This window comes from Crocodylus siamensis, chromosome 5 (genome assembly GCF_052110815.1).
Source record: "Crocodylus siamensis isolate JL-2025a chromosome 5, ASM5211081v1, whole genome shotgun sequence".
Lineage (NCBI taxonomy): Eukaryota > Metazoa > Chordata > Crocodylia > Crocodylidae > Crocodylus > Crocodylus siamensis.
The window spans coordinates 37,512,436-37,743,410 of record NC_143399.1 but is presented as its reverse complement, the minus strand read 5'-3'; the positions used below and the strand labels follow the sequence as shown (position 1 = coordinate 37,743,410).

Here is a 230,975-nt window from a genome sequence, read left to right as displayed (position 1 = left end):
CAGGATCTCCATTTCCACCTTCCAAATTTCAGCTTTTACAAGGGTGCAATTGTAGTCAGCCAATACATTAGGTTACAGCAAACACAGCAGAGTAAAAGACTTTGAAGGAGCCTGCTCTCTGGAACTCAGCGAATCAGGAGTTTACTAAGTTTTACTTTTGCCAGCAAAGAGGACAGAGCAGTACAGTGAGAAAACAGACAAATCACCAGAGGCAGGGAGAAGCCAGACAGGGAAAATACAGAACAGGAAGAGTAAAGGGAGAAGAAGAAAAGGCAACAACTGAAAGAAAGAGTTTGCAAAATAATTCAGATGCAAGTGGATAGCAGAGGAAGGAAGCAGAAATGGTTTAAAGGATCCTAAGAATAGCCAGGAGAGCTCAGGAGACTGCCTTTTACCTCATCGCTGGCTTTAATCCACACCAGGTCTTTTCAACAGCTGAAAGGCATTCCTAGCTAAAAGAGTCCCTTTAAATGCAGTCCCTAATGAACAAGCGGCTACTTACAAATGTCAGTGATTTGTACCTTGTTGGCAGTCTCATAAGAGAAACCAAGGACTACATGGCGTTCATTGCCTACACTGAAAAAGGAAATCCACGTTAGATTAAGTTTCCTAATGCACCTTTACAACCCTGTCACCCCTACACACAGACACACACACCCACGTGCACTTCTAGGTTTGTATGCAATTACTGTACTTATTGACGTGGTGGTTTGAGTATTCAAGTGCAGGATGTTGGCATCCTATTGAAAGGTCCCTTGACCTAGGTCATTTTTAAACAATATTTGTAATGGTCAAACACACTATTGAAGACATTTTAATTTAAAAAGCCCCTATGAATGGGATCATTTAAAATCTAAAACACTCTAGAGGTGATAAGTGGTTTTGGTTTTTGTTTGGGGAATATTTCATTTGAAGCCCCCTCCTCTACCACATTTAGCAGCAGGCCAGAATCTTGTGCCTCCAGATCCTCTTGTCTGTGGTGGGAAAAGGCTCTGCTCACTGAACCTTTTCTATTAATTCATCTTATTAAAGCGCTTAAGCTTTGTTCTCTTCCTCTGCACCCTCGTTAAGGCCTCTGCATTTGTAGGGACTGAAAAGCAAGGCTCTGCACTGCACTACTAATGAATCTGAAGAGACACTTTTCCTTATAGATTATTTATATTCCCATCTGAGATGCCATGCTACTCCACTATTTCACTTGTACAGATAAGAAAATAAACCCATTAACTGCCATGGTGCCTCCCCCTTGCCTCCCAACCAAACTCTACATTAATTACTGTGGGGAGGGAGAAATGCTGCAACAGAGGAAACAAAATCTATCTTTGACAGCTTCAGTGATGAAAGCCCAGTCGATTTCCTTCAGAAACTTTCCCAGTGTGACAGATGGAAAAATGCAGAGTTGACAAGACATAAAATGCACAACAATCTCTAAGACAGAGAAATCTCTGGTGGTATAGAAAGGTGTGTTTAACTCTTCCTAGAGCAGAGCTGGTGCCTGCTGTTAAGTAACAGTTCTCTGCTGGCACGAAGGGTTTCTTCAAAAAAACACCATTCTCAAATTTATTCTCCTCAGAGAAAGAAACTTCATTCCAGTTCCTTAGCTCAGAATGAAACCAGCAGCAAAAGGGACAGCTGGATGCAAATACAAAATGTCTAAAAGGCCCTTGAGTCTGGTAAACAACCCACTGTGCAGTAAATCAACCAATTAAACATTTGTTTATAGATATGGTCTTTTGGGCTGCTCTAGAAGGAGAAACAATGATAAAAACAGACTTATGGGAGTTGGCTTTCAGGAAATTTCCTCTCTTTAAAATGTATTAATTCAGCCAGAACCCCCAGGCCCTCAAAGTTTATTTAATCTGCCAGGATAGAGTAGGTGTTTGTACAGTGAGTTCCACCTGTAACTCAGTTTTATCTTCCAAGATGCAGGGAGTAGAGGTGGAACAGCAACAGCTGATCAAAGTATGAGAAAGTACTGCAGGGACCAGAAGCAGTACAAAGTAGCCCATAGGCATGTAAGCAAGCATTGCCAGAGTATAATGAACAACCTGCTGCTGTAGTAACTAACTACCCACTTATATGGTTTACTGTAATTTAATACCAACGCACATTAGAAAAACCACCTTCTTCTCCTCTATGGCAGGATCCTTCCTGTTACTAGCAGAAAAAGTCCTCAAATAAAGTGACAGTTTTACAGCAATAACAATAATGCAGTAAAAGATACTATGAACCTCTCTAGTGCTTTCCTTTGAGGAGCGCAGTGTGCCTTCCAGGAATTAAAGCATCCAGATTCATCATCCCTGTTGGGCAGAGAAGGATAATTCTACCCCATTGTACACAGGGGTAGCAGTTTCTAGTCTTCAGCTTACAGAACACATGTGGCCTAGGGGACCCTACAATATGCTCTTGGCTACTGGAGATGAAAAGCTTGGTAGGAGAAGGAAGTATGAGCTGCTTGCAGTCTGTTCCTTGCTTGGTATTGTTGCCCAGGGGTAGCAAAGGTTAAGAACCACTGATCTAGGACATGGTTTTCAGGAGTAAGGAAAACCTACAGCTCCCCCTAAAGCCAGGCTGAGCTATCCTAAGTCCAGATGATTTAAATGTGCTCAGGACTTTGTAATTTCTCACAGCCACGCCCTAAGGAAAGGACTTGTCCAAAGTTAAACAAGTCAGCGCTAAACCAGGAAGAAAGCTCCTATCTCAAGATCCTCGGCCCTGCGTTTTATTGATAGGCATCATCCCTCTGCTAGAAATGGAAAATCTCATGAGGTCATTCTAACCCTCCACCAAGACAGAATTGTTCCCAGTGACCTATTTTCTAGTGCACTGTGAAGCACAAGGATGTGCCAAAGTCACGTTTCTATTATGCTTCTTGTTATTGAAAGGCATGTGTCAAGTTTCCTCCTCAGTGATACATTGCATTCTCATTGCTTGTTTCAATCTGTGTCATCCCCTTCCCATTATTCACCGGCAGATGCTCCATGTGCATGCAAACTCCTATTACAGACAGTAGAATAGCCATGGGATTTCTACAGCTAAGGAAAGCCTTGACTGAGATAAAGTACTTATATTTAAAAAAGCAAAAGTATGTCTCTTAGGCAGCTCAGATTAGTTTCCTACCATTGCAAATGGCTACTCGACATCAAAACAGGGATTTTTCCAAAAACAATAACACATACCAGTATGTTAAAGTAGGGAGCTGAGCAAACTTTTCTAACCAATAATTTATCTAGTCATTAAGCCATCTTTTCCTTCTGCCAAACAAGATTGTTCCAACATTATTGTTTATTTCAAATTATTCAGTGTAACTGCTTTAGACCTACAGAACCAGTAAGTTGATGGTATTCCTTATGTTTGGCTTAATGCATTTTAGTAAATAACATGCATCTATACCATTATAGACTTGCTTTTCCCACAGAAAACCCAGTTATTTGTTTGTTTGCTTGTTTTTAATAATGGCTTCATGAACACCAATTCCTGGAATTTTTAGACTGTTATCTTGCTAATTTCACCCACCGTGACAAATTAACTTCACAACCACCTCTTCCAAATTTCTGACCTCTCTCTCAGGGGCAGAGTGAATTTGTTTATCATTAATTATAGTAGATAGACTGAAAAAAAATCCTTCTTAGGTAAGACTTGATATCAAAAAGGAATAATTAAAGGTAGATTTCTGGATCCTAAGAGATTTCTGCACATGTTATTCAAAAAACTCCGGTTCTGCCAAATTAAATTAGATTAAACAGAATAAATGAGCTACTATCATAAATCTCAGGTGATTTGGAGAAATTGATCTGGACTCTTTTTATCTTTTCTTTTTAATTCTGAAAAGTCCATGTACATGTGGACAAAGGATGTGGACAAACTGGAGAGTCCAACAGAGGGCAATGAAAGTTAGGGGTTTTGGGCACTGGTCTTACAAAGAGAGGCTGAGGGGAACTGGGCTTATTTAGTCTGGAAGAGAGAAGACTGAGGGGGGGATTTAATACCATCCTTCAACTCCCTGAAGGATGGTTACAAAGAGGATGGAGCTAGACTGTTCTCAATGTTGGTGAATGACAGAACAAGAAGCAATGGTCTTAGCAAGAGAAGTTTAGGTTAGATATTAGGAAAAACTTTTCTCACAAGGAGGGTAGTAAAACACTGGAACAGGCTACCTAGAGAGGTGGTGGAATCTCCATCCTTGGAGATTTTTAAGACCAGGCTAAGCAAAGCCTTTGCTGGGATGGTATAGTTGGCGATGGTCCTGCTTTGAGCAGGGTGTTGGACTAGATGAGCTCCTGAGGTCCCTACCAAATCCTTAGATGCAGGGGTAGCAGTGGAAGTAGTCTTTCTGGACTTTAGGAAGGCCTTTGATACTGTCTCTCACCTCATTCTCATTAAGAAACTGGGGGACTGTGGTGTCAACACCTACACAGTCAAATGGGTCGCCAACTGGCTGGAGGGCCGCACCCAGAGAGTGGTGGTGGATGGGTCATTTTCGACCTGGAGGGATGTGGGCATGGGGTCCCCCAGGGCTCGGTCCTCAGGCCCGCACTGTTCAACATCTTCATCAGTGACTTGGATGAGGGGGTAAAAAGCACCCTGTTCAAATTTGCTGATGACACTAAGATGTGGGGGGAAGTGGGCACACTAGAAGGGAGGAATAGGCTGCAATCAGACCTAGACAGGTTACAGGGGTGGGCGGAGGAGAATAGGATGGGATTCAACACTGACAAGTGCAAGGTGATGCACCTGGGGAGGAACAACCAGCAGCATACCTACAGGCTGGGGAACTCCCCTCTTGTCAGTGTAGAGGCAGAAAAGGATCTTGGAGTCATCATTGATGCCAAGATGAACATGGGCCAGCAGTGTGGGGATGCAGTCAAGAAGGCCAACCGTACCTTGTCATGCATCCACAGATGCATCATGAGCAGGTCCAAGGAGGTGATCCTCCCCCTCTGTGTGACACTGGTCAGGCTGCAGCTGAAATGCTGTGCCCAGTTCTGGGCGCCGCACTTCAAGAGGGATGTGGACAGCATGGAGAGGGTCCAGAGGAGGGCCATTCGCATGATCAGGGAGCAGCAGGGCAGGCCTTATGAGGAGAGGCTACGGGACCTGAACCTGTTCACCCTCCACAAGAGAAGGGTGAGGGGGATCTAGTGGCCTGTTACAAACTAGTCAGAGGGGACCAGCAGGCACTGGGGGAGTCACTGTTCCCCTGAGCACTACCAGGAGTGACTAGAAATAATGGTCACAAGCTGGCAGAGGGTAAATTCAGATTAGACATCAGGAGGCGTTACTTCACTGTCAGGGCGGCTAGGATCTGGAACCAACTTCCAAGTGAAGTGGTGCTGGCTCCTACCCTGGGGGTCTTCAAGTCAAGACTAGACAAACACCTTGCTGGGGTCGTTTGACCCCAGTACTCTTTCCTGCCATGGCAGGGGGGCGGACTTGATGATCTGCTCAGGTCCCTTCTGACCCTACCAACTATGAAACCATGAAACCCTAAATTTCTATGATTCCATATTGTTGTACAACTATTTTCCAGTGGGGACAAAAACCAGGAACATCAAACTATAACAAAATGAGCCCTGTGGATTTACAAAACACGTGAGAAAGGCTTGGGAGATTACAAGTGTCACAGAAAGAAAAGATTTTAGTGATTGTCATAGTTCTCACCTGTGTGTCCATGTTTTTGGACACTTAGCCAAGCTGAACCTGGCAAATTTCCCTAATACTGTAAAAAACAGCACAATAATTTAATATGTACTTCTGAACACATACCTTAAAATGACATTGTGTGTCTATCTTTATTGCTCCTCAGTCGTTTCCAAATAAAAAGTGATCACCAGTAAAGGTATCACCAGTAATAAAGGTTCTGAAGTGCAAATGAGGACATCAGCTACAGTTACATAACTGAATCATTGGATTACCTTTGGTGATTCAGGCAACACACCAGGAAGGAATGGGATGGTGGTGTTTTTAACTCCCGTTTGTACCTATCCCAATTTTTACCCTAGGTCTCAGCATAATTTCCAGCAGCCCCCAGGGTTGTTTTACCTTATTATGACTCTGAATAGTCCCTACAGACAGCTCCTTTGACTCCGATGTCTTGAGCAGTGATTCTCAACCAGGGAGCCACAGCATCCTGGGGTGCCTTGCTATCCTTTCAAGAGTACAGTAGGGTGCCATACAGCGTTTGCACTATTATGTGTGGAAACATGATTCACAAGATAAACCTAGAGATTTCATAGTGTCAGAAACATTCTGTCTTGTTGTGGTCATTCTGAGTCCTTTCCAACAGAAGAATTGCTCTATAATTTTTTCTGTAGTCAAAAAATGGGTGAAAACTAAGGGGTCGAATTTTCTGAGGGGTGCCTCAAGTCTCATGAGGAGTGCCTTGAGTCTAAAAAGGTTGAGAACCATTCTCCTAGAGTGTTCAGCACTCCAAATGCAGGCCTTTCATTACCAAACACACTCACTACCATGCTGTGTCTGCTACAGATATGCCCATCCTTTGCAGCTACCATGGGATGACATAAAGATTTTATTGTCACCTTCTGTCACCCAGAGAACTTTGCAATGGTGGAGTTCTTAGGGGAGGGAATCCAGATATTTTCAAGAGTCTTTGGGTTAAATCCTAGTTTACGTTAAGTGCTGACATAGCAAGCTACCCAGTTGGATGACTGCCATTTTTGGCACTTACACACAGCTTGAGATGTAGTTCTGGGGTCAGTGTGGACATACAGGTGTCTGCACACCCACTGAGCATGTTCAGCAGGACTTTGCTGTGGCTGGAGAGGTACCCAGTACTGTATGTTCACCCAGTTACGTACATACAAATGGGGGACAAGTCTTGAAACAGTAGCTGCACAAAATCCCCAAGACTAGCAGGGTTTAGATGGAGAAGGAACCTCCAGCTGAAAGGAAACTTCCAGTTTTTAGCTCAATAACTTAATGGATGGGGACTTTACCTAGGAAGTTGGTGTCCTGTACTCTAGGCCCCTCTAATCCAGAGGCAGCTTAGATTTATTTCCCAGCACTTACTACACCATAGATTCAGCCCCTTCTCAAAGCTGCCCTAGTGTCCCTTGCATTGAATAGTCACTGGAGGAAGTTCCTGTCCCATTGGGAGCAAGGACCTGATGAGAACCTAGGGTCCTCTCCCATATTGAGCATTAAGCCACATGCCACGCATGCTCTGGCTTTTTTCCTTCCTTCTGGCTTCACATATTTCCTTCTGTTGGCTTCAAAAGGAGGGTTGGAGAGGCCTGGATTATACTTAGCCTGCTGGTTGGAGCGCTGCACTGGGAAGTTGGAGAGATGTATCTTTTTAAATCCTCTCTGTATAGGGACAGTCTAGAACCTGGGTCTCTCACTTTGTGTGTGTGACTGACCTACCACGAGGCTATTTGGCCAACATATGTGAGATCTCTTCTCCTTGTCCTTCCTTCAGGGAACTCAGGGCAATTTGATTTTGCCAGAGGGTGAAATATAATCTGAAACTGTGCCTAAGTGCCATTCAGACATGTTCAGTAAAATAAGCTGCTGCCGTTTGCATGTCAGAGACACTGCTTAGGAACAGAATGACTGAAGAAAGGCCACATTCTTTCTGATATAGTCTTTGTCCCTCCTTTGTAACTCTGCTGTCCTACAGGAATAAAAATACTTATTTACTAAATCTGCTTCATTCTCTTGCAGGAGCCTCTAGTATTCTTTACTTACATGCTCATCATTCCATACATTTGACTCTCTCCTCAAATGAGCAGCAAGGGAGTAAGATTTCAGACATCTGCCTCAGGAGAGTCCCTTCACAAAAGCTGACATCTACCTCTCTGCAGAGGGTTCGAAGGCATCCTCAGTATCAATTTTTATTAACTGCATGAATTGCTAGTGTTCAGAGGCTGTAGGCAAAACTGGGCCCCTACTGTACAAAGAAGTAGTGAGAAACAACCCCTGTTCCACTAAGCTTGCAATCTAAACAAATCAGTCCAAGGAGGCCATCAAGGCAAAGAGGAAGGAAGTGACTTATCCATGGATACAAAAAAGGTCAGTTTCAGAACTAGAACTCAGTTCCTCAAGGCCCAGTCAATTGCCCTATTTTTTCAATTACCCTACCTTCCATTTTGAGGTCTCAGGGCTGACTTCAGTAATGTATGGGTCTCATTCTGCCTCTCCACTTAGAAGTGAGAAGCACCTAGACAGAGGAGGAACATCTGCTTCCTACACCTATCAGTGCCCTAAGTCACTCCTGCCAGAATGAACTGCTGAGCCAAGAAGCATTTTATCTTTTACGCAAATGCAGGTGTAAGGTTTTTTGCAGCTTTGCTCGGGACACTCATTAAAAGGCAAGGAAGTGAGCATACATGAAATCACCCCTTCCGTACAGGGAGACAGATGGAGAGAAATTCCAGTCTGTTTCCACTCTTTTGTCTTCAGGGCATTTTTGGAATTTCCTTCAGGAAGTGAAAGGTTGTGACCTAAAGCCTTCCTCGGTTAGCAGACTCCAGTTTCCCACAGTAAACCTTTCCCAGAAGTGACACACAGTGTAACAAGGTAAGCTTTATCTATATGCCCCAACTGCATCCTGTATGAGCTCAATGAAACTATAGTATTACCTAGAGAGAATGGGCGTGACAAGGGAAATGGAAGAGTCAAGCCTTGGAAGAAATACAGCAGATACTAAAATAAAGCTAGAGAGGTTGATAGAGCTACATTGATTTATAACATTCGAGGCTCTGCTTTTATTATATAAATATAAACCTTCCTGAAGCTAACAAGCTAACAACAACATGCACGCAACTACTTTTTAAAAAAGTTTTCTTTGTATTTTAACATAAAAATAATAAAGACGTGGTTGTTTAAAATACTTTCAATTTCTAATTCATAAGATCCTGAATTACATGGCATTTTACTTCTTCCACTCTGGAAAGTAATAGAGTTCTCAAGTGTCCAGTATATCTCCTGTTTCTTCTTTTTCATCATGTCTCAGGAAAGTTTCTTGCCCTGCTGCATAGACTGAAGGAGCAAATCTATTTAGTCAATTTCTTTTATTAAAAAGTTCCCTCTCAAATCATGGACTTCCGCCCATTTTTCACTTTCCATTGGCCTACAAGTAAAGGTGTCAGTATGGATCTGTGTCCTTAATTGATTAGCTGTATCATGCAAACTCAGCATAATCCAATCCCTCCTGAAATTAAAGAGTCCTTCCCCTAACTTCGGTGAGCAGTGGTAATGCCCCAGGTCTTAACAACAGTACACACAAATATTATGATAGGAGCATCTTTAAAAAAAAAGAAAAGAAAAATCAGTTTATTAATGTTTATGTCAATAAAGCCATGTGCAAATTGAACAATAAAAGTCAGAAACATTTTAAATACTATTTTTAAAACAAGAAAAAAATCAGTTTAATTGCACTGAGAATCATACTACAAAGGCAGCAATTTTTTTTACAAAACAACTCCTCTAGGAATCACCAATAGCTGTACATTAATTAATTATTCTCAGCTATCCCAGATACGCTAATTTTGTTATCATAATGCTCTATGTGCATGAAGACTCCTGCATCTTATTAACTTACTTACATTGTACACATTCAACCCCATTAGCACAGGTTAGAAAATGCAAAATAGAAACAATGTTGTAAAACAAATACATTCAATGTAATGCAAGGACTGACTGATGTGGATTGAAAAATTGCAAACATCTTTGCTCAAATACTGAACATTCTGAAACCTAGAAACACCAGCATAAGTGCCAAAATGTGTATTGCATTTTGTAGGGAAATATGTTTGTAAGATCAAACTATTGTAATTTCACTTGGACTAACAACATTTTTTTTCCCAATTTTTCTGATTCCCGTGATCTTCTGTTCATATTTTATCATCAGTCTTTATCTTTGGAAACACTGTGGACCAGCCCTGAAATTCTTGCTTGATTACAATTCCCACTGACATCAACAGTATTCAATACTATTACACTTTTTTTTTTTTTGCAAGTGTGAGAATCATCTAAAAGAGCAAAGAACTTTAGTTCTCTCTTGCAATTGTGGTAACAACTTATTTAATGAGAAGCAAGTCAAAAGAGATGTAGGACCAAATGCTGCTCTGAGCTAATTCTCCAGAAAAGTCTGTTGATTTTTTTAAGAGTTGCAGGGCTGGAGCCAAATGCAGAGTCTGGTTCATGTACTTAACCAGTAATAAGAACCTTCGGAAAAATTTGATATGATCTGGGTAAAAAAAATAAAACAAAATAAACCCTCTTGGATTCTACCAAAGAAAGCTTGTGACATTTAAAAACTTAGGTGGAGGGAAGCCAAACTGTGGTTGACCATGATCTAGATTACATGGGCGGGATCTCTTTCTTTACCATATGCTAAAGAAACTCTTCTGACCAAGGATGCCAGAGCTACCACTAAACTTGGTACAGAAATAGCTTCGTGTAAGGGGCTCACTGCAGTTGAAAGGAAAAATAACTTCACATTCTTCTCAAAGAACAACAAAAAAGTAAATTCTCCCCTCCCCCTCTCCCCTTTTCCACTCACACACACAACAGGCATCATTCCACCAAGGCATCAGTCTTTCTGAGTTACTAAGGAGACTTCAGGCTCTGAATGCTCCCAACAATTCTGAACTGCCTCAGCGCAAAGACAAAACATGCTCCAGGGGGAAATGTTTTCAAGCCAGAACAGTCTGTCCCACTTCTTGAACTCCAGCCGCACAAGTGCACCATAGGCCTCTTCGGAACTAATGCTACCTTGCTCATGTACGCCACTTCCCTGCCTAGCTACTGTGAGCAAGAGGCTTCTTGCCTGTCAGATTTCAAAGCAGAGGCTTTGAAACCAGCTCCCGTGGGTATGTCTAGGAAGATGAGTTGATATTGCCTGAAGACACGATCGTCTCCGGGCAGTCACCCTCCTCCTTCTGTGGGTGGGAAGAGTTGTCAGATTTACTTCTGCTGAACTCCATCCCTCCTATAATAGGCCTTTTGACTTTGGTCCCAGAGTCTGCAGAGGGGCATTTGCAGCAAAGCATGATCTTTAGAAAGGCCCTCCGCATCTCTTTGTTCGTGAGGGTATAGATGATTGGGTTGGTGCCGGAATTGAGCACAGCCAGCACTAGGAAATACTCCGCTTTGAAAAGGATTGGACAGGCCTTCACTTTACACCCCACATCCAGCAAAAGCAGGATGAACAGGGGTGCCCAGCAAACAATGAAGGCACTGAGGACAATGATCACTGTCTTGAGCAAGGCTAGGGACTTTTCTGAGCTCTTGCTGGCTTTGGCAATGTTTTTCCGAAATGTTAGGCTGCGGCTCCTAGTCCTGACCATGGAATAGATCCTGCAATAGAGGGCCACAATGGACAACAACAGGACATTTAAAACGGTGGTGCAAAAAAGAATGTAATGCTTATGGTAGAGGGGCAGCACGGTAGAGCACTTGTGCATGCAATCAATGCAGTTCCAGCCCATGATAGGGAGACCCCCTAGTATCACGGAGATAACCCAGCAGGCACTGATTAGCAGGAAGGAGCGGAAACTGTTGCTGTCATTGTGGAGTTTCATCTTCAGCATGGTGATATACCTCTCAATGGCAATAGCCAGGAGGCTGAACACAGAAGCTGAGAGGGCAACAAACATGCTGCCTTCCCTTAGAAACCACTGGGGAGGAGACAGAGTGTAGGTTTTGGGTCCAGATAATAAGAGGTTGGCAATATATGCCACTCCAGCCAGCAAGTCTGAAAGAGCTAGGTTTCCAATAAAATAGTACATGGGTCTGTGAAACTTCTTGGTTTTCCAGATAGTCAGCAGGACGAAAATGTTCTCTAAAATGATAAAGCAGCAAATAATGATAAAAACCACTGAGGTCACTTTTATTCCACTGTCCACTTTGTCGTTTAGCTTTCCTGTGTAGTTGTAATGCTTGTGAATGATGTAGTCGTTAGGACTGACAGAGAAGTTGCCAGTGGCTTTCATGTGGGAGATGCTGTTGGAGCCCATGGTCCCAGGCTAAGCAGCACTTCCCCAGCCAGCCGCCAGAGGGTGAAGTCCAAGGGAAACTTCAGCAGCCGCTCCAGTGGCTGTGTCCCCACCGTGGAGGGGCCAGTCTCTGGCACTCTTCAGACAGCTTCAGAAACCACAACCCTACAAGTGGGGGCACAGGGCAGAGTCAGAAGAAGGGTTAGGAACAAGAGGGCAAGCTAAAATCCACGCCAAGCACCCCACACTCAGAAACTGCATCCATCACTTTCACTCCCCCGTTATAAATTGTGGATGAAGAAATGGGATAGGAAAAGCAGGAGGGGATTAAAAACCAAACCAACCCCCCCATTTTTTAATGCAGAGGTGCCCAAATAAGGAGGAGGCAATGTGGGCTGCACCGCCTTGCTGGAGTCTGCCCAGTTTGGGGGCTGCCAGAGCACCCTGGTGGGGAACACAAGTCCCACCCTACTCCTCTGCCCCAGAGCCAGCCCCACAATTCAACCGGCTCAGGTTTGGGGGGAAAAGACGGCTTGATTCGTTGTAAATGCAATTAGGAGGGCACACGAGCCCGCCGCGCGGGCCGGAGAAGCTCTCACGATTTTTCCCTCTATTTTTAGGCCGAAGTGTGCTCGTGAGGGTGACGGGTGTGCACCGAGGTGTGAAAGCCAGAGATCAGCTCAGTGTAAACAGGAAAGCTGCCCTCCCCTCGCCGCTTGTGAGCCAGGGCAGCCTCGGCAGTTGTGCAGAAAGCAGGGAAAGGCAGAGAAACAAGCACAGCAGGGGGCTGAGGAAAGAGGCTGCGTGCGGGCGTGAGAGGGACACAGAGAGTGTGTGTGTGTGTGAGACAGAGTGTGTCCGTGCGTGTGCACGAGTGTGTGCATGAGAGTGACTGTGAGAAAGTGAGTTCGAAGTGTGTGATGTTGCGCGAGAGCGTGTGAGTGTGAGGGCGACCCAGCGAGGACGTGCGAGGGACCGCGCGTGAGACGGTGTGCGCGTGAGTGTGCCTCCCCCGCGTAACCGCCCGCGCCTGCGAGACAACAAGAGTGACTTCGTGCGTGTGCGCGTTGCCTCATGTGCGCGTCCGACCCCCGCGCGCGGTGCGTGCGGGGCTGCGTGTGAGTGTGCGCGCGGGGCCGTGCGCGCCGCGACCCGGGCCGGGCACTCACCTGGCTGCGGCGCTGGGCTGTGCGGACACCGCCTCGGCCGCGCTCCGCATGCTTGCCCCGGCTCTGCCCAGCCCCAGCGCCGAGCGCTTCCTCGCCGGCCGCCCCCGCGCCGCGCCGCTTAACTCCTTAGTGCCCCCGCTGCAGGGGGGGGCGGGGGCAGGGGCAGGGCTTTGCAGCCCGCCTCGCAGAGGCTCAGCGCTGCCCCGCTCCGCGCGGCGCAAGTGAAGGGTTAACCCCGCCCCCGCTCAGCGCCCGGGGGAGGGGCCGGGCCGGGCCGGGCGGGCCGGGAGCCGCCGGGGGGCGGGGCTGAGCCCGGGCTGGGACCCGCGTCTCGAGCCCCGCGGGGACCCCGGCCGGCTCCTCTCCCCGGGCCCTGCTCCGAGCGTCCGCGGTGCCGCTCCGTGGGCTCCCACGGGGGTCTTGCAGGAGGAGCGGGACGGGGCCGCAGCCGCCGGGTCAGCCCCGGTGCTGGACGGGGAGTGCGCGGGGCCGGAGCAGGGCTTCCCCCCTGCCTTCCTCTTTCGTTTGCAGCCTCCAGCCCGTCAGGCCCGGGAGGCTGTGAGTCAGAGGCCGTGCCCCGCAGCCCGCTGCTCCCTCGCTACCCATGCCCCTTTCCTGCCAGGATTTGTCCGGGCACATCTAGTCCCGCCTCGTGCTCTAGGCAGGATCGTCCGCAGCGAAACCTCTTCTTCTCACACACAACTACCAGGCTCCGTGCCAGGAGCGTCGGAAACACCCTTTTTATTTGCCACAGGTGGGGGGGAGGACAAGGGCACTGGCAATGTTCTGCCGCTAGGACTGCAGAAATCTGCTAAAATGCCCTGGCAGAAGAGGAAGGCACCGGGATGCGGAGGAAAGTCTCCCCGCCCCGCCCCGCCCCCCAATGCCACAGTGATCGTGGGGTGCAATTCCTTCTTGATCCCAACTGCAGAGATTGGGCTGACCCTAAGCAGAGGAGCAAGAAAGACCCTCTAGCTAGGAACTACAGCAGCAGCATATCCCAATTCAAATTCCCATGCTTAGGTGTGTGGCCAACACCCAGTGCTTCTGAGGAAGGTTAACCCCCCAAAATAGATACCAATAGCAACAGGAGAGGAAGAATTCCTTCCTGGCCCCACAGGACAAACAGCAACGCCCAGAGGCACGGATGGGATAAGCGGACACCCGCCACTCGGATCTACGACTTGGGGGTCACAAACATGACTCCATGCATCACACCCTCCCGGGAGAGCTGGACCATCCCTTTCTGGCATCCTGTCTCCTTTGCAAACAGAGCTCCCTATGGATCGGGCATGGTTAGGGAAATCCATTCCGCCAGAGCTTCCCTGGCATCGGCCATCCTCGGTTCAGGGTTATCGGAGGATGCATCCCTGCTTTTATTGAACTGTTCTATTATTTCTGCTCCTACAGCGATTCCCCCTCACCTCCATTTACTCCCAGACACCTACCTTTGAGAAGTGCACTGGTTCCAATCTAGGATGTCACAGATGAGAAAGGAAATTCAAGTGACTCTTCTGACTCCTTCCCATTTTATATACTAGGTGGGGTTAAGAGGTAAAGAAATCAGTGTGACCGAGAGACAATGCCCAAAAGCAATGAAATTGGGTGTGCCCTGCTACCTCCTGTGGATGTTATGAGACTTGAAGAGAAGTCTCATTGATTTATCTAAAAACATCTTCAGCAGTGCAGACATGCTTAAGGAAACGGTCCTTTTTTGCTAACGCCCTTAGCTCCAAGTATCACATGGACTAGTGGAATGATCGCATTTTCGGAAGAGAGAATATAATCTTCTCTGACACTGACTTCGCTTGGCCTTTAGTGTTTCATCTAACCTCAGTGTGGGTCAGTTTTCTCATCTGTGAAAAACGCTATTTACCAGTACTTTGTGGACTTTTTGATGGGTATTGGAGGCTTAATTCATGTTTGTAATACTCTGAAGATGGGGATAACTTTGAATCATTCCTACTTTGAAAGGTGCTAGCCATTTTAAATCCATGCTTATTATGATCAGTAGAAAAAATGTACTTGCAATTGCCACAGTATAGTAGTCTGCTATGATAGATGCATGCTATACAGAGAAAATTGCATGGTAGAGAATAGGAATTCTTGCACTTTTTGTGCAAATGAACATCACAAATACATGCTTGATTAATGAACTCTTTTATATCACACTATTATACAGGATTCCGTTGACCGTATTAGTTGCTTTCTGAAGCAGCCTTCCTTTCTACATCTTGGTTTAATGGTGTTGATAGGTATTTTCGATTGCTCCACACCTCTCTCTAAATGACTCAGCCAGTGCTGCAGCAAACAGAAATGTACTTGTGTAGAATGCAATTGGGAAAGGTGTCGTTTGGTTAGGCTGGAAGGAAAAAAAATCAACGGTTCTGCTATAACTGAAAGACAGCACAAAAAATAAATCATGTTGAGGTTGACACGTGCACCCCCCTCTAACTGCCTTGTATATACAGGCTACATATTTTGTTCCCACCCCTTATTTAGCTAGTTTATGAAAACAACTCAGTAGAGCTGAGTTCACTGATGTTTTATTTTTTTAATTGTGCTCTTCTCTTTGGGAAACAATTGTCATACAACTTTATTCAGGGGCAAAGCATGAAAGTAACATGCTTTATTTGAGGGGCTGGATGACTCAGGGGTCTACAAAGGGATACAGAGGTTTCAAGATTAAGTCAACCAGGGCATGTCTACAGAGACACTTTACTGCACAGCAGACTAATTTATTGCTCAGTAAATCATCACAGTTTACCTGTACAGGCAATGAGGGTGTAGTAGACTGATTTACTGTGCTGCCAGATAGTCCTGTCAGGTACAAGTGTTATCCAGCAGCATGGTAAATTACTGTGCTTAAACACACGTGTAGGGTGAGATCAGGATTAGTTTACTCTGGTCCAAATTGAGCTGAAGTATATTCCGTTGCATTAATTGCATGCGTAGACACACCCCGAGTGGGTCCTGACTTACAGCTGGTATCATCCAGCTGAATGATGCACGATGCACCTCTGAATTAGTTAGTCTATAAGGTACAAGTTTACCTTGCCTTCTGCCTATTATCCAGTTGAGTGTTGTAGTTAATATAAACATCTTTTCCATAGCTATACTGTGACTTCTTTCTTTCACTTTTATTATTGACTCCAGTTAATCTGGAATTTAAAAACATTAAATGAATACCCACCCAGGGTCAATATAAAGCTCAGTACAATTTAAAAGCATTAGTTTGAATGCAACTCTTATCATCACGTAGATTTCAGAAGATAGCCCAGGAAAATTACCCCTATCTTTGATAGCTAAATAAAACTGCAAAAATGCTGATGGCACAAAGGTTATGTACTGATTGAGGACTGTCATCCCTCAGAACCAGTTTTTTAAAAATCAAATGGGAAATGGATCCCAGATTTCAGAAAACAAGGTGTGGGAGCAGCAACCTGCATTGCAGGGGTGGCTACACCCCCAGCTCCCAGCCTCCCCCCAAAACCAAGGTGGGCAGACCACACTGCTGGAGCTGCAGCATGGGACTTTTTTAAGTCCCTCAAGCAGTTAAGACTCTTCCTTCCCCCCTCCCTTCTCCTCTCTGCTCAGTGGCATGTTCCCTCCCCTCCCTGCTGCTGCTGCTCTTCTACTGTCTCCAGCTGACGTTAAGGGCAGTGGGAAGGCTCCATAGCTACTCCTGCCCAACTGCATCCAGGCAGCACATGGACCCAATCTTGGCTAGAGACAGCAGCAGCAGTAGCAGGCGGGTTCCCTTCCTCTGTGCCTGCTGTCCGGATGGCAGGGAACACAGGGGTGGGGTGGGGACTGGGCAGGAAGGAAGGACCCATCTCTTGATGCTGCTGTCTCTGGCTGAGCCTGGCTTTGCATGGAGCCTGGCTGGTGTGAACAGGAGTGACTCTGGAGCAACCCCCCTTGCCCCTACCTTGGGGGCAACTAAAGACAGCAGTAGCGGTGTGTGGGGGAGACAGGGGGTACTGCTGAGCATAAAGATGAAAGGGGGAGAGGGGGTGGGATTCTTACTTGTTTCAAGGACTTAAAAAATGTCCCCTGCTGCTGCTTCCACAGCATGGTTGACTGAAAGCAGGGTGTGTCACACCACTGCATCCTCTCTGGACCTGCCCCTGGAAATGGTCATAAATTTCTTCCCAGCTCTGGATGAAACACTGGCTTTCATAGGGCCTGCAGATAGTTACCTGAATATGGATTTTCCCTATTACTTTTGTTGTTTTGTCTACTGAATTCTTTATACCAGCACTGCAGTCCTTTCTAGTTAATAAAAGAGGGAACTCCTATCCAGAGCTGGCCCTAGGGAAAATGGTGCCTTGGGCAAAGTTGTATTTTGGCACCCCCTGGTACCCCCTTCCTCCCCAAAGGTGCCGCTGCAGGCAAAGGTAGGGGGCAGTCTGGCAGGGAGGTAGAGCAGCATGGTGTGCCAAGCAGAAGAGCAGGAAGGCACCACTGCTGCTGCCTACACTGCCCAGCCCAGCTCCTCCTCAGCAGCGACTGGGTTGGGGCAGGCTGGGCTGAGCACTGCTCCTCCTGCCTGGGGCAGGGATCAGCCAGGGATGGGAAAGAGCACAGCTGTGTGTGTGGGCTGCTCACATGTGTGTGCATGTGTGCCCCCCACCCTGACCACAGCACCCTGGGCAGTCACTCATGTCACCCACCCCTAAGGCCAGCTCTGCTCTTTTCCCCCTTTTACAGTTTCAAGATAAGGAGAAACAAGGATGTATTGTCCATACAACAAATACAAAATAGTCCAAAAGCAACTTTCCAGGAGCAATCAAATATTGGAACAAGCTACCTGGAGAAACTGGAATTCCCATCCTTGGAAATTTTCAAAAGCAGGTTAGGTGGACACCTAGCTGGAGTGGTATAGTCAGGAATGATCCTGCCTTGTGTAGGGAGCTGGACTAGATGACCTTGTGAGGTTCCTTCCAGCCCTGCTTTCCTATAGTCCTATACTCCATTCTTGCCCTTCATCCTCAATGCTCAGGACTGAGGGGATATATTCAATGTATGCATCCTACTCCTCAGTTTCTTCTCAACTGCAGAGCTCCTATTGATATGACTTAAGGAAGAAGAAAAAGAAGGGTGACTGTGAGTGTGGACAATGCATCTTGAAGAATTTCAGTAATCTCCTTTTTGATTAGAGTAACTGTCCACACACATTTTCCTATGTAGGGGACTCCAAAGCATAATTCACCATCATTTGGAGGTAAGTCTTGGAATTACCTAGGTGTAAAAAAGATGTGCTCAGCAGCATCACCCCATGAAATCTCCCTCACTGCACAATGCTTAGCAAAGCCTTGGATTGTACTTCACACTGCTGTCTTACAGATGTCTTTTAGACAAACCCCATGCAAGAAGGCTACAGACATAGCCTCAAGTGCAGTGGACCAAAGCAAATGGTGACTCCACCTTGGCAGTCCCATGACACAATTAAGTACAATCTGAGATCTAGCCTGACAGTCTCTGGGGACAAATTGCTGTGCCTTTCAAACTTTTGCCTATGGCTACTATCACAAGAGGGCAACAGGCAGCTGGGCCTAGCAGTTAGGTTTGTGGTCAGGAACCTGACTCCAGACCTACATGTCAAGACAGTTTGGAGCTGGTAGTCCAACCAGAATCCAGATGTGGTCAGGAGCAGGTCAAGGTCAAGAAGTCAGTATCAGGAACTGGGAGTCACAGTCAGGAGCAAGTCAAGCTGAACACCAATACCAGGAGTGCAGGAATAGTGAACAAAAGTAGGGACCAGAGTCAAGGCAAGGTGCTGGGTTCAGAGCAATCTGCAAGCTCATCAGATTTGTTGAGCAGATAGGTCATCACTGTCTGTTCTGATGGTTTTATAGCTTTGTTGGGACTACCAGTCAAGGTAGAAGCCCATCATTGGTAACCAGGATGGCTCATCCCCAGCTGGGGCATCTAATGCAATCCTAGGTCTAGGTGGATAGATGGGTTTTTGACTTCACCAAATCCTGGAGTCCCTCCCTGTTACTAGAGGGTGGGCTATGTATTATGCTACAAAAGGGATACTCAACCTCTGGGGCTCCCTACAGGCCTGGAAATTTTCCAGCAATGGCCATTAATAAGACTACCGTCCCCCCTGCTAAATTCCCAAACCCCAGTATCTGCACTGCCAGTCAGAGCCAAACTACGCCCCACTCCCCCATGCCCTTCTCTGCTTCTGGATCAGGGCCTGGGTCATGCTCCCTTCTCCCTCACGGGGCTAGGTTGGGCCAGGCCTTGCCCCCTTCTCTTCCAGGATGGCTGGGTCAGGGCTAGCCTGTCCCTCACTCCACTCCACCCCGCAGTCAGATGGCACCCATGGTGCCTGAGTGAGAATATCAGCTGGATCTGACCCGTGGATGGATGGGGCACTGCCAATCCTTCCCACTGGACAAAAAAGGTTGGGCACCACTGGGCCACCATATTTACAGTTCTGATGTTAGATGGGAGATGGATTTTAGGCTCCTTCCCCAAAGCCAAAGCCCTTTCCAATATCAGAGGACAGCTACAGATATACTTGGGACAATGGAGAGCACAGGGAAGGAGATTGGAGCCATAGGTTCAGAAGAAAGAATCCACAAGGGGACACTAGAGAGAACTGCCAAGATGGGTCATCGCTCCTTGAAGGCATCTTAGGGAATCAACAGATGCCCAGACAAATTTGTCCAGAGGTGTGAGGTAACCAGGGACAAGTATAGGCTTGACAGTTGCAGAGTTCCCTACATTGAGCTTCCTCCTCCTGGTGACACAGATGGTACCAAATGGGGAGCCACTCACCACAGCTATAAACAAGTATGGAAACTTTCAAAAGGGTTTAATCCCATGTAAATAAAAGGCTAGAAGCCCTCTGGACTTTAAGGCAATGATAAAGTCTCAGCCTCAGAGGCATAGGATTGGGAAAGATCATCAGGAGGGCCATCTTCTAGCTGAGGTGGAATTCAGAGTATTTTCAGCAGATTACTGGACATCATCTTATATTCAGGGTCATCTTATATTTGAGTAAATACAGTATGGACATACATACATACATCTTAGTCTATAAAGGTGTATATCTACCCTGCCTTCTGAAAGCCATTTTGCCCATCTTCCCCACCAAGGTTTTCCACTGTATCAAGATCTCAGTTCTATAATGGAACCTAAATTTGGTCCTTAATCTTTAACATATCTGTTATTTAAACTGACGGCATCAATTTACTTTTTCATCTCTCTAATAAGGTAGCATTTCTGATGGCTGTTACCTCAGCAAGAAGAGTGAGTGAGAACCGAGCTAAATTTGGGGGATCCACGATAACAGCTCGTAGTTAGAACAGTAGTGAGAACACTCCAAATGCATCCAGGATCAGACCTTACAAACGGGATCATAGGCAGTAGCAGCTTGAATACTGGGAGGCTGAGTGAGATAACTCAAACAACCATACTCATAAACCATATAAGAGTACGCCAGAAAGATATGGAGGGCAGAAAGTGGTTATTAAGAAACAATTGTGGTGTGAGAAAAAGTGAAAAAAGGGAGAACCAAACAGCTTTTTATTCATTTTGTGAACACAATATTAAACATAATCCATTGGTAAGAGCTCTGAGAGTACTAGAGAAAAATTCACATGGGAAGCAGCATAGTGAGGTTCAAATGCATTAGTATTTCCATTACATGACTGTTGCAGTGTAGAGCCATAGGTCTGAAGCTATCCTTTCCACAATGGATAGGTTAGATGAATCAGTTTCTTATTGATGTTCATAGAGCTTAATGATTCCATATCTTCTTCCTTCAGACTAAAATCAAAAACCTAGTTTGGGGGAAAATAAAGCAGTAAGAACTCTCATGGGCTAAAGTACATCTGTCCAACTTCTAAATTGCTGCATGACACCCCCTCCCCTCTGCTGCACCACATGGGTGTCCCCACCATTGCTGCACCACATGCCTGTGCCCCCCCCTACTGTTGCACTGTGCACCCTTGCCTCCACTGCTGCCTTGTATGCCCAGCATGGCTCCAGGTTCACCCTTGGCTCCCCTGGCTGAACGGTGCTGCATTGCCCTGCTCCCTGGAATGGGGGCAGGCAGCAGAAGCTGGAGCGATGAGGGGAGTAGCAGCTGGGCAGGAGGCCTGGGGACTGCAACTTACCCACTCGCAGGCCGCATGCAGCCCATGGGCCATCAGATGGACAGCCCCAGGCTAAAGCACATGAAGACAGATTTATCGTTAATATATTATGACTTAGCAAAATCAGGTTTGATTTCATTGTTAAATATTCTAATACTAATCATGGTGAACTTAGTTAATATTTCAATACTCATCCTAATAATTTAGGCGTGGTTTAGCCTGATTCAGCATTAATTTCATGGAGACTAATTTGAAGTGTTATTGATACACACATTACACTGATTATTGCAAAACCTGAATTAACAATTTGCATTTCCACTGAATACAAATTATTTTTTACAAAACTGTAAGGGAAGGGTGACATTAGGAGAAACTTATTTCCAAGCAGGAAAAATGAACAGACATTAGTGTCTGAACTACAGGTACAGCTCTAAGTTTATAAGTGACAATACACTAGAAAGAAGAAAATAGAAAAGTAACACGAAGAGAATATGAAAAAAGTATTGGAGAGAGTTCAATCAGTGGCATGAAGTAATTTTACCTTAAACCACTTGAGCTCAAAATTATATAAGAAATTTTACCATAGTGCATCATTCTGTCCTTCTTATTTGCACTTATCAGATTATAGCAGAAATGCTCTAGTGGTGTAACTGGATAACATAATGCTCATAACAAACCATTAGAAAGATATTTTCCATCTAATTTTTCGTCTGCCAATGCAAGACATTCAGGCAATGTTCTACAACCAGAAAATCTAAGAAATTACGGGAATGTTACATTGACAATGTTCTGAAAGGGATAAGCTGATTATGATAATCATCTTCCAAAGATGGATATTGGGTGTCTATGATAGGTTATGTCTGACAAGTTCACAAAAAGCCTGCTTGTCATGTCACTAACCAAGTTAAAGAAGGAAGGAAGGAACGAAGGAAGGAAAAAGAAAAGATGAAAGAATGAATGAACAAATGGCAACATACTGGTTCTATGCCAGAGAAGGCAATTTATGCTAAAGAACATGACCTCTACACTTACACTTCATTGAGTGATCTTTCACCAACTTTACTATGCAGCCCTCTGAATTACTTTCCAGAAACTCAGCTTGACAGCTGTAGACTTAATTTCTTTTTATAGGATGAGTCCAAGCCATGGAGAACTAACTACTAGGGAATAGATAGGTCATAGAAAAACACCCCACCCTTCTACCATGACACTGTAAAAGCTTGACTCAAAACGTGGGGTGGGACCAAAACCAAACAACTCCACTTTCCTAAAACAAATCCATTTCATAGCTAGATAATGTATTTGAGCCTGCACATCCTCAGAAGCTGGAAGTCCCAGCTAGAGAGACACAAAAGTCTTTCCTAATTGGAGGAGGATAAAAATCTAGCCATTTAGGGACTGGATTACAGCTGATATAGATAAAAATATTTGGTCATGCAGCTTCTGAATTTGTTTCAGTCTTGGCTAGCTCACCTCTAAATAATGACATTAAAGATCACTTTAAGTAGACTGGCTGCACTAATATAGGTTAAGCCAGGGAACTATCTAGGACAGTGATTCTGAACTGGGGTACCATGTCACCTTGGGATTCTGTTAAGGGTGATGCATAATATTAGCACTGTTAATTGTGCAAAAACTCCCGCGACTCATAAGATAAGCCTGGAGATTTCAAATAGGAATCCGTAATGTTAAAAACATGCCAACCTGTTGTGGTCTTGTGAGTTGAACGAAACAGAAGAATTTCTCTACTATTATTTTGTAGGCCAGAAACAAGAGAAAGCTAAGAGCCGGCATTTTCCAGGGCATGGCTTGAGTTTAAATGAGAGGTGTCTTGAGTCTAAAAAGATTGAGAACCACACTGATCTACAGCAACATCATATTAAAGCTGTAAAAAATTGAGGGGTTCTTTACATGAGGAACTGAGATATGGTAAAAGCAGATCTCTGTGAGTCTGTTTAGGGCCAAAGTGGCCCTGTCCAGTCCAGGCATAGCAGTTTCCATCTGATGTCAGCACTAGTGGGTATATGTTATATAACTCCCGGATGTGGTAGAAGTTTTAATTCAAATTCATTTGAGGGTCTATCCTGGCTTTTATTTCAACGAGGCCTGAACACGCTCAATGTCCTGACCAGTTGGAACCCGTCTGCTCTGGTTCATTGGAGAGCCTTTAGTGTATTCTTTCACTGCCTGGCTGTAGTAGTGATTAATCCCCTGTGATGCCGAGAATAGATAAGTGGCCACTGAATAAAGGTGGCTGGTAAAGACATGTTGCTTATATCATATATTATTACATGGGCTAGCTGAATGCCAGTCATTCAAAATCCCTTTTAGAAGCATTTGAAATCTCAAGGGAAGTTAAGAAAACTGTTCAAGGATTAAGTTCAAGCCAAATCTTCAAAGCATTGGGCAGGGAGGGAGGAGATATATCTAGACTCCCTTAACATCAGTGACAGCAACTCCATCCTAGTGATTTGCTTTAAAAGCAAGGGGTTAATATCATTAGCTTTCCTGTCAAAACAATGTTGCACTGCAGCTTTAAAAGGAAATCTGTTGGTACACAAGGTCAAGTACACGTTTCAGACTGCTGGACTGGGAAGGTTTTTGAATTCTGGCAGCCTGGTTATTACATGTGTGTTGTTCACAAAAATAGTGTTGTTTTTTTCAAGTTTAGACTGTGAAGAAAGATGCAACAGAAGCGGATTTTGTGCAATCTCTTCTGTTGTGCAGTCAGAAATGCCTTTTGTGTGTAGTTGACACCACCACCACAGCCACTGTCACAGTTTCCCAACTAAAGGGTCACAGAAGCCTTTAACCCACATAATATAAAAGATGCAGTTGAGAAAGCATAGAGGCACAAGAATAATAAGAACCCTAGCCACTCTCGAAAAGTCAGACAGGAAACTTATTGCCTCGGCGGCCCTCAGAGAAAGCCTCGCCCTTCCACTTGACTGTTTATATTTTTTCTTTTCCTATTTATTGTTTAAAACCAGTTTCCATTCTGTTAATGATCAGAGTGTTGTAGCAAAGAGGGCTGATTGTAGATGCAAGTCTTGATTACTTATTATTTCAAATCGGGTGCTATTTACCCCACACTAAAAAAGGCGTGCCTCAATAGCTCATAATGTAAATAACACAGACACCTTCAACTTTATTCCACATCCTTCTCACAAGGTTGTGAGATACAGTGATAACGCACCATACATTTCCAAGCCTTAACCTGTGTCAAAGATCAGAGAGTTTACTCTTTGGAGCTCGAATGGATGGGATGAGGGGTTTCGGCACCAGAATCCACTGTGCGTAGCACTCTGAATGTTCACTCTAGGCATGCATTTTGAGAAAATCTGCACCAAACATCCTCTGCCAGTGCCCTCCTGGGCATTGTATAAAGCAGAAGCAAGAAATGGAGTGAGGCTTTCAGTTTTCATACCTCTGGCGCTTTTAAAGTCTTTTTGTTTTCTTATCTATTGAGTGCAGTACACTTCTGCTTCTATCAACAAATACCACTACTCATACCCTAACAACCAGGGTGGGTAAAAATTATTTTTTTTTTAAATTAAAAAAAATCAGACTTTGTATTTAAATGAGTTTTTTTATTTAATCGTATTTTTTGTTATAATGCTTTTTTAAAAAAACCTATATGAAGTTTTAATTTAAGATATATTAAAGATCAAAGATATCATAATGGAATAGGGTCTATAACTTCTAACTGAATACTATCTGAGACCATATATTCATGTAACCTTTTTAGAAAAGTTTTATAAATAGGTCACAACAGGCCGTGGATTATATTAATCTTATGGGGTTCCCAGAGGCTTCTTTATATTTTAGTAAAGATTAAGGAAAATCACTCTACCCAATGGGACTCAGTGCTCAGTCTAGAAGATCCCATTAAGTGTCTCTGTGATGCTTAGTCTTAGTTCTCAAACTGTGGATTTGTGTCTCCAGAGATAACATCCTTGTTAACAGCACTATATGGAGATGAGTGATAAAAGACCTGATTACTTACCCATTAGCCCTATTGTCTCTCTGCAAGTTTGGGTACACAGATTCAAGCTCTTACCTCTCTCTAAAAGTGCAAAGTTTTAAGAAGTTAAATGAATACAGGATATCAAACAACAAGAATGCACTTGTTGTAGAAAACAATGATTAAATTGAAGCTTCCTGAATAATGATTTAAATCATAATTTAAATTATTTGATGTAAATCAAATCCACCCTGCTAGCAATACTGTCAAGCAGGGCCTAAACTAACCAAAGGCATTCTCGCCTTCCCTTCCCATCCTACCATTTCATAATTTAAAGATCTAAGAAAATGATGTTAACTGTATTTTAGGTACTGGTTTAAATCTGTCCACGAGGAGTTACCACTCTGGGAAAGGATGAAAACCACTTTACAGTAAGAGAAAACAGTTTTCTTTTTAAACAGAGTAAGATCACTTAAAGATAAATGTGAAATATGAATCCAGTAAGTCAAATTCTTTCCTGGTACAACTCAACTGAAGCCAAAAGAACTAAATAGGATTTGTTCTAATGAACCTAAATTGGATTAACTAACTCAGTATAAAAGATTGACAAAACAATTCACAAAGGAAAGCAAGCTACAATGATAACATACATTATATTTCAAAGGGTTTGAAGATAAAAGGATTAAATTTTTATGATATCAGGGCAAGTTAATGCTTCCAGTAGGAAACAATGGTTGGCGATTAACGATGGCACAATGTACAAAAATGCCTATCACATCACACCTGCAAGGAAGATAACACAGCTCAGTTCAGTGTCATTTATTTAAATATTTATTACTCAAACTACTGTGCACTTGGAACACAGTTAATCTTCAAAATGATACTATTCTGTAGCTCTAGGTCAATTACCTGTTAGTAGAAAAACTGCCTGGAAAAAATGAGCAAAACCCTGGAAATAGGCTTTAAAACTAATGATAACTGTGTCTCAAGTTACTCGGAAAATAAAAATCGGAGACCAACTGTAACTTTTAGAAACTGTTCATTACAGGGAAGTGTGCTAGCTATAAGTCTTCCACAGTCATGTTATTTCTATTCAATACTGACACCTGAGCATGGTAAACATGGGTTGCAAATACTACAAAGATTTAATATTGTGCCTTATTTAGATGTAGAATGCACGGTTTATTATCAGAAAGAACTAAGATTATTTAGTCTGGAGAAGTGACGAATGATGGGGAATCCATGAATCTCCAAATACTGTATTTTCACACATATAACATGCCCCAAATACAATAGAAATCTTGTTTTTGTCTGCAAAGAGTGGGGACAAAACCTAATCTTTAAGCTGACTCACCCTCCCTTTCTTGCTCAGCTAAAACTCTAGTACAGGGGTAGGCAACGTATTTTGGGTGGAGTGCCGAAAAAACCACAACGTCTACCTTGGAAGGTGCCAGAATGCTGACGTACCCAGAGCAGCTGTTTGCAGCCTCCCAGCAGCAGCCGGCCCATGGAGCATGGTCTGCTTGCAGCAGCGCTTGCAGCCTCCCAGCCACCTGCTGGAAGCAGCCTGAGCTCCGTGGCTGGCAGCAGCTGCTTAGAGCCCAGGCTGGCACTGGTGTGCCAAGCAAAATGGCCTTGTGTGCCACAGTTGGCACACGTGCTGGGGGTTGCAGACCCCTGCTCTAGTTGCTGCTCAATACTGGTCCTCCATAGGTAGAGCTCTGATCTTGAAAAGAGTTCAAGCTGTGAAACAGAAAGAAACCAGAAGCCCTAGCAGACAGCAATATTTCTCTAAGAAAGTTTAGCTGCATTTGTGGAAGGTCAAGACCAGTAAAAAGGAGAGAGAATCTTTTAACACCTGTGAAGTAAAGAATTAATTCAAAGGCCCATTAATAGGCCACTGACTCCCTCAGCTGCCTGAAGAGTTATACAGGAGCTGTTGGACCATGAAGCAGGAATTAAAGCAGGGGGCTTCTATCATGGGCAAAAAATCAGCTTTCCCACTTAAAACACACAGCCCAATTTTTGGAGGCTGATTTTAGGGGGAAAGGCATGTATTGTATGTGAGAAAATATGGCAACTGACAAACAATTACAGAGAGGATGGAGATGGGCTCTTCCCTGTGGCTATAGGGGACAGGACTAGGACTAATGGCTTTGAGTTACAGCAGGAGAAATTTAGGTTGGAGATTAGGAGGAACTTTCTGACTATGAGGGTAGTCAAATATTGAAACCGACTACCTAGAGAAGCTGTGGAATCTCCATCCTTAAAAGTTTTCAAGAGCAGATTAGACAGACACTTGGTTGGGATGATTTAGTAAGGGATGCTGCTGCCTTGAGCAGGGGGCTGGACTAGATGTGATCTTGTGACATCCCTTCAAGGCCTATTTTCCTATGATCCTGATTTTATGATCAGATGATATGACTATCCTGGATGAATACAAAGATGTAGCCTTGATACCTTTTTAAACAACATAAATATAGTTACAAGTGTTACACCTGGGGTTACCCACCTTCCTATCAACATCTGCAAATTTTATACATACATATATACGCACACACACACACACATATATTCTACTCCCTGGCACCATGTTAGATGCAGACAAATAGGGGTGAATTATAATTCCATAGGGAAAATGGTGAAACTGACCATCATAAAACATTTCAATTCCAAAAGTAAACATACTGAAAAACAGAGAAAAATATTTTTTCCCTCTAATTTTTCTAGGGATGGTAAATCTTAATCATAGCTGTTATTTGCTCTGCCCAAACACGTGTTCTCCTATGCAGAGGAACTTCTTTCCATTACCCTGCTGTACCAGAATATAGTCATGGAGAGGATGCCCATGGTGCTTTCTCTGGTCTCAACTTTAATCTCACCAGGAGAAGATGCAAAGCCAGGATCAGACCTGCCTCAACTAAGGAAACAGTAAGCTACAGCAATGAAGCAGGAAGAGAGGTTATTTCTGAAGCCAGCACTGCAATGAAGAACTGGTGCAGTTCTACAGGTTTGACAGCGTGAAAAAAACAGTTGGGAATAAGTGAAGAAAATCTATCCTGTTCTAGCCAGAAATAAGCTCCCCAGTCATTACTCAGACAATACACCACCCATGGAAATGTTATGACGAAGTAAATACCTGATGAGTTGGTCCCTATTTTTTTCTGTGTCATTGTGATTGAGAAAAAGGTAATATTTTGATATGATAGTTGCTTCTTCAAAGTGAAGCACCAATATCTTCTGCTGTTTCTGAACTATTCTCTAGTGGCAAAGAACATCTCAGGGTATATATTAGGAGGCTGCCAGTTCCCTTGGGTGGTTCTCTTTCTATGCCTCACAATGTACTCAAAGCCTAAAAAAGTGGATAAGTAGCCTACTCCTCTACAATGTGCTTTGTCTTACTGATAAATCTTAACATGTTTAATGAGTGTCAGTACACTTGCTTATTCTGAAAAATTATTTTTCAGAAGGTGCATTAGTTGACGCCATAGGCAGAAAAACTTATTTGTACCTCCTTGCAAAAAAGAGCTCTTTCATGGTCCTTTTGCCAGTGAAATCATTCCTGTCATACTTAACAAATGCGTAGGGGCTCAAATTTCCAAAACTGCCTTCTAATTTGGGATGCCTATATTTTGCATAGATGCAGCATGCTTTTCAGAGCACCATGCTAATGAAGTGAGTGCGACTCAGCCACTCTAAAATCAGATGCGTGGGCAGTCAATATAAGGGGCACCCCAAATTAAAGGCTATTTTTAAAAGCTGACCACTTATCTTTGGTATGAAGGCACAAATCTATCTTAGAATACAGAATTGCATGGAAGTAAGAGCAGATTTTGAGACAGTCTATTTCCTTGACCATCTTGGAAAACCCTGCTGCAAGTTCGGAGCTCAGCATATGAGTATTTTCTCTGGAATGTATGCAGAACCAGCCAGTGGTTCTGAAGGAACAGTTCCCAAGGGGAGAAATCTGTCTGTATCGTAGTTAAATTCTGTAGAAATGAAACTTCAAGGACAAACAACAATGAACAGCTAGAGTACATGGCTTGCTGCTAAGCTGGTTCTTGATAAAAATTGAGGAGCTTTGTTTCATGATATGACTAAAACAGAACAGCAGTGGGAAAATGGCCTCAGGAAGTCGAAACACAATATAAATCATAGTCACATTTTCCATACCTTTCTAGACACAGGAACTCCAAAAATACCAAACCAACATGACTACAAGCTGAATGCTCTGCTGGTAAAAAACCTGCACATTTATTTCTCAAAATATATCTGTAAAACATGTCTTCATGCTTTTTATCATTAAATCAGAAGATCAATATATTCTGTTAACGAGATTTCTCGGACTAATGCACCAAAGTTAAACTAATTCTTATCAAAAGCTGCAACGAAACACACAAGATTTTGTAATAGGAATGAAACCAGTAATCATGCAGAGTTAGATCAATCTATTTTTGTTCAGTGGATTAGCTAGTTAAAATCAAAAGCATCTACTGTGTTAAATTTCAGTTACAAACCACTGAAAAAATAAAGGAAAAAAACCCTGGACATTCACAATTAACTGATGTGTGACAGCATGTTAAGCACAGCAAAAATCATGCAGGGTCAAATCTCAAGGCTTTGTTATAACGCAGGCTGATCCCTTACTCCTACACTTTGCATTAGCTTGACTGACCGTGAAGATGTTCAAGCTTGTACAGAAAGAAACATAGGAACACAGGACTGGGACCATCAACTCCAGTCTCCTGCATTCACAGGCAAGTGGTAAGCAAAGGAATCCTCTAAATTGTTACCTTGAACCCTCGCCTATTACTACAAGGAACAATATCCAACAGACCAAAAATGTGCCACAGGTAAAAGCAGGGAAGAGAAGGGCACTGCCTATGCCTGCAGCTTGAACAACAGGGAAAGACTTGGTTAACATGCTCAGAAGATGCTATGCTATGAAAAAAACCCATCACCCATGCCACAAAGGAAAGCAAAAATTCCCGAAGTCCTTATCAGTCAGACCCAGGAGAAAAATCCTTATCTGAGCACAAATATGATGATGAGTATGACCCTGAGTGGAAGAGCAAGATGATCTAGCCAGGAATGCCTGGGTTTTGAAAGTATTACTGCACCCCCACTCAAAAACTCCCAGGCTTAGCAGTGATCAATGTTCTCATGCCTCAAAGGAAGGAGAAACCCTTTTCAAGTCCTACAGAAACCAGAAGTATTTGTAAGAGGGGGAAAATTCCCACCTGATGACCAGCAAAAGACCTAGGCAAGAAATTACCAGATGTCTTCCACACTACAGGAGTTACTTTACTCTCCAACTTGGGGGCCACAGATGCATGACTCCAAGTCATGCACACTGAATAGTGTAACAGAACTTCTGGTCCCATCATAGCATCTTTTCCATAAATACTCCCCTGATATCTGGGAATATTCTTTTAATTCCCAATCTAATTTTTTGAGCTGTTTTCCATTAAGCCAGAGGGATCTGGCTCAGGGAGGGTGAGGATATCATGATATCTGTCCTTTTGTGCAAAAATTCGAGAGAGCCTACACATATTTTTGGTTTAATTTCATTATGTGCTGAATCTGGTTTGTCCCACAGAAGCACGTGCTCCATTGGAGGACCACATGCATAAAGAGATGCATACCCTAACCTAATGGTCTCTATATACATCTGCTTATTTTCTATCAGAGTCTGTGCCTGGCTGTTACTGTTCTTCTGTTTTAATGTCAGTCCTGTGAGTAATTTAAATGTATGTGGACTTTTGGAAGGGCTTCTGTTGTCTTTTTCTGGATCCATATTATTGTTTTATGTGTAAACTCTTTTGAGGCCAGGATCATTTTTTGTTATGCATTTGTACAATGGCCTGTGACTGTGAATTTTCTAAGCACTACCCTAATAAATAATAGTAATAATTGTAGTATCAGTAGTAGCAGCAGCATTTTTCATACCCAGTGTTTTCTCCCATGTACACTATCATCATCTGCCTAGCAAACAACCTGATGTTAATAAGAGGATTTAAATGGATTTAAATCCAAATAACAGAAGCACCAAATGCAACACAAGTCACAAATTTATTGAGATAAATATTTCAGACAAAAAATGTATATTTCTATATCAGTATGTTATCCTAAAGGAGCGTTTCATATACATGTAATCAGATGTTACAGATTTGAAATCAATCAGTGATAATAACTGTGAGCCATCAAGCTTACAATTTGATTCTTACAGTGAGATTGCTCAAGCTTAAATCAAATACGCAAGTAATAGATCATCAACACAAGAAAAGCTCAAACCTTACAAGCTACACAATAGGGGTTGGGTCCCAGGAAACATGTCGCCCATCATGCATTCCATTTAGAATGGCAACATCATCTTCTGCTAATGTAAAATCAAATACCTATGGGAATGCACACGAGGTTAATGCAGTGGACACAAGAGAAAAAGCTAGAAACTGTTCTATTGATTAAGCTTATTTACATGTATTTAATTTTGTAGAAAGATTTTCTATGTTTTCTGCCCTACAGACCATCCTTTTTTGTCATGAAGTAATAGAATTATATTAAGCTAGAGCTGACAGGACCCAGTCCATTTCCTTCTGATTGTGCTTGCTATTTTCACTTATGGGCTCTGCCACACTAGCTCCCAGAACCCTGGCCTAATGCCAGAAAGGTAAGGCAAAAGTCATGACAAAGCTACTTCTGACAGCTCTCCATATTGTCCTCAGGAAGGATATAAGAAAAATCTAATTGCTATTCCTTTGAAAGCCAGAGCTCATCACTTCTTTGCTATTTTCAGAAGCTAGGTTTAGAGGTTAACAGCACCTCACCACAGGACTTCAGCCAACCACAAAGAATCGCTAAGAAGTCCTCGTACTTTCATTTAGCCAGCAAACCAAAGTCTTTGTGTCAATTCCAAACTATGTATGTCCATTGAGTCTCTTTACAGAAGAGCACCCAGTGTACTCAACTAAAACAGAGTATAATGGCATTTACTGCAGTCCTTAGCATTCAGTGTAGCCTGAGAGTAGCCACTTATATCCCATGTACTGGTCTTCTACAGCCACAGGGAGGTTGGCTATTCTTACAACTCAGTTGATGGTAGCGTTCTCTTAGCAAAGTGTCTGTGCAGACTTAATTTTTCCTATGTTTGTCTAAGGTACATCTCACGCGGCAGAAAGACCCAGGGGAGCCTGAACTGCTGCCAAGCAAACTTCTCTTCTCCTATACAGTCCAACAATAACTGGCTGCTGGAATGCCTCACTGTAGTCACAGACTCAGTCTTCAGGCTACCTAAATTGAAACTGAATACCAACCAATGGACTTTGACGGTATGTGACTTTTTCAGTACATCCACTGAAAGGAGCATAGAACAGTTATATAGTGGGACCTGGGGCCAAGGTATGGAATAAAAGAAGATACTAAAGAAAGAGAAGAAAAAAAGAAGAGAAAGTCTGTTTTTAAAATTGTTGATAGAATGCTGTTCAGTCAAATATTACCAGAGATGCACATAACTAATTCACATACACACAAGGTCACAAAGTGCTTAACTAAAGGGCAGTGGGAGTCCCTTACTCTGGTAAAGTCCATATTGCTTCCTGCTAACCAATCCCTGGTAAAGACATCCTTAGTGACAGAGATGGAACTTATTCCTGAAAACACACCATGAGCTCTAGAAATGCATGGCCATATATTATTGAAAATGGTTCCTGAGAACGAACATATTCAGAGCCACCACCGACTTCAGCCTACATCTCAGTTGAATACTGACATAGAAAAGGAGGAACAACCAGCCAGAAGACACCCTATGGAAAAAGGCACAATGAAGTCACAAGCTGAGATGATGCCATTTCTCTTCCACCTTCCAACTCATCTATCTCTTCTTTCCTAAGACCTCTTCTCTTGCATGTAAATGTGAGGCAGGGAGGTACAGAGGCTTGTTCTGCCAGTTTGCTAACTTCCAGAGGGCTTCCTGTCATTTACAGCCCCTTGCATTCGCTTTGCCTTGGTGTATAGGTAGCTCTCAGTACAGCACTGAATTCCTTCCATTGTCTTCCTATGCGTCCAGTACAAAAGAACCCTGATGTTGGCTGTGGCCCTTGTGTGCTGTCACAATCCATGTACTAAATAAAAATAATAATGAAAACTAAACACAAAACTTTATGCCTTCAGTAAACTTCTTAATCTCAATAAGTAACACACTGTTCACTTTTATACATCTCAATTGGTTTCTTACAGGTCTGGCTATTAAAGGGATTATTTGCTACTGTATTACAAAATTTATTTTGCAATAATTCACCAATTTTAGTGATGTTGCTCTGACATGAAACTGATGTAAATAAAGTGGAGAGTCAGACCCAAAGTATTTAATCAACAATAATTTGGTCATTAGTCATACAAGATCAGTAACAAGATCTTACCTCACAGTTTTCCTGTATCCTTTCCACTTTTGTAGATTTTGGAATAGTGACAACCCCATTCTGAAAAAGGTAATACTGCTCATCATTAAACATAACAGTAATTTAAAAGGAAACCAGAATGTTTTCCAAACATTTCTTAGAGCAACAATGTAAATAAGATTCCTTCCTCAGCCTTGATTTTACTCTACAAATATCACTTTCATATCTATATACCACTGTTTATAATGATAATTATATAGTGTATAACATTCTAATTTTTTTTTTTTAGTTTTCAGTTCAATTTAAAACATTCATTTGTATTTAATGGCTAGTGCTATATGTTGGGAGATAGAAAGCAAGCAATACAGCTCACCCATGGTAGCTTTTAGTTTGCAAATATCTTTTTTATTGGTATTTTACTCTGCTGAAATCAGATTATATCTGTATTAAAAATATTGCCATGATTAGCATATTACATTCCCGTTATCAAATAATGAGAAGTTTGTCCCTGGTGCAGTAGATCAAGCATAACAAGGATAACAGCACATTATTCCTTTACATGTATGCATCATGGTGGTCACCATTGTACTGCTCACCACACTTACCTGTATGCTCCAGCGTATACAGATCTGTGCAGGGGTTTTGCCATACTTCTTTGCCAGCTGAATTACTTTAGGATGAGTAAGAGCTTCACCTTTGGCTAAAGGGCAGTATCCTTCAAAGACAATGTTTCTGCTTCTACAGTAATCCAGCAGCTCCTGGGGTCTTTGGAAAGGGTGATATTCAACCTTTTATGAATGTAGAGGGGGGAAAAAACCCTAAGAAAAGCTTTTATGTCAGTGTGTACTTAAAAGAAAATACAGTAAAGGTATTTTTGAACTTTGTTTTTTACACTACAATAAAATCAGCAGGAATGAAGTAACATTATTTCTGGAAGATTTGTGTATAGCTGTCCATATCTTTGGAAGAAATGGAGAGGGAATTAATGCAGAAACCTCTTGCAGGAACTTAGGCAGCGATTTGCTGCATACGTTAAGGCTCTTTCTCTTGGGAGCAAGCTATATAAAGCAGCTGACTTGCCACTTCTACTGACGGACTTGCACTTCTGTTCATTAGCACAAAGACCGCAGAATGTTTCTGAGGAGTACAGGTGGTTACTTAGTATAACCCAGCCCCAGACCTCATCATGTGTATTGGTGCCTTAGCCATTCTTGCCTTCCGTTCCTTTCTTCCTTGTTTCCACATTTTTGTGATGCATAGTTGAGGGGAATAAAGACATTTCTGATTAAAATAGAGTACTAGGCCTGTGTATATGACTTCTCTGATCAAAATAGAGTACTCGGCCTGGGCAAAATGCACTGGAATTGACAGTACATGGGAGAACCGTGAATTAGGAGTTAAGGCAGTGTCATAGGGAGAGAAAGGAGCGGGTAGCCTGAAGTTATGTGACTATGTATGCTGGATGCCATTGGTGGAAAGAAAGATCACAAATTACCAAAAAATGATATGGAATGAAAGAGAATGCAGATACTGAGGTATAGTCGTACAATGGAAGTAGAAGATGCATGTCATTTGATGGTCTGGAAAATGAATCTTCAAAAGTTTCAAGTTTGGAAAAGCAGCCAAACTTTTTTAGCACTTACCCAAACTTAAACTGTATCTGAACTGTATAAGTTCACCTCCATAAAAAATGGTATCTTGGAACACTGTGCATGTTCTGCACTGTACAATTAAATTTCCCTGTGCTCAAATCCAAATGACTGTGGAGTTTTCTTTTAAGTAGATACAGTATAATCATGTGACACAACTCCAAACCAAATAGCTAGCACCACTGTTTCAATGATCTAACTCTTGCGTATTTTGAGGAAAAAACCTCTTTAGAACAATTACAGCAACACATGGAATCTGGAAAATTTCTTCCACCATAAAAAGGAAAAACGAACATTTCCTGCTTCTCATCTTTAGTACATGTTGTCTTTTCAGACAACAATAGTTGGGAACAATAAGTTGGCATTCATTCAATACATGCTAAGTAAAACTGTACCCCTCGAAGGCTGGGCTGAGTCATCCTAAAACTGCTATGATCTAAATTACTGGGTGGACTGGTGACAAGGTTCAAGCAACAGACACATCCATGTCTTCAACCTTTGATGTTTCTTGACCTTTGAATGGCCTTTGTATTAAATGTTTATATTTGTATGGTCAGTGTTTAGGTCACTCACATATTCATTTACTCGCATCTGAACAGAAAAGGAAATATTTCCATTGTTTGTTGCACAGAACTGTGGGGAAGAAAAAGAATGAGCCAGCAGTTCCTTTCAAAATACTGTTTAACAAAAACCAAAGGGTATCTATGTATTTGCTAAGTATCTGACTATACAACATGACCACTGAACATTTTAGAGACAGGTGCTTGCTTGAAATGTAGATATATTTTTATAATAGATTTTAAAACCTTATTAATGGCCAGGGCATCATGTAAAAAATATTCCTATTTTGTGAAATTTGGAACTTGATAAACCTTCAGGAACACTACCTAAATGGTATATTGCTTAATGAGTGCTATAATAAAATTAAAAGAAAATAAGAATTGGATAGTTAGGTAAGAGTCTTACTAGGTAGTTTTAATGAATTAAACATGTAAAAGCAAATCTGAAATAACTCTACTGATTTCAGAAGTTTTCTTCCCTATTTATACCAACGTAACTTTAAACAGAATTGAGCTCTTAGTCTTTTAAGGCTGCAGAGTTGCACAGTTCTAAGGTTTTCCAAACATTTTTATATCAAGTCCAACATGCTGTTATGTCATCTTCCAAACTGATATAGAGATAAGGTTGCTTCTGCTCTGGAAATGATAAACATTGGATCCAAAATTTTGCTAAGGTGATTTCTGGGAATTCCTGTGATACTTTGCTATGAGGCAAACAAGAGCAGGTAACATCTTTGTAAAATATTTTGTAAGAAATCAGTACTTTTTTTTCAAACATTTATGGAAAATTTTTAGTACTTTGGAAGGTGAGGCCACAACAGTACTAGCTAGAGGGACACAGGCTGCATGACCAATATGTAACCTTCCCTTCTACTAACAACACCTACTTCCTGATCTGTACCACCCATGCTATTTTAGTGCAGATCCTTTTCAGGCAAAGATTATCAATCATATGATGATGAAGTAAGGTCCACTGTTCTCCAAGTCCTTGGATTGTTTTGTGTATATCTGGCAGGGTTTTTATCAAGGCATTTGCAGTTGTATGGAATCCCACTGACCCCTTCGCAACTGCTATTAGTCAGCCACATGGGAAACCAAAGTCATCAAGGCTTCTGTATGCCATGGAAAGAAGACACTGCAGCCAATAGACAAGTGCCCCCACTGGTCTACAGCGTCTTCCACCTGTCTAAACCAGATAAACAGTTGAGGGCAAACTAGTTTTCTTAGTTCCTGTGGCATTCTTCTGTGAATTTTCCAGAGTGGGCAATCTTGACGATTATGTTCCTATTTAAAATTCAATTTTGGGCCAGGAGGTTGAGTTTCTGTTACAGTTGAGACCACACTGTATAGGAAGTAATAATTTCCTAATGTGCTAAACTTGTGTGAAGTAGGGTGTAAAACTCAATACTAATGAAAACATGAACATTCATTAAACTGTTTTCTCTATTCTTAGCCTGATACAAACTTATCATGTCCATTTTGTATTTTAAGAAATACTAATAGATATAGGTCTAATATGTAGCATTTAGAGCATCATAATTTATACTTGTTTCTAGCCGCTGACTTAATTACAGTGTTCAGGTTAATTAAATAAACTCCTGGGAAATTTCTGCTTTCTCTTATTAAAGGACAGGAACAAGAAGGCACAAAGAGAGTACATTTCTCCCTCTCCCATAAATCTGTACTTATCACTTCTATGTCCCAACTGTAGACGCTACAGTTTTATAGCTTCTGGTTCATTGTAATGTTCTCTTTGATTAATTTATGTGGTATCAGAATTAAACATTTGAACATTGGTGCTTATTATTTTAGGTTCTGTATAGAGAATCTGACAGGAGATTTTAAGCATGAATTGTTGGTGGAGCTGCTATAGACTGCAATCTTCCCAGCTAAAAGCAAATATTTAAGAGGAGGGTTTTCCCAAAGATCCAGTTTTGTTTTCTTTTTGTTAAGGAATGTGAACATATTCTTTCCTCTATGGGTACTGCTAGAGCAAAAACATCTCTGAGCTTATGTGCTTTTGACACATGCATCTCTACTGGAATGTGCCATGTGAGATATACACCCGTAGGAGAAACTTCAGTTATACGGTTCTACAAAAAAGTCTAAGATTTTCCTTGTTGAAAACTGTTTCCTTTTACAAACATTCTGAAGTGTTTCTAGAACTTTAAGGAAAACATGTATAGTTGGGGAACATTTTGCACAAAGCCTTTGTTTAGTTCCCAACTGTTAAAAAAACTGCATAAATTCTTTGAGATATCTATTTGTAAAAGTTTTGTATTCAAATACAAGCTAATATAAGTAGTAAAGATGATTTATACATAAATTTAGCAGTGTCATTCAGTATTTCACTGGTTATTAAAGTAAGCAAACATTTAAATACAGAATGTTTATGTTAATTTGTGGACTTTATTAGTTACCTAGCAGTGCTTAAACAACTTCCCATTCTCAGAAAGACAAGGGTCAATTCCCTCATGATGACTTACTTTGCCTTCTTTAAGGGCAGAGCTTATCACTCTCTTTGAAAATCATATCAATTTAAACAGAATACATGTTAAAGCTAAATTATTTTTGTATAAAATGTAAGCATCTCTGAACCACAATTTCATTTTCTATTCATTCCTCATAGAATTAAAGAAAATGGATTGAGGATACGAGATTATTAAAACTCTAAACACAAAAAATATTCTGAGATCTTGGTCCCCAAGCACAGACAGTTACTATCCTGTTGTCATGTGACCTGAGGATGTAACCAGGACCATACATGGTGTTGAGTGAATTAAACAGTGACAGCAGCTAATATTTAAATAAGCTCTATGCTATTTAGACAAGTTTTAAAAGAGGTGTGCCTTGTACCTCCAGTGAAACACTGAAAGCAGATTGAGTATAAAACTCTCTGACTGAAGTTAGCAGCACACACTGCTACTTTCTCTCAGTTTCAATGGCTTCCTTGTGTCAATATTTTTCTCTCATTTTTTGCAAGCAAGCAAGCAAGCAGCAAAAAGAAGCATCCCCACAAAAGATGTCACTATACGGAAACAAGAAGCATCAATCTTTTTGCACGGCACCGCTTCTGGCACAAAATTACATCAGCACAACTTTGACATCAAGAGTAAGGGAGATTTTGCCACAGCACTGCCAAAGAATTATAATTAGTTTTGTAATGATTTTTAATGGCATATTGAAACAATACTGTACTTTAAGATAGCAGCAGCTTATCTTGCTAAATGCTAAAAGGGTTTAGGCCACATATTCTTGGAGAGGAGTCATATGCTAACACAAAAGTGTGTTATCTATAATACACTAAATGGAACTCACCTACTTAAAACAAATTTCTTTGCCCACTTATTATGTTGTCATTATCTATAACACACTAAATAGGACTCATTATTAATATTTAAAATAACATGCTTTGCTCTTGACTTATATAGGGAAGAGTGTGCCCAGCTTCAGGAGAGCCTGGACCACTCTCAGAAGAACAATCTCTGTGAAAAGTTCTTCTCAGAGACACATATGCGAGTTTATAATTACAAACCTAATGGTTTATTGCTTATATTTTCTTTTTCTTATTTTCATAAAGTAGAGTAGTCAGAGTTAATAATATTTAATTATGGTAGCTCTTAGGGCATGGCAAATATCCCCATGTGAAGATAGTAGTGGGAGACTTAAAGCCCTAAAAACAGAAACAACTATGATGTGGTCTGCCATTTCTACTTTCTCCAGTCTGAACATTTTATCACTTTTTAAAGAAAATTATTTGGTTCTTAACAATTTAAAACACTCTCTTCTCTCCCACATCATCATCTTTAACTGTATCTTTAAAGCATACACTTTCTTTTCTGGTTTCATTTAAGACCTATGGTCATATTTAAAATATTTGTGCAGGTCTGAAAGTCTTCATCTGTGTTAGATATTTCCTGGCCATATAAGACCAGTTTCTGCCACACTTACTCAGGTGTACAAGCAGTCCATTTAAGTGAATTATATCACATATGAAATAAGGATGGAACCAAGATAGCAGACTCTAATCTATAATACAAAATGCAAGTAGAAACAGTAAAGTTTCAAACCACAGAAACTTTAAATGTGACAACTTCACACTTTGGCTCGTTTTTCAGTGTTGGCTAAGGGAACAACATTTTAAAATGCAGTTCTTAAATACTGAAGACCCTGAAGAAGCTCATTCACTATGGTAGTGGCAAGGTTCAGTGGTAAGCTGCCATCAACTAAAATTGGGCTTGTGGCCTTCTAGCAACATGATATTGGCCACAAAACGTCTGGTAAGCAGACAACTGGCCTCACAGGGACCTTTTTAAAAAATAATCAACTGAATTTTCTTGGCCTAACTCAAGGTGTTTTTCAGAGATGAGGTGGAGAAGATGGGGTTATTCTAAAAAGAAATGTCTTAAATGTACTGTGTAAGCACTCACCTGATTAACATGAGGGGTTACTTCACAGTCTTCTTTTAGTTGTTCAAGATGATTTATGAGAAAGTTGCTTACGCCAATTGACCGACACATCCCTAATTGAAGGAGGGGGAAAAGTACATATGACATTCTAGGAGAGAAGAAAGTGCTGAGAATTCTAATTATTTTGGGGAATGACCTGCAAATATCACTTGTGAGTGGACAAAATGATGGCAAACACTTTATTTCTGTATAATAAACTACTGTACATATTTACAGGAACACAAATACTGAAATCTAACTTGACAGCATTATCTGCAAGCATGGTTCTGTCAGAGTCACATAAGGAAGCCGTTTTATAATCTAAACACATTGGAGGCTCCCCAGTGTATAAAAACTCCAGGCTAAATTCTGGGAAAGGCCAACATCGTATAAGCAAAGAACAATTGTACTTCATCAGAATGAAAAGAAGGAAATGGTGTTCGGAGCAGCTTGCCAAAAGCAAAGAAAAGTGGAACATTTGCAAAAGACTAGTTGGGTATGAGTAATAAAACACGAGGACACACCGTCCTAACAAACTGCCCCTACTGACATTTAAGATAGATTATTTTACTATGAACAAGAGTTATGTAAACTTCAATATAAAAAGTATACATAATTCAGTGCTTCCCAAAAGTCAGAAAAAACAAAGCATAGGATGGAGTTTCTTTCTTAACATTGATTTTCTTTACTTTGGTTAACACACAGATCATCAAAAATTTACCATTTTGCCCATGTTTAGTTTAATGCATTTATAAAGAATAAATAATGAATGTGTGAACATGACTAAATTCAGTGCTGACTGACAGCCCAGGAGTCAGACATGCTCTTTTTAATCACAGAAATGAGACAGCCTGCTTCCTGACCCAGCTCTGCCCACCTCTGCCTCAACCCTGAGGTAGGCAATTCAGAGAGCTGGTGCCCCTGTTGACACTGTTAGTAAAAGATGCCAGTTGTGATAGGTATGGTGTGAAAACCACCAGGCTCATTTCAAACAGGTCACCAAATGGCTATCAGGCAGAGGTTAGTATTCTGTTATTCAAGTGGAGCTAACTTGACCATCCAGGAGAAAAGCTCTGTCTCTTTTACCAGTCTCTTGAACTATCCAGATCTTTAATATATGTATTTCTCTTTAGGAACTTTGGGATCCATTAATTGATTTATTAGATGTATTTATTTACTGATTTTAATTGAAGGAAAAGAAAATAACCAGCTCAGAAGGTTATAAAAGAAATTATATTAAAAACATGGAAACAATGACTTTTCCCAAAGTGATCCAATTCTACTTATAAAAACAGAATTGGGGAAGGATGGGAGATCCACCAAGCTTAGGTCAACGGTGACTAAAAACCAAAACTATCTGCCAGCTTTTGAAGTGAATTGCAGTCTTAGTTCAGTTTTTATGGGTTAGGATAGCATATTCACTGGCAGCTAAGTAGAAGATCTAGGGATTGAATGAGCAGAGATGGTGAATTCTCCTTTCTCTTCCAGGTCAGGAAGATTGCCAGGGTAACCTGGGTACGCTCAGATGGCCACTATGCTGAATGTGCCTGCCCTATGAACGAAGAAAGCACTCCAGTTATTGCTGGAACACTCTCCTGAGCACTACCTTCTTTTTTGTAAACAAGAGAAAGACAGAACATAAACTAAAAGCTATTTTGGTTCTTCCAAAAATACTTAATCAGGCAATTCCAGGCAACTGGCATTATGGGAATAATTTAGGGCCTGACTTTGCAGCCAATCCATGTATGGAGTTACTGTTGTGTCAACTTCAGTGGCAGTTCTGCATGTGGATCAGCCATGTAATCAAGCCCTAAGAGGTGTATTTCCACTCAGTGCAGATATATAGTTGCCATTAATGCAGACAGGATTCATGGATGCATTAAGGGAATTATTTACCTTGATTCAGACTAAAAATAAAAGTACAGGAAATGCATGAGGAAAATTTACTATGTAAATATCTCATTAAAAACACACATATTTTAAATATGAAATAGACTTAATCCACTTGCAGAATATTAACTAGCATTCTTTAATGTGACTGGTTTTGAGTAATCATGAATAATTCAGAATTAGCATATTCATTTCTTAACTTGTTAAAGTAACTCTAATTACATACAGTACTTTTCTGCAGAAATTTTCTAGGTGAGGCTACATTCTGGTGCTAAATATTATAAACAAGTTGCAAACATCACAAAGTGTAAAGTGGGCTTTGCATTTGGCAATGTTGATAATAATAACCACACAAACAGTTCCACTATGATGTTGCTCTTACATCTTTAGCCAAGACATGTAGACACGTATACAGCAGGAAAACTCTAGTAATATGCTATTATTTTTCTACTGTGGTGTCTACTGCAAAATTTTAGAGTGGGTAAAAAGCCTTTAACAACTTGGCTGTCAAACTGCTCACATTTACGGAAATTATCATCTGCTTAAGACATGTAACATTAATTAGGTTTTGACCCACACAATAGCAGTTTGCATAATTTGTATTTAATCTGTCAGAAGGGGGTCAAACCTTAGCTTTAGACCTCTGGTGACACAAATCCTGCAGCACCAAGACTAATAAATCATTATGCTACAGAAGTCTGAAAAGCATTTGCAATTTTAACACAAAAGACATCGAAATATTATCCACTACTGTGAGGAAATGATTTTAAAATGTTCCTTTTGTTGTTTCTCTTGGAGAATGAAAGCCTTTATCTGAAGCAATAACACAATAAAACTCAGCATCAGATATCATAGAAGGAAAAAATCTTACTAGATGTTTTAGTTCATTCCCACAATGAGCTCCCAGGATTTTTTTTACAGTATATTTTCAATTGTTTTGTCCCATCATGTTTCTTATACTTCAGTTGATTAGAAGTCTACAACTTCCCTTCCACAGAACTCATCAATTTAATTGCCAGGAAATTCTTCGTAGGTCTCCAATCAAAAATCTTCTGTTTAAGTGTTGTCTTAAGTTATGCTTTGGGCTACCTTTCCCTCAAAAGTCAATAAAGTTGCACAAATGTATTTTAAAGTAGTAATTTAGCCTGTACTGCAAAATACTTCAAAGTGGGCAAGAAGGGTAGACATTTTTTTTGACAGAAGTATAACATCAGAAAATGCTTAAGCAATGGCATCCAATATCTCTATGGTGACTCTGAAAAGATTTTGTGATAATCAATATATTCTCTAGAGCATTTGATTTAAACTTTATGATATAATAACCTAGAAGTCAAATCAATCTAACATAAAAGTTAACATGCTTTGACTTTTATATTGTAAGTTTTAACATACTGTAAATAACAAAACAATAAAATATAAATTACACTTTCTGGCCCTTTCAAAACCATATTCCAACTGCATTAAAGTGAAACATTTCAATACGGTAATTTCAATATTTCTGTAAAAAAGTATTTCTGAATTTTCATATTGTAGTAAATTAAAAGTTCTGACTTTTCATTATGATTTGACACATAAACAAATACTGACGTCTCCCGTGTTTCAACCAGGAAGGCAGGAGTTGCCTCCAATCAGCTAATTAAGCTCCATAGCTATCACCAGCACTATTCAAAATCCTGCAAAGACATGATGTCTTAAGGAAATTACAGTAGTTATATCTCTATGTCTTTGTTCAAGAATAAAGAGACAAATAGGAAATTATGAAACAGGAAATAAAGAGTGGGTAATTCCCTTTGGTAATGTCCCACTAGCAGCTGAGGGAGTTAACTAACTAGATCCACTGTGCTTCACTCAAAGGTGTTAACAATTGTTTTTCCTTTTTAATGGCCTTAATATTCCACTAATAGAGGTAATCTTTCTTTTGGCAACTTTTAGCTACTCCTGGTCTCTGTTCTCCCATTTCACAGCCTTGGAGAATGTTTTTAGCTGTTTACAATATCATAGATCCACCCATGGAGACTAGTCTTCAGTAGCAGCTAGGATTACAGCTTTTGATTGAACATTAAAGTGAGGGAGAGTGAGCTATTCCTGCACTATGCAGTGATAACTCTGGAAAAATGTTCTTCATTCTGCAATCCTGAAAACAAGGTGCATATCTTATCTGGGGGCGTGTGGCATGTGAAAAAATATGTTATATCAAGAAAGGTGCCAAGGTACAATCTGAATACCCAAAACATACATTATAATACCAGGAAACATCTGCTATATTTGATAACTATTAGTTCTTTTCAAAATATATGGAGTCAGATTATAAGCTTCACTTCCAGTTTCTACCCTCTGCTAAAATGTCACAACACAACTAGAAAACTACCCTTAACAAACAGCAGGAGACCCTTTTGGCATAAGGCAATATCCAGTTGGCACAGCCATCTCTACACCATGCTATCCTGACATAGGGAAAAAGTCATGGTAGGGCCTGGGGCAGGAGCATTGCAGGGTGAGGTACAATGTATACCTTTATGTATAGTTAACCTTTGCCGGTGTCATCATTAGAGGCCAGCATAAATTAGTTTTGAATTACCGATTACTGTACCTTAGATTACAGGCCCATCTGGCCCTTGGCTACAACTGAATTGGTGGAGACAGGCAAGTGGTTCTAGCTGAAGGAAACTGAGGATTGAAGTCATATTAAAAAAACCCAAACAACCAAACAATTAAATAAACTTATTTCCCTATAACTAGAGATCATTAAGATTTAAACATTAATTATAGTAAATTTACTTATGTAAATATCCATACTTAATCTTTTATCTATTTAAAAATCTAATGATTTTTTTTTAAATAAACATACCCTTCCATGCTTTCTCTTCTATAAAAGATAACAAATGCTAAGAATCCAACATTCACAAACACCATATACAGTAACAGAACAGTGTGTGCTTTGATTTGAGGGGGCAATATTGTCAAGAAATGATTCCCCCTACAAGCTTCCAAAGGCTGCTCTTCAAACAAAACAACCCCCCCAAACTCTAACCCAGCTAAGCTTTCTAATGTAAACCACTATGTAGTATGTTCTCAGGCCTTATCTAGACTAGGAAAAAAGCTAATTCTTTTTTCAATTTAGTACTAGCCTAACATGACTGTGTCTGAATTGACACTAAGTGGGATTTTCAATCCAGCATATTCAATATGATGTTAACACATGGATTTAAAGTCTTGGCCTACCCTAGGCTTTAATTTGACCAGTTTAGTAAATGCTAAAGCCCGACTGCTTTGTTTTGAATAGATTTAGAAGCTGCTAGAGTTAGATACAGCTAGACGACACAATCTAAAACCACACATCTAAAGTGCAGTATCTAAAATGTCACAGAGCTATGCTTAGATAGGGTAGGCCATTTTCTCACTTAGAAGAGGAAATCAGTGGTCTTGCCTGTATGTTACGGCAGTCTTGGAAATCTGCCAGGGGCATTAGATCATTTGCATAGAAAATGTGACTCCCCATTTGACTTGGGCCATTGAAGGCTTTGTCCTATTCCTTGGCAGCAAGATTTCAGTGGCTTAGAGGAGAATTTAATAATAATACTGCTTATACTTATGAATACACAATAGTGGAATAAAAACATGAAACCAATCTGGCAAATTGTCCTGAAACTTTAAAAAACGTGACATAAAACATACTGCTCTTCAAAATGATAACTGATGATAATGAAAAAACTAATTAACATTTTACTCACCCATCAAAAATACCTCTAGCGTATGGACCAATAATTTTGCTAGACTGCATTGATGCCATCTGCTGTGAAGCAATGCATCAAACTAATGGACTGTCTCATAATATGGAGCTTAACATAGTTTTTATGACAGCCTACAATGTGGATGGAGTGCTTTCCCCTTACTTAACAGAAAACGTTTGAGAAGAAACTCCTTGCAAAGATCAAAATTATAGTGAGCATGATGGGCTCTGTGAATCTTACCACAATAATCTATAAATACACAGTGCTGGTACCATAACATTGTTTTAGTACAATAGAATGCCTTATCTTTCTGTAACACTGCTACTGGCTTTTATCAGACCCTTTAAATCCTTCTGAAACATTAACTGAACAAAGTTCAGATCAAAAAGTTTTTGTAATCACTTAGGCAATTTATTGTGACAGAACCAGATGCTAATTTTGTGGTGCCAACTCTCTCCACTGTGCTTCAGTCCATCAGAATGGGTCAAAAGTCCCTCTGTACATAGTACCTATTCTCTTATGTTGACTCTGGCACACAAAACAAAATATAAACAGAAACCAATACACTTTCCACAAGAGACCAGCTGCCATAAGTGTGCTCTGATTAAAGAGGAACATGCAGACCGCAACACCAAATTCTGTGCAACTTGTACACATGAGGGCTTGGGACAGACATTCAAAAAGCCTGAGCCTGAATTGATTCAATCCTTGCAGGTTAGTGTAATGGCTAGGTTAAATCAGTTTTGTAACCAGACATCCCAGAAATACAGGCACATGCCTGCAGTGGCTCAGGCTAGAAGCTGGGGGTCGCTATAGCAGCTTTCCCTTCCACAACATGGAGCTGAGGGAGGCGTGGCCAGGCTACCCTGCTGCCCCCTTTATCCCCCTGCCATGACCCGACGTGGCAGGGACTGGAGGAACCATGCAGAAAACCTCACTGCTGCTCACCCCCCTGCTGCCCCAGTGATGTGCCTCTTGTGCACGGGACTGCACTCCTCAAAGCAGTTGGAGGTATGTGTGTGGTGTGTGTGTGGCAGGTGGGGGGCAGCTCACAGTGGTGAGGAATCCCTGCGTGGCACCACTGTTCCCAGCCGCGCCAAGTTGCACCCGCCACACTGGGGAGGCCCTGGGGGAGGAAAGCAGGGCAGGAGCTCGAGCCTGCAGCCTGCACCTGCCCTAGGTACAGATCTGGGGGGCATGGGTCCCCTTTGCCCCCTGGGAGTGCACGTGGCAGCGGGGAGCCGGCTCTCCCCATTCCCCAGACAAGCCACCTGCGGCCCGTCCTGCTCCTCACTGGGGCCCTACAGCTGCATATTGTGGCCCTGGGCCCCAAACTCCAGCCCTGCCCAGCTCCCTCCCCATCTCCCCCTGCATGCATGCAGCGTCCTCTGTCTTTCCACCTTCTTCCTGCTCCCTCCCAGCTCCCTGCAGGCTGGAACTCTGCCAGCCTGCAGGGAGCTTATTGCAAAATGGCAAAATCCACGGGTTTCTCTGGTAAAAGGCAAAAACTGTGGTTTACCCCATTTTCCATGGGAAACAAAAAACACGGATCCCTGCTCATAGTTCTAGAACATATATGGGATGAGCCACTGGTCTATAGCTTACCATGTAGAGACAACTCTCCCATGTACTCCTATTCAACAGTTCCCCACCTTCCTCCCCCACCGACATATGCCACCCTGTGAGAGACAGACTACCAGACATATTCCCTTCACATGCTTCCTTCTGTCTGAGAGATCCAACAGCTGTCATGCAAGCTCCTTCTTTTGCAAAATCCCCCTAAAACTCAACCTTAGTAGGATGCCTTCCGATAAACATTTCGGTATCCAATGCCTCTTTTTATACACATTCTTCTACCTGTATGTGAAGAAAAACTTTGCATCTGAAGGTAAATTACAGAAAAAGAATAAAAGAACAGCAAGAAGAAAAAGCATGGAAAAGCAGAAACAGTTTGATAGAAGTCAGGGGTCCTTTTACAGCTGCTACAGGAGTACAAACCTAGGTGCAGGCATTCTCACTATGCCTGATCTGCCTGGTAGGCTTTTGCTGCCTCTCAGACACTTATTTAGCAGAGATCTGTGAACTATGCTTGTATTCTAAGTTTAGACGTGCTACAAATAAGGGCAAAGAATATTATCTTGAATTATACTTTAGTTTGACTAGTTTACTTATGAGCCCCAGCACAGAAACCGTATCTCTGTGTAGGGGTAACTTCAGCTGAGGATATAGTGATAGCGCTGTCTTTCTTATTGCCAAACAGGGGGAACAATAATAACTGCAGCAAATTACAAGTTATGTTTATATTCTGCCAAAATCATTGCAGCATGTAATCCCAGTTAGGTATATTGGGACAGACTCTGATCACAATTAAATCAGCACAGCAGAATTTTGAAGCTCAGATTAGTCTTGTCTCTCAACTTTCACAAAGCCATGATGTATCAGTGACATTCCACTATACTCAGCACAATCACACAGTTGAAATCCCAAATACTTATGGAAAGAGCAGCTTTGGCTGATTTGTGGATGGATAATACAGATTCTACAGCTAAGCCTAAATGAGTCTCTACAGAATCACAAGAAACTCCAATTCTGCTTAATTTTCTATTTCAATGCATTTTGTTCCCAAACATTATCCTCCTATGATCTTACTGGCATCACTGTCAATTCCCTCATTGCACCTTTGACCCAGTTAATGTACAGGCAACACAACTGCATCTGTTCTGAAGGTCCAAATATTGTCTGAAGACTCAGAGTTGGGTTCAGCTCTTACTTCTGCTATATACTTTCCATGTGAGCTTGGGCACATTTCTTAAGCAATCTGAGCCAGTTCCTTAGCTGGTGTCAGAGCAGGCCCACTGATGTCAGTAAAATCCATACTAGTTTAGGATTGCTCAGGATATGGATTTCCATGCTCAAGTTTCTCAAGTGTTGAATGGAAAACCACCTTTCCCTCTGTGATATTTCTTTGCCTCATCTATTAAGACTGAAAGTTCTTCAGGGCCAGGTCTTTCTTTTCATGTATTTCTACACTGGATAGCACAGTGAGGTCCATGTCTCTGTTGGGATCTCTAGGCACTACTGTAATATATAATAATTCACAGTTTTACTGTAATGGAGCTAAATAAAAATATTTAATTTAACAGTTGCCAGGAGGGGATTAACATGGAAGAGAGAAGAGTAAATAAACAGGATACTATAATAAATCATTAAACAGAGAGCTCTGAGGGCTAATTTCTGCATTTCTATTCTCATAAAACATATTACAAAAAATTATGATTGCAAACCACAATAAATGGGAGTTTGTATTTCTGTTAGTGTAGATGATTTATCTGATCTATGACCACAATTCCAGATCAGAACTGCAGTATAAATTATATGTCAGCTCTTTTTAAAATGAGTTTGTAAGAGTTGTGCTCATATTACAGACTATTAAAGGCTTATTTCCAGTTTAATGACTGTAGTTGCTTTCTTCTTGCACAAGATCATTCTGCAGTTTTATCTGATCAACTAACAGGGTGTGGTGCATCTAACATCCTACCAAACCACCGGTATTTTAACCTGCATGAAAATTTGTCTGATCATATGTTTCTGTCGGAAAAAAAACAGTTTCACAGTTTTTATGGTTAGCTTGTGCTGAAATGAATGTGAAAAAGCTCCTGGGTTGTCACCAAAGTTAGCTAGGCACTTGGTTTTAGTGACTGGCTGTTCAAGTAAAATTTCATACACATTCATGCACATTTTATAATGATATACCCATTTTTTAATTAAATATTTTGGAGATATTAAAATAGCCTTTGAAAATAATCAATTCATTATGCTCTTGCAATAAAAGTGTGCAGGATGAATTTAAATGCATGGACTACATTACCTCAGACCTTGTTGTCTACACAAAGGAGCTGTATTAATTTTACTCATTCCACTGCAGGATTCTTGTAAGCTGACAGACATTTCAGGGGCGGGCAATTATTTTGGGCAAAGGGTCGCTTACTGAGTTTTGGCAAGCCATCAAGGGCTGCATGACAGGCAGCCAGGGGCAGATAAATATTAATTTTCTAAATTGTTTAGGGGCCCCGTGGACCAGACAGAATGGCCTGGTGGGCCACATCCGGCCTGCAGGCTGTATTTTCCCCACCTCTGCATTATGTGAATGAGAAATGACAGCACTGCTGGTCTATTAACAACAGGGGAAAAAAGTGTTCTCCTATAAGGGTGAAAAATTACCTCTCTATCAAAAGTAGGCAAATATGATTGGTCTCCTATGACCTCTGCTATAAGCAGGTACTGCTAAGTGGCTTCCACTTGTCTATGACGTTGTCTGGAGACAAAATATGGGGAGAAGGCGAACATTTAAAAAATGAATTTTAAAAGATAATTTTGTTTCTTAAAAAAAATTTCTCTGTGTTAACCGATAATGTGTCAACAAAGCTATAAGCCTGAGTCTATACTCAGGACAGTAATGGACCCAGCATCTCCCTCTGTTGCGCACATTACATTACTGAACATGTAACAATGCACTCCAACAACAGCTGTCCTGCTTTTGCTAGCATGGACAGCTCATGTAGCCAACACATTTCTGTCCATTCCTGCAAACTTAATACATCCTCTAGTCAAAAAATGATAGATCTTTGTTTTCCTTCAGAAAGTGATTCCTGCCTTCTTATGATTGGCATCAGGGATAAGCCCCCAACTTCTTCCTACAACTATCACTGCTGAGACATGGTGTTGCTCAAAAGTGTATTGAGAGAGGTGGTGATAGGGTGTCAAAGGACTTTGTAACACACACATGACTACATGAACAAACAGCCTCTTTTTACTAAAAACACTAAGTAAAAAGTTATGTAATAAAATGACATTGAGTCTTAGTGGAAGGCCCAGAGTGACCACAGCATCTTCAATGTTCCCAGCTTGGCTGTGGGTTCTCTTTCTCCATTTAGCTAGAGGAACAATTCATCTTGCACCTGTGTATACAAAGGTGTTGTCAGGATCATAGGTTAGGACTGTGCCTGTTCTCATAGACAACTACCACACATGGAAAAGGGTCACTTTGCTAATAATGGAGAAAGCCTTGAACTCATAAACAGGGTGCATAAACACAGACAGTTCATGTTTAAGCATAATTGGATACACCATTTCCACCTGGTAACAACCAAGTCCACCAATAAAAATGATGCCAACAGACACGGGAATGTTTGACTCAATACGTGTATCTCGGAATGTGTTTCATAGGCAGGCAAGCCTGTATTCTGATGAGTCACAGAAGATAAATCCACAAACTAGAATGCCCAACCACCAGCCCGCAAAAATTAAACCATAGGGCTGATACTGAGGGGAACCCTAGTTGATTTAAGCTGTTGCAACAGGAAAAGTCAATCTTTTTAAATAGAGGTCTCATTGACACAAAAAATTATGCTTTTTTTCCAAAAGCCATTCTTCTGGAATGCAATAGCAGTGATTCTTTCCACACTCGTACAATCTACACCAGACTGGGGGCTCAGGAAATCTGGATTTTATATCCAGCTCTGCAATTTCCTTGCTATGTCACTTTTCAGGAGTTATTTAAAGTTACTGTCTCAGTTTCCCCATCTGCAAAATGAGGATACTATTACTTCCAAGATGAAAACTGCTACATAAAGTGTTATGGCACTGTTATCATCAGTTATCTTAAAATGTTACTTAATTTGTAAAGCCAGATTTTGAAGTGCAGGTAACATAATACTCACTCACAAACTTGTGCATGAGTTCACTTTGCTGACAATCTGAACAGCAAGCACAACTGAGGGACAGACAGATGCAGTTTAGCCATCTGCCTTTTGGATTGTGATGCTTAACATACTTTACCATTCAAGTTACAAATAGTGTGTCAGACAAGTACTCTCCCTGAGACCAATAAGAAATAGCTGCACCAAATTAGACTATTTTCAGTGCTTCAGAGATTAGCATACCGTATTATAGAATAAATAAGTAGAGCAAAAATTTTACATCTGCTTATCAGATAACACCCAACATTTTAAATATGTTGAAGTTATAGGGAATGATGGGTTATATTGCATTTAGTCTATATATTGTCAGATACCAAAAGCTGCAGTACAGAATTCATAAAGATGACACAAGGATATAGAAAAAAAAAATCATTTTTTTATATAAATTAGGGGTGCAGCAATACAGATTTTTTTGGTCAATACCGATGGCTGATTATTAATTAACCAGCCATATCAGCTGATCCCGATCTGATAGCTGTTATGCAGCCTGGCAGGATGGAGGGCAGCTCCCTGCTGGTAAGTCTGTGGGGGGAAAAGGGCATTGGGGGAGGGAAGGAGTATAGGGGTGGCAACTTGAGGCCCCATGGTGAGGGAGGGAGTGGGGTAGGGGCAGGTACTGCCCAACCAGGGCTGTAAATGTGACTCCGCTGAGAGCAGGGTAGAGCCGCGACTAGCTCATCCAGAGAATGTGTGGGGGGAGAAGGACGGCTCCTGGGGCTGTGCTCGGGTTGGGCAGTGGCAGCACTGGGGGGGTCTATGGGGTGGGCTACAGACACCCCAAAATTCACTTCAGCCCCCCTTCCCAGCACCCCTTTCACCTGTCCTGGTCCTGCTTGCCCTGAGTGCAACTCCAGCCCAGACCCCCACCAGGAAGAGGTCAGCACAGCCCCTGGCCCCAAGCCCACAGTGGGCAGCCCACCCTTACCCCGCATACAAATACAGGGGGGCACACGCCTCCCTGGGGGTTCACGTAGTGGCAGAGAGCTGTCCCCCACTGCATTCCGTGGAGAAGCCGCTCACAGCTCTGCCCCATTCCCTCCCTCACCATGGGGGCCTCAATCTGCCCCCCAGCACCTCTTCCCCCCACAGACCTACCGGCTGGACACTGCTCTCCAAGCTGCTGGGCCGTATTCCATGCACACAGCATTTATTGGTGACATTATTGGCTACACCAGCCAAAAAAAGCTGATTGCTGATGTTAATTTTCCTTTTTTTGGTGCCAATCTGATAAGCTACCAATATATCGGTACACCTCTAATATAAATTTACAGTAGCAACATATATTTTTAATTTCTTTAAAAGCTTTTTCTGTTGACAATTTACAGCTGAATGTGGCAGATAAGAATGCTACTGTAAGAAGTGAATTTCATCATTATTATAAATTTTACCCCTTTCAGATTCTAGACTCTCTGGATTCTGATTCATGGAATCTGACTTTTTTTTTTAATGGTTTTACTTTTAATATAATATTTTTCACCTAGAAGATATAAAATGAGATCATTAAAATCTTTCAAAAACCAGCAGAATATTGCAAGGCTGTGGACTACCCAGTCTGATTAAAAGTCAGTCTGCAAAACAATTTGGTTGTTTGACGCCTATGTACATGAAAGGAAGGTGAGATGTTCTGAGGCTGATGAAAAGGTGGTTCTCGAGGTACACTTATACTTAGTAGCCATTGGCTGAACAGTCCAGAAGCTAATTCAGGTGGCTGTATCTGCAGGGTTAACAGAACCTGAAAAATGCATTCATTTCACAAAAGCGACAGGAACACTGGACCAGGGTCCTGAAATATGGTCATTCCTGGTTTTCTGGGGCTCACATCACCTTAAGAAAATGGCATCTTACCTTCTATCTGGGAAGTATGGCAAACACTTCACATTTGTAAACATTTTCAAAATTGGGTCAAGGTTTCTTAAAGGTGCTCAGCACCAGTAAGCACTGATTGTGTTTTAATCAAGCTGTGGGCACTCAAACCTCAAAATCAGGCTTCAGGGCCCTGATCCAATAAAGCTGAAGACTGGCAAGGTAACTGAGGCAGGGAGATGCAAATATGGTTTATTATTTTTGTCTAGATTTACATATTCTGTGTATTTATCATCCTGTTAAGTGAAGAACAATGATGCATTCAGAGACCCTGTGCAAAACAACTTGTATTTCTGTCTGTGCACTTGTGTTTCTCTTATACTACCATATGCTCCCTGAACAGAAACCACAGCTAAAAACATCATAGCTGGAGTTCTGGAAGAAGCTATATTTAAGTCAGAAGGAAGTCTGATGGGTCAGAGTAGATAGACCATGGATTCCAAGGAACAAGGGCAGGGCAGATGTACCATGGATTCCAGCTTTCACCAGAGGATCTAGTCTCCAAGGCCGCTGACAGGCATGGAAAACCAAACCAAACCAAACCAAAAACGTGCTTTACCAGAAGAAGATCCACCTCAGTTTGACCTGGCTCCCCAGTGTCTATACAGATCATGCACTTTAGTAGGGTTTTTTGGCACTTTTATCTAATAACTGATTGAATCATCTATGAAAGCTATTTAGTTATTTGCTACTGAATCAGCTATTGGATAAAAGCACCAAAAAGCCCAATGAAGCATGCAATCTATACAGATGCTTGGCGAGCTGGGTTCCTCTTCTGGGCATGTGCTGCACTTGGTACAGGGGTGCACCAAGCTGAAAGTAAAGTACCATTTTGATTTTTTTTTCCACATCTGTCAGCAGTCCAAGTGTGTGCAAAGAGAGCCCAAACTGGAACAGCATCTGGACCCTGTTCATGCACCAGAGGCCTAAAGCATGGTGGGTCTGGTAGATGGGGACCCAACACTGTAATCTAGCAAATGCCAAACATGGTGAGCTCAACCACATTTGCGACAGTAATACTAAGATTAATGGTTTTATTTTTCAACCTGTATATGCAAGAACTATGGTTTTTAGAAAAAAAAATTAACCTCAAATTTCTTTTTAAGAAATGCCAAGAGAAGATGCTTTAAATAAAGCATTGTGGTAAGCCACAGTGGGGATTTTTAAATGATGACATAAAGTCTGTTATGTGTCTCTCTTTCTTTGATCATCCTGAAACTATTATGTTTTGTTGATAAGTATGTCACCTGTAGCTAGGATGTAATGCTTCTAATTTTATAATTCATACAAAACATCTATGACAAGAATATTAAGGAAGCTCCATGAAATATTCAAGAACCAAAAAATGATTAACTTAAGGGTAGAAGGCAGAGTAGATTTGCATCTTGTAGGCTAACTAAATTAGAGATGCATAAGCTTTTATAAGCAATAGCTTACTTCTGCTGTACACCTTACTATTACCTTACAGTCCTTAAGTCTATTAGTGTATACTTTTTCGCAAACAACTGCGTACTCCAATACCTTCTACAACTTTAGAAACTTAGAACTTCATATATTTTTTAAACTGTATTATTTTACTTTCTTATCAGTACAATACTTTTTTATAAACTTAGGCTTTTACATAAATAATTTTCTCTTTAAAACAGTTATTCTAGTAACTGTTTCAGATTATACATTCTCTTTTTCAAATGACTACACCAAACTTTGAGTGTGATTCAGGGGCAGGGACAAATAAGTAAAAAGCTTTCATAGATGATAATTTAGGTAGACTTCATATAGTAGCAACTTTTCTCTATTACAATGTGTCACACACTCAGGGCTAATTATGCCTGGATAAGTACCTGGAGCTCCATGATTATGAGGTAAGTGTACTTAGTGCACCATCTCCTAGGACAAGGCAATGTACTCTCTGCCTGTTCTGCTTTGATGGCTAGGACAGACAGGGAGGGACAACACAACTTAATAAAACAAGATCATGGAGCAGAGATTGTAATCTACAGGCCCAATACTGCATCTGGATCTGCATAGCTCAGGGGTGGGCTATTATTTTGTGTGAGGGCTGCTTAGCAAGTTTTGGCAATCTGTTGAGGGCCACATGGGTAACCCCACCACCTGACAGGTGCCCTGCCCCCTGGTCGCTATTTTGGGACCAGATGACCCACCCCTGACCTGACCCTTGCCACTGGAAGTCCCTCCCCTTGCCCCTGGAAGTACTCCTTTGAAGAGGGTTTGCTATCTTAGAACCAGAAAAAAACAAAATTATGTACTAAAAATCAAATACCCATAATATTATATTTTAATTCAATAAAAAAAAATATTTTTGTCCTGATATGTGTGTGTTTGTGCTTTATATATAGAAGTGATTGTATAATAACTCAAAATGCAGTCTTACTCTTGTATAGTGTGTGGGGTGCGCAGGGGTATAAGGGGGGTATGGGTGGGTGGATGTGGGGAGCTGTGTGTGTGTGTGTGTGTGTGTGTGTGTGTGTGTGTGTGTGTGTGTGTGTGTGTGTGTGTGGTATCTGTGGGATATGCGAGTGTGTCTGGAGGAGGGTGTGGCTATGGGGTTTGTAAGAAGGGTTGCAAGGGGGCAGCCAGCCAGGCCCTTGCTGCCCAAAGCCTCATGGCCATGTTTGCACTCTGGCTGCTCCTGCTGCTGCCAGGAGGCTGGGGGCTGCCAGGGAAGGGCCTGTCAGGCTCAAGGGGCAGTGCAAGCGGCTCCCAGAGCCACTAGGCATGGCACGAGCTGGTGAGGATGTGACCCAGGATGCAGGAAGCCCAGGAAGGTGGTGCAGAAGTTGCACTGAGCACCAGAGGCTTGGGGCAGCAAAGGCCTGACTGTCCCCCCGACAGGCAGCCTGGAGGTTGCCACTGCCTCGAGGGAAAGGCCCACACCCCCTCCTGTCACCCCACAGAGGCCTGGCAGCAGCTCGCCCCCCAACCCTAGGACAGGTGGGGAGGCTGCACCAGGAGCTGGAGTGGAGCTGCGGCTGTCTTCTTGCTCCGAAAGCTGCTGCAGCCTCCCCAAGCTTCCTGTGCCCTGAGCAAGGACCCTGCCAGGTTGTGCCACCCCCAGCAGCCTTGGGAGACCAGCTACCTTGCCCCTGGGGCTGGCCAGGAGCTTCCCGGGGACCTGGGCTCCTTGCAGCTGCAGGAGCTTCTGGAGCAGAAAAGTGGCCCTGGATCTCCTTCGCTCCTGGTGCAGCCTCCCTGCCCATCCTGGGGCTGGGGAGAGAGCTGCCACTAGGCCTCTGTGGGGTGGGTGGGCCCAGGACTTCCCCACTGGGCAGCAGCACCCACCAGAACCTCCTGTGGGGGGAGCAGCTGGGCCTTTGCCACCCCAAGCCTCAGGTGCAGGATGCAAGTTCTGCACCACCTCTCCCAGCCACGTCCTCGCTGGGTTGTACCACCCCCAGCAGCCCCAGGCACCCCTCATGCTGCCCCCAGGGCCGGACAGGGGGATTGGGAACCAGCAACAGCCAGGCAGTGCCCCAGGGCCAGCATTAGTTGGGCCCAGAGCAGATTGGCAGGAGCCCAGGGTGCAGCTGGCTGGGCATTATGGAGCTGGGCTGGCCTGCCCCCACATGGAGAGAGGGGAGCCACCCCGCTCTGGGCCCCACCGGCGCTGGGTCCCATGCGTCCCCTTGCTCCCAACCCCCGTGTCAGACCTGGGCTGGATAGAATGGGCTGGCAGGCTGGATACAGCCCACAGGCCGTATTTTGCCCACCCTGGCATAGCTGGTCCCTTACTCCTTACATGTGTGCAGAGGTCAAATGAAGTCAATGGGAATCAGTACAATTTCAATGAGATGTCTATTGTCACTGCAAAAGATACTGCACATGGCATAGTCACAACCCCTCTCCCCCACCCTCCTACACACATGGAAGTTCCAAGTGCTTAGCAGGTATAATTTAGCCCTGAACAAGTGATATAAAATTGTAACAGAGATTCTTACCTAAAATATCTTCCCATTGAAGAAGAACCTTCCACAAATTACTATACATATCCCAATTACTGCTTTTATTTTTGCGTAGTTTAAAACTATACCACACGCAAAATACTATTTCAATTTAAGGAGTAATGTAATATTCATTGAAACAATGGTCCCCCACCAAAATTGTCAGTGTCCCAACACAGAATAATAAAATACCATAGTCCAGGTTGTAAAAAGTACTTTGACATTTAAAAGTCCACCATTTGGGCACCACTGATATCCTAAAGACACCATTGTTTTCCTGTGCTCTAAGCCCACAGGTGAAAACAGCTTCCTAACAGATAATACCACACACCACAAGTTTCTCAGATCCCTAGCTCAAGTTGCAGCCAGAGAAACCCTGAAGCAAGAGTCTCAAACTAGACTTCTCTCCCTTCTGCCTTTTGCATTCAGAGTGCACTTAAGCTGAAACCATCACACATAAAAGACAGAGAGAGAATGAGGAGGGTACTGGAGCAAATGGGGATGATACTTACCTGGGGTGCAGAAGATCTGAGTTTAGGCCCATGTTCTGTCTGTAATGCAGCAGGGACTTGAAGCCGGATCTCTGGTGAGTGCCCTAACCTACTGTGTATTTTGGTGGCTCCTGCTCAGTTTCTCCTGTTGGAGCCATTGAAGTTTGTATAGCTACTTAAACATGCATTGCAGCGAGAGTTTGAACCTTAGTATTCCCACATGAGTGCCTAGCGACTAGGTTCTAAAGAGTTGTCTCCTTCTCTTTCTCCGGCCCTTTCCTTTTCATCTTATTCCTGGTTAGCTTGGTTGGCTCTCCAGTGCAACTAGTTTCTGAATATCCCCAACTTCAGGTCTGCAGTCCTGTCCAGGCAAGGTATGGGGAGCCTGGGGGCATGCCATTATGTAGCAAGATATCTAGAAGTCTAGTTTTGCAACCCTCACATACCTCTGAAGATCAGGGCCCAATCATGCAAAACAACAACAAAATAAGGTCCAATTTATAAAAAAAGAAAGAAAGATTCGGATTTAAAAGAAAGGGGAAAACAATAAAAACATAACTGGCCTAAAGAAAAGCTATATATTCTCTACAGTACATTAATGAAAGCTACAACTATTCCTGTCATTGAATATTTTCATTGGCTCAGGCTAACCATTATTTATATTAGAATCTCACTAGTCACTATAGGCAAAGGATAACATGGCCAGGTCAGTGCTGAAGGAAAGAATGAACATTCCTGCATCTGTGTTATATCTGAGGTATTTCTGGGGGGGAACGTCCATTTTCATCCTGTAGAAATAAAACTGAAACATTCTTATGTAGGATTCAGCTTTAAAGGGACCCTTGATTAAACTTCAGCCTAGCATCACTTTGAACAAATATCAGCTACATCATCTAAAATATTTTTAGGTATTTCTGCATGAAAGTAAGAAGATTTGGCACAGCCTTGGAAAACAATCGTGAAAACCTACTAGTCCAGATGTAAAACATCTATTCATTCTTCCTCTGAAGTGATGAGAGAGTACAATAAAAATACTGATTACATTTCAATCTTCCATTCAAAAATGTAACTTGCTCCAAATTAGGAGAATTTTGCAGGACTAACATTTATTTATCTATTTATTGTTTATTTTGCATTTAAATTTAAACAAAATGTTAAGGGTGGGCTTTTCAAACATGTTTGGCTGGAACCTGCCGGCACACCCACTGAAAGCAAAGATGAAGTAATATCAATAGGTTAAGAAGTTAGGGTAATGTTGAGAGCTTCTGAAAATCCTGCCCTAAATAACTATTTCTCACATCTCCCTAGGACAGCAGTTCCCAACCCGGGTTGCAACCCAAATGAGGGTCATGGGGGCAATGTTGGCAGCAACGCACACAAAAGATGAGCCACGCCCCATGCCAGAAGTTCCCCTGTCCCCACTGCTGTCACCACACTCTGCTCCCAGCAGCAGGTCACAGAAAAAGAAAAGGTTGGGAACCACTGTCCTAGGAGGAGGATAAGCATTATTCTTACCCTAACCCAACACTGTCTTTCTGTAAAAGAAATTAAACTTTTTTCTCACTACATTCCAGAAAACTATGACAGTCATTTCTACCCTGAAGGAGCTTTCTGTTAAATAACACCAGGAAGGCAAATAACCTAAATCCAGCAGTGTAAGGATGCAGCCAGGCACCTGAGTTGGCTACTGCACACAGCTGTTTTCTTTGCCCTTCCCCGTACCCATTGGTGACCAAGGCAGTCATTCCCCTGCTCTAGTTACATCACTGTTTAAAGCTAGGGGTAGGCAAAATGTGGCCTACGGGCTGGGTGTGGCCTGGCAGGCCATTCTATCCGGCCAGTGAGGCCCCTAAAAAATTTAGAAAATTAATATTTATCTGCCCCAAGCTACCTATCATGCACCCCTCGATGGCCTGCCAAAACTCAGTAAGCAGCCCTCAGCCTGAAATAACTGCCCACCCTTGGTTTAAGCCTTTCCTTTACCAATTGATATAAGAATGTTGCTTTCTTTGAGACAAGCAATTCTTGCAATGTAGAGCTTTCAGTTTCAATTACATATTTAATAAAATTAATGTGTTAAAGTCAAAATACCAGTGATTAAACAGGAATTAATAAATGCACCTTACTATACTTATTAATAAAGAAAGCAGATACATTGAGCTCAGTTAAATCAGGAAAGGTAAACACAGAGAAGAGATGCAATTCACTGGTTCAATATATGGCTATTATTTTTCCTTAGCAAATGAATATTTTTGAAGCTGAGAACCTGACCAAATTCCATATTTAAATGCCATAATAAGCAGACATTTTAAAACTAACAGTTCAACCTGTAAACCAGCAGTGACAGGTGTTCCATCTTCCGGAGAATGATCAGAAAGAGCCACATTAACTTAGAAATTGCTGCACTAAGCAAAAAAGTTAAAGTAAATCAAAGGAAGGTATGCAACAAACATTTAATCTTCAGCTGAGAGGTTAATGGTTAATTGTGCAAATAAAATATTTATCAAGTTTCACTGGAGTCACTATATTTAAATCTCTATAATAGTTAATATTCGCATATTAGTTCAATAGCACATGATCACAGGGCACCCAGGGTTCTACATCCCTTAAAACATATAGGTAGAAATAAGTGTTTTTAGGATTTTGAGGACTAGACTGAATTACAGGATGATCTAGAGGAGCAGGCTAATTGAACTGAGGAAGGATTTGAGGTAAAATTTAATTTTAAAGAGTTTAAACAATCTGGGTAGAAATAAATTTGCTGAGAAGAGTGCAAAAATAGTCTTAAAGAAAATGGGGCAGGAGTAATACAGAACAAAAGGGAGAAGAGAGTTAATTTACAGAAGCTGAGGACTGCGTAACAAAATATAAGCATTGGTCAGATATAAGAAAATAGTTTTTGATGACATGGTAAATAGACTACAGAATACTCTGTTAGAAGACAAAAGTCATAGATGTGTTAAATATTAGTGTAGGGCAGAGTTTTTCAAGCTTTCTAGGTCAGTAATCTCTTAAATAAAACATTTTGCAACTTCTTTATATTCAATGATGAATCCGTATTCTTTATCTGTGTACATTTCAAGCAGTTGACAGAGAATACTTGAAGTTTAAAGACATCTGGCAAGTGAGGTATGGTGGCTGGAGCCACTCCTCAGGACTGGAAGCACTGCGGTCTGGCCCCGATGCTCCTGAAGGAGGACCCCGGGACCCCAACACTAGAGGGAACTTACCTGAGAAGGAGGCAGGGATGGGATGGAAGATGCACAAGCCAGCACTGCTCTGGCTTTTCAGACAGGTATCAAACAAACTGAGCGGTGGCTGGCTGATGATGTCAGCCACAGCCGCCACACGGGGAGTTTAAAAACCCTCGCAGAAGCCGGGTGTGGGGGGCAGCTGGGAGGTAGGACACCGAGCTTGCTGGGCTGCAACCCAGCAGTGCGGGTTCCTTCCCTCCCCTGCAATGCCGCTCTGCCGGGAGCAAGCGGGAAACATCGTGAGAGGGCCAGTCAGGATGCCTTTACACAGAACTGCCCAGTGGCCATGGAAAGGCCCGACCATCTTTTAGCCTGCAAAGAGCCTGACAGGCCCAGGTCTGACACAGGACCAAACCCAGGCTATGGATCATGGGCAAGTGGCAGGTGGCCCTGGAAGCCTGCAGCACACATGGCGATTGGTGGAGCAGTGGCCTACTGAGAGGCCATAAGAGTACGGAGCCATGGACTGGAGCGGCAATGCAACGGCCTTCATGGTTGGCGAGTGGACTGCGGTGTAGGGGAAGCGGAGCCCCAGCACCACCCACATTGACCCCATGAGTATTGCTGTCCCCAGGCCAGGGTAGGAACACCACTGAACCCCTCCTTTCAGAATCAGATCCATCAAGACGTGGCAGCAGAGTTGGGATCTGGCCCGAGGAGCAGGGAGAATACTCACAACACCAACAGGGGGCATCACAGTGGTGCACTGGCTGGGAATCATCAATAGAGAATCAGTGATCCCAACCCGGCAGAGGCCACCATGGAGCCAGCAGCTACGGCCATGCCAGCAAGACTGAATTCAAAGGAATGCGGCTCTGTTTAACATGTCCCGGATGACGAGAGATGATGACCCGGACGCCTATATAGAGGCATTTGAGTGGACGGCCGTGCAAACCGGGCTTGATTGCTCACAATGGGCCCATCAACTAGGGGCCCTAGTGGTCAATAAGGCCCAAGCAGCATACCGGACACTGTCAAGAGAGGAGGCCCATAATTATGATACGGTAAAAGCCACCATCCTTTACCGGCTTGAAATATCACCTGAGAGCTATAGATAAGCCTTTAGGGCACTAAAGGCGAAGGAGGTCAAGAGGCCCCATAGCCTCCTGCAGTACCTGAAGGATGTCCTGAACAAGTGGCTCCCGATGAACAGGTTTGATCGGGAGGGAGTAATAGACCAAATCCTTCTCGAGCAGTTCTTGTGGGACTTGGAACACAAGATACAAACATGGGTGAGATGGCATCAGCCACAGAGCTATGAAGAGGCACTCCGCTTAGCAGAGGCCTTCACTGTCTCAGAGAATGAGCGTGGCTGGGGGTTACATTCCACAGCCATAAATCACATACAGGAGGAAGAAAAGAAGGCGGGACCCCAGAAAGGAACATCAAAAGGCATAATGTGCTACTGCTGCAGCAAGGTCAGTCATGTGGCCTGAGAGTGTGGTATGGGTCTGAGTGATCTGAACTGCGGAGCAGCACCTGCAATGTTCCCAAGGGATAGGTTGTAGGAAATAGACCATGGTGAACCCATGGACTGTGGTTTTGGGTCCATAATGCAAGAGGGAAGATGGGAACGCCTGGTAGTGACAGCAAGGATTGGGGATTAATTGGTGCTGGTGACCTTAGACATGAGGTGTTAATAGTCGTTACTCTGCATGGACCTGGCACTGAAAACTAGGGTGAAGACAGCTGGCCCCCTTGTCATGATGTGCATCCTAGGTGGAGAAATGTGCTTTGAGAGCTATTATTTCCCCTTTAGGGTGATTGAGTTCCAAGGTGAGCTGAGGGTAAGGCTGGCTCCATTGTTGGCCTGGAAGACGATAAGCTGTGAGTTGGACCCTATCTACACTGTTTTGGAGTGGGCTAGGGCCACAGAAGGAGAGGAAATGTCTGCGGAAAGGCGAAGGCTGGGCCAGGGAAGCACATCCCCAAAGGGGGGCCGAGGCTGAGGCTGGTATAAAACTGGATCAAGTGGCTACTGCTGACCAGTTCCTGCAGGCCCAGCAGGAGGACCCGGAGCTACAGTAACTGGTGGATGAGGACCCCCAATAAGGAACGTCGATGAGAGAGGTCCACTATGAGGTAAAGGGGGGTCTTTTATATTGGGTCCAGAAGGGCCAAGGGACCAAGGCAGAGAGGTGCCAGGTAGTGTTACTGAGTTGTCAATATAAGCGATGGTGTTTCACCATCAAATTTGGTGGCTGGTGCATGGTACCCCGCTGGGAGGGCACCTGGGGTGCAGCAAGACAAAGGCACGGATCGTCTGCGACTTCTTCTGGCCCCACTTACATGACGATGTAGTGGGTGGTGGCCTGTCCAGAGTGCTGAAGAGCTCAAGAGCAGGGGCCTCCTAAAGCCCCTTTACAGTCAATGCCTGTCACTGAAACACCATTCTCTTGGGTAACATTGGACATTGTGGGACTGCTTCTGAAGTCCCATACAGGGTACCAGTTCAGACTGGCCCTCCTGGACTATGCCACAAGGTTCCCTGAAGCGGTGCCACTCAGGTCGATAAAGGCCACCCAGGTAGCTGAGGAGTTATTAAAATAGATAGCCTGAGTGGGGATACCCCATGAGATCCTCACCAACTAGGGACCCAATTTAATGGTGGGAGTAATGAGGGCCCTGTGCAAAATCTTAGGCATTACACACACGAAGACCTCCGTATACCAGCCCCAATCCAACAGGTTAGTTGAGAGGTTGAACAGAACGATCAAGAGGATGCTTAGGAGGTATGCCCAGGAGGACCCGCACAAGTGGGACAAGGTGTTAATGCCCCTGTTGTTTGCACTGTGGGATGCGCCACAAAAATCAACTCACTTCTCGCCCTTCCAGTTAGTATATGGGCACAACAGAAGGGGTCTGCTGGGTATGATCAGGGAAGAGTCGGAGAGACCGGTGGGGCTGAGGGTACCTGCAGAAAGTTACAGACAGGAAATACAAGAGAGGCTGTCAAGAACACAACAAATGCCAGTCAGAACCTAAGAGAAGCCCAATTGAGGCAGAAGGCCCAATACGATCTCAGGACAAGGGCAAGAGTGTTCCAACCTGGGGACATTGCACTAGTTCCCACATCCTCAAGTAAATAATTCACAAAGTGGCAAGGACCCTTCAAGGTGGTCAGGCAGGGGGGGCCAGTAGATTACGAGGTCTCCAAACCTGGACTCCGATGGGAGTGCCAAATATGCCACATCAAACTTTGTAAAGAAAGGAAGATGCCACAGGGGTGAATGGAACTGCACAAGGAAGAGGATGCGGAGCTGGGACCCTCTTGTTTGGAGTTAAGAGCCAGCAAGATACCAGAAGCACAAGCCCAGTTCAGAGAAGAATTAACTGTAGAACAACAATGAGAGTTGGCTAGGTTGGTAAAGGCATTTCAAGACGTGTTCCAGGAGACCCCTGGTCAAGCTAGAGGTGTGGAGTACAAGATTCGAACCCTACTGGGGCACTGGTCAGGGAAAGGTGGCAACCTATCCTGCAACAGTTGCAAGAAGAGGTCTGCCAGGAGACAGCCAAGATGCAGAAGCAGGGTATCATCCGCCTATCCCAGAGTCCCTGGTACAGCCCCATAGTGCCCATCGCCAAACCCGATGGGTCGCTCCACCTATGCATCGATTACTGAAAATTAAATGTGCTAGCAACCTTTGACACCTTCCCTATACCCTACATGGCCCATCTCATGGGGAAAATAAGGGAAGCGAAATTTATATCAATAACAGACCTACCTAAGGGTACTGGCAAATCCCCATGAAATCCTTAGATTGTGCCAAGACAGTGTTTGGAATGCTGCGGGGTTTATTTGAATTCCTACACATGCCATTGGGGCTTAATGGGACAGCAGCCACTTTTCAAAGACTGATGGCCCCACACGTGGCCGCTTATATTGACAATATAATTGTCTACATGACGGATTGGCCATGGCACCTTCACACACTAAAAGTCTTCTAGGGGAGCTAAGAGTGGCTGGGATGCCGCTAACCCCAAGAAGTACAAACTTGCTGGTCATGAGACCAAATACCTTTCAAGAACCATGCAGCCAACAACAACTGCTCATCAACTACCATTGCAGATTCATACCACACATTGCTGAGCTGGTTGCTCCCTTAACGGATGCATTGTAGAGAAGATCCACAAAAGCCCCACAGTGGACCCCCGAAATGTCTGAGAGTTTAGAAAAATTGAGGGAGACACTGTATTAAAATGTAGTGGTACACACCCCTGATTTTGCAGCACCTTTTATTTTGCAGACCAATGCCTTGAACAAGGCATTAGGAGCCATGCTGCTACAACAACGGGGAGGAGAGGAGCACCCTGTAGTGTTCGCTAGCTGTAAGCTCAACTCAGTGGAGGGCAGGTATGCGATGATCGAAAAAGAGTGCTTTAGCGCTACCTTGGGCAATTGAATATTTTAGATATTATCTACTAGGTCGGGAGTTTACCGTAGTCACGGACCACACCCCATTGCAATGGTTAACAAAGTCCCACATAGATAACACACGGACAACCTGCTGGATGTTGACCCTACAGCCCTTCAAGTTTGCAATAGTACATTGTCCTAGCAAGGACAACCTCATTGCTGATCTCCTCTCCAGGTGTACTGGCCAAGAAAACCCAGCAGAAGAAGCGTTGCAAGCACACCAGAGGTAACACCAGTTGGTACCAGAAGACTGACAAAACACTGAGTCTTCACAAGGCAGCTTAAAGGGAAGGTCTGTGGCAGCTGGGGACACTCCCAGAACTGGAAGCACTGGGGTCTGGCCCTGACACTCCTAAAGGGGGACTCCAACACCAGAGGAAACTTACCTGGGAGGGAGGCAGAGATGGGATAGAAGCCAGGCAAGCTGGTGCTGCGATGGCTTTTCAGACAGCTATCAATCAAACTGGGTGGCGGCTGGCTGATGAGTATTGCCATCTCTGGGCCAGAGAAAGAACACCACTGAACCCCTCCTTTCAGAATTGGATCCATCAAGACGTGGCAGAAAAGTTGGGGCCTGGCCCAAGGAGTGGGGGGAATACTCACAACACCAACAGGGGGCATCACATGAGGGTTTCTTTACTTCATAATGAATTTTTCAGTTTCTTGTGACTCTTCCATTAATAGCCATTTCATGACCTTCTGATGTAGGACAGATTAGGAGATAGCTTGTGTGATCCTGAAAGTCTTTTCCATCCTACTCTCTAGCCTTAATACTTAACAGGAATTTTCCCATCGAATTGTAAATAACATACACACTTATTACTTGAAAACAGGATCATAACAGAAACAGAATATCAGTCCTAAGAATGTTGCATAAATTAAATCCAACTTTCAAGAAAGAGAGGCTGAACCTCTCAGCAGCGCACAGGCAGAGAGGGATCTTGGAGTCAGGATTGACTCCAGGATGAATATGAGTCGCCAGTGCGACGAAGCAATAGGCAGAGCCAACCACACCCTGTCCTGCATCAACAGAGGCATCACTAACAGGTCCAGACAGGTCTTGCTCCCCCTCTATGCGGCACTGGTCAGGCCGCAGCTGGAGTACTGTGTCCAGTTCTGGGTGCCGCACTTCAAGAAGGATGTGGAGAACCTGGAGAGGGTCCAGAGGAGGGCCATTTGTATGGTTGAGCGCCTCCATGACCAGCCCTATGAGGAGAGGCTGAGGGACCTGAATCTCTCTTCCATCTCTGCAAAAGGAGACTGAGGGGGGAACTTGTGGCTGCCTACAACCTTATCAGGGGCCACCAGCAGGGACTCGGGGAAAGTCTGTTCACCAGGGTCCCCCTTGGAGTCACCAGGAACAATGGCCACAAGCTGAGGGAGGATAGGTTTAGGTTAGATATTAGGAAGAACTACTTCACTGTAAGGGTGGCCAGAGCCTGGAACAGGCTTCCCAAAGAGGGGGTGCTCTCACCTTCCCTGGAGATCTTCAAGAGGAGACTGGATAAGCACCTGGCTGGGGTCTTATAACCCCTGCCACCCCCAGTGCTTCTTCCTGCCCATGGCAGGGGATTGGACTAGATGATCTGTCTAGGTCCCTTCTGACCCATTGATTCTATGATTCAATCCTAAATCTGCATGAATATTTTAAGATTAGAAAAAGTAGACTGTTTTTCTAATCTTTCTAGCTACAGAAAACTACCACTTAATGTCAACAGATGATTACTGGATGTAGAATGAGAGCTGAGAATTATCATAAGGGTCTGAGAGAAGATTTGGAACTTCTTCAAAAGGATAGTTTCAAAATCCTTTAACCAGAAAACTCTCTCTCAATTTCTGGTCCTTGCCCAGCAATCTGCCTATGTTGACCTGTTTAAACCACAAACCACAGATACCTAAAAAGTAGCACTCTACATAATAAAAGAGAAACTAGCTCCTCATAATAAAATTAAAAAAAAAAAAAAGCAAAACTAGATGGGATGTCTGTGAATTTAAAACAGATATAGTCTAGCATAAAGTGTCCTCTAATGATCTGTGCATTTCTTTGGACTCTATAAAATTTACAGACAATCTCAAGAAATCATACATAACACCAATAACTTTTCAAGAGTACAAAAGGGCCATATATTATTTCCAGGCAGCAGAAAACTGTTTAGTTTGTTAACCAGATCATGGCTGCAATTTCAAAGGTGCCCAAAGGAGTTAGGCACCTAAGTCCCATCGAAAGCCAAAAGAATTTGGGTATCCTATTCCATGGGCTTTTTTTAATATCCCACAATGTAACAACATGATTGGATTCCTGGAAGTCACATTTCTGTCAGCTAACATTGTAATGTTTAAGGTCATCCCACCTGTTGCATACAGCTCCTCCATGGCTCTCCAGGTTTCAGCTCTGACCTCACGACTGCTTTTACCAGGAACTTGGGCATCTGGCCAGTGTACCAAGTAAAGATCTAAAAGGGAAAAGCAATCAGATTTGTTTATATAAATGACAGACCCTCTATGGACTTAAACCACAAAGGTTCAACAAGGTGAGTTACTGGTATGTGTCATTCCTTAATACTAACAAAAGGATTTCTAATCCACCTGTATCAGAATGCTTGTAACTATTAGTAAATGACCAATAACTGAACTTCCATTCTTTCTTAGTATCATCAGATACTATCTTAGGCCACAATTCTGCAAGCATTTTACTAATTAATATTTGTGGTGGCTTTGATGTGGGTGCACATATGGTTCCCAGTCATGGATATGAGCCTTACATGCTTGGGCCTCTACAAATAAACACATAACAAACACACAATTGCCTTCTTTGAAATCAAAGAACGTTCACCCATTGACTTATCAGGGGTGGGTGGCAGGGACTGCAGCGTGAGCAGTCCAGAGCAAAAGTTAGATACAGTAGGACTGAAACCTGGATGTGAGTCAGTCCAAAAGCACTGGAGTTAGGGAATTCAGAGGAAGTAGGCAAGGGGGAAAGCAGGAGTTTGGGCAAGCAGGAACCAGGATGGAAACTGGAGAGAAGAAAAAGGCAAGACTCAGGACATGGACTAAAGCAATGATTCTTAACCTGGATGTTGAGGCACTTTTGAAAATGGTATCTAGGGTCCCTGAGCACCAATGAAAAACCAATACATTTCTATTTAGACCCAAAATCTAGACTTGGGAGTCTGATTTCAGGTACCCAAATTTGAAAACACTGGTCACTGGCTTATAATATGAATCCAAGACATAAACAGGAAAAAGATGCAATTGAGAGGTGTACCACTCATAACTACACTCTTTGTGTTAAAGCTGTCTCTTTTTGGCCAGATGCTAGCTATTCTTGGTGAAGGAATGAAAAATTGTCCTGTTCACAATGAAAGCATTTTTCAGGCTACACCACAACAATCTCTTACACTTACTGTTTGTAGCAACAGGACTTCCCTACCTTGTTTTTTTTAAGTTAAACCTAAACACTGCGTGTTGAGGATAGGTAGCAAGTTGAGTTGGTGTACTAGCCTTTTGCACCTAGATGGGCAGGTTCAAATACTGATTTAGAGGGACATGTAAAATAAGTTTGATGTATTCATCCTGCTCTGTGTGCACAATATGATGACATTATCAGTGTGTATTCACTGCACAGGGTTTAGCTTATATCTGAGATGCGCAGCAGAACTGTGCAGAACTGACCAGAAGTGCTTCTGGTCCACTTCTGGGTCTGCTGCCTAGCATGCTGGGGAGCCCTCCGTGCTTCTGTGGGACACTCCATGCACCCTAGCATCACAGCAATCATGAGCCCCTGCTACCTAGAGATATGTAGAAAAAACATTTAAACTGTCTCTATGTCTGAATCTTTCCGAACTGATTCGGAGGTTTCCGATTTGATTCAGAGAGATTAAAGAGTCCTCTGATCCAATTCGGATTTGGCGATTCGGCTGCCGAATCTCTGCTGAATCAAATCAGGGACTGAAGCTTCGCACAGCCCTACTGCATATTCATTTTGATCTAAAATTACACATATATTTACAGAGATATAATCAGAGAAAGCAAATGTCACACTACAGGGACACATTACTTGTACAGTTAGAGTAACTTCTTGATTCAACTGAAGAATGGGAAACTACATACTGGCAATTGCTACTACGTTCTCAATTCAGAATCATCAGGAATGGTAAGCAATGCAAAAAACAACTTATGTCAAGAATGCTCAATAAAAACACTAGTTTCAACAGTGTTTTACTAAACTTTACTTTTGCAAAAGCCTGAATATCCAGCTATATAGCACAGTTTGCAAATGTTCATAGAAATAGTTTCTTTGCAGGTTTTCACATACAAAGATGCTTTGTATTTAGCCCCAGAAGTTTCAGTACTCAGAGAAGAATGACTTTTACATCTTTGAGAACTATAAGACCTCTGGCCTTCTAGATCTCACAAATGCACTATATTACCATTCCCTGTACTAGTGTCTTAGTTCTCTGAATACTAACATGATTAGTTGCCTTTCATGAACTTTTTATTTTAGAAAGGTTGTGTTTCTAAACACAATGCCTCTATAATTGTGCTATTGTATTTATTTCAGATGAAACCAAGTGTGAACTCAAGATAAGTGTAGCTTTTTCACAAATCAGTTGTACTGCAGAATTGCTCAGTTTGCAAATTCTAAACCAAATTCACCCTATTGGGACCTGAACAAGGCTACACTGGTCACTTAAATCCTCTCTGCACATTAGTCATTTTACTCTCAGAGACTGCAATCATTGCAACCTTAAAAGCAAAACACTGATGGTACCCAGAGGCTGAGAAAGAAGCACATGAAGGGTTGTGCATACTGATGTTTCTAAGACATTGAGATATAAACATTACAAAATAGATTGTGGCCATTCATATGTGGGAATTTACAGGATCGTGAAGGAAACAAGACTTTGCACCATTATGCTGCCTTACAGAAATCAGCTATGTAAGCTCTTCCTCTCCCTGGGTAAACTTAATCCCAAATCAGAAGACACAAGTAAAAAAGCAAAATCCTGGCCTCAGTTTAGTCAGTGGCAAAACTTCCACTGACTCCACAAGGATCAGAATCTGACTACAAGAGATTAATTAATTCCCTATGTTCTGCACTAAATATGACCCCTGAGCACATGAACTGCTATGGCAATGCTAATTACTTCAAAGGGATGTGGACTGGTGAGGTCTTGTGCCACAGGCCTCCATCTTCTATGTTTGAGTCAATACAATTGAGCTGGAAATGTAGGTAAGTGCATACTACACCTTTTCAGACTGCTGGAATTGCCTGTCCAATTTCACTCCGTGCAATCTATTTCATAGTTATACTTCTTGATTCTTATTAGTCAGAGTGAGCATGTGATCATTATCAGTGCCTCTGCAGGAAATATATGTTGCAATAATTTGGGGTTAAAAGATGCTACGAGTGCTCAACACCTTTTAAAACCAAGTCTTATCATTTCATTTCATGCACACTACATGACTAAGTACAGACAGTCAAAAAGCCTAAAGCTGAATTGAGTTCATCTCTGCAGGTTAGTCTAAGCTGCAAAGATTGAACCAATAAGCAAATGAACAGACATTCATTTCTGATTCAGAAAATGCAGCCACATGACTGCAGTGGCACAAGCCAGACGCCAGGGGGCACTAGAGCACAGCCCAGGCACATAGCCAGCATGGGCTGTGTGTTCACTTCCTCTTCCTGCTGACTCTGAGGTCTCTGGGAGTTGCAGTCCAGGCTCACAGCAGCAAGACTCTCCAGGGCTGCTCATCACTTCCTCTTTCTATTTCCAGGTGCCTCTGGGATTTGTAGTCCACAGTCACAGCCAGGGCAGCTCCGTACTCAGGGGAAGGGAAGTTTAACTCCCTACCCTGGCCCCAGACCACAACAGGGGTTTGCCAGAGGGGGAAAGTGAGCCACCCAGTGAGCCAGCTCTCACTGCTCCAGCTAGGGAGCAGAGGGGCAGGGCCAGCTCTGAGCTCTGGAACAGTGTGACAGCTGAAATTGTGTCTAAGGTGCTTGCTGAATGCTATGAAGATTAGACCAGGTGTTTCTTATCATTTGTTCATGTATTATAAGCTGTTTGTTGCCGCTAAGAGCCTAATTAAAGTTAAAGAGTAATGAGGCCTTGTATATAGTGAGGCCTAGTAAATTTAGCAAAGCCTTATAGAAGTAGTAGTAAGCTTTGTGGCACAGTTAAAATTAACCTTATCAGAAGAATGCAAAAGCTTGTACTGCTATTAGTCAGTCCTAAGGAAAGTCTGCAGTGGAGGAATCTGTATAGCTGTAAGTTATCAGCATAGCTCAGAAGTTATAAATTGGCTGCACATCCGGAAATCATTTAGAGGGGAGATGCAGCTCTGTGAAAGAAGCTACTAATTTGGGGTTAGCTGCTGACCTGGTTTCAGTGGGCCCATGGATCTCATGGAGTCCAAGGACTGAATACCAGTGTCCTTCCTGCTACCCCTTGGACAGCGCTGATTGGGGACGCCTGACTTGGCTGAACTTTGCAGAAGAGAAACTTGTCATACATCAGGCATCAGAGGGGACTGCTAATAAGTTGCCAATGCAAATTATTATTGCCTGTCATTGTAGCCTTATTATTTATGTGTAGTTGTGTGTTTGTTAACCTTTCTTACCTTTCTACCCCCAACCACACTCTCAATCCTGAACCCTCCACTGGTGGCTAGGACAAACAGACATCACAGCCCGGGGCTACAAAATGCTGGGATGCTGGGGGACTCTGATTTAACTTGAAACAGGAAAGGGTCTGGGACAGAAGTTTCATAAACAATTTGACCTAAATCAGTTAAGTCTGATACTACATTAAACCAGGTTTATCTTAAACCAGTTTCAGCCATTTTGAAACTGGTTTATGTGTACTGAACTTCTATTCTCACAGGTTTAAACCAGTTTCTGATCACTTAAGCTGGTTTATGTGTAACTTCTGTCCCTAGCCTATATGTATATAAATATACACACCCACTACCATATACATACACACACATATATAGATGCACACAATTTTATTTGTTTTATTTTCTCCCTTAAAGATTACAAGAATCAAGCTTTACTACTTAAGATAATTTCTCTTGTAGGAAATTAGTTGCAAATAATTCACCAAAAAGAAGCCTCAGTGATCAAAATTAGTTGTAAATTGTCAGTAACTGTTCGTTTCATAGTTGGTACGGTTGAAACAAAGTTTACAATTCCATTCAAATCCTCAGCACAATAAAAAGGTACAGCTAACAAGAATCTGAGAGGTTTGAGAAACAGACATAAGGAAAAAAGGCATAGGATATGAATGCAGTATCACACAAAGCAGATACAAGAAGAAATTATTCTAGGGGATGTGCCCAAAAGCCAAGAAGCATATTCTTCATCTGCCAAACCTAAAAGATTTGCACTATTTCATACTGGTTTACTGAGGATGCCAAACAATAATCTTAAATGGAAAGACAGAGGATCACATTTAGAAAATGCAAGTTGGGGAATAGCTGTTTTAACCACTGCCCACAAATAATGCACATTTCCAGCTTCTCATGGATATAGAATCCACTAATTAAAATAAAACTAAAGAGCATTGCTCTTTTAATGCCATTTGCCTCTAAATGCTCACTGGAAAGACTTGGTAACAAAATTTTAGGAACTTTCTGTTTTAAAGCGTCATCTGGTTTATATTAGAAGCAAGAGTTCTCATTCTTCTATGTTGCTATCTCACATAATTTCTTACCAGTTACTATTACTGTAGTTCCCCATTCTGAAATTTATTCTGAATGGGTGGACCACAAAGCCCCCCTGAAACTTAAATGAAATCGATGTGGCCCTGCATGAAAGCAACAGATCTCTCTATTTGAGAAGTTGGCAACCTTTGACAAAGAGCAGACCAAAGTAACATAGCTTGGCCCAAAGGTGGACAGTCACTTGTAATTTGGCCATTTCTCTGTCTGTCCCCCAGCTGCTGCTTGCCACTATGGCTAAGTACAGACATTCAAAAAGTCAGAGCCTGAATTGATTTAATCTTTGCAGGTTAGTCTAACCTGCACAGATTGAACTAATTTGCGAGTGACTAAACATTCACTTTTGATTCTGGAAATGCAGACACATGCCTGCAGTGGCTTGGGCCAGAAGCTGGGAGGTGATAGAGTGAGCCCTCCCTTTCCTTCCACAGTGGCAGGGTAGGGGGAAGCTGAGCTGAGGGAGGGGGCGTGATCAGGCCCTAACAGGCCTGAGTATGTTTGGGGAGAGGTTTAAACCCCAACCCTGGCCTGCAGGGATCCCACCCGGGATGTACTTTGAGGGGGAGGAGAATGCAGCCCTTGCCAGGCTTTTTGGGGTGTGTGGTGGGGAAGGAGCGTGGCCAGACCCTGCTCCCTGGCCCAATGCCTGCCCACCTGCCCTTGCCACTTGAGCGGCAGAGGAGCGTGGCCAGCCCCGTCAGCAGCTAAAAGTAAACAGGGGGACGGAGGGGGATTTAGTCCCCCTGTCCTGCCCCCCCAACCCCATCCCAGTGGCACAGACCCCAGACAGGATCTCCCTGGGTGGGGTACAGCATCCCCTGTCTGGGACCCCTTCGCTGTTCCAGTGGCAGGAGTGGAGGTGTGGCCAGATGCCATCTGGCATGGCGAAGGGGGTAGAGAGGGGGTTTATTTCCCACTCTGTCCCCTCTTGCATGGCGGAACTGCAGCCAGGGTCTGATAGTACATTCAACCAGATTTATCTTAAACCAGATTCGGCTATTTGGAAATTGGTTTATGTACACTGAACTTATGTTCTGTGATCACTTAAACCAGTTTATGTGTAACTTCTATCCCTAGCCTAAAAGTCACACTGGGCCAATATTTCCCAAACCTGATGGGCAGTCTCATGCTCATGCTGGTGACACCAATCACCAGCAAAAAAAGTGATGGCTGCAGAAGGACAGAGTAGACTCATCGGGGAGCCTCTATTCTTGTGCCCTGCTTGCCATGTGCCACCTATTTCTCCCCACTGCAGCCTGCCATGGCCTGCTGCTGACTGCCATTGAAGATCAGATCAAACCTTCATGGACCAGATCAAATCTCTTCACAGGCCAGATCAAGCTCAGGCTGTAGTTGCTGACCCCTGCTAAAGACAATTTAAGCTCCTCAGGCTTTAGTGTCTTTTCTACTGTGAAAAAAATGAAGTCAGATTTGTTCTACAGTAAAAATATATGTTGTAAGTATGCTGTAATATTTACAGATCTGCAATTTTATTGTATCAGCCATGTATATTTCTCATTAGCCATGCACCAACACTGTTAGTATGTCATAAAGTCAGGGATCCTAGCATATTCTCTGATTTAAAAAATTCTCTGATTAAAAACCCCTGAATCTGCATTTTTCAAGAAATAAAATGAGACACCACCATACATATAAGTATTAGTTGAACACAATGTTTTCTTGATATATTTACAATTTTAAAGCAATTTGGAAGCCTACCATGCCTCAATCATTATAATAAAATAAATTCTAAATACATACATATTTTGGCATTTGATTTTGTTTTTTTTATCATAGAAAATCAGAGCTCCTCCTGCTCCCATTGCTCACCAGGACGTGGGGCCAGCTCCAGCTGTCCCCTGATTTGCTTTGTGGCAGCAAGCAGCCCTGATATGCTGGTTCCCTCATGGGGGTCACAGCCGAAGCAGAGCTGAGTAGAGCCTGGGAGGTGCGGGGGGGCAGGGGGAGGAGGAGGGCGGGGAGAATGGAGGCTTGGGGCTCCTTGTCCTGCTGTCCTTCCACTTGGAGCTTTGGCGGAGAGGCTCAGTGCTACCACTAATGACACCACCATTGCTGGTAGCCCTATCATCATGGTGAGGTGACCTGTGCCCAACTACAAGCAGCAGGGGCAGCAGCAGTGTTGCATTATGCCCCCCCGGCTGCTGTCAGGTGGGCAAGGGGCACCTTGGCATGGCAGCATGGCTGGCGTGGGGGTTCTGGTGGCAGCAGCCACAGCACCACACCTCCCTACCTTGCTCCACTGCCTTGTGCTGGGTACTGTCTTCTGGGCTATGGAGGCCCCTGGGGGGAGGGCAACAGGGCTGGGAGTACATCAAGTACTATTATTTAATTTAAATTAAATTGCCATCCTTATTTTTTCTCCCAGGGAGTACATCAAGCCTGAGATGTAGAATGGAGGGTTGGGATACAGCAGGAGATAGTGGTTCCAGAGTCCCAACAACAAAGTTGGTTGGCAAATAAGGGGAAATATGCTGCACCCCTTGTAGTTGTGTAATAGTTTGTGTATTCCCATGTCTACCCAGGGACCCTGGAAGTCATCTTGCCTCTTTGATGTATAATTACTCTTAAAAGCCTCTGAAAAGGTATCATGGGAGCATATAGGATTTCCTAAAGGGGGATGCAGCACACTGCCCCTCAGACCAAGGGGAAATGTGGACATATGGCTGGAGCCCCCAGGTCAGCACAGGACACCAGGGAGCTGAGCAGGTACACAAAGGTAAGGGAGCCACACTCCTCCAATTCCACTGCTGCTGTCCCTGGCTGATCTGGAGGTGGGAGGGTGCAGGGCTCAGCTGCTTCTGACTTGCTCCTGTCCATGCCGCAGAGAACAACCATGCAGGGAGCAAGGCTCCAATAGGAACAGCAACAGCGGCATACAGATCCTCCTTTCAGCACTGGCTCCCCGGCTGTCGTCTCCCACTCCCCCCAGCGTCTGTCCGCTGGCTGGAAGCAGGTGCTAGGGGAGGAACCTGCATGCCATTACCACTGTCCCTGGCTGAGCCTGCTCCCTGTGCACCCAACTCCCTGCAGCACAGGTGAGAGAAGATGTGGGGATCCCCTGGTGCCTGCATCAGTCAGGGTGACAGTGGCAGTGCACAAGTTCCTTCTTCCAGTGCCTGCTCCCAGCCAGAGCCTGAGGCTGGAGCAAGGCATGAATGGTTCTGGGGTTCTCTCTGCACCCAGATCAACCTGAGTGGCAGAAGGGGGAAGGGATCCCCCAGGATCCACCTCTGCAAGATACAGCTTTCTACTGCTCTCACTGCAATACTGTAGCTAAATGGCACGTTAGCCCATAAAACTTAAAGATCTAATCCTGAACTAACTTACATTGGTGAAAGTCACTAGTAACTCAGATATGTCAATGGTGTTGTAAGGCAGAAGACTCAGACTGGAACACATCTAACCAAAACAAGGGTGTGATTGCTGACTTGCTTCTCTCTCTCTCATCCTCCCCTCCACTCCCCCCACCATTTCAGGACATACATAGCAACAGCAATTAGAGCACTTCTGTTCCCTGAAATTAATTTTTTCAGTGCAAATATGCCTAAATCAACCATCATGTCTATGCAGCTTATTTGTTTGTACAGGTGCTTAAACTACTATTCACAAAGGATAAAGCAGATTACAATAGTCAAAGAAATGACCCAAAAATTATTTCCTGGAGTTGGATCAATTTTTCTCTCATCAGCATTCAACCCCAGTGCTACAGCAAGAATAAAAAAAGGCAAACACAAAACAGATGAACTAAATGGTGAGCAGTGAAGAGGAAACATGTTACTTCTTAATTTGGACAGAGGACAAAGTCATGGATTGCAGCTTTTTGCTTATGAAAGCATCCTCCCCACCAATGATCTGTATTTGCACTTGACAGAAATATGGAAATGTTTTTAACACATTTGACGTTAGTCTGTAATGGTGCAGGAAGTGATAAATGGACACATTCACAGAGTGAACAGAGAACATGTACCCGCAGACAAATGGCACATTTTAGTGCAAATACCATCCTGGTTCTGACAAATTGCTAGAATATTTTTGTTTACTTTCCAACATATTCAAATGAACCCTGTACCCAACCACAACCAGTAAGCTATTCTGCAAAACCCATCTTCTTATTTTTACAAAAGTTGCTCATTTTTGCATTCCAGTTAATTTATCAGTGATAATAATGAGACAGAAGAAGGAACAAAGGGAAGATTTTCAGTGCTATCATAGATAAAGTTTGACTGTTACATTTATTCTGTTTTGGGAGATCACTACTAACATTTTGATCTACATTTTTCCAACACGATAATTTTAGATAATGCTATTTTCATTTTTCTCCCCACTTTTTTAACTTCTCTCTTTCCAATTTGGAAGAGAGATTGAAATAATTACATCTCAATATTTTTGTCTTTCACATCTCTCTACTTCTGTCACAAGAGAGAAAATATTACTACTTCAGCTTTTTGCATCATATACTAACCTGTGAGTTCTGGTGACAGCTATTTTAGCAGTCTTGTACATATTATACATAGACCACAAAGAAAACATTTTTAAACGTGCCCAAGTCCCTTTGAAAATCAATTGGGCCATCAATTCTAAGTCATGTAGGAGCTTTTAAAAGTTTTACCCAAGTCCATGGCAGTAGACAAAAACAAAGTAACCTGCTAAAAAGATAATGTGTTAATAATAGTAGAGAACATGTAAAAGATAACATTATCCAGGATGACTCCCATATTTTGAATTTGAAATTTTATTAATTAGCTATAACGCAATATACAAGAAACCAGGTATTTGTGAATTTATTTTAAATGTTTTGAAGTCATGTTTCCTTAACCATGCACTTGACCTGTTTTGATAGCTGATCTCCAGATCAATGTTACACTTAAATATAATTTTGCAAAAAGCAGTTTAACTCATTTTTAAAAGATTCTGCAACAGTTAAAACTGTAGAGTCACATTCTGTGCTCTCAGTTACAAACCTGTGAATTACATAAAGATCAAATGGGACAAGAGATCTGCAAACACAGTGGTATTCAACCACAAGTGCCCATGGAGCCATGTCATCTGGCCTGCAAGGCTCCTCACAGGCCCAGAAATTTGGTGACAGGAAAGTGGTGGCAATAACAACTGCCACTCCCCAGTGCACAGAGTCCAGCCAGCAAGTGGCTGGATCCAGCGTAGAGGGTCAGACCAGCACACAGTCCAATCCAGTGCATGGAGTCAGGCCAGCATGCGCAGTTGCACACATGGAACAACTTTATGCACTGACCCTGCAGGTGATTTGGCCCACAAACTAATCCCTGCATACTGCTCCAGCCCATGGGTCCAAAAGGTTGGGCTCCATTGTGTAAACATGTCACAAGAACAGAATTTGACCTCTGTAGTTTCTCTCTCATGTGGAAGGCATAGTAAATTAACAATATTAAAAACATCTTACCAAGGTACTCAACACCAAGTCTTCTGCATGATTCCAAGCAGGCTTGTTTTGTCTTTTCATAGCCATAGTCACTATGCCAGAGTTTGGTAGTTATCCAGAGATCTTCCCGTTTCACACCACTTTCTTTGATGGCATTCTGAAGAAGGGATTCACAGCCATATCTTTTTGCTGTATCAATATGACGAATGCCACATTTTTGTAGTGCATATACTACAGCTTCATGGGAATAGCCCCCAACATGGGATGTACCTAAGTGGAAGATCACAGAAGTTAACTGTCATTTCTTAATGCTGTATGATGTCTTAATGTCATTTATAAATGATACACTTTACAAAATTTTGTTAATATTTTTGGTTTTCAATTTTTGTTTATGGTCATAATAACAATCTATATTCCGTCCTTGCATCATACAGAAAAGAAACAGAAAATCAGGGAATGTGAACTCATAAAAATTCAGATACTTAGAAAATAAAGAGGGTCTAAGTCTGATCCCACCTATATCAGTGCAAAGCAGGAATAATTTGCTTACAGTCACTGGAGTGTCAGTAGTTGTAAACTATGAAAACTGAGATCAGAATCAGGCCTAAAGGCATTCATGATGTACAAGTTGGCACAAGTATAATTAGTTACTTGTAAAAGCAGCATCACTAGAAAAGAATAAACCAGATGCACCAAAAAGTCACAGATCCTCTTGAGCCTAGTGACTTGCTAATGTTTTTAAGGAACACTAGTTTCTCTCGCAAACAGCACACAAGGAAGCAATGTGGTTAGCATCTCATATGGCTCTCTCTGAATGCTTGAGTGATTAGACACCCACATATAGCTGGAAAGAGCCTTTGGCTCAACTCTGGAGCAGTATTTGAACTCATACCTCCATAGTCATCGAGAAACATGTGATCTGTCATCACTACTCCCAAGACAAAGTATCTACATTATAAGTAGGGGTGCACTGAGATTTTTTGGGCCGATACTGATGGCCAATTTTTAAGGAGCCATATCTGCCGATACCTATCTGATAGCCAATATGCAGCCTGGAAGCTTGGAGAGCAGTGTCCAGCTGGTAAGTCTGTTGTGGGAGAAGGGGCGCGGGGAGGGAAGGGCCATGGGGGTGGGGCAGATCGAGGCCTGCGTGGTGGAGGGAACGGGGCGGGGATAGGGGCAGGCACTGCACAGCCGGGGCAGGGTGCGGAATGGACAGAGCGCGGAATGGACAGAGCTGCCAGTGGTTTGTTCGAGGGCCAGCTCCTGCTGCTGCATACAACCTGGGAGGGCATGGGGGGTGTGTGCTCCTGGATCTGCGCGTGGGGCAGGGCAGGCTGCCTCTGTGGGCTGGAGTTGGGGCAACACCAGGCTCTACCCAGTGGGGGCTGGACCAGCTATGCTCAGGGCGGGCAGCAGTGGCACTGGGAGAAGGGTTATGGGGAGGTTGCAGCCACCCCAAAATTCATGGTAGCACCCCCAGTCCCCTCTCCCAGTGCCAGCCTGCCCCCTCACTGGGAAGAGCCAGGTGCAGTCCCAGCCCTAGCCTGCAGCAGCAGCCCAGCCTTACCCGACATGCAGATCTGGGGGCATACCCCCCATCCCCTCCTGGGGTGCATGAAGTGGCAGAAGCAGCCCCCATAGCGTGCCCCCCAGACAAGCCACTCACGGCTCCTTCCTGTGCCCTCCCCTGGCTGTGCAGTACCAGCCCCTGCCCCTGCCCCACTCTCCCCCTCACCACAGGGGCCTCAATCTGCCCCCCATCCCCTTCCCTCCTCCCTTGCCCCTTCCCCCAGAACAGACTTACTAGCTGGACGCTAATGGGCGGCACTCCTGGCCACCTGCGTGCTGCGCTGTGGCTCTGCACATGCATGGGGGCATTTTGTGGTGACATTATTGGCTGCATCAGCCAAAAAAACCCGACTGATGATACTGTCAATTTTCCTTATCTCAGCGCTGATCCAATATGGGACCCATGTATTGGTGTACCTCTAGTTATAAGTAAATCTCCTGGTGCCTCATTTATTCTCTATAAGTGAGCAGAGTATAAAGATTTACACAACGAAAAAATTAACAACAAAAAATGAAAACACCCGTATACCGTTTCTTCAAAAGAATGGGCTTGATTCAGCAATCTGCTGGGTAGAGACCATATCCTGAGGACCTTGCTTTGTTAATCTTCCTGGAGTCCCAAGTCAGTACTGCACTGCAATACTACAAATTTAAGTATGTGCAATTCATATATAAATCTTCTGGTTCAGTTCACAGGTGACTGATAAAGTGGTATAAGTTATAAAAGAGTTGGACAATAAACACAAAGTTCAAGTAATAAAGCAGCTTAATCTGCACACTGCCAAAATATTAATTGGATGTACATAATATGTATTTTGCACACCAAAAGGGACAGAAGAATGAGGGAAAATTGGCAGAAAAAGTTATTAACAGGAGGGTTGTAAAATAAAGTAAAATGTCAGGTAAAATAAGATAAATGTCACCTTCCTCATACTCATGTCTGAGTATGAGGAAAGTGACATTTCAGTTCACACCCACTTTATAGCTATTTTTCCTGTCAAGAGTCCTTCAATGAAACTCTTGTTACTGTAAACTTAATCACCACTACATCAAAATCTCTCACTACACCAAGTCATGTTTAAACAAAACGGCATTAGGTCTCATTTGAGCCCATTTTTGCTCACTAACTCCTTTGGCCACAGTAGGGCATGGCCTGACTTACAGTATAAGTGGGTGCATCTACACAAGGCACTTAATGCCTATCAGACTTGATTCTACTGCTCAGCAGCACAGCTGGCAAAACTGTGCTAACGAGCTAATGTGCAGTAGAGTAGTCCAATGAACATTAAGCATCACAAAAAAGTGTTCATTTCTGCTGATATGCAGTAGCACCAATTACAGTGCATTAAGTTAGTAGCGATGTACAGGTACTAAACCTAATATGTTGTAATTATGGTACATTAATGAACATGCAGAGTGCCCAGTGAGATGAGACTTGGGGCTAATGTGGGGATGATAACACTTTAGTCTTGCTCTTTCAGAAGGACATAGCTGGTCTTCCATTTTTCCAAATATCAAACAACATTTTAATATTTTAGAAGAAAAAAGACAAAAAAGATGAAAAAGAAGAAGGGAAAAGAAAAACTAAACTAAGTATGATCTGGAGACTGTTGTGGAAATTCCAGAAATAAATACTGGTGTTTTTTCATAATGAAGTAAACAAATTACATTTATATATTTGATGACACAAATGCTTCATATTAAAACTACTAAGAAACGCAACATGAATATCATAAATCAATTGAATTAAACAGAAAATAAATATAATATTTGTGGCAGGGCACCTTTTGGGTGCCTGCCACTTTAAGGGCTGGAGTAGGCAGCTGCCAGGTGCCTGATGAAAGTGTCCATTTTCAAACGCAGGCCAGCCAACCAGGGCCAGCAGTTGGGTGCTTGCAGCCGAGGGAGCAACACCATCCTGCTCCGTTGTGGCGTAGAACATTCTGGAGGTACAGCCAGGAGCTACAAGGATGGTTTGGAAGCTCCTCGTCCTAGGTAAGACCTGAAACTGCACCCTGCCAGGGAAGGTTGGCCTGGTGGGGCTCTTGGTGATGTGGGAGCCCCTAGAAAATGCCAGGCCAGTTACCTCCCTCGTGAAAGGCAAGTATGGAGCACTTCCTAACCTCGTCCCCCATCCCTGGTGGTACTAAGATCAGACAGGGGGAGCCCAGACCCTAGGTGAGCTGTAAGGCAGGGCCCGGATCAGGAGGGCAAGAAAATGGGTAGCCTCCCATCTTAGTAACAACTTTTAATTTTTTCATAGAATCATAGAATCAATGAGTTGGAAGGGACCTAGACAGATCATTTAGTCCGACCCCCTGTCATGGGCAGGAAGGAGCACTGGGGCCGGCAGGGGTCATAAGACCCCAGCCAGGTGCCTATCCAGTCTCATCTTGAAGAGGTGGTGCCTATCAGGGAAGGTGAGAACACCACCTCCCTGGGAAGCCTGTTCCAGGCTCTGGCCACCCTTACCGTGAAGTAGTTCTTCCTAATATCTAACCTAAACCTATCCTCCCTCAGCTTGTGGCCATTGTTCCTGGTGACTCCAAGGGGGGCCCTGGTGAACAGACTTTCCCCGAGTCCCTGCTGGTGGCCCCTGATAAGGTTGTAGGCAGCCACAAGTTCCCCCCTCAGTCTCCTCTTGCAGAGATGGAAGAGATTCAGGTCCCTTAGCCTCTCCTCATAGAGCTGGCCATGGAGGCCCTCAACCATACAAGTGGCCTCCTCTGGACCTTCTCCAGGTTCTCCATGTTCTTCTTGAACTGCGGCGCCCAAAACTGGACACAGTACTCCAGCTGAGGTCTGACCAGTGCCGCATAGAGGGGGAACAAGACCTCTCAGTCTTCTATCAAGGCATGGCGAGGTGAGAGGTTACCCTAGAGACAGGCAGGTGGCCAGAGGAGACCAAATGAAGAGGCCACCCTGCTACAACATTAAAACCAATTTAAAAGAATATACTTACATAATGACACTAAAAGATGTTAAAAGCATTTACTATACACCATTACAGACTAATTTATACCCCCCCCTTACACTACAAACATTCTGAATGACTTCAAACTAGTATGGCTAATTACCTCTCTCTGCTCAGTTTAACACTTAACATCTTTTAGTGTAATTATGTAGGTACTAGCCAACTGCCTGTCAGGAATGACAGGGGGTGGGAGGAGGGAATGGAGCTCCACCACTGCCTCCCACGAGCAGGGGGAGAGGTGGGGAAGATTGCTCCACTGTCCCCTCCACCCCCTCAGCCAGCACCCCATACTGCCACCACCTCCAGGGAGCAGGGGAGTGGGGTGAGGCCAGCACTGCTGACCTTGGCTCCCCACTCTGTCCCTGTCATCATGGTGGCACTCCACCACCTCCTGTCTGGAATGCTCTTGGATCATTCTGACTGGTTGTTTTAGTAACCAGAGTGCTCCAAGAGTGTTATGGCCAGACAGATAGACAGATTAAGCCTTTTATTAAATTAGAATATTCTTTTAAACTGGTTTTAATCTCACGTCCATCCATCTATCCGTCCAAACTTATTTAGTTAGTCTACAAAGGTACATATCTACCCTGTCTTCAGATTATATAACTGTCATAGAAATTTACTGTATTTTTTCAAAATGATCTCTTCACTTTTAATAAAATTAGGTTGAAACTATTGTGACTGTGGCTGAATAGACATTTCCAAATACAGAATGAATAGAGTTCATTTAGAGGTCTTGCAAATGGGCTCATACCCTCTTCATGCACAATGGATTCTAGTAAGAATATTTAGGACAAAAAAACTTTAGTTTTTTAACCCCTTTATGCTGAAGTGATTTAAGACTTTGCTATGATTGTTCTTTTCCTAATGATAGTGAGCATTAATATTTCGAGAGGAAATTAACAGAAATATGGATAGGAATTCTCTGAATATTGATAAACTACAGTAGCCTTGCTACAGTACATTTAAATAATTAAACAGTACTTATATGAACAAATGAAATCATGAATACCAGGACTTTCAGAGTTAATAATACCACTTATTCTTGAGATTCTAGAAACTGTGGGCTTCCCACATTGTTATTGTACCATATGTGCTGTAAATCAGAAGAACTCTGTGGTGATTTAAGGATAGCAAGCTAACTTGAACTAGAAACTTCTTGTTTTTGTTTTAATTTGATAATCTAGACTTCTTAATGTTTTTGGAACACACCTAGCTTTAGACTCATTTCTTTTGGTAGCATTAGGAACTAATTTGTTCTTCGTTATAAAGCTCCCTTCCCAGCACAGCAAATTCTGAAGGCAAAGTTTTGCCCTTTGATTTTTCAAAAGGAAATGAATAGATACAAAAGCATTTGAAATTATAACCTGTGAGAACAGCCAATTGGTCCCCTTCTTCACCCCCAAGCCTCTTTTATTGCCATTGTATTTCTGATCCTCTAATCTACCTATATACATTACTGACAAAATTACTGTTAGGTGGACACACAATTGACTGAATAAACACAAGCAAAAAGAAACTTTAAATGAATCAATGTCATATTGGCAAGCCATTTCAAATGGGGTTCCACAGAGCCGGTAGTCCAAGAACAGTATCCAACATAACACAATGAGGCAAGCTACAGTTACTCCAGGGGTGGGCAATGGGCCTGTGCGAAGCGGCTAGCATTCACTTCAGATTTGGATCAGCTGATTCGGGGGACAGTGATTCAATTCAGTGATTTGAATCAGTCCCAAATCGAGTCATCCAAATCTGATTCAGACACTCTGCTGCTGCTGAATCTCCGAACCACCCAGGCCCATCCCCGCCACACTCCCCCAGCCCCGGCAATGGCTGGCTCGCAGGCCCCAGCTCCTGGCACTTTGAAAAAAAGAACCCCGACCCACTGGGTGCTGCTGGGTGTGGGAGCAATCCCTGCTGCCTCCCACTGCCCCAGACTGCATGGGGGGGCTCTGCACAAGACCCCTAGTCCCCCCCCGCTGTCCTAGCCCCTCCATAGCTGCCCTGCCCACCCCAGCTCTGGCCCTTTAAGGAAAAACAAAACAAAAACCCAAACCCCAGACTCACCAGTTCTTGCCCGGTGGGGGGCGATCCTGCTGCCCCCTGCCACATGGGAGGCTCATAAGCCTCCCAAAGCCCTGAGGCCGCTGCAGGGACTGGTGAGCCCTGGGGGTTTTTTTTTTGCTTTTTTTTTTTAAAGGGCCGGAGCTGGGTCATGCTGGGTGGGGGCACTGGGAGATCAGGTGGGGGTCAGGGGGCTCATACAGGGCCCCTCATGCAGCGTGGGGCAGAGGCAGGCAGCAGGGATTGCTCCCCCCTGCCCAGCAGGACCCAGTGAGTAGGGGCTTTTTAAAGCACCAGGAGCTGGAGCTGGGGCTGGGCCTGGGCAGGGCAGCCATGGAGGGGCTGGGGGAGTGGGCGGGGGTTGGGGGAGCTGGGGGAGCAGGCAGGGGATGGGGCCTGGCAGGATCCCCCCATGGTTCCAACCTCCAGCCCCCCCTCCCCCGCCCCCCACTTACCAGCTCCAAGTCCAGCTCCAGCTCTCTGTTGCAGCAGGCAGGGACTGCCCAAATCATCGAAGCTCTGTGAATCTTTTCTGAATTGATTCAGAGCATTTTGAATCAATTCAGACCTTTTTATTGGTCCCCTAATTCGATTCCAATTTGGTGATTTAGCTACTGAATCGGGCCGAATCTTCTTTGAATCGAATCAGCACCCGAAGCTTCACACAGCCCTAGTAAGCAATAATTTTGGGTGGAGGGCTGCTTAACAAGTTTTGGTGAGCTGTTGAGGGCTGCACAGGTAGCCCCACTCCTCAACAGTTGCCCTGCCCCCTGGTCACCATCTTAGGACCTGAAGTCCTGCCCCCTAGCCCCTGAACTTTGTCACTGGAAATCTCTTCTCTCGCCTGCCCCCCAAATACTCTTTTTGGGAGAGGGGGTTGCCATCTTAGAATCAGAAAAAAAACCCAAATCATACACTAGAAGTCAAACACCTGCTATAACATGTTAATTTTATTACAAAAAATATCTGTCATGATTTGTGTACTGTATACAGAAGGGATTGCATAATAACTCAAAAATAAAGTCTCACTCTTTTATATTGTGTGTATGGTGGGATGGATGGGTGTGTGTGTATGATGAGGTGTAGGGCGTGTGGGGGATGTGAGGGGGTATGGCTGTGTGTGAGGGCATAGGGTATGTTGGGATATGTCTATATGTCAATGGGGGTTGTGGGGGTAGGGCGTGGGTTTGTGAGGGAGGCTGGGGGGTATGGGGACCCCCCACACATTTCCCCACATGGTGTGCAGCCCCTGCTTCTGGCAGCAGCAACGGGGGGGAAGGGGCGGAGAGGCTCAGGGTGCTTGTGCCTAACAATGACACCTGGTAGGCTGCAACTCCAGCCAGTGCTGCATGCGGGGGCGGGGGTGAGGAGCACAGCCTGCCCAGACACCTCTATCACAGGGGCTCAGCATGGTGTGCCTGCACCTCCTGCACTTGCACTGGGGAAGCCCTATGCTAGATTCCATGGGGAAGCAGAGAGCAGGACTCCTTCCACTCCCAGCAAAGTCTGTAGATCTCTGCAACAAGGGAGCAGGGAAGGCATTTGGCTCCAGCGCGGGGCTTCCCCTAGTGCGAGTGCAGGAGCTGCAGGCATGTGGCACACAGTGGAGTGGAGGGGCAGGCTGTGCTCCTTGCCCCACCTACAGTGCTGGCCAGAGCTGTGCCCTGCTGAGCAGCAGCACCTGTGCTTGGCATAAGTATCCTGAGCCCCCATACAGCTGCTGCTGCTAGTGAGGACTGTGCACCATGTGGAAGGGCGTGTGTGTGTGGGGGGTCCCGACACCCACCACCTTCCCTAACACCCACACCCTGCTCAGCCGAGCTCCGCACTCCCACCACCCTCTTGGGCATGGGCTCAGCACTTCAGCCAAACTGCAACTCCACCACCCCACCCAGGCCTGGCACCAGCCCCACCGCTTCCCTACCTGCTGCCCTGAGTGAACTGGATGTCCAGGAAGGTGTACATATGGGTGCCTTACTTCCACCCTCATAGGTGGAAAGGCTGAGCGGGGAACAATTCATTGGGGGGAGCTGCAGACCAGAGGAAAGTGCTAGCCCGCGGGTCGTATTTTGCCCACCTGTGAGTTACTCTCAACCTTACTATAAACGTTCAAACCATGGAGTTGACAGGGCTGTAGGAAAACTGCTAGAAAACATCCAGCAAAAGAATGGGAACACAAATTTTTGATATTTCATATACTTTCCATCCCATTTTCAAACCAGCTCTATTGTATAACTGTCACATACCCCAATCTCTATATTGCAGCTGAAACAAACCATTAACCAGACCAAAGCATGATTTAGCCAATGCTCTGGCCAATCACAGAATCATAGAAAATGGTTTGGAAGGGACCTCAGGAGACCATCTAGTCCAGCCCCTGCTCAAAGCAGGACCATCCCCAACTATATCATCCCAGCCAAGGCATTGTCTACCCGGGTCTTAAAAACCTCCAAAGATGGAGAATCCACAACCTCTCTGTGTAACCTGTTCCAGTGCTTTACTACCCTCCTAGTGATAAGAGTTTTTCCTAATATAGTATCTAACTTAAACTTCTCTTGCTACAACTGGAGACCATTGCTGCTTGTTCTGTTATCTGTCATCACTGAAAACAGCCTAGCTCCATCCTTTTTGTAACCACCTTCCAGGTTGTTGAAGGTTACTATTAAATCCCCTCTCGGTCTTCTCTTCTCCAGACTAAATAAGCCCCGTTCCCTCAGCCTCTACACTGAAGTCATGTTCCTCAGCCCTCTACCCATTTTCACTGCCCTTTGCTGAACTCTCTCCAACATGCCCATATCTGTTCTGTAGTGGGGGACACAAAACTGGACACAATACTCCGGTTGTGGCCTCACGAGCACTGAATATAAGGGAATAATCATTTCCCTCAATCTGCTGGCAACATTCCTACTAATGCAGCCCACTACGCTGTTAGCCTTCTTTGCAACAAAGGCACACTGTTGACTCGTATTCAGCTTATTGTCCCCTATAACCCCCAGGTTCTGTTCTACAGAGCTGCTGCTTAGCCTGTTGGTCCCCAGCCTGTACTGGTGCATGGGATTTTTCCCTCCTAACTGCAGGACTTTGCACTTGTCCTTATTGAACCTCACAAAATTTCTTTTGGTTCAATCCTCCAATTTGTCTATGTTTCTCTGGGTGGATCTACACGTTCATTAATGCACCTTAGATACTGTGCATTTAGTTTAGTACTTCCTTAATAAAGTACAAACTAAATGCCCAGTACCTAAAGTTATGGTGCAGTAGCACTAGCACACAGCTAGTGAGGCTTACTGCGTATAAGCCTAATAACACTGAGCAGTAGGCTATTAGCACGGGTTTTGCTGTGACATGCTACTGAGCAGGGCTATAAAGCTAATGTGAAGTAAATGTCAAACGCAGATGCATCTTCAAAATCCTAGTTTTATTCTTCAGCATATCTACCACTCCCTCTAGCTTGAAGCAATGTTCTCATCTGGAAACTTGCTGGGGAACTCCACTTGATACTGGCTGCCAACTAGACATCAAGCCATTGATTACTGCCCCTTTGAGCCTGATGATCTGGCCAGAGGCCACATCTGGGGTACAGTCCATTCACCCAACCAATACTTCCTTAGCTTGCAAGAATGTTGTGGGAGACTATATAATAAGCCTTGCTGAAGTCAAGGTATATCATTGTCCACTGCTCTCCCTGCAACCACAGAGCTAGTCATAGAAGGCAATCAGGTTGGTCAGGCATGACTTGCCCTTGGTGAATCCATGCTGACTGGTCCTAATCACCTTTTTCTCCAAATGCTTAGAAATGGATTCCTTGAGGACCTGCTCCATGGTTTTTCCAGGGATTGAGGTGCACCTGACCAATCTGTAGTTCCTCGGATCCTCCTTCTTTCCTTTCTTACAGGTAGGCAGTATATTTGCACTCTTCCAATCATCCAGGACCTCTCCCATTTGACATGAGTTTTCAAAGATAATGGCCAGTGGCTGCTGAAGAGATACATTTGTTTACTTACAAAAGTATAGTCATATAAATACTGGAGTACCAGAACTATATAGAAAATGCAGCAGAATCTCCATTTTCTTCCTGAGCAGGGAATTCCTTTTTTACAGGTCTAAAATGTGGTGTCAAAGTTCTGAAGCGAGGATCTCTTTGATGGAGCTTAGCTCTGAGCATGAGCTGCTTCCAACGCAGCCTGTACTGCCACCACCCCCGAAGTCACCAAAACTTTCACCCACCCCCTTGCAGTATCACTGCTTCTCCCTGTTGCCTGCCTGTAGGAAATATTTTGTTATAATTGTAACACTGGCTTGTCCTGTAGATTTGCTATGCGAGGTACATGCACAATTTCTCTCATATTTTAATGGTACAGAGTGCATAAGTTTTTACTGGGTAGTATATTTTTACTGTGTTACTCCGAAAGTGCTGCACTTTTCCTGCACGTGTTTTGCCGACACCTGGTGCAAAATGTACATTCAGAAATAAAATGGTGTCACTGCGTACCATCCTCTTGTGAATTGCTTCTTCATTGTAGGCCGCCACCTGGTGTACAACTCCAATTATTGTCAGCTTCACTCAGTATCACAGGTCTGTCGTTCCGGGGTGAAATTATCTGGGTTTGACTGCATGGGTTGCACAGCAATAAGTCATAATTGGGGAGTGAGAAGAGGAAAGACAAAAGTTACAATAAGATTGAGCAGTTACTTTGCATTAAGCAAGGACACTTCTCAAATAGCCACTTACAATTTTTTGTTATTATTATTATTGTTGATTTCTTGTGGCTATTAATCTTAGAGAGGAATTAAACAAAACTGATATCAATCTTAAGGCAGGGTCTGAATGAAGACAAACCATTGGTTTGGTAGGCCCAGATTGGGAGTGTATTCCACCTACAGAAAGCTATGTAGAAAAAGGGACAGAGAGTGTTGTGGGAGAAGTGGATGCAAAAGGCTTGTAAAGATGGTATCACTGGCAGAATGAAAGGGGCAGGAGAGAGGAGGAAGTCTGAGAAGTCAGAAGCTGGAGGTAGGTGGAAGAAGAGAAATAAGGAAGAGGGGTATGGACAACAAAAGAGAAAAAAAGAGAGAAAGCAAACTGGACAAAGACAGAAAAGAGAAAAGGAGAAGTGCCACAAACATTAGTTTTTAGTCAATGCAGACTGCCAGAACTGCATCATTTAGATACAGTTATGCGTTTGCACAAACTACAGTGAAGATTTACATTATTCTGCTTAGGATAAGGAAAAATCCACAGGGGATAGATTTTTGGCAATAAAATTGAAAAAAACAGCATCTTTTTCAGCAACATTCCAAGCAAAGACAACCAATTCCCCCTACCCCTACATTGTTTGCCTTCTTGGTAGCTTTGGCCTACTTAATCTGAAAAGCAGCACAGATGTCAATGTTTATGTGCAGCTCCTCATCTGGACTTTACCTTGTACCTTGTTACAGCCTGAGAAGCTGCAAAACCCCTCCTCCCACCCACACACAGCTGTGTTCATATTCAAAATGCATCTCCCTTTTAGTTGGTGAGTAGAAAGAGACAAAACTTTCAAAAAAACTTGCCACTATCCCGGTTCCTGTTTTCTGTCCCTGCTAGTGGGGAAATACTGGCCTCCTGATCTGCAATGGGATTTAACCCTCAGGCATTAAACTGTTATTTACAATGGTCTTCTCCAAAGTGGCATTGAAAATAGTTTAACAAAAAAATTTTCAACATCATTTTCAAAGCATCACTGTGGTTTTTTGGAAGAACCTGGGCCCTAAAGACTCTCTCTATCCTTTTATAGCTAAGCCTGTTTATGGAAAAATATCTGTTAGGCAGGACAATTAAAAATTTTAGCTAGTTTACACCACAACACTTTTAGTAGTACAAATATATTGACAAAATCCACTACTGGAGGATGGGCAAAAATAATTCTTTTGCCCACCATGTCAGCAGAGGCATCTCTGGCTGCTATAAGTGTTTTCTGTTGAGGGCGGGGGGAAGAGAAATGGAGAGGAAACACAGGAGAAACAGACTTGCCAATATAGATATGTCAGCTAGGGATGTGATATTTTCATCCTGTTCTAACTGAATGTTGGTAACATTCAGTATATAAAAAGCCACCAGGGAATGCATCTTGATTTTCCTTCACCTCAGTGAGAACTGCATAGATTTCACTGACTTGATTAACGGAAGGAAGTTTTGCACCTATCTTTTCTTCCTTAGATCCATGTGAGAAGGAATAAAAGAATACAGAGCTGGTCCACTTGAACTCCACTCAGTCACTGAGAAGTAAACCACAGCATGAGATGCTAACTGTCTCAGTACAGGACGCAAGAAGAGACGTCGCATTAATTGTGCATCCATGCTGGGGAAAGCAAAAAAACCTGGTGTTTACACCTCCTGAAAGGAATGGGGAAAGAGTGAAGAACTACTGCCAACAAAAGGACTCCACACCCTCAAATGATGGCTGGACGGGTCAGGGCGCTCAGATGTCATACACAGTATTTACGGCTATGCCCTCCACACCAAATCACAATTACTTCATCAGGACCTCTAAAACAGAGAACTGTTTTCAAGAATGCTTCTCACAGCAACAACAGAGACCCATGCTACAAGCACTCAAAGTGCTGCTACACCTCTGCAACCATCAACTCACACATGCACCTCTAGCTGTCAAATATGGCCCAGAGTTCAAAGACATTTGCTGCAGGGAAACATGAGCTCTGATATGCAAACTATTTAAAGTATCCGCTTTCATATCCACATATTTCTTTTTATTGCTCATAATCTCTTTAAACAGTTTCACTACACGGAAAATCAGCTCTGAAATCAGACCTGGACACTGGAAAGGCAGACTATGAATGTGTAATCCATGTAGAAATTTCATATGCTGAACTGCAGCACACATTTATTTAAATGCCTTTATGGACAGACTGCCAATTCTTGAAGCCTTTTCTTTCACTCAACACTTTCCCACCATCATGAGAACTATTTCTCATTAACAACCAAATTGTTTTCAGATGCTCTGCTATAAGATGTTTCCTTAGAAACCATTTGGTAAAAGACTGTGGCTTTCTTCCATAGAAATCTCAAGCAGTGAAAAGGCAGATTTTCTGGCATAAATCAAATCCAATTTCTAGGGTTCACTAAACCTTTTCTCCTCAGAATAATGTTTTGTGACTAAATCTTAGCAGTTAATAGTGCACGAAGAATTGCTGGTGTGAACCAGTTTTAAATGATTTTCATTCTGTTCCTTTTATTAACTCAATTTAAATTACTTTCAGTGCTTATTGTACCTTGATGGAACTTTAACTTCATAACTGGTAACGGTGATACGTACAGCAGACAGCAAAGGGTATAAATTAAAAGCAAGTAAAACAAAAATATCATTCCGTTTTTGTTTAATAAATCAACCATCATGACTCTGATGGAGATCATGCTAGCTGTTACCAAGTAAGGGAAAAAAAACTTTGTATTGATACACATAAGACGTTTGGAAACAAGTGACAGAATTTTGGGTCTGTAACATTTGTTTTTATAAGTTTCATACAAATGAACAAAGCAACTCTGATGGAACAAAAAAGATAATTTATATTTTGAGGACACATATTCAGAAAAGAAATGAACTGTTTTGTCTCAGATACTCTATTACGGTATAGGCTACAGATTTTATATTTGTATAGATGCTCAATATGCCATTTATGGTTATGCACCCTATAGACTAACTAAATAAGCATATAGTGAGTATAAGCTTTTGTGAACACAAGCTCACTTCATCAGATGCTGTGACAGCATCTACCTTGCCTTCTGCCTGACTTATAGACCAACATGGCTAACTACCTCTCTATTCTTGGCTATGCCACTAGGAGATGGATGATAATATTCAAAGAATATGCAACCAATGTAAGCGATTAAATGTACTACAGTCATTAATTAGAAACAAACATTTAAATATTTTACTACAAAGAGTTAAAATCTACAATGATAAATATATTTATCTAATTAACATGCATAAAATATATCTACAGTAACTATCATCATTGCATCACTTGAATGTTATTGCTGATTAAGCCCCTGATTCAACATGTCAGTAGTGTCCATGAAACACTTGGGATTCCTCATAGTGACGCGTCAAGCTTATCCAAGGCTTAAGGCCCATATCCTAAAAGTGGAGGCAGCAGGGGTGGGTTCGTAATGCATACACAATTCTTCAGGCACTCTCTGGAGTTCATATACATACAAAGGTGTGCCTCAGCCCAAGTGTTTATTGGAGATGGGATCTAAAACCAACAATAAGATATTCTTTTTCAAACGTACTTTATTTTTAATTTCACATAATAAATTAAAAGATCCATTCCCCTAGTTTCAAAAACAACTACATTATTTCCAGTCTTTCATACTTCCGATCAATATTTCCTATACAGTGTAACATGTATGAAAGCAAACAACTTCCTCTCATACATTATACGGGACTGAACAAACTTCTGAAATTTTTAAAAATATGAATGGCAGGAAAAAAAAGGTCGACTCTCTTCTGTTTCTTTATGATGTATAAAGGCTACCTCAAAGATGATTTGCAAGTAACCTTTTTTTTTCTCTTTTCTTCTATTCCAGATAATCAGGTCTTTATATCACCCTCCTTACTGGTGGTCCTTGGCAAAAACATTACAGGACCTAAAGAAAGGCTAGGAATTAGCACCCCCTCACCCATAGTCAGGGGTACAAGGGACTCCTGCATCTTAGGTTACAAGCTCATATGATATCACTATTCAGTTCTTTCAAAAACCTTGCCAAGGACCTCTGGCAAAGAAAGAAGTGAAGGGTTGATGATCCAAATGTGATACATGAAAGGTGAAGGAGAGGGAATAAAAGCATATTTTAAACACAGTTCTAAGCCACCTTTCTATGGTATTAAAACACAGTGATAGGCAAAAATTAAACATATTTGAGTTTGCTTCGTTGTTGATTTCAGAGTTGCTACCTAAATAACTTTCACTACCCTAGTGCCCATCTGGAAGCTGCTTTATATATTTTTACTTGGTTTCTGCCACAGATACAACTTTAAATGTTTTTTCTACATACCTTGAGGTACCACGTGCGACTCATGAATGCTGTCCCACAGGAGCATGGGGGGGCCCTCCCGCATCCTCACTGGTGGACCTCGAAACACGTGGAGACCCCCCCACAGTCCTCCAGGTCAGTGATCGGCTGCAGGGGGACCCCATGTGCCCCCCCAGACCCAGGAGACACCAGTCACCAAGCCAGGTGGCACGGGGGGGGCCCACAAAATGCTTCTGGTCCACTTCTGGGTCTGCTACCAACCGCACTGGGGACCCCCCCCCCACACACACTTCTGTGGGATGCTCCATCCAGCCCACCACCTCAGCGTTCACGAGCCACCTGGTACCTTGAGGTATGTAGAAAAACATTTAAAGCTGTGTCTATGTCCGAATCATTCAATCTCTCCAAATCAATTTGGAGAGATTAAAAGGTCTCCTGATTTGAATCAGATTTGGCGTTTTAGCTGCCGAATTGGGCCGAATCTCCACCGAATTGAATCAGTGACTGAAGTTTTGCACAGCCGTACTACTTATTGCTCCTATTTTTTTTAAATCAATGATCACACTGGTACTAGATAAGGATGCAGAACTGTTACTTTGCTCCTGCTGTATGAATATATATAATGACACTATTTGTGCTGTGACATAAACAAGAAGTATAAGCATAAGTTACTACGACAGTAGACAAGCTAACTTTCTGCTCTTAAAAAAGGGGTTTTTTTTGAGGTGATCAAGAATAGAGACCATTGAAAAAACTTCTTGCAACTAGGAAAGGATCTTCGTAAGGCAAACAATGCCATGGGGGAGCATGACTGTTACTGTGAAAGGAAGTAGCTTTTTATATTGTTCAAACCTCCTCAAAATACTAACAAAAAGTACTTCTATACAGGCAGTCTCTGACTTACATCATTTCGCGTTACAATCCTTCACGCTTATAATGTTTCTAAATTGACAACCCGTTTCAACTTTCTGAAGTCAGTTTCGACTTTACAACACTTGATCTGATGTGGCGCCATGACAGTGAACAAGTCACTGTGTCACCCATCCCCCTGGAGAACATCTGTCCAAACTTGCTTGGACACTTCCTTTAAGAAAGCAGACGAGACTCCAGAAAAACCTGCAGCCGAGACTCCTGAGAAGAATCCAGCCAAGAACCCTCAAAAAGTCCATCCAAGAGCACTTCAAAAAGACCAGCCAAGTCATCTCAAAGAAGTCCTTCTAAATCAATATGATTGCTATTTACAATATACAGGCAGTCCTCGACTTACAACGTTTCATGTTAAATTTTGCACTTACGTTTATAAATTGACACCCTGTTTCAACTTTACAATGACAGTTTCGACTTTACAATGCTTGATCCAATGTGATGTCACACCACCGAACAAGTTCACTGCATCACTTGTCTCCCTGGAGAACATCTGTCCAAACTTCCTTGGACACTTTCCTTAAGAAAGCAGACAAGACTCCAGAAAAGCCTGCAGCCAAGACTCCTGAGAAGACTCCAGCCAAGAACCCTTCAAAAAGTCCAACCAAGAGCCTTTCAAAAAGTCCAGCAAAGTCACCTCAAAGAAATCCTTCCAAATCAATATGATTGCTATTTACAATATAAATACATTAATGTAGCCATATTACTAGTCTATAATTGATAGAGTACAAAATTCTGGGGTATTTTTGGTGAAAACAGAGTATCAGGCCTTGGTTCAGGAACCAATCCCCCATTTATAACATTGTTTCTTATGAGAAAATTGGTTTTGAGTTACGTTTCGACTTAAGACGTGTTTTTCAGGAACCAATTGTGTCATAAGTCCGAGGACTGCCTATAAATGCATTAATGTAGCTATATTACTCATCTATAAAATGAGTACAAAATGCTGGGTTTTTTTTGTGAAAACAGGGTATCAGGCCTTGGTTCAGGAACCAATCCCCCATTTATAACATTGTTTCCTATGGAAAAATCAGATCCGAGTTACAATGTTTCGACTTAAGGCGCTGTTTTCAGGAACAATTGTGTTGTAAGTCCAAGGACTGCCTGTATTGTACTCCCCACTATCCTGCCCCACCAGGTGGCAGTGCTGACACCACAACTCTAATCCAAATGGAAATTCAGCTAAGGGCTGACCTTGGCCAAGCAAATTCTAGAACGACTTCCTAGATTTCCTTTACAAATACTTTTCCTCAGAACAAGAAGTATGGGACTATGGATGCATGCAATCAAGGATTCATTTGAGCTAGACATATTAGTATAGAAATTCTAGGTTAAAATTAACACAGTAAAGTTATTTAGACCATCCATGTCTTTTATAATGTAAATCCCCTTGTATATTTTCTCCTTAGAGCCAGATGCTTGCCACAAGTGCATGGCAAAGTTCCAAGTGGACTCGCCCACTCTTTGATTCTCTTGTGAAGAGGACAAACCTGCTCAGAGAGGACAGTCTAGCACAAGGTAATTTCAAACTTTTGTTGTAACCACTTCAAAGTAATTTCCTTGAGTGGTTTAAATGTATATCCAAATTCTCATACCATGACGCTTGTTACAGAACTTATATGATGTTTTTCCCCCACCGCTGCATTCAATTTTCTTGAAATTGGAAAACTATAAAGAGAACCATCATTTTGAATATGCTGGTTGATCAAAGGTAATTTTCTGCTGCAAGAAGGCATTGCTCTTTTCAAGAAGTCTAGGGGTAACATTGGACCCCTACGAGGGAGGGCAGGGTAGCTGGTGATGGACGCGTGAGAGAAGGCAGAACTCTTCAACAAGTTCTTTGCCTCCATGTTCCTGTCCGCTGACAATGGGGTGCTCTTGGGTGATAGCGTAAAGGCCTGGGAAGGATGTGAGTCCCCCGACTGTTAGTTCAGACCAAGTTAAGGACTACCTGGAGGGCTTAGATGTGTCCAAGTCAGCGGGCCTGGATGACCTTCATCCGCGGGTGCTGAAGGAATTGGCTGGTGTCATTGCGGAGCCATTGGCACGGCTGTTCGAGGACTCCTGGAGCTCAGGCCAAGTCCCTGAGAACTGGAAAAGGGCCAATGTGGTCCCTCTTTTCAAGAAGGGGAGGAAGGAAAAGCCTGGCAACTACAAGCCAGTCAGCCTCACTTCTATCCTGGGGAAGGTCTTTGAAAAAATTATCAAGGGCCACATTTGTGAGAGCCCTGCAGGGCAAGTGATATTGAGCGGTAACCAGCATGGGTTCGTGCAAGGCCGATTCTGCCTGACTAACCTGGTCTCTTTCTATGACCAGGTAAGAAAGAGCTTAGATGGGAAGGAGGAAGTCAATGTCATCTTCTTGGACTTCCAGAAGGCATTTGACACAGTGTCCCACCCAATTCTGGTAGGCAAGCTGAGGGACTGCGGCATTCACGAATACACGGTCACAAGGGGGTGCTGGTGGATGGGTCGACGTCGACCTGGGAGGGTGTAGGCAGCGGAGTCCCCCAGGGCTCGGTCTTTGGGCTGGTGCTGTTCAACATCTTCATTAGTGACCTGGACGAGGGTGTGGAGAGTACCCTGTTCAAGTTCGCTGACGACACCAAGACATGGGATAAACTGAATACACCGGCAGGCAGGGACCGCATCCAGGCAGACCTGGATAGGTTAGAGAAGTGGGTGGATCTGAACAGGATGCAGTTCAACAAGGACAAGTGCAGGGTGCTGCACCTGGGGAGAGGGAACTAGCATTATGGTTATAGGTTAGGGGCTGACCCTCTCAGCAGCACAGAGGCAGAGTGGGATCTTGGAGTCAGGATCGACTCCAGGATGAATATGAGTCGCCAATGTGATGAAGCAATAGGCAGAGCCAACTGCACCCTGTCATGCATCAACAGGGGCATCACTAACAAGTCCAGAGAGGTCTTGCTCCCCCTCTATGCGGCGCTGGTCAGGCCGCAGCTGGAGTACTGTGTCCAGTTCTGGGTGCCGCACTTCAAGAAGGATGTGGAGAACCTGGAGAGGGTCCAAAGGAGGCCACTCGTATGGTTGAGGGTCTCCGTGGCCAGCCCTATGAGGAGAGGCTGAGGGAGCTGAATCTCTTCCGTCTCCACAAGAGGAGACTGAGGGGGGAACTTGTGGCTGCCTACAACCTTATCAGGGGCCACCAGCAGGGACTCGGGGAAAGTCTGTTCACCAGGGCGCCCCTTGGAGTCACCAGGAACAATGGCCACACGCTGAGGGAGGATAGGTTTAGGTTAGATATTAGGAAGAACTATTTCACTGTAAGAGTGGCCAGAGCCTGGAACAGGCTTCCCAGAGAGGTGGTGCTCTCACCTTCCCTGGAAATCTTCAAGAGGAGACTGGATAGGCACCTGGCTGGGGTCTTATGACCCCTGCCGGCCCCAGTGCTCCTTCCTGCCCATGGCAGGGGGTCGGACTCTATGATCTGTCTAGGTCCCTTCCGACTCATTGATTCTATGATACAGGGGTAATACAAATTGGTTGGTACTTTAAACATGTGATTCTGCCTTATAAACAGGTATCCTGGTTTTCTCTGCTAAAACCCCCCACAAATTCTGATTAAAATATCACTGCATATCTTCTGGTTAAACAACCCCAAATTCATGTTTTTCTGCAATTAAAATGAAACACCACTACATATATAAGTATCACTTGAACACAATGTTTAATTGATATATTTATAATTTTAAAGCAATTTGGAAGCTTACAAGTGCCTCACTCACTATAATAAAATAAAATTTAAATACCTATATTTTGGCATCTGATTTTGGTTTTATCATGGAAAACCAGAGCTCCCTCTGCCCTCTTTCCTCATCAGGATGCAAGTCCAGCTGCAGCTGTCCCCACCCTGCTTTGTGGTGCTGAGCAGCCCTGATATGCTGGTGCCCTACCCCTGCAGTTGCCCCTCATTTCCAAGCCACAGCCCCCTGGCCCTGCCGATGCCCTTCACTCCTGGCCCATGGTCCCCTGCCAGTGCCTCTCACTTCTGACCCAGCCTCCTGCATTCTGCCAGTGGCCCTTGTTCCCAGCCACAGCCCCCTCCCTACCAGTGTCCCTCATTAACAACCCACATCTCCCTGAACCCTCCCAGTGCTTCTCATTCTCAACACACAGCCCCCTGGCCCTCATGGGCCCCTCGCTCCTGACCCGCTGACCCCACCCCCAGCCTCCTAGTGTGTGAGGAAGAGGGTGGGTGTGTGGGGGCTGAGGGCACAGGCAATTTCTTTGGGGGGGCAGGTTGGGCACAGGCCATGCATGCAGGGGTGAGGGGGACACAGGCCATGCATAAGAGGGGTAGGGGGACACAGGTTATGCACCAAGATTCACTGGTGACTGTGGTGGTGCAGCGCTTCCTCTTGCACCAGGTCCCAGCCATTGGGCTGAGGAGGTGGTTCCTCCCTGGAGCTGGTCTGGACCAGCTACAGCCCCATGCCTCGCTGTGGGTGCAGAAATCTGGGCATGTGCCCCTCCCCCAACCCCAAAGACTTACTTGGAGGAAGCTGCAGGCGCTGCTCTCCACAATGCCTGGCTGCTATGTGCATGTGTGCATGCACATGCATATGGGTCTCCCCAGCCACAAGCAGCCTCTTGCAGGCTGGAACTCTGACAGCCTGCAAGGGAAAACCTGCTGTTTCCTGGATTTTCTCCTTTAAAGGAGTAAATCCACATTTTTCCATGGCAAATGGAAAACCCAGATCCCTGCTTATCAGGTACAAGCTCTTTTCTAAGCCTTCTGGTTCTAAAACTAGAGAATTAAACATGACCTTCAGTGAAGGAAAGAAAAATTGTATATGTCCATTTTTATGAGATATATAAGATTAAATTAAAAGGTTTTGTGTTTCTACTTACCAAAACTATTACTTTAACTTAAAGTTTTAAAAAATGATCAAAGAGAGAAGATATTTAAGGAAAAGTTTAACGTTACTTCATCTTTTCAACTAAGGGCTGGGGAAGCTCTCAATTCTACTCTCCAGCTCTTTAACAAAACCGTCCAAGAAAGCCTTGATAGGGTTATTTTTGAGGTGGAGAAAAAAAGGAAGCAGCTTCTACTAAAAAATATTGTATCTTTTATGACCCTTCTTTATGCTCGTACATAAGCAAACAGATGCCCAGCATTTTCTCTCATTTTAAAGTAAGATAACCAAGCACCAATCTGCAATCAGATGAAGTTAGAGAAGAAAAATTAAAGGAACAGGTCATGTTAGAACAGGATGCTTATTTTCACTGAGTGCAAATATACAGCTGCTTGGCAAGTGGCCATGTTTTGCATATATGTGTGAAGTAAAATATCTTGAGGCTCTCAATGTTCAAGTACAACTTCTCAAGGTCAGAGCTACTGAGCTGGTGGATGAATGAGACAGAGAAAGATTTATTGGCATGGCATTTTGTTCACCACAAGAGGCCATTAAGGAAACTTGGTAACCATGGGTAAGAAGTTAAGTCCTGTCAGACTAAAAAAAAACTGGTTGAGGTAGAAAACAAAGAGGAGGAATAAATGGCTGGAATAAGGCATTAGGGAATAAGATTAATAATGGGGAGTGCCACAGGGCTTGATACAACTACGACTGTCTCATAAATGTCTTGAATATCTAAAAGAGGCATGAAAGGCAACATGGAAACATTTATGGATGATATAAAGTTAGGGCCCAATCCTGCCACCACTGAAATCAAAGGCAAAAATACCACTGATTCCAAATGGAAAGGAATCAGAACTTTTCTTATACTATTCCAGGTTAGAAAGGACTGCAAGCAATTCTAAAACTAACTTTCAAAAGGTAAAAACTGGACAATATAACTATATATATAGATTCAGCTTAGTGTGAATTTGTACAGGGTAATGTGTGTTGAAAAACTATATGTATTTAAACTACAAACTGTACATATCAATAGGTTCTGAATTATTTGTAACTTCTCAGGGGGAAAAAATCAAGGTATCAAGCTGAAAAAGTTGTTTCTGCTTTTTTGTTTTTTCTCCAGAAAAATTAAATGTGTTTATGAAGAGAATAGAGACTAATACAGGAAATATTACATTGCCATGATGCAAAGTGATGCCATGTCCTAACCTTGAAAACTGCAGTCAATAGAAATTGTACAAACTTGTTTTTTATCATCTAAGTAAACAGATAAGACTTATCTGAATTAGACTAATCAATTACATAGAATAAGGGCCCCTTTTTTTAGTTATCTGTCTAATTACAACTGTAATTAAGGTTGCATAGAAACACACTAAAGTTAGAACATGTAAAAGTTAGAAGTTACAACAGGAATATTAGTTGGGCATACCTTACAGTCAGCAAATCCTACATGCATGGGTGACATATAGGGGGTGCACACGAGTATATGTGCATCCCCTGAGATTGGCGGTGCACCTCCTGAGATTGGCTGATGCTGCCAGCGGTGCCTGTGGGCGGTTGCCACTTGCCACTCTTCCCCTGTTGCTGACACCGCTGGTGGTTTCTGCAGGCGGTCGCCAATTGCCGGTCAGTGCTCACCACCCCCTCCTCCCCCAACACTGCCACGGCTGCCTGCGGACACTCCCCACTCGCCATTGCCATGCCCCTGTTTCTGCTGCTTGCGGGCAGTCACCGTGCCCCCACATCATTGGGAGGCACGTGACATTCATGCCTACCTGCAGACATGTGCAGAGGAAGCAGCTCCTCTCAGGGAAGCATGAATCTAGGTAGTACTTCCCATCTCTCCTTCCACCTAAGCTTGAGAAAAAAAACAGCTGGAAACTCTATTTGGTAGGAGAGGCAGCCAAACACCTGTCCTTACCTATCTCTCATTATTTTTATACCTCATCTTCACCTGCTTCTATACCAGCCATTCCATCCCTTTTAGCCCTTTTTCTTCCCTTTTCATATAGCTTCCATCTCCTTGTCTGAACTCCAAAAATTCAACCTGAATCTCAGTATCCCTAAAGCAGAGGACTCCCCTATGCACATAATATATATGAAGGGTAGGGGTGCACTGATTAAGATTTTTTTTGGCTGATACAGATGGCCAATTGTTAACCAGCCATATTGGCCAATACTGATCCGACTGACAATATGCAGCCTAGCAGAGCAGTGTCCGGCTGGTACGTCTGCACTGGGGAAGGGGTGTGTGTGGGGGACAGATCAAGGTTTCCATGATAAGGGAGGGAGTGGGGCTGAGGTAGGGGCAGGATGTGGGACTAAGCCATGGGTGGCTCATCTGGGGGATGGGGAGGGGGTCGGCTCCCGTTGCTGCATGCATCCCTGGGTGATGCATGTGGAGCACGTGTGCAGCCTCTTCCTGGCAGGGGAGCTGGGCCAGGGCTGTGCTCGGGGCAGGTGGTGGTGAGGCAGGCAGCAGCAGCACTGGAGAGAGGGCTACAGCCCCCCCAAATTTGCTGTAGCAACCCCATACCCCTTTCCCAGCACTGCCACTGCCCGCCCCTTTCCTGCCCACCCTGAGTGAAGTGCTGGCCTAGCCCCACACTGTAAAAAGGCCTTAACGGAAAGTCCGCCCTCACCCCACACACAGCGGTCCCAGGCCGACCTGGCACTGGCAGGGGGACAGGAGGAGTGAGCTCAGGGCTGATGCAGGGGTGCTCCCCTCCCCCAGCCGCTGCTGTGGCAGGATGGGCCTCCTGTGCCCTCCCAGTCTGTGGCAACCCAGCTTTCCCCCGTGTCGGGCTCCACCCCCACTGCTACAGCGCACCTGTTCCTCCCCCAACCCGCATCAGGCCTGCTCCTCCCCCCATCCACCATGGCATCTCGACCCCACTCCCCCGCAAGCTGCCACCTTCACCTCCAAGGAGCAAGGGGGGAGCGAGACCAGCTCTGATGGTCTTCCCCTGCCCTCTGCTCCATTGTTGCCACCTGCAGGGAACATTTGTGCTCTGTTTGTCAGCCAATCAGAGCATGAATAAAGTGTTATGGACAGACAGACAGACAGATTAAGGCTTTTATAATATTAGAATTATCAGTCACATTGGCCAAAAAAAAGCCGACTGCCTATAACATCAATTTTCCTTTTATCGGTGCCAATATGATATAGACCAATATATTGGTGCATCTCTAATAAAGGGCACCTTGGTACACAGCGACTGAGAAAAGTAAGTTAACACTGCTATATGACATTGGTAGCCATCACATTATTCACTTGGACAGTGTCTTGAATATCATCTTTCACCCCACTTCTGTCTTGTCTATTAGGTTACAAGCCCTTTGGGGCAAAGATTTTATGTTATTCCAGGAAGAGTGCTTAGCACAGTGGGGCTCTATTTTTGTTTTGTCTTTAAGCACTACCACAGTAAACATAATTACTACTATTACTACTACTACTAAGCACTGGGTATGTGGAATATGGATAGGTTACCGTAGGTATATGAACCTAATTATATGGTACTCTGCATGGCAGCAAAAATATATGGATGCAATTAATTTTATGTACTGATGATATCTTAAATGATTAATGACCTTTTTGTTTTAAACCTCTGCTAATTCTAGTTACTGCCACTGACTGATTAAAAACCACTATTAATCTTAAATGTTCTCTCAGAGAAAATGTGTTTTTAGTAGCATTGACACCTGCTGGAAGACAATCATCCGTTATTTAACAAAAACCATTTGCATTCCAGGATCATGTCCCTAAAAAAATTAAAGTTCCCTCCCCACCAACCTTTTTTTTTTTTAGATTTCTTGAAGTGGAAACACAGTAATTGTATCAATAGATTTACCATACCTTCAGCTTCACAATAAAGCATGCTGAACAAACTTAAAAGCTTTCCCCATAACTCCCCGATTCAGAGCTTTGGGGACTTTTTACAATACAGAAATTACATTACCGTTTTTAGAAGAACATATGGTGCATATGCCCATGCATAGCTGTGCTTGGTTCTAGGCTGTGTGCAGGATAAAAGGTTTAGAGAAGAGTCTTGCTAAGGTTACAGAAAAACAATACTTTTTACCACCAGGAGACTTCATTTATTACATCTTCTGCATCCCACAAAGTATCCCAACAAAGAGTGATGTCACGCTTAATCTAACCATGCAGTGAATGACCTTGAAAGAGCCTTCTAAGATTTGTTTTAGTTACCAAAAAAAACCTTACAGGATTTTGTCCAGCCGTGTTCACTGTTTTATTGTACTGAATCTTTTTCTACTTTCACAAGGATGTTAATGTTCTCATAAAGTACAGGAAGTGATGGAGTCTACTGACTAGAATGAGATTGTACTGCTTCAAGATAAAGTGACATGTGTTACACTTTCAAAGTGCTCTGAAAGCCAAAAGAGCACTAAATAAAATGCTACTGACTACTTTTTAAGGTTTTGCTTCAGAGAAAATGACAAGATTTTCCTTAATTAAATCAAGGTGAACAAAAACATATAAACTTCTCAGCTAGAGCAAAGGCACTCAAACATTACAAACAGCATAAACTGTTCTTGGAGACCCCTGGTGTGAGCTGGATACTGCTTAATTTACTTCCACAGAGTTACAGTACTTTATGCCAGGCTGTCCAGTTGGTGGCTCCTGAGAGGTTACATGATGGCTACTAGACACCCCTCTCCACCCCCTTGCAATTGCAGCTGGAATATCTGGACTCCCCCTCCCTCCTCTGACTTCCACTGCCTGTTCCTGCCCCAGGGAGTGGAGCAGTGCAGCATGGTGCAGGGGAGCTTGGGGATGCATGGGTACACAGTGCAGCAGTGGTAGGGAAGCCATGGACATGTGGTGCAGTGTGGGGGAGGACATGGCTGCACAATGCAGCAGTGGTGGCATGCAGCTTGGGAGGCGTCTGTTGCTCGCCCTGGAGTGGTCTGCAAGCATGTGGCCTCTAATTGCCCAGAAGTAAGACAGCTCTGTTTTACTCCATCTGAGAATCTAGTTCTTTTAATAAAAATGGCACCTTGCTAATAATATGAGGAGCAATTACGCTCACCTCATTAGTCACCAAAAATTTAAAAATCATCCATTGTTAAGGTAAAATAGATTGCAGGAAGGAAAGAAACAGCACACTGAATGCTTTTAAAAGCAGACCAAGTCAAGATATTGCCATGAACCTGTGCAATGAATTTTTGCACTTGCATGAAGGACTGGGGTCAAAATCAGTAAGTTTTGTTCATTTTAAACAATGTACTAGTTAAATATAAACCTTTTACAGAAAAAGCCTCTCTTAGCTTCAGTTCCTTCTAATCAGATTTCCTCAGGCTAATATTTGCTGAAATGTTAAGGAGACCCAAGGAAGGGCACTTGATGTTCAAAAGTTTGTCCAACAGCTCTCTCAACTACCTAGTGTGTCAAGTAAAAGATATAATGAAAAATCCTTGCCTCTTTGAAAGGTTAAATACATTCTAATGTAAAAAGCAAAAGCAATGACCAGTTAAAGATGGTGCTCTTTCATCACCTGCTGTCTCTCGCTCATCATCTGACCTTGACAAATTTACCAAGCCCCTCCAAACCAGAAGTAAAAAAAAAAAACATACACAGGCAAAGTATGAAAATTAACAGACTATACTGACAACTGCCTAATAAAACCATAGCTCCTTTGCTACTTCCAGCTGAGGAATGGATGGGGATTTTTGCCAAAGTTTGTTCCCACACTGTGCTTTGGGGCTATATATCTTTTATATCAGTGGTTCTCAACCTTTGGTACCTTACGTACCACCCGCTGATCAACGCAACAAAAGCAAAACCGGAAGTCCCACCTTAGCACTTCCGGTTTTGCCACTGTGAGCCGAGTCCCATATTATACTCACAGACCATGGCCTGAAGCAAAGAAGCCTGTGTAGGGCCCCCTTTCCTGTCCCCCTGCATACTGACGCTGTGGAGTGAAAGCCCCGGAGGACTGGATATGGTGGGAGGGGCAGCAGCTGGAACTTCTAACCTGAACAGACAAAGATGCCTCCATCCTGCTGGGCAGGCGGGGCAACCCCCTGCCTGTGTCTTGCGTACCCCCAGGGGTGCATATGCCACAGGGTTGGGAAACACTGTTTTATATGTTTCAGACTAGAAGAGTTTCTATAAATGTGAATCTATTCTCTTCTTGCTAGAACAAGATTTTTCTCTCTTTTCTGTTCCAATTTCCTGTCTCCTGCAAGTTGTAGAACACAGGCCTTTGACTTAACTCTCTCTTGGCTTCCAGTTTTGGAGGTCCAAATGAGAAAAGCTTTTGGAAAGTTCATAAAGGAAAGAAAAAAATATTCGAATTATATATGAAAAAGTCTAAAACTTTCATCAAAATTGCCAAATTAAATAGTTTCCCTTGCAAGATGCAAGAGCTCAGGTTTAATTAACTGCAAGATACACCCCCCCCCAAATTAGTGAACAGAAGTAAGATTTCAGTTCTGCATTTTGAGTGATAAGGGAAGAAATCCTCCTGACTGCAGAATTTCAGTGGAACCACTACACAACATCTGCTATAACTTCAGAAGTCCAATAGTCCCTGTGAGGATATGCTCCCTCTTTGTGTAATAACTTGGCTGTGTGCCTATCCTAGCCCACATTTCCCCATCCTCCAGTCTGGGAAAGTTAGTGTTTTTGGGATATTCTAAAGATCAAAGGTCTCTCTTTATCCCAAACTGTGCATAGGCAGAGCAGTAGCCAAGTAGATTTATGCACCACCTCTTCTCACCTGTTGCTGTGCAGACTTGGTTGGGTCACCTTTAGGTAGGAGAGAATAGTTGAGGTTACATATCCATTTAATAACTGGACTGTGCCAAATCATCAATGGTGCCAACTGGGAGTAGGAGTGCAACTTGATGTGTCCCACAGACAGCCAGAAAGAATGTCCTGATCCAAGACAATCTTTTTTCCCCCTAAGATATTTCAACTGCAGTTCAGTGAACAAGAAAATTCCTTTTTCCAATTCTCAAAGAGCTAGTGGAAAGAATACCTGCTTTGCTCTACTTCACCAATAAAAAAAAAGAAAAAACCTTTCTTACACAAATTCTCACGCCTGAAGAGGCATAGCAGGAGTACATTATGGTTAGTCTGTATGCTAAGCCATGCTTGTTTTCAAACAGCAGGTTTTTTTGATTCAGTAGGAACCAGATTTGACTGAGACAGCTACTGTCAGCTCTTATGTTTCCACTTTTTTTTTCAACTTTTAGGTAAATAAAATTCACTCAAAGGTTTTGTGAGTTCTTCCACAGGACTTTTTACTGTAAAATCAATACTTTGCACATGACCATATTTAATTTTATTATTGATAAAAAAATAGCTTGTCTTTACCATTCTCATATTTTGAGGCATATAATGGGATTGTTTTTCATGAAATATATACTTTTGTTTATAATTGTTATTATAAAAATCAAATGTTCTCACTTATCAATATGCCCATGAATAAACTAGTGGAGTTTAGCCCACTGCATGAATAAGAAGTATAGTCATAACCCTGCCAAGTATTACCAGTGAGTGAAAAATACTCAAAAATAAAGCAGCAGCTTACTACAGGAAAAAGTAAGCTCTGAAAGAGTAAAAAGCAGGGCAGCAAATGGCATTTGATACCCAGATGTACAGAGAGCCCAAACCAAACTCTCACTGACATCAATGGAAACTTTGCCCGTGGCCACATTTCTGCAAATGGATCTTTACCAGCAAGGATTCACACAACAGTGTTTGTATCAGGCCAAAAACTCTTTTTAAGCACAACTTGTAATGTTGCTCATGCATAATTTTTGGTATTTTTTTTAAATGGTCCAACTCCGACTATTATTTGTTAAATGAAACTCTCAGTTTTTTGGTTGTGGAGATAAGCTCAAAACAAGAATGCAAACAAAACTCCCCCAAATTTATCAAGTACCTTGTTTTATAGCAGCCTCATGACTTTTATACCAACCTCATGACTTTTAGGGACGTGACTCATGAATATTTTATACACGTGCCAGAATGCTATTTTACAACCCAGTCCCTGTAAATAACACAGTTTACTGTGGACCTTCTGGTCTCACAACTCATAAATTACATTGAACTATTTTGAGCAAATAAAAGAAACTACCTTTTTTAAACTGGGGAGACACTTTATTGTTTCCAAGAATTGTCCAAATAGCCAATAATTTTAGCTTAATTTCAGCTTAATTTCAACTCAGTAAAGAATATTGTTCCACTTTCAGAACCCCTCCTTGCAAACCTACAAATTTACATGTAATTAATTTTACTCATGCGTACAAATCTTTGAAGGACTGGACCTTTGATCTCCCTACATACATAACTCAGGTCTCTGTCTCCCTGTCACATATGCAACAGTGAACATTACTTTTCTTCCCTGCAACTCTTCATGATCCTGTGTGGGAGTAGTACTCATAACAAAACCAAACTCTATCTGGGATGTGAAAGCAAGTTAAAGACAATTGGTAAAAACTGGGCCAAAAAGAAATGGTGATGAGACAGAGATTTGAAATAGGGTGGGCTGAAAGGACAATGTCATCTTGATTTTTTTAAAACTGACTAGCATGAAATATCCAACTGTCTTACAGAACAGAACTTCAAAATCTTATGGCAATATTTTCTCTTAATCATAGATGTTGGTAGAGTTTGCGTTGCCCTACAGAAATGTGGACCAGATTTTTTAACTGTTCTAAAAGAAATGCTAAACATCAGGACTGGCTATTTCTCAAGGAATTTTTTCCATCTTTTTTTTTTAAAAAAAAGGGAATTAAAACCTTAGGGGGGAAAACAATTGTTTTGGTATAAAAATTCTAACTTTCTCTTACTTTGCTTTCCCATCCTGTCTTATTTCTCCACTGAAAAAAGGGAGGGATAAGTACTTTAAAAAGAGGGTGGGGGATGAGGTGGAGGAAACACTCTTTTATCTTTTTCTCCTGAAAAAGCATGAAAACTTAAAAGGAAAACAACCAAGGAGTGTTCTGCACAGAGGCTTGCCTGCTACCTCTTTTCCAACCGCCTTGAGAAGTAAACACCCATTTGCAGCGCTTGTGGGAGAACAAGCACATGATCTGCCCAGAGCACTGCACCAGAGTGATGTCACTGTGCTAGTGCAAGAGACAAGAGGTCAAAATGACTGCTAACAAAACAGTGATGCTAACTATACCCCCCATTCAAGGCATATACATTTAATCTCTCTTTTACAGGAATCCCTAGGTACCATAGCATATGTGTTTCTAAACAGTAACATGTTTAGTGCACATCAAAACTTTGATGCCTTTTAACAGTATTATCAAACTTAAGTCTTAATATATCGAGTCAGGCCCAGAGCTATCATGAGATTGTAAAGCTGTGTTTCTTTCTGTTTTCCAGTGCTTAGGGTCACCTTTTCAAGACTGTTTTCTACAATTAGGAGAAGCATTTTTTTTGTTTGCTTTTTTCTACATGAAAACTGAGATTCCCGTCCGAACTCCTGATTTCCACAGCCGGGCCTTAAAAAACACCTAACAATGTAAAACTTGCAACTCTGTTATAAAAACTGGCAATAATGCTTCAAATAAATTTGTTGAAACTAGAGAAAAAAAACAGTTAAGAGAAGGACTTAGCAAAAATTCAAAGATTGTCTGGGCTCAAATGTGAAGATAAAATATCTTCATTTTCTCCCCATTAAGGAGACTTTTGCAGTGAGCTCCAACTGTATTTTATGTACTTGTTATTCAGTACAGTGGCCATCACAAACCAACCAGGTCAGTGCTTCTCAACCTTTGTGAGGCTTACAGTCCCACTTGGCAAATGTCAGCTCTTCATTTTCACTCAGTTTTTTTACTATGAAAAGGTAAGAGAGAAGCTTTTCTTGTTGCAAAGACCATGAGCAGACCATACCTAGTTGCCATGTTTCTAACACTGTAGATGCCTATTGGAAATCTCTAGTTTATTGTATGAAAAATATTTGCACAACTACCAGCACTAACACTGAGTGGCACCTGGCAGCTCTCTTGAAAGGATCTCAGGGCACCCCAGGGTGCCGCAGCTCCATTACTGAGTATCACTGACCTCGGTGCTTGTACAACTGGAAAGGAAAAATCTACCCAAGTCTGAAATGCTGTTGTGCTCTCAAGGCAAACAATTTTGTTTTGCTTCCACATAACGTTTATTAGGCCTTTGCTCCGTGCCACCAGTTAGTGAATCACGGCATGAATTCAGACTAGCCACACGTGCAAAATAATTAATCCCACGATAATGACCCTCCAGTTATCAAAAGGGCTGACAAGCTACAAGCTTAGGGCTTTGAAACATGTACCAGTGCTCCACCTGGTTTCTACCCGCCTTCCATTTGAACGTGTAGCCGGGCCCTTAGGGCCACACTGGGGAGCACTTTTAGGCCCTGACCACAGCCCCGGGCCAGTGACGCCCCGATTGGCAACTGGTATGAACTCTTTGATGCCCGATGGCCCTCAGCGGCACTGAGAGAGGAGAAGAGAGGAGACGAAAGGAGTCCCAGACAAGGCGCTGCGCCCAAGCGGCTCTGGGGGCCAGAGCTGAGCGCGCCAGGGTGACACTTACCCAGGCCCAGCACAGGGATGCTGAGGCCGTTGGAGAGCGGCAGCGCGAGCCCGCCCCGCACGCGGGAGGCCATGAGGCTCCGCGCCCACCCGCGCAGCCGCAGCACCATCCGCCGGCACGGCCCCCTCGGTAGCGGAGCTTGTGCCCGGCCCGGCCCGGCTCCTGCCCTCGGCCCTTGTCGCAAAACGTCGCAAAGCGGTAGGTTCTCACCGGCCCGGCGGGACCACGGTTCGTGCGGGACCCGGGCGGCCTGAGGGGTCGGGGGTGGCGACCGGGCTCGGCTCGGGGGGCTACCCTACCCTACCCTGCCCTGCCCTCCCGCCATGCGGGCGGGGGCAGCGGGGCGGGAGGGGTTATACACACCTCGGGGGCGGTACACGCGCTTTTTATATAATAGTGTGTTTTATATATAGAGAAAGAGATATAAAACATGCCTTAGATAAACGTCCATGTTATATGCATAATACTTTGTACCAGATAGGATGCTATAGATCGTGTGTAATGGACGTTATACGTGTGTGTTTCATATATACATAATGTATATTACATGCTATATAACGTGCATGAAATATATAATATTTATATACACACGTACACACATGCACATATAGACATGTAGACACAGGCATGAACACGTGTGTGTGCGTATATATGTGTGTGTATACATGTGCATGCATACACATATATATACAGACATGCTGCATGTAAAATACCTGCCTAGATATGGTAAATCAATAATAGTTCATATACTTCAGTTGTATGGCATAAAATTTGATATACTGCATGTAGTATACATATAACCTGCAACCTACACAAGAATAGAGAGAGAGAGAAAGAGAAATGTGCATCTCTCTCTCTATTTTTTATGTATATATGTATATGTGCGCGTGTGTATATGAACATATATGTATATATTTATGTGTGCATGCTTGTGTCCATGTGTCTGTATGTGCATGTGTACACACACGCACACACTTTTATTTAGGAAGATAAAGCTGCAGCTCCATTGCAGCCCCAAGGTGGGCTGTTGGATTATTATGGGGAGAGAGGAAAACAGGGATAGCACTGGGGTGGGGGCGGGGAGGGGCTGGTTTGCTTCCCTAGGTAAAGCACGGGCATTGAAGCTGCTCTCTTTCAGAAGGTGCTAGGGATGCCATCTGCCCAGTGGAGCAGTATTTTTGGCAGGAAAAGAGTCCCGTCATGTTTTCCAGAGATGTAGATTGATCCACAGTGATCTGCCCCCATCTAATATCTGTTTCCTTTTTGTAGCAGGTTACAAAATTCACACCCTGGAGCTGGCATCTCACCTGCTGCCCCAATTAAAATGCTTTATCTGATTGGACTGGGGCTGGGAGACGCTAAGGATATTACAGTGAAAGGGCTGGAGGTTGTAAAGGAGTGTCACAAAGTGTATTTGGAAGCCTACACATCCATGCTGACTGTAGGGAAGGAAGTTCTGGTAGGTTTACAAGCAGTTGGATTACAGGTTGTTACTGTATGTTGTAGTTACAAAATGTACTAAGGAGACTCCTGGAAATGGTGGATTTGGAATGTAACCATCAATGCCTGGCCTAGTATTCATTCAGTTACCAGATGAGTGCAGAATTTGGTTATATATGTACAGTATTTACTTGAATCTAAGACAAGCCCTGCACCATGGGCTTAGGAGAAAAAGTCCCTTGATATCTTCCCCCCCACCCCACAGCATAGAAGAAAAAGACTCTTATCTTAAAACTACATACAAAGGGGAATGAGGAGGTGGCTGCTGAAGCTCTGACACTGGTCCTGAGCCCAAGTCGGGGCCAGAGTCAGACCCACAGCAGTCTCCTGCCTCACTCTCAACCAGCATTCCCCCTAAGCTGTGCGGCATGCACGGCCACGCAGGCACACCTAGCAGCGTGGCAGGAGTGCGCCTGCACAGCCATGCATGCCGCGTAACTTACAGGGAATGCTGCTCTTGACTTGCTTTCTGCAGCTTCTGCCCCACCCTCTGTCCCTTTCCCCCACTTGCTGTCAGGCACAGCTTGGCTCTGTCTCATACTGGATTCCCTTCTGGGCACAGAGCACATGGAAACTCTGTCCCCTGCCTTGACAGTCAGTGGCACTCACATGGTTGCATGGCCCAGCCAGGGCTGAGCTCACACTTCTCTGGGAGGGAACAGAAAGAGGCAGAGACTGCAGGGAGCAGGGGGGGAAGGGGCAGAGATTGTGGGGAGGGGGGAAGGGGCAGAGGCTGTGGGGAGCTGGGGATGGGAGAGTGCCTGTGGCGGGGGGAGGAGGCAGGAAGGCTGCAGGGAGAAGTAGTTGGGGGGGAAGGGGATAAGGGGGCCACCTGACTGCCCAAGCCACTATTTTCCCTACTGTAGCAGTGGAAGGGGGATGCATCTAAGACAGCTTTCCAATCATTAGATTCTATACCTGGAAAATTATTTTTAAAATTATACATTTGCCATATATAAAGTTTAATTATTGGAAGGTTGTCTTAAATTCTGGGTCAACTTCAGTTTGAGTACATACGGTAAACAGAGTACATTTTTGTGCAAATGCCTAAAGAAAGCCCAAGCATCTTGATGAGCACAAATATGATTCGAGCTCAGCTCAGCTAAATTGGTCAAAGACTGAAATTTCTACTGTTCAGGAAATGTCAGAATTTTGACGCTTCTTTTTTATTCCAAAACTAGCTAATTGCCTGTCATGAATGATGGATTTCAAAGGAGTGTTTACATGGCCGGCCCCAAAGGGTGGTTCTGCCCCTGCCCATTCTGTTGCCCCTCACTGCCAAACCATACCCCCCCAGCCCTGCTGCTGCCCCTCACTCCCAACCCACTGACCCCAGCCCTGCTAGTGCCCCTCACTCACCAAACTGCAGTACCCTGCTTCCCTGGGTCCTGATGGTGCCCCTCACTCCTTACAGACAGCCCCCTGGTGCTGCCACACCATGGTACCCCACGCCCTGGGATGGGGCTGCTGCACTGCACCAGGCAATCTGGCCATGGCCCCCTCCCTAACACTCCCCTTTTGCCCCCTCAGTGTCTCCTGGCTGCTCAGCCCCTGCGAGCAGAGCATGGGCCCCTGTGTTGCCTGCCTGGCCATGGGTGGAAGCAGGGGGATGTGATCAGAGGCAACAGGGAACATTGCATGGGTCTGCGCTGCTGCAGGCAGGTATGTGTGTGCTCCCTGCTGCCTCCGACTGCCCTCCCCTTGCTCCCACCAGCGGACCAAAAGAAAGTCCTGGACGTTTGGCCAGATTTTAAAAAACCTGCCCCAACTGAGGTCAGAGGGCTTAAAAAAGAGGACATGGATGTATGGTAACCCTATCTTGGCGATGCATGCACACTTGATCAGACAGACTAAGCCCTTTATCATATTAGACTAGGACAGAAAGCGGACACTGGAGATTTTTCACTAAGCAAATAGTGCACAAAAAGATTTTATTTGGTTTAAAGCACTGAAGTGAAACATTTCTGAAACATCCCATGTTGGTGTGTTGTGCAATGAACCATGTATAGTCATGGGGCTCAGGAGTGCTTCAGGAATATTCTATAAATTGGTGTCTCATGTCCTCATTTCTCCCAGTTGGCCAGGTTCTCTCATCAAACTACATCTTCCAGAATTAATCATGCAGATCAGTCAGAGGTCAGACTGCAGTGCAGTATGGAATATAGTTTCTTTCTATCAGTGGCTAGACCTTATGGTAATGATTTTTAGTCAGGGTGCCTTGAGATTCTTTCAAGGGTGCTGTGGGGTGCCACACAATATTAGCACTTTTAGGTTTGAAATATGATTCGCAAGGTAAACCCAGACATTTAAAGTAGAAATCAGTAGTTATGGTCTTTCTGAGTTCCTTGCAACAGAAAAACTGCTCTGTTATTTTTCAGAAGTCCAAAAACAGTGAGCAATAAAAGGTGGCATTTTCCAAGGTGAGCCTCGAATCTAAAAAAGTTGAGAACCACGGTCTCACAGGAAAGAATGAGAGTATAAAGCTCCTTATAAGTCATCCCTGCCCAGAGACAGATGCAGATTAATGTTGAATTGTTGTAAAATGGAATGTTTGAATTTAGTTCAACAAACGGAAAACTTTACCTCAGTTTGAACTTATACAAAGCTACATATTTTTTCTAGATTGTCTTCGTAATCAGAAAATACTATTAAACATATTTTCCTGTGATAATTTTGAGTTGCAGCAAATAATTTTGATTGAAGATTCTGACCCAGTTCTTCTTTGTCAATTAAACAGGGAGCAGAGGAAAATTGTTGGATATAGCTGGTTTTTAGGCATTCATAGATACTAGGGTTGGAAGGGACCTCAATGGATCATCGAGTCTGACCCCCTGCCTAGGCAGGAAAGAGTGCTGGGGTCAGATGGCCCCAGGCAGATGCCTACCCAGCCTTCTCTTAAAGAGCCCCAAGGTAGGAGAGAGCACCACCTCCCTTGGAAGCCCATTGAAAATTTTGGCCACCTTTACTGTGAAGAAGTTTTTCCTGATATGCAGCCTAAATCTGCTCTCTGTCAGTTTGTGACCATTGTTCCTTGTTACCCCAAGAGGTGCCCTAGTGAACAGAGCATCTCTGATCCCTTGCTGCACCCCCGTAATGAATTTGTAGGCGGCCACAAGATCACCTCTCAGCCTTCTCTTGTGGAGGCTGAATAGGTCCAAGTCCCTCAGTCTGTCCTCATAGGGCTTGTCCTGTAAGCTCCTAACCATATGAGCGGCTCTCCTCTGGACCTTCTCAAGTCTATCAACATCCTTCTTGAAGTACAGTGCCCAAAACTGGATGTAGTACTCCAACTGCGGTCTGACCAATGCCACACAGAGGAGAAATATCACCTCCATGGTTCTATTTGTCATGCATCTGCTGATGCATAATAAAGTGCAGTTAGCTTTGCTGATGATTTCATCACACTGATGACTCATGTTCATCTTGGAGTCCACTATGACTCCAAGTTTTCTTTTCGCTTCTTCACGTTGCCAATGCCTAGGTTGGCCTTTAATTTTTTTAAGTAACTGTTTCAGTTAGTCACTGGTCAGTGCATTGGTCAATGCCTTTAATGTGACAAAGAAAACATGTGGGATGGTTGAGTCCAACAAGAGTTTCCGGCTCTTGACAAAATTCTTTAGACCTCTTAATATTATAGAGTTCAAAATTAGCATTTCAACATACCTTGCTTCAATCCCCATCTCTTTATATACTGTGGGTACCTCACCATCCTTATGTTTTGAGAAAGTGCTATTTTCATATAATGGATGACAAATAGTCTTGAAGAGAGACACCCATTGGTTCACCCAGTCCTAGAAGAAATCTTTGGCAGAGAAGGGAATTGAACCCAGGTCTTCCAAGTGCTAGGTTACTACTTTCACCACAAGTTTAGCTCTCCTTGTGGAAACTCTTGCTGCTACTGTATATGATTATTATTAAGGTAGTCCTCTTGTCTACCCAGTGTTCATCTCTGGAAAAAAGGAGAGCTGCAATTGATGTCACAACTTCTGCTAAGCAAGATTTTCCTAGTCTTGGTTGGCTGAATAGGTATGATTATTTATATAGATCCCAAATATGCTAGGTGGCTTGTGGAGCAAAAGTACCCAAATTGCCCTGCCCCAAAGTAGCTTGTTGTCTAATACAATAAAAGTGCTTAGAGCATATGATAAAACTTAAATTATGAGAGCATACAGATATGTAAGATATCCACAAGTAAGCTGCTACAATTGTTTCTTGCCTCTGATGTGAAGCCATGATCTTGCAAATACACACACACAGTGCTAAATTTTATCCACATGAATAAGCCCACTGATTTAAGTGGGTTTAAGCCCACTGAATAAGCCCCAAGGATAGGAGGCTATCCTTGGGGCGCAGCAGGACACAGTTCCACTGTGCAGGAAGGTGGGAAAAGGATCTAAGAAACCTTCATGGCTGAGCGCGGATATCCAAGCTGGCCTGAGGGCAAAGAAAAAAGCGTACTGGCAGTGGAAGCAGGGGGCAGGGACAAAGGAGGAGTATACCTCTCTGACCCGAGCTTGTAGGGATTTGGTAAGGAAGGCTAAAGCAGCACTGGAGATTAGATTAGCTTCTGGGATTAAGGATAACAAAAAGTCCTTCAAGTATATAGGTAGCAAGAAGAAGTCTCGGGGTAACATTGGACCCCTACGGGGCAGGGCAGAGCCGTTGACAATGGATGCGCGAGAGAAGGCAGAACTCTTTAACAAGTTCTTTGCCTCCGTGTTCCTGACTGCTGACAATGGGGTGCTCTCGTGTGATAGCGTAGAGAGGCCCAGGAAGGTTGTGAGTCCCCAGACCGTTAGTTCAGACCTAGTTAAGGATTACCTGGAGGGCTTAGATGTATTCAAGTCGGCAGGCCTGGATGACCTTCATCCGCGGGTGCTGAGGGAATAGGCTGGTGTCATTGTGGAGCCATTGGCACGGCTGTTCGAGGACTCCTGGTGCTCGGGCCAAGTCCCTGAGGACTGGAAAAGGGCCAATGTGGTCCCTCTTTTCAAGAAGGGGAGGAAGGAAGAGCCTGGCAACTACAGGCCAGTCAGCCTCACTTCTATCCTGGGGAAGGTCTTTGAAAAAATTATCAAGGGCCACATTTGTGAGAGCCCTGCAGGGAAAGTGATGTTGAGGGGTAACCAGCATGGGTTCGTGCCAGGCTGATCCTGCCTGACTAACCTGGTCTCTTTCTATGACCAGGTAAGAAAGAGCTTAGATGGGAAGGAGGAAGTCAATGTCATCTTCTTGGACTTCCAGAAGGCATTTGACACAGTGTCCCACCCAATTCTGGTAGGCAAGCTGAGGGACTGCGGCATTCACGAATACACGGTCACAAGGGGGTGCTGGTGGATGGGTCGACGTCGACCTGGGAGGGTGTAGGCAGCGGAGTCCCCCAGGGCTCGGTCTTTGGGCTGGTGCTGTTCAACATCTTCATTAGTGACCTGGACGAAGGGTGTGGAGAGCACCCTGTTCAAGTTCGCTGACGACACCAAGACATGGGATAAACTGAATACACCGGCAGGCAGGAACCGCATCCAGGCAGACCTGGATAGGTTAGAGAAGTGGATGGATCTGAACAGGATGCAGTTCAGCAAGGACAAGTGCAGAGTGCTTCACCTGGGGAGAGGGAACCAGCATTATGGTTATAGGTTAGGGGCTGACCCTCTCAGCAGCACAGAGGCAGAGCGGGATCTTGGAGTCAGGATCGACTCCAGGATGAATATGAGTCGCCAATGCGATGAAGCAATAGGGAAAGCCAACCACACCCTGTCATCCATCAACAGGAGATTCACTAACAGGTCCAGAGAGGTCTTGCTTCCCCTCTATGCAGCGCTGGTCAGGCTGCAGCTGGAGTACTGTGTCCAGTTCTGGGTGCTGCACTTCAAGAGAGACATGGAGACCCTGGAGAAGGTCCAGAGGAGGGCCACTCGTATGGTTGGGGGCCTCCGTGGCCAGCCCTATGAGGAGAGGCTGAGGGACCTGAATCTCTTCCGTCTCCGCAAGAGGAGACTGAGGGGGGATCTTGTGGCTGCCTACAACTTTATCAGGGGCCACCAGCAAGGACTTGGGGAAAGTCTGTTCACCAGGGCGCCCCTTGGAGTCACCAGGAACAATGGCCACAAGCTGAGGGAGGATAGGTTTAGGTTAGATATTAGGAAGAACTACTTCACTGTAAGGGTGGCTAGAGCCCGGAATAGGCTTCCCAGAGAGGTGGTGTTCTCACCTTCCCTGGAAATCTTCAAGAGGAGACTGGATAGGCACCTGGCTGGGGTCTTATGACCCCTGCCGGCCCCAGTGCTCCTTCCTGCCCATGGCAGGGGGTCGGACTAGATGATCTGGCTACGTCCCTTCTGACTCATTGATTCTATGATTCCATGGAATTATGCTTATGTTGAAAGGTAAGTAGTGGAAGGATCAGATGGATCAGATGCTACAAATGTTATTGGGGGCGCTAGTTGTAACTGTTGGTCTAAGGACATAGGCAGGGAAGGTTCTTTGTGTAAATGTGATATTTTTTATTAGACCAACTGAATAGTTGGAAAATTGTTCTTTGCAGGCTTTCAGGACAAACATCTTTCCCCGCATGCCTGAACAAGGGTGTTTGTGCCCAAAAGCTTGTAAAGAACAAATATTCCAATTATTTCATTGGTTTAATAAAAGATATCACATCTGCCCAAAGAAACTTGACTACAAATGTTATATGTATGCACAATAAGGTCTGCATCATGGAGAGTCAGAGATGGAGTGTGATTCTGAAATGTTTCCTCAGAGGATACTAATTAAAATGGTTTAAAGAATGGTTAATTACAACATGATATCAAGAATTAGGTCATGGCAGTTTCAGCTAATGTCTGATGTCTGTTTGGTTGGATGCCAGTATTGTGCTCTTCAGAAGACAGAGGCTGAAACAAATGAAACGGTCTAATTTTGGTTTTTTATTTCAACCTTTAGGAGGAGTTTTATGGAAGGGAATTGATTCTGGCAGACCGAGAAACAGTGGAACAAGAGGCTGATAACATTTTAAAAGATGCTGATCTATTTGATGTTGCTTTTCTTGTAGTTGGTGATCCATTTGGGTAAGATGAGGCAATATTTTATTTATTGCTCTGGCTTTGACATTTGGCTACTACCCTTCCTGAATAAATGGGAGCTCACTTTTGCATAGCTATAATTTCTTCACTGCAGTGAAGAAGCTGACGATTTTCAGAAACAGTAGAAGTATCTGCTGTTCAGTTACTTGCATAATTGGCTGCATCTGTGTTTCATGCAAAAAAGTTAAAATTGTTCATGTCATTATTAGTCTTGCTTTGCAGTTCTCTCCCCCAAATAGTTTGCAAAACATCCTCATAAGATAAGAATACAGATCCACAAGCCCATACATCACCCTTTCAGTAGTCCTGCAGCATTTGTAAAATTGCTCATCATTCTTCAAGCTGTCCTCCTTAAACTTATTCAATGTCAGATTGTCTGCTAACGGAAGAAATTCCAGGCTATTACATAGTCAAGAAATGTATCATACATTGTAAGAGAGGGTGCTTTTTAATTACCATTTGTATTTATATACTGTGCGTATATGCAGTTACTTTCTAATTGAATGCTGCTTGTTGGTTGCAGATGCTTTTGGTTTTATCTATTATAGTCTTTAAGGACATCTGGGTCATTATAAATGTCTTATTAGTTTGGTTTATTAAGCCTCTTATTTCCGTTACTCATTCCCAGTGGTAGCTATAGTCTTTTTCTATCAGGAGGAGGATGTCCTTCTGCCTTTTCAGTCAAGCATCATCAATTTGTAATGTCAAACTATACAGAACAGCTCTTTGTCTCCAGCTGGTGATCCAAGATTTATATTACAGCATTAAAGGACACAAGGAAAATTAAATCACTGAGCACACCGTTTGGGGTGTGTTTTTTTTTTATAAAAGAGAGGAGTAATATGTGCATGCCTGTCTAAATAAGGTAACTTATGTAAATATGGCTCCAAGGGAAACATTAAGCCATTTTTTTTTTTAAACTAGTACTTAGCTACAGATGATGCTGCCTATTCAGAAACGTCAATACACACTTAAAATATAATTAATATTAAAATCAGGCTTCAAATTAGGTTCAGTACTTGTATCCTCTTACGCCTATAAACCATAGATTAACAGTGTGTCAAAATGTAGTTGGAGCTTGCAAACAGATATCTTAACCTGCTTCCTCAAATTCCATAATAATGTTTTCAATGACAAAAACTTTGGTTTTTATTCATTACAGTTTAGTATGCCTTGGAATTCTACCTTTCAAACTACTGCATATTGTCTGAAAATGGACGCTTTTAGCTTCTGGGTCTGTAGCCAGAGTCATGCGCACAGACCCTAGTACCTATATTAGAGCCCCATTGACTTAAGTGACTATCATGAGGATCATATTGTAGGATTGGGACCTTAAAATTTAACTGAAGAAATCATATTTGTATTGTATAGCAGAAGTTTCAGAGATATAGCCTGAAAGCCAGCTTTGGCCCACAGAGCTATGTCATTTGGCTCACAGGGCTTCTGGAGGGCCTAGAAATTTGGAGGTGGGGCCCACTGACAAATTTCAAGGTACGGAGCCCTGTTGGGGACACATTTTGACAGTGGCGTGGCAAGTGATAGATGAATTAATCCCCACAACTCTTTAAGCCAGCGAAGCACTACTTGCCCCACTGCTAGAGATGTGTTTGTGAGGCTCCCTGCTGTCCAAATCTGGCCCACAGGACCAAGTGAGTTTGACACCCCTGTTCCAGGGCATTGCATATATTACATGGTCACAAGTTTTAAACTCTAAAGTTCTTGGTATACTTCTGAAAAGCACTTATTTAGATGCCTTAGCACTTAGTATAGATTTAACTGCTTAACTTTAAGCAGCAGTGTAGAAATATATAGTATGGGAAGATGTAGAGAATCCCTTTTAATTTAGGGTGATATTTAGTCTTCTAAACCATTGCTAAATCACTTGGGATGGGCAGGAAAGCTTTGCAAAAAACAAGGAATATGTAGAAATTAGGTAGTCTACATTTTTTGTTATTCAAGTATCAAATGTTGCTGCTAATTAAAACGATCTGAAGAAGATATGGATTGATTTTCTGCAATATATATAAAACTCATAATGCCTATGATGTAAATTGACCAACTTACAAGCAGGATAACACTACAGGCGACCCTTGCCATTTGCAGGGGATATGTTCTTGTATCCCCTGCGAATGGCGAAATCCACGAATAAGGCACTGCGTTTGCAAACACAGTCCCCTTGGCGGCTGGGGGCACGGCTCCAGCAGCGATGGCGGGAGCGTGGTGGGAGCATGGCAGCAGTAACCACAGAGCTCCCGAGGAGCTCCAGTAAGTGTTTAAAGTGTATTTAAAATATGGGTTTGGCATTCTCAAATATTTGAAACTGCGAATAACGAGGCTTTCTTGTATATATATCAAACTGTTGGTGTATGCAAGTTTAGGAGCACTAACAGCAAAGAACAGTGTTTTGAAGGTAACTGGCTTACTTCAGTTCTTCCTCTCTCTAATTATCCCAAGTATTCCTGTTCCATAGGGGGTCTCTAGTGGCTGATGGCAAGATCGGCCTGTCCTTTTGAAAACCGTATGGGAAGAGAAGCTGGGGAAGTCCATAACTTGACTTCAGAGTTTTCAAGTCTATTTGCCCCCATGATTGAAGGAAATGTAGTAGGGGTATAGGTGGACTTGTAGCCCTGCAGACTAGGATACCCTAGTCAAGCCCCTTTCTACAAGTGGCAGCTGAATTCAAAATATCCAAATCTTTTTTTCCCCAAACAGGTGGCTCTCTGTAGCAGTAATTGCAATAGTAAATATACTAGAGTAGACCTGATGACTTTTAGCTTTGTTGTCAGACAGTATGGTGACTTTAAAAAACAAAAATCCACCTTTAGTCTATGCTAGTGCTCCCCTCGTTGCTGCTCCCAGTAAAAGTGCACTGATAGCAGAACAGTGATGGGAAAAGTGGTAGTGTTGGGCTGTCCGACTAGTGTAAACAGGGTTGTGAGGGGTTAAATTGCAGCCCACAGCTTTGTTGGTGTGGCTCCAAAACCCAGGTAGTGAATGCCCTGCTATTCCCTCCTACAACCCTTGCCCACTACCAAATTTGGGGACTTCAGGCATCGCTGGCAACCCACATCAGCGGTGGGAGAAGGTGGGGAGTGAACAGCAGTGTTGTTCACCCCTTGGATTCTAGAACCATCCAGCCCATGAGGAGCTGCATGGGGCCCATGGGGCCAAATAGGCTGGACCACTCTGCTGTAGACAAAGGCGTGGAGAGCCTGACTCCTTCAGGCCTCCTGCTACAATTAGCAGAGTCCTCAAGCACATCACTTGCAGCTGTGCTGTGGTCCTCCTGGGGGGGGAGGTCCAATGGGAGTAAATGCTGGCTGGAACAGATTTCAGTAAATAAAGCCAGCTGGTCCCCAGATCCATCATTAGCAAACCCACAAAGTCTTACAGAGCTCTTGTCCTCTTCTCTTTGCATCTGAGAGACAAGTCAGCCTCTCAGAGCAGATGTGCTCAAATTCCCTTCAGAAAGGGAAGGGGATAGTTCAGCTGTTAATGAGAAGGCTGTTCTATGCCCAGACCATCTTAGTGCTGCTCTCCTGAGAATGGGAGCCCATTTCTGGCCACTTCCAAACTTCCCAACATTCAGACCCTTAGGCTTAATCTGCTGCAACAAGGTTGATTTTTAGCAAACAGCTCTTCCTCTTACCCCTGCCAGCAGCTGCCACATTTGAGTCAATATCTGAGACCCCTGATCATGCCACACAATGGAAGTGAGAGGGGCAGTAGGGATGGGAAAATGTTTGGCTAGAGGTAGAAGGAGCTCTGTTAGGTTTAGGCTGAAACCACAGAGGAGGTCATGGCTAAAACAGTCTTCCTGTTTAATTAGTCTGGCCAGATGCTATTTCTTTCCTTGCTTACCTCCATGGCATGAGCTGTATTGTCTGAGGTGCCTTGGGGAAAAGGAGGCAGCTGAAGCCATTGTTCAGATTTGATAGATTTTTAAGAGTATTTTCGGATTTCACATATAATATGGAAAACACGGTACTTCCTGCACATCCCTGTGAGCATGTGTGCTATTTGCAATCAAGATTAGATTTCAGTGCAGTTCTGATGCTGAAAGTACTCGTGGTCTACATCTGGACAAAACTCTCAACAATTCTGCTATGAGTTTTGCCTGGCTCTGAGGACTACAGGTCCATTTTGATTGATGCACCAAATACAGTTCTATGGTAAGTTTAAGTGGCAATTTCCCCTATTTACTTCAGGAATAAATATAATCCCTCATTTGTATGTTCCTTATAATCCCTCATTTGTATGTTCCATCTCTCTTATAAATATATTTTACGAGCCAAATATTTGTCCAGTGAATGAATGCATATCTGCTACATGGGAAAATAAACAGTACTCTTCGGACTGTAAAAAGTTCTATGCACTGTATAGTGCTGCCCCCCATCATGTTCACAGATGCTGTCAGAACAAGTCTGGTTGCACAGTAATTAAGGGAACACTCGAGTTACGCTGGAGTTGCTCTCTGCTGAGTAAAACTGAGTTTGCTGTTCAACAGATGTCCAGCAAGCACCTGCAAAAGACAAAGGGCAAACAGAACTTTCCTCTTAGAGTGGCTGCCAAAAGTTACTTTAAAAAGCAACAATTGCGCTACTGTTGTAGCTTGAACTTTGTGAGAAAGCTGCTAGGAGCAGTGAAATGCTGTGGCTTGTCTCTAATTTCAGTTTTGGAGGACCAAATGTGGAAGCCCTTTTCTGGGATTTATTGTTGTGGGGAAGTCAGTCTGGCTACTGCTGCCCTCTTGGCACTCAGCACAACATTAATTTGAGGCATTTTGATTTTACTTTCAAAACAAGCTACAGTGGTGGTGACAGTCGCTGAAATCTTCTCAGTCTAATGCATTTCCCTTCTTATCACAGGGCCACAACACACAGTGATCTAGTTCTACGTGCAGTAAAGCTGGGGATTCCATACAGGGTTATTCATAATGCTTCCATAATGAATGCAGTGGGCTGCTGTGGATTACAGGTAACTCTTCTATACATACTGTTTTTACAACTGAAAAAAATTAGAATAAATGGCCCCTGCTGTTGTGCAATCGTTAAAGGGCTGTATGATGCAGTCCAAGAGACAAAGCTGTGGAATTGCTAATATTCTAAATGTGCTGTAGAATAGTCAAAATGTGCTAATATTTCCTTTTCAGTGAGCTACATGCATTATCACTGTGTCATGTAGTGTTGGGAAAGTGAATGGTTCCTTTGTACTGATGTTTGTGTAAAAACAGTGTGCAACAATTCTGGATTTTTTATTCACAAATAAAACCAGTAACTCAAAAACCAGGCAGTATTTTCTAGATATCTTTTATACGTGAAACATTTTGTGTGTATAATAACTATTGTTCTCTTTAGTTTCTTCTCATAGGGGTAGACAAATGGACAGTGTAATTCTCAAATTGAAGTTGTTATTCTGTTGAGAAATATGCTGCTACTGAAAATAAAATCAGAATGTACATGATTCTCTGTATGGTGCCCCCTTCAGATTATAAACAATGCCTGAATTCAAGCACCCTCCTAAGTGTCTGTTCATTCTCTGTATGGTGGCCAACAGCAAAGAGAGAAATGATCTTTTTCAGGGGAGTGCAAGGATGCATAACATGAGGCTTGACTTCTTTTTGATTGTTTGTTGTGTGGCTGGTAGGTTAGTTAGTGTGGATCTTAAATGAGGTTCAGAAAATTAGGGACCTATTTAAAATATTTAAGAGAATACCTTGATGATAATCTCTGTGTACATTCTTAAATCTTCTGTTCTGTTCCCTTCTCTTTCTTCTCTGTAGCTGTAGGAAGTGACATTGTTTCAAAGGAAGGAGTGAAAATAGCTCCAACCCCACGAGTGGATGATGGAGTGTTTTTGTTTTAAGCGTGTAGGGAAAATAGGTGCTTATTGGCTAGAGAGCCACAGGAACTGCCTGACGGAAGTCAATCTTTGGGGTGCCCCAATATTTATAATAGTTTCCATTGTACAATTCCATAATATACATATAGTTTCTGCTTTTAGCAGAGTTAAAGCAACACTCTCTGGCTGATGTTTGGCAAAGAAATACTAAATGGCTTCCTTTCACAGGCATCCAGCAAACTCGCTCTCTTTTTCATAAAGAAAAATGTTCAAGTAACTTGCATTGTTACTAATCCTATGTATTATAGTTATTTGCAACTTTCACTTCATTATTTTTGTTTGTTTTCCTTTGTTGGTCTTGTTGTTAGTAACAGATTTGTTGGCCCTGTGCTCAGCCCCATCCCTTTCTTGCCCCAAGGAACTTACCATCTAAGGTATTGAACCTGACACTGGCTTCTTAAGTGTGGGCCCCTCTGTAGCACTCCATCAAAGCTGATGAGGCTGAATGGGAGCACAGGGCTCTGCCCAAGGGCACCCAGAAATGAAAACAGCCTAGGCCAGTCAGTGGTTCTCAACCTTTCTAGACTAATAACACTCCTCAGAAAATGCTGTCTTTCTTTTCACTATTTTTTTTTTTTACTACCAAAAAATAATAGATCAGTTCTTTTGTTGCAAAGAACTCAGAAAGCTCACAGCGGGTCAGAACGCTTTTAACAGCATGGATTCCTATTTGAAATTTTTGGGTTTATCTTGTGAATCCAGTGTAGGTGTTTGCATTCCTAAAAGTGCTAATATTGTTCAGCACTCATGGCATCCTTAAAAGAATCTTATTTGACCCTTCTCTGTTGCAGGAGGAAGGTGCCCTTCCCAGCCTGAAGTAGGGAGAAGCACTTATTTAGCATTTGTTTTTAGCAAACAGCAGACACCCTCAAACTTAAATTGAAAAACCCAACGACTTTCTTTTGGCGATTGCCAGAAACTGCATAGCTACAAGCAGTACCCATGCTGTGGCATCTATCCTGGAACGTAAATGCTAAATGTGACATTAGTAATGACATGACTCCCCTGGGAGTACTTTCTGGGCAAGACCTGCTTATCTGCGTAAGACACAAACTGAACTGTCTTTTAGGAAGGAAACGGACTCCTTGGTGTTAAAATTCTACATTGAGAGCAGACAGGTGGCAGCTGTCACATGTCTGTATTTAGTGGGTAGGATAGAACAAGGCTTAGCGTGAGCTGCTTTTTTGTCTGGCTTCTAGAGCATGTAAAGTTTGCCCCTGTTGTCTGGAGCTGGTAGCTGGTTTTTACTGCTCATGGGCATGCAATATTCTCTCTTTGCCAGTAGGAAAAAAACCTGCAGGATTCACAGCCTCAGAGAGTGCAGGTGACTGTTAACACTTGCATAGCTTTTTCTGAAAGATGGTTGGACCATGGAGCTATTGATATGAGTGGCAGGTGAGAGCTGGCTCTTCTACTTACTACTCTAATCAGGATTTGGTTAAAACAGCCTGTGCGTGGGTCACATACACAAGCTCCCTTAGCTGCACAGCTTTATGCAATGCTCAGGGAGCAGACCTTAAAGGAAATGGGAGGATATTTACCATAGCAGTAATCTCTTTCCTTCCTGATGTGTAAAGCACTACCTTCTCATAAGCCGGTCATTCTCACTGGTGTGGAAAACATGGTGTGGAAGTCCAGCGTTACTGAACAAGTCCATAACCAGCTTCCTCAAGGGAACAAATAGTTAATGAAGGGAGATAAGCATTAACAAGGCTGCTGTAATATATTTAGGATTATGACTATTTACATCTTCCCTCAGCAGTTTGCTTTTTATGTGTCTTTTTTTGTGAACAATTGCTTTTTGAAGCATTGAGTTACTATTATCTAGTGTGCCAGGGATTCCTCTTATGTTTCACCACAAAAAGGGTTGGGCACATAATCTGATTGTGATAGGGTTTTTTTTTCTTACTCTGCTGGTAAAAAACAGGAAACACCTTTATAGGTTGTTCTGAAAACTATATGTACACTGAGTTGTAGCAGCTGATTAGGCTCTGTCTGCAAGAAATACAATTATTGCCCAAGCTGCTCACAAAGAATGTGTCTCTTGTCACCAGAGCAATGTTTAATTTTTTCTATGCTACCTATAATATTCAGTTAGTCCTACAAGATGAACCCTCATGCTGTGAACTGACAGTTTCTAAAACTCAGAGAGCAGGAAGGTATTTCTTTCTATTCTGTACATCAAAAGTACAGAACACAGATGAATACAGTTGTGAGGAAAACTGTATATCCCACTCCAAAAGTGCACATGCAGTATAGATCTGTAGCATTGTTCTAGAGAATCAGAACAGTGTGGTCATGGTAAAGACCAGTTGCATTAAAATGCTGAAGTAGCTACTGTATTGTTTCATATAACCTTAAGGTTTTATAAAGCCCTATAATGCTGGAGTTCTGGAAACAACATTTTCTTGAGGAAAAACATGGTGGGAAAGTGCCATGTGTGGTTGTCGTTAATCTCTGTGGCTCTAGTTAGCATCATTTCCCAATCACTGGGACTGAACTCCATTCTAAATGCCCTGCAATTCCAGATCTGGGTGAACAGAACAGTCCTGTCAGGGAAGATGGGGAACGGGATGCACTCCCACAGGGTTCAAGTAGAAGGCTTTGATGGATAGTGATTACTGGGCCACTGGGCCACTTCAGCTTTCTTCCGTACAGCAGCTGAGCCGAACTTCTTCAGGCATTAGGAAGTCAAACACTTTGAGCAATGACCTCAGCTCTGCCCCAGCTCAGCATCTTCAAGAAGGAGTCATGGCTTCATCACCATTTCCTCCTGCAATGATATCGCCTGTAGGTACAAGGAAGGGATGGGCTCAGCCTATGTGCCTCGTGTTTTAGCTCTGCCTGCATTCAATCTTTCAGACTTTGGGGCTTAATGTCTTGGCCTCTAGATCAGTGGTCTCCAAACTTTTTTGATTGCGCACCCCATCAGTAAAAAATTTTTGAGCACGCACCCCCAGTATATGTATATTTATGTAAATATACATATAAATAGAAGTTCTAATATTTTCTTCCCACACCTCTTTGGAGACCACTGCTCTAGATGACAAAGGCAGAGGTGCATGCTAAGAAAACTCAGAACGTCTGATTTACACCCACTTTTTTTGCAATCTCGATTGCACATTCTGGATCTGACTGAACAGGCTGCTGACTGGAGTTGTCAGACTGGCAGCTACTATGCAGAAATTTAGGCTGACACAATCTTCCCATGCACTTGTAGAGCAGATGGTCAAAATGTGGTTGAGACATACAGAATCAGTAGTTCATAGGTCTGTTATATTTGCATCAAAGATGTGATAGTCAGATAACTGAATATTACCATTGACCTCCAATTATGTGAGAATGCAGGCAAGAAGCAGCTTGTGAATTTTCCTCTGTCCCATAGTCCTGCACTAGAAAAATTGAGGTAGCATTGAAATGTGAGGCACAAGAGTAGCTATGTGGATAGCCCTAAAGATCAGGGCTTTCGAGGAGGAGAACTGGAGGAGCAAAGAGGTTGGCTAATGAGACTGAAGGCAGTGAGGGAGAGGAACTTGGTACTATTTAGATGAAGAGGGATTAACATGAGCAAATCCATCTCATTTTTGTATGCAGTGTCCATTTTGGCAGTTGAATCCAGCTGGCTCTTGGCCTTCATTAGCTGAGAAGTAGTAGCCTTCTCTGCACGGTCCTTGCATGACCCTGCGTTTATAATCCCTCTACCATTTGGTTGTCTGATTCAACAAGCAGCTGTAAAAGGAAGTGGTTTGGCCCTAGGTGGTCAGCAGCATCTATTGTGTTGTGGTAACCTGTGCTCTTGCCTCATGAACAAATGGTAGAAAGGAAAGGCTCAAACTGGTCATCTGGCATATCTTTTTTCTTTTAGTATGAGGAACAATGTGGTAGCTCCAGGGCCATAAACACCCTTCTTCCTAGTTAGTACTTCTCATCTCTTTCTTGTGGGAGTATTGTGGGACATACATGATTAGGAGCCAGAAGAAGTGTCAGCCACCACTGAGAAAATGGTGTTGCTGGTTACACAAGCGTAATTTTAAAGGGGACTTCGGTAAAATGCCAAATAACTTGGCTAGATCTAGGTTTTTTCAAAGTTAACCATGCAATTTTATGTAGATCAATAAATGTCTGTCTGGTCCCTCTGTTCTGCATGTAAATAATTGCACTAGCTAACCAATTAACATTTCCCAAGATAACCACATCCTGAAGTAAGTTTGTATTTTAGCCAGTCATTGGTATATTTATAACTAAAACCTGCAAGTGTAGCATGTTTATGGATGCTTATCAGAGTAGTGCCTGAGCACCTCACAAATGAGGAATTCAACTTCCTACTACCCTTTTGAAGTAGGGAAGCATTATTTACAGAAGGAGAACTGAGGCAGGCAGTGATTACACAGATTGCCTGAGGTCAGACTACAAGAGTAGAACTCTGCATTCTTGACTCTCTTACGACTTATCCACAAGACAGTCATTCCTCCCTCAAATGTGAGAAACTTCATCCAGACCATTTTTCATTCATATAAAGTGGTAAACAACCCATCTTCAATGTCGCTTGTTGGTTTTCCTGGTAAAATCCTTCTTTCTTGCTTTCATTATTAAGTTAGCACTTCTTTTGCATATTAAATAAATACCAACTCTGTGCAACTTAGCCTCATTTGTTGCTTCCATTGTTGTGCAACATGCAGCATCTTGCGTCATGACTGTATATGTCTGTGAAACAGATGAAATCAGGCTAAATTTGAGTTTCAAATCAGCCACCTGCACTTCAAATTAATAATGAGGTAACAGGGGAAAAGAACTTTCCTTTAGTGTCATCATATGCAAAGAGTTTGAGGTTCTGCACTAATACTGCTCCCCCACTGCCAAATTTCTAAGCCCTGTGAGCCAAATGTGTGGGATGGGGGCTGTGAGTGTGATCTGGTATAGAGGCTGGTTCTGGGATGTAGGGTCAGCCCTGTGCACTAGATCAAGCCCCAGGTGGGTCAGCTCCATGCACCAGATTGGGCCTGTGGACTGGATTCATCCATAGACTGATGCTGCGCCACTAATCTGCCCTACAGGGCCAGTCTAAACCACTGGTGCTCAACTCCTGGGCTGCAGAGCTGTCATTCAACTGCAGGGTTCTCCATAGGCTGGGAAATTTGGAAGCAGGGTAGTGATGGCATCAATTACTGTGGCTTCCAGATCTGTAGCAGTTCATGCTGTCGCTGTTCCCCTGGCCCTATTGGCAAATTTCCAGATCTGTGGGGAGCCCACTGAGTTGGATGGCACAGCCCAGTGACTGGGGCCAGGCTGGTATGCAGGACTGCTCCATAGCTGGATCCAGAACTTAGAGTTGGGCCAGTGTGGTTGATTGCACCCATGCACTGACCCTACGTACTGACCTTGTGCAGGATCCAGGCTGTGAACTGACCAGCCCATGGGATCCAGCCCATAGACTGGCTCTTCAGCACTCATCCAGCCCATGGAGCCTGAAGGTTGAGCACCACTGGTCTGGACCAGTATAGGCCAGTTTGATATTATTTAAATCAATTTAAATAAGGAGTAACTTATTTGAAGATTTGAGTTTTACAGCAATGTGAATCCACTAAACTGAAGGCAGGTTAGAGGTGCACCTTATAGACAACTGAAGCAGAGATGCATAAGTTTTCATGAGTTCCTGAGCTGTGGCTCACTAAAGGTATACCTCTGTCTTGCTTTCTGTCTGACTTCAGACTAATAGGACAAACTATCTCTGTCCACTAACCTGAGATTACAATCTAGCTTGTGCTCTCACCTCATGTACTTTTCTTCACTTTTGCAATTTTGTTAGTACTTGCTCTAAGTACTAACAAACAGTATTTTTTTTTAACCTGAGGTGCATCGATATATCGGTCCGGTATCAGATAGGTACTGATATAAAGAAAACTGGCTGTATCAGATATTGGCCTAATAGGGCTGATAATTTGGCCGATATATGCCTGTCTTGCGTACAGCTGTAGCTGCAGTATAGCACACAGGCAGCAAGGAGCAGAGCCTGGCAGCCTGGATAGCTGACTCTAGCTGGTAAATCTGTTATGGTGGAAGGGGAAGGGGTGTCGGGGGGGGAACAGATCAACGCCCCCCCGTAGTGAGGGAAGGGTCAGGGTCAGGAGCAGGGTTGGGTGGGGTTGGCGCGGGGCAAAGCTGCAGCTTATGGGGGGGAGGTGGCTCCCGCCACTGCCTGCACCCTGGGAGGGCATGGGGGGGGCGCATGTGCCCCTTGGATCTGTGCGAGGCAGGGCAGGCTGCATAGGGCTCTTCTAGGCAGGAGCTGAGCTTGGAGTGGGCGCTGGCGGCTCTGAGGATGGTGTATCCATCCCAAATTTTGCTGCTCCTCTGCTCCCTGCACCGCTGCTGCTAGCCGCCTGGTGCAGCCCTGGCTCTTCCCAGTGCACAGATGGAGGTGAGGCATTGAGCTGGGGCTGTGGCTGGTGGTGGTGGCACTGGAAGCTGAGTGGGGGTGAAATTTGGGGTGGATGAAGCATCCTTCCAGTGCCACCAGCGCCCGCTCTGAGCCCAGCCCCCACTTGGAAGAGCCCCAGAGAGCCCCGGCTACAGCCTACCCCACCCCTCCCCATGCAGATCCGGGGAGCACCCCCCATGTCCTCCAGGGGTGCAAGCAATGGCAGGACTCACCTCCCCACCCCCTCCATGAGCCTCGGCTCTGGCCATCCCCCTGCCCCCTCCCTTACTACGAGGGGCATTGATCTGCCCCCCGCCACACCCCTTCCTTCTCCCCCTCCCTTTCAACCACACCAGACTTACCAGCTGGAGGGAGCTGTATTGGAAATCAGATTGGTATCAGCCAATATGCCTCCTTAAATATCGGCTATTGGTATTGGCCCCAGAAATCTCCATCAGTGCACCCCTATTTTTTATATATTAATAACAGTGTTTAAAATAGCATAATAATTATCTATAGGATCCTTAATAACAAAAAAGAAAGAAAAACAGCCATCTTTTTGTATTTAAATGAAACGGAAAGCATTGCATGTAGTTGGAGTTGATGCTGAGTTCAGGGAGTGAAGAGTGAAAAGAATGGACCCTTCTGTTTGCAGTGCTTTTGTTACATTTCAGTAGAAGCAGCCAGCACGCTCTATGGTAGGGGTTGTCAACTGGGGGTATGTTGAAAGGTCCCAAAGGGTACATGGGGGCAGGCGGCGACAAAGCACTGCCACCCCGTGCCACTGCCTCACAGGTGCAGGGCTAGGGTGGGACGAGAGCAAGGTTACACAGATCCTGTGCTGCTGCTGCTCCACCACTCACCATGCCTCTGCTCCAGGTCCGGCTGCTCGCCACCCTCCTCCGCACTGCTTAGCATCCGGCCAGTCGCCACCCTCTTCCCCCCACTATTCGGTGTCCAGCTGCTCACCACCTTCCCCCGCCTGCTTGGCATCCGGCCACTTGCCACCCTCCCTCCCCACCCCTTGGGTACACTTATTAAAAAGGGTTGAAAACCCCTGCTCTGTGGCACTGGAGTATGAGTCAGAAGACCTGACATCTTCTCTTCTGAGTTCTTACTACTTTTGTATCACACAAAAATAATCCATCTTGAAGCTTTGATTAAAATTTATACAAGTCCCTTGAATTTTTCACGTGTCTTAAGGCTGGCTTCTTTAGAGGCCACTTTTGGAAACTTCCAGCTAAGTTTCCTTAAACCAAAGAGAGGAACAAGAAATTTTTGCATTTTCAAAGGCCTCTATTCACTGGGCCCAACATAAAGCCTTTTCTGTTTGAAGTTCAGGAACTATTATATAGGAGTGTCAGACAGGTATCCAATGTTTCATGTTTAATGCAAGTGACACTTGGGAAGTTGGATCTTGCACAAAGTACACACCACCCAGCCTTATGGCAAACTGCTTAATGAAGTAAACAGAAGTATCAAGATAGCGCTGAAATTCATTTGTTCATTCCCTCGGGAGATAATGTTGTGTAATCGCTGTGTGATATGATTGGTTCACTGAAGACCTACAGAGTTGCTCACAGTCTATTAAGCATCTACATAAAACAAGATGAAACAGGAAGTTTAATCCTTACTTGTTTTATTCTGTACAGAATACCCCTTGATTATTGTAAGTGTTTTATACCTGTTTCAACAATATTAAGATTTAAATTTGGGTTTCTAGGACTTGATTCAGAGTCCATTTAAATCAATGGAAAGACTCTCACTGACATCAGTGAGCTTTGGATCAAGTCTGTAGTTGCTAGCTCACTTTGTTGGCTATATAAAGACAGAAGACGGGGTAGATATGCACATTTGTGGGCTAACTAAATGAGAGAGAGCTTCAAAATTGCAAGTGCTTTTAATTTATAATGTTTCAGTAGTGTACAAATATACAACTGCCCTCCAGGCAACGTACTACTGTGAAGCACTTCAGAGTTATTTCTGTTTCGCTCAGGTAATTTTTATATGGTTCAGGCTGATTTGTAGCTCTAGAACACTGTTATGTATCCCTCAGTTTTTATAACTCTATACATGCTGTGTCTGTCCATTTCCTTATGTCAGGCTGAAGTCTGTGACAGATGGATCCTCTATGAAGATGCTAGTCATTTAAAAAAAATACCTTTGGCCTCCTCGCTAATACAGTTTTTTGTGAGCTTGTTGCTCTGTTTTGGATTGCAAGAGGTAGAGTACGAGAGACTTGTATCTGTCAGAATCTTTTAGCAAGAAAATAGCATATGTCTGCAGTGTATAGAGAAAGGAGGTTAAAATGTTAATCTTAATTATATTCTGCGAGTTCACAAATGATATTTTAAATTAATGTGTTTGTTCTGACACAAGAGCAGAGTCTAAGTATGTACAGACCGATAGTGTGTGCAAAAACTCAGTTATGTGGGAGAAAAATTTTTGCCTGTGAAAAAACAATTTCTTGGGTCTAAGCTGCCCTCATTTAATAGGGTACTCAGTTTAATACATTTACTGTTTCAGTCCTACAAAATTATCATATAGTGGTGAATTGCAATGGGTGCTTTTTTTGTTTTCTCCTTCATTTCCCAAAAGAAATGTTCTATCTTGTGACAACTAAAAAAATAACGCTTTAAAAAAGTTTCTTTTTGTTAAACAAATTCCTACAAGGATAAGTAGGATGAACATTTATGCCCCATCAATGAAGCTTTGCAGCTTGTGGCTCTGGAGGCAATAGCTATGATATCTACTGAAAACACAAGTGTAAGTTATGAAAGATGTAGAAACAGTAGTGTAAATTTTAGTGCTGAAAATTGTTTCATTAGGTCATTAGAACTATTAAAAGCATTCAAAAGTATTTTACAATTAAATGTACAGTATTCCCTCATCCAAGATGCACATATGTCAGACCCTCATCTTTAAATGAAAGATACATACTGAATCGTAGAATCAAAAAATAGGGTTGAAGGGGACCTTGTAGATCTTCAAGTCCAACCCCCCGCCTGAGCAGGAGAAAAACTGGGCTCAAATTACTCCAGCCAGGTAGGCATCAAGCCTCCTCTTAAAGACCCCTAGGGTAGGAGCCAGCACCGCTTCCCTTGGAAGTTGGTTCCAGATCCTAGCTGCCTTAACTGTGAAGTAGTTCTTATGGATGTCTAATCTAAACCTACTCTCCAACAACTTGTGACCATTATTCCTTGTTATGCCGGGGGCGCTAGGGGAAACAAGGTCTCTCCCAAACCCTTCTGGCCCCCCCAGTAAGTTTATAGATGGTCACCAGGTTCCCCCTTAGCCTTCTCTTGTGAAGGCTGAACAGGTTCAGGTCCCACAGTCTCTCATTGTAGGGTCTGCCCTGTTGTCCCCGGATCATGCGGGTGGCCCTCCTCTGGACCCTCTCAATGTTGTCCACATCCCTCCTGAAGTGGGGCGCACAGAACTGGATGCAGTACTCCAGCTGTGGCCTGACCAGTGTCGCATAGAGGGGGAGGATCACCTCCTTGGCCCTACTTGAGATGCACCTGTGGATGTACGACAAAGTCCGGTTAGCCCTGCCAACTGTGACCTTGCATTGTTGGCCCATGTTCATCTTGGAGTCAGTAATGACTCCAAGATCCCTTTCTGCCTCCGTGCTCTCAAGAAGGGAGTTTCCCATCTTATAAGTGTGCTGCTGGTTATTACTGCCCAAGTGCAGCACCCTGCACTTGTCAGTATTGAAACACATCCTGTTTTTGTTAGCCCACCCCTGTAACTTATCCAGGTCTTGCTGCAGTCTTTCCCTCCCTACTAGTGTGCTCACCTCACCCCAGATTTTGGTATCATCAGCAAATTTAAACAGGTTGCTTTTCACCCCGTCATCCAAATTGCTGATAAAGAAATTGAACAGCGCAGGCCCCAGGACCGAGCCCTGGGGGACTCTGCTGCCCGCTTCCCCCCAGGTTGAATATGACCCATCCACCACCACCCTCTGAGTATGACCCTCAGCCATCGGACTGCATGTAGGCATTCATGCCACAGTCGCCTAGTTTTTTAATGAGGATGGGGTGGGAGATGGTGTCAAAGGCCTTGCTGAAGTCCAGAAAGACTATGTCCACGTTGTCACCTGCATCCAGTGCTTTTGTGAGCTGATCATAAAAGGCAAAGGTTGGTCTGACATGACCTGCCCCTAATGAAATCATGCTGGTTGCCCTTGAGCATCATCCCTGAAGCCGGCCAATTGCAGATGTGCTCCTTGATGATCTTCTCAAAGAGTTTCCCTAGGATTGAGTTAAGACTGGTGGGCCTATAGTTGCCCAGGTCCTCCCTCCTCCCTTTTTTAAAGATGGGGACTACATTGGCTATCTTCCAATCATCTGGCACCTGGCCCGAGCACCACGAGTGCTTGTAAAGCTGTGCCAAGGGCCCTGCAATAACCCCTGCTAGCTCCCTCAACACCCTGGGGTGGAGAGCATCTGGACCTGCTGATTTGAACATGCCCAGCCCCTCCAGAAGCTCTCTAACCCGGTCCTCCCCAGCCTGAGGTCTGGAGGCATTCCCCTCGAGTCCGTCTTGCATCACGGTGGGGAAGTCCTGGTCCCTGCACAAGAAAACAGAGGTGAAGAATTGGTTAAAGAGGTCTGCTTTCTCATCTGGCACAACCACCAGATTGCCCAGAGGATCTTGCAGGGGCCCCACGTTTCCTGGTGCTTTCTTCATCCTCCCTATATATTTGAAAAAGGACTTTTTATTATCTTTTGATCTTGGACACTAGTCCTAGCTCTATGTCCACCTTAGCTTTCCTGACAGCCCCCCTACAGGCCCTAGCAGAGGAGGTATACTCCTCCTCCTCTTTGGTGATAGCACCCCCCTTCCACCAGGTGTATGCCGCCTTTTTGGCAATCAGGCATTCCTGGACACCATTGGTGAGCTAGGGGGGCTTTTGGGCACTCCTGCCCCCCTTGCGTCTTGTTGGGATGGTCACCCCTTGAGTCCTGAGTATCGTCTCCTTAAGGAACGACCACTCATCTTGGGCACTGAGGTCCCCTGCTCTCGAGAACCCCAGCGCCTCTCCCACCAATCTCCTCAACTCATTGAAGTTGGCCCTCTTGAAATCTTGGGCTTCCGCCTTACTGCAGGCCCTTGACACCCTGTGCTGGATGGTGAATTCCAGCAAGAAATGATCACTATCACCCAGGTGGTCAAGGACCTGGAGGCCCCTTTCCAGGTTGTCGCCTGTGGCCAGGACCAGGTCCAACAGGGCATTTCTTCTGGTGGGACTGTGCACCTCCTGAATTAAGTGGAGGTCCTGTATCTCTTCCTGGAACGGCCTGACCTGGCCGACTGTTCCTCCCAGCAGATGTCCAGGTAATTTAAATCACCCATGACAACTACATCCCTTGCCTTAAGTGCCTCTGCAAGCTGGCCCAAAAATTTCTCTTACTGTAACAGTATGTAAAAGGCATTCAGTGAGTTGGGGAGTGGTATTGAATTATTCTGGTTTGCAAAAGAGATGGAAAAAATCTCTACCACAGAAATTGGCAAACCATTGCTGTGGGAAATGTGTGTGATTACTCAAGAGAAATATTAGACTGCTGTACCCTACTGCACACTCACTGCGGAGAGGAATGGTGGACCACAAAGCAGTCAGCAGATAGTTAATTGTAAAATGAGTTGGTCATTTCCAATGAGTTCATAGGAGGGTGATGTCCCTGTTGCAGCTGCCATAATTAAATCACAATCTGGTCTTTAATCAATCCTTCCCTTTGTTTTCTGGTAGAGAGAAAAAAGTTTTTCTCTATCCAATGTTCCTCCCCTTAAGTATGTTCAAATTTAGGTCAGACCTTCTGAAATGAAGACCACTCATTCTGGAGTAAGGAGTGATCTACTGTTTTCATATGGGAACCAGTCTGTCTTTATTATGGACCTTTCAGCACCTTTGGAAATGGCTGACACTGCTACAGCAAAGCCTTGAGGACACTGCTAGATTGTCTGGAATGGCCCTTTGGTGATCTCAAAGACATATAGGGAAGATAGCTAGTTAGTGTTGGTGGATAATTAATCATCCTCCCTGAGAGTTCTGGTAGCCTAGATATATGGATGGTGCTTATCTTGTCAATGTCATTTGTAATGAAGGAGGGTAATTGGTAGAGTGATGGTATACAAGTGTGTGGTATATGTCTCTTTCCCTGTTAAGTGTGATGGTTCAGTCTTCTCTTTATACCTTTTATAACTAAGACATGGTGCTCCAAGCAAAGAGAGTCACAGATGTTACAGAGGGGTTGAGATTAGTTATCAGTGTGTGTGGATGGTTCACAGTACAGACAGGGGGAATTACATTTTAGCAGTAAAAGCTGATCTGATTCCAGTACAGAAAAGCTCTTCAAAACAAAAGCAAAGGCACCCTTCAAACTAATTGACCATTGTTTCAACAGTTTTTATTCTTGTTTTGGTACCAAACGGAGAAGGGGGGGCAGCTCATTAAGTATAAATGTATGAAGTTGGCTTTAGATCTGTTTTCTTTCTAGAGGGTAGACCTGAAATATTTTAAGTTGCATCATTTTCCCTTGATATGAGCCTTTATTTAGGTTCCTGACAATCTTTGTCTTGCAAACTGTAAAATAGGGGCTGTTTGTGAGTTATCTAATTTAAATGAGGAAACTGTTTTGTGTAATATTCTAAGAATTCAGTGAAAACACTATCTCTCTATCAGCATGAATGTGTTAAGCCAAGACAGGAGGGTTCTAGAAATGTTCTTTTTTACTTTGCTTCATCGGGGCAGTCTGAGCTGAAACAACAGGCCCAGTTCTCCAGTGCCCTCTGGCTGCTTTATTCTGCTTTGCTGGTGTAAAAGAGCTGAATCTATAACTTACATGGCCATAGGAAGGTAGTCCTGTCTGGAGAAATCCCCAGGTGACACAAAGCCCTCACAACTGCTTCTCTGCATGGTTTAAAGTAGGGGTGTCATACTGACAGTTCACAGACTGGATCCAGCCCCTGGAGCTGCTCCAGCTGACCCACCAGACTTGTCAGCATGGCTTTGGGGAGTAGCCTGCCAGAAGTCTGGGGCCTGAGGGCCCCAGTGGATGTGGCAATCAATAGCAAGAGGGCAAACAAGGGCTGACAGCTCTGGTTGCCTTCTGGCCACTTTTCCCATCCACACTGTTGCTGCTCCGCCTCCCTGACTCTTAGCTTCTGCCATGTGCCCCATGCCAGAGCTGGAGCTGCCACCATGACACAGGGCATGTAGTGCAGCAGCTCTGGCTCTGGTTCCAGCACAGGACAGGTGGTATTGGTGATGGCAGTTTTGGCTTTGGCATGGGACATGTACCAGGGGCTAGAGCTGCCACTGTGTGCTCCAGCTTGAAGCCAGAACCAGAGCCAGAGCTGCTGCCATAACTTTCTTGTGTCTTGGGTTGGATATGGCCTGCAAGGAGCCCCACAGTCCAGATCTGCCCAAGGGCACAAGGTGCGTTTGACACCCCTGGTTTAAAGCATAAGGAGTGAAGAGAGGAATGCAGTTCTCCTTTCTTACTAGAAGCAGATAGGGGCTTCTCCTTCTGTACCAGGCTTGAAGAATAGATTCTTCTCTCCATCTTACCTCTCCTCCTGTTTTGATCTACTACTTCTCTGCCACCTCAGGACTTGTACTTAAGGGGAGGCAGCTGAGGCATAGGAGAAAAGTGGGGTTGGGACTAGGACATCCCTATACCACAGCAATCCATGACTGCTGGACCAGGACCAACCAGCCCCAGTATCAGGGAGTTGCAGAACCATTTGTTGCCAGACCTGAGACTTGCCCTGAGCACAAAATAGCTAGATGAGAGCATTTAACATGTGCTGCTACCTCTGAATGATGTAGGATACTGTTAATTTCACCTTCCTATATCAGCAGCAGTGAAGATTTCCAAGCCAAATTCTGGCTTAAGTTACTTCTTACAGAAATGCCCGTTTTACTTAAGCTCTCCTGAAACACATCTGCAAGGACGTTACTTCAAAATTTTCCACTTGTCACCGTTGCTGTAAAAATGTAGCTGATATCAGAGTGTACTGGGGGTCAGATGAAGCTGGTGGGGATAGATGGCACTGTATTGAATTGCAGTTATGCTTTTCAGTTGTACTTGCATATCAAAAGAGCTGTTGCATGCACAGTATCTGCCCATATCCCAGTGTTCAAATTTTCATACCACTTGTTTCTCTAGAATCTTAGGTTACTTTGCATGATGAAACCCTCATTTCAGTTCAGTTCTCAGCACCGTTTTTGTATAAATAACACTGGAGCAATAGCCCTAAGACTTGAGAGAAACTGTACTGGACTTACAGTTGGAAGCTGCCTACATAATTCCTTTTTCTTTTAAGAAATAAAACAACTTGACACTTGCAATTCTGTCCTTAAGAGCTCAACACACCAGTTGTAACTGAAGCAAAAGTCCCCTTGACTTAAATGAGGACTTTTGCCTTTGTTAGGATTGTAAATAGAGGCCCTTTTAAGGGTAGAAGACAGATTGAAAATTAAATAATGGTGACCAGAATAAGGAGATGAATTCAAACCTTAGGAGGGAGAGAATGATAAATGAGGATAACATACATCACTGTTTGAGGGTGAAGGAGCTAGCAAGCTGCCTGTTCTGTATTAGAGAGAGGAGGTCACTAATTCCAGGCTTTGATAAAAATAAAAAATGAAGACATAGGCAAGCATGAAAGCATTCCAAGGAATGCAGAGAGTTGCTGTGTGGAAAGGGGAGGACAAGATACCTTTGTAAAAAGTTGTTTTCATGTATTCCTTCTTGCATATGCAGCAACCCTTTTGTATAGAAGGAGAATTCCTATACAAGGCAATGATGTCTGCTGTAAATGTTGTGTCCTTAACCAGCATCAGGACTTTTCTTGCTATCTTTACGTTGTGAAACTTTCCTTTATTCAGTTTAATATTATAGGAACTTCTTTGTCTTCATTTAACTTCTCCTGTTTGCTTGCATTTTTTGTAGTTGTACAATTTTGGAGAAACAGTGTCTGTAGTTTTCTGGACAGATACATGGAAACCAGAAAGCTTTTTTGACAAGATCGGAAAGAATAGACAGAATGGAATGCACACACTATGCTTACTTGGTAAGTGACATTTGTTGTGATGTTGCTGCCACATTGTATGCACCCAGATTGAGGAATTAGTATAGGGGAATCAAGGAGGTCCACAGGAACTAGACTTCTACAGAATTCAACAAGGAGCAGATTTCTATATGTTGCTAGATGTAGCATGGGATTAAAGAAAAATATCTCCACCATGGGATGCAAATCTTGCAGTAATTAGAAAATCTCATGTGATCGTGTTTTTTATTCTAGATTTTAATGAACTTGACCTTGGAGGAGACAAGTCCTGTAAATAGTCAAAATTCCATTGTTTTCTAGCATAATTTTTCCAATGTGACAGGCTCACCTTTTGTAAAATAGCACTGGAAAGCAAAGATTTTAAATTGATTTAATTTAGCATCAACTCTTCCAATATTTTGATCTTTGTCTACTGCCTCCTATGATCCAAGGTTTGTAAATCTTTACCGCAAGTACATAGATTTATGCCTAACTTTGCTTACATGACTAGCCCTGCTGAAGTTAGTAGAACAATCCATGTGCACTAAAGAGCATGCAGGATTGGGTCCTTATGTCAGGACTCCTGATGTAAGGGCTCAAATAGTCTCTGAAAGAATTTCCCTGCATCTTTTAGTCTCACCAGGGAGTTGTTGGCATATAACAAATCAATAATATTTTAAGCAAATCATGCACAGTATTCTGTGGTAGCTGGAAGAACCCTGCTCTGGAATCCATTTAAACACAGTAGCATCAATATACAGCAATGGAAGTTGCTGCTTCTTTTTGGAGTTCATTAAAATGAGAAGTTGGTAACTTTTTTTAAAGAGAGATAAACTTCACTTTCAGATGGGATAAAAATTGCTTTTATTATTACATTACACAGAATTAAATTTGAAAACAGAGAAAAAAATAACTTATTTGCTGTGTGCTTGTTAGCTTTTTTGTAAAGTCATTTCCCTTTTTGTGTTTACTTAACGCAGCAAAAGGAAAGGCAAACTGCTTAACACACAGGAAAATTGAATTGTGAATCTGAAAGCTCTGTGGGGGATTCAAGACAATTTTGATACCTGAGTCTAATTTTATCTCAGTTTGAAAATTACCACATTTAAAATCATTTGTTTCTTCAGTGCCAGTTATGGTCTTCATTTTGATCAGCCAATTAAATTTCAGATTTAAGTGAATATATTTTACACATGAGTGAAAGCAAATTACAGAAATGGTGCTAAACTTTTTAAATCTAGAAGTGTACAATTGTTGGTTTGTAATCAATTTATGATAAACGTTTTGCCTGTAATTCAAACAGCTTTGTATTTTAAAACAAGATTTGTGCGCGCACGCGCGCGCGCACACACACACACACGTTCCTCAATTATCTTGCTTCTGATGCCATTACCCAAATAATGTCATCTTTTGTTGAGATTGAAAATGTACCACAACTTGTACTTTGGCAGACTTTTAGACTTTAAACATGTATCAAAGCTGATTGCTGTAAGTCACCCATCTCTGTTTACAGATTAGCGCACACATTCATTTGAATACAGCCAAATCAGTGTGTGATAGTACAAGCAAAACTTTCTTCTGTTCTGTACATAATTTTCATTGCTGCATAGTGTAACATATGAAAGCTGTTAGAAAGAGGTTGTAGAACCAAAACGTTTCATAACATTTTAGTTGCTATGTACTAAAAAAAAATATTGGTTTCCAGGATTTGATTGAACTTGACCACTAACCTGAGCATGGTCCTTTTAGGATGGTAAGAAAGATTACTATAGTTCAGTCCTGCTGTTTTACCATTGGACCATTAAGGTCCAACTGGACCTAGAATCTGTATACAGTATGTGTAATGCATCTGCTTTGCAGAAGCTTGTAAGATTAGTATTTTGAAGTTTATCATTTCTGCACTTACTCTCCCATTGTAAGTTAATCAGTTATTCTTGTACACAAGAATATGTCACGGCTATCTTTTCTACAGTCCTTGAAACTGATGCAATACCTACCTTTAACAATTTCTCCTCTTTTCCTTATAACCATAATTATTCCTGGGTAATAATGTATGAAATCCACAATACAGCTACATAACCTTTGCCAGTAATCCAAATTTGTAAATCTCACAACACCTAGAATACCTGCATATGAAAATATTTAAAGGACCTAGTGATTTAAACCCATGTTACCATTTTAGACAACTGAGAAGTCTTCAGTTAAGATGAAGTCTATATCTGTGCCTGTATCTAATGTTACTGTTTTATCCACAGACATTAAAGTAAAGGAGCAAAATCTGGAGAATCTGATGAAGTGAGTTGCCATTTTGAAAATACATATATAGTATACAAAGCTATTCCTTTAATACAAGCATTTTTAATATATTGTTTATTGAACTATGTTCACTTGGTTGAATTAGAGATCTGCACCATCTTAACCATCGCCCAATATACCAATATATTGTGACAATGGGAACTGTAAACTATCATTTCTAGACATGCTGTGATTCTGGCCTAGATTCACATTCGTAAAGTCTGACAGAACAACTGAGGTTTGTTTGTTTTGGAGCTTCATTGTAATATTTGTTTGAATGAATCCAGAGCTGGCAAACTAGCTGAAAAGCATTTTGTTGGGGAATAAGCAAATAGGTTTCTAGTCTGTGATTTTGTCTGTGTGATGTTTAATAGGGAAACAGTAGAACTTCCCTTTGAAGTGGAATATTTTAGTTCCTCTTTTCAAGTAATTGCATAAGTCTCACTTCTATCTTAAAAGCAAACTTTCAGCCAGACTATGCCCTGCTGCCACACAAGCGTGTAGAGAACATCAGGGATTGTTTTCTGTTGTTGAAATCCAGAACGAGACCCAGACCCTATTTAGGTTGTTAGTTGTTGCATTGGTGTCACCCCTCTAAAATGTTACGTGTGCTGCTGTGTAAGGGATGATGGAATGAAGGAATGACAGTAGCCTTGGATTTTGTTGTTTAATGGTGTTTGGCAAGGCAGGTGTTAAAATTGTTTTCTTTTCCGTCAGGGGAAAAAAGATTTATGAACCTCCACGATACATGAGTGTGAACCAAGCTGCAGAACAGCTTCTAGCTATTGTTCAAAACCGGAGGCTCCAAGGAGAAGAACCAGGTACTTATAACGCAGTTGTTGTTATCCACAAGCACTCCAGGCTCCCTCCTTTCCAGATTCCATCCTGAATAGACAGCCTGTACAATGCTGCCCAGCACCTATTAATTTGAACATTGCTTGACCAACAGCAGAACTAGCCAACCCTACAGTCTAATCACAAGATGCATTTGGCAAAGGCCAAACTGTACTGCAGTTCAGTGAGCACTGATAAATGGGAGTTAGTGGCTCCTGGAGATGTAGCCAAGGCCTTAGTCTGGGAATCCCATAGTTACCATTCATCTGGGACCTTTAGGATGAAGCTGTTTGAAAACTTGGAATGGAAGGTGTTTTGTTTACCCCGGGCTTTAGAGCATGGCCAGAGGGAAATGTCAGCCTTCAAAATGTCCTCACTCTATCTTGCTAATAACATATTAGGCAACTGCAAACAAACCAACTTGGGCACCTTGGCCCCATAACTGACAGCAAGGTAGAGATCTCTATTTATATAGTATTGCTTCATTCATTACCTGTTCTGACAACATGATTTTAATTTGCACTGGTATGAATCCAAATTAACCCCGCTGATTTCAGGCAGTTTGCCTGAGCCTGTGTTGGTGTTACCAAGTTGAACGAACATAGCCTTGGAGTCCTATCTGCAGTTTGTGCAGCCAGGCTGGGATTTGGATACCTCAGAAATAGAGTTGGGTATTGAATTTCCCTGTCAGCAGCAGCAAGGCTAAACAAATTGTCATGAATGAATCCACTAAAACTGGGTTTGATTTTTTTTTTTTTTTTACTTACAGAACTCCATTTTAAGGCATATCACCTGACTTTATTCTCTAATAATTTATACTTCTAACACCAGGAATTAAAGTAAAGCAAAGTACACAAATAGTCTCCAATCCTCTGTGAGCAGCTGGAAGTGTTTCCTGCCTCTGGTTTCTCTAAACCAATAATGGTAGATGCCAGAGAGGGTATTGAATAGGGAACAGATCACTCTAGATCAGGGATGGGCCACATCAGGCCTACAGCGGACTCCATTTCCCAGCAGCCCCTGCCCATGTTGCTGAGGTTGATTTTCATGGAGATCACAGCAGCAGTGGCACAGTGACAGCACAGAGCCAGGGTTTCTGTGGAGACCAGCCCTAGCAGTGCTGGGGCATGCAGGCAGTGGATTGTGGCTCTGCCCTGATCCAGACAACGCTCACCACTGCAAGATCCCAGCCACGGAGGAGCTCCCCATCCAGCCACTCGCCCTGCCAGTACTGCTGGGGCCATTGTTTATGGAAACCCTGACCCCATGCTGTCACAGTGCTGCCTCTGTTGGGTCTCCATGGAAGCCAGCAGCAGTGCAGGCAGGGGCTGCTGGGAAATGGAGTCCTGCCGCTAGCTGGATCCACCATTTTGCCCACCTGTTTTAGATCTATCCAGTTCAGTCCTCTCCCTCTAGCACCCACTCCTGCCATTGTTAGAGACAGGCTACTGGGCTAGATGGACCACTAGTCTGACCCAGCGTGCCACTTCTTACATCCTTATTTTCACATGTGTTGACAGTTCCTGAGTGGCAGTCTCAAAGGAACAAATCCCCTTATGTTCAGTTTATCGTTCCATGCTTTTTGTTGGTGGAGTGGTAAAAGCTACTTGTATTTGCTGCACCCCATCTCATTGTTAGCATGTTTCTTCATTGTAGTACTACTGTAGTCTCAGAGAACACACTACCATCACAGTTTGCAGTGAACCTCCTGATTTGACTTAGTTTTAATTAAAAGTAGGTGCTCAGGAGCAGGGATCCTAGTCTTCTCTGATAAAACAACAAACAAACAAACAAACCCCCAATTTTTGGATTAAAAGAAGTAACCCCCAATCCACATTTCCATGATTAAAATGAACCCCTAATATATGTATTTTATTTATATGATTAAAATGAATATATGTCTATTTGTATGACGTACATATATCAGCAGTTCATTTTAATCATGGAAACTTGGATTGGGGATTACTTCTTTTAATCTGAAAATTGGAGATTTTTTTTATCAGAGAAAATCAGGATCCCTTCTCAGGAGATTTGACTAATTCCATAGATGTTTGAATCACTATGTTCTTTAGCTTTCAGTGTGCATATTGCTCAGTAAATCATGTGGCTTAACATTAATTAATATATATTCACAAGAAAATAAATGATAGAGGAATTCTTTACTAGGATGCAAACTTTATTTTCTTTGTTGCAGAAATTACCGAAGATACCATCTGTGTTGGCCTAGCAAGGGTGGGTGCCACAGATCAGAAAATTGCTTCGGGCACGTTACAAGAGCTGTCCGTAGTGGAACTAGGCGGCCCACTACATTCCATGATCATAACAGGAGCCATGCATCCATTGGAGATAGAAATGCTTAAACTTTTTGCTGTGGATAAATTAAGTTTTGAAAATAAAATGCGTCAAAGGAATACATGAATAAAGTGCCTTTCCTAGCCCTCTGCATTGTAGCAGTTGTTTGTCCTTAAATTTCTAAAACACTGGTTCTTAATATTTCTAGATTCAAGGCCCCACTTTGGAAAATGACCCCTCTGAACTTTTACTTGCTAGCCACAGAAAAGTGACAGAGCACTTCTCCCACGAAGAACTCACAACATCCAAAACAGGGCAGCCTGCTTTAGATGGTAAGAATTCCGACGTGAAATCTCTGGGTTCATCTTGTGAATCATGTAGGTATTTGCACATCTAATACAACGAATACTGTGCAGCACCTTGAAAAGGATCTTGTGGCACCTTTGGGTGCTGTGGCAACCTGGTTGAGAATCCTTTTTCTAAATTACCTTGTATTAATCCCATGCATAGATAAATGGTATGACATGATGTAGGGGGAGAGAAGGGTTATCAGATGATCTGTGGTAACGTTCAGCTATCTACTTTATCTTGTGGTAAGTGGAAGTGAAACAAGTGCTAAACAACAATTCAGCCTCTATGAAAAATGAAATTGAGCAGACACACAGAACAGTTATTAGACATGCTAACACTCCTTATTTTTTAAACCTTATATTTGAATATTCCTTCTTCAACATGAATCCATGTTTTACATGGGAAGATGCCAAAATTGCAAGGAAAAGTTCCTGCTGAGCTCATTTTGATTAATCCCCTGGTTCCAGGGGAAGGGCTCATCTCCAAAAGGCTTTGAACCAAATTTATTCTCAAGCAGCCCAAGGTTTAAAGAGCAGGATGAACAATGTAAGAAAGTGGGCAAGGGCTAGAGCTGCAAAAAGCACCTGTACTTTGATATTATTGTGATGCATACAGACTGATCCGAGGCAAAGTGGAGAGCAGGCCAGTACACCTGAAAACATTAGTGTACTCTCAGCTCCTTTCCTGCTATGCCTCCTTGCCAGGAACACCCTTCACCAGAGCAATCCAAATAGCTATTTAAAAGATCCCTTTGTCTTTGGGCTGTCATAATAGCCCTCAATGAGTAGTGGGGCCATTTGGGGTATTATATGTAGTGAGTATGTATGTCAGAAGTTGAATTTTTGCATGCAAACTTACTGGTCATTTGTAAATCACAGTCCTGAAATACAAATGGGGATTATATGGGGACCTGCCAGCCTTGTCCATAAATCCTGCTACTTCCTTGGAAGATAAAGCACAGAACAGAACTTTGCAGCCTGGGGAAACTGAAGTAGGAAGTTTATCTGAAAGGAAGGGAATGGAGAAAGAAGCCACCTGGCATTGCTCGTATCAACAAGTTGCAGCCTTTGGAATCGGAAGCTTTAGATCATTTGGCGGCTTTCCTGGTGTCTGTCATATGCTTAGGAAGTGTGACCCATCTGTTCTGCACTAAAGGCAGAGAAAGCTACTTTGGAATGCAACTTTCAGAACCTGCTGCTAGTAGATGGTTTTCCAAGATCTTGAACTATTGCCCTTTAGGCATATCATAAAACAGTAGGAAAAGGAAGCACGTGTTTGTTTTTTCTCTTTTCTTAAACTAGCATTTTATTAGAAGAAAATCTGATCCCAAACAATCTCATTTTCAAATACATAAAATATTGAACATGTTACATAGACTGTATTCAAGTAGAAAACAGTACATTAAAAATTTCTAATATTGCACTTAGAGCAAGTCTCGGCTAGCGTTACCACACCAAATCTGAGTATGCAGTCAGCTGTCTTAAGACATGTTTACAGGTGCTCTGGTAACACCTTAAAAATTAAGCCCACTGTAAAGAGTACTTTTCATGTATTTGAAAATTAACAGATAAGGCAAACCAATGTATTGTGTGTTGCTAATAAGTTTGGCAAGTTTTTCATTCATACTGTTTCATGTGTAAGCAAGCAGACTTGCTGTGTGCAGCTACATTCTTCAGCAAGGTCCTGGCACGTGTGTGCACACACATGCACACCCCACTGCCACTACACGTGCTGTCATGTTCTTGAGGTTTTTGGAATATGTGGGAAGTGAAATATGCAAACTTCTTTACACAACAAAATTTCTGCAAAACACTATGCAGAATAAAATACCACAGAGGGAGGAACTGGTATATGAAGTAAGGCTTCCAAAAACCAACAGGTAGGTTATTCTGTGTTTGCACAAGAATTAAAAGCTCTCTGTTACCAGAAAACAGGGGGAGCATGCATTGCACCTTGTCACAGCACATTATTGCAACCTCTAGGCAAAGGCCTGAGCAGGTGCACTAGCACAAGGACTAAAAAGGGCATAAAACCCAGAAAGGAGCCCTGGAAATTTGCAGATCATGGATTTGTGGCAGAGAAAGGGGAAGGAGGAAGTAACTATGGAATGGGCAATGCCACTGAATACAATACAGAGTTCTTAAGAGCATAGGCAGAAACCACTACATATTTTGTTTTTAAAAAACTGCATTACAGTTGTAGGATCTGGGTGGGAGAAAGCTACGTACTTTTTTATTCCATTACAGTATAAAAATCACATGACGTTTAAAAATGAAATGAAATTCATTTGACAACAACAGAACAATTATTGGAGAAAAAAAAAAAAAAAAGTGGACAAGGCTTAGTGAATCAGCTGCTTGTCAGACCTACTTCTCCCACATTTAACTGGATGGAAATCTGTATTAGGATTCTTGTAAAAATTCCTTCCTCCCTGCTTCTACCCAGCTCTTTAATTCTTAAAAAATATTAGAAAAACAAACCATCAAACATCTCCAAATATGGTTGCTCTTGTTCAGTAGCACTGAGTTTCCACTTATAGGAATTCAGATTTTAAGTCTCCATGCAAAAGGCAGCCTGCCTAAAATGTTTTACATTTTAAAAATATCACAAATATCTATGGATACCTTTTGCCAGCTCTCATGGCTAACTGGAAGACTGGCTGTAGTTTAGTAAAAGAGTGAATTACAAAAATAAATACTTGGTTCATTTATTTTGATGAACTTATTTTATACTAATTTAATACAGGATATTGCTGTGGGATTAAATATGAGATCTACTTAGGCTCCAATCATAAACAGAGGTTAAACTTTACTCTCAGAGGTTTTACAGGATCAGAATCCAAGATTATACACTCGTGAAGACAGAGGGTAGTCTCCTCCAGGGTGTGTACAGTGTCAAGCAATATTGAGGGCACCTTTTCCCCCCACTAAGTTTCAGGAATAAGATTAATTAAAGTACTTGCTGTTACGTTTTCACCAAGAGTTGAATGGGATTGCTAAATTTGACAATTACTAGGTTTGCTAATTAGTGAAATGTAAAAAGATGCCACACCACAGTTTCTGTAGTTATCATGCCATTCATTTATGTGCAAGTCAAAGTTTTATGAAAGTTGAAAGTTCCGTGAACTTGCCTAGAATTATTCCAGTTTTCAGTCACGAGAAATAGATACAGTAGTACTAGTCTGAAATGCACAAAATATACTTGGGAAAGAACCAACTAGAAGAATCAAAAACATCATCACTCAGGTCATCTTTTTTACAGCTGCATCCATCTTTGGTCTTCTGACAGTTTTTCCATTTGGTATCTCCCACTGGTGTCCTAGAATAGGAATCTTTCATGTTATCATTAAGCAAAAGACACAGTAGGAAGTTGGTCTTGATGTTCAAGGTTCTGGAGTTTTAAATTACCCACATGGCTTTTAGCCTCCAAGAACTGTAGCATTCTTAACCCCAAGCTGTATCAGTTCCTTAGTAGGTGAAACCCCCCACCCCCAGCTAACTGCTATCATGCCATTGGACTGAATGTAACCAAGGTAGGTTTACACAAACAAGAAATACCATATTACCCATGTTTTTGACCAATTTATTGGTGCTTCTTTTAAAATAAGTCTATTCAGCAAAAATAGTGTAATCCAAAATAACAGTATCATCATACTGCTGACTGCAAGCAACTGGCTTCAATACAGTATCCTTAACCTTAAATTACGATTTTCAGCAACAAATATGGAATTCATCTGTGTCTTGCTATAAAACCTCAAATTATCCCCAATATGATTAAGATTGTATGATCTTGATTAAGAACCATATACACATTTCTGGTTAGGAAATAACCTAGCCCTGTGTTTGTGTTTCTAAGAGTTTTAAATTAAAGATCTGGCGAGGCAATACAAAAAAAGTTGCCAAAAAAGTTTAAAAGCACTTTTCAGTAAAGCTCTCTGTTCAGAAAATTGATTATATTCTCAGTCAAGAGCTGTCTTTTGGCAAGACAGATTAGCCACATTGTTTGAAGTGTTCAAGAAAAAAAAGCAAGCAACATCCAGACAGTTGCTCACTTACAGAAAGATGTAGAGCACATCACAACAACTGAAAAACCATTTAACTAAAACAAAGTTAAAACATTCACAAGTGGCCAAAGCCTAACCATTTGGTCCGTGCTACACTCCTGTTTAAAGACCAGGATTAAGAGTTCTTGCTTATTAGGCTTTAAACAAAGTCGAGGCTCTGAGTTCTATATTCAAAAAGATTCACATACCTACAAGCCCATTGGCTTAAATGGGATTTCAGGGATTTCAACAGGAGGATATGTGCCTAAATATCTTTTGGATCTTGCCCCACGTCTCTACAAAGACTAATTTGTACCAAACGTCAGCTCAAGATTCACTGCTTATGCAATTTAGATGATGGAAGTTGGCTCTTGCTTTTAAAATGATGGTTTACAATGACAGAACATCATGTTCAGCATTGCTGAAATAATCTGAACAAAAGGGAAGGAATAGAGAAAACAGTCCACAAAAATCAGAAACAAAAGACACCAACAATCCATTTATGTGCAAGAAACTACAAAAATTATAGGGATTTGAATCACAGCATCTTACTTGGTACGGATTTGAATCACAGCTTTATATGAAATATGAATTCAGTATTTGCATTTTCATCTCACTTCTGGTTTACTCATGTCAAAGAACAGATTATTAATTTATCAACCAACAATGACTTAATGTGAAAATATGGGCTAGGACTGGAGTAGAATAAAACAGACTTGAACTTCCTTATCTCTGATGTGGAAGCTGCATACTTTAGTAATATACCTAGAATTCATACCAGTCCCCAGCAGCTATGATTCTTCCAAAAAGCGTCCTTGCCTTAGTTTACTCTACAAGGCATGGTATGTAAAATACCCATTTCTTTTTCAAAAACAAAGTTCCATATGAAAAACAGCATATTTGTTTCTAGTTAATAAAACTCAGCCTCCCTTGTTCAGAATGATGAACAACTTCAAACCTGGAAGCCAAAGACACATATTCAGTTTCTGAATTCAAACAATAGAAAGAGAAAATATAGGAAGTGCTACAATTTAGTAGAAGCACTAAATCTATAGTAAGAGGTGAAGTAGGATTGTCTTAGAAACCTATTTTGGATTCAAAATGGAAAGTAATATTGACACTAGAAAAATATGGTCCAACTGGGTGTTTCAGCTGGCAAAGCTGTTCAAGACTGAAACAGTCATTATTTATGGAACACACAAAGCATTACAGAGACAAATGCTGAAAACACAATCAAAACCCGGCAAGCTGGAATGTAACCTGAAACAGCACATATGCTAGTCTTCATTTCTCACTTCTGGTCCAATTGCTGGGGAAAGCTCCCCATCCCAGTTTTCACTGTTGTCAGGGGCAATGACTTCCTCTACAATCCCTTTCATAGTCTTCAAAAGTCCATCATAATCTATTACAATCTAAGAGATTAAGTTTCACAACCAAACTTATTCAGGAAAAAAGTCACTATTTCAAAGATACAGACCAAGGCAGCACTTTCATCACCACCACTTCCCTACCACTACCTCTCCCCTTTATATGATGACAGGTGAATGTGGACATAGCATCAGATCATCCCTAATTACTGCAACAAGATTGAAAGGCTGTTCCACTTAGTGTGTTAAATCAAGGTCTAACCAATTAATTTGGTTAAAAAAACCCTTTGCACAAGAGATATTTATCAAAATATCCAGTTTGTTTTGAAAGCAAGTTTCCCACAATGATAATGTCAAATTTTAAGCAAAATTAACTCCTGTTCATTTGGTAAGATGGAACAATAAATGGGGTTTAACACCTACAATAATGGAAGTACACAAAAAAAAAAATCACATATCACAAGCAAAACTCAGACTGTACAAATTACAGGCATAAAAATAATAAAAACCCTTGATATTCTGCATCTACGCTGGCAAATACTTTTGCTGATATAAAAGGCACTTTGAAAACCCAATATGGTTTGGTTCATTAAGTTTGCAAAGTACAAACAATTTTACAAACATACCATTATACTGAAGAATGTCAACCATTGTGACATTATGTACAAAACATTTCCAATTCTTGGTAACACTGCTTTTATGGGAAGGAACGGTGGTTTCAGCAGCAGCTTTGAAGATCTGACCCAGGGCTTGCAGTACCACATTCTTATTGAAACAAATGTAATAAGTAAAAACAACCCCCCCCCCCCCAAAAATTAAAAAAGTTTGGGGGCCACAAAACACAAGACCCAAAGTCCATAACACACATTCTTTTGATATTTACTCCTCAGAGATGAATCCCATAAAAGTAGCCCAGAGATGGCAGTTCATTCGATCTTACTGAACTGTGGGAGAGAAGGCTCTTCCTCAAGAAGTAGAGTTTATACTGTTACAGTACCAGAAAACTTTGGTCCAAAGAACACATTTATGATGTTTTCTACATGGCAGCAAAGTCAATCTGTACATAAAGCTGTCTCACTCCAGCCTGTAAACAACAGAAAAACAGAGAAAATTAGTGAACTGGGCAAGCATGTCCCACTCAACTGTACCCTAGCTACTTTCTAAAATTTTATCTGGGAGAACTACCTAATGCATCTGCTAAATACCTACATACTTTTCTTGTAATGCTTTCACCATTCTTAACCAAGCATCCATCAGAAGTGGAACTACACGAGCCCAAGAGTCAAAGATTTGTAGGGATGTTACAAGGTTAAAAATGTGCATCTGAAAGCATAAATCCTTCACATACAGTCTAAAAATTCATAAGTACTACAAGTCTAATACATGCAAGCTTTTAAATAACATCAACCTAATATCTCAAGTTCTCTTCTTATACTACCCTCTTTAATTAAGCCTTTTGTAACTGCTGTGCCATGAATGAAATTATTCCCAGATAATTTCTATTGTCCTCATTCCCATAATAAACCTCCAGCACTAATCCCAGCATCTCAAAACAAAAGTAAACCCTTGAAACTGTGCCAGCTCAAGTGCAGTAAAGCATAACAATATGACATGCAGGTTTGAAATATGAAGCTGCCTACAGCATAAAAGCAGGAATTTCAGAAAAGACCAGTATTGTAATGGTGCGTATGAGAAAGACCAAAACACCTTTTGGGCATATAGATTATGAACCACTTCTTTCAAAAGCCCTAACATGTTTAAATGTAAGGAATTCCCTTAACTTTAACACCATTCTATATAAATAACTATAAGTGAAATCATTAAAAAACTATTAGCTTCAAAATCAAAGTCAGTTACATAGATAATGATGATCCCCGCACACTCCTGGTATTTGACTGCTTCTCAAGAATTTAAGAACAGAAATTATAGCAATAATCCCTTCACTTTCCTGTCATCAAAATATATTAATGTTATTTGCTAACACTTGTCAAATGTGCATGCATTTTCTCCAAGAAATCAAGGTATCTTGTGGAAAAGACAAGCCAAAAAGTTGGGCATTTTGTACTGCAAGTGCAGAGTCCAGTGGTCATTTCCCAGAGAAATAAATTCTATAATGCAGGTCCAATTCCTGTGAAATTCATATCTCAAGCGTCCCTTTATTAGGGAATGCTGTTGTTTCAACAACACACAGTCATTATGAGACAACATGGGTTTAGAATGAGAAGAGACCTCACAGCAAATTCCCCAGAGAAGCTTTAATGACCAGGAGAAAGACCTTGAACTGGAGGACTCTTTATATGGGAAAAGTCTAGGGATCAAAGCCTCAAGGTGATGCATTCATGACTCACACTGCTAAACAAAAGGACTGCTGCATTTGCTACCAATTGTTAGAAGTTACAACATTACAACTTAGATGTCACAAATAAATGAAACATGCCCAGACCTGCATCTAACAGGAAGGGCCACAATCTTCTAATCACATGAAAGACAGGATTTTTCTAACCCTGTGGTTCTTCAAACTTCCTTCGGCATTAATTGAACCTGTCTTGATTCAGTTCTAAGAGCTAAATTCCCATTAAATTAAAAAAACACTATAAACTCAAGGGGATGTGAGTACATGTATCTTTCCATCTGAACTTTTCAGACGATCCCATTAAAACTGAAGACTGACTCTGGGAAATAAGGACACATGGACCACATAAAGAGTCCAATTAATGATGCTGGATTTGCAGTCTTACAGTCAAAATTTTCTGTGATGGTGAGATACAGGTATGTGAAAGAAGTCATCCTCCCAAGAGGCCAAACGCAGGATGTGCCTTAGACCGACAGTAGCACAAGGGATATCCGTCTAGAAATAATATCTCTACGTATAAGTTTGGTTCAGAGATGAAATGACAGGACACTCAAGTTAGAGAACAGACAGTTAAGTATCTTGGATTTTACTCATCAAGCAACAAAGAAATGTCTTCTTCTGGAGAGAACTTTTCAGTTCAATTAGAGAAGTCAAAAATCTTTGTGCATTGGGAAAGGAACCCTTTTATCTGACAGATTAACAATTTGCATTAGTTCAATAGTGAAGATGATTCATTCTTTTCAGAAACAAGCACTATGCTGCATCTTGTGATACTTGGGAACCAGCTCCCAGCTGGGGTTAAGATGTTTCGAACGGTCAGCTTAGATAAAACAAGGTGATGTGGCAGAGTTAATGCAACAGATAATAGCAGTTATTTTTACTGGAGACCACTCTGCTATCATTTGATACTGTACTTTAGATCCCATCTACAGAAAAATTCATAATCAATGATGCCTTCCCATGGCAGTAGAGGTGCACTGATGCATCAGTCTGATATCGGATCAGCACTGATATAAAGAAAATTGACTGCATCGTAAATTGGCCTGATGTGGGCAATAATATGGTTGATAAACGGCAGCACAGAACACAGGCAGTGAGGAGCACAGCACGGCAGCATGGAGAGTTGCGTGCAGCTGGTAAATCTGTTGTAGTGAAAGGGGAGGGAGAAAGGAAGGGGTGTGAGGGAGGCAGATTAATGCCCCCCATGGTGAAGGCGGGAGTGGAGTTGGGGTAGGCACTGCCCGGCTGGGGTGGGTACGGGACAGAGCCATGGCTTGTCCAGGGGGTGCGGGGCAGCTCTTGCTGCTGCATGCTGCTTGTCCAGTTGGCTCCCACCGCTTCTCCAGGAGGGTCCAGGGGGGTGGGGGCAGGTTGTGCTCCTGGATCTGCATGGAGCGGAGTGGGCTGCAGCTGCAGGCTGGGGCCAGGGGCCGTGCTGAGCCCAGAGTGGGTGGCAGTGGGAGGTGGGGGAGGGGTACAGCAAAATCTAGGGTGACTGCAGCCCCCCTTCCACAGGCCCCCTTCCAGTGTTGCCACTGCCCACCCCGAGTACAGCACTGCAGCCTGCCCGGCCCGCCCAGCACAGATCCAGGGGGCACACCCCCTCCCTCAGATGAGCAGTGGGAGCAGCAGTAGAGCCACTCCCCACTCCCTGTGGCTCCTTTCCCACACCCACCCTACCCATACATCACCTACATCAGCCCCACCCCCTCCCTCACCGTGATGCCCCCACATGCCTCTTCCCTACCCCCTCCCCTTTTATCACAACAGACTTACCAGCTGCACACAGCTGGATCGGAAATCAGATCAGTCAGTATTGGCTTATATGCCTCCTTAAAAATCAGCTATTGGTATTGGCCCCTAAATCTCTATCAGTGCCTACCTAGTAAACAGTCAACTGAATCCCATTATTTTTCCTTTAAGGTGCCAGTGGGCATATCTATACAGTATGCAGTAAAGTGTCACTGCCTACACGTACGGAACAATTATGACACAGTAGACTAATTTACTGCACTGCCAGCTAGTCCCATCAGATACAAGTAGTATCCAGCAGCACAGTAAATTATGCACTTAAACACGTGTTGAGGATGATGTCAGGATTAGTTTACTCTGGCTCAAATTAACCCAGAGTATATTCAGTCACATTCATTGCACTGTGTAGCTGTGCCCAGTAAATGACAGAAAAGTTGCTTTGGGTTAACAGACAATTTCCTAAAAAGCATGTTTGTGGGCAGCATTGATTTCAGTAGCCCAGTCTCATCTGGAAATGCTTTTACTAAACCATGCTATTAAGATGCTGAAGTTACTTCTTAACTGTAGATAAAGGGAAATATAGTGATCTCATATCACCATGTGGCAACTGCTGGTAAAGGTTGATTTAATGGTTACCACTGCATGGATGTTGCTAAAGGAACCATATATAATGCAAAGAATGTAGCTTCTCAAAGGTGGGAGGGAAGAATCCCCAAAAGAAGCATCACAGTAAAGGCAGAAGTAAGTTTAGCCTCTATGGTCAGAAGCCTCATTTATTTTCTTGGTCTCTTGTATGTCAATATGGGGCTTCAAGTTAGCTTTGTTATACACCTCAAAGATTACAGCTTTGGATGTCATATCTCCAATAAGAGATTCCCAAAACTGAATGATAAATAGGCCATTTTTCCATATCAAACAGGACTTTTCCCCTTCCTTTCTGTTTCTGGTAGCCGGCACTAATAATCAGAAGCGAAACACTTATCTGCACTTGGACATGTGATGAAAACAGAACAGCAAAAAATTATTGTTCCGTGTTTTATACTATCTGTCAAAGGGACATCCACATTTTCTCTACCACACTGTCATGGTTTTCAGACATCTAACTGCTATTTAGTTTTCACCTTTCTGTTAACAAGTAAAGCAGACATACCTGAGTAAAAATATTGTGAGTCTGGCTTAAAATCCACTTTGCGTCAGCATCAGGAGCTACAAATAATTTCAAAGTCCCTATGTAAACATCAGTACAAAGAGTCCAGAAGTGTGGATCATGTAGACTGTAAACTCCTTGCAACTGCTGGACCTAAAATACAGGAAAGCAAGCTTCAAAATGAATTTAGAAACAATGCACATTAACAAATACAAGATGCTTTTACAGAAATGTTTACAGAAATGCAGGGACATCCCTTTCAACCTTCACTGGTCCATTAAAAGATTTAGTGATGTTCTTTATTACACATATCCTTTGCTGAAACTTGGCATCATCCACTCATTTGTAAAAACAGTATCACTTGAGACACAGAAAAAGGCACTTGTAGTTATTGCACTGAGTAAAAGGCATTGTGTATCCACTTATTTTCAGCTTAGTCAAGAAGTTTTGTAAAACACCAGAGCTAGTTGGGAATACTGTAGCAACATGTGGTCTTTTTGTTTAAAAAAAAAATCTCAATTCATTAAAATTTCCTGCAGGGATGTACACATGCCTTGTCTGCCTCTTAATAAAGATGGAATTTTTTTCTCCCACATTTTGGATGAGTGCTAATTACTGGGCTACGGGCTATTCTGAGGTAAGAGTCTCCCTCTCTGAACTTCCAAACACACTTAAAACATAGCAGATTTTGAGTATAAATTGTTTCCATCCAACTTTTGTATAAACATCGAGTGCGACAATGCACTCTCCTGAACTACTGTGGAAAAATCAGTAACTTTTATTCCTTTATGCATCCTCCTAAGATTGCACAGGAGATACCAACCATATGTAGCACATTTGGTACTGTTTGGGCAAAGAGAAATACATTAAGATCTCAAATCCCAAATATGATTCGTTTATATTTACTCCCAATACAAATAATATTCTTCACTTTTACAAAGATTAAAATAGCTACTGAGTGAGAGAGTATTCTCTTGACAGAGAAAAAAAATCACCAATAATTCAACATCTCCAGCTCTGAACTGAACAACATGCAAGTTCTATATGTAATGCTTGGCTTGGTTTTCCATTATACAGGTCTATATTATGCAGGTTTGCTTTACTACTTGAGAAGGGCTTAGAAATAGTTTGTTCCAAGCCAAAAATGTATACTCTGAGAAAAAAAAAATACCACACACATGCACAATTACTACCTGGGAGTACAGAATATTTGGAATTTGGGATTTAAGACCATTTTTGGGTATAAATTTAGGATAGATTTTAAGGAAGCAAAGACAGGTTTAGACAACACATTTAAAAAACTTTTCAAAAATACAAATATACAAATATTTGCTGCTTATTCATTGTCCCAAAATGTCAGAGCTCACCCTCTGATAGCACTGAGGCAGAGCATTTTCCAGAGAAGGAGGAGTGCGTTGCATCAAGATTCCAACAGACTCTCTTAAAAGCGGGACAACACTAAAAAGGAAGAAAACCGATCAACATCACACTGTCAAAGGATGCAAAAGGCAACAGTAATATTACCACTTTCTCCCCTAACTAATATCTGTCCAAGTGAGGAGACAGCCACAAGCTTCTGAAAAAGCTACAGAAGTCAAAGAACTGATGCAACTACAGTGCCAGAGTTCTATAAAAAAAAATGTATCGATTACTCGGTCTACAAACATTTTCTTGCAAGAATAAGTTTAACTTGTGGGTTTTGGGACGGAATCTAAAAACATGTTCTAAAATTTATACAGAAGAAAACAGTGGGTAAATCATGGAGTAAAAGTGTAGTTTAGAACAAAGATCCATTTTAAAAGTTATTTCAGTGAGCCATAAAAAATGCAGGAATATTGAAAACATTCTTGCTTTCGTTTCTGGCTTGAGACATATTTTTCTTATAAACCAAGATAATAAGGGGAAGATCATAAAACAAAATTATTATGGGCCAGTTTAGTCATAATGAAGTTATTTGTCAAAAAACAGCCAGCTTAGCATATTTAACTAAGTTTGGGGGTGGAGGGGCCGGCTTATCCAAGCTCAAACAGTGAACATTTGGAAGTAATTTGAGGTTCCCTCCTAGCTGTCTAGTTTAATCAGCAAAGAAGAGAATGCTTTACGTCATCCATGATAGAAGGGTTTTAGATGCGGAACAGATTTTACAATAGGGAGATGCAAGTTCAGTCCTCAGGAGCAAGTGCTCCAAGTTCACATGCTCTTTAACAAACAGAGCATGCTGCTGAATAAACCACAAATAGGGACCCTACACAGCACCTTAAGAATACTATAAATTTGGTTCAGTAAAGCATCATGAAACTTCAGAAAATGAAAAGTATTCCAAGTTATGTACTACATAAAGTGAGATGTACATACATTTCCAACAAGCCAGCATTTTAAAAATCACCTGATATGACCTCTGACAGCAGGAATGATAAGGTCAGAAACCATGAACCAAATTCTGATGTTAAATACTGTAACATTACATTTATTCCGGTTTTGTCTGATCTTGACCAAATAGCAGGGAAGTAACAGAATAAAACTAATCAAAGGAAAATGTAGAATAAATTGGGGGGGGATCTAGAGTGAACTCAGTTTTTCAAAGGACATTGAGGAAGCCACATGAAGCACTAGGGAATGCACTGTGGAGAGCAATTCTGGATTGGCACAGGCAGTGGACAATGACCTCATGGATCATTTCCATCTCTGATTTCTGTTAGTCTAAGGTAAACTGAAGTATCTTACAGGCTTACAGAAGTACAGAAAGCTTTTCCTTGTGAATGTACTTCCATATTACTCATGTCACAAACTGCTGCTAAATACCATATACTAAATGGATATCAATCTACAAGTTAAAACACAGGAAAAGATGACAAGAAGAGGTCTCCTGGGCCATCCAATCAAGTACCCTTCATTCACAGGCAACCTGTTATCCAGAGTCCTATATACTGTCCACTTTAACTCCTTACCCCACCCCAAAGACAAAATGCATTACAAGACCAAAAATACGCATTGCAGCACACCGCAAATAAAAAACAGAGCAGGTATGGGAATTATCAATGTCTTGTTACTGCAAAGGCAATGACAAGTTTATGTGTTCAGGTGATCCCAAGAAAAAAAAATGTTTCCTTACACTACAGGGGAAGGCAAAACCTCCTTGCCAGTCTCACCCAGAAGAAAAACTCCTACCTGACCATAAATCTAGCAAATGGGAGCAGAAGAACAAAACCCTCTAAACTAGGTGACTGAGAAGTTTCTAAGTAGCAGGACTGGCAGCACCTCCCAAACAAATCCCTCTACCCTTAACTGTGTCAATGATCCAGTAGTTCAAAGGAAAGCAAACCATCTCCAAATGAAAACTGGAAAGAAGATCAATCCCTGACACATACCACTAGTAACTGCTCTGCAATCTAACAACATATCTTTCAACACAAACCATTTCCCCCCCTTAGGCAACTGCTTATCTACCTTACAATTACAGCATTGATCCCTACCTCCTCCAGTTCAGGAAATACATTCTTATAAGGCACAGCTTTGCTTAAATCTAGACAGATTAGATCCACTGCATTGTCCTTATGTAAAGGGTTATCCTATCATAAAAGATATTAGATTGGCATGACACGATCTTCCTTAATTAAAAACTTTGTGGCATTTTCTGCCATTTTATGTTTATTTTCATACCACTGATTGTTCTTTCCTTCAATATCTGCTCTAAGACCTTCCATAAAGAATGTAGTCAGACTGATAGGCCTGTCATTGCCTAGAAGATGACTTCTCCCCCCCTTTTTTAAATAGATATTACAGTGGCTATGCTTCCTACTCTACAGCTGCACAGTTGGGATCAAGGGAATTTTATGCCCTAAATCAGCCATCCTGCCATACATGCGAAGAATCCAACTGCAGGTAGGTCAGGAAATCCGGTTACTGTGCTGTCTGAACCTGAAACGCAGCTAGAACTTTAAATATGTTCTGTAACCAAGATGATGCTTTGCTCCATGGGTCATTTAGCTTGGTCACTCAGGTTACGAACTTAGCCCAGAAAACATTCAAATGGGAATCACATTGCAATGGACAGAGAAAAACTACACTGCGAAGGCATCAGCAGAGCCAAGACCCAAGTTGTGTCCATACTGCCCAGGCTCTTTGTGAAAGGCATCTTAGCAGAAGAAAGGAACAACCTCTCTTTCATGAAAGATCAAGCTTTGATTTTTTCCAAAACTGCCAGTAAAAGCTACAAGAATCCAAAGTGGTCTGTCATACTGTACCCCTCCACAGATTTTCCAGTGCTTTACACAACACACTAAAAATTTAACCTTTCAGAATAGAATACTTTTGTCACTTTAATAACAAAAGGAACTAATTCTGCAAACAAATGCAGCTCAAATCACTAGAAGATATTGAAAATGTACTGACAACATACTTATGTGACTACAAATATTCCTGGAACCAAACTCATCAGGAAAGAAAATAGTTAATACTAATAGGATAACAAAGATGAAGAGTTTGGCCAACCACTGTTAATATTTTGATTGCTTTCCACATTTTTTTGATTAGTCATGATAGCACAAGCTCTTGGGCTTTGTCTTATGAGACAGCTTGTGTCCTGGCACTTCCTTGTGCTATTATTAACTCTTATTTGCAATAGGCTGAGAAGGAAAGCAAACAGTATAAAAATATTATGAAAAACATCCTGGAGGGGCTGCCTTTTCTTGCTTAAGCAGACTTTAACTTTTGCAACTAACAGGGTGCATCTACATGAGATGTGGAGCTGCCAAATTAGCTCTGCTGAAAACATCTCATGTCTACATGTGCAGTGCTATTAGGCAGGAATAACCTAACTAACTCTGCAACAGGATAGTACTTGTAAATAGAAGCATTATCTTGCTCCACAGTTTTTTACTCCACAGCAGCGCAGGTGTAGATGCTGCCCTGGCTGACTAGGACATGAGGGTGCTTCAGTGTGGGGGCTGTCTGCTGGCTAGCTCCGCACTGGAGCACCTATGCTGCAGCCAGCCCCCACCATAACATGTTGAGCTAGGTCAAAGCAACCCCAGGCTGACAGGCTAACCCCAGGCCTCATGCCAGCCAGCACGGATCTGACATGGCTCACCACACTGCAGTCCAGGGCACATATTCAAATGGTGTGTCCAGGAGCAATAAACTTCAGTGCAATAAGCACCAGGGTTTATTGCTTTGTATTAACAACATGTATAGACACACTCACAAAAAAGTACTACCACATTTACTCATATGCTACAGGCACCTTTCCTCCACAAAATTAGCCCTCCCAAATTGGGGCTGTGTGTTTTAAATGAAGACAGTGATTTCCATGCCAGAATGGAAGCATGAAGCTGCTGTAATGGCTGCCAGGGGCTAGCTGTGATGAGCATGCAGGAGAAGTGGATGCCACTCACCACTCACTCTTTCCTTGCAGCTAAAACTTTAACCCTGTCATGGAAGCTGTTGAATTGTTTACAGAATTCGGTAGCAGCCATGACAGGGTTAAAGCTTTAGCTACAAGGAGAGCATGAACAATACTTGATTGAAGACTCTGTCTCTCAACCATGACTCCAGAAGAACTTTCTTCTCCAGTCTATCTTCCTAAAACAAGGTGTGCTATTTGGGGATGTCTAGAACGCCAGAAGATACACCATTTACAGTGACCCTGATGTCTGGAAATACAGAGGGCTCAATCTACCATGTCAAATTACTAGACAGAGGCACTAACCACAGCAAGAGACAAGGTCCAGATCTGCTGCCTGCAAAACCAACATCAGGCCCACATGAGTAGCTAGCTCAGATACAACATGCAGTCATAAAGCACACTATGCTTTCACATACCCAGTTATACAGAGGAAGTCAAAGGTGTTAAAAGAGAAAACAAATAAAACCCATACAAGACTGCATTTATGAGATCAAACCCAGAGCTTTTAGCTAAGACCTAAGGTTTTATCAACAACTCAAATAAGCCAACAATTCTACAGATTCAATTGCGAGCTACAATTCTATCATCACATCACATACTGATGTAGTCATTTCCAGTTTCATGAAATGCCAGGGTTCAGTTTGCATCCAATGTTTGTGTATTGCTTGTGCCAATGCAGCTGTGTCATTGTTGGAAAAAAGCAGGATTTTTCAGGGTAGCGACTTGGACCGCAAGAATAAAGTAACACATGGGCGACAATTCTGTATACTCACTGGAGTTATACCACAGACAGGAAGTTAAATTCAAAGGTGTCAGCAATTTAATAGTAAAAATGTTTGTGACAGATTCTGCATCTCAGCAACATAAACAATTCTTGCTGAGATGCAGAGACCAGCTGCACCCCTCTTCATAAATTTTGGACTTCAACTCTAAATTCAGATTTCAAAATGATTTCTGCCCAGTGGCTACCTTTCTATTTGAAAAGCAAACTTGCAACTGTACAGACATGTTTCTATATAATTCTTTATTTTTAACATTTTAAACAAAGGGGTGATTAATGGAGTAACACAAATGTTACTTATAAAACCAAGGGTTACAATTAAGCAAGTTATATTGAAAACAGCAAAAGCTTGCATTTGTCCCCTTTAACATACAGTGCTCTTACTATCAGTCACGCTGAATACCTTTTGCGGGTCAGGTTTAGTCTTTGTAGTGAAAAGCTGGGTGGTTTCAAAGGCCAGATAAAGTCCCAACTTCCCCATTTTGAAGCTGTGTCAGAGTTGACCCTAAGTACTAACAGGAGCAAACCATCTGATCACAGATACTTGCTCCTACTCATAACTGAAACAAGCACACTTACCCCAAACATTGCAAACCCCAGGTTACTTTCTATGCAATCAGAATAATTCACCTTGTAGCTATTGTTTTTCCTGACCTACCACTGAGGGCTGACTTCAGACTACTGAAGCTTTTTCCATCTCCATTTGGGGAAAAATGCATTCTTAAATTAGCAAGAGATAAAATCCTAGTGAAGACTAAACACAGATTATAATGAGTCATAAAACCATTGTCTAACTGCTATCTCTGCAACTTCTCTGTACTCCACAGGTAATAAGGATTCTTTTCCCTTGGAACAGCGTGTTCTTCAATAAAACTGAGTTACCTAGTCAATTGCACTTCTTTTGCTTTGAAGCTACTTCTGATAACTTATCTTTGCTTCTGGTTTTCATCCCCCCTCCAACGTTTTAAGTGACTGTTTTCCTTTACATACAGAATTAAATAAAAGCCATTGTTTTCTCTGGTATTTAGCTTAGGGTGAAACTGCTTCTTTCCCAAACTTGAGGACAGGCCCAAAAGAATATCTAACACCTCTCCCAACTATACAGTTGGGCCAAAAATGATAATTCCTGAAAATAAACTATGTTTCTTGTATATTTCCTGGACCACCATGGCTGCAACAATACTCCAACCCTACTACTCCATTACTTTGTTTTTGTTAAATGTCAAAGCCTTCCATACTTCCTAGTGAGGATTCAGCCTTTGAAGAAAGGATTAACTTTTCAGTCCATGTACCCAGCACAACAGGGTCCTGATTCTCATTTGATGCCTCCAGGTACTATTCCAATAAAATATCATCTAAGTGGTCAGCCACAGCATTTAGCAAAGCAATGAATGCAATTTTAAAATAGCTGTTGAGAACAAAGAGTATTGCAAACATGCTGACTATGGACACATCTACTTCCCATTCTTCTTTTTTTCCAATGCTAATGAAGGCAAGATTTGTAAGCACAATGTAGGGCCATCTGCTTAAAATTACATACCAAAAATATCTTGGCCTTATAAATATGGAGTTTGGTAACTTTTTACTTGAATTTTAACAGCAGGTGAAGTTTTTATTAGGTTCTGATATCACAACAATTAAATTATGCTTGTAGAAGCCATAGTAAAATGTTCAAGCCCAGAGATAGATCTCAAAAAAGTGCCTGCAATATATTTCAGAACACGTTATTTCAGTGTAAATATATTCTGTTTCGTTGAATGAAAGGGAAACTTCCAAGAGATAACAGAAAAATTAAATTGTGACTTTCCTTTAAAATCAGGGGTGTCAAACATCCTCAGGCTGGATCTGGCCCCTTGATTTTAGACCAAACCTGGGCACCACAGGCGGTTTGTAGACCCAGTCTGGTGTGTGGGTTGGACCAAGCACCTCAGATGCTGCACACAGCACAGGGAGTCAATCTGAGGCATATGCTGGCCTAGAGTATTGTCTCCAGGGCTGATCTGGATGAGGCCACACCAGAGCCAGCATGTGCAGCTGGTGCAGCCCTGTGTGTTGTATGCAGTATGTACCAGCCCAGCTCTGGGGCTCACTGCACGTGGCACAAGGTGCCAACATGGGGTACATGCTGCATGTGGCACACTGCTGGACTACCCCTGTGTGCTGGCTCCAGTGTGTGGTCCTGATCCAACCTGCAAACAAGCTCAGCAATTAAATTATGGTTGTAGAAGACATAGTAGAATTTTCAAGGCAAGAAAAAGGTGTAAAAAAAATGCATGAAATATATTGAAGAGCAAATTATTTCAGTATAAACATGTTCTATTTAGTTAGATGAAAGGAAAACTTCCAAGAGACAACAGAAAAATTAAATCTTGGTTTTAAGTTAAAATCAGGGGTGTCAAACTTGTGTAATTATTTAGAAGACACAGCTTAAATAACCAAGTTTTAAACAGGATGAGCAGCAAAGTTTTGGTGCCTACATTTCCTTTCCTGCGTTGCAAGGAACGTACCCTTTTAACTGTTAGTCCCACCTGATTAATAAATCCCCCCCTATTTAATATGCAAACTAAACATATCCCAGTGTGGAGTACCATGAACTAGATTTCACCAAGAGCTCCAGCCCTCGGGTCTCCTCTGTTCTGCAGGAGGATCAGGGAGCAGCAATTTCACCCAGGGGGAGCCCACCTGACAAGCTGGTGAGTTCAGAGAACACTTCACATTAGCAGCATAGCAGAAGGTGGAGGGATGACAGTAAATTCCCAGGGTGCTTTCCCCACCCCATACTAGATAGCTTGCCCTGTGAATGCGAAGCAGGGCACATAGCTCAACATTTCCACTGAGCAAATTACTGCTGCTTGATGAAAATAAAGTTGGCCAAGGATCTAACTATGCATTAGCAATCTTGATAAATAATCCTAACGGAGATATAACTCCAGTTTTCACTGAGAGACAACTGAGTTTACCTAGCTGCATCATGGCAGAAGTATGTTGCTATGTTGCTATAAGGATTTTACAGAGGTAACTAATGCACTCTTTGGGCAATAAAGACTAAATTAAAAGAATTCTAAACTATGTCTCACTGAAGAGTTATTTATCCAGTCAGGTCTGATTTAACACCTCTCTTGAGTTAAACTAACTTAACTCAAGTGAGAGTGGGCAGCAGTGTTCCCTAAGCTGTGCAGCGTGCGTAGCCACGCAGGCACACCTGGCAGTGCTGCAAGAACACACCTGCACATGCCACACAACTTAGAGGGAACACTGGTGGACAGACAACCCCACTCCAGCTGCAGAGTGGTTGTTAGCAGCAAAAAATGACTGGGTTTGCAGCTGGCAGGTTTTGAGCTCTCACCTATAACCTCTAGGAGCTCAGCCAATGCAAATTAAAAGCACAACTCACTTGAACAGAGGTGTGGACAGGAATCCAGTTAAGGGCAAAACCTGAGCAATAAGTGTGCAGGGAAGACAGGTCCTTAGTTTCATTCCTATTGTGGGACATTAATGGAAGAGGAACAGAGGATCATTTAGAACACTAAAAAAAGTGAGAGCTGTATGCATTACTAACAGAACTGCATAGGCAGACAACATCCTTTGGGTACATGGGATATCTTTTTTTTAGACCAACTAAATAGTTGGAAAAATTGTTCTTTGTAAGCTTTCAAGCACAAACAACCCTTCTAGAGAAGGACTTTCCCTATACCGAAAGAAGGGTTTTTGCATGTGGAAGCAAGGAACGCAACCTGCCTGGCCTGCCTCCATCACAGGGGCTCCATGAAGCACATCTGCAGCTCCCGCACTCATACTGCACTGGGGGAAGCCCCAGGCTGGAGCCATGCAGGTCCCAGGACTCCACCGGGAGTGGACGGAGCCCTGGCCCCTGCTTTCCTGATGAATCTTGGGACCCGTGGAGCAGAAGGTAGGGAACACAGCTGGCTCACACATGGGGTTTCCCATGGTACAGCATGAGCGCAGGAGCTGCAGACATGCCACGCAGAGCCCCCACAATAGAGTCGGCTGGGCAGGCTGCAGTCCTAGCCCCCAAGTGCAACGCTTGCCAGAGCTGCATGCTGCTGAGCGCCAGCACTTGCACAGGGCACAAGCACCCAAAGCACACTCGCCTGCTGTTGTCAGCAGTGGGGGCTGCACACCATGTAGAGGAGTGTGTTGATGGTCCCCACACACTCCCCCACCTTCCCTCACGCCCACACTCTGCCCAGCTGTGCTCTGCACTCCTGCCATCCCCCTGGGCTCAGGCTTTGTGCTGCTGCCAGCCCCAGCCCCACACTCCCTGCAGCTCCCCCATCCCACCCCTGCCACTTCCCTACCTGCTGCCTGGAGTGAATGGGACACCAGGGAAGCCAAGCACATCCCTCTGGGCTGGCTGCAGGAGCAACAGCAGCAGCCTTACCTGGAAGCTCCAGCTGGCTGGGCCAGGCCCTTCCACTCATGTAGGTGGGAGTGAGGCGCAATCGGGTATATTGAGGGGTATGTGTATACACGGAAGGGCTGGGTGGGGTACAATTCTTTGGTGGGTGCCTGTGGGCTGGATGAAAATACCTGGAGGGCTGGATTCAGCCTGCAGGCCGGATTTTGCCCACGCCTGATTTAGTTGGGTGTCTACCCAAAGAACCTTGTGTGCCTATGTCCTTAGACCAACACAGCTACACCCAATACCTGCATGTGCTAAGACTACTCTGCTTTCTTTGGAGGAAGACAGCTACACCACGAAATATGACTTTAAGATAAATTAAAACTACAAAGAAGATTACGAAGCAGTCAGGGAATGGATAAAACTTTTAAAGCAATCTCCAAGGACAGGGGTGGGTAAAATGCAGTCCGCAGGCCAGATGCGGCCCGCTAGGCCATTCTACTTGGCCTGCAGGGCCCCTTAAAAAAAAAATCTAGAAAATTAATAGTTATCTGCCCCTGGCTGCTTGTTATGCGGCCCTCGATGGCTTGCCAAAACTCAGTAAGCAGCCCTTGGCCCTCCACCCAAAATAATTGCCTAGGAGCTTCATTTTAACTGTATGTATGTATTTTATTCATATGCTACTAGAATACAGATAGAAAAAATAAGCACATTTGCTAGAACAGAGAAAAATATTAAATATGACCATCATTCGTTATGTGGTAACATTTCTTTATCAAAATGTCTGAATTTCTGTTTTTTCACATCTGACTTTTCACTTTTGCTCTTAAATAGATCCCTGCTAAGACGCAAACTTAAAGCATTTTTAAAATAAATTCCATTACTCAAAAACCCACACTATTTCTAATATACATCTCAGAGTGTTACTACTACAGAGGTCTTTCAACTTCTCACCTCAACCAGGCAGCCCGAGTTCCTGCTTAAAGGAAGGAAATAGAAAGCACTGCTTTCACAGTGAAAGGGCACCAGATAGGCAAATTATACGCAGTAGTGATTCACACCTTTTTTCCGATACATCTAGATTGTGCAATAGGTTCTCCCCTGCAAACATTTTGATTTGTGCTCGCTCTCATAAAGCAGCTAAAACAGTGCTTTTTTTAGCATGGAAATAAATATTAAAAACTGTAGCAGCTGCCTCACACTCAGTCAGTACACTTTAAAGTGGTCTACTGTACACATATGTTTGGTTTGACTATATGCTTATATGTGTATAATTTATTACATTAAGATTTAATACCTGTTATAGGAAAAGTGTTTTGGTTTTTTTAATACACACCTAATCTGTGTGTCCACGGAGAATGCTGACATTGAATTGTGTAATAATTAAACTTCAATACTCATTTTCTGTGACAAAGTAATCTTTCATGAGATTTTGTTGAAATTAAATTTCATGTACATTTTCTATCAACTAATGAAGAAACCTGGCAGTTCATAGGGACAATTTAGAATTTATCAGGCTTTGTTGGCATACTAGCATACAAGTGCTTATTCCAATAAAGCAGGGGATGAGAACAATAATGGGTAACTTACACAAACACCTGTATATACAGAATTCATCTGTGATTTCAAGTACAAGGCATTTCTCATTTCCCTTTTTTGAATATCCATCTTGAGTAAATACTTTAACCACATTAAAATTGGTGTCACAGCATATTACTACTACCCCCCTCCCCAGCGCCCGGTGCACGTTCCGGCTGCTCCCCACCCCCCAGGGCTGATATGCCCTGGGCCCTGCACACCCCACCCCCTAGGAATAGCTCTGGCTGTCACCTTTGAAAGACAAATTAAGTCTCTAAAGTGAATCAAAAGTGACACAGACTAAGTCATAAAGACTAAAGTAGTCTCATATACCTTTCTGCTGTAACAAACATTTGCATGGTACTCACACTGGAAGAACAGAGAGAAGTTCTGAACATATCAGACTGACCTAAATTCCAAGTTTTGTTTTGTTTGTAACATCCAATGACAATATTACCATATTTACTCAAATAGAAGATGACCTTGATTATAAGATGACCCCCCCCAATAATTAGATTCTATATATGGAAGATATATAAAACTGATTTAATTTTCCAGGTATAAAGCTAATTATTGGAAGTTTGTCTTGAATTTGTCAACCTTCCACTGTTACAGTATGGAAAAGAAATCGGGGGGGGGGTCAAGTAACTACTTTGCCCTCAGGTCCCACCCCCAACTTCTTCCCCCTTCAGCTCTTCCCACCCCACGTAGCTGTAGGAATTGCATATAGTAGTACCTATAGACTTAGTTCACCCAGAATTGAGGCATTTCATTTTTTCTGAAACCCAGCTGCTTAAGTTTTAGCACAGGTACTCCATAAACACACAGTACCACTTTAGTACCTACTTAGAGAAAGTACAAACTTTTTTTTTTTTTGCAAAAACAGATTTCCGTACACACACATACACCTCTACACCTCTCTATACCTCTACAGTCTTGTGACCAATATGGTTCACTCAACAGTCCAAATCATACCTTTATAGTTGCACCGTTCTCATTCCTATTACAATATTAGCACCATGAACGCACACACTTAGCCCAAAGCCAAAAGGCTCATGACTTACCATGTAGTTCATTGGGCTGTTCCCCACCAGTCAGCAGCATTTCAAGCCATAATGACCCTCTAGCTCAGCACTGCTCAGTATGTGTGTCTACTCCAGTACCCACCACAAAGGCTCCATATGTGCTAATTAGCACCCCCCCAAATGTATATGTTGATGAGTCATAAGGCAACCTGGTTGGGTTTCACCTCATTGCAGGTGAGGTGACACTAATATGCAACAGGTTAAGAGAGGGGGTCAACAAGGATTCTGGGTAAAGTACTAGGGGTCACATTTGCTAATGTTTGCCAGAAATTTAAGGCTAGTTAAGAAACAGGAATTGTTGGAAAAGGGATAGAAAGGTACATCTCAGCTGTGGGAATAAAGAGGAAGTAAAAATATATGCAGTGTAGTGGCTCACTGTGACTTTAACACTGTAACAGAGTCTGCACTGAGGGGGACTGTGTTCAATGGGGAGCACTATCATATGCCTTATTCTGATAGATTGCCCTAACCTTTCCTTGTGGTAGGTTCCTATATGGACCATGTACTGTACAGTCATGCTGGATGTTGACTACATTTAATCAACTTGATAGTTGGTTTCCATTACTGAGGACATGCAACTTTTAGCAGCAGTTCAAAGACAGGCAATGCATTTAATGTGGTTTCTTTGTATCTGAATACAAGATGAGGGTTTTTTCCCTCCATGTTGAAGAGGGGGAACCTCATCTTGTATTCAAATAAATACAGTAATAGTTAAGGTAGTATTATCCCCTGTTCTACTTCACATAGTATTTCTAATACCATCATTTCCAATGCAAATATAGGAACAGAGCTCAGGTCATAGCAGATAATTAAAACATGGAAAATGATTTTAACAATTTGATATATTTGTTTTTTGAGAGTAAGTCTGGAGGTCTTAGGAAGATGAGCAATGGGATACAGTGCTGATGTACAACTCACTGTTCAACTCCCAACCACTTCTCTAGCAGGTAAAACCACCATAGGATGATTTTTCTGTTGTCTACCTGAAACAAGATTAAGTATAGCTTTCCCCCAAATGACTACATAAGCTGACCATCTTAAACTGAGAAACCTAGTTTTGAATGGGCATATCTAAACTAATCTCACCCATACAAAAGTAGCCTTTTAGATGAGAGAAGAGGTACATTAGGGATGAAGAAGTTTGCACCTTAGATGTCGCCTCCATTTTTCAGCTCTAAATGCTCTAAATCTAGCATTTCAGGTCCACATTATCACAAACTAGTCCTCAAGTCCTAAGTGCTGCAAAACCCAGGAAAACAATCCTATCTAAATGTAACAGGCTAGGGAGGATGCAACCTTCTTCCAGCCTCTATGGAGGATGCCATTTGTTTGGCCCTTTCTCCTACCTCCACTCAGAAAGCATTTTCACATATGTGCAGGAATCTCTGTAGAACTGGGCCCTAAAAGAAACGTAAAATTCTAGTCTACAGTAAACAACACTCCATGAAGCTAACTTAGCAGCAGTTTTTTTTTCCTATTATTGTTCTTAGATTTACTTTTTTTATTTATAAAGGTTTTTCATTTATATAACTGCTTAAAATATGGTCTATTTTAGAGTTGAAAAATGGTAAAATATTAAGTATGTTACTATACTTATATCTTGCATTGCATACAAATATATGAAGTTAAAAATTATTTATAATAGGAGTGCACCAATAAAGATTTTCTTGGCTGATACCGATGGCTGATTACTAGTCAGCCACGTCAGCCAATACCAATCCAATAGCTGATTTATCAGAATACAGATGGGCAGTGTAGAAAGCAGCCTTCTGCTGGTAAGTCAGGGGTGGGGGAAATGGAAAGGGTGGGGAAAGAGGGAAGGGGCTTGTGGGGGCCAGATCGAGGCCCCCATGGAGAGGCAGGGAGTGGGACATGGGCAGGGGCACGGGGACGGGCAGTAAATGTGACCCCAGGAGTGGGACAGATCTGCAGGCAGCTCATTTGGGGAGTGTGGGGGTGGGGAGCAGGGGCAGCTCCCCACCACTGTGCACATCCCTGAGGGAGGCATAAGGGGCATGTACCCCTCTGGATTTGTGCACAGGACAAGAGCAGGCTGCCCACTATGGGCTTGGGGCCAGGAGCTGTCCCAGCCTCTTCCCAGCCCAGACTGGGGCTGCGCTCAGGGTGAGTAGGGACATGTGGCAGCAGTGCTGGGAGGGGTGGCTATGGAAAATTTTGGGGTGGCTATAACCCATCCCATAGACACCCCTCCCAGTGCTGCTGCCCACTCCACCCCTACCTGCCCCAAGCGCAGCCCCAGCCCAGCCCCCCTGCTGGGAAAAGGCTGGCGTCACCCCTAGCCCTGAGCCCACAGCAGGCTTCCTGCCCTTGCCCAGTGCACAAATCCAGAGGGGCACATGGCCATCATGCCTCCTCCAGTGGGGGTGCGTGCAGTGGCAGGGGGTACCCCCCCCAACCTAGCACTCCCTAGACAAGCCACAAGTGGCTCTGTCCTGCTTCCACAAGGCTGCTCTTCATGTTGCCTGGCTGCATTCCTGGCTGTGTGCATGCTGCGGCTGTGCACACACGTGGCATTTATCAGTGACATTATCAGCTACTCCAGCCAAAAAAAGCCAATTGCTGATAATGTTAATTTTACTTCTATTGGTGCTGATCTGATATGTGACCGATATATTGGTGCACCCCTAATTTATAAAAATTAACTAACTGAACTTGATTTTACTTAGATATTCCTGAATATTCAGTGCTGAAACCATACTTGTTTGACAAGATAAGCATATAGTGTCACATCAAAGACTACCTCTAAATGCTGCCACATTCCTATACATTGTAAAACATAATGCAGTCACAAACAAATGTTCACCTTACTATTTTTTTAACAGGAAAATGATATGTTGAGCTTTAGTGTACATCAGAAGTTGTGATACTCTGCCCCCTACCAAATGGTTACTGGAAAAGTGCTTCTCAACTCTGGCATCTCGGAACAAATAAGGTAAAATGGATAAACAGATTATGAAAACAGAAGATGCAATTTGTAATGATCTTGGTAAAATGTAATCATGGGAGAAATATATGTCAGTTAATGCTTTATTAAGAATCCCTCGTTCTTATATTTTAAAATAATCCAGAAATTCTCAAGACAAATACAAAAGTTCAAGCAAAATCCTCTGAAGAGCATAGCAGCCTTAATTAGGATAGGACTAACTTACATCTAGTGCCAGATTGCTCATCTCCACTCCACTGAGGCCATTCTGCTCTATTTAGTAGTACAGAACATCAGTTTACATAAGCAGAAACACACTGCACACAAGGCAAAAATAGGTCTACAAGATGAAAAACTGAGAGGTGTCTGTAGCACTAATCCAACAATGCTAAAATATGCAGATTGCTGACAAAGAAAACACAAGGGACATCTTTACACATGCTCTGGTGTGGGGGTGGTGCTTCAATTAGACCAGCTCTTTGGGGCCACTCTAATTAAAGTGCCCACAGCTTTTAGTGCATTCAGGACCCCACGCTTCAAAATGGTGGCAGAGATGCTTTAACTAAATTTAATTCAATGAGCTTTAGTTAAAGCACCCCCCAGACATTTTGAATTGTGGGGATGCTGAATACACATGACACCAAGGCTGCTGGAGCAGCTAATTAGACACATAGCAGGTGTCAGGCATGTGTATAGGTGCCCAAGATGGCTAGAGCAATAAAATATTACAGATGGGAGCATGTAGTAGAAAGAAGAGACAGGAAAAGGTAACTGTTTACTTTTAGACAAAGATAACACTGCCAGGAATTACCACTATTTTTTGAGATACTCAGTTTTGACTTGCAATTAAAACTATCATAACTAGTACTGAAAAATGCCACTGAATGTTTTACTGGGATCATTCACTTACCTGATACCTATAAGCAGAGCTATAAGCATCGAACAGATAGGATCTGCTATCATTAGACCATAATTCTGCATCAATAGCGCAGATATAATTACACCAATACTTCCAAGCGTGTCTGCAATTATGTGTAAAAATACACCTAAAAGGACAGAAATTAAAAATCAATGCATTTAAAACTTGGAGCTCTTTGAATTGACACATTTTGAAAATAATTATTTTTACGTAATAGATTACAAAAAGTTCATATAACAGATTTAATGTAGTACATCACAGGATTTGGAACTATAACTTTAAAAAAAAGAGTATTTAGACATTTATATTCTTGTTTATTGCCATCAGCTAATTGCCACCGTAGTTTTAATTAGGGGTGCACCAATAGAGATTTTTTTGGACTGATACCTATGGCCAATGTTTAATGAGCCATATGGGCTGATACCGATCTAATTGCTGATATGCATCAGGGGAGCTCAAAGCAGCATCTGGTTATTAAGTCTGTTGGGGGGCAAGGGCAGAAGGGATGGAAAAGGCGTAGCAGGGGGCAGATCGAGACCCCCAGCACTGAAGGAGGGAGTGAGGCAGGTGCTGCATAGCTGGGGGGGGGCGGTGCAGGATGGAGCCACAAATGGCTTGTCTGGTGAGCATGGGAGGGCAGCTTCCACTGCTGCACATACCCCTGGAGCCCAGCGTTACCCTGGTTCCAGCCTGCAGTGGCAACCTGCCCTCACACTGTGTGCAGAACCGGGGGCACATGCCCCCCGTGCCCTCCTGGGGGTCTGTACAGCAGCAGGAGCTGCCACCCCACCCCAGATGAGCCACTCATGGCTCTGTCCTGCACTCTGCCCCACCTATGCAACACCTGCCCCAGCCCTAGCTCCACTCCCTCCCTCACCACGGAGGCTTCAATCTGCCCCCCATGCCTCTTCTCCCACAACAGACTTACCAGCCAGACCCAGTTGTGCACCTGGCAGCCTGCATGCTGCAGTTGCACATGCACGGGGCATATCTGCAACATTATTGGCCACATAAGTCAAGTAAAGCCAATTTCTGATACTGTCAATTTTCCTTGCATCACTGCCAATCTGATATGGGACCAATGTATCAGTGCACCTCTACCTGTAACCAGTTTAAAAGTTCTTCACTAACTCGTTGGTTATAATAAAAGCTGAGACAAATTTTTACTTCCTGTGGTCCATAGGCTAAAAGTCTACCAGAGAAAGCAAAATCTCTGTAAAGCACTGCAAGGCATGAGTTATAAAAGTTGTAGATATTGCTAGTATATCATTATTTGACAGTATAAGATTGACTATTCTGTCAAAATACTAATAACAACACATCTCATCTGCATGACTGTTGTGTTAGCACTCTTGACTGTTCTAATCTATTGTGTAGTCTGCAGAAGATAAACCTCTGGAGCTCTCTGCTGGTCATTATTGGTATTTTCCAGTCATGGGTATTAAATAGTTAATGAACTAGTTAAAAAGTTAAAAGAAATGGCTAACTTTTAACTTTAACTAGTTAAATTTTTCAGCTGTCAACTTTTAACTTTAACTAGTTTAAAAAAAAAAAAAAAGGTTAACCTCAACTTTTTGTAAAGTACAAGTTAAAAAAAAAAAATTAAATCCAGTTTTCCCAGAGTTCTTCCTGACACAGGCACTCCCTAGGACTTGCATGGAACAATATTTCTTTAGTGAAACTCTAGGACTTCTTGTTTCAGAGACAGAGAGTAGTGTGCCTTCCTAGAAGATATGGTCTCTTAAGAACCAAGTCCCAGAGTTCTACAGTTCATGCTGGCATTTTCTGTGCATTTGCAGAAGTCAACAGGGCAGCCAGTTGGCTGCAGGAGAGGGAATAAGCATTCCCTTATCTGCCCATATAGAGCGATTGTTCAGTAGCAGGGACTTAGTTTTGCAAGACATAAGAGGAAAATTGTCAGATGTTAATTTTGAAATGCAGCTTTTGCTGAACTTCAGTAAGCATATTTAAACGGTTTCTGCTATGCAACTGAACATTCTTTATCTCACTTAAACTGATTTTCTCATTTCAATCTAATTTTGATTTTCAGACACTTTCATTATTTCTAATTCAGATGCATTTCATATCCTTTTGTTACCTTTTGGGCAATAAAAATTGTAACAGAGGTTTTCTGTGGAAACAGCTTCCATTTGTCACCTGGCTATGAATATCTCCTTTCTGTTATTCTGGTATACCTATAAGATGCATTAACTTTTACAAAGTACTTCACATGGAGAAGGTGAGAAGGATCTAACATTACATAGGTATTGGTAAATCATTATTCTGAAAACTGTATGACAAATATAACATTGTTTTCAGGTAAAGCAAGGCAAGTTCTGAGTAAATTAGCGTGCTTCTGTGGACTTATGGAAAAGAAACCCACTCACTGCATTTAAAAATGAAAAATGACGCTAAGAGGCAATTCACCATGTTTCACGCATTTCTCATGAATCAACTTAACTTTTAACTAGTTACTCTTTTTTAACTTACCTTTTAATTAGTTGAAAGTGGAAATACTTAACTTTTAACTTAACTCAAGTTAATTTTAAAGGTTGCTAACTTTTAACTTTAACTAGTTACATTTTTCATAAACTTTTCCCATGACTGGTATTTTCCCTACTCATCAACAGCTTTTACAATGTATAAGCTTTTACAACTGGAAATATTTCACCTGAAAAGCCAAATATCATTGGTCATATAAATACATATTTAAATTAATATTTAAGAATATTTTAAACAGACTCATTTTAAACAAGATTCTAAGTAACTTCTTAGCAATAAATTACAAAGATACAACAGCTTAATTATCTTTTTCTGGTGAGTTTCAATTGAAATGTGCCAGCCAAACAGAAATTACATCTTCATTTCATTCTATTATTTACACAACAAACAAGAAGGTAGTTTCCAATGTTGTAAATAATAGTCCTAAAACACCTTAGGATTTTTCACTAGAACTTGGCAGAAATAACAAAACTTAAATAGTTCCATATTCATTTTAAAGCAGTTACTGCTGCACAGCGGAGGGAGCCTTCCCAGGACCACCCTTTCCTCCAACATACCACTGAACCTAGAGATCCCCCATCTAGGAGCACTGGAGGATGCAGAATAGAATCCCCGCACTTGCTATATGACACTGGGGAAGCATGGAGAGAGGAACCAGTCAGAGACTTTAACCTGTGGAAGCAGCTGAACAGCCTTTAAGAGAACTTTCTACAATTCTGAACAGACTTTCTCTGTCCTGTGCTGACTAGCTGTTTGCTCCAACCCTCTCTTCCTTCTCACAGTCTCTTTGCCTCTACTTCACACTACCCTCCCACCCCGTGCTTTTCTTACCTTCCTCCTCCTTTCACTTTGCTTTCTATTTAGTTTATCTTTTCCTAAATGAACTCACCCCAAATAATTACGGAATTAACATGACATTTCCAGCCATTTCACTGTTCGTTCTTACATTTTATAACCAACCCTTCTCTCCACCCTGGGTCTGCCTCAGCGACTTAAACTGTAGGCTCATAAGGGCTTGGATCATCTAAGCACAGTGGGATCCCATTTTTCACTGAGCCACAGGCACCACACTATAGTGCAGTGCGTGTATATACAGCATATAAAAACATGCTCACACACTATACAACTACATATAAATGGTAAACTATATAAACATAATGAACATCAATAACGTTAAACTCAGATTTATCTAATTTATTTTCTACAAGATGACAACAAGGCCATAATTTGCTTTACAACTTTTAAAGTCCTGTTGTACATTTATTCTGAAAAAGTAGGCACCTGCAAACTTATTAAAAGTCCTGCATACATGCATCCAATAGAGAGCAAGTCATACAGTGGGATGGACAGGATAAGAATTGTTTTGAAAGTGTAATAACTGACAACCACTGGTAATCGCCGCGCCAAAAAAAGTAGCCTCTTAAATGATGGATCCTAAAGTAGAAGTAAACAGATTAAAATGCAATACACCCATTCAGTTACATAAGATGAGGGGGCAAAATACTCTATAAGAAATTTGAGGGCCTGACTGTGGTCCATTATTCCAAAAAAATAGGGAACCACACAAAGAAGATATGCCACAGGTGCACATACTGCTTCGTTATGTCAAGTAACTATTAGAAGCGCACCGATACATTGGTCCGATATTGGATTGCCACTGATATAAAGAAAAATGACTGTATTGGAAATCAGCTTTTTTTGCCTGATGTGGCCAGTCAACGCCCTATGCATGTGTGCAGCTGCAGCGCAACACGTAGGCGCTGACGAGCACAGCCTGGCAGCTTGGAGAGCTGTGTCCAATAGGGAAGTCTGGAGTGGAGAGGGAATGGCCCTGTGAAGGGCACATTAAGGCCTCCGCGGTGAGGGAGGGAGTGGGGATGGGGCAGGCATGGGATGGAGCCACAGCTCGTCCAGGGAGCGTGGCCCCTGCTGCTGCACACATCCCGGGAGGGCACAGGGGGTGTGCCCCTGGATCTGCATGGGGCAGGGTGGGCTGCCGCTGAGGGCTGGGGCTGTGCTGTGGTCTTCCCAGCAGGCGTTGGGATGGGCTGCCTTCAGGGCAGGCAGCAGCGCTGAGAGGGGGGTTGTGGGGGATACAGTAAATTTTGGGGTGGCTGCAACCCCCCCTGTAGTCCCCTCCCAGTGCTGCTGCCGACCCCGAGCACAGCTGAGGGCAGCCCACCCAGGCCGGGAAGAGCCCAGCACAGCCCCAGCCAACACAGACACCCCCCTTGTACCCTCCCACGGTGCCTGCAGCTGCAGGAGCCACCCCCACAGCTCTGTCCCACACCCTGCCCTGCCCCAGCTGGGCAGCGCCTGCTCCTGCCCCAGCCCCACTCCCTCCCTCACCACGGGACCTTGATCTGCCCCCCTCCATCACTGCAGGGCCTTGATATGCCCCCCTCATGCCCCTTCCCTCCCTACTCCCCTTCCACCACAACAGACTTACCAGCCAGACACTGCTCTTCAAGCTGCTGGGCTGTGTATCGAAAATTGGATTGGTATTGGCTGATATGCCTCCTTAAAAATCGGCTATCGGTTATGGCCCCAAAAACCTCTATTGGTGTACCACTAGTAACTATTTCCTCTGGTGTTTATATCCATTTCATATGTAGTTAACTTACGATTCTTGACAATGAATTCGCCAGGGTCATTTTTGGGACACATCATGTCAATGAACTTACTCATCTGAATGCCTCCAAGATCAGGTCTTTGTTTTACCCCAGTGCACAGAATAAGGCAGACTTTAAACTGGACAAGATTAACTATGCTGAGAAAAAGTGAAGGTAAGTACCTTGGAACCTTTTAAAATCTGTCACACTGATTAGGGCTTTCTGATTTTATAGTCCCACTCAAAGTCCCGAGCTTGACCAGGAGTTCGTCATGGGTGACTTCAATTACCCGGACATGTCGTGGGAAGATCACTCAGCTAAATCTGAGCGGGCACAAAGCTTTCTCTCGTGTGTGGATGACCTCTACCTGACTCAAGAAGTCTATGGGCCAACGAGAGACAAAGTGCTGCTTGACCTGGTACTGGCTACGGGGGACGACCTAATAGGCGACCTAGTGATTGATGGGAAGTTCGGTGACAGCGACCACGAGCTGATCACCTTCACCATCCGCCGTAAAGCTGGCAAGTCAGTCAGCAACACAGAAGTCCTTGACTTCAGAAAAGCCGACTTTGACAAGCTCAAGAGGCTAGTCGGTCAGGCCGTTAGGGACCATGACCCCAGGGAGATGGGAGTTCAAGAAGAGTGGTTGCTTCTCAAGGAAGCGATCCTCAGTGCACAAGCTAAATCTATTCCAACATGGAGGAAAGGCAGCAAGAAGGCGCAGCAGCCCCCCTGGCTCTCCAGAGACCTAGCGGACCTACTGTGGCTAAAAAGGAAAGCCTACAAAGGATGGAGGACGGGATTCACCTCCAAGGAGGATTACTCCACGCTGGTCCGGTCCTGCAGGGACCAAACCAGGAAAGCCAAGGCTGCAACTGAACTCCAACTAGCTTCAGGCATCAAGGACAACAAAAAGTCCTTTTTCAGATATGTGGGGAGCCGGAGGAAAAGCAAGGGCAATGTTGGACCCCTGTGAAACCAGATGGGGCAACTGACAACTGATGCCCAGGAAAAAGCCAACCTATTAAATAGGTACTTTGCATCAGTCTTTCATCAGTCACACGGGATGCCCATGCCTGCTATGGGACAGGGAAATCTGGGTGAGGGGGATCCCCTACCCTCCATCAATGCTGACCTCGTGAAGGAACACCTTGAGAAGCTGGATACCTTCAAGTCAGCTGGCCCTGACAATCTGCACCCCAGGGTACTCAAGGAGCTGGCGAGAGTCATAGCCCAGCCCCTGGCACGGATCTTTGAAAACTCCTGGCGCTCTGGTGTAGTGCCCAAAGACTGGAAGAAGGCCATGTGGTGCTGATCTTCAAGAAAGGGAGGAGAGTGGATCCAGCTAACTACAGGCCCATTAGCCTGACTTCTATCCTGGGGAAGATCTTAGAAAAATTTATTAAGGAGGCCATTCTTGAGGGACTGGCCCAGGCTAACATCCTAAGGGATAGCCAGCACGGGTTTGTTGCGGGTAGGTCTTGTTTGACCAATCTCATTTCCTTCTATGACCAGGTGACCCATCACCTGGACAAGGGAGAAGAGATTGATGTCATATATCTTGACTTCAAAAAAGCTTTTGATCTGGTATCCCATGATCACCTCTTGGCCAAACTGCCCAGTTGTGGCCTTGGCTCCACCACGATCCGCTGGCTGGGAAATTGGCTTCGTGGTCGGACCCAGAGGGTTGTGATTGATGGCAGTCACTCATCGTGGTGCCCTGTGACCAGTGGGGTCCCTCAAGGCTCTGTCCTGGGACTCATACTGTTCAACATCTTCATTAACGATGTGGACATTGGAGTCAGGAGTGGACTGGCCAAGTTCGTCGATGACACCAAACTTTGGGGCAAAGCATCCACGCCAGAAGATAGGCGGGTGATCCAGGCTGACCTGGACAAGCTCAGCAAATGGGCAGATGAGAACCTCAAGGTGTTTAACACCGAAAAATGCAAGGTTCTCCACCTTGGGAGGAAAAACCTGCAGCATCCTTATAGGCTCGGCAGTGCTACGTTGGTTAGCACTACAGAAGAAAGAGACTTGGGGGTCATCATTGACCACAAGATGAACATGAGCCTTCAATGCGATGCTGCGGCTAGTAAAGCGATCAAAATGCTGGCTTGCATCCATAGATGCTTCTCGAGCAAATCCCAGGACGTCATTCTCCCCTTATATTCGGCCTTGGTGAGGCCGCAGCTGGAGTACTGCTCCCAGGGCGTCCAGTTTTGGGCTCCACAATTCAAAAAGGATGTGGAGAAGCTTGAGAGAGTACAGAAAAGAGCCACATGCATGATCAGAGGTCAGGAAAACAGATCTTACGATGACAGGCTGAGAGCCATGGGACTCTTTAGCCTGGAAAAGCGCAGGCTCAGGGGTGATCTGATGGCCACCTATAAGTTTATCGGGGTGACCACCAGGATCTGGGGGAACGTCTGTTCACCAGAGCGCCCCAAGGGATGACGAGGTCGAACGGTCACAAACTCCTGCAAGACCGTTTCAGGCTGGACATAAGGAAGAATTTCTTTACTGTCCGAGCCCCCAAGGTCTGGAACAGTCTGCCAGCAGAGGTGGTTCAAGCACCTACATTGAACACCTTCAAGAGTAAATTGGATGCTTATCTTGCTGGGATCCTATGACCCCAGCTGACTTCCTGCCCTTTGGGCAGGGGGCTGGACTCGATGATCTCCCGAGGTCCCTTCCAGCCCTAATGTCTATGAAATAACTATGCTTTTTCATTATTTTCCATAGCATGTGTTGCCATAATAGCTAGGTTTTTTAAAAATAAAAATGAGGTCACTCTTGTATTTAGTCTTTTACAATGGTTTATCTTCTACAAAAAATCAAAGCCACTAAAACATGTTTGTTATTAATAACTAAAGAACATCACCAATATTCAAGTCAGAACCTAGGCAGCATTAGGATCTAAACAAATACACTACTATACTTATGTATTTCATACCTTGTAAAATCTGTTTGCTGGATCCTGCAGCTGCTTCAAAAGAGTGATCATCTGTAAAGAAAATGACTGACAAATTAAGCTATATAAAAGTTATCCTCAAACTGATCAATTCTGTTTTGTCTTCTGCTCTCAAGCTCGTTTGAGTAGACCACAAAGTTGCTCACAATCATTAGTCAAAACTCTGGCTGGAAAGTAAAGTACTTCCTGGATAACAGCATGAAGTTACAATAGGGTATAAGCATTCAGAATGTACTGGCTTGCATAATGCTGCTGTAATAAACATGTTAAGAATAGCAACATACTTCTTTTGTACCAGACACAAAATTAAGCTGGTCTTTATTCTTAAGAGGTACATTTTTGAATCTGAAGATTAACCTCATCATAGGAAGAGTGAAAATTACTGTATTTCCTATACAGAAACATATAGCTATAGAAAAATCTGTATCTAATGTAAACTGAACAATGTCAAGATTGGATGGGGTAAAACAGGTAAAACACTAAATTTTCTCATGTAGTAGCATATTTTTGGAATGCTCTTTCCAAAAGTTATTCTTCATAACCAAATGGAGAATGGACACTAAGCAAGATATGCACTATTTAATTTATCTGAAAAGCTTACTTCTGCTGAATTCTCAAAGCACAGTCAAAGCTGTACAAAACGCACAGCCCTTGGCTCATAGTTATTTGGAGTATATAAATGCCATCAAAAATTGTAGTCCAAAAGAAAAAAAATGCAATGAGGCAAGCTTCAGCAGAGCACTGAAAATGCAAGTACTCCGTTTCCAACTAAAAGTTATTGAATAAAGTGAAAGCCCAAGAATATTAATATTCCAAAGACATCTCTACAATAACCCAAAAGCTATATAAAACATATTAATCTTAACATTAAATTTCCCATGTCACTTTTACTGTTGAAAGTTTCTTTTCCTGTACTAGTAAATCCTTTCAATTCTCTTCTTTGAAAGCAGAATAACATTGCTGAACTTTCTGTTTTCATCAATTTGTTTTTTCCTTCATACGGTGAGTATTCTTAGATAGGATTTATTGTCATCAAGAAAAACATCAGATCAGTTTTTGTGGCTTTTCTTTCACCTGAGAATTGATTCTTTCCCAATCTTTTCTCCCCTAGCATCAAACTACTGAAACAAAGGAGCACTATTAAAGTTCTGTTCTTCCCTGGTGTAAGTTAAACAGCATAACAAGTATATTACCATGCTTTTAACTAATTAATTGAGTCAATAAGAGTAGAACTAACTAGCCCACAATATTCCGTGAAGGAGGCTACACTACTTCCACAGAGCAGCATGGCACATTTCAATGCAGTGTTAACAGGGACATAAGTCTAACAATTTAGAAATGTCCTTTGTTAAATGTTTCTCTTCTTCCCATGCATATTCTCCTCTGCTTTCTAAGTTGCATATTTACTACTACTCCTATCACGAATATTAAACTACATTCATTATTGCAGTGCTGATTTTACAACAATGCACATAAAGGAGCATCCAAAGTCTGCCTTAAAAGGAAGCAATATTGATCCAAGTGGATCATAATATACATTAGGACACTAACATCTGAAAACATTACTTCTATATAGGTTTCCCTCGATTTATGTGGTAGATGAGTTCCCAGGGAATGGTGCATAAATCAAATTTGCATAAAGCGAACCCAGTTTACAATTAAACAAATAGGGATGCATTCCCATAGTGGTGAGGGAGGGAGGGAGTGAGGCTGGGGTTAGGGAAGGGGTGGGGAGAGGGGGCGGCACAGCCCAGTGGCTGCAAACAGGTGGCATCTGCCGCTCCTGGGGCTGTAGCGGAGGCAGCACCAGGCTCTTTGCAGTGCTTGGGGTGGGTGGCAGCCCCACTTACCCCACTTCTGCCCACTGCTCCACTTCTCCCCACTTATTGCAGCCCCTGCTGCAGCAGGCCTGGGAGAGGCTGACACCAACTGCCTGCAGCTGCTGGGCTGCACCATGCCCCAAACCCCCAGGTGCGGTACAGCCCAGCGGCTGCAAGCAGGTGGCGTCCACCGCTTCTAGAGCTGCAGCAGGGACAAGCAGCTGCCTGCAGAGGGGTGAGAGCAGGCTGGGGCTGGCAGTGGCACCAGGCTCTTCTTGACACTCAGCAGTGGTGCTGGGAGGGCAGGTTTCAGCGGGTAGCAGCCCCACTCCCATCGCTGCAGCCCACCCCGAGTGCCAGGAAGAGCCTGGTGCTGCCACCGGCCCCAGCCTGCTCTTGTCCCACTGCAGGCTGCTGCCCACTTCTGCTGCAGCCCTGGGAGCGGTGGACGCCGCCTGCTTACAGCCGCTGGACTACACCGCACTGTGTGGTTTGGGGCACGGTGCCCCAGGGCAAGCAGAGCTCTCTGGGGCTTGGGGTACGGTGCAGCCCAGAGGCATCGGCCATTCCCAGAGCAGCTGCAGCAGGGGCTGTGGTGAGTGGGGCCCCGGCCCCATGTCCCTTTCCCCTCTCTTCACACACTCAGACTTACCTGCTTGGGGGACGGGGCAGCATGCCTATGCCGACTGCATAGCAGCAAATTTACCTTGCATATAACATATTTCAGGTATATATTGCATAGGAGTGAATTCGCATAAATCAAACCCGCATAAATCGAGGGAAACCTGTATTAACTGGCTGGGGAAAGTTGCCAACATCTTCTCTTTTATTTACAAAGACCTGTTTGAAGCAAAACAAGTGCATGGATCTTTATTTGTAATCATAGATACTTACCATGACAATAATCTTGACTGTGAGAGTGCCCATGATCATGAGAGTGTCCGTGGCCATGGCCATGTTTGGACTCATGGCTGTGACTATGACCTCCATGACTGTGTCCATGGCTGAGACCACCATTAAACAGAGAATGGCTGTGCTCATGCCCTATAAAACAAGTATCATAGTGAGAAAGTTGTGTGCTTCCATTAATTTCTAAACTACTTAAGATTCATGCACATCCTCCAAAACAAATCTCAGTTTACTTTTATGCAGCTCAAGTAGAACAGTGTGAATACCAAAAATTTATGTTCTAAATTTCTCTGAACGATACTGCTGCATAAAATACTTACCTAGCTTGGAAACACATCATAACACTTCATTAGATACACTGCTTTCTTTTCAAATCAAGCCAGGCTGAACATTTAATATCACTGTAATAACATACATTTTATCTCTCCCCCCGTCACACTGGGACATCGAGGGGGCACTCTACAAGGTGGAAGACAGACACCTGGTCCCATATGTAACCCCACGAGGAGTGTTGGGGAGGGGATTTCAACGTCTGGTGACATGTATTTTTTGTTGCTAACAACTGTTTCATGCTTAGCCCCAGAGAGGGCCATATGCCTTTGCACTTTCACCATTTGTTTTTAATATTTGTATAATAAAATTTTAGAAAGTAAAAAAAGTCTCTCTCTCTCATATGCACACACACCTTTCCAACTGTGGATAGTGAGAATAGTATTAATACTCATTTGAGTTGTACCATATGTTTTTAAAAACTTAAGCTCAAAGGTTGTCAGACTGAATTAGGGTTTATAGTTTATGTTGGAAAATTGTGTGGCATCTTAATCTAATAAAAAAACTCAGGATATTGACCATATACATACTTATATATACTAATCTTACATTTCCTCTGAAAATGAATATAAAATAATTGCAAAATACTAAGAAACATGATTTCCAACCTACAGTGAAATTTTATTCAATTTTATTTTATTCAGCTATATCAAGTGCTCTATGTTAGATCATGTTTCTTATTTAAAAAGAGAAACCTTTTATCTAACCGAAAATTTTTAAAAACCTTTTCCAAGTGCAGAAAAGTACAGATTTCAGAAAGCAGATTAATCATTTTACATTTCCCAGTTACTGGGAATCAAAGGAAGAGACTGACACCTAATAGTAAAAACTTCTCAAAACTGCACACACACACACATACATATATGCATGTACACAATTTAAGCTTGATACCAAGGGAATGTCTACACAGCTTCCTTTTCAACACCAGGAGAGCTAAAACAAGCCCTGCCCATTTGCTCCAGACCATCTAACTCAGGGGTGGGCAATTATTTGGGCCCAGAGGCCACACAGGGGTTTTGATGAATTGTCACAAGCCACATAAGCACCCCCCCCCACTGTAACAACTCACCAAAACTTTGTATGTGGGATGGGGCCACAGGCCAGTGGGGTGTGGTGTTCAGGAGCAAGACAGGCAGGCGAAGCTGGGATCACAGGGCAGGGTTGCAGGGCAGACCCTGTCCTGTGAGGGGTGGGGGTAGAATTGCGCATTGGGGGGAAGGTGTTTGGCTGCCTGGGTACTAGGCCCCATAAGGGGAGCGAGGAGGGGGCAGGGGACACATGTAGCATAACTCACTTGCACAGTGTGATTTACAGCTCTCCCCATGGTGCTCTGCACTAGAACAGGCTGCACTGCCTTCTAGCCCACACCCACCAATCCAGCCCCAGCCAGCGCATACAGCTAACTGCTTTGGCTGATCCCAATGCACCTGCCATTCAGCTCCCCTTACCTCAAGCAGCAGCTGCTCCTCTTGTTCCTGCCGCATAGACCATGGAACGGGGTGGGCCACCTGGGCCATGGCCCAACCAACTTACAGCACATTAATTTGTATAACCCACAAATGTGCAATTGTCATTCCGGTTAAAACTGTGTAACTATTTTTTAACTGCACAGTTAAATTAACGTGATAAAAAGTTGGCTGGGCCATGGCCTGGGTGGCCCACCCCATTCTGTAGGCTATGTACTGCTACACCACTACGGGAAGGAAGCTTCAGCTTGGTGGCTCCTGCCCCAGTACACGGAGCCCTGACTCCAGCTCCTGGCTGCCTTCCACCTACTCCACCCTCCTGGCATGGCGGCTGAGTGTGCAGAAGGCAGCTAGGAGCTGGAGCCAGAGCCCGTACATGCACGCTGCGTTAGGATTCACCTAACTGAAGCTCCCAGCTGCCTTCCACCCACTTGACTGCCCGCACTAGGTGGGCAGAGTGGGTGGAAAGCAGCCAGGAGCTGGAGCCGGAACCACCCAGCTGAAACTTCCTCTTGGCCCGGAGCAGCACAGTAGAAGCAGAAGGAGGCATCACCACTGAAGGCAAGGGGACCCAAGCAGCAGCCCCACTGGTAAGCTATGTGCAATGGAGCACAGTCCGGGGTGCCCTGGATGGTGCTCGGCCCCATACAGAGCACTACAGGGGCAGCCACAGGCTGGATCCAATTAACTGGCAGGACTCCCTCCCCACTCTTTGCCTGTAGGCTGGATGCAATCAGTTGGTGGGCTGGATCTGGCCCATGGGCTGTATTTTGCCCATCCCAGTCTAACTACTGGTCTCTGGTGTGTGCATAGCAGGTGACTTGGGAATACATCCAAGTGTCCCTTTCAGTGCTACTCTCAGGCTTTACTAAGGCATAGCCTGAGTACAGCCCTGAGGTGCGTAATCAAGACTGCTTCCAAGCTGTCTTGTCTACCAGTCTCTGCTATGCACCAGGTGGAATGGGGAGGGCTTATTCTGTCAGCAATAGCCCCTGGGTTAAAAGGGAATAATACAGATTTGGCCCAAAAAACACAAAGCATTAAACAACCAAGCTCTGGCTGGAGGACAGAAAGGGACCTGAACACAAACTACCAAGAAAGGGAAAAACAAAGAGAGAGAAAGAGTATTACAAGCACCATACCAGAGTCATGTGAATGCCCATGACCTCCATGATGAAAAACAAATATTCCTATGAGATTTACAATGAATCCAAGTATAGATACAGGGAGAAGTCTTTCATGATGAACATCAGGAGGCTCCAATGCTCTCTAAAAAAGAAGCAAGTTTAGAACACCATTTATACTCTTATCACACTGTTAAAAGGAGGCAATATACTGTCCATTTTCTAACTGACTAGATGGAGAAATATTGTGACATAAAAACAATCTTCCAAGAGATAAATTAGTAAATCAATAAGCTCTGGCTTACAAATGAACTCCGAAAGCTTTTAAAAAGTCTCAGTCACAAAAGGTAAGAAGTATAGGGAAGAACAATAAAATATTATGTATATTTCTTCTGTAGTGATGAGTTAGGTCTGAAACGAATACGCACTTCGTTATACTGTCTGTTCAATGTCATATAGATACTCTGAAAAAAATGCTGCTTTACATCCAGTGCTGACTTCACATGGTTTTCACGTCTCTCGCTCAACTGGCTATGAACATGAACAAACTCACAATCCATTACAATAACTTAAACTAACCCTATTCTCTTAAATGTGCTGTATTATACAAAAGTAGTAAGTCTATAAAACAACCTTTATTTCTCAGAATAGACTGACTTACTGCAATTGATGTCCTAACATACCTCAACCCCTTCAGAGAAAATGAAGAATGCTGTGAAAATCAGGAACAGACCATTTACAAAACCAGCCAATACTTCTGCTCGAACATATCTTGGAAGAATCAAACAAGCAATATTAGATATTAATACTCCTATTTAGACACTGAAAACACAGAAGTACTTATCTAGTGTCAACATGATTGAGGCAAACAGTGCCAAACACTGACTTATGGCTTTCTCACTGCTGTTTGCTACACATAAGAAGAGTAAAAGAATTTCTACACAAGAAAATACTAAGTGAATAGACTTATCTGTATGTCAGCTTACCTTGCTTTTTCTTGGCTTCATATATTGGATCTATTAAGACAGACACTTTTTTTGCCTAATAGTCCAAATCAGCGGCAGGCAAAATATGGCCTGGAGGCCCACAGCAGGTCCCTTGGTCCTGCCTGGCTCAGGCACTGTCTGGCCCATGGTGCATCCTGCTGCCCCCTTGGGCACGCAGCAGGACTGGGGCAGCTCCACAGCTGGACTGCCTTTCTAAGCAGCCAACACAGCAGCTCCTTCTGGCTGCCACTGGTGCCAGCCCCATGGCACTGGTGGGGACCCACATGCACAGCCCCAACCCCAGCCCACCCTGCACCTTCTCCAGACTCACCTACCCACACTGAGCAGCAGCAGCAGCCGCAGCAATGGCCAGGCAGAAGTGGCTGTTGGGCATGGGGGAAAACCAGCCCCACCTTCGCTGCTGCTGAGACCTTCTTGCTGCAGCCACCCAGAGCCCTTGCCTGGGCTGCCTTCTGGCAGTGCAGAGGAGCCATTGCTGCCCTGCTGGGCAGCCTGGAGGTGGCAGTGATGGCGGTGGAGAGGAGCGGCAGGGCTGCCTTGGTGTAGGCTCTGGGCAGATACAGTGAGAAGGGCCCCACAGCAGCGAAAGGATGACTGCTGTTGCCACTGCTTAGTGTGGGCAGGCAAGCCTGGAGTAGGTGCAGGGCAGACTGGGTTGGGGCTGTGCATGTGGGTTCTGGCTGGTCTGGAACTGGTCCACTCCACTGGGCTGAGTCCAGAGCAGGCACGGGGTGGAGCTGTGTACACAGGTCCCTGCCAGTACCACGGGGCTGGGGCCAGAGCCAGCACCACCACCTGGACTGCCTAGAGAAGGCAGCCCAGCTATGGAGCCACCCTAGCCCTGCTGCATGCCCAGGGGGCAGCAGGATGTGAAGGTTCTGTCTGGTCCAGGCACCAAGAGACCTGCCAGGAGCTGAGGTTGTGGCTGTGCACTGTTAGCTGTGGCCGCGAGGAGTTACAGGGTACACAAGGTCCAGGCTGTTGTGGGGTGGTGAAAGTGCTGACCGGCCAGCAGCAGCTCTCCAGAACTGCCTATGTGGCCCATGGGCCCAAATAATTGCTTGCCCCAGTCTAAATCAACGACAGTCAGTTACGCATAACTAGAAGCCACATGAGTAGCTAGGTGTTAACCAAATAGTCATAACAAGATACATATCTCTAGGTAAACTGTGGCAAATTCACTGCAGTTCTAAAAAAACCCAAAACTATAGTACTTGTTCCATTATTGGTAAAGTTGGGGAGCACATCTGTTGTGCTATTCCTGGTTGTAGGAAACATGTTCTCAGGGCATGAATTATAAAAAAATCCTTCTGATAACAGAAGTTGAGATTTCAGTTTGACCTACAAAAGTCAGCCTTTGACAGAGTCTGCAGTGACCAATGAAGACCAGTGAAGAACCCAATTATGATGCAGGTACATCTAGATCTGGCAAAGCAACACTATTCAAAATATTAAGTTTTATATGGATTATTGTTTTCACAAGGGGGGGAAAGAAAGAGAAAGAACCAGATTAACTTTCACTTAATCACTGAAACGCTTGGCATTTTGAAAGTATCAGTGGGATTCCTAACATTTTAAAACAGAAAAACAAAACCAGATTGATTGAGTATATGACATGTATGTTAGGTATATGTAGTCTAGTTTATGAAAAGCACTGATTACGAACGGAAAAGTGATTTCATTTTGACTGTTAGCCAACAAGAATGAATGCTAGCAAACAAAACTAATAGTAACTCACTGTTCCTGCAATCTATTCTCTGCATTGTTAGTTCAAAGAATAACTCACATTTTGTCCATAACTTTAACTCCCATCCACATCCAAATGCCTCCAGCTTCAATTTTACAGTATTTTACACACAAAGCAGAAGGCCCACAGCAAACAGCGGTGCTTGAAGGCTGAATGCTGCATACTCTCAAAAAAGTAATGCTTTGGGTAGGGCAGTTAAAGCTATAGCTTCTAATAAGCATTTATTCCAATATCTGCTAATCAAATCACTTTTTATATCCCAAGTTTACAGTGCAATTCCCTCATCTGTGTTAAACTAAGCTACCTTCAATGGAATAACACAAATGAACTAACCTGACCTAACTGCTATAGTAAGCCAGCCCATGCAGAATACATGGTTTCATTACATGATTTTTGTCTGTTAACAATAATGAAAACATTTTAGAAATGTCACGAACTTGCCTTCCAGAAACACAACACTATTTTTAAATACCACTTCTGTAACGTATAACATTTGGCTTGTTATGTCTAAATTACTTACCCATAAGAGAAAGCATCATTTGATCTCCACTTTGAAATAACTGAAGCTGCTAACCCAGCCAACAGAGCAGTACAATCAAAGAACATATGAAAAGAATCTGATATTAGACCTAAACTGGAAAGGAACAGAGAAATTCAGTTAGGTTCACAAAGCCTATATTAAGTTTGAATTTTAAGGAGCTTTCAGATGCCCTCTCTCATGTTAAAACTGCTCATTCCTGTCCCTTTGGCTAGGTGCACACTACATAGTTCTGCTACCATAATACATCAATTAAGATTGTGAAGCGAAATCATACTCCCTAAATGGATATTATTATCCTGATAAAACTCACGTGGATCCAGGTATACAAGAGAAACATGCTTTTTGCCTGCTTAATTTCTGTTCAAGGAGATGATACAGCTTCTCTTAAGGGAAAGGATCAATAGAGCTAGTACAAAATGTTCTGACACTGAAGTTAGAAAATGCTTAAATCAACAAAATCAAGCCATTTTGCAGGGACATATCAATACTTACTAGGGCTGTGAGAAGTTTCTAGTGGTGAGTCGATTCAGAGGAGATTCGGCCCGATACAATGGCCGAATCTCCAAATGCCAGTCAAATCGGGACCAATTTAAAGGTCCGAATCAATTCAAAGCTCTCCAAATCTTTGCCAACGACTGAGAGAGCTTTGATGATTCAGACAGTTCCTGGTGGCTGCAGCAGGGAGCTACAGCCAGTCCAAGCTGGTAAGTACTAGGGGTGGGGGAAGGGGGGCCAGGGGAGGGGATCATGGGGGGACCCCTGCCAGCCCCCCAACTCCTGCCCGCTCCTCCAGCCCCCCCAGCCCCCACCCACTCCCCCAGCCCCCACATGGCTGCTCCCGCCTGCCCCAGCTCTATACTTTAAAGAAAAGCTCTGGTGCTCACCAGGTGCTGCTGGGGGGGGATGATCCCCACTGCCCCATGCTGCATGGAGGGCTCTGCACAAGCCCCCTTGACCCCTCCCTGCTCCCCCAGCCCCCCCACAGCTGCCCCGCCTGCTGGGGCTCTGGCTCTTTAAGAAAAAATAAAGCAAAGAAAAGCTCCAGGACTCATAGCTCCTGGTGCAGCCTCGGGGCTTCGGGGGCTTATGCAGAGGCCCCCACATGGTGGCGGGGAGTGGGGATCCCCCCTGCCAGCAGCAGCGGTGAGTCCTGGGGTTTCTTCAGGATTCTTTTTTTCTTAAAGGGCTGGAGCTGAGGGGGCTGGGGGGAGGAGGGGGATTGTGGGACAGTGGAGGGCAGCAGGGATTGCCCCCTGCCCACCAGCACCTGCTGAACCGGGGCTTTTTTTCTCACAAGTGCTGGGAGGTGGGGCAGGCAGGGCGGCCATCACTGGGCTGGGAGAGGGGTGGGGGATGGTCCTGGGCCTGGCCTGGCTGATTCAGACATTCACCTGCTGCCAAATCAGATTCGGCCGAATCGAACCAGGACAGTGATTTGAATCACCGAATTGAATCATTGTCCCCCAAAACCGGCCAAATCCAAAGCAAACACTAGCTGCTTCACACAGACCTAATACTTACTGTCAAAACTTAAACAGATTCTCATCAAAACATTTATTTCCATTGGACCCAAAATGTCCATTTCAATCTTTGTTTCAATTATACATCCACAAAACATACTGGAATAATTAATTGCAGAATGCTTCATTTTGCAGAAGATTCAGACTTTCCCATTTCTTAACAACTCAGGACAAAATGAAATGTGCAATTTCAGTTTCCAGTGGGAGATTTTGTTCTCTAATTAGGTCTTCTTGTAAAAAATATTATCAAGTTACCATATTATGTACTTTCAGAGTACGGGTGGGGGGGAGGCAGCATGGTTACAGCGGGGCCAGACCAGGAGTGCCTGGGAGGTGGGGTAGAGTAGGACCAGACCTGGAGTGGCAGTGGGGAGCAGGGCTGGACCTGGAGGGCAGGTGGGGATGGGGTGGAAGTCAAACAATGCCAGATCCAGAGCGGCGGGGGAGGGGGGTGCAGTGGGGCTCCATCTCTGACCCCCTTCCCCAGCTCATTCTTGACGAGCAATTTGCTAGTACCTAGATATAAAACTCTTTCTCTCACACCACCATAAAGACATATTTCAAGGCCTCATGACATCTGGGAGAGCTTAAGGGATGGATGAGACTGAACAGATAGAAACCATGGATACACAACTGGAAAGGCAAAGCCTGAGGAATGAACTTGCTAAATAAGCGCACCAGGTCTGCCTCTGTTGGAAGCAAGTGACATCATATTTAGGGGGTGCATCATGGGACATGATCTGATATGGGAAAGGCCACAGAGACCTAAGATGCACCTGCCAGGGATGAGGAGATCCAATCACCCATTGCAGCAACTGATGCAGGTAAAGTTCTATTTTAGGGAAGAGAATTTCTAAAAAGACTTGACTATTTTTATCAAGTATAAAATTGTTTTGAGAAAAAAGTTAGGACCTAATCACAGACAAATGAAGATAACATTTCTTTTCATGAGACCGTTCTTGTTTTTGAATGATCTTCAAGCTATTTTTTCTAATCTTTATTACTGAGTTTACCATATTTGTTGTTTGTACTGTTTTCATAAGATCCTTTGCTATTCTGAGTTTGTATCTGCTGTATCTGTTGTTGCTTGCATCATTTCAAACAGTCCACAATCACAGCCCGGAGGACTTGGGGCCACTGTGGACTGTATGCTAAGTAGGAGACCACAAGTGTCCTCCTGTTGCAAAAAAGCAAGTGTACTGGGTTGTATTAAATGGAATATCACTTGCAAATTAAGGGAAATGATTCTTCCACTATATTTGGTACTGATGAGCCATCACCTGGAATACCATGTCCAGTTTTGGGTCTCTCACTTCAAGAAAGATGTAGACAAATTAGAAAGGGTACAGACAGAAAGTGCAAAACATTATTAGTAGGGACCGTCTTAACTCGCAATAAGACAAAGCCATTGTCATGCCTTTGTCCCAGCATGAAAAGCCTATTTTGCCGGCATTTCACAACAGCCCCGTCCCTCAGCGCTGATTCGTGGAGAGGCCACAGAAGTGATGAGGTTGGAGGGCACCCTGCCATTTTGTCTGCTGCCCCTCCATGCTGCCCTGCCAACTACTGGGAAGGGAAGACTTAATAAAAACTTATTTTTATGATTTTTTTTCCCCCCCCACAGATTTCACAGGCAACCCTGGATTTCATAGTTTCCATGAAACCATGATTTAGGTAAGTCCCTAATTATCAGAGGCCTGGGAAATATGATTTATAAAGGAAGGTTGAAAGCACAAGCATTATCTAGTTTGAAGAAGAGACAACTGGGAGGGGAGAGGGATTTGAAAAACAGTCTTCAAAAGCCCAAGAGGTGGCTATATGAAGGATGGAAATAAACTAGTCTGTAGAGGGACAGGACAAGGAGCAACAGCCTTAAATTGCAGCAAAGGAAATTCAGGTTGGATATTTGGAATAATTTTTCCACTATGTGGATGGTTAAGTATTGGAACAGGCTCTCCCCAGAGTTTGCAGAATCTATAGACCATGAACATTTTTAAGAGCAAGTTAGACACCCAGTTGACCGGGGTGATTTAGTCAGAGACCATCTTGCCCCAAGCAGCAGGTTGGACTAGATGACCTCCTGAGGTTCCCTCCAACTCTACCATTTTATAATAATATTTTCCAAAATTACACTCCATAATGTGCAAGATGGTTGTAGCAACTATGTTACCCAGATCTGAGCAGGTTTTGTTTTTTCTTTTCCTGGGGATCCATTCTATTTATATGGACAATACATTTACTTCAATCATTTTATTGGGGAAAAATGCTATGCAAGAAACTGGAACCTACTGTAAAAGCTGTCAGTATCAACCACTATCTAGGCAACTGTAAGCTGGGTCTAACAAGCTTGGTAGGTTATGAACAGAGACCCAAGCAAGCAGGCAAAGGGGCAATGAGATCTAATGAGCAATCCACACAATCACACCTCCTGCTATGCCACAGGTGCATGGAGGGAGGTGTGACTGTGGGATCCTGCATTAGATCCCTTTGCACCTTATTGCCTATTCAGGGGGAGCCTGATCCCAGGCTCCCCCTGCACCAGAAAGAAGCAAGCTTCCATGGCTGGGAGTCTCCTGAGTTAAAGGGCTCTCAGCTGTAGGGGTGCCCCATGCACCTGCAGGGCTGGGGGATCATAGCAGCCGCAATCTCTCAGGCTCAGGGGATGCATGAAACCCCCATGCCTGGGCGGGTCATGGCAGCCATGATCTGCCAGGCTTGGGAGTGCGTGAAACTCCTGGGCTCAGGACATTATGTGCCTCTGGGCCTGAGAGATCATAGCAGCCTCGATGTCCCAGACCCAGGGTTTACATGCACCCCTGGGGCAGCTTTGTCAGCTGCTATGACCAAGCTGGATCCCAGCACCCAGAGTCCACGGCTGCAGGACTGGGACTCTGGTTCTGTGCAGGACTCTACAGAGACTCTGGATGCCCGTGTTGCCAGGATGCAGAGTTGGTGGCTGCTAGGGCTGAGAGTCCCTTTCAGTTTTGGGACTCCCAGCCCTGGCTGGGAATAGTGCACCCCTGTGGCTAGGAGCGCTGTTAGTCACGGGGGAGACAGGCTCCCAGTCACAGGGGAGACCCTGCTACATGTGCAAATTAAAACTTGATAGCAACCACCTATAAAACTAGTGCACATTTTTAAGTAACTTCATAGCTGGTTGGAGCTTTTTATGGCGTGATAGCTACTTTGCACATGTAGCTGATCTTAAGGCAACTGTGCGATTAACCAATTAATTGTGTGATACCTGTAATATGTAGAGGGCGCCACAACTATTGAGTTCACAGGAGGACTACCAATACAAGCAGGACCCCGTAAGCATTGTAGTAAAGTAGATCACAGACAAGATAAAGAAAAATACTATTTTCACACTTCAGTGTGATTCTTTTAGGCTAGTCAGTAGAAGACTGAATTGTCACTTTCCAGTCATGTTGGTAAATACGAGAACTTAATCTACAAGACTGATTTTTCTATTTTTAAATTCACACAGGTATAACAGGGAAAGCCTGAATAGGTAGAAAACCAGGGGTCAGGCAGGGCAACCAGCACAGAGACCAGTGTGAACTGAACCAGGAATTAAAAGGGTATAGACAGCTAGTAAAGCAATTCACTACACCTGGCCCTAGCAAAGGGGGGGAGGGGAGAGAAAGGAACTGCTGGAGATAGATAAAGGCCCTCATGAGCCTTTATCCCAAAGGATCTGCAGGCAAGAGGGCTCTGATGAAAGGTAGGGACTGTGTACAACACTTTACCCCAAGGGAGGTATGAAGAAGTTGGCCTGTTCTTATTTTTGGGATTGTTTCTTTTTCTTTTGCTGTTCCATTTTGGGCTTGTAAGTGTAGGACTAAGTTGTGACTACAGGGGTGGAGAAAGCCATGAGCAGGGGGGTGCCTGAGCACACTTCCCTGCAATAGGTACCAGAAATCAGCTCCAAGCCAGAGGGGCAGAGACTAGTGAGGTGAAAGTGGATGTCCAGGAAAAGGGGGCTGCCACCAAGGCAAGGCCACTACCCAAAGGCTGCAGTCTTGAGCAGTTAGCCAAAGCAGAAGGTACAGTCAGAGACAAAAAAGGGCCATGACTGGGACAGCCAAAGCCCCAGCAACTGCTCAGAAGCCTATATGAGCAGCCCCTTTAAAGGGGAAGTACTAGAGAGAGCATAGCTCCAAGGTGGTGCTAGCCCAAGCAGGTAGACTAGGACCTACAAGGCTACATCTGGCCCCAGGGACTGCTTCCACCAACAACCAGTAAAGCAACATCAAAGTCATGGTAAGAGAGAGACAGGGGTGAGATGGAACCAAGTAAACCAAAAAGTGGGCTAGACCACAAGGGGGATCAGGTGCCAGTGTGGTTACTCCCTCCTCTGGGTATTGCATGGATACCTTTTTAAGTACACTTTAAAACAAACAAACAAACAAACAAACATGCTACCTAAAATTAACTGTAGAACCAATTTATAGTTCCTCCATGACCTAATGCAAGTTAACCATTAGTATTTATTAATACTAGATCAGAATATAAAAAGGTATCAACTTTACATTACAAAGCAATCCTTGAAACATTTTGTATTACCTGTAATTCCCACCTCAAAGAAAGGTTTTATAATCTATTTGGAGAATGAATTGTTAAATACACTAAATATTGGCAGTAATGATTCAATACCAGAAAAATATTGGAGTTGTTCTAACAATTCACTTGATGCTCTCTGAAATTATAAATAAATTGACAGTTCTATCCAGAACTGTTCAGAAAAACAGTTACAAGTGTTTTGGAATTCAAATAAGTGTGCCAGAAGTGTGTGGCTCTGTTTGTTTGTTTTTGTGGGGGGTTTTGTGTTGTTGTTTTTTCCCCAGTAGAATGTACTGGTCCCCTCCTTTCCAATTAAATACTGGAAGAGCTAATCTAGTACACCTGTAAGGGTAGAAACAGAGCTCAGCTTTCCTTGTTTTTTATGCCACAAACTTTTTTTTTTTTTTTTTGGTGAGGAGAGTGTAGACATCTGTCACACAAGTCACCAAAATTTGTGGCGGGAACAAAGATGGCAAGCAGGTCTTTTACATGGAGTGGATGTCTATTTGCTTGGGGTGGGAGTTCTGGCTGACTGCCCACGCTTTCCAGCTGCCCTGGGCAGGTGCTCTGGAAGGCTGAGGGGTCAGATCCTGCATGCTTCAAGGAATTTTCAGGCAAGATCTGGCCCCTCAAGCTCCTGACTGGCCTTCTCTACTTACTGGAATGCACTGTAAGTGAAGGAATGCTGGAGTTTCCCTGCTTATGAAGATGCATCCCTGGGATCTCTTCCCCAGCATGTTTTGTTGTGTGATCTGTTTGCTTTTGTTTTTAAAGCAGGGAACCCTGAGATTTCCTTGCTTAAAAAGGCATACTCCTGGGAGGCACAAGGGTCAGGGAACTTCCTGTGCCTCCACACTAAGACCACCTAAAGGCACAGGTCAGTGCAAGTCCTGATGCAAAGGGGACTTCCCAGCTTCCCCACTGACCCACGCCCCCAAGTAAACCATGGCTCATTGTGGAACCTGGACCAAGGCCCAGTGTGGAGGCATGGGGCACCAAGGCAACCCCAGCTCCTGTGCCTAGACTTGCATTGATCCATGCCTTCAGGTGAAGAATTGGGGGTGGAGGGGAGAGGCCGGGACCCAGAGTGGATGCATGGGGCCTTGGGGACTCCCCAGCTCCCCCACCTCCATGCTGACCTATGCTTCATCCAGAGGGATGAGTCAGCATGCACCCTAGCAAGGAGGTGTGGGATAGTCAAGATGGGAATGAATACATCATCCCTTATGCAGTCCTGGGCCCCTATGTGATGCGAGACAAAGCAATGCATTTCGCCCAATAAAGCGGATCTGCTGGTCCACTTTGGCTTGGCAACGTTCATTTCTAGCCTAAGAGTATTGCACCCTGGATTCACCTATCTTTGTGTGCAAGAGTCTTAAGCTTTACTGATGTTTGTTCTCCTTTTAAAATCAAATCCTTTAGATGGATTAAAATGTTTCAGAAATAATGTAAGCTGAAAAAAATTTGCAACCAGGCATTTAAAGAAGAACGTGCCAAGCTGCCAGAAAAAGGAAAAGCAAGACTTTCTACCCCCCTGCCCCCAAATAAATTGGCATGTCAAATTAAGTTCAAGTGGATTGTCCAGCCCACCATCTTTTCCTGGAATTTCCTTGAGAATCTCAGTACCCAAGCTTAACACTGAAGAAGGTGGCCTCACTCTACTTTCACTATTGTAAGCCAGATTATTGTGTTCTCTGGCTGATCTAGGCCAGGGCCACTTACATCACCCCCAGTCTGTACCTGCTCTTTGTCATCTTTTTTTTCTTTAGTCAATTCAGAACTGAATATCATGTCCAAATTAAACAGCCGATTCAAATCCACATTCAATTCTATCTATACTCAGTCTCCCCATCCCTCAATTCCCTTCTTTCCTCCTTTTGTTTTGCATTAGTTGTTCCAATAGGCATGGCTTGTCTATGTGTTGGTACTCCCATCTCTCTCTTCCTTCCTATATCCATCCCTTGCTAACAGTGGGAAAGAAACACCAGAGTTGGTGTAACATGAGGAAATCTTTCTGGAGGGAACAGTGTTGGAACATGGCACACTTCAAGAAATAGCCAAGTATTAGTGGAAAAGTGCAATGGGTTTTTGTTGCTGACAAACAATGGACACAAATGAAGAGCTGGGACTGTGTATAAGGCAGTACTATGTAAACACAGCAGTTGGAATAAAGAGTTTGAAAACAACAGCAGTTATTTACAGGACTTATGACTAATCACTTTACAAATGGTGAGTATCTGTTGCATAACAGGCAAGTGCAGAGTTGCATCTCATACACTTGCATTAACTATAAGCCAGGCACCATGTCTACAAAGTGCTACCGAGTAGGAGACTATCTTGGAAAACAGCAGCTTGGGCATCAGGTGTCACAGTATAATACTATGGCAAAAGAGAGCACTATGTGTATGAAGAGAACTGGAGGCTTTCCTACTGCTTCAGAAAGACTATGGAAATCCCAGGTGATTTTGTAAGTAAGCAGTAGCTGTTTCCAAAAAATGCAACGTTCAGAGACAATGAATCACACCACCATGTTAAGTATGTGAAGTTTCCTGGGAAGCTGCGTGAAGACCAACTGAGCTGATTAGAGTAACTGAAAAAGCAACACTTGATCCTGACACATGCATCACATGCATGACCGAGCAGTAAGGGTTAATCATGTCCTTTCTCAAGAAACAGTTGCTTCTTCTAAACCCTTTTAGAGAGTTTACAAAGAAATGTATGATGAAGGCTGTAGGCACTGTATAGCTAGAGAAATGGCAACCTCTTGCCAACATCAGCATCTCAAGAAACCCAGCAGCCAATAGAATCTGACTGGAGATTATTTACAGAATGGGCTCCAGAACAAGACCATGGCACTTGCTTCTTTTTCAATGGCAACTGATAAAAACATAGATGGAAGTGAAGTTGGACAGCTACCTGGGTTTTCTTAGAGCGTTGATCAAGATATGAAAGGTGACCGAGCTAACAGAGTTAGGGCTGCTGAAAGGACAGGACACTTTCAACAGCACGATCACAGTTTTGGACAAATTAAGTGCAGAATGGAAAAGGACAATGAGCATTACAATAAAGGGGGCTTGTTCCATGGTAGGAAGAAAGGCAGGATTTGTGGCAAAACTCAAGATCAAAGGGCAGTGTCAATCCAGGCCATGAGCTTTGTGCTTTTCATTGCATTCTACATCAGGAAGCCCTCTCTGCCAGAACTCTGGAAATAGAGCAGGTGATGAATGTTGTGGTCATACAAAAAGACTTTCATCCTACCCAGGCCCTCCACTATCAAGCAGTTCAACTAGCTCTTGGAGGAAGGCAACTGGACACCAGCTGAGTTGCAAGGCACTTAAAGTACTTCTTTGAACTCTGATGTGAAATTAAACAATTTATTAATGAAAGAAACTCACAGCTGACCTGCAAGATGAAAAGAGGTTGCAGAACCTTGTCTTTTTTGTTTGACATAATGGGGCAAATCAATAACCTGACCATGGGAGTGCTGGGTCAGAACAGTTGTGACTGAGCTTCCTTTCAAAGACAGTGTTATGAAATTATCTCTTTGGGAAAACCAGCTCAGCGCAACATAACACATCTTCCCACCTTGAAGTCACTGTGCAATGCCACTGGGATTGAAGACGGTGAGGGATTGGAAGAGCATATGGTCAAGATTGCTGATCTCTGTTAAATTCCATGATAAGTTCTTTGACTTTCTGGCTCCAAAAGGAGTTGAGATTTTTTTCAGGACCCTGTTCTCTGCCCTGTGGAACACAGCCCCCTTCAGGAGCTGCATATGGAACTCTGAACTTCAGTGTAACACCACACTAAAGGATAAGTTCTCAACCGTTGGGATCCATGGATTTTTACCAATACCTGGGAGAAATCTATCCAGCAATAAAATGCTTTGCATCAAGAATGTTAATCCACAAACATGAGCACGTATGCCTGTGAGACTAGATGGTCTCAGTGACTAACATCAAGTCAAAACTATGCTCAGGACTCCACAACAAACACTTGAACATCATCCTAAAAGTGGCTTTGGTATAGCCCTTGGAAGCAGACATCAGAAAGAAGGCTGTAAAAGTGTCCAAGAGCGGCACTAGCAGCCTGTGAAAATATATATGTTTTTATCTCAGCATGGGGAGGGGAAAAAAGGGGTTTGGGGCTTTGTTTATTTTAATGTTGAATTAGTCTTTGTGTTCACTTTCCTGGCAAGTGCTATGGCAAACAGTTTTTGAAAATAAATCTTTTTTTCATGCCTTTTGGAGGCCTGGTTGTTTGTGATACACCAATTTATGAATGTACAAAAACAATGTAAACCTAAGCTGAGGGAGTAAATGAGTTTTGGAGAAGAATGATGTGTGGGGTCCATAGGCACCTGCAAGGCAGAGAATATTGCCTGACAACAAATCTGAGTTTGATAACTCTAGCTTCATTGACAAAAGCAACTGCTGATACAGTATATTTGGACTTCTCCAATTTTTGGTTAAAAGCTTTCATTATCTGGAATTAACATGGCCTTGGGTGAATTTTTAAAAACTCTCCCTTTTATAAGACCTCATAATGTAGTTAAGAGGGAGACAAAGCAGCAGTGACAAACAATGACAGATGTAGTTAGAGTAGGAGACATTTTTAGAGAATACAGCAGCTCGGAAAAGTCAGATGCCACAGTGTAGTGCTATCAAAACAGGGACTTTTTTTTATTATGTCCAAATTAAAGAATGACCAACCCAAATCATATCTGTCTGTACTTGGTCTCCACATCCCTCAAATCCCATGTCTTACTCTTTTTTTTTTTTTTTTTTTTTTTTTTTTTTTTTTTTTACTTTTGGTCTGGGAGTTGCACATATGCTGTCCCAGTAGAAAAACTCGTATGTCCCCAACATGCTTCATCTTGGCCATAAGGCTGAGAAGTGACAGCAGGCAGGACGAGGAGAAAGCTTAAGTAAATGAAAAAAAAGAGAGTATTGACGAGATGTGGAAGTGATGTTGCCTTTGTATACACCTCTTTGCTCTCATGGACAGATGTAAGGGGGGGTGCAGTAATGAATGCCTTGGCAATGTGGCACATGCAGTGAGATCTCCAAGCTCATCATCAAGGCTGCAGGAGACTGCCTTGGCAGAGCTCTGGAACCCAAGGGCTGAACACAGCTGCCACTTGCCCTTTCCACTCACTTGTCCAGCACCTAATTTGCCAGCAGGGGAAAAGGGAGAGTGAGCAGCAGTGGTCTTCACCCCCTGAATCCTGGCACCACACCAAGAGAGTTTTCAGCAGCCATGATAACAAGCCAGAGAGTTCCAGAGCTCACAGGACATGTATTGCACAGCCAAGGCAGAATGCAGTTGCACCCAACCCCCGCAACCTGCCCATCTGTACCTGTGGACTTGCTGTGGATTTTGGTACCTCCATTTTAAGTGATCCACAAGCGCTATATTTTTTTCAGCAGAAATTATACCTGATTTGGCAGCCGAATCTCTGAATCCAAATAAAATAATGAGAACCATTAATCTCTCTGAATCGAATTAGAACCCAGCTTGATTCAGAGAGATTCAATGATTCTGACACAGACACAGCTTTAAGTGGTGTGTGGGTTTTTGTTTGTTTGTTTGTTTGTTTTTCCCTACATAACTCAAGGTACCATGTGGCTTGTGAACGCGGAGATCCTGGGGTGGATAGAGGGTCCCATGGGGGGGAGGTCTCCAGTGCAATCAGTGGCAGACCCAGAAGTAGACCAGAAACACTTCTGGGTCTGCTGTGGAGCATGTGGGGGCCTCCCTGTTCTCCTGCAGGATGCTCCATCTGCCCCACTATCTCCAGTGTTCACAAACCATGCCTGGTACCTGAAGGTATCTAGAAAAAAACACTTTAAAGCTGTGTCTACGGCTGAAATCACTGATTCTCTAAATTGACATCGAATCTTCAGATTTGGCCGAATCGAATCGGGACAGCGATCCAAAACAATGAATCTAAGCACTGTCTGCGATTCAGGCTGAACTGAATCAAATACAGCCCATTTTGTACACCCCTACTATGGATTGCCCCAAATATGCCCATAACACTAGCAGCTCTCTATACTTAAATGTCATGTTTCAAGGTTTGACTTTACTGTCTTCAGGAATAAGGAAGGATTCCCCCTCCTGTGCCCCCAAGACCCACAACTAGCAACATGAATTCTGTAGGGTTGGAGGGGAGGGGGTTGAGGGGGATACCAAGACAGTGAAGTGCTAGCTACTGGGCAAGGGGAAGGCAGGTGAAAGTTAATGGTTTGTGTGCAGGTGGCCAGACTAGAAGGCCTAAAAGTCCCTTCTGACCTTGAACTCAACAGGAGAAAGTACAGAATTTTTATTTATTTTGTGGCTCTGAGTCACAGTCCCATACTGCCTGCCCATTTATCTATAGGGACCGGACAAGTCAGTATCACCTAAAACAAAACTCCTCAATTTCAGATTCATATTCTGTGTATTCAAATTCATACCTCCAAGTATACCACAAAATTGGTAACTGTAGGAAAGAGATGAAAATACCAATAGGGCCACTACACCTGAACCACTTGGAAACACTTTTTCCTATAGGCAAATATTTAGAGTGTGTGTGCAACTTATGTACAACTTTCAAAATGAGTTGCAAAAGCAGGCATTTTGAAGAAATACAATATCATTGTCAAGGTTCTTTTGAATGGTACCAAAGCCATAACTTGAGGAAGGTGAAAGATTTTTACCATATGTTTGGCTGAGCTATTCAAAATGAATTAAGAGCAACAAGAAAGCTTTTTACATCAAAATTACTGCTTCATGTAAGCCTCTCAATGGAGAAACAGTGTGTGGTTCTTCTACAATTTATGTGAAACCAGACCACTGTCCAAGTTCAGTGGTCAGGGATCCACAAATGACACTTTGCTTGAATTCTACAGGGATTTTTAGCAAATGAGAGATCTGGAGACTGATCTACCACCTTCTTATAATGACAGCACGTTAACCAACAGTGAGCTACACTGGTGGTGCTCATGGCCCTGCTATAGAGTTGTTGTACATTTCCAAGCATTAGCTTTATAGCTGACTTGCTCTTTTTATAGCTAGAGAGTCCTTTTTAATCACACGATAATTAATTGGCCCATGCTGGCTGGTCAAAATTTATGGCACCAATCACCAGTTAATCGTATGATAATTTATTTTGCACTTGTGGCTGATCTAAATGTTTTGCACAATTCACCAATGTATGGCATAACGTTTGTAAGGTGTAGCAGGGGCTTGAGATATACCAATCATTTCAAAACCAAACTAAAGTAATTTCATTTGGTCAGATTTTCCTAGCGAAGTCTTCCACATCCTGCTCTTCAGACCTGCCCTGTCCACTAGGCTGAGCACACCTACTACTGGCACATGCTGTTTACCTACTCCAGGATGTTTCTAAGCTGGTCACGGATACGCAGACAAAAGGTGTTTGACACAACTGCCTCTACCATATGGCCAGCAGTTGCTCCACACTTGCCAAAGTGAGAGACCCATGAGAAAGCAGGGAAGGGGAGCAAATGCTCCCAGTCCCAGGTCTGGGCAGCAAATCGGTTTGAATCTGAAGGTCCTGAGCTCCAGCATCTTTCCCCTGCTCCTGCAGTCCCTTCCCAGCCCCACTTCCTGCTCAGTGAATCCAGCTCCTTCCTCCATAACCACAGGAAACTAAAGGGCTTCTCCCCTCGCCCCCATTGGGTCAGCGCAGAGGAGACAAAGCCCCGGGCACCAAGGAGCTGCGCCTGCCAGAGGTCACGGGGCCTGCCCCGGCCCCCCGCGAGCGCCTCCGACCGGCAGAAGCGCGGGGCCGGAGGCAGACGTGGCACTGGCGGCGCCGCCCGCCCGGCCGGTACCTGTTGCTCCAGATGCCGTACAGCAGCTCCACGAAGGCAAAGGACAGGTTGAGGCAGAGGAAGAAGAAGAGGTTCCGCGACGTCTTGTCCGACAGGATTGACCTAAGCACGAACATAGCCCGTCACTCGCCGCCGCCAGCGCCGCCCGTCCGGCCCGGCAGCGCGGCCCCGCCGCCGCCGCCGCTCACCTGAACCATCCCGACAACTTCCGCAGCAAGTTGTGCTTGGGCGGCTTGTACTCGTCGTCCTTGATGGACAACGGCAGCATCTTCCTGGGTCCGGCTCCGGCTCCGGCTCCGGCTCGACTGGGGCGGGGGCGGGGGCGCTCCCCCGAGCTCGCACTTCCGGCCCGGCCGCAGCGCGCCTGCGTGGAGGGGTGGGGCCTCGCGCTTTCTACCCGGAAGGGGTGGCGGGGGGGTTGTGGTGACTGTTTTTCCTCCCCTGCCCGGGTCCAGTCAGATCTAGTGCTAGCCGGGTCCGTAGTTCGGCCTCCTTCCCTGCCCTTACCTTCGCCCTGCTCCGCCAGCTGCACGGGGTGGGCTGCGGGGCCGGGTAGAGGCTCTGACCCGTTTCTGGGGACCTCGCTGCTGTTGCAGACAGCTCTACTGTACAGAGACGTACACAGCAGCGAGGCTGGGAGGCACCCGTACAGGTCACATCTAGTCCAACCCCTGCTTGAGGCAGGACCAGACGTATCCAAGCCATCCTGGATAGATACATAATCTAAACTCTGCATAGGATTAAGGTCAACCGTGACACAACACAGACCTAACACCCTGAACACCGTGTCCTGCTTCACCAGTGCCAGGAGGACCAGGCAGCCAAGGTCCTGCTTTTATGAAATCTTGTCCATATATGCTCAAGAGATCTGGGAAGAGGCCATCCCCTGCTGTAGAGTAGTGGTCTCCAAACTTTTTTGGTTATGCACCCCTATCTATATAAATAGAAGTTCTAATATTTTCTTCCCACGCCCCAATAGATCACCTTGCGCCACCCACTTTGGAGACCACTGCTGTAGAAGAAGGCAACTCCCACCCCTCACAGTCCACACCAGCTGACCATGGCACAAAATTCCTTCCTGACTCCAAATACGGTGATAGGTCTGACTCTGGGTGGAGGGACAGGACCCTTTAGCCAGAAAACTGGCTTTGGTTCCAGCAGGAGCATTGGCACAGACCAGTGAAAAGTTCCCAGCCTTTGCCAACACTCAGTGCCTCTGAGTAAGGCAAACAAACAGGAACATTTGTAGCAGAAGGACAGGATTGACGAGGACAGCCAGCAAAGCCCAGAAGAATGAGAATTGTCCTTAGTAGACCATAGTTTTATATCCATGCATAGGCGTACATAATGATACATGTGTATATAACTTGTATATAAATAATGTAGGAGTGATATAGTAGCCATAATCCAGAAATTATGAGAGGCAAGTATTTGTTAGGGTGATCTCTTTTATCAGACCAACTATGTTGTTAGGATGAAGTTAGACAAGCTTTCCAATATAAGACATGCTTCCTCGGGGACCTCACATTCAAAACGTTGACTAACTTTACCCCAACAACATATTTGGTTCAGTAAAAGATACCAGTCTAAGAAATCCGTACCTGTTACTTATGTTATAAATTGTAGTTATTTCCATGGGCTTGTAGAGATTGAAGAGACCGAAGTGCATAGCAGCTACTTTTCCATAGTTGGTATATGTTGGTTCAATCTAGATTACGCACCTAGTCCTGCAGTCTGTTAGCCCAGGGGAAAGGGTGTAAAAATGTTTCAACCTGAGGCTATGCAGAAAAGAGAGAACAATCCTTCACGTGGTAACCACATTGGTACAGCTGTAAGGTGGCAAGACATCCTTAGGCAATGATTTAGCTAGTGATGTACAATTGCTGGAAAGGGCATATTGATATACACCCCCACACATCCCTTTTTAATACAGGATTTTGAAAACCAAACAGTAGGTTTGAAGCTGGCAAAGGGTTTTGTTTGCATCCCAAATGTGCATTAAAGACCTGACAGAAGCAGTATGAGAAGAAAAAATGGTTAATCGTTTTAACATCTGTTCTTTTCTGATGTGCAATATTCCCTCTGTTCTGTCATTTATTGCTTTTAAAATATTGGCATTTTAATTGCTGGGGTTCAAAGCAGCCCTTGTCGAAAGCATTAGGCATGCAAATAACCCACGTAACAGTCCAAGCTGCTTTAGAGTGGGGTTGCATAAGCTTTTTTCGGTAGGTCTGAAAGCATGAATTTGAGCCTGCTGGGAGGAGGAGCGTTTGCATCCCACAGGAAGTACTATGTAAGACAAGGGGAAGGGAGTGCAGGCTTGTAGCTGCCCAGACTGCTGGACCTTTTAGGTTGTGTCGCTGAATTAAAAATCCAACCGATGCAAGCTGCTTGAGCTTACCAAAATGTGCAGTCTCATGATCCCCGCTTACAACATTTCAGCTTCTGCTCATGTTAATAGAGGCTTAAAAAAATAACTGGCTCAGTCTCCTGCAGTCCAGGTAAGAAAGAATGCAATAATACCAAAGATATGTTAAATGTAGATGATAGTTTGCATGTTGTGCAGGGGCTGCTAGATGAATATTATTTTTTAAAGTAGAACTGTTTGCTTTCATGAAGTGTCTGCTAATGAATAGGTAGAAATGAGGTATACTCCTTTTTTTGGAAGGAGGATTAAAATGCTGTAGCTTGGCTCTCTTCAGCTTTATTTTCTTTAGTTCTATTTTAAAGAAGTAAATGTCTTCCATAAAGGATATTTTGAGGCTCAAATTGTTGAAAAAGCTCAACTGTGCTGGAATTTTAAATCTGATATTACAGAATACTTTACCATAATCATACATAAAAGTACTAAAATGATCTTTAAGCTTTTAAGTAGAGATTCATGTAAGATGATATTAGCCTTCCTAATCACTCAGCTCATTCCATACAACTGAAAGACAACAATGTATGAGAGGTCAGGAGTTTTATTACCACAATAGCAGCACTGATGTTTGCATTTTCAATATGGTTTGAAATATGAAGTAATTACTCTCCACAACAATCTTCAAAAACATCACCACTAAGAGTTTGCAGATGGGAAAATTGTGGTCCATCTTTTTAAGAGAGCACCTAGATATTGGCTGCATTGGTTTATAGGTGACCAGTTGATGGGTGAGACACCTTGGGTCAAATAAATGCTAAGCAGTTGCAACTTTTACTGATTTAATTTCAAGTTGTAGCTCCAGAAGTCAAATACACTGGTCTGTCAACCTGGACACCCACAAAATAGGAGGAACCAAAGCCAGGAATTTATTTATTTTTAAATAGCCTAAGTGACTGCGCCAAGGTCAAGGAAGTCAGTAACGGAAACCAGAAACCAAAATGAGAAGGATCCACATTCCACAATGTCTGATCGGTAATCTGGGATATATATTAGTAAAATTGATGCAACCTAACATGAGGTATTTTACTAAAATTGGAACAATGGTTCAACAACTTGATGCAGACTCATCCTCTTCTAAAATTCTGTACGTCTATTACTCAACCATGGAAAGAGATACCTGTGTTCCTCGCACTGACAAATTTAGCAAAAGACTGTTCCCACTAATTTAATTTTCCATACAAATACATTGTATGCTGCTGGGCTAGAAAATCCCATCCCTGCAATTCACAGCTGTGCAACAAAATGTTCCCCCTATTATTATTATTACTTGTAGTATCAGTTAGAAGCCCCAGCAGACACATAGGACAGAATACTCTGTCCTGACGACTTTATAATCTAAACATAGAGGGATTAAGACCCCAATCTTGCTTCAATCTTTGAGCAGAGAGCAATTTCTTCCCCCCCCCCCCCCCCCCCCCGGCCCAATCCTTTATTGACAGAAATCTTTTGTCTAGTGCCAGCCTGGGAGCCTGTGATAGAATTCAGAAAATAATCTGGATTTTTTGGGTTGCAATGTAGTGCCTTGATCACAACATCATCTTTTCTTTACATTATTGCACTGTTACTTACATCCCCATCCCTGCCTTGCCTTCAGACAAGATAGGAAAAATCTTAAAGTCAATGGGCCACCATAAATGCTTTACTTCAGCTTGTAAAACAGACAATAACCATGCTAGAAAAAAATGAAAAAAGAGTGCAACATTATGATGGCCTGGATCAACTGTGATCGTGGTTTAGGAGTTTTGCAATGTAGTCTAGTGGATGGTGTACTACTGGATTTGGAAGACCTGGGTTCTCTTTATAGCTTTCTAATTGACTTGTGTGATTCTTGGACATATCATTTTACCTGCACTGTTTCCCTTTTCTCCCATTCCCTGTTTTGTCTATCCAGATTGTAAACCCTTTGGGTATGGCTTGTCTTGTGTAGTATGCTACCAAGTATAATTGGACCTTGGGCCATAATACAAATTAATACTGTAACAGCCTGAGAAATTTGTTTAAGATAAATATTTTTCTTTCTGACATACTGGCATAGCAACATTTTGTAGTTTTGATAAAGCCAAGGAAAATTCTACAGCTGGACAAAGGAAAAAAGACTGGACAGTTGCCAAAAATATACATTAGTCAGCTACTGAGAGGAATGTTTGCTTTATTCATCTATATATAATTTTAACAGGGTCTTGGGTGCTCTGTGGGTAAATGCATGCTTGTCAATAACATAATCCCCTTCATTTTCAACAGATCCAGAGACCTCACACAGCTAATATACTGGTATTTTAAGCAGGCTCTACCTGTTAGACAAACCAAAAATCCAATCCAAACTGGCATCAATGAGGTAAGTATGTTGTTTTTAGAGTAAAAGAATGCCTTTATTCAAATGGTATCACACTGAGATTTTTAAAACTGTTCTATATATTGGGGAACTAAGTGGTTGCATATGTTGACTCTAGTGTAGCTATCTTGATCATAAAAGAAGTAGAGTAAATGAACGTGACACATCATTTAAAAAAAAAAATTACCAAGGATTCCTGTGTGGGAAAGAATGGTCTCTGTGTACTTGCTTTATGAGGGAGATGAATCTAAGATAATGTTAAGGAGTTAATAGTGATTGCTTCTAAAACAGAGATTAGGATATAATTGATCAAATCGCTTATATCCTAAGTTAATGTGCAGAAAATTTTGCCAAGTTCTTATAGCCACAGTCATACATTTCAATGTTGAAACTAAAGTTGTATCAGCAAAGTCATTTTACATATCAGATAATCCCAGTTTAGGGCTGATCAGTGTATATACTGATATACAACAATGATAGCTAATATCTTTGTGGTTTCTTACTTCTGTACACATTATTTTGTTTGAAGAATGTACTAATTATAAAATTGTGCTTTAAGATGATTTTCAATGATCTTTTCAAGGCAGATCATTAACATTACGCAGTAATCAGAAAAGAAAAATTAAAAAAGACGAGCTACAAAGGCACACTGGAATACTGCATATTTCAGTAAACAAAATAAAACCAAATCTCAGGTGTACCAAGCTGGGTCAGATTTAATAAGGCATAAAGCTTTCTTTGGCTACTTTTGGCTAGTATCTGCTTCTGTGTATTCAGTGCAGAATATCCAGAAAGCCATCTAAGTGCCATGAATCATTCTTAGACATAATATTGTTTTAAAACAATTTAGAATAGCAGTTGGGATTCCCCTCTATTACAGCAGTCGGACTGACATACTAAATACATTTAGGCAGGAACCCATTACTATATGCTGGATCTAGGTTTTGAATTGAAGTTCTCTGTTTGTTTTGGTGCAGCAGCACTCGATTGTACAATAAACTGACTTTTCTATGCAGTATAAAATAAATGGAAGAACACTGAACCATGGGTGTTGTTGTTTAAATTTATTTAACATTGAAATAGCCTGCTAAGCAGAATAATAAAATACAGAGATGGAAAAGAGCTATTTGAGCGTCTCCTGTATCTTTCTTCCAGTTCAAAAATTATAACACATTTGCTTGTATGTAGTCCAAATGTGTTGGAAAGTCATCCTCATGCTTTGCCATTTTACCATCTCTCGGATTGACTCTGGTATCAAAAGGTAATGCAGTTCCTGTCAAGTTTATAGCTTCCTCCTCGTAAGCATTCTTGAAAATGTTCTCAATCTGTCCATGGTAGAGAACTTTCTTGGCCAGCTTCATAGCTGTGTCCTTGCACATTCTTGGCTCAGTGTACTGCAAGGATGGGAGGCTTTCCATCTCAAATGCTCAGGAAGGTGTGGAATGGAAATTAGCTTTTGCTATCACTGGGGGGAAAAAACCAAACTCACAATGTCTTGTCTGGGATGGCAGAGTTTCTAATGTGGAATTTCTCTTGTCATTCTCCTCCTACCAAAACTGGCATCTTTGTAAACGTTTTGCAAGCCCAATGAAGGGATAGTACAATTAAGGTAGGGCCAGAGGTAGCAGCTAATGTTGAACAGAAAGGTCAACCCTTCAAGAGGCACAGAAATAGTGATAATGTCCTTTCATCTCAGTTTGGAGCAGTTTAATTAAGCTTGTCTAGAGCAATGCTGTAACTACTGCATTAATGAGCAGAGGTCTCTGGAGCAGCTAATCCAGCACTTTTCATGAGCATGAGCTTCTTAAAAAAACAAACTATATAAACAGGTGTAGACAACAGCTGTTCAACTCAAGCACTTCCATATACTGTACACTTGTAAGGAATCTAGCAAAACGGACCCCAGCTGGGTTGGTCTGTAGCAATTACCAAAACATATGTAGTAGGTGATGCAAAGAGGACATGGTGAGAACAGGAGAGTTGTGGGCAGGATGCCCTGCAGTGATAGTTCTTAACTCTGTTTTCCCTCACTATCTGTAAACACCTGTCTCAAAAAAATTAACTGGCATGAGGGTCAAAGTAAGCTATATTTGGACCTTAGGACAGCTACTTGCTACCACAGTGATTGATTCTTAGGCATTTGTACCAGCTTTAGATCTTTCAGTTAGGTCATCAGGGTACATCATACTTGGGAAAACAGCCCTTTCTGAACCCATATTACACCATGTGTTTTTCAATGAGTGGCCTGTGGATTAACTCACCATAATCCCAGCAAGAATGTATTTCTGGAACATTTTAGAGAAGACAAGAAAATATGGTTTTTTGCTTTACATAATGGTTAAAAATAACATTTTAATGAGCTCCTTAAACTTTGCTGGCAAACTTTTGCTGACAGGGATGTTTATTACTTGTACTGCAGTAGCACCTGGAATTCCCAAACCAGATTGCGGGTCCATTGAGGTAGACACGGTACAAATATAAACAGTTCATACCCCAAAGAACTTGCCAACTAAACAGGAAAGATGCTTAAAGGGTGAGAAGAAAATAAGGAAGCACAGAGAGGGCAAATTATTTATCCAAGGTTATACCACAAGTGGAAAGATCAGGAACAGAACACTGCTCTCATGCATGTCAGTCTGTGTCCTAGCCACTTGTGGTAATAGTTTATTTACAGTTTTTGCTAAACAGTTGTTGTAGAATTAAGAATAAATATACATATTGTATAATAATAACATTACATGTTTTGTGCTTATTGGTAAATGCATACAATAAATTACACTCTACTAATTTAAACAAAAGTAAAAACAAACATAATATGTGATGATAAATAAAAACAAATTAAGCAATTTCAAATAGTAAAATTAAAAATTAAAAACAGGGAATTCTATTTGAGTTTGGCCCTTTTACTTTGTGCAAATAGTATATATATACACATATAGAGTGTAGTCTGTATGGAATAATAGGCTGTAAGTTGTGAAGAGAGGAGGTCCCAGCCACTAGATAATGCTGGGCTCAGGATAAATTTAAGTAATAATACTAAATTTAGGTTTTACCAGTACCTGCACTATGGATTTTAGTTTTGTTTAGTAAAGGGTGTCAACAGTAACTTTTTCCTCACTGCTTCCTTAACTGGTATTAAGGTTGGTTGCCATGTAGAACTGGATAATGCACTTCTAGGAATAATTTTTTTAAAAACTTTTGCTTTTCCTCCATCATACCCTGAATACAGTTCATCAAATTGCTTTATCCAAAGTATGTTGATTGCAGTCTAAACACTCAGATAAGCAGTTCAGACAACTGTAACCAATAGGTCGCAGTGTGCAAACATGACTTGGCTAATCCAGATGTGATAGGAGGGGGTTGTGCTGCATTACGTCTTTCAGCATTGCCATGGCCATAGTCATAGTTTCATGTCTGTGGTCTTCACAGTTCAGTAGATCCCAGGTCCACCAATAAAACATTCAAGTCTGCCATTTGGAAAAGATCAATCCTTTTGCATGCAGCACTTGACAGGTGGAAGAAACAAGGTCCAGGACACTCAGGCTGTACTGGAGGAGATGGTGCTTCTTGCTATTCCATCTCATTTCCCTGCCAAAACTGAGTTTGTTTTCTTGCCAAAGGCAGAGTTCCTGCAGTTTTAACAGGGAACCTGAGGATTAGGTTTGATCTTCTGCACAGTTTGCTTTCCAACTCCAGTGACAAAGAGGTTACTGAGATGTTTCCATGTTTGCCTGCAGCATCAGAAACATAGTTGTCAACAGTGTAGACTAGTATATGAGAGTGAGAAACTGAAAGGAACTATTATAATCAAGTCTGAGACTATCTGATTTAGATTCACTCTCATTGCTGCAAAGAGTTAACTGAAGGTAATAGTGAAAGTAAAAAACAAATGATATAAGTATTGCCGTGACATTATAGCTTAAAACATGTTTTAATAGTTGAAAATAATTGTACCAAACCATTAAATTCTCCTTATTTATTTACTCATTCACTTACTGAGGCAATAGCCCAATTGTCTTTTATGGGAATTTTTCATTGATGAAGTCTTCAGGATCTTATCTTTGTTAATCTTACACTGAACTGACTTACCACATAGGTACAAGACTAATGACTTTTCCTTTTCCATTGCAATTTTTGTTAATAAAGGTGTTATCCCATCTGTAAACTTCCAGGAAGAGTTATGGGAATCCGACTACTTCATTTCTCTTCTGTGGTGATCCTTGTCTTACTCCTTGTGGCAGGTGCCTTAACGGCTTTACTTCCAAATATTAAAGATGACAAAATGCCCAATTTGCGAAGGGAGCCAAAATCCCAGAGCCAATCTGCCTTGGATTCATTTACTCTTATTATGCAGACATACAATAGAACTGACTTATTGCTCAAGCTTTTAAATCATTATCAAGCCATCCCCCACCTGCACAAAGTGATTGTTGTATGGAATAATGTTGGGGAGAAGATACCAGAGGAAACGTGGAATTCTTTAGGACCCCATCCTGTCCCTGTCGTCTTCAAAGTGCAAACTGTGAATCGCATGAGGAACAGACTCCAGATTTTCCCTGAACTGGAAACAAAAGGTAATGAGTGTCTCACTTCTGTAGCTACCATTGTTGCTAGGCTAACAATATTATTTCCACTTTTTATCACATCTGTCATTTTTTTTATTACTTAAACCAACTGTGTGTTTTATCATTACGAAATAAATCCCATGGATTGAGTGTGTCCGGAAACCAGCAGATGTTAAGCAATTCTACTGAAGAGTACAGGGAGGATGTAAAGAGCCTGCAGCAGGGGGTGTGGAAATCCAATAGGCTGCAGGTTTGGCACTTTCCCAGAAGCAGTGACAATCCAGAGGTTGTGTAAGAAGTGCAGCATATGGGAAGGTGGTTTTATAAATAATTGTTTTCTAGCCCAGTGGAAATGTGGCTGCTCTGTTGCTTCTTTCAAGGAAAGATGAATGCAATTTAGTCTTTCACCCTAATCCAGTATTCCTCCCTTTTAAAGATGACTAAAAATCTGGTATTTAAAAAAAAATCCAAATAATTTTGCTGCAACCTCTTACCACAGGGTTTTTTTGGGTAGAAACCCACAAGCTCCCTCCAAGACTTCTACCTTTATCTGGCCTATATTCCAGTCTATACTAGTGTCTTTTAGTGTATTTATCCTGCCTATTGACCATCTAACTAAAGACTTTCTGAGGTCTTTGCATAATAAGACCCAGCAACACTGTCCCATTTCCTCCAGAGATAACCATCCATAATAGGTCACAACTCTTACCCAGTCTTACGGGGTGCAAACAGAAGTTCATCTCCCAGCTGTAATTCAAAATAGTTTTGCTAAGTGTTCTCAGTTACAATGTTACCCCAGACCAAACAGAAGTTCACTGTTGGTTCCAGGGCAAAGAGGGATCTAGCTATGGGCTGGAAGCCTGCAGCCAGGTTCCCAAAGCAATGTCTAGGCTCTCTGCCAATGCTCACTGTTTTCAGAATGGGAGGGAGAAAGGCAGCAGAGGGAGCTAATTTCTGGGGCTCCCAGCTGGTGCTGAAGGGTGTGGTGGGTGAATTGGAGCCCTGCCTCTGGTGGGTGTGGGGGGAGCTGCATTACACCCACCCCATCCTGGGGGGAGGGAGGGGTTGAAAAGCCCCCAGACTGGACTCCCTTTGCTCTCCTTCCCCTTCCTATTCTGAAAACAGGGACAGTCTGGGAGCTTGGCACACTCAAGTTATAAAAGATGCTACATTTTGTAACATCTTTGTCTGGTACCTCATGCACTGAGGGGTCAGATTTTCACTCAGTCACCCATTTTTAAGCTGTTTGCAGCCGTTCACTTGTGTTTGGTCACTGGTGATGCGTAGGGGGTGAATGTGGGTGCACGTGCACCCCCTGAGATGGTTGGTGCACCCCCTGCAAAAAGCACCACTGACACTGCCAGCAGTGCTTGTGGGTGGTTGTCGCTCGCCCCCCCTTTTGCTGCCGACACCTCCAGCAGTGTCTGTGGGTAGTCCCCAGTCACCGCTACTGGCCACCACTGACGCTGCTGGCAGCGTTTGCAGGTGGTCACCAAGTGCTGGTTGGCGCTCACCATCCCCCTGCTGCTTCTAACACCGCCATGGCCACGTGCAAGTACTCCCTGCTGTCCACTGCCACACTGCTGCCACCACCTGCCGGCAGTCACCATGCCCCCAGCCTCCACGGGCATGCCGTGTTCATGTGTTTGGTCATGGCTATAAACTGCTTTCTGTGGCCAGATCAGGTGAAAATTATTGCTTTTATCTGCACCCTCATCAGTCTTATTTGGGAAGAGAACACTTATTTCACTGTGTCTTTTCCCAGCATGCATCGCCACTCAACCTATACTTCTCAAGAAGTCTTTGCTTCAAACTACAGTTCCCAGGCTGCTTTCCTGCTTGACAAGAGTTGTACTGATGTACGAGCTTGTCTTCAGCAAGCTACTACAAAGGACGTTTGTTTCCTCCCTGAAGAACTGAACTACACATCTTGCTTTCTCCCCTGCATAAAGTCCACTTGCAGATTTTAGAATTTAAAGCAAGAGGGCTTTATCCTATAGTTAGTACTAGTGAATTTTATCAGTGGAATATTATAATTTAGTCTTCTTTGGTCTCAAGGGAGTGGTGTGTAAATACTTATGAATTGATGTTAAAAATTGTTATCTGGAAAATTATTATAATTAAACAGATTGCACAGAATGGTATTTGATTTTCCTTGGTTGTAGAGTTATCCTTTACACAGTATTAAAAATCTGTTAGGACTGCAGACTGGCTGGCAATTACTGCAGATTTGTTATGTTCTCTTGCCAAAAAATTGGAGATTTTCCATTGCACAGCTGTTCAGCCATGGTGCAGAACTTTTAAGGCTGCAGTGGCAACTGTGTTCTAAACTGTTTATTTGTGTCAAGGCTACAGATCCTTTTCACTGTAACTTTAACATATAAGTAGGCAGTCTTTTAGGTGCATGATGATTTAGTTGTGCATTTCATCCTAATGTTTAAAGGAGCTGCATGGAAAATTGCCATGCATTCTATAGCACCAGTAAAGGCTCACATATTTGGTTTTTCATGATTTATATTTTCCTCTTTATGCTCATTAAAAAAATAAAATATCTTTTCCTTTTTCTCCCCTTCAGCTGTTTTAATGATGGATGATGACACACTGGTTAGTGCTCATGACCTAGCCTTTGCCTTCTCTGTTTGGCAGGTAATGTTTGTCTTTTGCAGCTTGCATATGTTCAGCCGAATATATATACATTTTATGAAAGGGAAATATTAATTCAATTAGTTGTTGCTCTTCCAGATAGTAATATCTGTTATATAGATGAGCAGTTGCATTCTAAAAGGCTGGAGACACTGAATAAGTCTTTTAATTATATACAATTATAGATTGCATATCTAACCAATTTTTACCTTTTTCTTAAGTTTTCAAATATATTTGAAAATTCATAGATTTCATAGACATGAGGGCTGGAAGGGACCTTGGGAGATCATCGAGTCCAGCCCCCTGCCCAAAGGGCAGGAAGTCAGCTGGGGTCATAGGATCCCAGCAAGATAAGCATCCAATTTACTCTTGAAGGTGTTCAGTGTAGGTGCTTGAACCACCTCCACTGGCAGACTGTTCCAGACCTTGGGAACTCGGACAGTAAAGAAATTCTTCCTTATGTCCAGCCTGAAACGGTCTTGCAGGAGTTTGTGACCGTTCGACCTCGTCATCCCTTGGGGCGCTCTGGTGAACAAACGTTCCCCCAGATCCTGGTGGTCACCCCTGATAAACTTATAGGTGGCCATCAGATCACCCCTGAGCCTATGCTTTTCCAGGCTAAAGAGTCCCATGTCTCTCAGCCTATCATCATAAGATCTGTTTTCCTGACCTCTGATCATGCATGTGGCTCTTCTCTGGACTCTCTCAAGTTTCTCCACATCCTTTTTGAATTGTTGAGCCCAAAACTGGACGCAGTACTCCAGCTGCGGCCTCACCAGGGCCGAGTACAAGGGGAGAATGACGTCCCGGGATTTGCTCGAGAGGCATCTATGGATGCGAGCCAGCGTTTTGGTTGCTTTATTAGCCGCAGCATCGCATTGCAGGCTCACGTTCATCTTGTGGTGAATGATGACCCCCAAGTCTCTTTCTTCTGTAGTGCTATCCAACGTAGCACTGTCAAGCCTATAAGGATGCTGCAGGTTTTTCCTCCCAAGGTGGAGAACCTTGCATTTTTCGGTGTTAAACCCCATCAGGTTCTCATCTGCCCATTTGCTGAGCTTGTCCAGGTCAGCCTGGATCACCTGCCTATCTTCTGGCGTGGATGCTTTGCCCCAAAGTTTGGTATCATCGGCGAACTTGGACAGTCCACTCCTGACTCCAATGTCCACATCATTAATGAAGATGTTGAACAGTATGGGTCCAAGGACAGAGCCTTGAGGGACCCCACTGGTCACAGGGCACCATGATGAGTGACTGCCATCAATTACAACCCTCTGGGTCCGACCACGGAGTCAATTTCCCAGCCAGCAGATTGTGGTGGAGCCAAGGCCACAACTGGGCAGTTTGGCCAAGAGGTGATCATGGGATACCAGATCAAAAGCTTTTTTGAAGTCAAGATATATGACATCAATCTCTTCTCCCTTGTCCAGGTGATAGGTCACCTGGTCATAGAAGGAAATGAGATTGGTCAAACAAGACCTACCCGCAACAAACCCGTGCTGGCTATCCCTTAGGATGTTAGCCTGGGCCAGTCCATCAAGGATGGACTTAATAAACTTTTCTAAGATCTTCCCCAGGATAGAAGTTAGGCTAATGGGGCTGTAGTTAGCCGGATCCACTCTCCTCCCTTTCTTGAAGATCGGCACCACATTGGCCTTCTTCCAGTCTTCGGGCACTACACCAGAGCGCCAGGAGTTTTCAAAGATCCGTGCCAGGGGCTGGGCTATGACGCTCGCCAGCTCCTTGAGTACCCTGGGGTGCAGATTGTCAGGGCCAGCTGACTTGAAGGTTTCCAGCTTCTCAAGGTGTTCCTCCATGAGGTCAGCATCTATGGAGGGTAGGGGATCTCCATCACCGGATCTCCCTGTCCCATAGCAGGCATGGGCGTCGCATGGGACTGATGAAAGACTGACGCAAAGTACCTATTTAATAGGTTGGCTTTTTCCTGGGCGTCAGTTACCAGTTGCCCCATCTGGTTTAGCAGGGGCCCAACGTTGCCCTTGCTTTTCCTCTGGCTCCCCACATATCTGAAAAAGGACTTTTTGTTGTCCTTGATGCTTGAAGCTAGTTGGAGTTCAGTTGCAGCCTTGGCTTTCCTGGTTTCCTCCCTGCAGGACCGGACCAGTGCAGGATAATCCTCCTTGGAGGTGAATCCCGTCCTCCATCCTTTGTAGGCTTTCCTTTTTAGCCGCAGGAGGTCCGCTAGGTCCCTGGAGAGCCAGGAGGGCTGCTGTGCCTTCTTGCTGCCTTTCCTCAGTGTTGGAATAGATTTAGCTTGTGCATTGAGGATCGCTTCCTTGAGAAGCAACCGCTCTTCTTGAACTCCCATCTCCCTGGGGTCATGGTCCCTGAGGGCCTGACCGACAAGCCTCTTGAGCTTGTCAAAGTCGGCTTTTCTGAAGTCAAGGACTTCTGTGTTGCTGACTGACTTGCCAGCTTTACGGCAGATGGTGAAGGTGATCAGCTCATGGTCGCTGTCACCCAGCTTCCCATCGATCACTAGGTCGCTGATTAGGTCGTCCCCCATAGCCAGTACCAGGTCGAGCAGTGCTTTGCCTCTCGTTGGCCCATAGACTTCTTGAGTCAGGTAGAGGTCATCCACGCACAAGTGAAAGCTTTGCAACCGCTCGGATTTAGCTGAGTGATCTTCCCACGAGATGTCCGGGTAATTGAAGTCGCCCATGACAACCAAGGTCCTGGAGCAAGCGGCCTCAGTCAGTTCCCGGGCGAACTCCTGGTCAAGCTCAGGACTTTGAGTGGGAGGTCTGTAGTAGACTCGCACCGTTGTGTCCCCTGTGCCATATTCCCCACGAATTTTTACCCAGAGGGTCTCTAGCTGTCCATGCTGGTCGCCAACATCAGCTTGCAGGGACATGTAGCTTTCCTTTACATAGAGAGCTACACCCCCGCCCCTTCTGTCAACATGATCCCTCCTGTACAGGGTATAGCCCTCTATACCCATGGCCCAGTCATGGGTGGAGTCCCACCAGGTCTCCGTTATCCCAGTGACATCATAATTCTTTGCACTGAGCAGGAGGACGAGCTCCTCCTGCTTGTTGCCCAGGCTCCTGGCATTAGTGTACAGGCAGGCAAGTGTGCCCTTGGGGGCTCTTGCCTTGCCACATTCAAATGAACAAATCATGCATAGCAGTAAATATGGTTGGTTTCATGCAGAAAGTAAAGTGTTATTTTATTTTGGAGGCTACACATTGTGAATCAGATGTATTTATTCTTTTCACTATACAGTGATTTTTGTTTTGTATATTTATTTTTGATCCCAAGATTTCAAATGGGTATTAACTTCAGCCAGATGCTACTCTGCTCTGTATGATGTGAAGAATATTAGATCAGTTGTAGATCATGTTTATTAACTTACAACTAGTTCCATGTTGTATAGATAAGAGGATTATATAGGTGATAATATTTTGTATTCTTTGAATCTCCCCCCAAAATAAATTTCTGTAATTGATAACCTCATGAGAGAGTTTCATATCAAAAGCGGTTTTTTTAAGCTATATTGATCCACAATTTAACTGTAGCAAAATTAAACTCCATACTGTTTTTTTTTTTTTATTTCCTTCTAGCAATTTCCAGATCAGATAGTGGGCTTTGTTCCTAGAAAGCACATTTCCACTCCTTCAGGTATATACAGTTATGGCAGCTTTGAATTGCAGACACCTGGATTTGGAAATGGTGATCAATATTCAATGATTCTGATAGGTGCAGCATTCTTCCATAGTGGATACCTAGAACACTTTCAAAAGGAGCCGGAAGCAGTCCACGCTTTAATAGATGAAACACAAAACTGTGATGATATTGCCATGAATTTCCTAGTGGCAAAGCACATTGGAAAGTCTTCAGGAGTATTTGTGAAGCCTGTTGACATAAGGAATTTAGAAAAGGAAACCAACAGTGGTTATTCTGGAATGTGGCACCGTGCAGAGCACTTGTTACAAAGGTCTTACTGTCTAAACAAATTGGTTAATATTTATGATGGCATGCCCTTAAAATACTCTAACATTATGGTTTCTCAGTTCGGTTTTCCTAGCTATGCCAATCACAAAAATAAAATGTAAGGATGAAAATTTAAGAGAGTATGAGTTAAACATCAATTAGTGAGTTTAACTTAGTGTAAATTAGTGGCTGAAAGACCTGAAAAAGCTATATATTACTTCAGCTTGGCCTCCCACACAGCCTCTGAATTTTGCCCATAACACTTTTGTGTAACCTTTATTTGTTTAATTTTTCCAGAGTAAGTTGTTACAAAAGCAAAAGAACTCTATATATTTAATAATTTGTTTTAATAACACAATATTCTTCCTCTGTTGTTTAAAAACCTCTTACCATCCAAATTACAGAGCCAAATCTTCAAAGGTGCGGGTAGGTGTGAACATATGCTTTTTCGAGATTTTTTTTGGTTTCTTTTTAATGTAAATACCTAGTCAAATAATGTTTTGACATATGCTTGTTTTATATGTTGAGACTTCTCAACAATTCTGGTGAAAAATGTAACGGGCTCCAGCAGGCTGTTGTGTTAGACTCTCTTGTTAAATGTTTTTAAAGTTATAGAAAAAGGAGAGTCTCAGAATTAAACACATGTGGAGGCATTATCTACAACACCTGCCAGTGCTGAGTTAGTGGAATGTTATATTGCTGATGCAATGTTTTTCGCTATTATTCCTTTGCCCACAGTTACTGGGACACCAATCAGTAGCTGAAAAGCAAACATTGTTGATGGCTAATTCAGAGAAGAACATTGAATGCTTAATGTATGAATCAAAGGACATGTAGATAATAACTGTGAGATAATTATCATGTACAGCAGACATCCAAAACAGACTTGTGTCATATTTACTACTTAATACAGTCTGTAGAATTTACTTCTTTTTCAGTATTTTGCACATGCGCTACGTTAGAAAAATTTACCTGAGAAAGCTACTCATGTTTTTAAGAATGTTTTCAGTACAGATATATTTTATGTCTACCCAACTGTTTTGCATCTGATTCAGAATGTACATTTTGTAAGTTTACAGGTCAACCATTATTTTAAAATATTTTAATTAAAGATTTTTGTTCCATTTATCTCCCCTTTCAAATAGCAAAGCTAACCAACTTCTGTGACAGTAGAAGGTAAACTGTCATGTATCTAATGGATAAACATTAGGAGATATACATTAGGGTACAATCTTGCACTGACCAGAGTTGGGTTTTTTCAACCTGTGAACTTTGTGGCCACACATGCACTAAGTAACAAGTCAGTTTCTGAGAGTGCTTGTCAGCTTTGGATTCCTTAACAGGTATTGCGAATACTTTACTGTAATCGGTGTGAGTTGGCAACCTACAGCCCTCAGAGCCACTTTACCCAGCCTGCAAATTTGGGGCTTTAGTGATGGGAGCTTTCTCCTGGGACTACAAGAAGAAATAGTGGTGGCTGCTGGGTCCCAGTGCCTGCTCATCTGTGTGTGACCTAAACTGGGTCATTCCAGCCCACAACCTAAAAATGTTGCAAAGTGTTCTTTTAAATGGTAACGAAGACAGGACAAAAACCATTTGTAACATAGCTACAGAGCATGTTCTCCAGCTGTGAAGGACATGCGTGAGTATAAAGGCAATATGGCTTTAAGCACTGATACATTGAATCATTGGACCATGGGGGATCCAAGACTTGTGATTAAAAAAATGTTTAGTCTCATCTACACTAACACTTAGCTCTTTCTCTGTAATGGTTCAGGGGGATCTGTGGCAGACAACCACTGTCAGTTAGGAGGAATCACTTTCCTTCTGCAGACGTGATTCCATCCTTCTAGTAAAGTTAGTTGAATAAAAATGATGCTTAAATAACATCACAGGTGTATTCTAGGCATTCTTTTTATACTGTTTTGTCATTTGTATTATAAGGACTTGTTTTATGTACAATGCAATCTTCTGAACTTTAGGGCTTTTATAAAGTGTAGGTGGCAAAGTGTGTCTTAATGTGGAGACTTAAAGTCTGCTTACTGCTTTTGTTGTAGTGATAAAAGTAGCTTTTAATGATGACACTGTAGTGATAACCAATATACAGATAAATATCTGTGGTCTTTCCAACTGTGTATTTCCAATGATGCAAACCTTCTTACAGTAATTCATTGTGCAGTATTTAACTTAACAGTGCTTCTGTAATTTCTACTCTGTGAAGTATCAGCTGGAACTACTAAGACTTACAGATGGTGTTTATTTCATTTCTAAAATGTAAAACATATTATTTACTCTGCCAAATCTTAGTGGATTTTTTTCTTTGTTTTGTTCACTCTGTATTGGTTCATGAATTAATAAAATAAACCTTTTATCATAGTGATGAATTGATTTGTAGCACTGTTAATATGACAGAAGTTTCAAGTCTGTGCCCTCAAAATTTTTGTTCAGAACCAATGCACTAAATTCTTGCCTGTTTGCTGGAAGTTGGGGTAATTTTGTGTACTCTGTACTCAAGGCATTGTCTATTACACTAATTACACTAATGGTTTATGAATTGGACAAAATTTGTCTTTCAAGGGAGGCAAGGTTTTTTGTGCTATCTTTTATTGGACCAACTCTATGGTTGAGAGAGATGTTGGACAAGCTTTAGGGCATAAAGTACCATTCTTCAGGGCTGGGCAGCTTTTTCCAGTTTAGATCTGAAAAAGGATACTCTGGGCCTGAACTTGTCCAACATCTCTCTGTTGGTCCAATAACAGATGCCTCATACATTTCCTGGACCACCATGGCTAACCCTACTTAAGCATACATGTCAAAGGAAATTAATTATTAAGATTCAATTCAAGTCCTAGTTATCCTACCGTACCTAGGAACTGAAAGTCTTTTAACAAGTTGGTGATTTTCACATACTAGTATATCTGCCATCACTCTGAATGGGCAGTAGCTTCTAGTACTATACTTTGGAGTTTCACATGGATATAAGGCAGTATTTGACCATTCACATGTTATAAATAGGGCCTGGTTTAAATTGTGGGCCCAGCTTCTAATATTGTGTCCTGATCATGGCAAGGGCTGCCATTTTCACAGCTAGATCATGGTACCCCTTCTCCCAATCCTCCTGATTGGCTGAGGGGGCAGGTTTAGGGCCAGGTTTAATAGTAGCAGCAGCGGCCTTGCTCCCAAGGCCTCTGATCACTGCTGAAAAGCCCATGCCTGGCATCCCTCGCCTCATTGGAAGAGGCAGGAACAGCAGTAGCGGTCCTCTGCCCCCATTATTTCTGGCAGGGATGAAATTCCCTTTTAAAAAATGCTGCTTTGCTCAGTGTCGGCCAGTCAGCATGGAGGGATCCTGGAGGGTACTGCTTTACCTGTCCTGGGCTGAGATGTTCTTGCCTTGATGTCTTTACTGAAGGCTGGGAGCACCATGATTGGAACAGGAAAGCAGGCAGGCAATGATGTTGCTGCTTGAATAATCATGCCAAAAGCCTCGTTTCCCTAATTGGCTGCTTTTATAGCCACGTGTGTGTGCTGACTTCCTGCACTCAGTTTCTCCACAATGTCAGGCTGCTACTATCCATTGCAGGTGAAAGGCTTTTTCCTGAGCTTGGAAGCTGCTGGCTGCCTTTGAAAGCCCTGGTGCAGGGTAGAGGAGGGCCTCTTTGCTCTTCCACATGTGTATTCTCTGCCCCAACCCCAGCACCCCAGTTTTCCAACCCAGATGAATAAACAGCCCTTTTCCTACCCAGTGACAGGGCTGTCTGCCAAGGCAGCCCCCAGGTGCCCCTAACTATATTCTAGTTTTCCTGCCCAGAGGAGCGACCAGCCCTTCCCCTACCTATCCCCAAGCTCTCTCCTCCCCTGGGCTGCTATGCTTTTGCTGCTGGCTGGGAAATACTTTCATTGCAAGGATTGCCACGATGTAGTTAGTGACTTGCTGGGGTACTCCCCAGCAAGTGGCCATATTGTGGAACTTTGTTGCAAATTGCATTTTTTGTGAAAATCACTTAATTTTGTGATGAAAAATCTGAAAACTGGGATTTAAACCAGGCCCTAGCTATATGTCCTAAACGTAAGAAGCAGTTTAAAGTTTGTTTTAGCATTAAGTATATTTCTGACATTTGTCACACACTACCTACCTCTTCTAAGGAAATTATAATATTCAGTGGAGAAAGGGCCCTTTTGGACTTATGATTATGGCAAGAAGTTCAAACGTATAATTCACCAAGGGATTTTTTAAAAAATTTTTTAAAAGAAAAGCTAAGCCACATGAAGTCCATCTATTGGATAGATTCTATCCCAACTTCAAAGATGTTTCAAGGTTCTTCCTTTAGGACTGAACTGGTAGATGAACAAATCCTGAGAATTAAGGGCAGTAGACTATGGGGAAGCAGTTAAGTTTGCATAAGCTCTTGCCATTTAAATTTTTACATTAACTTGCTCCCCAGGTATAGATCTTGTGGAGAAGTAAACCACCTTTGCAACTTTAACTTGAATTGTTACCTATGCTTGCAAGTAATCTATTTTAAGTCAGGTAAAAGTGAACCTGATTTCAGCCTAAGAGACTAACATGAAATAGATGCACCACCTACACCCTAAAAGTCAAAGCTGCGGAAGCAAATCAGAGCCAAATAATTCTGATTTCTTTGCATACCAGTATGTCCATGCTAGTAATGTAACTGGACATTACCCTAGAATATTTGAACTAAAACTGCATGAGAGAAAGACTAACTCAAATGATGAAATAAATGCTTTTTACATTCACTTACATAATACCTGAATTGTTAAATTATACAGTACATTTCTCTTGGATTCATTAGGAAGTATATTGACTCCAGAACTTGACAAGTCTTGTTACAACAATGGGGAAATATTTTCATAGTCTTTCGTGAGAATGTCTCACAATGTGCAACTTGCATGCACAGAGAAGCCAAAGGTTTGTATATATGGTAGCAACAGCCATTCATTACTGTGTTCATTGGCATAGAAAATGGGACATGTAATCAGAGGGAAGGTGGGTTGTCAGCAAGATTTTGGGGTTTGGTCTCAGTTTTTCTGTTACTCATCTGTGACTTCTCAAAGTCGTTTCAGTCCAGGGTTTAAACATGGATGTACAGTATAATGTGCCTAAATCCCTATTTAAAAACCTTAATTTGATAGGTACCTAACTATAAGCTTCCAGTTGCCAATATTGACATGATACTGTTTCAATTTCCCCATCTCCACAAGGAAAATATTGATCTCTTTCCTTGGGGTCATATGAAAAATTATTAATTAACATGCTGAAAATTGCCATCCTGATAGAAGGTGCTTCTATGAATTTTAATAGTTTCTATTTAACAAAATAATATGTCAATGCATGTTTTCTAGGGCTATTTTCTAAACTTCACATTGGAATTGTTTTGAAACATATGACAGCCACCCACAGACATGCCCTACAGCAGGGATGTCCAACTTTGTCAGAGCTGGGGACCACATACTGCATAGGCTATGCACTTTGGGGGTGGGCCCCCTGAGATAAATTCCACTGCATAGGCTACACCCACAAGCCCCCACCCACAGCACATGTGCTATGGCAGCACATGGCCTCTCTGCCCTCTGCTGCACAGTTTGTGACAGTGTTACATACCCCCTGGGCCCTTCTCTACCACACCACAGTGGGAGAGGTGGCCTCCAGGATCCATGGCCACCCAACTGGGCAGCCCCGTCCTACAATATTTAGTAGTCACAAAAGTAGAGTATGCTGGGGGGAAATCTGAAAACAAGAGTTTTTAGTGAGTTATGCTTTTTATTGAATCTTCAAGCAAACCTATGAGATTCAATGGGAGATAATCTGCCATTCAATTTGGTAAATGTGTTTAAAATTTACATAATAAGTAAGGATATAAATATCCTTCAAGATTTTCATGAAAAAATACTTATTTACAGAATATGGCCACAAGATGTCACTGTTACCAAGGTAATAAGACATGATCAAATGCACTAAAATATTAGTTAGAATTTGCTATCATAGACTTATAGTGGATGTTTTTGCCAAGAGGAATTGTATTAGTTTTGAAAGCTAGTGTTCCACAACATCAACTCCATGAGATTACTCATACAGATTACAAAACACAATAGTGCAAGTGCAGCTGACTAGTTTACAGATTATTTGTATGGGCAAAGAATGGACCTTTAGTGTTTGAGAAAGCTAAAGCCTTTGAGGGAATCAATCAATTTAGCCACTAAGGGGGCATGATATGCAACTAAAATAATATGTGTGGGATGGTTAAAACTCCTAGGGCACATCCAGACGAGCGCGCATGTGCCTTCTGCCGCATCTCAAATCCCTTGAGACGCAGCAAGAGGCATGTGCTGGAATGAAAAAATGTTCCCCGCACTGCAAAAATGCAGCATGAGGACAAAATTAGACCCTTGGGGGGTGTAAAAAAAAAAAAACGCTCCGCAGAACAACAGGGCAAGACACGGTCCCAGACGGTGCCTGGAGGAAACACAGACATCAGTTTTGGCCAGAGTGTCTCTGTGGTGCTCCTGCTGCCCCCCATCACTGTCCAAGGTAAGTTAGGGAATGGAGGTGGGGAGGTTTATGGGGGTAGGTGGGTGTAGTTTGTGTGAGGACTGGCAGGGGGATGTAGGAGGGGTGTTGGGAGTAGAGAGAGTTCTTGGGGGCTATGGGGAGTGGAGGGGGATGGGGAGAGGTGCTGTGTGACCCAGGCTCCTACATGATGAATGGACCTGGCCTGGCTCACTCGTGCATGGCCTTGGATGGGCTGGGCTGGGTCCATTCAGCATGTGGGAGTCCAGGTCACCCAGTGCCATGTCATTGCCCACCTCTGCCTGCAGCAGAGCCACAGCCAGGCTGCCTACTGCTGCTGGCGCCGGGGGGGCAGGCATATAGCAGGGCCGTGCGGGGTGGTGAGAGGGTGCGGGGAGGTAAGTGGCCAGAGCTGGCGGTGTGTGGTGGGACCCAGCTCAGCCCAGCATGACTCACTAGTTCAGATTTGCACCAGAGTGGGTTGTGTGTGGCTCCTGTGCAAAGGCACACTACGTACCCGGCCTGGGCTGGATCAGGTCAGCGGGGCTTATTGGAAAATGTGCCACACCAGCCCGATCCAGCCCTGGCCACACAGCTACTGTGCCTTTGTACAGGAGCCACACGACCTGCTCCAGTGCAAAGCTGGACTAGCAAGTCATGTGGCGCTGGGCCAGGTCCTGCCGCACGTTGCCTCCCTACCTGCACAGTGGGGCAGGCAGCGTTGCTGCCAGAAGCCAGACCTGGCATGGCATGCAGGGACTGTGTCTCAAGCTGCACAAGGTCCTGTCGGCACTGGGGCCGCCCACACAGCGTGAGCGGCCCCAGTGCCGGCAGGACCTGGTGCGGCTCAGCATGTGGTCCCTGCCGGACCCTGCTGGTGCACAGTCCCTCCTGCAGGAGGTAAGTTATGGGCCATGTGCGGGGGGGCTGTGGCCCTGCAGGGTGCTGGGGCCCTGCGGGGGGGGAGGGCAGTTCATGTGTTGTGTGGAGAGGCTGCACCCTGTGGGGGCCAGGGGACCCACCCCTCCTGAACAGAGCCCTCCACAGGGTCCCTCCGCACCCACAGTCGGGACCCACCCACACACCAACCCACATCCCTCCACACCTACCTACATACCCACTCACCTTGCCAATTAACCAGCATATTTTGTTATCTGGCACCCCCCATTCCCCATGGGTGCTGGATAACAAAGGTTTTGCTATATACCAATAAAGCATTTGCCCAGCTGATCAATCCTTCTCTGTGTGCCTCTCTCTTTCTCTCTCTCTCTATATATATATATGCGTGTGTGTGTAGAATGGTCTTTTGCTCTAATTATGGAAGAACATGGATTTTGGGGTATTTAAAAAAATGGATTTGGGATGCTGCTGCAGCAGTCCAGCTGGCCCAAGGGGTAGGGTCCCCAGATACCAATTGGCCAGGCCCCAGAAGCTCCTGAGAGAGAGTAACTCTGAGCTGCTTGCTAGGGCAGCTTTTTAATTGCTGTTGTCTCCGGGCTCTAGCTCCCCCTCGCTGCAGATCCAGGAGGAGCCAGGCAGGGTTATTTTGCCCCAAGTGGCACAATTTGCTCCACAACAAAGTGCATGTCCAGGCACATGTGATGAGGCAAAAAGCCCTCAAATTTGCAGTTCTTCTATTTGAGCTGCTGCAAGCGCACGTGCCTTCATGTGTGGACGTGCCCCTTGAGTGCAATTAATCTCATGGATCATTGACTCCTATGGCCTAATCTATGAGATATGTGAATGTGTTGAATGTGCACATTTGAATCTAAAGTTTATTTTTGTTGAATCTGCTAATGGCAATGAATGCATACTTCTGCTTTAGGCAGGCAAGGTTCTTTGAGTAGATGTGATATCTTTTATTAGACTGAGTAGTTGGAAAAAAGTTCTTAACAAGCTTCTGGGTGCAATCACCCTTCTTCAGGCTTAGGAAATTTCTGCTATTCTACTTTCTGCTGTTCTACTTTACATATACTTCTACTTTATGTTCACATTATATTCTGTGTTTGCCAGTCTGACAGCACTTTCCCACACTTGTATCTGGAGTCAGTTATCTCTGAATGCCCTTGGACAAACAAAACATACCCAACCCCATCAAATTTTGCTGCAGAACTTCAGTTCGTCCACAACCTCTGCAGAAATAGATTCTCCCCCACCCCACTTCTCCTGACAATTACACTAGCTCTGCTGGGGAGAGTATAGGTTCTGCCACTGTCCAGCAGCTAGCCAAAGACACCTTTATGGGGATTGGGCCAATTGTACTCCTGCCCCTCCATTCAGCTTCAGTCTGCACCCTAGGAGTATCTCTGAGGATGGGTAGCTGGATCAGGCCCAAAATCCAGGTTGGAGGATTTTTTAAATTTTGGGGTGGCTGATATCCTTGGGCCATAACACATAGAGACAGGAAGGACCCTAATTACATACTTGGGCTGAGCCTTGGGCTGGGAAGCAAAAGTAAATGAACTGAAGGCAGCCCATGCCTCCACTGCACAGCCAGATTGGGCTTTGAGGTCCCTTACCACAAGCTGGCATCAGGTCTGGACCTACCCTGCATGCCTGATCTAGTGCAGAAGGGCATGGCCTGTGGGGCTCCCACAGACCCATCAGGAGCCCCATGTACTGGATGACATGGCACCAAGGGCACCCCTGATTTAAAGCAGTAATAGAAACACTGTAGAGACCTGCTAAAATCAAGAGCCAGGAAGACTGTAATGCTTAATTTAAGGAAACTTGTGCATGAGGATTGTAATATAACTTGCATTTTATAAAACCAGACCTGGGAAATGGAGATTTTATTCTGGAGCTCCAGTTGTGTGGTGAACAATTAACACAGAAGTATGGGTGGAAGAAAATGAGGTGAGGTGGTATACATGACGTCACACCAGAGGGTTTGCTTTTAGTTGTGTTGTCTGGGGGAACTGATTGAATCTATGAAGTGGTGGTGGTAGGATTCAGCAATACTTTCAGATAAGAAGCAAAGACTATAGTAGAGTAGAGAGGAGCTCACAGGTGGGAGTAATGCTGTGCTGTTTTTAATATATCCCCCATTTTTTTGTTTTGTGAGGGAGAAGGAGACAGCCCTCCTGTTTTCTTTTCATAGTTCCACCAAAGTGCTCTCTTCCTGTATGTGGGCAGATCTAGAATTCTGAAAAAAAGGAGGGGTGGGAATGCATATGGTAAAGTGCCTCATCACATATAACACAACACATCTGTGGACGTAGGAACACCAGTGAATGTGGTATACCTTGATTTTAGCAAGTCTTTTGATATGGTCTCCAACAACATTCTTGCAGGCAAGCTAAGGAAGTACAGGCTGGATGAAT

The 230,975-nt window shown here is 43.2% G+C and overlaps 5 protein-coding genes across 23 annotated transcripts; 2 read left to right on the top strand and 3 right to left on the bottom strand.

Moving 5' to 3' along the window:
• Positions 1 to 8,755: 8,755 nt before the first annotated feature.
• Positions 8,756 to 16,330, bottom strand: S1PR1 (sphingosine-1-phosphate receptor 1). Of its 2 annotated transcripts, none has more exons than XM_090048990.1 (2): positions 14,578 to 16,330; positions 8,756 to 12,125 (listed from the first exon to the last, which is right to left on the bottom strand). In XM_090048990.1, the coding sequence occupies exon 2, from the start codon at positions 11,979 to 11,981 to the stop codon at positions 10,842 to 10,844; it is 1,140 nt and encodes a 379-aa protein (XP_089905116.1). In that variant the 5' UTR covers positions 11,982 to 12,125; positions 14,578 to 16,330; the 3' UTR covers positions 8,756 to 10,841. The 2 variants fall into 2 exon arrangements, with proteins under 2 accessions (XP_089905116.1, XP_089905115.1); XM_090048989.1 differs by lacking the exon at positions 14,578 to 16,330 and adding an exon at positions 13,130 to 14,555.
• A 4,287-nt stretch (positions 16,331 to 20,617) lies between these two features.
• LOC149863745 (uncharacterized) lies at positions 20,618 to 110,914 on the bottom strand. Of its 14 annotated transcripts, none has more exons than XM_090048285.1 (8): positions 110,784 to 110,914; positions 78,793 to 79,041; positions 67,979 to 68,080; positions 40,246 to 40,337; positions 34,212 to 34,394; positions 33,628 to 33,702; positions 21,268 to 21,318; positions 20,619 to 20,931 (listed from the first exon to the last, which is right to left on the bottom strand). In XM_090048285.1, the coding sequence occupies exons 1-8, from the start codon at positions 110,890 to 110,892 to the stop codon at positions 20,830 to 20,832; spliced, it is 963 nt and encodes a 320-aa protein (XP_089904411.1). In that variant the 5' UTR covers positions 110,893 to 110,914; the 3' UTR covers positions 20,619 to 20,829. The 14 variants fall into 14 exon arrangements, with proteins under 14 accessions (XP_089904407.1, XP_089904409.1, XP_089904411.1 ...); XM_090048282.1 differs by having other exon boundaries at positions 20,805 to 20,931; positions 21,104 to 21,318; XM_090048281.1 differs by having other exon boundaries at positions 20,618 to 21,318.
• On the top strand, positions 110,845 to 146,313 carry DPH5 (diphthamide biosynthesis 5). 4 transcript variants are annotated; one of them, XM_090048297.1, is made up of 8 exons: positions 110,845 to 110,981; positions 112,053 to 112,242; positions 119,223 to 119,347; positions 124,231 to 124,339; positions 140,645 to 140,765; positions 142,997 to 143,036; positions 143,754 to 143,857; positions 146,065 to 146,313. In XM_090048297.1, the coding sequence occupies exons 2-8, from the start codon at positions 112,108 to 112,110 to the stop codon at positions 146,286 to 146,288; spliced, it is 858 nt and encodes a 285-aa protein (XP_089904423.1). In that variant the 5' UTR covers positions 110,845 to 110,981; positions 112,053 to 112,107; the 3' UTR covers positions 146,289 to 146,313. The 4 variants fall into 4 exon arrangements, with proteins under 4 accessions (XP_089904423.1, XP_089904425.1, XP_089904424.1 ...); XM_090048299.1 differs by having other exon boundaries at positions 110,856 to 110,981; positions 112,056 to 112,242; XM_090048298.1 differs by having other exon boundaries at positions 110,898 to 111,011.
• A 1,474-nt stretch (positions 146,314 to 147,787) lies between these two features.
• On the bottom strand, positions 147,788 to 205,574 carry SLC30A7 (solute carrier family 30 member 7). Its single transcript, XM_090048280.1, has 11 exons — positions 205,393 to 205,574; positions 205,205 to 205,306; positions 191,260 to 191,373; positions 188,669 to 188,756; positions 188,004 to 188,130; positions 185,051 to 185,200; positions 182,319 to 182,369; positions 174,240 to 174,375; positions 158,542 to 158,632; positions 157,178 to 157,327; positions 147,788 to 153,006 (listed from the first exon to the last, which is right to left on the bottom strand). The coding sequence occupies exons 1-11, from the start codon at positions 205,470 to 205,472 to the stop codon at positions 152,959 to 152,961; spliced, it is 1,137 nt and encodes a 378-aa protein (XP_089904406.1). The 5' UTR covers positions 205,473 to 205,574; the 3' UTR covers positions 147,788 to 152,958.
• A 1,779-nt stretch (positions 205,575 to 207,353) lies between these two features.
• On the top strand, positions 207,354 to 223,500 carry EXTL2 (exostosin like glycosyltransferase 2). Of its 2 annotated transcripts, none has more exons than XM_090049024.1 (5): positions 207,354 to 207,705; positions 209,868 to 209,961; positions 214,131 to 214,532; positions 217,099 to 217,169; positions 220,751 to 223,500. In XM_090049024.1, exons 3-5 carry the CDS (start codon positions 214,139 to 214,141, stop codon positions 221,240 to 221,242), a joined length of 957 nt encoding a protein of 318 aa, XP_089905150.1. In that variant the 5' UTR covers positions 207,354 to 207,705; positions 209,868 to 209,961; positions 214,131 to 214,138; the 3' UTR covers positions 221,243 to 223,500. The 2 variants fall into 2 exon arrangements, with proteins under 2 accessions (XP_089905150.1, XP_089905149.1); XM_090049023.1 differs by having other exon boundaries at positions 207,369 to 207,705; positions 214,105 to 214,532.
• The last annotated feature ends 7,475 nt before the right edge of the window (positions 223,501 to 230,975 follow it).

What these genes read in the sequence shown, in the direction of transcription:
- S1PR1 (XM_090048990.1), bottom strand. Translation starts at nt 11,981, where the DNA reads ATGGGCTCCAACAGCATCTCCCACATGAAAGCCACTGGCAACTTCTCT.
- LOC149863745 (XM_090048281.1), bottom strand. Translation starts at nt 110,892, where the DNA reads ATGGTGCTGCGGCTGCGCGGGTGGGCGCGGAGCCTCATGGCCTCCCGC. An exon ending in ACTTGGTGTTGAGTACCTTG is followed by an intron (nt 68,081 to 78,792) that starts GTAAGATGTTTT and finishes TTTCCCTTTTAG; the next exon opens with ATCTTTACTTGGTACACTGG. An exon ending in TAACCCCTCATGTTAATCAG is followed by an intron (nt 34,395 to 40,245) that starts GTGAGTGCTTAC and finishes CATTCATAAAAG; the next exon opens with GTTGAATATCACCCTTTCCA.
- DPH5 (XM_090048297.1), top strand. Translation starts at nt 112,108, where the DNA reads ATGCTTTATCTGATTGGACTGGGGCTGGGAGACGCTAAGGATATTACA. An exon ending in CTGTAGGGAAGGAAGTTCTG is followed by an intron (nt 112,243 to 119,222) that starts GTAGGTTTACAA and finishes TTCAACCTTTAG; the next exon opens with GAGGAGTTTTATGGAAGGGA. An exon ending in GTAGTTGGTGATCCATTTGG is followed by an intron (nt 119,348 to 124,230) that starts GTAAGATGAGGC and finishes TTCTTATCACAG; the next exon opens with GGCCACAACACACAGTGATC.
- SLC30A7 (XM_090048280.1), bottom strand. Translation starts at nt 205,472, where the DNA reads ATGCTGCCGTTGTCCATCAAGGACGACGAGTACAAGCCGCCCAAGCAC. An exon ending in CAGTCAAGATTATTGTCATG is followed by an intron (nt 182,370 to 185,050) that starts GTAAGTATCTAT and finishes TTTTCTTTACAG; the next exon opens with ATGATCACTCTTTTGAAGCA. An exon ending in TGCCTCAGTGCTATCAGAGG is followed by an intron (nt 157,328 to 158,541) that starts GTGAGCTCTGAC and finishes CCTGTATTTTAG; the next exon opens with GTCCAGCAGTTGCAAGGAGT.
- EXTL2 (XM_090049023.1), top strand. An exon ending in CCCTGAACTGGAAACAAAAG is followed by an intron (nt 214,533 to 217,098) that starts GTAATGAGTGTC and finishes TCTCCCCTTCAG; the next exon opens with CTGTTTTAATGATGGATGAT. An exon ending in TTGCCTTCTCTGTTTGGCAG is followed by an intron (nt 217,170 to 220,750) that starts GTAATGTTTGTC and finishes ATTTCCTTCTAG; the next exon opens with CAATTTCCAGATCAGATAGT.